This window comes from Zootoca vivipara, chromosome 12 (genome assembly GCF_965207765.1).
Source record: "Zootoca vivipara chromosome 12, rZooViv2.hap1.1, whole genome shotgun sequence".
NCBI lineage: Eukaryota > Metazoa > Chordata > Lepidosauria > Squamata > Lacertidae > Zootoca > Zootoca vivipara.
Window position 1 is genome coordinate 15767913 of NC_142595.1, and position 242888 is coordinate 16010800.

At 47.8% G+C, this 242888-nt stretch overlaps 6 protein-coding genes across 8 annotated transcripts; 2 read left to right on the plus strand and 4 right to left on the minus strand.

Moving 5' to 3' along the window:
* Positions 1-863: 863 nt before the first annotated feature.
* SYT3 (synaptotagmin 3) lies at positions 864-62108 on the plus strand. The gene is made up of 10 exons (XM_035135526.3): positions 864-1000; positions 20703-21148; positions 25172-25312; positions 27324-27705; positions 32962-33514; positions 51974-52094; positions 54744-54915; positions 56329-56458; positions 56852-56972; positions 60304-62108. Exons 3-9 carry the CDS (start codon positions 25177-25179, stop codon positions 56936-56938), a joined length of 1581 nt encoding a protein of 526 aa, XP_034991417.1. The 5' UTR covers positions 864-1000; positions 20703-21148; positions 25172-25176; the 3' UTR covers positions 56939-56972; positions 60304-62108.
* A 2826-nt stretch (positions 62109-64934) lies between these two features.
* Positions 64935-85905, plus strand: GARIN5A (golgi associated RAB2 interactor 5A). Its single transcript, XM_035136504.3, has 5 exons — positions 64935-65072; positions 79810-79952; positions 81017-81201; positions 84466-84706; positions 85667-85905. The coding sequence occupies exons 2-4, from the start codon at positions 79869-79871 to the stop codon at positions 84704-84706; spliced, it is 510 nt and encodes a 169-aa protein (XP_034992395.1). The 5' UTR covers positions 64935-65072; positions 79810-79868; the 3' UTR covers positions 85667-85905.
* EMC10 (ER membrane protein complex subunit 10) lies at positions 67469-76322 on the minus strand. 2 transcript variants are annotated; one of them, XM_035136503.3, is made up of 8 exons: positions 76163-76322; positions 73675-73741; positions 71890-72002; positions 70638-70742; positions 69461-69642; positions 68982-69075; positions 68697-68786; positions 67469-67634 (listed from the first exon to the last, which is right to left on the minus strand). In XM_035136503.3, exons 1-7 carry the CDS (start codon positions 76301-76303, stop codon positions 68703-68705), a joined length of 786 nt encoding a protein of 261 aa, XP_034992394.3. In that variant the 5' UTR covers positions 76304-76322; the 3' UTR covers positions 67469-67634; positions 68697-68702. The 2 variants fall into 2 exon arrangements, with proteins under 2 accessions (XP_034992394.3, XP_034992393.3); XM_035136502.3 differs by lacking the exon at positions 68697-68786.
* A 163-nt stretch (positions 85906-86068) lies between the features above and the next one.
* On the minus strand, positions 86069-157248 carry MYBPC2 (myosin binding protein C2). Of its 2 annotated transcripts, none has more exons than XM_088655023.1 (30): positions 157174-157248; positions 133488-133580; positions 132072-132098; positions 130550-130627; positions 129103-129251; positions 128658-128775; positions 126694-126742; positions 126478-126540; positions 124716-124927; positions 122572-122704; positions 122270-122394; positions 120323-120428; positions 117256-117422; positions 116962-117127; positions 114916-115022; positions 113141-113170; positions 112621-112760; positions 109370-109529; positions 109160-109264; positions 107157-107345; positions 106346-106480; positions 104950-105117; positions 101171-101259; positions 99707-99902; positions 94523-94662; positions 91920-92079; positions 90415-90551; positions 88142-88328; positions 86953-86996; positions 86069-86301 (listed from the first exon to the last, which is right to left on the minus strand). In XM_088655023.1, exons 1-29 carry the CDS (start codon positions 157193-157195, stop codon positions 86986-86988), a joined length of 3462 nt encoding a protein of 1153 aa, XP_088511149.1. In that variant the 5' UTR covers positions 157196-157248; the 3' UTR covers positions 86069-86301; positions 86953-86985. The 2 variants fall into 2 exon arrangements, with proteins under 2 accessions (XP_088511149.1, XP_034990573.3); XM_035134682.3 differs by having other exon boundaries at positions 132072-132101.
* Positions 157249-168983: 11735 nt separating this feature from the next.
* Positions 168984-191226, minus strand: SPIB (Spi-B transcription factor). Its single transcript, XM_035134685.3, has 6 exons — positions 191047-191226; positions 184482-184509; positions 183977-184064; positions 174771-174973; positions 172031-172178; positions 168984-170232 (listed from the first exon to the last, which is right to left on the minus strand). The coding sequence occupies exons 1-6, from the start codon at positions 191067-191069 to the stop codon at positions 169934-169936; spliced, it is 789 nt and encodes a 262-aa protein (XP_034990576.2). The 5' UTR covers positions 191070-191226; the 3' UTR covers positions 168984-169933.
* Positions 191227-197600: 6374 nt separating this feature from the next.
* POLD1 (DNA polymerase delta 1, catalytic subunit) lies at positions 197601-233963 on the minus strand. The gene is made up of 27 exons (XM_035135035.3): positions 233819-233963; positions 231002-231201; positions 230306-230419; positions 229530-229670; positions 229290-229415; positions 228463-228631; positions 227256-227370; positions 226854-226983; positions 225749-225915; positions 223396-223500; positions 222809-222949; positions 222563-222673; positions 221029-221220; positions 219457-219545; positions 218408-218524; positions 217331-217444; positions 215273-215420; positions 214097-214192; positions 211987-212124; positions 210866-211041; positions 210459-210611; positions 204060-204162; positions 201796-201928; positions 200577-200690; positions 199408-199460; positions 198839-198936; positions 197601-197940 (listed from the first exon to the last, which is right to left on the minus strand). Exons 1-27 carry the CDS (start codon positions 233941-233943, stop codon positions 197844-197846), a joined length of 3465 nt encoding a protein of 1154 aa, XP_034990926.3. The 5' UTR covers positions 233944-233963; the 3' UTR covers positions 197601-197843.
* Positions 233964-242888: the final 8925 nt, after the last annotated feature.

The following is a 242888-nucleotide window of genomic DNA, read 5'->3' on the forward strand; positions in this document are numbered from 1 at the left end:
TGTCGTCACCCCCTACCTACCCTTTAACTCTCCTGTAGCACCAGCTCTGCAGAAATTAAGGAATCATGCACAAATTAAGGAATCATGCAGAAATTAAGCGCATGAATCTCCTTCCCATCACCTGATAGGAGGAAGGGCTCCAGCAGCTCAGTTCCTGCACAGGAAGCCGCTTGTTCAAAGCAGGAGGCAAGGGGGTGAGAGAAGAAAGGCCCCCCCTCTCCAAATGCGCAAAGCTTTCCTTGCGCACGTCGGGGGTGCAAACTGGGGAAGGAGCAGAGAAGCAACCTGCTTGGCCTGTTATGCGCTTCACAGCAAATCAAAATAACCAGCAGTGTGTGTAAAGGCTGCCTTGGCCCTGCTGCTAATTCTTTCCCCAGATCCAAAGGCACCGAGGTAGAGACCTCTTGGAAAGTTGGCAATCTCCGGGGCACCTTCTGCCTTGCCGGACTCCCCCTCCTCGACCCACCCCGTAAGGACCCTCCCCACCACCTGCGTCCATCTGCACACCCAGCGCCTCCAAGATGCCTTTGCAAAACCGGGGGCTGCCCCAGTTCCCGCCCCGGAACCCAGAAAATGCACCGCCGCTCCCAGAGCCTTGCTGGGCGTGCGCGCGCACGCTGGGCCATGCACACCGCCGGTGCACAGCCCGTGTACACGCGCAATGCACGAGCGCCGCCGTCCAGCCTCCGCTTGCAGCCTTTCCACGCGGGAATCCCTCCTATTCCTTCCCGCCGCCCCCTGACCCCCACCCGGGTTTGGAGAAGAGGGCTGCCTGCTGCAGCTCTCTTCGCCCACCACCACCCCACCTCTGCTCTTTCCTCTCCTCCTTCCTTCCTTCCATCCATCCCTTTCCAGGACGCGCGCCCTCTAGCGCCGCCGCTTCGGCCGGCAGCGCCAGCTCCCGGGCAGCCGGACGAAGGAGGCGGCGGTCGTGGAGCTCAACAAGGCGCCCGCCCTTCGCGCAGCAAGCACCGGCTACTCCGGCGCCTCTGTCCTGCAGGTAAGGCAAAGGCGACTCCGGACGGGCGCTGCTGCTGCTGCTACCGCCGCCGCCCCTACCGCGGAGACAGGGCGCAGGGCCGGGCGATGCGGTCGGGGGTTGCTTTGCTTTCCCCATCGGAGGAGGAGATGCTGATGGGAGAAGAGAATAAGGGGTGCGCTGAGAAGAGGAAGGTTGCATGGTCGAGGGGGGGGGGTCGCTACCCATGGACATAAAAGGAAACGCTGCAGAGGGGAGGAAAGTGCGGTACAGGTGGGCCGAGTGTAGGGCGAGAGCAGAAAGGGTGCTCCGTAGGGAGAAAAGAGGGGTGCACTTTGGGGGCGGGAGGAAGGGCTGCAGGGAGGCTGTGGAGGCATGCAGGTGGCTGGAACGGGAGAGGGGGCGGGGAGAGGGGGCATTTGATTGAGAGGTGCATCTGGAAAGGCGGGGGGGGCGGGCGGGCTGTAGGCTTGGGGGCGAGGCACAGGTGGGGGTAAGATGAGATGGGGTAGGGTCTTGGTGGGGAAGGCTAAGAGCTCAGGATAGGGGGAGGGTAGAGAGAAGGGAGCAATGTCGGGGGTGCAGTGGAATAGGGGCCCAGGTGGCTTAGGGCCACGTTAAAACGCTTTGCTTCTTTTTTGGGTGGGGGTGGGGAAGGGAGGAGGACGAGGAACGTGGATGTGCTGCAGCTGCATACAGCCAGGCAGCAATGTATGGATACTGGGCCCCTGCTGGTGCTTGGCGGTGGGGGCGGGTGATGAGGGCAGCACCCACCAGGCTTGCGCGGGCCTCCCCCGCATGCATGCACACAGACACACACACCCCTGCCTGGCACAGGGTGTAATTAGGAGGCGGTTGGCAGGGCTCAGCACGTCAGGGCACAGACAATGGGCCAGCCTCCCGGGGCGGCTGTTGTGCCAACACGCTGCTAATGTGATTAGGGGAGCATCTCGGCATCCAGAGCTGGCCTCCTGTGTATCTGCACACGCTCATGTGCCAGCAAGTGTGCAGGGGGGAGGCAGCATGGGTGCGAGGCAAGGGGAGGCTCGGGTGCGAGAAGGAGAAGGGGTGCCAGGCAGGGAGGAAGGTCAGTGAAGGCCGCGTCCCCTGTAGCAGAAGAGGGCAGTGAGAACAGGGGTGTAAGCCAGAGGCGTTCCGTAGAGCTCGAGAACAGAGGGCGCTCACATGCGTGTGCATGCCCAGACGAGGCAGAGGGTGTGATTTGCACAAGGGTGCCTGAAGCATTGGTACCCACGCAGCGTCCTCTCCCCTCCCCCAGCATTTTGCGTGAAACATGTGTGTCAACAGCCTTCCCGTGACCGGGCGTGTGTAACACCACCATAGCTCGCGCTTGGCTTGTGAACCGAGTGCGATAGAGCAGCTGTTTTTCTGTGTGCAATAAATAGGATTCTAGTAACACCCCTGCAGCTTCGCAACTCACGTTAGAGAGGGGAGATGTTAACGTGTGTGTGCTTGTGTGTCTGTGTAGCTGAATGATGAAAACGTGCCTGGGAGATTGGGGGTACCTTTATTCAAGGCATGAGTAGTTGGGGGTCATCAATCAAAAAATTTCACACTTTCCCTGCATATGCATTCTGTGGGAAACTGTGATGGACATGCGTGTCTGTTTTGCCTTGTGCATATTGGGCCTAATAGACACGTGTGTCTATCTTGCATGTTACAGGTGTTCATGCAGAGTAAATGCAACTTTCTGTATCAGGCTAGGTCCCTGGAGATGTTGCTGGACTCCAACTCCCATCATCCCCAGCCTGTGCAGCCAGGGATGATGGGAGTTGTAGTCCACCAACTTCCCATCCCAGTCCCGTAGAAAAGCAGTATCCCCATGGGGAATTTGTCATGTATTAAACAAAAATAACTGCATCCACAACATTTGTCTTGTGAACTACAGTATGATGCTATTTGCTTGGTGTGTGTCCTTTGTAAGTACATATGCATGTGTGAACTGCATCGTGTGCTAGTTTGAGGAAAGTATGAATTGTTTTCTCCTATGGGGGAGCCTGCGGCCCTCCAGATATTCTCATAGAATTATAGACTTGGGAGGAACCACGAAGGTCATCTAATCCAACCCCCTGCAATGCAGGAATCTTTTGCCCAATGTGGGGCTTGGAACCCATGAACTTTGAGAGTCTCATGATCTACCAACTGAGCTATTGCGGGACTCGAACTCCCATCATCCCTGGCCATTGGCCCTGCTGGCTGGGGATGATGGGCAATGGAGTCCCAACAAAATCACCTGCCTTGCTCCATCTTTGCTTCTTGATTTCAGATGCTTTGCTTTGGACCAAGGATGGCCTGTTAGCCTCCAGGTGTTGCTGAGACTCCAACTCCCATCAGCCACAAGCAGCCCCGCCCATGGTCAGGGATGATGGGATTTGTGGTCTTCTCTACCCTGCTTGTGAATATAGGAGCTCTCACTCAACCTACTAGGCCCCACCCCTGCCTGCTAAAAAAATCCCCAAAACCACCTGGAGAATTCCAGGAGTCCTGATATGCAGCTCCTTTTTTCCCTCCTAAGAATTCTGTCCCCATTTTGGAAAAACGCAGCAGTCCCTCACCCCCCGCCTGCCCGCTCGCCCATTACTGAAATTAGAAGGAAACAAATATTAAGAATCAGGAGGGAGGGGATATATGGTCCCCCCCCCACTCCACCAATAGGCGAATCGAGTGGCAATCGCTTCCATCAAGGGGGTTGCGGGGAAAGTTTGCGGGACGGTGTTAGGATTCCTCGTTCTGGCAGTGACAAGGTGTCCTATCGACCCGACACGGCTGTGGATGCAACAGGGGTGGGTCATGTTACCCAGAGATGCAAGCTCCGGGAAAGGCAACGGCAGACTTGGGGATGAGACTCATCGCTTTATATATGTGCAGGGTTGGGGCCTATCAGGCGAGAGCGAATGAGGACAGCCGGACTCCTGGGTTCACTGGACGCGGCACGAACAAGGCAGCAGGTGAAAGAAGCGCATAGTGGTTAGGTAATTTTAGAACTCTCCACCACCCTTTCTCCGCTGTTGGAGGGGAAAGTGCAATTGGTCTCTGGTCCTGCTTTTGGGCTCCCCGTGGCCACTGCGAGAGCAGGATGCTCAACTAGACGTGCCTGATCATAGAATCATAGAATTGTAGAGTTGGAAGGGACCACAAGGGGGCATCTAGTCCAGCCCCCGCCGATGCAGGAATCTTTTGCCCAAGGTGGGTCTCAAACCCACGACCTTGAGATTAAGAGTCTCGTGCTCTTCCTATGCCCCCTTGGCGTTAGGAGGATGTGGGTGGCTGTTTAGATAGCAATGTGTACTACTTGTTTTTAAATTGCAATCTCCCCACCTTTTGACTGCAAGGTAAAAACAGTGCAAATATGACGAAGGGCTATAGCTCACGATTAGATCATCAGCTTTGCGTGCAAAAAGTCTCAGGTCCATCCGATCGCTGACACCTTTAGGCAGGCCTGGGGGTGACGCCTGCCTGAAATCTTGGGAGCCCCTGGCACTACTGAGCTATTGGGACCAGTGTTCTGATTCCTACGTGTATTACTGCAATTGTCTTCAAAATATGGTGAGCCAGCATTGCTGCATTTGGGGAGGGGGCCTGCACTTTCTGCTGGGTGGGGCCTGGACCTCTGCCCCAGGGTCCTGCCCTGATAGCATTACTTGAGAGGAGGATGGGAGAGGAAAGTCGTGACTCTCGAGTTCACAGGGTATGGTTCTAGGTCTGATGCTGGGTAGGGCTGCGTGACATATAGCCCAAAACTGGTTTGAAGTCCATACCGTGTTAATCGGTTTCGTACTTTTTGACCTGGCAATATATTGCAAATCATGATGTGTACGTGTGTGTGCTATGCAAAAAAAATCACGATACGGGAAAAACCGTGAAGCCAGCCAATGTCTCTGCGTAGCTCCATCCTTAATTTAGACATCGTGATATATTGGTATATTGCGATGTTTAGCTGCTGTTATATCACGATGTTGGAAACCAGGTGTTTCCCAGCCATGGCTTTTTTCCGGCTGGAACTCAGTTCCGGCACCTCTCAGGTGGGCACCATTGCCATTGAAAGAGAAACGAGCGAGGTGTTCGTGGTGAGTTACGCCACCTCTTTCCCTAGAAAAATAGCACCGCTCCCAGCCATAATGCTGGGCTGCGAAAACCTGCCGCCTTCTGATTGTTACTGGGACTACAACTCCCATCAGTCCTGCCCATTGGCCGTGCTGGCTGGGATTGATGAGAGCTGCAGGCCCGCGGGTCCACCATCCCTGGATTATAACACAAGCAAAGTGGAGCAAAGGGTGTGCAGAAACAGTGTCCACCGTCACCCCAAGATGCCCAGAAGGGGTGTGTTCCAGTGGCGCTAGTCCTCATGAAACATAGCAGGTGAGAACTGCTGGATTGGGGAGAGAGGCTAGGCTGGAGTTGCGGGATCTGCGGCCCCAGCCCTCATGACCAGTGGTCGGGGATGATGGGAGTTGTAGTCCACCAGTATATGAAGAGCTACAGCAGGCACCCCCAAAACTTCGGCCCTCCAGATGTTTTGGACTACAATTCCCATCTTCCTCGACCGCTGGTCCTGTTAGCTAGGGATCATGGGAGTTGCGGGCCAAAACATCTGGAGGGCCACAGTTTGGGGATGCCTGAGCTACAGGCTTCCCTTATCCCTCAGTTAAGCTGAGGTAAACTTGAGGAGCCATGGCCCAAGGCATGTTGCTGCCTGAGGCAGAGCAGCAAGTGGCAGCCCCCATGCCCGGCTGGCCAAGTTATTTTGGCACCTGGGGCTGAAAATCTCACAAGCACCTCTATTCCTCCCTGGCACCAAGAATGATAATAGATTTAATTAACAGATTACTTGCACGATGCTCAAAACCAGCTGCTTGAAGACATGGCATATGGTAGGGCCTGCTCTGTGAAGTCGGGAGGAGTGCTGTGATTTGGCGGGGTGAGTTCACGCACCTTCATTTTCTTGCCCCTGTCGGGTGAAAGAAAGCGATACTTCATGCTGTGCCTTGTTAACAGTCTGGAATGCTCTCCCACAAGACGCCATGATGGCTTGCAAAGAGGACTGGGCAGATTTGTGGTGGGAAAGGCTATTGGTGGCTGTTCCTGTTAGCTGGTGCTTCCTCCACTGAGGGAGGCAACGTGCCTCTGAATCAGTGTTAGGAACTCAGATATATAAGCTACCTTGTAGGTGCCAGATGGCTCCTTAAACCCGGGTTACAGTCGCCAAAACGGAATATCTGGTTGCCATTTTGAAGCCAAATGGCTTGAAAGTTGTATTTTTTAAAATACTCCTTTTTGGTTCCTGAAATTCATTCTGATTGTGCAGATGAAATATAACCGATAGAGTTCTAAAGGATGTGTTGCTAGTGTGTGAAAACAGTCAAGACCCAAGGATCCCCCAAATGGTGGAGACATCCCGGACATCTTCACTTGTTCCTAAGTGGCCAATAGCCAGGTGCAAAATGTGCCTGGCGCCTGGCAAATTTCGAAGCCTGCCCTGAATTCCAGCTGCTCGTAACTGCAGGAGGGGAGAGCACCGTTGCCCTTGGGTCCTGCCTGCCTGCTTCCAGCAGGCATCTAGTCAGTGTCTGTGAGAAACAGGATGCTGGGCCATTGGCCTGATCCAAAACACTCTTACGTCTTGCCTGCCTGCCTTCCCCTCTTCCCACGTGAGCAGATGGTGGCAGATTCCCGCCTGGGTTACGCTAGCTATTGTTCACCTGCCCGAGCCTCATTAGCACTGCTACCGTCTCTCTCTCTCTCTCTCTCTGCTTTTTCTCTCCTCCTCCTCCACCGGCAGACACAGACACATAGGGGAGCCCTGTCTGGAATCGCAGCAGCCCCAATTAGTCAAGGCCTTTTTGTGTACAACACAACAGTGCCCCACAAGCTCTCTCCACGCAGCTGAAGGAGGGAGCAGCGTGGAGCCGAAGGAAGGAACAGCTTTCATGTTCAGTTGTGTAAACTGCAAGGCCTCCTGGACGGGGACGGGGGCCTTAAAAAGAAAAGTGCTGTTCCTGGCACACCGTTGAGGCTGGAGATGTGCTAAATCGCAGCATTAGCCGTGGCTCCTTCCTCCCGTCTCCCTCAATCCTTCCTTGCTGCGCTGTGTTCTCTTTTTTTAATGTATAGAGCTGTCTTCATGTCGGTTTGGGTTCCCACCCATTCCTTCCTTACCGTTCCCTTCCACCCCCAGCCTTGGAGACCCTCTCTCCTGTGCCGCCCTCCTTCTGCACTAGCATGGGGGCGGTGGCACTAGCACACTGCTCCAAATCACCTTTGTGGAGGTTCCCTCGAAAATCCCCGTTTCTCTTGTTCCTCCTCCTCATCTCCTTCACACACAGCACAGTGACTCATTGCATGCGGGGGTGGGGATTGGCGAGTGATTGAAGCAGTCTGATGTGGGAGCTGGGGAGCTGAAATCCCCGTGTCTCCCCGTGAGAGTGTGCGCACGGCGCTCGGACACATGCTTTCACGCATGGACACGTCTCTTTCCCTGGCTTCCGTCCTTCCTTCTGCGTGGCATCCAACCAGCGGCGAGCAAGACAGCAGGTGAGCGCCTCCCGAGCGTGCCACAGGTGTGTGTGTGTGTCCTTGCACATTTGCAACATGCCCATGCTGGGTGTGTGTTCGACATTTGCAGGAGGGTTGTGTGAGATGCTTTCCTGAGTTTCAGCGTATGTGCTCGGCGGGGGGCGGGGGGAGGTGGCGGGCTTTTGTGAATTTCTCTCAAAAGCAGCAGGCCCCGTGCTAATTGTTGCCGTCCTGGCGGAGTTCCGTGTGCCAGTTTTGTGCGCGATGAGCACTAAGTGAAGCGGGCGTTGGCGTGCTTCGAAGCAGTGTGTTTTGCCTGTGCGCTTAACACCAAGGAAGGTTTCGAGGGCTGGGTGTTATGTCCCAATTGGATGCTGGGCAGTGGACCAAGTGGAGCGGAATTAGACTGTGGCTGCGTCCTTTTTTGCCCGGCCAATGAGCATGTGCGTAATGAGCGAGAGATGATGTGCAACAGGTTGGTGGAGGTGTGTCCGGCGCTGGGGACAAACTGTAGAGGATGGCTGTTGCTTCCATGCTCTGCTTATGTGCTTGCGGAGGCATCTGTTGGAAATTGAATGCTTAGCTAGACAGACCTCAGTCTGATCCAGCTAGGCAGCTTGGAGGTTCTCAGTGAGGGGTGGGAAATATTTCAGCAACGGGGAGGGTGCTGCGACCTGCATGTCTGTCTGTGTGTTGCTGGGTCTGCGTGTGGATATGTGCAATTCAGCAGTGCATGTACATGCAACAACAAGAAGGGTCCCGCGACAAAATGCTGCAATCCGGAGTGCTTCTGTTCAGGATCCCAGGCATGCCAATTGCTTCCACCTCTGCTCCATTTCTCTGTCTCTCTCTTCCCCACAACCACGCAGCATTCTGTGCCCACTGAACACCCTCACTATTCATTAGACTTGCTTCTTATATTGACGGTGGGGGCGGAGATAAATTTTAGATGAAGAAGCAGCGGGGGTGGGGAGGAGAGGTTGGGATGTACTTGTGCCTGATTCCAGGTAGAGTGGTACCTCTGGTTAAGAACTTAATTCGTTCCGGAGGCCCATTCTTAACCTGAAACTGTTCTTAACCTGAAGCACCACTTTAGCCAGGCATCCCCAAACTGTGGCCCTCCAGATGTTTTGGCCTACAACTCCCATGATCCCTAGATAACAGGACCAGTGGTCAGGGAACATGGGAATTGTAGTCCAAAACATCTGGAGGGCCGAAGTTAGGGGATGCCTGACTTTAGCTAATGGGGCCTCCTGCTGCCGCCATGCCGCCGGAACACGATTTCTGTTCTCACCCTGAAGCAAAGTTCTTAACTTGAGGTACTATTTCTAGGTTAGCGGAATTTGTAACCTGAAGCGTTTGTAACCCAAGGTACCACTGTATATTAAAATCTTGGATTTCTCCATTGATTTCTACGGGCAGCTTTCACTGCCATCCCTGGAGACGTTTAAAAATAGTTTGCCGGTGTGAACCAGGAAGCTACCTATCCAAGGCAATGAGAGGATTCTCTGGACCCCTTTTTTATGCCTGTGGTTCTTTCTTCCTTCTTTTCCAACTGCTCCGTTCCATCCTCCCTCCCTCTTGGTTCCCTTTTCTCTTTTTCTCAGCATTGGGCTGTTTGGGATTCCCCCCCCCCCACCCAGGTTTGTGAGTGTGCACTTCTGCAGACACCAGGTGTACCTTTGAGTCTGCTGATACACCTCTCTCTTTTTCTTGTGGGTGGATGGTGCGGTTTGGCTACATTCGTCCAAGCACACGAAGACTCAAAGGTAGAGGGGAGGCTGCGTTGACATGCTCCTTGTTGTTGTTGTTTAGTCGTTTAGTCGTGTCCAACTCTTCGTGACCCCATGGACCAGAGCACGCCAGGCACTCCTGTCTTGCACTGCCTCCCGCAGTTTGGTCAAACTCATGTTCGTAGCTTCGAAAACCCTGTCCAACCATCTCGTCCTCTGTCGTCCCCTTCTCCTTGTGCCCTCCATCTTTCCCAACATCAGGGTCTTTTCCAGGGAGTCTTCTCTTCTCATGAGGTGGCCAAAGTATTGGAGCCTCAGCTTCACGATCTGTCCTTCCAGTGAGCACTCAGGGCTGATTTCCTTCAGAATGGATAGGTTTGATCTTCTTGCAGTCCATGGGACTCTCAAGAGTCTCCTCCAGCACCATAATTCAAAAGCATCAATTCTTCGGCGATCAGCCTTCTTTATGGTCCAGCTCTCACTTCCATACATCACTACTGGGAAAACCATAGCTTTAACTATACGGACCTTTGTAGGCATGCTCCTAATGAGGACATAACAGTATGCAGTGGAGGTGAGTTCTTGTAAAATCCCCCCATGGAGCACTGCAATGCCTTGGAAGAACACAAGAGCTGGATCAATAGACACCTTCTTGGCCTTAACCCGCCTGTCTCTGAAATGGGGATATTCCTGATCTTTGTCGGGTGCGACTGAACCAAAGAAATACAGCAGGCACCTCCAAACTGTGGCCCTCCAGATGTTTTGGCCTACAACTCCCATGATCCTTAGCTAATAGGACCAGTGGTGAGGGATGGTGGGAATTGTAGTCCAAAACATCTGGAGGGCTGAAGTTTGGGGATGCCTGAAATACAGGGACACACACTCTCTCTCTCTCTCTCTCTCCCCCTCTCTCTCTCTCTCACGCACACACAAACATGTTTCCTGTTATAGGGCTTTCAAAAGAATGATGATGATAAAAGAAAACGAGAAGAGATCCATATGCCAAAACCTCACAATTAAAAATAGAAAGGATATGGAAATTTGCCAGCACGACGAATGGTCCTATTGTTCTGTCTGCTCTTGGAGCTGATACTTAAACTGCTTGAAAGAAGTACATTCCAGAAAGACAAACTGCTTTAGTCAGTCGCCTTCCCAAAGAAAGGAACTCAGAAGAGTTGTTCTTTAACACCTTTTAATGTGGCATAAAGAGGGGCCTGTTTCATCAGATGCAGAGATGTCGTCAGGGCTGAGCGGAAGGACCCCAAACATAGCAGGGCTGGGTTGCTACGTTTTAAAGTGAGTGAACTAATACGTGAAAAGAGGCCCGCCCTTGCCCAGAGGCCATTAAGCTACAAATTGCTTAAGTGCACCATCAGGTCTGATGCTGCATGTTTACGAAAGTTCGTGCCATAGTATGACTGCAATCCTGTACCTAGGAGTAGTGGATGGGGGAAGAGTGTGCGTTGAAATGAATAAGTTCACAAAAGCAACATGCAAAAAAGCATTGCATTAGGAGAAACTGCTTACAAGAATGAGTACATTGCTCAAAACTGCATACAAAGATGTGTTTATTGGGAGACATTTGCAAAAGCGCTGATGATCTTTCTTGAAATAGCAAATTTAAAGAACTGAGTTTAAGGTTGGGAAAATGAGGAAACCGAGGGGACCGAAATTGGCAGATCTGGGAGCAGGTCCTGTTGAGTACAGTGGTACTTACTTCTGAGTAAACATGTGTAAGGTAAAGGGACCCCTGACCATTAGGTCCAGTCGTGACTGACTCTGGGGTTGCGCGCTCATCTCGCATTATTGGCCGAGGGAGCTGGCGTGTAGCTTCCAGGTCATGTGGCCAGCATGACAAAGCTGCAACCAGAGCAGCACACGGAAGCGCCGTTTACCTTCCCGCTGTAGCGGTTCCTATTTATCTACTTGCATTTTGATGTGCTTTCGAACTGCTAGGTTGGCAGGAACTGGGGCCGAGCAACGGGAGCTCACCCCGTCGCAGGGATTCGAACCGCTGACCTTCTGATCAGCAAGCCCTGGGCTCAGTGGTTTAACCCACAGCGCCACCTGGGTCCCAAAAACATGTGTAGGATTGCACTATTAAATGTGTGAGCCTTAAGGTGCCGCATGACTCTTGAAAGTTAGGAGGCATTCCTATTTATCTTCCTGCAGAAACGTGAAACAAAACAAGCACCAGACATATTGCCTTTACTAGGAAGTTTCCTAAAGGCTTGGAATGCCCAGACACAAACAAAGGTGGAAAAAAAAATCAATGTCCCTTTCAGATATTTTATCTCTGACATGCTTGATCCATATCTGGCTTATGCTGAGAAAAGATGATGATGATCAGAATTCTCATCACAGGCTAAAACTGGCCATAAACAGTGGCACGGAGAAGACTGCTTTGCAAAACGCTGAGGTGTGCTAACTCTGTATATGCATAATGCAACTGGCCAACCTGCAGAGGGTTCCAGGCTATTCCAAGAACTAGGGTGGCCATGTGCCCTATTTCACGGAGACAGTCCTCTGTTTGAAGTCCTCTGTTTAAACGCACCTCACTAGGGACAGATCCTCCAAGTGTTCCTATTTTCCAGCGCAGTCCTGGATTTACAGAAGTCCCCCCCCCCCGGTTTCGGATTTAATCCCAGAATGTCCCTCTTTTCCTCGGAGAAATGTTGGAGGAGGGCGTCTCTATTTTCATCATCAGCATCATCATAAATTTTATTTATACCCCGCCCTCCCCAGCGAAGACCAGGCTCAGGGCGGCTAACACCAAATAGAAAGCAATTAATTAAAATACAGCTGAAAAACAAGATTAAATACAACATTAAAATTAAAATGCAGCCTCATCAGAAAAAGGGGGAGGGGATCAAGTTGATTCCAGGCCAAAGGCCAGGCGGAACAACTCTGGGCGGAACAACCCAGAAATCAAATCCCGCAGGGCCCTGGTCTCATGAGACAGAGCGTTCCACCAGGCCGGAGCCAATGTTGAAAAGGCCCTGGCTCTGGTTGAGGTTAATCTGACTTCCTTAGGGCCTGGGATCTCTAAGGTGTTGCTATTTATGGACCTTAAGGTCCTCCGTGGGGCATACCAGGAGAAGCGGTCCCGTAGGTACGAGGATTAGGGAAATGTTTGAGGGTATGTCCGGGGGAGGGGGGCGTATCTCACAATCATAGACCCACCAGTGAAAGGCTCTGTCAAGCGCCAATGCCAGCTGGGCAGCCAACCAAGCCGGATGATGGGCTCAGTGCCCCATTGGTCTGACATTGCAGGGCTATTCCTCCATCCTCATGAACTTCTCAAATCTTCCAGTGCCTTCTAAGTGGGGGCCACGGTTCTTTTCCCGGTCAAACAGCATCATTTCCTGCTGTTGGCCTAGTCCAGGCATCCCCAAACTGCGGCCCTCCAGATGTTTTGGCCTACAACTCCCATGATCCCTAGCTAACAGGACCAGTGGTCAGGGATGATGGGAATTGTAGTCCAAAACATCTGGAGGGCCGAAGTTTGGGGATGCCTGGCCTAGTCCAAGTCAGGTACCACAATTCATTTTTAAAAGCCATAGTCTGCCACGAAAGAATGCGTCTGCCCTGTTTTGTATCCTACTTAGAGCCGACCTTCGGTTCCCAGTACACCTTGCAGTTTAAAAGAATAAAATAGTATAATAAAAATGCATTAATCTGAAATGCAAAAAGAAAACCCCCACAACTCCCTGGCAGCATCAATTTAATTAAATCAGACTGGACAATAAAGCAACACTTAAAACCAGTGCTTTTTTTCTGTGATTGGGGACGCAGGAATACACATACCCTGAAACATTTTGTGAATCTACATTTGGCCTCATTGAGGGGCAGTATTTCAATATGAGTAGGAAAATGAGAGTACCCCTAAACATTTTTAAAAGAAAAAAAAGCACTGCTTAAAACTAGCTGTATAACACACTGGAATGTTTGGATATTATTATTATTATTATTATTATTATTATTATTATTATTAAAAAGCTATAAGAGTAGGGGCCAGGCAGGATTCTTTGGAGCAAGCACTCCAAATGTGAAACGCCATGACTTAGAAGAACCTCCTGGTCACCAGCCACCTAACCATAGATAAAGACATAGAACTGTAGAGTTGGAAGGGTGCACAAGGGTCATCTAGTCCAACCCCCTGCAATGCAGGAATCTTTCGCCCTAACGTGGGGCTCAAACCCACAACCCTGGGATTAAGAGTCTCATTCTCTACCAACTGGGCTATCCAGCAGGAGATTCTAAGGTTTGGTACAGAGTCAGATAATGTGGTTAGAATATGGTTCTAAAGAGGTCCCAGGCCATTCATTATCCATTCCCTGCTATTGTTTTTCATTATATTTTTCATTTATATTTTTAATTCTGTTTGAGCATGTGCAGATTGGCATTCCCTTGCCACTAAATCCTCCTCCTCCTCTTTTGTTTGCTCATTGCCTTTTTAAGAATTAAGCACATCACAAGAATTAAACAGTGTATACAACTCACCGACCGGGGGGGGGGGGCGGCACTGTTCACCCGCAATCCTCCCAGTTTGTAAAATTCGACCATCTTTTCCAAGCCAGCCCATGTTGAAGTTTCGTTATTTGTTACGTTTTTATACCGGTCCTTCCCCCGAAAACCTTGGGATGGCGTATGTAATTCTCTCTTTTCCCCCACTTTCCCTCCAATTTTATCCTCGCATCAGCCCTGTGACACAGATTAGGCTGAGAGCTGAGGTAATTCAGTAAGCGTGGCGGCTGAGTAAGGACCTGAACTCAGTCCCCTGCCCCCCAATGCAAGTCCGACCATTGCACCGTACTGCCCGTCTGTGGACATCTGCCGTGACTCTGGCTTGTAGGGCCTGGCTCCTGAGAAAGGGAACACGGGCTAATAGAAAGATGAGTGCTGGAACTTCCCTTTTCATGAAATTAAGCGTTTCTGCTCCCGCAAGCGTGTCAGAATTAATTAGCTCCTTTTAAGCAGCTTTGTGTCAGAGACGTGGTGGCAGAAGCGTGCTTTGGGTGTCCTCCCAGGTTGTGTGACATATTCGGGGCAAAGCCGTGTGGCTGTGCTTGGAGAAAAGGAAGCTGGCTTCTAGCAAATCAGACTGTTTGACCATCAAGCCTAATATTGTCAGCTCTGATGGGCAGCTGTTCTCCCAGCTCTCTAGCAGAGAGGGTTTTTCTCCCTTACCTGCTGCCAGATCTTTTTAATTGGCAATGCCAGGGACTTAAACCTTTGTGCGTGCAGAGAAGGTGCTCTGGTATCGTTCTCCAAGGAGTCCTAGAATCATAGAATTGTAGAGTTGGAAGAGACCACAAGGGCCATCCAGTCCAACCCCCTGCGGAGCAGGAAACACCATCAAAGCATTCCTGACATATGCCTGTCAAGCCTCTGCTTAAAGATCTCCAAAGAAGGAGACTCCACCACACTCCTTGGTAGCAAATTCCACTGCCGAACAGCTCTTACTGTCAGGAAGTTCTTCCTAATGTTTAGGTGGAATCTTCTTTCTTGTAGTTTGAATCCGTTGCTCCGTGTCCGCTTCTCTGGAGCAGCAGAAAACAACCTTTCTCCCTCCTCTATATGACATCCTTTTATATATTTGAACATGGCTATCATATCACCCCTTAACCTTCTCTTCTCCAGGCTAAACATACCCAGCTCCCTAAGCCATTCCTCATAAGGCATCGTTTCCAGGCCTTTGACCATTTTCGTTGCCCTCTTCTGGACACGTTCCAGCTTGTCAGTATCCTTCTTGAACTGTGGTGCCCAGAACTGGACACAGTACTCCAGGTGAGGTCTGACCAGAGCAGAATACAGTGGTACTATTACTTCCCTTGATCTAAATGCTATACTCCTATTGATGCAGCCCAGAATTGCATTGGCTTTTTTAGCTGCTGTATCACACTGCTGACTCATGTCAAGTTTGTGGTCTACCAAGACTCCTAGATCCTTTTCACATGTACTGCTCTCAAGCCAGGTGTCTCCCGTCCCATCCTGTATTTGTGCCTTTCATTTTTTTTGCCCAAGTGTAGTACATTTCTCCTTGTTAAAATTCATCTTGTTTGCTTTGGCCCAGTTGTCTAATCTGTTAAGGTCATTTTGAAGTGTGATCCTGTCCTCTGGGGTATTAGCCACCAGTATTAGCCACTTTCATCACTTGGGAGAACAACGAGCATTTGATTTGCAAATAGTTAGTTACACCCGTTTGCTAAACGGCGGCACGAGCGTGTGGGCCAGCTTTTCAAAGAAAAACGCGCATGCGCAAATATGTGCGCAGACCCCGGAGTCGCACACACGGGCACGGATTGTACCGCATCTGGGCTGGCGCTGGAGACAGCTGGGTGCTTTGCGTATGTTTTCCACACGCTCCCTCTGCCCTGACTCCATCCCCAAGCAAACTGGCAGAAGGCTTGGGCTGGCTGTGGCCGTGTTTGCAAAGGTTTCCCTAACGTGATGTGGCAGGGACCATCTGGGTGCCTGGCATTGATGGGGTCCTCCTGCCAATTCACTTTGACCCGCGGCGACAGGGGAGAGGATTTTCCGGAGCGGGTCACCATACCGGCCCTTGAACTGTGACTGCCTACACAACATGTTCATTGCTTTTACTCCTCAGAGAACTGGAGTCCCCAGGATTTTTTTTGGGCGGGGGAAGTGGTGTGCGTTAAATGTAGACTACATAAGCAGCCTCTGCCAGCCGGCCCAATGGTGTTAACACCTTCTCAGGCCTATCCTCACTCCCTGTCATGGACTGGCAGTGTTCAGAATCAGCCAGGCGTGTTTTGCGACTGGCATGGGTCCAATTGCGACCACGTGGAGATCTCTGGAAGTCAGGTAGGTGACTAGGGAAAGCAAAACGTCACTTAGAGGAGGATGTGAAATATTTTCCTTGAAGCCTGAATTGTGTTTTACAGTGGTACCTTGGTTCTCGAACTTAATCCGTTCTGGGAGTCCGTTTGAATTCCGAAACGGTTCGAAAACCAAGGCGCAGCTTCCGATTGGCTACGGGAGCTTCTTGCACTCAATCGGAAGCTACGTTGGACGTTCGGCTTCCAAAAAACGTTTGCAAACACTCACATCTGGGTTTGCAGCGTATGGGACCCGATTTGTTCGGGAGCCAAGCCATTTGGGAACCAAGGTACCACTGTATTCTGGATTGTTTTATTTGATGTTTTAATGTGTTGTCAATCGCTTTGAGATTTGTTCTTATAATTAAGAATAAGAATAAGAGGTTCCATTGCAAAAACAAAAAAAATGTGGCACCTAGATGTTCCGTTGTGGCAACCATAACCTATGTACCTGAATTTCTAAAACTGAGGAGGTGTCAGAAGATGAAGAGGTAACGGGGTTTAGTGAGCAGCAAGAGGCTGTGGCAGAGAGCAGTCCAGAACCAGAGGCAGAAGCAGAGGCTGGAGAGGAGTCAAGAGGCAGAGTGGAGGCAGGTTGCTGAAGAAGTTGGGGGTCTCTCCCCCCTGTGGCACCCAGCTCCCTAGTCTCCAAGAACCCAAAGAGGAATGAAGAGAGTGGAGCAAAGAGAGACAAGATGAAGGAGCCTCAGGTTGCTAGGAGAGAAGGAGACGTGGGAAACTGTGAGAAGGCGGGGACCTTCAGTCCTCACAACTGCCTCATTGGGGCAAGATCCTACTCACTCGGCCTGAGCTGCTTTTTGTTTCTTTGAATAAATAGTCAACTTCGCCAACACCTTGTGAGTTACTGCGGACCTTATCCCGACACCTCCCCTGGCACTCACTTTCACATGACGGAGGCGAAGGTTTAGGGTGTCTCCTAAGCGAGGGGGCCTGTGAAGAACCCGGCATTTTGGGACGGTTCGCTTCAGAGACAGATTTTGGCGCACGGATGTGCTTTCACCCCAGAAGTCCTTGGAATCTGTTTTTCCCCATCTCCCCCCCCCAATAGCTGAGTGATTCCTTCCAGAGCTGAAAAATGAAGGCTTGGGTGGCAAAGCAGGGTGGCGGGGTGATTTGAGGGAAACTGGGAGGGCAGAGATGGTGAAGATGTGCGGCAATTAGCCGTTCGACCGGGGAAGGTGCGGAAGGTGCATGTGTAGTAGCAGAAATCCTGTAGATAAGGCTGGGAGGCTAGACAGGAAGATATTATCAACAACAATAATAATTAGATTAGCTTTGGCCCAGAGGAAGCTAGTTAGCTGGGCAGGAAAGCAAGAAATAAATCGAGGGAGCCAGGAAGGGGCATGGGGGGGAAGACCCCAGGTCTGTCTGATAAGGATGCCAAAAATAATTATTAATGATTTGAGATGATCCTGGAAAAACTGAGAGGACAGGGGGTGGGATAATGAAACGGCTGAAACCTGCTAATTTGAGGTCTGCCGAGGGCAAGGCCGCTGCCAGACATGTGCCTTTCTTTCTCCCCTCAGCCCCCGCCACCCGGTCGAAACGCTGTCATGTTTACCTGCCTTTTTGAAAAGAAATGTTGATAAATGGTGGCAGTACTATGGAACGAAGAACCGGATGTTTTGGGGGGGGGTGGAGAGGAGCTGCCAGGGATGGGGTTGGTTTTGGTCCGGGGTGTGTGGGCGAGGCAGGCCGAGGGCCGAGAACGAGAGGTGAGCGAGAAAGATTGAGATCACAGCTGTGAAGACTGGGGAGGAGGGGGAAGTGGGGGGGGTATATATGCTGTACTATCATCACCCAACCCTTGGTACTTGTTATTCTGGGCAGGAGCGGACTCTGGCGACTCCAGCAGAGATGCAGTGGAAGAAGCTGCAGCAGCATTGGCGGGGTGGGGGGAAAGATGAGGACCTGAATCTCCTCTCCCCACCCTCATGACTCACTATTCTCCTGGAGAAAAGGAGTCTCCCGTGGTGAGCCCTGTGCCGGCGTCTTCCTTTATAGAAAAGGGACAAAGGTGGAGAAAGGGAGAAAATTGGCTTTGTGTTCTCTCACTCTCTTGCACGCAAAAAACCATTGTGCTTTCCAACCTTCCAGTCTCTAATTAGGCCACACACACACACTGTTCCTCAGTCTGCAAAGGCAGGGAATTCTGTGAAGGAATTTATATTTGGAGGAGACCCCCACATTTTTACTCAAGAACACAGCGGCATGGATTATCAGCAGGTGCCTAATACAGTGGTACCTCTACTTACGAATAACTCTACTTACGAATGTTTCTACTTACGAATGGAGCTCCGTCCGCCATCTTGGATGCGGTTTAGATAGGATTTTTTCTACTTATGAATTTTTAGATAGTGTTGCTTTGACTTACGAATTTTTTCTCCCAATGCATTCCTATGGGATTCGACTTACAATTTTTTTCGACTTACAAATGTGCGTTCGGAACGCATTAAATTCGTAAGTAGAGGTACCACTGTATACCCCATTCCTCTCACCCAAAGGGCGTCTCGGATTCCCTCATCTGAATCCCCTACATCAAACCCAGGGGTGTTGATAGCGGGTGGCCTAAGGGAGAGCAAACCTCTTTTGTGTGAGTGTGTGTTTTAGCCCCATCTTTCTCTTCCCCACCCCCAATATTTATTTATTTACTTATTTATTTGCACTTTGTTTATGAGCCGGCTGCAAGGTGCCCTGCCGTTCAGGGTTCCAGGCCACCCACCATCTTCACTGACTTCTCAGTCGTGGCTCCGATTGTGTTGATCTGTGGTTGCCGGGCATCACGCGTGGATGGTATATCGACTGGCGACAGGTGACTTGCGAGCACTGGAAGACGCGGGTGGCACTGTGGTCTAACCCACTGAGCCTCTTGGGCTTGCCGGTCAGAAGGTCGTTGGTTCGAATCCCCGTGACGGGGTGAGCTCCCGTTGCTCTGTCCCAGCTCCTGCCAACCTAGCAGTTTGAAAGCACGCCAGTGCTAGTAGATAAATAGGTACCACTGTGGTGGGAAGGTAAACGCCGTTTCCGTGCACTCTGGTTTCCATCACGGTGTTCTGTTGCGCCAGAAGCGGTTTAGTCATGCTGGCCGCATGACCCGGAAACCTGTCTGTGGACAAACGCCGGCTCCCTCAGCCTGAAAGCGAGATGAGCGCCGCAACCCCATAGTTGCCTTTGACTGGACTTAACTATCCAAGGGTCCTTTACCTTTTCCCTGCAAGCGCTAGACAGGGTGGAAAGGGGAAATGGATGCCTGTGAGTAGGTGAGGGAGAGAAGTCGCATTAGAGGTTCAATGAGACTTTAAATTTTTAATTCTAATATGTACCTAAGCAGCAGCTCTTGCCGATAGATCGCAGGTGGGGCAGAGGTCCCAATTAACGTACAGTGAGCCCAGAAAATGCTGCTGTCACTCATTAATGTAATTTTTGATGGTGAGAACCTAAGTTGTCTTCCCCGTCCCTTGGAAACTCTGCACCTGTATAAATGGATGGACTGTATCCAACCAAGTCCTACTCATAGTAAGTAAACCCGTGTGGAACCCAGAAGTATCCAAGTCAGCAGCTTCCATTAATTTCAGTAGGCCTGCTCTGAGCTTGACTGAGGTTGGTCACAACCCTATGGCTGCCCACTCACCTTTAAAGAACATTCGAAGCACATTCTCTACCCTCAAAGAGTTATGGGCACTATCATCTGTTGAGAGTTGCTGGAAATTGTGTCTCCGTGAGGGGAAAACTACAATGCCCAGAATTCTTTGGGGGGAAACAATGGGCTTTGAATGTGTCTTAAGGCTACAGTGTGTATGCAGCCTACATCTTGGAAGTGGGCCCCAAGTCTTGTGTGTACTTAGCCCTGATCACACTCTTGGCTTAGAGAATCTGGGCGTTAATGCCTTTTAGTGACTACCACCTCTTAGTTCTTCTAAAACGTTGCCAGCGTTGTTGTTTTTTAGCCCATGAATATGCTCCAGTTTTTGAGTGAGAGCTGGAGGTGCCTCACCCTCTGATCGTTTCCTTTCTCCTTCCCACAAATGAGACCCGTAACACAAACACTGGCGTGCTCTGGTCCATGGGGTCACGAAGAGTCAGACACGACTAAACGACTAAACAACAACAGCACAAACACACCCGCTGCCTCCTCAAGAGAGAAGAAAGGGAGAAAATGTACGCACACTTTGCTTGTCCAAGGGATCTGGGTAAAAGGTGGACCATAGATTTGTAGAGTTGGAGGGCCCCACAAGGGTCAGGAATCTTTCACCCAATGTGGGGCTCGAACCCACAACCCTGGGATCAAGAGTCTTGTGCTGTTCTGGCTGAGGTATGTTGACCTGAGCCTTAAAAAAGCACATCTAGCTGAAAGAGGAAGCATGCACTCGAAAGCTCACACTAATGACAAACTTAGTTGGTCTTTAAGGTGCTACTGGAAGGAATTCATTTATTTTGTTTCTTCTTGTATTAAGTAGAATAGGAAAGATCTCTACACATCAGACCAATGCTTTCTGTACTAAGAAGTGCAAACTGACAGAAGAAGCTGTCTTTGGGCTTACAAAATGAGCCTGCCCCACCCCCAAATAACTAGCCTTTGTATCCATGCAGGTGCCTACAGAACTAAGGAGGGTGGCAACTTGCAGCGGTGCAATTTCGCCAAGGACTTAAGACAACAGCCCCCTCCCACCATGAAGAAGCCCCCCAGGGTCAGCTGGGGATTGGGCATGCCACCCAGGCCTAGCAAAGCCAGCCAGGACTACTGACCCTCTTCGCCTCTGCAGATTGTTCCCTCGTGCATCCAGCAGAGGGCGCAACCCCTCTCACCCTGCCGCTTCCCCACTTGGCGACCCATGGACCCGGCAGCTCCCCGGATGGCAGATTGGGTGCCCTGCTTCCGGCTTGCAGCTGCTTACACGCGGACTCGGATCCCCAGGGACTTGGTATTGGCGTCTTGCTGCCCTACTGCCTGGCGTTGACCTGGACCGGTCGGCATCCTGGATCCGGCAACACGGAAGCAACCTGACAGCCATCCCCTGAACCAGTTTGCTGACCAGGTGAGAGTGCATAGCGCCAATGTTCATTTTCGAAAAGGGCGGTTCCTGCCTCCCATCTCCTTACTTCCCTGTTTTCCCCCTGTGTTGAATGTTTGATTGTAAGTTCCTTGGTGGGTAGGGACGTGCCAGTCATCTTGTGCTCTGCAAAGCAAAGAAAAATGTGCATAGACACCAGCTGCACTTATGGGACCAGAAGTTTTTAATCCTTAAAATTAGAAATGAGAAATTTAATTAGAAATGTTCCCACTGGCTTCCCTTAACATGATTTCCATCAGCTCCACACACAGTGCTGGGATGTGGGGCAGCTTTTGGCATTCCCCCTCCAGGGCCAATCTCCCCATCTTTCTTTTCTTTTCTTTTCTTTTCTTTTCTTTTCTTTTCTTTCTTTCTTTCTTTCTTCCTTCCTTCCTTTCTTTCTTTCTTTCGCGATCACTCATAGCCGAGTAAGATTGTCTTCCATAAACACAGTTTTAACAATAAGTCCGTAAGTGGCTGTGGAGGCCAATTCTGGATCCGCACGTCCTTCCACAGTGGGGACATTGGTTTCCGGACGGGAGTTGATCACGGTGTGGATTTGCCAAGCGTGCCTTCCTCTTAGCATGTTTCTCCCTTGCGTCCTGAGTTTGATACCTGGACCATAAAACAGCAGCGGTTGGGGAACAGGAAGTGATGTTTAGCGAATCCTTTGCTTCTCCCCTTCTTTATACAGTGGTGCCTCTCTTAACAAATGCCCTGCTTAACGAAATTTCCGCTTAACGAAAGGTTGCCTCGCTAGACGAATTCGTTTTATGAAAAATTCGTCTAGCGAATCGCGGTTTCCCATAGGAATGCATTGAAATTCAATTAATGCGTTCCTATGGGAAAAAAAAAACCCCAAAAAAACCAATGCATTCCTATGGGATTCGCTAGACGAATTTTTCGTTATAAGAAAAGACCCGTGGAACGAATTAAATTCGTCTAGCGAGGCACCACTGTACATTTATTTATCTGGTTTTTCAAGTTAAAGTTTTGCAATCACATATCCAACATACATCATAAAAACAAGATTCCAAATAATCTTCTCTCCTCCCCTTTGTGGGTCCTGTTTTTAGTCATTTCCTCCATAATCCAAATCTTTTACATCTCCATTATATCCAAAATTCACCATTAAACTTTTTCCCTCCCCCCTTAGCAACTGGCCATGTCTCTTTTGGAAGGGCCTAGCATGCTCTCCATTTTATATGCCTTGTTGGCTGTGTTTCATCTCAGTGCTCCATCTGGCTAAGAAAGCCCTTCAGGTCGAAGGAGCCTGGGAGCCTGGGAACACCTTAGAGCAGCCTTGGCCAACTTGGTGCCCTTCAGATGTTTTGGACTGCGCTGGCAAGGGCTGCTGGGAGTTGTAGTCCAAAATGTCTAGTGAGCGCAGGTTTGCCAAGGCTGCCTGGGAGGGACTGAGATCTAAAAACTGCTGCCTCCTGATTCCACTGTGGAAATATAACCCCCATGCAGACATGTTAACGTTACAAGAGAATTGAGCTCATTTCCCTGGTTAAGGTCCAGTTTGGCTCCTGGTCTCCCTTCTGCAATTCTGTGAAATGGGGAATCCCATGCTTGGATCGGTCAGGAAGCCAGAAGCCCGTCCTATAAGTGCCTGTTACCCCGAAGACAAGGTCATGTTGCTTCTCCTGCTGTCTGCCCTTGTCTGCCTGCCTTTCTATTTTCTGCCTGGAATAAACAGAACACAGGCTGACTGCATTTGACGCTTCTGTCAGGGGTTACGGAAGGAAAAGCTTTTCTTTTTTAAAGTAATGTCTTTATTGATTAAAAAGAATTACAAAGAATAAACAAACATAAAGCACACAAACACAAAACACACAAATACACACACTGATACAAATACAGATACACATTGTTTGTTTCAGTTTCTAATATTTACACTATTTCTACTTTCCGTTGACCTCCAATTATGCTTGCTGTTTCTTTTCTGTTAATTAAGTAATGTCGCAAGATATTTTCCCCATATTACCTTTTTCTCTTTTCCATTCATATTCTCTGTCACCTTTGTAATATCGATTGATGGTCTAACAGGCTCAGTCTATAGAGTTTTGCCAGTGGAGTTCTTTTTATATTATTATTATTTAAATATTCTTCAAATGCTCCCCATTCTTTATAGACATTTTGTTTCATCTGCCCTCTCATTTTGGCTGTCATTTTTGCTAGCTGCATGTATTCTACCATTAATATCCTCCAATCTGTTACTGTGGGTACACTTTTGTTTTTCCAGTTCCTTGCAATTATAATTCTTCCCGCCACTGTTCCGTACGTAGGAAAGGCTTTTCAATCTAGACTGTTCCACATTCCCCTCACTGTATATGATGTACACCCTGGCTCAAAAGGAAATGGGGTGTTTGTGGGGAGGGGTGAAGTTCATACGCTGCAAATCTAATTGCCCCCGATAGTTTTCCTGAGGGGACGTCACATGGAAAATCCGCTTACAGCCCACCCTTGGGGAACTCAAAGGTGGCACACATTGTTCTCCCATTTTATCCTCACAACAACCTTGTGAGGTAGGCTAGGCTGAGAAAGATTGACTCATAGCGGCTTGGCCAAGGTCACCCAGTTAGCATGGCTGAGTCCCCACTGAGCTGCTTAGACCTGGGTCTCCCCAGATATATTTTGGGGCACTCAGGTGTGGGGAACTTGCTGGGCAAAGGCCTTGGCTTAATTCCATGGAGGGAAAACAGAGGGGTTAAATGGGTAGCAGAAACAAAAGAGCAAGAATGAGATGGCAGAGAAAAACAAGGCTCACACCCTGCTTCTGTGCAGCCCCCCACAAATTATCTCCATGGGACTGTGCCCTTTGTCAGGAAGAAATAACAATGACAACAATAACAGTTTTTTTTTATTTGTACCCTCCCCACCTGACTGGGTTGCCCCAGCCACTCTGGGCGGCTTCCAACATATACAAAAACATAATAAAACATTAAAAACTTCCCTATACAGGAAAACTGCCCTGTCACTGTTCTAACCTTTGTATGGTACTGCTTTTCTGGGTTAAGTAAGTATGCCAAGGCAGGCCAGTGGCCTGCAGGGAAATGGGTAAACTTTTTAGATGGGGAGGACCAAAGCTGGCCTTCCCACAAGGCAATTCTAAACGGAGGGTTCATTCTAAGGGGTGAGAGTTTTGTCACATCAATGGACGAGGCTTCCCTTTTCCTCTTCTGCCGGGGAAGTGGAGTTGAGGGCATGCTGAAGGCGAATGCGGAAGAGGGCAGAATCCCAATGGAAAAGATGCTACTGTTTCCAGGGGCAGCCTAAAGGTAAAGGGACCCCTGACCATTAGGTCCAGTCGTGACCGACTCTGGGGTTGCGCGCTCATCTCGCATTATTGGCTGAGGGAGCCGGCGTACAGCTTTCCAGGTCATGTGGCCAGCATGACAAAGCCGCTTCTGGCAAACCAGAGCAGCACATGGAAATGTTGCCGTTTACCTTCCCGCTGTAGCGGTACCTATTTATCTACTTGCATTTTTGATGTGCTTTTGAACTGCTAGGTTGACAGGAGCTGGGACCAAGCAACGGGAGCTCACTCCGTCACAGGGATTCGAACCGCCGACCTTCTGATCAGCAAGCCCTAGGCTCAGTGGTTTAACCACAGCGCCAGGGGCAGCCTAGTTGCCCCCAAATAATGAGCAGACATAGGATGCCTTTCTAGGAACACAGGGAGCTGGCCTTATTCTGGGCCAGGCTAGCGATGTCCACTCTGACCGGCAGCCACTGTCCAGGGCCTCAAGCAGAGAATCCTTTCCCCCTACCTGCATACCTGATGTTTACCAGGAGGTTGGGGAATGAACCTAGGACCTCCTTATAGGCAGTAGCCTCTTGTGAACCCGCTTCAGTGAGCATTGGGAATCAGTGTCGCGCTGAAAAGTAGCCACATTGAACTTTAGTTCAGAGGTAACCGCAGCCCCAAAGATTTGCATGACCTTAGTCCTCCCCCCGCCCTTAAATATATGTTGAAAAATACGTTTTCCGTCCCCTCTTCAGGCACCATGTCGGGAGATTATGATGAAGACAGACACCGCAGGGCAATGGAGCTTCTTCATGTGCTGTGTTCCAACACATGCGCTGCCCAGGAACGCGAGAAGTGTCAGGAACTGACAGGCCATGTGGGTCCCATCAACTCAGGTGAGGAGCCTAGAGGTAGGGGATGATATGGCCCATATCTTGGGGAAGGATCTCAACAGGAGGAAGGATCATGGCCTAGGCGCAGCCAGGAGTCCACGGAGGTGAGGGGGAAGGCACAGGGACTGTTAGGGTAATACCAGGTTTTCAATGGTTGATGCTGGTGCTCAGGCAAATGTTGTGTCAGGTGGTCCACGTTTACCAACCAAATATGAAGATGCAGTTTGACAGGATCTGTAGGACCCTGGCAATTGTATTTTAAAACAATCAAGCTTCCAGTCCTCACTGCTTTTGCTGGAGCAAAAAACAACAACTACAACCGTGGGTGGTGGGGTGGGGACAAATGCTTTGAATTGAGAAGTGTAAACATGTCGACTCTTGCTGCAGAAATGCAGATTGCCTCCAATTTGATTTTTAAAAATAAAATAAATTCTGGAAGTTTTTTGTTTCAACTTTCATTGCTAGGCCACGGGTTGTGCTGGCTGTCTCTCGCAAGAGTGGGATTTAATGGGAGGCCGTCTTGGCGTATTTTAGCAATGGAGAGATCTGGAAGCCTGGATATACAAGAGAGACCTTTTGTTCAAGGTCCCAGCCAGTGAGCCATATCTGTTTTCCAGGGTACTCCATTCCATTGTCTTCCATCTGTTTTCTTCCCTCAACAGATGGCCCTGCGGACATCGAGCATGCTCAGTCTTCAGTAGACTGTTTCAGGTCTCTGCCCCATCACCCTAATTGATTACTATCATTATTACTATTTCCACAGCTTGTGGGGTAGGTTTCCCCGTAGCCTCCCTCTTGTGCTTAGATTCATAAAATTAGATCATCTGGTCCAAACCTCTGCAATGCAGGAATATGCAGTTGTCCCATACGGGGATCGAACCTGCAACCTTGGCATTATCAGCACCACGCTCTAACCAACTGAGCTGCCTAAGACTCCACCGTTGGCAAGCTGAGTTTCCTAATTATTATGTATGACTTATTCTATTCATATCTCAATTTCGAGACAAGTGGCTCCTGAAGCATCTTTTCTATTAAAACCTGCAGAAAAGGCATGCTATTATTATTATTATTATTATTATTATTATTATTATTATTATTATTATTATTTGTATACTGCTCTTCATCCGTAGATCTCGGGGAGTTCACAATATCATTAGGGGTTATGTGGATTTATCTGCCAAGGTGTCAGGTGCTGGACTGCAGAGGAAAGGTGGGGATTGCTCACCCCCCTCTTCCTGAACCTTCCCGAGAAGAGGAAGACAGTATAGATTTAGAACAGTGGTTTGCAGAAGGGCATTGTTCACAGGCTGCAGAGAGGAGAAGCTGGGGAATATTGGGAGAGGAACAGCAGGAAGAAGAAGCAGCACCAGGGGGGAGAGATAGCTGTCAGACTCAGTGTCTTTGGAAAGCATTCCTGCCCCCCAGGACCAGGCATGCATTGAGAGTAGTAGAACAGAAAGCTCCGAGGCAGAAAGCTCAGATTAGCTGACGCAGGGTTGACGTAGAATAGGAGAGGGGGTGGGACTTTACTTGGAGCAACGCCATTATCATTGGGAGACTGAATTCCTTTGTCTCTCTCTGTGAATACTGAATAAAATTACTTGGTAAATATTCTTGTTTACCTGCTTCTTGGCTGCCACTGCGGGAGGAATCAGATTCCCTAAAGCCTGACACAAGGCCTCTACTGGCAGTTGGTGACATCGCCCAGGTTCCGGGCTGTTCCGTTCTGAGTAGACGAGGCCCCAGAAAGTGCTGGAGACGGATGCTGCATGAGGCCAGCGCTGGCTTGATAGTGTCAACCAAGTCATACAAGCGGCCCTGCCATTGACCTGCAGAGCCCCCTGGCCTGCGGGCGTTGGCGATAATAATTCAGGTGTCCTGGGCAGGATAGGGGACAGGGTGCAGCAGAGTCCTGCGCCTGGGCCGGTGACCGAGATGCCAGACGCCTACAGCAGCCAGCTCCCTGCCGTTGACCTCCCGTCGTGGTATCTGCCCCTCCACTTTTCTCCCCTAGAGATCCTGGTCAGCCTGCTGTCAGTGATCGTGACCTTCTGCGGGATCGTGCTGCTGGGCGTCTCCCTCTTTGTCTCGTGGAAGCTGTGCTGGATCCCCTGGCGGGACAAGGGCTCCTCTTCGCAGACGCAACGCAAGGAGCACCTTCTCCATGCTCACCTCCACCATTCGCCTTTCGGGGACCTCCTGCCCGAGCGGATGGAGCTGGGTCCCGAGATGCCCGAAAGGTCCTACCTCGATATGGATTCCTACCCCGAGGCCAACCTCAAGGTCAGCCAGACCTCCCCTGACCTCCCTGTGGAAGGCCAGACCAGCACCAAGGAAGGTACCATCCCCAACGCCCACTCCCATCAACAAGTAGCAAGCTTGGCACCCACACCCAGGTGAGCTGGGAAGGTGGGAGGATCGCCGGGGGCGGTGGGCATAAGGATGAAAGAGGGATAGATGGGTTAAGGACTTTAAAAAGTGGCACTCGTTTGCTGTTTTCCTGTTCCATCCTTCCCCGTTTCCCCCCTTTTGGTTTGAAGGTCATAACCACAGCCCAAAAGATTAACGGTCATCCTCTCCTATCTCTGGAAGAATTATACAATTCCTGTTGCCTTAAAAAAGCAAATAATATTTTACAAGATTCATCTCATCCTGGATATAGTCTTTTTGCACCGTTGCCTTCGGGCAAGAGATACAGAACAATTAAATCAAGAACGAATAGATTAAAAAACAGTTTCTATCCAAGAGCTATAACCATCTTAAATGCTGTAACTAAATAATATGATCTGGGGGAGTTGTGATGGGTGTGTGTGTGGCTGTAATTGTGTGTTTGTTTTGTTTTTTATGGGATGGTGTCAGAGGGTTGTCATGGCTACTCTAGAGTAACTCTGCTTGAGTCCAGTTTGTCTTTAAAGACTTTTATTGTGCAAGAGCTATAACCATCTTAAATCCTGTAACTAAATAATATGATCTGGGGGAGTTGTGGTGTGTGTGTGTGTGTGTGTGTGTGTGTGTGTGTGTGTGTGTGGCTGTAATTGTGTTTTTGTTTTGTTTTTTATGGGATGGTGTCAGAGGGTTGTCGTGGCTACTCTAGAGTAATTCCACTTGAGTCCCGTTTGTCTTTAAATACTTTTATTGTGCAAGAGCTATAACCATCTTAAATCCTGTAACTAAATAATATGATCTGGGGGAGTTGTGATGGGTGTGTGTGTGGCTGTAATTGTGTTTTTGTTTTGTTTTTTATGGGATGGTGTCAGAGGGTTGTCGTGGCTACTCTAGAGTAACTCTGCTTGAGTCCAGTTTGTCTTTAAAGACTTTTATTGTGCAAGGTATTTACAGTGCAGAGACAGCTTAAAACATGACCTCTCATTCCGAATCAGAATCCGGCAATGGCGTACGTCTGTTATTACGCCAGCAAAGTAGTGGGGCACCCCAAAACGCCTCCCCCTTGACCTGCGTCGTGGTGCTCTCCTTAACTCTTGCGCCGGAAGGAGCGATGCCCTCTCAGTCTCCTCCCTGTCAAGGCGGTGGAAGGGCTCTCGAGCATCCTTGAGCCCTTGCCTGCATCTCTCCTCCCCTGAGCTTTCCCATCATTTCGCACGCTGGCTTCTCTCTCCCTCCAAGTCTTCCCCCTCCCCCCTGGCTGCTTCAGACCCACTGCAAGCAAAGATGTTTATTCGGCTGTACGCCCATCATAAAACACAACACAACACAACAAATCAAATAAAAACCGCAGACTCGTACAAACCACAGATAATATAACACAATTCACAGCTCACAAGGACAAATATTAACAATTCAAAAAACATATCTTGAAGGTTTAAGATTAAGATTAAAAATTTAGGCGCCTAACTAAAATCAATATCTGATGTCATTTTTTTAAAAAATTCTTATAACTATCAATAATCAGCTAACATTCCATTCTGTCTCTTGTACGAGAGGACGGCTGTTAGGAATTTAGCAACCTGTAGAGTAATATAAGGGTCCACATCTTGAAGAACCCAGGCTAGCTGAAGGTCAACTGGATTGTCAGCCATAGGCTGGATTATGGAGTTTAATATACTAGCACGAGCCAAACTGTACATAGGGCAGATAAACATAACATGGTGTAAAGATTCAGTTGATTTCATTTCGCAAGCACACATTGAAGAGACTTGGCCCTTAGTAAATCTATGTCTCAGCACATTAGTTGGAAAAACATTGAACCTAGCTTTAAGGAAGGCATATCGATGAAACGCGGCCATAAGCGTTGTTAAGTAGGATGGAGTACGGTAAATAGGGGTTATGCCGATATTTAACGGTGAGCAGACTCCCCCGCCAGCTAGACAATTTTGGTATAGCTCCGCATCATCCAACCTTTGGTTTATACACCTTTTTGCTGCATTTAGATCCAGTTTGAGCAATTCAGAGGGAGAGATCTCATAGGACAGCAATTTGGCATGGATTTTTCCGGTCCACAAATTTGTGAAGTCATCCCGCCACATGCATTGAATAAGATAGTGGTTCGGGACCCACTGCTGCTCCCTGTGCTTGGCGAGGTGGACGTTAGGATGATGGGGGCTGGCTCCCTGTAGGGAGTCACCCTTACATCCGGCATTCACTTTTATTGTACTATGTACAATGACAATAAAGTATCTATCTATCTATCTATCATCTATCTCTATATCTATCTGAGACAGCCTTGTTTTAAGTCATTGCAAGCCATTCGGGAGGACCTTTCAGCCAGTTTGTAGCCGAAGAAATAAATGGTTCTCGTGTCACTGCAGGAGGTTGTTGTGGAGGAGAAATTGGCAGGGTGTGGCATTTCTGTGGAGAGCATACACTGAATGATGAAGCAAGGGCAGCTCCAGGTTTGAGGGGCCCAATGAATTGCTCTTGTATGGGCTCCCTCTGGCGTTGGTTACTTGAGGATCAGGGACAGCACTCTGACTCTGGGATCTGCCATTTCAATTCCCCGTAGTGCCTGAGAGCAGGGGCAGCCCTCCAGAAGTTGGGTGCCAACTCCCATCAGGCTCAGCAGTATGGCCAACAGCTAGGGATGCTGGGAGTTGTAGGACAAAGGCATTCTCAGTGGTGGCCCCAAGCAAGATGTGGGGGTATGTATTTGAGGGGATGTGTGCCCCTCTGATCTGTTCGGCAGAGTTGGATACAAAATCTGGGAAAACCTCAGACTTTGGGGCTCCCTCCCTACCAACTCTACATATATTTGAAAGGCTTGCAAAGGCCACGTTTTTTAACCTAAGCATTTGGGAATCTTACTGATTTTCTGTTGGTTGCGCTGTTGTTTTTGGTTGGTTCGATTGTTTCCTGTACTGTGTTTATTTATTGTTTATTGTTTTGTAACCTGCCCTGGGACCTTCTGGTCCCCGAAGACATGAACTTGGGAGGCCTGGTGTGTGGAATTGTAACTACAGCCCAGACTCGTCCTTCCCTTGACCAGGAAAACACCCAAAGCAGTTGCCTATTGAGCAGCTATCTAGAATATTGTTGTTGTTTTTTAAGGGGGGAAACCCACCTTAAATTGCCAACAGATTTGGGGCATAAATTCAACAGTCAAGGCTCAACGGGCAATGAATAGTGCGGAAAGTAGGATCCAAGTGTTGCCTCCGTTGTGAACTCTTTGGAAAAGTTACCGCGTGGCACAGAAACTGTGGAACTCACTGCCACAAGAGGTGGTGATGGGTGCCAACTCGGATGTCTTTAAAAGAGGATTAGGCAGATTCATTCATCCAGTGTTGGAGGGAGTGTGGCTCTGAATTCCAGTTGCTGGAAATCACAAGGCGGGAGAGTGCTCTTGTGCTCAAGTTTCGGGCTTTGCTTTCGGACTTCCCACAGGTACAGTATCTGGCTGGCTACTGTGATAACAGGGATAACAGGGTGTTGGACTACAATGAGCCTCTGGCTTGATCCAGCAGGTTCTTCTCATGCTCTTATTTCTTGGCGTTGCGCCTAAAATGAAAATTGTAGGGACAACCCACAAGGTTGTTATGAGGGCAACGAAAATAAATAGTGTTTCCAGGTGTCTGGAATCTAGACCAGCTGCTTTTAAAATCTTTTTGGACTATCTGAGAAATCGTTAATGTCAAATGAAATCGCAGGCAGGTCCAGAAATATAAGCAAAGGAACGAGAAAGGAATGCAATGTGCCAAGGGTATGTGTTAGAGCAGGCATCCCCAAACTGCGGCCCTCCAGATGTTTTGGCCTACAACTCCCATGATCCCTAGCTAACAGGACCAGTGGTCAGGGATGATGGGAATTGTAGTCCAAAACATCTGGAGGGCCGAAGTTTGGGGACATAGGCGTTAGAGAAATAAGTATTCCATTTAAGGCAGTAGATAAAAGGACTTGGAACAGAAACGGCATGGAAATGAGGACGGGTAGTCAAAATGCTTAGGGAATATTGTGTGAAACTGAATTGAATATGTTAAATTGTGTGAAAATTTTAGGAGAAGTGCGTAAAGCCTCAGAGTTGCACATTCGTGAGGCTGAGCCGCTGCTGAGCTCACGTTCATGAGGCTGAGCCGCGGCAGGAGGAGGAGGAGGTGAGGCAAGAGGAGGAGGAGGCGGCTTCCCGGGTCGGTGCCCGGCAGCACCGTGCGGAGAGTCCCGAGCCTCTGGGACGCAGCAGTGCTCTGTAGCACTTTGAATCCTCCTCCTCCTCCACGCGGCGCTGCTGGGTGCTTTGTTTGTGCTTCAGCAGCAGCAGCAGCAGCCGTTTCCAGGCGCCGAGCCGTGGCATGAGGAGGAGGATTCAAAGTGCTACATAGCACTGCTGCATCGCAGAGGCTCAGGACTCTCCGTGCGGCGCTGCCGGGCGCTGACCCGGCAAGCTGCCTCCTCCTTCTCCTGCTGTTGCTCGGGGCGCTCCACGCAGCGCTGCTCCGGCCGCCTTTCTACCCCCCCGGCCCCAGCTGTTTGTCGGCGCTTCGTCGGCGCGGCGCTTCAGCAGCAAGGTCCCGCTGCTGGGTCCCGCTGGCTGGGGCGCTTGGTGGGCCACATGACGAGGTCTGGCGGGCCGGATTTGGCCCCCGGGCCTTGTGTTTGACACCCGTGCCTTAGTTGATTCTTTTTTTAAAAAAAGATAATTTTAATTAAATTTCCAAACAAACAACAACAAAAACAACAAATAACAACAACAACAACAAACAACAAACAAAATTTTTGCATTTTATCTTCTATTCACCTTTTTTAGTTCATTTTGCTCTGCCGAGCTTTGACTTCCCTCCCTCCCATCATTCGGTTTTCTTTCCCACTCTTATCTTGCAGTTCCTTTTAGTCCATCTAATTAAAACCAATTCGTAGGATTTATTTCAGTCCTGCAAGTGTCTTTAAACTTCTACAGTTCTTCTCCATATAGTCCAAATTTACTCCATTCCTTTTGGAACCTTGTCTCTCCCTGGTTTCGGATCCCGCAGGTCAACATTGCTAACTCTGCATAGTCAATCATTTTTGTCTGCCACTCCTCAATCTCCTGTAATTTCCATTTTTGGGCTAATAATATCCTAGCCGCGGTTGTAGCATACATAAATAATTTTTGGTCTCCTTTTGCAATCTCCTCTCCCTAGAAGATTCTTCATTTGTCCGGTGAATCTGCCCATGGTGGCTAATCTATATGGTCATGCAAGCCACTGTTTCCCCCCCTTTCTCCCCAGGTACAACACGCTGCCGCGCCCTGTGACACAGCAGTTGAGCAGCCCGGACACCGGCGTCCACGGAGGGGAGGAGAAGGTGGAACAAGTGACTAGCATTGGGCAGATAAAGCCCGAGTTATACAAGCAGCGCTCGGGCGAGTCGGACTCCAAGAAAGGCGAGGCCGCCAGCTGTGGGCGGATCAGCTTTGCCCTGCGGTACGCCTACGGCACCGAGCAGCTGGTGGTGAGGATTCTCCGGGCCTTGGACCTGCCTGCCAAAGACGCCAATGGCTTCTCCGACCCCTACGTGAAAATGTACCTGCTGCCCGACCGCAAGAAGAAGTTCCAGACCAAGGTGCACCGCAAGACGCTGAACCCCATTTTCAACGAGACTTTCAACTTCAATGTCCCCTTTGCCGAACTGCCCTCGCGCAAGCTCCACTTCAGCGTCTACGATTTCGACCGCTTCTCCCGCCACGACCTCATCGGCCAAGTGGTGCTCGACAACCTGCTGGAGATCGCAGAGAGGGACAACGACGCGCCCCTCTGGAGGGACATCATGGAGGGGCATTCGGTGAGCGGGGTTATAAAGCTGGGGCGGGGATGTGGGGGGTGGGCACCTCCTCAAAACGACAGCACGTGCCCAAATCTAGCCCTCTTCAGGTGCATGATTTAATACACAAGGGTTAAAATGAGGGGCAGAGGTGCGCATGCAAGCCACGCCCTCTGTGCCCCCCCCATATATTTCTGCTCCTTGGTGTAAGCCAAGGCTGGCCGATATATCGTCCAAAACTGGTTTGAAGTCTGTATTGTGAGAGTGGTTTCCTAGTTTCCTTACCTTCCAAGTCCCGGACTGCAGAATCCGGGACCGGCAGCCGTGTGACACCGGAAGTTGCGTCGACATAACTTCCGGTGTCGCTTTGCCCTTCTATGGGCACAAAAAATGGCCGGCGGCGGCTTCAAAAGTAGCTTCTACGCATGACCGGAAGTGCGTCGATGCAACTTCCAGTCATGCGTAGATGCGACTTTTGAAGCCGGTGGCGGCCATTTTTTGTGCCCATAGAAGGGCAAATCAGAAAAAAAATAAAAAATGGCCCCCGGCAGGAGAAAATAATGGAGAAAAACGGGAGACGAAGTGATATGGGGGACCACCGGGAAAAGGTAAGTAAAAACGGGGGGTTTCCCGGGGGAAACGGGCTCCTTGGCAGCTATGAGATTCTGACCTGGCAATATATCATGGATCAGGATGTGTGTTAGGGCTGGGCGATATATCGTCCAAAACCGGTTTGAAGTCCATAATTTTTGACCTGGCATTATGTGCAAATCATGGTGTGTGGGTGTGCGCTAGGCAAAAAAATCACAATGCGGGAAAATCTGTGAAGCCAACCAATGCATCCACATAGTTCCATCCTTATTTCAGATTGTGATATATTGTGATACATTGCGATGCTTAGCTGGTGATACATCATGAAGTTGAAAACCAGATTATCACCCAGCCCTGGTGGAAACACACCAGTAGGAGCGCCACATTTGTTCCACTCTCCCTTCTGCCTCATCCTGCGTCTTGGTAAGCAACAGTGAACCCACCTGCTGGCAAATTGCTTCCGATGATCATTAGGGCAGCTGAGACTGGAATGCAGGGCCCAAGTCCAGGGTCCCCCTTAGTGATCACCCGGAACATGGCAGAAGCTGTGGCTTGCAGCAAACAGGTCTGTGGCCAGCCCGCTGGGGCTGGTCGCTATATAGCCATCTTTCTCTCTTCCTTTTAATTTCATAAAATGTTTTATCATTGGGGGACAGCCAGCTTGGCACATACACGATTACAGATGCTCAGTTTATTATTTTTACTTTCAAAACGTATTATCCTCTTTTCTTTTCTTTTCTTTTTTTTTCTGGCGCAAAAATGTCCGTGCTTATACTCTAGTGAACACATCTAGCCTGAAGCGATAATGGTGCTGTGATTGAAAACGAGTTATAAAATGTGAAACTGCACATGCTGAGGGTATTTTTTTCCTTCTTTAATCAGAGTTGGCAAGCTGGGTTCTCTCTCTCTCTGTTCTTTGGAGGTGGGGGAGAAGAGAAATGTAAATTGTGTCCTTCCCCAACTGAAGCGACGGGGATACAGTCATACCTCACGTTAGCTCTGCTATGGGTTACGTCTTTTCAGGTTACGGACACGCCGAACCCAGAAGTCCCGGAACGGGTTACTTCCGGGTCTGGCGTGCGCGCATGCGCAGAAGCGCCAAATTGCATCACCCCTGTGTGCAGACGTGGTGCTTCAGGATGCGGCCTTTTCACGTTGCGAACGGGCCTCCGGAACGGATCCCGTTCACAACCAGAGGTACCACTGTAATACATATTGCTATCCAATGCCCCTGTAACCTCCATGTAAGTCCATTAGATTCAGGGTCCAAAATTACCAAGTTTCACCTCCGAATGTGATGTAAGAAGCATTGCCCTCAGTCTGATCTGGCTATGCTTGACTGCAATGAGATTGATTGATTGATTGATTGATTGATTATTTATTCAATTTACATAGGCAAATCAGACTGGTCGCAGTACGTCATCACTCTTCCCGAGAAAAGCAAAGCTCCCTCCTCCTTATTGAGGGGAAACTGCCACTTTAAAAGAGGCCCTGCGCAACGCAGTCTCTCTCCTTCCTCCTCTCTCGGCAAAAGGAGACTGGTTGCTTTCATGGCAAGCAGCGAGCAAACGCTGCTAGCCCCGAAATGCCACGTCTCTCAATGAAACAGGAACCCTGCAAAATTTCAGCATAGCCCTAGTATGACTGGTAGGCACCGGTTCGTAACTGCAGTGTTATCCCCTAATAGTATCATGCATGGGGGTCTACGAGAAAAGTGGCATGCCTGGTAAATTCGTGGCTAAGTATGGAGGACGGACGAATAAACCCCATACTCCGTAGGCTCCCCGCTTCTGAAAATGCTGTGCCTCGTACAGTGCTGCGAACTCAGCCCTGCAGCTCAGCTGTTGAAAAGGAGAACGGGTTGTCAGCTGGTTATTTATTTATTTGGGTAAAGTTTTAAATTTCATTTCATTTTATAACGTATATAAAACAAAAATTAGAAGATGAGAAACAAAATTATAAAATAGGTACATAGAACGAGGAGTTAAGCACATGAGTTAACAAACTCCAAATATAGACTACCAACATTGTCAGATCATCAAGTCTAGCACCAGGCTTGTGATGAGTACGTATAATCCATTTCAATGCCGGCCGTTCTACACAGTCAAAAGCCTTAAAAATATCCAATGCTACTATACCAGCTTTCAATTTATTTCTTATTATATCTGTTTTATTCAGCACTCTTCCTATTAGGCTAGACAACCTGTGTCTTCTTGCTGCAAAGCCACATTGGTTTTTATTTATATATTTTTGCATAAAATTATTCATCCTTTTTGCCCTTGCAGTGTATTGCGGTCAATATTTTAGCATCTTGATTTATTAGGGAAATGGGCCTATATGATCCTGGGTCCTTCAAATCTTTTCCTGCTTTTGGAATTAAGATAATTATTTATTGTTCCCACAATGGATGGATCTTCTCACCCTCTATTACTGAACTATATAATGCTTTTTAATTTAGGAACCAATTTTTTTTTAAAAAAATGCCTTATAATATTCCGTTCCCAGCCATCTGCTCCTGGGGCTTTCCCCCCTTGTAGTTTCCCTATAGCTTCCTCTCTGTCTTTTCCTGAAATTGCCTGTTTCATAGCTTCTCTCTAGCCCTACTTTCTAGTTTTATCTTCCAGTGTGTCTCAATATATTCTTTATATTCTTTCATCTCCCCCATAGAATATGTTACCTGCTGGATATAACTCTTGATGAAGCTGCTAAAACACTCTCAACTTATCTTTCATCAGATTGTGAATATTACCTGCTTTATCTTTTATTAGACTAATTGAATTCTTTACTTTTTTTGACGGTACAGCTCTCGCCAGCAATTTGGAATTTTTATTACCATGTTCAAAAAATTATCTTTTCAAGCATATCAAATGCCTCTGCACTTTTTCAATATCTTTATTTTTTAACTCTTTCCTTTTTGCCTGTAATTGTGCGTAATGTCTTTTATGTTTATCATGAATATATTGAAACAAAAAATAAAAAAAGTCCTCCCAGTAGCACCTTAGAGACCAACTACGTTTGTCATTGGTATGAGCTTTCGTGTGCATGCCCCATCGTTTTGCCCGGACACTGAGGTCCAGTACCGAGGGCCTTCTGGCGGTTCCCTCGTTGCGAGAAGCCAAGTTGCAGGGAACCAGGCAGAGGGCCTTCTCGGTAGTGGCGCCCGCCCTGTGGAACGCCCTCCCATCAGATGTCAAAGAGAAAAACAGCTACCAGATTTTCAGAAGACATCTGAAGGCAGCCCTGTTTAGGGAGGCTTTTAATGTTTAATAGGTAATGTTATTTCATTTTTCTGTTGGAAGCCGCCCAGAGTGGCTGGGGAAACCCAGCCAGATGGGCGGGGTATAAATAAATAATAATAATAATAATTATTATTATTATTATTATTATGCACTCTTCTTCACACTTCTTCTTTCGTGCATGCACACGAAAGCTCATACCAATGACAAACTTAGTTAGTCTCTAAGGTGCTACTGGAAGGAATTTTTTTATTTTTTGTTTTGACTACGTCAGACCAACACGGCTACCTACCTGTAATGAATATATTGATTTTTACAACGACCTAATTTCTTCCTCTAACTTTTTCATCTCTTCTTGTTGTTGTTTTCTTTCCAATTTACTGGATTCCCTAATGCCAATTCCCCTCATCGCTACTTTCATTGCATTCCATATTATTGCTTGAGTGCTTCGCCCCTTCTCCTTAATCTCCCATACGTCTAATAATTCTTTCCCTATCTTATTTACTGCTTGACTATCATTGAACATCCTCCTATCTAACCGGGACTGGTGATTCAGACGCTTCATGCTATGTGGGTCAAGGGCAGCAGGGTCTCTGGGATGCCCCCTTTTCTCCACCACGCAGCATGGAAGTGGAGCCTGCTCCTCCATGAGCTGTTCTCAGGGTTTCTGTGCTGCATTTTGGGGGAGGCGAGCCCTAATTGCACGGCAACCCATCAAACTGAGTCTTTGCATGTGAGTGTGCATGCACAGTACGTGTGCGCATGCATGTGTGACGTTCTCACATCCATACCACACTCTTGTATCGCTTTAAGAGTCACGATATCCCTCTTCAAAATCCTCAAAAGGCCTATCACAGAGAAGAGGGGCAAAGACTTGCTCTGCTACTGCTTCAAAGGAAAGGACTAGATCCTGGGACCTGTAGCTTTAAGGGTCTCCTAACAACTCAGAGGGACGTGCGTGGCGCTGTGGTCTAAACCACAGAGCCTAGGGCTTGCCGATTAGAAGGCTGGCGGTTCGAATCCCCGTGACGGGGTGAGGTCCCGTTGCTCGGTCCCAGCTCCTGCCAACCTAGCAGTTCGAAAGCACGTCAAAGTGCGAGTAGATGAATAGGTACAGCTACAGCGGGAAGGTAAACGGCGTTTCCGTGCGCTGCTCTGGTTCGCCAGAAGTGGCTTAGTCATGCTGGCCACATGACCCGGAAGCTGTACGCCGGCTCCCTCGGACAATAAAGCGAGATGAGCGCTGCAACCCCAGAGTCGTCCACGACTGGACCTAACGGTCAGGGGTCCCTTTACCTTTAACAACTCAGATATCTCAAGGGCTGTCACATGGAAGATGGAGCAAGCTTGTTTTCTCCTGCTCCGGAAGGCAGGACTCGAACCCATGGCTTCAAGTCACAAGGAAGGAGATTCCGACTCGACCTCAGGAAAAACTTCCTGGCAGTAAGAGCTGTTCTGACAGTGGAGCAGTCTCCCTCGGGAGGTTGGGGACTCTCCTTCCTTGGAGGTTTTTAAGCAGAGGTTGGATGGCCATCTGCCATGGGTGCTTTATCTGAGCTTCCTGCATTGCAGGGGGTTGGTCCCGATGACCCTTGGGGTCGCTTCCAGCTCTATGAACTCTATGATTCTATTAACTCCTCAGCTCCCAGTCAGATGGCTTTAAAGGAGGATTATAAATAAATAAATCCACAGAGAATAAGTCTACCAGTGGCTGGTACCCCTGCTGGATGGATATAGAATCATAGAGTTGGAAGAGACCACAAGGGCCATCCAGTCCAACCCCCTGCCAAGCAGGAAATACCATCAAAGCATTCTTGACCTATGCCTGTCAAGCCTCCGCTTAAAGACCTCCAAAGAAGGAGACTCCACCACACTCCTTGGTAGCAAATTCCACTGCCGAACAGCTCTTACTGTCAGGAAGTTCTTCCTAATGTTTAGGTGGAATCTTCTTTCTTGAAGTTTGAATCCATTGCTCTGTGTCCGCTTCTCTGGAGCAGCAGAAAACAATCTTTCTCCCTCCTCCATATGACATCCTTCCATATATTTGAACATGGCTATCATATCACCCCTTAACCTTCTCTTCTCCAGGCTAAACATACCCAGCTCCCTAAGCCGTTCCTCATAAGGCATCGTTTCCAGGCCTTTGACCATTTTGGTTGCAAAATGTTCCACTGTCAGAGGGAGGATGCCAGTTTCAGGTGCTACTCGCAGGCTTCCTTTAGGGATCTGGCCGGCCACTGGGAGAACAGGATGCTTTCAGCCTGATCCCTGTCGGCTTCTCCCTCCTTGCCCTCCCGCACGACACCCTTTCCCTTGAACTCTCTCGGAGACGGCGTCAGCACACAAAGCAGGTTTGCTTCCCCCAACTCCCTGGTGCATATTTTTAGCTGGATTTGTTGTTCAGGAAGCTGGTGGCTAATTAGGGCAGTCAGGTGTGAGGCAGACGGTCCCCTCTCCCGCCTCCTTGCCTGTGCCATCCCGATGCCACTTCATCTCAGTCTCCCTGGTTATGACAGGTGCTTTGATTTACCAACCCGCCCCCAGTCCAGACCTGCAGCCACCTTCTTTTTCACCCCCTCACCTTTAGAGCCCTAAATGTTCTCCCGGTTTAATGCAATTGTCATTGATTGCAATCTTGTTCCTGAGCTCCAGGAAATCAGCTGGTGTCGGTAGCGGGGAGGGGGGAGAACCAAGGAGACGGGCGGCGCTGTGTGGATGTCTCCACTTTGGGGGGGGGGGGCGGAGAAGAGAGAGGCTTACCCACAAGCCAAAGAAACGGGAGTGCTAAAGACAGCTCAGGCCTGTGAATAGTTTCAGCTTAACAGGAATCGGGGCTGCGACTATTTCGACACACAGAGACGAGATGCAACACACACACACACACACACACACACCGGGTTTCCCACTTGCCTTCCTTCCCGATTTGGCGGCCAGCGCCCTCACTCCGAACTGGCTATGTTTGTCCTCGATAGGACTGTTTGGCATGAGGGATGTCATCACATCCCTAAGTTGCTCTCTGATTGGCTGGGGTCACATTTTTAGGAAGAGGCAGCTCAGTGGAAAACAAAAACAAAGCTACAGAAGCAGCTGCCCAGAAAGGCAATAAATTCTACTACATGCAAAAAAATGCATACCCACACAGATTTTGAAAAACTTTTGAAAAACATTTCCCCCCACCTTTTTTCCATGCAATATATCTATATGTATATCTAATCTATATCTATATCTAATCTATTCCTATACAGTCATACCTCTGTTTAAGTCCGCTGCGGTTTGAATACTTTCGGTTTAAGTGCTCCGCAGACCCGGAAGTCTTTACTTCCGGGTTCCGCCGCGCGCACATGTGCAGAAGCTATATGCGCGGTCCGTGAATGTGCAGAAGTGCTCTATCAGCGCTTCGCACACACGCGCTATCGGCGCTCGGTTTAAGTACTTTTCGGGCAGCGAATGGCACCTCGGAACCAATTAAGTACTTAAACCGAGGTACCACTGTATCTATCTCTATCTCTGTCATCTATATCTATATATCTATGTCATCTATATCTATCTATATATCCAGCGTTGTTGTTTTTCTGGGAAAAAAGGAAGCAGAAGTCACCAAGAAAATTGTTTGTTTGTTTGTTTGTTTGTTTGTTTGTTTGTTTGTTTGTTGCGGACCCAGTCGCAGTGCCAACCCCACCCCCACCTCCGGGCAATGGCTAAATGTAAGATGGGATTGATAAACTCAAGCAGACAATGATCTGCATTAGAAATGGCCACAGCTTTATTGATTATAGATAAAGGTGGATTTTTAGATTCAGGCATTGGGTTTATATCCGTTCTAGCCCTCCCCACCCCCACCCCAACAAAAACAATAATTATTTAATTTTTAATAGGTAAGGGGATTGAGTCCCCCAGAGTTCCTTCTAAAAAAAACCCCTATCTATATCTGTATCTACCGTGTTTCTCATATTATAAGACATGTCTTATATTTATTTTTTCCTCAAAAAAACACACTATGGCTTATTTTCAAGGGATGTCTTATTTTTTTCCTCCTCCTCCTGCCGCAGCCGGCATTGCTGCTGCGCCTATCACTATGTCTTATTTTCGGGGTATGGCTTATATTCCTTGAATGCTTAAAAATCCTGCTATGGCTTATTTTATGGGTATGTCTTAAAATATGAGAAACAGGGTATATAGCTATAGCTATTCACTGATGAATGTTTGATACAGCCCTAGTTGGAGGCACTGTCATACAGTGGTTCCGCTCCTTCCTCCTGGGCCGTGTTCAGAAAGTGGTGGTGGGAGATGAATGTTCAGACCCCTGGGCTCTCACTTGTGGGGTGCCTCAGGGTTCTGTCCTCTCCCCCATGCTTTTTAACATCTACATGCAGCCGCTGGGAGAGATCATCAGGGGGTTTGGGCTGGGTGTCCACCAGTATGCGGATGATACCCAGCTCTACCTCTCTTTCAAATCAGACCCAGTGAAGGCGGTGAAGGTCCTGTGTGAGTGCTTGGAGGCGGTTGGAGGTTGGATGGCAGCTAACAGATTGAGGTTGAATCCTGACAAGACGGAAGTACTGTTCTTGGGGGATAGGAGGCGGGCAGGCGTGGAGGACTCCCTGGTCCTGAATGGGGTAACTGTGCCCCTGAAGGACCAGGTGCGCAGCCTGGGAGTCATTTTGGACTCACAGCTGTCCATGGAGGCGCAGGTCAATTCTGTGTCCAGGGCAGCTGTTTATCAGCTCCATCTGGTACGCAGGCTGAGACCCTACCTGCCCACGGACTGTCTCGCCAGAGTGGTGCATGCTCTAGTTATCTCTCGCTTGGACTACTGCAATGTGCTCTATGTGGGGCTACCTTTGAAGGTGACCCGGAAACTACAATTAATCCAGAATGCGGCAGCTAGACTGGTGACTGGGAGCGGCCACCGAGACCACATAACACCGGTCCTGAAAGACCTACATTGGCTCCCAGTACGTTTCCGAGCACAATTCAAAGTGTTGGTGCTGAACTTTAAAGCCCTAAACGGCCTCGGCCCGGTATACCTGAAGGAGCGTCTCCACCCCCATTGTTCTACCCGGACTCTGAGGTCCAGCGCTGAGGGCCTTCTGGCGGTTCCCTCGCTACGAGAAGCCAAGTTACAGGGAACCAGGCAGAGGGCCTTCTCGGTAGTGGCGCCCGCCCTGTGGAACGCCCTCCCACCAGAGGTCAAAGAGAACAACAATTACCAGACCTTTAGAAGGCATCTTAAGACAGCCCTGTTTAGGGAAGCTTTTAATGTTTGATGGATTTCTGTATTTTAATGTTTTTTTGGAAGCCAGATAGGTGGGATATAAATAAATTATTATTATTATTATTATTATTATTATTATTATTATTAATAGTTGTTAACTCAGGATTTGCCTTGGGTTTATAAACAGCCATTCACTTTGTTGCCAATGACAAGAATAGTTTCCAAGTGAAACCATCAAGGATGACTAACATAGCACCTGTCCTCTAGCTGTCTTTGTGGGGAGAATAATATGTGGGTCCCACGATTCATCCCTGGCATCTCCAGGTAGGACGGGGAAATACTCAATGGTCTGACTCTGTATCAAGCAGCATCCAGTGCTCCTTCTCAAAATGTGTTTCTGTGTGCCAGAATAATCAAGCCTCTGCTTGAATTTCCCCAGCGAGGGGGAGCCCGTTCATACCTCTGGGACTAGGTCCCGTTGTGTCAAATCCACTCAAACAGCCATGGCTTCCCCCTCGAATAATCCTGGGGATTGCATCTTATTAAGGGTGCTGAGAGTTGCCAGGGGGACCCCTGCCCTCACAGAGCTACAGTTCCCAGCACCCTACAGTTCCCATGATTCTTTGGGGGAAGCCATGATGCTTCGAGTGGCTCAAGAGTGCTCCAAACACGTGGTGTGGATATGACTGATCCGCTCTTGCCGTCAAGAAGCTCTCCTTAATCTTCAGCTGAAATCAACCCTCCTGGCATTAAAGCCTGCTCGATCTAGTCCGTTCCTTTGAAGCAGTAGCACAGCAAGTCTTTGCCCCTCTTCTCTGTGACAGGCCTTTTGGGCATTTTGAAGAGCGATATCATGTGATATCAGTCTCCTCCTTCATCATGTTGAATTTAAAGGAGGCAATGTGAGAAATGACTGTTAGCTATTTAGGACTGTACACAGTGCTGGTCCTACTCAGGGTAGACCCATTGAAACTAAGGAACATGAACTAGCAGGGCATATAGTCTACAAGTACTAGTTGGGAATATCTCTTCCAGCCTTGCTTGAGTAGTTTTTTAGGGGCGATACAAGCTCTTCTTTTGGTCTGCTCCATGTTATTGTTGCATCATCCCACCCTTCCTCCAAGGAGCTCAGCACAACACACACACACACACACACACACACACACACACACACATTGTTGTTGTTGTTTAGTCGTTTAGTCGTGTCCGACTCTTCATGACCTCATGGACCAGAGCACACCAGGCACTCCTGTCTTCATATATATAATATAAGATAATCTTTATTGTTATTGTCCCCTTGCGGGAACAACGAAATTACTCATATATAGTTGTTTATCAAATTTACACACACACCTTTTCTCCTAAGGATCTCAAGGTTCTCCCCCTCCCCATTTCATCCTCACAACAACCCTGTTAGGTAGGTAGCTTAGACTGGGAGACAGTGACTGGCCCATTGAGTTTCCTGGCTGAGTGGAGATTTGAACCTTTGTATCCCAAGTCCTCCCAGTCCAACACTCTAATCCAAGGTTTCCCAAACTTGGGTTTCCGGCTGGTTTCCGGACTACAACTCCCATCATCCCTAGCTAGCATGACCAGTGGTCAGGGATGATGAGAATTGTAGTCACAAAACAGCTGTCAACCCAAGTTTGGGAAACTTTGCTCTAAACACTACACCACACTTCCTCCCCACCTCCCATTTTATCCTCACAATGGACCTCTGGAGGGGATTAGGCACGGAGAGGGCAACTGGCCCAGGTATCCTAGCTAGCCTTGTGAGAGGGCGGGTTTCGAACCTCTGTCTCCCCGGCTCTAACCACTGCACCAGAGACGCAGAACCTTTTCAGCCCAAGGGCCGCATTCCTTCTACGCAGCCTTTCGGGGGCCAGAAGCAAAAATAGGCAGAGCAACAATTTACCCCACACCACTACCTCTTCTCCATCCCTGCGAACATTATCAGAGTTCAAGGATGGGCAAAACATTCAAGGATGGGAGGCCTGTGGTTTACAGAAAAGGGGTGTGGCATGAGGAGGGGTGTTTCCTGCCTGGGGGAAAGGGAGCAGGCTTCTTTTCTCCTGCTCTCGGGGGGGGGGGGTAGGATTCGAACCAATGGCTTCAAGAAAGGAGATTCCGACTAAACATCAGGGGAAACGTCAGAGGAAGCTGACAGCTAGGGACATCCCTCTGGACTGGCATGTGCGGGGTTGGACTGGCATGTTGTGTGACTTTCATTAAATATTTTATTTTCATTTTAAAACAGTATTCTTATACATTCACATCATTTTCTATTTTTATACTCCTGGGATTACTTAGATCCCTCGTACTCCCGCCCCCCTTTCCAATTTTCCCCTATATTTTTATAGGGAAAATTACTAATTACTTTTTTCTAATCCATTTTATCTCCTTTTTTTTTAACCTCAACTCATGTTACGTTATAAGTGTTACAACAACCCTGCTAACGTTTTTAAGTGTACACGGTGGTCTTTAAGATATTCTATAAACTTTTCCCACTCTTCTTGACTGAATTTCATATCATCTTGGTGCCTGATCCCCACGGTCATCTTTGCCATTTTCGGCATAGTCCATCACCTTGGTTATCTACTCTTCTTTGGTCGGAACGTTCTCTTCCTTCCACTTCTTTTGTGTGACTTTTGCAGTGGGCAAAGTAAAGCAGGTGGAGTTGTGCCCCATTTGCCCTAATGGACCAGCCTCCTCTGGCTAGCAGTATATCTGTGAGGAGGAGGGAATGGGGTTCGGCATAGCTGCCAAGTACCCCGTTTTCCCCGGGAAACCCCCGTTTTTACTTACCTTTTCCCGGTGGTCCCCCGTATCACTTCGTCTCCCATTTTTCTCTGTTATTTTCTCCTGCCTGCGGCCATTTTTTTTCTTTCCGATTTGCCCTTCTATGGGCACCAAAAATGGCCACCGCCGGCTTCAAAAGTCGCATCTACGCATGTCCGGAAGTGCATAGACGTGACTTCCGGTGTCGACGGCGGCCATTTTTTGTGCCCATAGATGGGCGGGGCGACACCGGAAGTTGCTTCGACGCACTGACATGCGTACAAGTGACTTTCGAAGCCAGCAGTGGCCATTTTTGGTGCCCATAAAAGGGCAAAGCGACCCCGGAAGTTACGTTGACGCAACTTCCGGTGTCACACGGCTGCCAGTCCCGGGTTCTGCAGTCCGGGACTTGGAAGGTAAGGGTTTGGGGAGGTGGGGAATCAGGCTGCATGATGCAAGTCTTCACCCGCTGCCTAAAGGGGCACAGCCTAGATACAGGTTCACCACAACCTGGCAATATATCACGACTCATGATGCATGTGCTATGTAAAAATCACACGGTGGGGGAAAGCCGTGAAGCCGGCCAATATGAAGAAGAAGAAGAAGAAGAAGAAGAAGAAGAAGAAGAAGAAGAAGAAGAAGAAGAAGAAGAAGAAGAAGAAGAAGAAGAAGAAGGGGAGGAGTTTGGATTTGATATCCCGCTTTATCTCTACCCTAAGGAGTCTCAAAGCGGCTAACATTCTCCTTTCCCTTCCTCCCCCACAACAAACACTCTGTGAGGTGAGTGGGGCTGAGAGACTTCAAAGAAGTGTGACTAGCCCAAGGTCACCCAGCAGCTGCATGTGGAGGAGCAGGGAAGCGAACCTGGTTCACCAGATTAGGAGTCCACCGCTCTTAACCACTACACCACACTGGCTTGGTATATTGCAGTGTTTTAGCTGGTGATATATCACGATGTTGAAAACCAAATATTGCCTTGCCCTGGATAGCGTATGTTGGCCAAACCCATCCTGTAACTGAAAAGACTTTACAGAAAAGATTCTAATACACACACACACACACACACACACCACAGCGGCATGACAGGAATTAACTGAACCAATGACTTCTGAACCACAGACGTATGATGGTGGAAACGGCACTTGTGGCATTCCCACCTGCTAATAGGGTTGTTAAAAAGCACAACGGCCCTTGCCAGGAAAAGAAAAACTGGTTATGCAAACCTATTTCCTGGTGGGGTGTCCAGAGAGACAGTCCCACTGGAGAAACTGCCTGTGGTTCTCCAATCCCTTAACACAGGTGAGTCCTGAACACCCCTCACCCCACCATAAAGAATGTCTGGCACCAGAGGTAGAGCGGGGGGAAGGAACCAGAGCTATTTGGTTGAGGGGCAACGAGAGGATGCCAAGACTCCCGGTCTTACCAGGCGGCACATTGTTTCCTGCGTGAATATTTCATACCCTTTTACCAGCTCGATCCCATTTGCAGCCGCATCAATATTAATGAAGCCTTTCCGCCCCCCCCCCCTGCCCCTGCTCCATCCTCCACTCACCAGCCCTCCGGCCTGCTCTGCCAACTCACTTGTTCTGGGGCAAGCGAGGGCTTTGCTGGCCGTCGTTCAGGCCAAATCCCAAAGGGGCCCGAGGCTAAGAGAAAGAAAGGCAGAGCGAGAGAGCGTTGGCGGCAGCGGCTGGGGGGGGGAGCATGACGGGGCACGGATGGGCCCAAAGCAAAAAAAAAAAAAAGGATAGTTTGAGAAGAAGAAGCAGAGGCGGCAGAGAGGAATGAATAAGTGGGAAGCACCACCTTGATTTAGACAAGGCCTGAGAGATGTGCATCAATGCCCTAAGCTGGGGCAGTGAGGGTTTTTTTTTAGGGGGGTTGTGTGTGCAAACTCACTTCCAGGAACATGCAGGACTCAAAACACCGGTAGCAGGAAGACTGACCGCTAGCAAAACTGTCTACCGGCAACTGTCTCTTCAACATTTCCCCCGTCTCCTTCAGGGAGATGCCTCATGCCAGCAACCCAAACGCCGAAACGGAAGAACAACCCACCACAGCCAAGAGCCAGGGTGGCACACAATTGAAATCCTGGCCTGTCAGAACCGGGGTCGCCGGTTCCAGGCCTGCAATGGGCGTGGTTTCTGAGGATGGCTCTAGGCCAGGCATCCCCAAACTTCGGCCCTCCAGATGTTTTGGACTACAATCCCCATCACCCCTGACCACTGGTCCTGTTAGCTAGGGATCATGGGAGTTGTAGGCCAAAACATCAGGAGGGCCGAAGTTTGGGGATGCCTGCTCTAGGCCAGTGGTTCCCAATTAGCTAAGTATTGTGGACCCCCTGTTTTTCCAAAGCCAAGCCATGGACCCCCCCCCTACTTTTGAAAATTTTGAAATCTCTATGGTAGTTTTTGTTATGTGAATGGGGCCACAAGCCCCCCCCCCAGCGGACCACCAATTGGGAACCGCTGCTCTAACTGCCAAACAGATGCACCATCTTTGCCAAAACGTGCTGGCGGACATTGAGGGAAACGTTCCGTGGCAAATCGTCCAGGAAGGCTTAATTCCACATCCGCACCTCGTGACTGAGAGATGAACCAGCCCAATGTAGCGCACCTCGGGACCAGAAGCCTAATGTGGCCCCTGACATCTTTATGTCGGCAAAATCGCACCACCAATATACAAGAGGGGAGGTATCGGCAAGTCTGGAGAAAACCCAGTGTTTTCAGAAATACAAAACAAACCGCGACAAATCTTCAGCGAAAATGCCAAGAGGGGAAACCCACAACAATATGGAAATGGGGTTGGAATGGAGTACCCTGATCAGGAGCAATTCACGCTGCGGCATGTTTTTTTTGCAGGTCACGCTCAGAGTAAGCTGGATGCCAAGGAGACCGGTCAGAATCCTACTCTCCCTGATATATAATTTTCTATATGGATGCAATCTTTAGACTGGACGCCTAAGTGGGTTTTAGATAACCAGCCTCAGCAGGAAAGTTAGGCTCCAAGGAGCACTGTCAACAAGAATCTAGCTTGTGAGGAATATTAAAGACTAGAGCATTGCTGGGGTGGGGACTTGGATGACTGTGTCCTTCTCTGTATGAAAATATTCCCTCCCCCCCCCCAAAAAAAACCATCCTGGATTTTGGGGAGAAGGGTCCTTTTGTCTTCTCTCTGAGATGTTCGCTTTCTATGTGCAGGAAACTGGAAGCGGCCTTTTCTAGTGTGTTGTAATAGAACCCAGACGGAGGAGACTCATAAATTGATGATGACGATGATACAATTTGCCACCTCAGTGATAAGTAGGCCTAAGGGGCCACTGGTCAGAGGAGGCCTTCTCCTTCTCGCCATGTTGCTGCGCTCTTCCTTCTTGGCAAAGAACAGTGACCCTGGGGACAAGGTCTCAAATATCTGCAGAGTTTCTGAACATATGTGTGTGTGTATATATATATATATATATGCACGCCATCAAACACAGCAGCTGATCCCTGAAAATTCAGTGCTAATTATGCAATGACTCACTAGGCCCTCCGTACTCATAGAGACTCTGTGTGTGTGTGTGTGTGTGTGTGTGTGTGTGTGTGTGTGTGTGTGTGTGTTTAATGCACGCACATATGTGTACGCGCGCGCGCACACACACACACACACACATTTCTGTTCCAACCCTGGTGTGTGATATTACCCACAGATACTCCATGTCTTGGTTATCCGCTGAGTGTCTGGACAGAATCGGTGTTTGTGTGCATTAGCACCCCCATCCCAGCTGCTATTAAAATGCTTTCCCCAGGTGATAATAACCTGGGATAGAAATTGACATAAGCAGAGTCCAGGATATCTGTTCAGCCCAGCAGAATTCCAAGGTCCATGTTGGTATTTGAATTCCAACTACGGTGGGAAGTAATGCCCGTGCGCTGATACTCTCGCCTTTTTCTGCTTCAGAGGAAATGAAATTCAGTATATTTCCTCCTCGGCCCATCTTTGGAATACTGAAATTCTTTGTTCTGAGATTTTGTTTTCCATGGTGCTTTTCCTAATGCAACGTTGGTTAGATTTTTGAAGCAACATTCCTTCCCGTACACACGCATGTTAGGGCTGTTTAAGTTTTTAAAGAAAACCAGCAATATTCCCTCAGGTTTGTATCCATAAGGTTGGCAAAAACCAGTTGATTCCAACATTATTATGAAATATGGTGGGTTCCTTGTGTCTGCCTCTCCTGAGGATTGTGTGGCTGCACAGATTTTACTCGGCTACCTTTTTGCAGAAGGAGAATAAATGTGCCAAGCTTGTTCTTCCTGCATTGTAGGGAAGATGCTAAGTAGCATTTCTTCATGTATGTATGTATGTATTTGAGTGTATTGTATAATAATAATAATAATAATAATAATAATAATAATAATAATAATAATTTATTATTTATACCCCACCCGTCAGGCTGGGTTTCCCGGGCCACTCTGGGCGGCTTCCAACAGAAATATTAAAATACAATAATTTATTAAACATTAAAAGCTTCCCTAAACAGGGCTGCCTTCAGATGTCCTCTAAAAGTCTGGTAGTTGTTTTTCTCTTTCACGTCTGGTGGGAGGGCGTTCCACAGGGCGGGTGAGACTACCGAGAAGGCCCTCTGCCTGGTTCCCTGTAACTTGGCTTCTCGCAGTGAGGGAACCGCCAGAAGGCCCTCGGCACTGGACCTCAGTGTCCGGACAGAACGATGGGGGTGGAGACCCTCCTTCAGGTATACTGGACCGAGGCCGTTTAGGGCTTTAAAGGTCAGCACCAACACTTTGAATTGTGCTTGGAAACGTACTGGGAGCCAATGTAGGTCTTTCAAGACCGGTGTTATGTGGTCTTGGCAGCTGCTCCCAGTCACCAGTCTAGCTGCCACATTCTGGGTTAGTTGTAGTTTCCGGGTCACCTTCAAAGGTAGCCCCACACAGAGCGCATTGCAGTAGTCCAAGCAAGAGATAACTAGAGCATGCACCACTCTGGCGAGACAGTCCGCGGGCAGGTAGGGTCTCAGCCTGCGTACCAGATGGAGCTGATAAACAGCTGCCCTGGACACAGAATTGACCTGCGCCTCCATGGACAGCTGTGAGTCCAAAATGACTCCCAGGCTGCGCACCTGGTCCTTCAGGGGCACAGTTACCCCATTCAGGACCAGGGAGTCCTCCACGCCTGCCCGCCTCCTGTCCCCCACAAACAGTACTTCTGTCTTGTCAGGATTCAATCTCAATCTGTTAGCCACCATCCATCCTCCAACTGCCTCCAGAAACTCACACAGGACCTTCACCACCTTTACTGGTTCTGATTTGAAAGAGAGGTAGAGTAATTATATTCAAGTAATTATTCAAGTAATATGTTCTGAACAAATCGGGTATAAATCAGATGAGAGCAGTTTGAAATAAAGGCTACAACATGCTCTGATTTGGGGCTTGCCATGTGGCTTATATTAAGGGGACCCAGGTGGCGCTAAGGGGACCCAGGTGGCGCTGTGCGTTAAACCACTGAGCCTAGGGCTTGCTGATCAGAAGGTCGGCGGTTCGAATCCCTGTGACGGGGTGAGCTCCCATTGCTTGGTCCCAGCTCCTGCCAACCTAGCAGTTCGAAAGCACGTCAAAATGCAAGTAGATAAATAGGAACCGCTACAGCGGGAAGGTAAACGGCGTTTCCATGTGCTGCTCTGGTTTGCCAGAAGCGGCCACATGACCTGGAAGCTATACGCCGGCTCCCTCGGCCAATAATGCGAGATGAGCGCGCAACCCCAGAGTCGGTCACGACTGGACCTGATGGTCAGGGGTCCCTTTACCTTTACCTTTATGTGGCTTATATCAGGTGGGCAATGTGTTATTGATACAATTAATTGGGGTTATGTTAGTTTCCGATGTGAAATTTTGTTATGAATGGTACACAACTGTGTAATGCTGCAGCCAGAACATTGACCGGACCTGGTTTTAAGGAGCACGTGACACACATACACACTAGCACAACTTTGGACCAGGTCACAGAATCACAGAATTATAGAGTTGGAAGGGACCCCAGGGGTCATCTAGTCCAACCCCCTGCAATGCAGGAATCGTGCCCACAGCCGACCCTGGGCAAGCTCCAACCACCAGCCATCAGGTGAACAGGCAGATACACTTACCCGTTGTGCCGCTGGGGGTTCCATCTGAAAGACTTTACTCTTCATTATTCAGCATTTTTACTGGATGCCTAATAACAGCTCACAACGATAAAATACAGTAGTAAAATATTGGGTTGTGGCAAACTCGGTTTTACTCAGAGTAAGCCTATAGATATCACTGAATGAGTCTACTTTGAGTAGGACTAACCCATTATTTTATATTATACGGTCGTACCTCGGAAGTCGAACGCCTTGCGAGTCGAACGTTTTGCTCCTGAACGCCGCAAAAACCCGGAAGTGAGTGTTGCGGTGTGCGAACGTTCTTTGGAACCCAAACGTCCGATGCAGCTTCTGAACGTTTTGGAAGTCGAATGGACTTCCGGAATGGATTCCGTTTGACTTCTGAGGTACGACTGTATATCATGATGCAATATGCCTCTCCAGCCACCATATTGACTGATGCTCCGTGCTGGGATTTCCTTATCCCCCAGATACATTTACTGACCGTGTTGTTTTCTTCTTCATCTTCTCCCATCTCACAGGAAAAAGCGGATTTAGGGGAGCTGAATTTCTCTCTCTGTTACTTGCCCACCGCTGGGCGCCTCACGGTCACCATCATCAAGGCCACCAACCTCAAAGCCATGGATCTGACTGGATTTTCTGGTGAGCCGGTGGGGCAGCCGTGGGGGGAAGAAGGGCCGTAGCAGGGCCGGCCCTATCATTAGGCCAAGTGAGGTGGGTGCCACAGGTGGCAGGTGCTGGGTGGGGCAGCAGTGCCAAGGCATTGTGGGACATCATTGTCTCCCTGTGTGTCATGGAGTCAGCTTCTATTTATGGAAGCGTGAGTAACACACGCCATCTTTTTCTCCGCTTTAGGAGGCAAAATGTGTTGACCAGTCCCATGTGTTGGCTGGTATGTTGGCCAAACCAATGTGTGGTTGGAGGCTTAAATGCATTCGGATTGAATCAAGCAGTGGAGCCCCACACTGGGGCTCAGTAAGGGACCCCGGAGAGGGAAAAGGCTTGGAGACAGAAGACAAATATGGGCAAGTAAGATGAGGAGGGGGAAAATAATGCTGGAAAGGAGGTTGTGGTGGTGAAATACATTAGGCAGCTAGGATAGAGAGGCAGAAATAGTATATTGGGATCCAGTGATCAATCTGTGGCTTATTTGCTGTAAGTTGACCAGGGTGGTTTAACATCAGCAGAAACAACACAGCTAGGGTTGCCAGACTCAATAGAGGACAGGACTTCTGTGCCTTTAATTGCCATGCTCTCTTTTGAGTCTGGAAACCTTAAAGGTTTCTAGACTCAAAAGAGAGCAGGGCACAGAAGTCCTGTCCTCTATTGAGTCTGGCAACCCTAAACATAGCTCCCCCGCACACACACACAAATGAGACTGCTGAAATTAAGAAAATCACACAAAAACGATAAGAGGACAAGAACTCAGGCCACTGTAATAATAAAGTCCTTTTTGTGATGCAAATGTTGCAATGATTTCAAAAAGTCTCTTGTATTTTATGTACACAAGGGTCATTCAAACACTACCAGAGATCAGTGGTTCCCAACAGGTGGTCCGTGGACCCCCAGGGGTCCGCGAGCTATGCCAGAGGGGTCCGCAAGATGCTATTAGAATAAAAAATATATTAATTAAATATATTTCGTATGATAACAGATTTTTTGTTTTGGCCGCTTCCTGCATGAGCAGAGTCTAGCGCAAAACTAGAATTAGATAGAGGCAGTAGTTCTGCTATATGCCGTTAGGTGGCGCTTTACAAACACTACTGTTTTGCAAAGAGGCAGCGCACGCATTCTACTAACGCTCACCTCCCCAAGATGCTTTGCGCACGTCGGCTTCATTTGTGCGCTACTGCGCAGGTACCCTGTCTTCTCCATTCCCCTCCCTCCTCCCTGGCACGCGCCGCCTCTTTGCAAAACATTAGTGTTTGTAAACAAAGCGTTGTTTTTCACGGAAGCTACAGTTCGCGTAGTTAAAAATGGACCATTGGTTAAAAATATAAAATATAAAAAGACTCTTAATTTGGCTCTCACTTTTTAATTTTAGGATTAGGAATTAATGGGGGTCCTTGTCACAATAGTGGCTCGATGAGGGGTCCTCGAGAAAATTTTGTTGGGAACCCCTGCCATAGATAATATGTCGCTGTTATTTTTTTTTAAGTATCTCTTAAACATTTCCCATTTTTGAGAAAAGAATTGTTTGGTGTTACCTCTTAACCTATTTGTTAATTGAGCCATTTCCACATACAGTGGTACCTCGGGTTAAGAACTTAATTCGTTCTGGAGGTCCGTTCTCAATCTGAAACTGTTCTTAACCTGAGGTACCGCTTTAGCTAATGGGGCCTCCCGCTGCCGCTGTGCCGCAGGCTGGGCCTTGGTGCTTGGGGAGAGGTGTAGACCTGAAATATTCTGGGGGCAAGTACGGTAGGTTTTCAGCCATCAGCATTAACAACAACAACAACAATTTATTTATAACCTGCCCATCTGGCTGGGTTTCCCTAGCCACTCTGGGCGACTCCCAACAGGATATTAAAAACACAATAAAACATAAAACATTAAAAACTTCCCTAAACAGGGCTGCCTTCAGATGTCTTCTAAAAGTCAGATAGTTGTTTATTTCCTTGACATCTGATGGGAGGGCCTTCCACAGGGCGGGTGCCACTACCGAGAAGGCCCTCTGCCTGGTTCCCTATAACGTCGCAGGGAGGGAACTTCCAGAAGGCCCTCAGAGCTGGACCTCAGTGTCAGGGCCGGACGGTGGGGGTGAAGACGCTCCTTCAGATATACTGAAGTCCCCCTTCTCTCTTCCGGAAGCCACAGTTGCATGGGGTTGGATGAGGTCATGCCCACTGACCCTCACCCAAGTGTCACACCCCCTCTCGGGCATCCAAGCATTGGAGCAAAAACAATTGGCAGGCGCTGTTCCCCAACCGCTAGAGGTCATCTCAGATGGGACCGGCAAGCACTTCCTGGGACTGCCCAGCGACAGCAAGGGCCAAGCATATATTGGGACTGGAACCGCTGTCAAGATGGCGGCATCCCAAAGCAGAGATGGGGAGAACGGTGACAAGTAGGCAGCATGGGCCGGGCCTGGGCTGCTTCCCCCGTAATTCTGTCAGCCTCCTCTCTCCAGATTTAGGGAGAGCTCTTAATGTTTAATAAATTATTGTATTTAATACTTCTGTTGGAAGCCGCCCAGAGTGACTGGGGAAACCCAGCCAGATGGGCGGGGTATAAATAATAAATTATTATTATTATTATTATTATTATTATTATTATTATTATTATCTCCAGATCCCTACGTCAAGGCATCCCTCATGTGCGAAGGGCGGCGGCTGAAGAAGCGCAAGACGTCCATCAAGAAGAACACGCTCAACCCCAGTTACAACGAGGCCCTCGTCTTTGACATCCCGCAAGACAGCATGGAGCATGTCAGCATCACCTTGGCGGTCATGGATTACGACTGGTGAGGCACAACACATGTAGGTGCGCACTCTGCCCTTAACTGCACTGCGCCAAGGAGCACAGCGGGTTGGCTAGGAACGCCGGGTGTCCATTAAGTCCCTCCGTTCTCCATTGAGCAGATGAGTCTCTTCTGGTCGGCGGTGATTCCCACTGCGTTTCTTTGCCAAAATAAGGCAATTCTGGGATTCTTAGCTCTGACCAAAGGGATATGTGGGGTCTTAAGGGCTCTGGCAAAGGGGACACTAGGAACCAGGACCACACGTGGAGGCAGAGACCCAGTTTTCCTAGCCCATGGAATGGCATGATGTGTGGTGCAAGAGGCGGCAAGGACATCCAGCTTCTCGGGAGAAGACAGTGTGAGTTAGAGGAGGAGCTAAGATACCGGCTTCTTTCGAAAGGGGTATGGAAAATCCGGACCAGGTTTTCCAGGGAGGAATCTGGTGTCTAGTGAATGGCAAGATGCACCGGGGGGGGGGTCAAGGGAGGGGCCCCACGCTTCTCAGGAAAGGCAGGAATGCTGAAATTCCTGCTTTGACTGAAAGGAAATGAGCAAAAATGGGAGCCGAGAGCTGAGTTCTCTGCAAGGCAAGTGGGGGGTTTTAAATGAGGGGAGGGGGCTGAGTGCCAGGATTTCTCGCTTCTCTCGATGGATGGGAAGCAGAGCGCAGAATGGGAGTCTGAGAGCCAGAATGCCTTGGTTCCATCCTCTTCTCCTTGACCTTGAAAGGGAAATGTTAGTGTGGCAGGTATTGTTGTTTTTTAAGAGCTGCTTCGATGTTATTTCTGCATAGGAGCCTTGCAGTGCTGAATCAGAGACAAGAGTCTGGCTCGTTTGCACAAAGCAAGCTTTCGTTGTGTCGCCAGCCTGCTGCCCACAGCCACAACCATTTCTTTCTGCATAGATGAGGAACTTTCAGCTCTCATCAGCCCCAGCCAGACTGAACAGTGGTCAGGGATGATGGGAAGTCCAGCACATCTGGAAGAGTTCCTCGTCCCCATCTTTAAGTGGGAAAGGGGCATAGCAAGCTTTTTTTAATGGCCTTAATGTTCTTTCTCCATCCCCGGTCCCAAGATTGCAATGCTAGTTCTGCTCAGAGGAAGTCCATTGATGCTAATGGACTTGACTTAGATTCAGTTATTTTGATCGGTGTGCTCTGAGGAGGACCAGCCTTGGTTACAGCACAATGTAAATAAGTTAAACTGATTTATTACACATGCACCCTTCATCGTGTGCCCTTCCCCACCCTCTTCGTTGCTCATCCTCTTCTCTCAGATGGTAGAGCATGAGACTCTTAATCTCAGGGTCGTGGGTTTTGACCCCCACGTTGGGCAAAAGATCCCCGCATTGCAGGAGGTTGGACTAGATGACCCTCGTGGCCCCTCCTGCAATCCTTATGATTCTATTATTCCACAGCATTGGGCACAACGAGGTCATCGGGATGTGCAGAGTGGGCAGCGACGCAGATGCACCTGGGAGGGACCACTGGGCCGACATGCTGGCGAACCCACGCAAACCCATCGAGCACTGGCACCAGCTAGTGGAGGTGAGTCTCGCATTTCAGCAAGAGCGGGCTCTACAATTCCCATCATCCCTGATGACCGCTGGCCCTGCTAGCTAGGGATGATGGGAGTTGTAGTACAAAAACAGCCGGAAACCCAAGTTTGGGGAACACTGGCTTAGAGGAAGTGGGGGGGTGGCGGCGTTGAAAAGCCAGGGGTGTGATCTGCTGGGTTACAACAGGGGAGCGAGGACGCCCCGTTCCTCTCTGGGAAAAGCAGGATCCCGGGCAAAGGAGCAGTGTCCAGTGGTTAGAGGGCAGGGGGGGAGGGGCAAGGCTGGTGGCTTCAAAATGCCGTCGGCGGGATTTTGGATCACGGTGGGAGCTGAGAGCGTCCCATTTTCTCCTTTGAACATTTCCTTCTCTCCCCTTCTTCAGGAGAAGACTTTGAACAGCTACATCAACAAGAATCCTCCAGCGCGGGACAAACCCAGCATCGTAGTAGAAAGTGTTCAGTCGGACTAAGGCAACCACCACCAGCCCTTTGCCACCAGGGACTGTGAGTACCTATGGCAGAAGGGGGCATGGCAGAAGGGGCGGGGAGAGAAATGTACCCACAAGTCATAACTTTAGAGGCAATTTGGAGATGCTTCCCTGGTTACTTTTTTAAAAAGGGGGGCAAAAAACCTGCACTGAACTTTTTAAACCACTGAACTGTTTTTATTTTGATTCTATATTTTGTGGTTTTATATTCTGATTTTGTTCTGTGACCTCCGGGTATAGGGCGGTATATAAATTCAATAAAGAATAAGGATAATAAGGATAGTGATGGTGATGATAATAATAATACAGTCGTACCTCGGAAGTCAAACAGAATCCGTTCTGGAAGTCCGCTCAATTTTCAAATTGTTTGGAAACCAAAGCACAGCTTCTGATTGGCTGCAGGAAGCTCCTGCAGCCAATCAGAAGCCGCAGAAGCCTCGTCGGACGTTCAGCTTCCAAAAATAGTTCGCAGACCAGAACAGACAGAACTTTTGGGTTTGTGGCGTTCAGGAGCCAAAACGTTCGAGAACTAAGCTGTTTGAAAACCCAGGTACGACCGTGATAATAACAACAACAACAACAACAACAACAACAACAACAATAATAATAATACCAGTACCTTGGTCACTCAGCTTGCTTGCGGTTCCCCCCTTTGACCATCTGAGGGAGTCAAAAGGCAGCTCTTTTACAGCTCCTTTCTTTCTGTCCTCTGAAGCCTCCGTCCCTCCCGTCCCCACTTTGAAAGAATCCTGTCCCCTTGCTCACCAGTGGGTTTTTCAAGATCACGTTGCTGTACTAATGCTTTCAATCCCCACCTTTTGTCTATCGTAACTGGGAACATGCCTGGGTAACTTAAGAAAGCTCTAGTTTATTTACAGGAAGTAAGGCATTTAGTTTTAAGTAACCAAATGCCATGATCTAAAACGCCAAGGGATCTGATTGCGTGGTCTTTTCATTTAATTATACAGTGGTGCCTCGCTAGATGAACTTAATTCGTTCCATGGGTCTTTTCTTATAACGAAAAATTCGTCTAGCGAATCCCATAGGAATGCATTGAATTTTTTTTGAATTTTTTTTTGCCCATAGGAACGCATTAATTGAATTTCAATGCATTCCTATGGCAAACCGCGATTCGCTAGACGAATTTTTCATAAAACGAATTCGTCTAGTGAGGCAACCTCCGCTCGAAAAATCCTTTCGTTAAGCGGAAATTTCGTTAAGCAGGGCATTCGTTAAGCGAGGCACCACTGTATTGTGGATTATGTTTATATGGGATTTGTAGAATTCCCCCCCCCTTTCTATGCCAACCACTGAGGGGTAAACCCTACACAAATCCCGAGTGGATTCCCTAAGAGGGTGGGGTGGTACCTGTTGCCGAACGTCTTGCTCTGCTTTCCTTTGGACCACATCGGCAAGGCCGGGGGGAACTTGTCGTCTGGGCAGCTCAGGACTTCCATACACCCTGCCCAGGCTTGTGCCCCGGGGAGGTGACTTTGGGTGCTGTTAACTCAGCGGTTTGACTTGACTCCCACACTCCCATTTCCCTCAAGACAGACAGATACTGACAACCCCAGCACAACTTGTGCTGAGAGATGGACAGAGAACATGCAAACGTGTGGGTTCCTGTACACTTCTCAGCAGCTTTTGAAACCTCTGCAGCCACAGCAGGTGCTGTGATTCTCCAGCAGTTTGACTTCACCCTCGGAGGCGCATTCCACTGTCTCTTGAGACAGACAAATGCCATCAACAATGCAGTGGTACCTTGGATCTCGAACTTAATCCATTTCGGGAGTCCGTTCGACTCCCAGAACGGTTCGAAAACCAAGGCACGGCTTCCGATTGGCTGCAGGAGCTTCCTGCACTCAAGCGGAAGCCGCATCGGACATTCGGCTTCCGAAAAACATTCGCAAACCAGAACACTCACTTCTGGGTTTGCGGCGTTCAGGAGCCTATTTGTTCGGGAGCCAAGGCATTTGAGTATCAAGGTACCACTGTACCAACCTGTTTCTAACATACACACACATACACACATATATAAAACTAAACTAAACCACACTGAAACCACAATTAAAGCAGTATCCAAATTCCAATAATTAGAGAAGTAATATCACTGTTCAGAGCAGGGATCGGGGGTCTGTGGCCCTCTTGCGTGTTGTTGTACTCCAACGCCCATCATCCCCAGCTGGCATGGCCAGTGGATGATGGGAGTTGTAGTCCAACGGCACCTGGAGGGCCACAGGCTCCCCTCCCTACCAGCCATGCCAACTCCCAGTTCAATCCTATCCCAAATGCTGTTGTCTAAAAGGCACCTCCGCCTTTGTCTCTCTCCCATTATGCTCAGCCTAGACTAAAATGTATGCTGGTACCTTGCAGCTGTTGTGCCTTCCAGGGCCAAACATAGTGATCTCAAACATTTTTAACACAATAAAAAAATTCCTTCCAGTAGCACCTTAGAGACCAACTAAGTTTGTCATTGGTATGAGCTTTCGTGTGCATGCACACTTCTTCAGATACACTGAAACAGACGTCACCAGACCCTTATATATAGTGAGAGGGTGAGAAGGGGTATTATTACTCAGAAGGGTGGTGGGAATGGGTGATGGCTGATAGGAGTGGTAAACCTGTTGACAACTGTTAACGACTGCAATTGGTCTTAACAGGAAAAAGCAAGCGGTGAGATGGCTTTATCATGTATAATGAAATAAGAATCCAATGTCTCTATTCAGACCAGGTCTCTCCGTGGTTTTAAGTTTGGTAATTCAGCAACTTCTCTTTCCAGTCTATTTCTGAAATTCTTTTGTAATAAGACAGCTACTTTGAGATCTTGTATAGAACGTCCTGGGAGACTGAAGTATTCTCCTACTGGTTTCTCTGTCTTGTGATTCCTGATGTCAGATTTATGTCCATTTATCCTTTGGCGGCCATGACCTGGAAGCTGTACGCCGGCTCCCTCGGCCAATAACGCGAGATGAGCTCCGCAACCCCAGAGTTGGTCATGACTGGACCTAATGGTCAGGGGTCCCTTTACCTTTACCTATCCTTTGGTGTAGGGTTTGGCCTGTTTGTCCAATATAGAGAGCTGAAGGGCACTGTTGGCATTTGATGAAGAAGTGTGCATGCACACGAAAGCTCATACCAATGACAAACTTAGCTGGTCTCTAAGGTGTTACTGGAAGGATTTTTAAAAAAATTTGTTTCGACTACGGCAGACCAACACGGCTACCTACCTGTAACTAATTCTTAACACAGAATCTGACATTTTGGGAATGGGCCGGGATGGGCGGCGTGCAGGGGGAGAAGAAGCAGCGGCAAAGAAACCAACATCAATTTTCCTTTCCTTTCTTTAGGGTTCCAGTGATGTGCGCTCAGCCTCGGAACTTTCTGGACTGTTGTTTCCTCTGACCCCACCCCACAGGAACTGTCAGCAAAGGGGGGGGGGACACGCCTGGTATGGTGGGGTGTGAGATTATGCCCTTCTTCGATCCCCCAGGAAGCCGCTGCCTGTTGCATCTTATCCCCCCCCCCAAGCCATAAAGGCAGCCACCAAGGAGAATTTTCCATGCGGGGCAGGAATTGTGCGTGCTGGGCGTCTAGAGCGGAAATACATTCCCCTTCCCCACTCGTCCTTTTTACATCAGGGAGGGAGGGGAGGTGGCAGTCGGTGACATGTATGTTTTGGGAGTCTCTGCTACGAAGCGTCAGGCTGGAGCGCGGGCACGCCACCGTTTTGTTTTCCGATGGAGGTCCCGTGCCTTTTCAACAAGTTGCATGGCAGGCAGGAATCCAACAGGTGCCCCCGTCACAAAACACACCTGTGGGCCAGGCGACTGCTCTGTTGGAAGTTCTGACAGCAAAAGCAACAGACTCCATGACAGGCAGGAGGGACATTCTTTGACAGATTCCCAGATTTAACCTTCTCCCCTCTCTCTCCCCACTCCCAATCCCAAGTATGGGATTTCGCTCTTTTCCTAGCTGTGAATTTTGGACAAAGTGACTGTTTACCCTCTGCTGGAGAATGTGGATGATTTTTTTTTCTTCTGGTGGGGTGGAGGCAATATTCTGGACTCCCTCTCTGTTCTTTGCTTTCTCTTGTCACAGTAGACCTCTTGGATGAGGTAAGGGAACAGGGAACGGTTCCTTCTGCTGCCTACTTGGGGGGGGGCAGAGAGGGAAAAGGTCCTCCCATTTCGCAAGAATGCACGCGGGACCCTTTGCTCCAGTCTGCATGAGGGGCAGGGGGGAGACGTTGGGGCTTTCCTGCCCTCGCTACTCTGCCCAGAGGGGCAACTGGCAAAGAGAGGGTTGAGGGGGGCACTGGCATTTCTCAGCACAGATTAGGTGGCCTGTAGTCACCACAAAAGGCTCCACGATGGACAAAGTTTGGAGCCAATGTTTTGCTCCTCCTTTTAAACTGGATTGGGGCCTCCCTGAACTCCCAACGTAGTCAACTGATTCTGGACTGTGTGTGTGTGTGTGTAAGTGTATGGGGGTAACAGTGTCTCTCTTCCCCCCCTCCTTCCCCAAACTTTGTTAATTTAGTTCTTCTGTAGCTTGCATGGTTGCCTCCCGCCTGGTTTGGGTAGGCGGGCTGGTTCCCAGATTTAAGCTGGGGGAGTGCCTGTTCAGAGAACCCAGGTGTCCTAGTTCTGTCTTATAAAAGTCCTGCTCGTGTCGCTCTTTCTCCCTGCTTCTCTCCCCCCCCCCCCCCGGAATTTCTTCTTCTTTGGAATGTCAAAGGGTGTTCTGTTTTCCCCGCCCTTGCCCTCCTTCTATGCCCCCACCCACCCAAACGCACGTCCATTCGTCATTTTGTCTTTGTCCGTCCTCTCGTTTATTGAAGTTCTGTCCTGTTTATGGTTGGGTTGTGGGTTTTTTGGGGTTATTTATTTCTTTATTTTAATAATATAAAAAGTGTGTGAAATGAAAGTGGGGAGGGGAACAAAACAGGAAAAACAGCCCTGCTTCCTAAACCCTCGTTCCCCTTTTTTTTGGAGAAGCCATATACCTCCCCCCCAATTGCTTGGGTACCAACCCGCCCGGCACAAGTGGGGGAGGGGAGGGGGCCGGAAGGTGTTCTCTCTCTGCAATAGGTTTGGAACTTGAAGCTGCTGCTAAAACAAAACAGTGACATCAATAAAACTGGATAAAAACACCATATTTTAAGACCAATGAGATTGAAGCAGTGGAGGGCTGAAGCTGGGTTTGTGGATTCCAAATAGTTTCGGGCTTGTCTCTCTCGGAAACATTCTCCCAAGTCCAGTGTTTCCCAAACTTCGGTCTCCAGCTGTTGATGGACTACAACTCCCATCATCCCCAGCAAGCAGAACCAGTGGCCAGGGATGATGGGAACTGTAGTCCAAAAACAACCCAAGAAACACTATCCTAGTCATTCCCCTATAAATCCATTCTACCGGCAAACGGCACTACAGACAACTGTGGCATCTTAAGCTTGGTGTGGGGTGGGCAGTGGCGTAGCATGGGGGGGGCACAGGGGCAGTTGTCCAGAGCGCAAAATTGTTAGGGGGGCAAAATTCCAACACCCAGTGTTGCCTCAATAAAGCTGCGTGGTTCTCTTGCTGGGCTCCTGGAAAACAGCTTCTCCGTGCGAAACAGGAAGTGATCTCTCCAGACAACAGAACAATTCTTATCATCTCTGCAGCTGCGATCTCCTGGGTGACATGGACGCCATTAGGCAGTTGAATGTGCATGCGTACTCCGCCCATTTCCCTCCCTAGCCCCCCTTCCACATGAGCCCGGGCGCTGGCAGGCCATGCTACGCCACTGGGGGTGGAGTGGGGGTTTAGAGCCTGACACTGTAGGGATGGGGAACCAGCACTCCTCCAGCTATTGTTGAGATTACAACTCCCACCCATGACTAAGCAACCAACAGGAATCTGAATACAACATCTGGAGGTCCACAGGTGCCCATCTCTGGCTATACAGAATGATCATTTTGCAGACTGCAAAATCTAGCACGCATCCAGCGCAGTTGTTCTGACTTTTCAATACACACTTGTTTTCTTTATTTTTATTTTTTTTAAATGCATCAGCTGGTCTATATGAAATCCCTCAGCCAGCCACACAAGAACCAGACTATATGTAGCCCAAGGCCTTCAAGACAGGAAGAGGACATCCTGTCCTGCCATTTGCGTCTGTGTTTTGGGGTGGGCATGTGTTATCCAGGTTAATAGTTGTACCCAAGTCCCAACCAAGAATGTAGACAGAAATGAAACTCCCAAGGGTGGCTGAATTTGGGGAGAAGAAGTACATTGCAGGACCTCAGACAAACCAGGCAAAAAGGTTCAGGTCAAAGACCGCGGAGAACACTGTTCCCACTTCTCAGGAAGACCATGTTTGGAAGGGGGGCTGTACCATTAAGGACTGTAAGAGCTTTATGTCAAGAATGCCTACAGATAGAAAACTAGGCATTGGGGAGAAAGGTTCTGGGCATCCCCAACCTGCTAGCCTGCTGCACACAGCCAACTTCAAAAATTCCATTAATCAGGAATGGGAAACCTATGCCTCCGGGTGTTTGGGGACTGCCAACTTCCAGCAGACCTAGGCAGCCCAGCAGCAGTGGCGAGAGGTATGCTGTCAACAGGTGGAGAGGGCCACAGGTCACCCCATCCCCAGGCTGCTAAGCAGGAAGGGCTTTTACATATTTAAGGACTTGCTTAATTATGCAGCAACTGTAGCCATAGGAAGCAAGAGAATTACTTCTAGGTGCGTAAGTAGGCAAAATGCTCGGCACGAAAAGTACAGCAAGTTTGGTGGAGGAAGATCTCTCTGTCCCTCCGCTACCAGCCCCCTCTTGGGGTTTTACTTACAAAAACCGGCCTTGTAAATGGTGCCTGACCATGCCTGCGTTGCAATGTTAAGGAGCCGGGCTCAGATATAAATAAAACAGTTGTAAGGTAGTTCACTTCTTGACCTTGTCTTGTTCCAAGGACAAGAGGCTCAGGAAGCTGGGCTAGCAAAGGAGCTAGAGGTCCCACTAGACCAACAGATCAATACTTCGCTGATCCCAGTGGGTAGAGTGTGAATGTACTTAAATCAGCAAGCAGGGGAAAGACTGGAGCAAGGATCTGGGGTTCTGCAGAGTAGGGTCCATTTGACCCTGCATCCACAAGCAGGCTCTTCCTTTTGTCCTAAAACCACAAGCATTGCCTATGTGAAAAGGAATAGAAACCTGCTATTCATTGTTCTTGCCCAGTGGAGCACCCAAGTTGCAGAATCCATCATAGCTATGAGACCGCAGAAGAGATGTGCTGCTGGTTACCTTAATTTAAAGTGCAGTGGTCTGGACACTGCAGAAGAGAAATGGGGCAGGCTAAGTGCAGCTGCAGGAGTGCAGAATCAGCAGCCTAAATGCCTTGGCCTTCCTCTGCAGGGAACAAAGGTTCCTCTTGTTTCTAGGTCTGGTGAATCCAAAGAAAAGCTCGAGGACAGATGAGCAACAGCTGAAACCTCAAGTATCCAAAAAAGTTTTTTAAAAACCCCTCAAGTAAAACTCCCTGCACAGCATTCGCTTCCTTCCATAGGGGCATTTTAATCACCCCCTTGGCTTGCATCCAACTCACCATTTCCTACAACTGCCCCAGTGAACCTTCTTGGAAGCAGAATTATACAATATAAGCAAAAGTGCAGCCCTTCAGTTTATTCCAGGCAGACTGTTGGGGTAAGATACTAGCTGTGTGGAGGCTCATAGCCTACTTGCCGTATTAAACAGACATGGGGCCTTGGCTTGGCTCCTAACTCTAGCCCTATCTGTTTCACGGACTCTCCTGCACACAGGTCCCCGCTCCAAGCTCTCATCCCCACCAGTTCCACATTCAATCACACGATCCTTCTGTTTGCAAGAGTTCTGGGTTCAAGCTCCACAATTAGGCCACCCTTCTGTGTTTGCCTTCCTGTGCATCACACATTCTAGAACTCCTCCCCACTCCTGAGTTCCGTTCCTTTGTTGTTGCTGCGGCAACACAGGGACAGGAAGCTACAGGAAGCCCAGCTGGGCCACAAGAGTGACCCACAATCGTGAGGGACGCAGCATGGAAGAACATCGGCCAGGACCACCACAACGGGGGATCCATGCGTTCTGGGTTCTGGGTCGTAACAGGTAGGCAGGACAGTCTCGGCCGACGCTCATATATGGTTCACGGTAGTTGCTAAGAACTGGGAGTGGCTCGTTTTGTCCAACAAGCAACAGGGACTTAACTGTGTGTCTCTCTCTTACCTGTCACAACCTCCCCCTCTTAACTACTACAAGGCAACTAACCCGGAATATTTGGAACTATCTGGCAATGGTGCAGAAAGCCCCTGCTCTTGGCCTTGCCTTAGTTGGTTGTAGCTTCAGGGAAGCTGCTACTGCTGTCTTGGCCCATAGCTCTTCACCTTTTTGTGGACGCACATTCCTCACATAAGGGACCGGGGCATTCAAAGTGTTCCAAGGAAGTAGCACTTCACATTCCACCCACAAAATCTAGCATGACTCAATGAAGGAGGAGACAAAGTTCCTGATTAAACAAGCACACCAGCTCCACTCAAAGCCAGACATCAAGTCTGCAAGTTTCTTCAAGAGGTTCCATCCATCTAGCTGAATGTTCTGCCTGCTAAGTGTTTGAAGCAGGATTGGGCAACAGCCCTAATAGGAATGGGTTATTGACCTTATAGGCCAGCCTGAGAAGTTAAAGGTCGAGGGCAACATCGCATAGCTGACTGGTTGTTCCCCTGCTCATAAAGAGACAGGCTGCCTTCTTACAGAGGCCGGTTTAACCAGGAAAGGTTGATGCTGCTGCCAAAGCGAACGAAGTGTTTCCCACCAGCCACTTGCCAAAGCCAGGCTCAGTGAAGCAGCAGCACAAACCCCATGGTAGAAATGAGCCCATTCACATGGATGGGAAGGTAAACTTTTTGAAAAGAAACTACTGACTCTTCTGCTGGACACGTCCTGCCCTTGCCTGCAACAAACAGCATCCAAGATTCATTTGGGATTTAAGTCCATCTCTGCCCCTAACCACCTCTAGGACAGTTTCCAACGGGGATACACCAGTGGGCCTCAGTGGCACAGCCGGCCCAGTACTCCTTCCTTGCCTGCCCTGCTCTAGCCCTGCCATAGCCTTTTGGTTGAACTAATGCCAGCAAATACTGGGCAAAGATAGCCAGAGAGAGGCTGGGAGGTTCCTCCCTTCTCAGGAGAAAGGGCCAGAAGTGTTAAAGGAAATTCAAAAGTGAGATAGAAAGGTATTATTGATAAAATAATCACCACCACCAAACCAGGAAGAGAAAGGGAAGAGGATTACAGGGCCTGCCATAGGAGGAAGTGAATGTAAAGGGACCAGAGAGGATGGATGAAAGAAACGGGCAAGGTTGTTGTTTTCTTAGGAAGCGAAAGCAGAAGCTACAGGTGACTAAAAATTACTTTGAAGCACATAGAAAGGGGGAAATAGCAAAGACTATACTTCTCTACTTAAAGCCCTTGGGTGAGCAAATTCTGCCTTGGCTTGAGAAAAGCTTAATTATAGAATCTCTTGCTACAAGGAAACCACTATGGCAAATAAGCTATAGCAAATTCAATGGACTAGATATCAGCAGAAAGTGATGCTGGTCATTATGCCCAACTCTGCCTCCACCTGCCTCCATTTTGTGACCGGCTGTGCCCTGCACCATCAGTTTGTGGCTGACAATCCCAGTAATCTTTAGCCACCTCAGGCAGGTCTGCTTGGAAAGTTTGAGAATCCTTGCTCTAGAACAGGCACGTCCAACAGACAGATTGTGACCTACCGGTAGATCACTAAACATCTGCGGTAGATCACTGGCTCCCCCACAAAAAAATCTCAACAACTTTGACCTGAACCCCCCAAAAGGGGGTAGATCACTGTCAGTTTTCAACTCTGTGAGTAGATCACAGTCTCTTGGGAGTTGGCCACCCCTGCTCTAGAAAATGCACAGAAGCGGGTGCCTTGAATTCATCTCTTTCCTTGTCAGGATGGAAATTGCCAAAAACGCACTTGGTTCCATAGATAGAGCTGTGGCACCTGGTAACTGGGTTATTTTGAGCATGCTGTCAGTTCCTTTTGTTTTCAGTATTATCAGGAGAGCCAGCTGTAACTTATCGATTCCACCTATACATCTCGTCCCTGTACTACTGTTTTCAGCCTCCTCTGCTAGTAACAAAAGCATCCTACAAAATAGCTTCTACAATCTTTTTTTTAACCCCAGCAAGCTCCTAGTCCTCATGTTTTTGGAGATGCAACAGTCTAGAATTGTGGAGAGTTTCAAATGCAGGGCTTGGTCAGATGACCATTTCCTGTTCTGAATCCTGAAGGCAAAATGTGAGTCACTCGGACATAAATATTAGGGTGCCCAGGGACAAAGTAGTGTGGTTACTTGGGAGCGAATCTACCTGGGTTGAGAGGAGGGCAAGTTGTCATTTCCTCTCAAACTCCAGCAGCACTTATTTCACGATCGATCCTGGCCCTGCTCCCCCACAAATCAAAACTAGGAGAGATGCCATTTTCCCCCAATAATATTTATTTACACGATCCCGCAACATAGGAAAGGCAGGTTCCCCTCACCGCCCCCCTCCCCCAGCACTGCCTCCATTGCCCCCTCCTTGTCCCCCTGCATCAGGTGCTCCAGACATCATGAGGAACAGGACAATGGGGATGATGTACATCCACTGTGGGAGAAAGAGAAAGAGGTTACAGCTGAAAAGAGGCTCTCCCTCCTGTGCGATGCACCTGCCCCCTCCCCCAAATTCTCCTTCTGGGCAATGGCAACAAGTGCCCCCACCACCCTCAAGATCTGACCCACCCCCATCAGCCACTTCACCTTCGGAAGAGAGTTAACATGAAAACCAGAACGCCATTCCATGTTATGTATTCCTTCCTCCCAGACGACACGCAGACGCTGTCCCTTTTTCCAAATCCCAATCACAAGATTCCCGCCACCAGGGATTAAAAATGGTTAAGTTTCCGTGACAGCCAGTGGAAAGGGGGTTGTGCCTATGAAGAAGGAAGGACCTTCCACCAGAAAAGGGAATTTTGATTCTGCCATGCTTTGGTGGGGTGCAGGGGAGCGAGAGCCTGGCAGGATGAAACAGAAAAGGACACAGAGGAAGGGCCAGACTCCCGTTTCCATAAAATGAGCCCTTGCTTTCTTTTCACAAAGCGTTAGCTATCCAACCAGGGGCAGAAGAGGCGAGTTTCTTGACTCAAGCAGGGCAAGTCGTAGGTACATGAAATCAAAACAAAACGTGGCAGCAAGCTTTTGAAGGCTTTGGCTGTTCTTGGAATGTACTGTATCAGGAACTAGAAAATGGAACACCAGCCCACTGAATCAATCGATCCACAGGTGATGACGGGGGGGAAGATGAATCTATCTACCTTAAGCACCCTCCACCTTGATAGACAGCAGTGGGCTGGGAAACCCAGGGCCCTCCAGATGTTACTCCTTTAACATCCTGTAACTCCCACCACCCCTGACCATGCTGCCTGGGGCCGACAGGGGTTGGAGTCCTTCATCTGGAGGGCCAAAGCTTTCTCATCTGTGATACAGAGGTTGCGAGACAGAAAGAGGCTTACAGGAAAGGACTTATTTTTGGGGTGGGGTGGGGGGGAGGGTGTCCTTTCAGGGAGCTATTGGTGGGGGCATGGGAGGGAGGGAGAAAGGGGAGCACCGAAAAGTATTAAAGGTGGTACAGGAGGAAGATGGAAGCAAGATGAGCTGAGTGTGGCTTTACTTTTGCTCAGGGCTGACGTCCTGGCTCCCGAGGGGCTGTTGCAGAGCTGGTTGCTAGTAGAAGCACTGCCCCGCCCAGAATTAAATGCCACTGCAGGGATTGGGGAGAACAGATATCAGAGTAGGGAGCAGGGATCGCCCTCCACCCTCACCCAAGAGCAGTGGTTTGACCAGATTCAGAGTCACGCCAGCAATCGGACTCCTTAACTTATCCTGTATGTTTGTATGGAGGGGAGAGGACGAGAAGGGAGGAGTTGGGCAGCTGCTCTTCCCCACCCCCACTTACATATTTGGCAAAGAAAGATTTCTGCTCCTGCGGATTCTTAGCTTTCTGAGCCTGCTCTTGTTCCATGCGTTCAATAAACGCTGCCGTCTCAGGGCTGGGGAGGAAAGCAAAAGGCTGTCAGTGGCAAAAAAGAAGAAGGCAAAGCCAGGAGAGAGAGTGAGAGAGAGAGAGACAGAGAGAGAGAGAGAGAGGAGGGAGGTGTAAATCCTCATGCTGCTGCTAAAAATAAATGGAATATTATTACAACATGTGATATGCCCAACACATTTCAATACAGTTTTCTCCATGGACCAAGTAGCAATATGAATAATATACTAAGCAATGTTCTCCAGTTCCTCCCCTCGTTGATACAAGATACCTAAGCAAGTGTCTATCACCCCATCTTGTGGCAGTGAGTTCCATGCATTCGTTACCTACTGCGCAGCCTACCAGAACCCCTGCTGCCAGCCAGCCCCACCTCACTGCACACAGAGACTCACACAGCTGCTGGTATGGGCTGCTGGAGGAGGACGGTGGTATTGAAGAGCTCCAGGTCCACATCTTCCACCTCAGCCCCATGGCAGGAACTGGGCAGGGTGACAATGGAGAGGCCTATGATATTGCCAGCGACATCCGTGTGAACAGTCAGCCTGTCTGACAGATGAGACTCCACCATGGAGCACTGCAAGGAAGGGGAAGACAGACAGAAGTTGCTGGCCACCTTACCCTTTTCTCAAATGCAAACAAGCAATGGGACGCAGGCTGGCCTTCCTCGGCTCAGCTAAAAAAACCACCGGTGGTGAATAAATGGAGCCCACAAGACGCAATGCTCTGTCCAGAGACAGACTCATTTTGAACTTGGCCACTCTCTTCCTATGTTCTGCCAGTTTCTTAAGATTGGAGGTTAATAATGATCAAACCCCAAGTGCATGTAGGAGTTGGGTTCTTGGTAGCTGTGCTAACAAGGAAGGAGTTCCTTTCTTCTGGAGCTGAACCAGCCCCCTAACGTCTTTCGGAAGCATCATAGACAAGTTTCTAACTTAGGAACCAAGCCAATATTTCCCCACATTAATGGCTCTCCCTCTTTCAAACCCCAAAATGAGATACATATACCCTCAAACACTTCCAAAACTGTCATGTGCCTAGGCTAGGTACTTATTTAGCAAGTTTTTAGACTGCTCTTCATCAAAACAATTCCAAGGCGGGATACAGTGTAAAATGTAAACACGTAATGCACAATGAAAACAAGCACAGAAAATCTGTAAAACAATAAACTCATCACCACATACAATAATTCAATGGGGCAAAGAACAGGCTATGCAACTCCACATCCAGTGTGGCCAAAGGCCTGAGCGAAAATGTTTTCTTGCCTGGCACTGAAAGCCCATCAGGGTTTGTGCCAGTGCAATCTGTGAAGGGAGGGGACTCCACAATTGAGTGTCAATATTGAGAATGCCCTCTCACATGTTACCTACAGTGCTGCTAAAAAGTCACCTCTACCTGACTGTAAAGTCCAGGCAGGTGTATGTGGGAGCAAGAAATCCACCCGTTTGTGGGTGTTCTCGCAAAGAGGTAATGTCAGTCCAAGATGCTGGGCAGAATTCAGCTTCTCCATCTGCACTCTCTACATGCAGAAAAGTAGGACCCCTGCCCAGGGTTCCTATGAACGGCACTCACCGCTCGGATGAAAGAGGTGACGTATTCAATTCCAGCCTCCTCCATGCTGACCAGGGGCCGTCGTGGGATCCGCACGCGGTACAACCCACCCTCTGTTGCCACTTCCTGGGGTTTGTGGAGAAGAGACACATAAGTAGAAAGGAGGCACAATGCGCCCAACTCCCCCAAACCCCACCCCAGCTAAAGGAACCATATCCAAGGCTGCACAATCAAAACTCAATGGTACTGGAATGCATTTGATTAGTTTTGCATGGCTCATTTTGTTTACACATAGTAATTTGGAGCCTTTAAAAACATATAGAAGGAAATAACGGAAAGGTGAAGTATTTACAAACTTATATCAGGAGAGGTAAGGGACGTGGGTGGCACTGTGGGTTAAACCACTGAGCCTAGGGCTTGCCGATCAGAAGGTTGGCGGTTCGAATCCCCACAACGTTGCTCGGTCCCTGCTCCTGCGAACCTGGCAGTTTGAAAGCACGTCAAAGTGCAAGTAGATAAATAGGTACCACTACAGCGGGAAGGTAAACGACGTTTCCGTATGCTGCTCTGGTTTGCCAGAAGCGGCTTTGTCATGCTGGCCACATGACCTGGAAGCTGTACCCCGGCTCCCTCGGCCAATCGGTCACGACTGGACCTAATGGTCAGGGGTCCCATTACCCTTTACCTACCAGGATAGGTAGAAATTTGCTCCTTTAAAAAAAGGGGGGTCCTTAGGATGCTACAATTCTGTTTCAGAGGCACAGTCACCATAAAAAATGTAGCACAAACACTAACAACTGGGAAACACTGGCCTGCGAGCGCTCCAATTGGAGAACAACCTTTACCAAAGGTGGCATGGGCTTTGAAGAGGCTCGAACTCAGGACAAAAGGGAGAAACATGCTAAGAGGAAGGCGCACTTGGCAAACCCTCTCTGTATTCAACTCCCACCCGGGAGTCCCCACTGTGGGGAATGTGTGGATCCAGAATTGGCCTCCACTGTCACTTACGGACTCACTGTTTAAAAAAACGTATTTATGGAAGACAATCTTACTTGGCCACGAGCAATCGTCAAAGAAGACACACTATCCTGCTGGTGGCTGGCAGGTGTATGGCACACAGCACATACTCCAAGTGCAGCATCACCAGAGTCCCCCTTCCATCCATGACTCACCCTCACTAGAAGAAAGTCGCCCTCTTTCAAAGTGCCTCTTAGCTAACTGAGACTGCCTCTCCTGGTGAAGGCAAGGCTTCTCCTCTTCCACTCACACTCACCCTGAGTTTGTTGCGCTCTTCCTCAGACAACTGCTTCTGGCTTAGTGAGAGGCTGGAGTCGGGGCCCCCACTCCACAAGAGGGTACCCCGCTTTTTGAACCGGATGCTGTCATCTGCAAGAGAAAGAAAATCCCATAGGGCCCTGGATTATGGTCAAACTCCAGTAGAATGAATCCCATGCCTCTTTCTATGTATACCTCCTGACCAGCAAGGCCCAAATCTGGAGATCCCAAGTCTTAGTTCCAACTACTGTAGACCTCCCATCAAAAATCCACTGGTGCGACACATCTCTGTCCCTTTTCTCACCAGCATGTTGGAGGTGGAATGCACACGGCAATCAAGCCACGCCCTACCAACACCATCTAGACCCCAGTGTAACACAAAAAGAGAACATGTGCACACAGAAGAGTTAAATAGGTAGGCACTGTTGAAGACTGAAACAAGAAATTGCTTGGTGGGTTTTAAAATACGTATTTTTAAGGAACTTCAATTTTTGGAAGACAAATGTAGTCAAAAAATCTTGGGCGAAAGTAGGCACATGAATGTGCCGGACAGCTGCAGAGGGACTCTTCTTTAATCCTTCCTCAACGCAGGAGTTGCCCCAATTGAGGGCAGGGGTGCGTCACTTTCCTAGGAACTGGGAACAGAATAGAGAGGACAGGGCTTCCCCTCCTCTCAGCTAGTCTGGGAAACTTACAGTGCTTTCCAGTGACAGTGCTGCTGGGGGAAATGGAATGGACAAGGGCCAGGGTTTTGCAAGAAGGCACAGAAGAGGAAAGTTATGATTTATGCTTTCATAGACTAGAGCCCACAATCTGAAGGAGAAGGCCTTCTCAGGCCTCACTCATCATACCCAGAGCAAAATCCATCGACAAAGTAATCTCTTCCCCTTCTGCTTCACATACAACATTAGGGGTGACTTACACCCCACATCGCCTCTGGCAGGAGATAAAAATCCAAGCTTGTATGTGGGAGGGGCACAACAGCAGCAGCAGCAGCAGCAGCAGCAGCAGCAACAACAACAACAACAACAACAACAACAACAACAACAGTGATGTGGGCTGCTTCATTTTTTCATGGATTCCCCCCCCCCCCCAGTTTCGTAAGTTCATTAGTAATAGCGAACTGGTGCCAACTGCAAATACATCAGGCAAGCCTGGCAGTTTCAAAACTTTAAGCTAGGTTTACAAGTAAAATAAGCTTACTAAATCAAATCACTTTCTGGGATATCAGATTCCCCCCCCCCCAAAGTAAACTGAAAATTCCCCGGTGCATATTACCTCATGCAAATTAGGGAAATTCTCCCGAAAACCCACATTAATGAACAAAATGCACCCTTCCTGAGCCCAGTAGGGCCATCAGACCAGGAATCTCACAATAATTCTGCAATGCCAGGCCCCCATTATCACAAAATATCCAAGGTGAGTCACATACATACAACTGCACACAAATGAAAAGATCCCTGCATGTATACATTTATGAACACATGGAACGGACTCCCTCAGGAAGTTGTAGACTCTCCTTCACCAGAGGTTTTAAAGCAGAGGTTGGATGGCCATCTGTCATGGATGCTTTAGTTGAGATTCCTGCATTGCAGGGGGTTGGGCTAGATGACCCTTGGGATCCCCTCCAACTCTACAATTCTATGATTGTACAATATAGACATGCAGCTGACTGTGTGTAGGTTGTGGATGACCCTGATGCCATGAACCTTCACTCACCCTGGGTATGTTGCCTAATCAGGCTTCACAAACCCTTGGGTCCATCCCTACCCCATCAACTCACCCAACTCAAATGAATGCTCCAACTGCAGGTTCAGTCCACAGGCCTCAGTGTCACGGGCCTCACCTGGCTGGAAGGAACAAAGGTAGATCAGAGACTGATTCCAACATTCTTTCGGCTTCTGTCCCCATCCTCTGCTGTGCCCCTGTTCTTTCCCATATCCCACATGTGCAACTATTTAACAGGCCTTGCACCTACTTTCTTAAAGAGCACACTGTTGATTGCCATGAAGCAAATACACCAGAGCTTCTCTCTGCCAGTATACACAGCATGTCTTGCTTGGGAACAGACTCTCATAGTTTTGGTGGCATACACTGATTACAAAATAGTGATACTTTCATTTTGGGTGAAAATAATAGGCAATGCCAGAAAAAGTAGATTTATGACTTGTAAATGCAACTAAATATTATAGTACCTTAAAGACTAACTGATTCATTGTGACATAAACTTTTTTAGACTAGAACTCACTACAGATGCATAAAATGCCACTTGAGATGTTATAGTGTGTATGCAGCTGGTTTTCCACCCCTGTTTTAAGTGACTTGCAGAAAGTATGACACAGGCTTTATTAGGTAACAGTTGTGCTTAGTGCAAAGAAAAACACCTTATTACTCTGTAGCTCCACAGCAGCCAGTTCAAGTCACTGGAAATTCACCTGTCCCAACTTGGTGATGCCAACCACACCCTGTGGAACTCATGCTGGAGCATTTGCCTCATTTCTAAGCAGGAGCTCATTACGTTTGAAGAGGAGAAAGTGGCCAAGAGAGGCTGTTTTCCCTCTCTTATAACACTCGAATCAGACACGCAAGCTTCTCAAGCCTTCCAACGAAGCCGAATGCTAGGACTTTCAGGACGGGCAAAACAATGTACTTCCTCAGAAAGAAGAAAGCTAAAACCTCTGGAACTCACTGCCACAAGACACTGCGAGTCACAACCTGGCACAGATCCAAACGTGGGGTGGGGCTTGACAAATTCATGGAAGATAAGGCTACTAGTCCCCCTTCATGGATCAATGTAAAAGCCTCTGACTGTGTCGACCACAGCAAACTATGGCAAGTTCTTAAAGAAATGGGAGTGCCTGATCACCTCATCTGTCTCCTGAGAAATCTCTATGTGGGACAAGAAGCTACAGTTAGAACTGGATATGGAACAACTGATTGGTTCAAAGTTGGGAAAGGAGTACGACAAGACTGTATATTGTCTCCCTGCTTATTTAACTTACATGCAGAATTCATCATGCGAAAGGCTAGATGAATCCCAAGCCGGAATTAAGATTGCTGGAAAAAATATCAACAACCTCAGATATGCAGATGACACAACCTTGATGGCAGAAAGTGAGGAGGAATTAAAGAACCTTTTAATGAGGGTGAAAGAGGAGGGCATGAAATATGGTCTGAAGCTCAACATCAAAAAAACCAAGATCATGGCCACTGGTCCCATCACCTCCTGGCAAATAGAAGGGGAAGAAATGGAGGCAGTGGGAGATTTTACTTTATTGGGCTCCTTGATCACTGCAGATGGTGACAGCAGTCATGAAATTAAAAGACGCCTGCTTCTTGGGAGAAAAACAATGACAAACCTAGACAGCATCTTAAAAAGCAAATACATCACTTTGCCGACAAAGGTCTGTATAGTTAAAGCTATGGTTTTCCCAGTAGTGATGTATGGAAGTGAGAGCTGGACCATAAAGAAGGCTGATCGCCGAAGAATTGATGCTTTTGAATTCTGGTGCTGGAGGAGAATCTTGAGAGTCCCATGGACTGCAAGAAGATCAAACCTATCCGTTCTGAAGGAAATCAACTCTGAGTGCTCACTGGAAGGACAGATCCTGAAGCTGAGGCCCCAATACCGTACTTTGGCCACCTCATGAGAACAGAAGACTCCCTGGAAAAGACCTTGATGTTGGGAAAGATTGAGGGCACTAGGAGAAGGGGACGACAGAGGATGAGATGGTTGGACAGTGTTCTCGAAGCTACGAACATGAGTTTAACCAAACTGCGGGAGGCAGTGGAAGACAGGAGTGCCTGGCATGCTCTGGTCCATGGGGTCACGAAGAGTCAGACACGACTAAACAACAACAACAAAGGCTACTAGTCATTATGGTTCTATGCTACCTCCAGGAGCAGTCTGTATATATGCTATACATGTAAAGCATCCCATGCTTTACAATAGGGACTGTAGTTTAAGGGCGCTGTAAGTTAAGAAAATTTCAGTTCCCAGGATTCTTTGGGGTGCGTGGAGGGAAAACATGATTAAATGTACGTGGTGCGTACGCAGCTCTGAGAGGGCCGCTGCCTCCGTGTCCTGCCCATGGGGCTTCTCAGGGGCCCCTGGCCGGCCACCGTACGAAGCCAAACGCAGGACTAAGCAGGCTTCTCCTCTGACCCGGCTGACGCTCTTGAATACTAATCAGCCGGTCTCCCGGCAGCCAATCCGCGCCCGGCCCTCATTGCATATTAATTACCCACCCCTCACCCCTCAGGCGACTCACTCTGAGGCCCGACTCCCCTCGGCAGCTCCCGGCTCCGGCGGCCCGGGCGAGGAACGGCGACGACAGCAGGAGGAGGTGGAGGACGAGGAAAACCGGGAGGGAGCGGCGGGAGGGCCTTCCAGCGGCCCCCACGGCGGCCATTGCTCCCTTTTTTCCTGTCACGTGACAGAGCGGGCCGCAAGGCACTATGGGCGGAGGAGCAGGCGTGGGTTAACCGAGACGTCTCGGCGAGGCGAAACGAGCCAATCGGAGGCCGCCGAAGGTTTGGGTCTCGCGCGCATGCGCAGGGGCTGGACCTCCTCCCCTGATTGCTACCCGGTTCAAAAAAAACGCGGGAAGCTTGCTGGGTGGACGCAGAGCAGGTGGCGGCGGAGGGGAACCAATCGCCCTCCTATTAAATGTGCACTAGTTAGGCTGCGATCCTATTGACTTGAAGCCAGTGTCGGATTTACGTATAAGCTAAACAAGCTATAGCTTAGGGCCCCACTCTCTTGGGGGCCCCAAAAAAAATTAAAGGGAGAAAAAACTGGGTGTACATTTCCAAAATATAAGATTAAAAAACAAATAAAATAAAACCTACATACAGCAACAGTGTTTTGTGTTGTGTAAGCTCCTCTGGTGTAAGTCATGGGACCCACCTGCTCCCTAAAATATCACTGGTTTGCTCATTTCTCTATATATGGTGCCTACATTCTGCATGTGCAAATGGCTTTAGATACCTATTAGGTCCATAAATTACCATACAGCATATATTCAACACAGAAAACAGTGATAATTTGTTGTTGACAAAGGACAGCTGGACATTATAAAGGGCCCCATTACCTTCAGTGGCTTAGGGCCTCATCAAACCTAAATCGGGCCCTGCTTGAAGCAATTCTTTTTGGTGGGGAGAAGAAAGAACAAATGGGGGTCTTGTGCATCAACACACTGCCTCCTTCTCTACTGCCTTGCAGAACTACCGTATGAGCCCTTTATTACCCTCTTCTGATTTTTATTTTTTTTGCCCAACATTAGCCACTAACGATTGGGGAGCAGTCTGCGGTTTCCCCAATGGCTGGTCAAGCAGATGAAAATCGAGACAGAGGGGGCTCCTGTCTGTATTTCTGTTACTTCTGTCCTCGCTTCCTACGAATTCGGGCACCAGCTGCATTTTTAGGAGTTTCAGAATCAGCTTTTCCACAATTCCCTCCTTCATTGACGTATTTAAAGCAGAGGTTGGATGGCTGTCAAATACTCTCCAATATTTGTCCAATGAATATAGGGATATTCTATTCTATAATAACAATAATTTTATTATTTATACCCCACCCATCTGACTGGGTTGCCCTAGCTATTAAATAGTGGGTTGACAATGCAGCAATTCTTCAAGAAGCTCTTTATTCAGAAGCCAGAACAGAACAGAACTGCATTGCTGAGCCGGCCTGCTTTTATAGAGGCTGGCTCAAACAATGTATCAAACATAATTCAAAGTTCCCTCCTAAAGTTCCCTCCTAAAACAACTGTCAAGGACCTGAGGACCTGAGGGAAAACTATACAGTCATACCTCGGGTTGCAAACACCTCGGGTTACAAACTTCGCAAACCCGGAAGTATTTTCGCGACGTGCGCAGAAGCGCCGCGCGCCTTTGCGCATGCGCAAAACGGCGGTTCGGGCCCTTTTCTGGTTACGAACTTTTCGGGTTACGAACTACGACCCGGAACGGATCGCGTTCGTAACCCGAGGTACCACTGTATACACTAATACATAACACTAGCCACTCTGGGCAGCTTCCAATATATATATGAACATTATATATTCCAACATATATAAAAACATTAAGAAAATCAAGAAACTTCCTTATACAGGGAATGTCTTCCAAAGGTTGTATAGTTGTATACCATAGCTGCCAAGTTATCCCTTTTTTTAAGGGATTTTCCCTTATGCTGAATAGGCTTCCTCGTGAGAAAAGGGAAAACTTGGCAGCTATGTTGTATACTTATCTCCTTGCCTCAGAGATCACATAACGCCATACCCTCCTACATTTCTCAGATGAAAATAGGGTCGTCCTAAGGAAAAGTGGGAGATTCCAGGATCAAATCAGAATCTAGGGTGGCTTCTGTAAATCCAGGACTGTCCCTGGAAAATAGGGACGGGACACTTGTATATGTTTTAAAGGGATGCCAAATCACAGAAAAAGTGTCTGGATCTTCTAGTCCTTGTCTAAATCTTATTTTTTTTCCATTATAGCTATATTCCATAGAAAATGGTACCAAACATCCAGTGTAAGATTGGGGCTGTTTTCCATTGACTTGCAATTACTATATGTGCTGCCAAGATAATATATAATACCATTTTTTAAAATAAAAATAAATAATGTTTTTAGTTATTTTTCATGTTGCAGAAGATACATTTTCAGAAGACAGTTGTTAACAACAGTAAGCAACATATAACTTGCCCCGGTAAAGTTAAGACTTTTGCCATGTTATGTCATAAAGTTTCATTTGATTGGTCTAAAAGATCACACTACATTTTCCCATGAGTGTCGGGTGGATTATATTGCCGCAGTCTGAACAATGTATGTATTCAGTAAACATTTGCCATATGTTATAAAAGGAAGAGGGATTGTGTTTGCCCTTTGCCGCTCTCACCTGACATGTTTAATTTCTCTGCCATTGCTATTGACCATTAGGCCTGGGCAATGTATTCATGCATCACCCAGGACCAGTTTGAGGGCCAGAGTGGAATGGGGCAGTATATCACAGGTGGGGCTTGCTTGCACCTGACGTCCTCCATTGCCAGCACCCAGCTCGCGGAGAGAGGAACAAGCTGCATCAGCCCTGGCCCCACAAGTCCCCAGGGTGAAACTACCACTGCGCCTTCCAAGGGAGCTGAGGCGGTTTCACCCTGGCGCCTCACAGGGCTGGGGCCGATGCAGCTTTTTCCTCCCTCAGTGTTTCAACATCATGATGTATATTGTGATGTTTGGCTGGCGATACAGTGTAATGTTGAAAAGCTGACATTGTTGTTTCCCAATTGTCTTTTGTGGCCAGAATAGGATTCCCACCCCCACCCCTATGATTTTTATTAAATTTTCTGTTTCACATTTTATGATATTCATTGAAACAAACTTAAGATATCAGTGACGTCCCTTCTTCTCTTTCCAGGGTTCGTTTTGCATAACATAAATCCCTGCATATTTTACATAAACTAAACCATTCAGTAGGTATTACATTACAGTATTGCATCCATCAAAACACATTTACACTGTTGAATTTATCTTAATGCTGCTAACGTTTTCAAGTATACACCATTTCCCCCCATATATTCAATAAACATTTTCCAATCTTCTTTAAGCGTATATTCTTCTTGTTCTCTTATTCTATATGTTAGGTCCACAAGCTGCGCATATTTCGTCAGTTTCAGTTGCTATTCTTCTTTAGTTGGGACCTCGTTCGTTTTCCATATTTGGGCTAACAAAACATGGGCCACAGTAGTGGCATACATAAATAACCTTTTTTGACACCTGGGAATTTCCCGTCTGAATCATCCCCAACAAAAAGGAATCTGGGTTGTTGTTGTTTTTGAAAAGTACTTTTAAACATTTCTTAAAATAAAAACAGAATAGGATTTCTTGGCACTTTCAGACTTCCTCCTCCTTCTCCAAACAGGTTCTAGGCTGCAGTAGCCCGGACCGCTTTTGTGCCCACTGGATGTCCCAAGTTTAGGAATGGGAGACCTGCAGAGGTGCCTAGCTACCGGGGAATATGGCTTGCTCAAGGATTGTCCCCTGTTTGAAAGCAATTTCATGCAGGTGAGTTCAGTACATGACTCGCAGTGGAGGCTGCCCCATTAGAGCAAACTGCCCCAAGCAATCCAGGTCTGTCATCAGTCAACTTCCACCTGCCTGCCTTCATACTTAACAGCCAATGCAGTGGGTGGCCCAGGCTGGCAGCTCTCAGGGCTGCCCTTGAAGAATTCAGCAGGGGCGGGGCGGGGGGGGGGTCAGGGACAAAGCAAATTACTTGGTTCCGCTTACTGTTGGCTTCCCTATTTTCCAACCACTGATACGTATAACCTGACTAAAACAAGCTTAGTCAGATGTGTTGCATTTGGTTCATCAACTGATTCAATCTACATAAATATGTGTAGGATTGCAATACAGGCTGGGTGACGCCACTTTTCCTCTCCGCAACATATTTTATGATATTCCGGGTTATAATGGTGGATTCTAAATACATAAAATTCATAAATACATCATGTGGTTTTTTAAAAAGTTATTCTGATAATATGATGGAGAAAAGAAGGTATGTAATAATTATAATATGTAGCAGTAATAGATAATTTGAGGAAACCACAGAAAGGTGGAAGGGAAGTCGATTGCCATGGGAAAGTATATTTGAAAATGTTTGACTAATTGTCTTCTATTTTTGGAGCTCATCCCGTCGCACACCCCATAGTCTCCTTTGACTGGACTTAACCGTCCAGGAGTCATTTACCTTTACCTTATTTTTGGAAAAATTAGATTATTATTTTTTTAAGCGTCTGCACCATCCAGGAGATTACAGCCGCAGAGATAAGAAAAGAAGAGGTCACTTCCTGGTTCACATAGAGAAATGTTGCACACACACCCCTAACAACTTTGCGCTCAGGACAACCGTCCCTATGCTCCCCCCCCTCCCCATACACATTATACCACTGGGTTTCCTCGCCCCTGTTTTAGCTGGTACTAAGTGCTTGGGAAATTCCCTGAAGTTTGGGAGGACCAGGTGTCCCTTTTCCTTGCTTTTTAATAGTCCTGATGTGAATGCCGCCCCAAGATGTCCTTTAGTGACAGTTGCTATGAAGGCACGAGAAAGGGAGTCTCTCTCTTCCCAGGTAACCAAGACAGGAGACATAGCCAACAGGGTTACTGTGGGCATTGCTGCCACCAGCCCAAGCCTGGAGCTTCCAGATCTCATGCTCCTGGCCCGACCCGGCTCATGCATAACAGGGCAGTACCCGTGTGAGTGTCCCAATCCTGAGGCATCGCCAGGCCCCGACGATGAGCTGCAGCTCTTTGGGTAAGTCACTTTATCAACATCCACACCACTTACCGCCCAGTCCTGCAGCGTCCCTACAACTTGGAGGTAAGTCCCAGTAGGTCTTGCTTTTAAGGCAGTGTGTTCTGTTTTCAAGCCTGTGTTCCTAGCAGGGCCGGTGCATCCATTTAGGCGAACTAGGCAGTTGCCTAGGGCGCGTAAATGGAGGGGGCGCTGGCCAGCCTGCCCCGCAAAAGCCCCGTGCCACCGCCGCCCTCCCATAGCGTGCGCTCGCGCTCTTCCCGCCTATGGAGGGGACGCTGTGAGCTCCTCAGCGGTTGCAACGAGCGAGCGGTGGCGGTGGCAGCGCCCATAGCTGAAGCCTTCAGCTGCGGGTGCTGCTGCTGCCTCCGCCACCGCTCGCTTGTTGCAACCACTGAGGAGCTCACAGCGTCCCCTCCATAGGCGGGAGGAGTGCGAGCCAAAAGGAGAGCTCAGCGCCCTCCCGCCTATGGAGGGGACGCTGTGCGCTCCTCCCGCCTATGGAGGGAGCGTCAGCGGCGTTGTGCGTGGGGCATGACGCATGCGTCATGGTGCATGTGCCGGGGGCGCCAGAAGGTGATTTTGCCTAGGACGCAAAAAGCCCTAGCACCGGCCCTGGTTCCTAGGGTTGCCACCTTAAGTCATGGGGTAGGAGGTTTGGAGTCTCGAGGCTGCCCGGAAGTTTTGCTTCCAGGTTATGTAATCCTACCCACTTACCACAGACCAGGAATGGGGAAGCTGTGGTCTGCCAGATGACTCCCAGCATAACTTAGTCGCAGCACAAGACTTCAATACTTATGTATGCCTCTCTCCAGACCCTGTCATCCGAGGCCCTTCTCTGGGTTCCCCCCTCTCTCTGAGAGGCTCAGAGGGTGGCCTTTTCTGTGGTGGCTCCCTGTCTGTGGAATGCTTTCCTCAGAGGGCTCACCTGGTGACATCATTACATGTCTTTAGGAGCCAGGCAAAAACAATCCTCTTTACCCAGGCCTTTGACCATTAAATAATCTATGGCCTATTAAATGTGGGGCAGGGGTCTGTTATTATAATGATAGTAAAAAGGTAAAGGGACCCTTGACCATTAGGTCCAGTCGTGACCAACTCTGGGGTTGCGGCGCTCATCTTGTGTTATTGACCAAGGGAGCCAGCGTACAGCTCTGGCGAACCAGAGCAGCACACAGAAAAGCCGTTTACCTTCCCGCTGTAGCGGTTCCTATTTATCTACTTGCACTTTGACATGCTTTCAAACTGCTAGATTGGCAGGAGCAGGGACCGAGCAACGGGAGCTCACCCCGTCACAGGGATTCGAACTGCCAACCTTCTGATCGACAAGCCCTAGGCTCTGTGGTTTAACCCACAGCGCCAACCATGTCCCATCTATAGTAATAGTAGTAATGGTAATAGTAATAGTATCAGTAGCAGTAATAATAATAATAATAATAATAATAATAATAATAAATTTATTCTTTATATGCCACCCATCATATTGGGTTGGCCCAGCCACTCTAGGCACTTCCCAACTAAAAAGAGTAAAAATAATAGTAATAGCAAAAAAGAAGGAATATTAAAAATAAATAATAGTTTTTAAAAGTAAAAAAATTAAAATCTTATTTTATTAGTACAGTCGTACCTCGGGTTACGACCATCTCGGTTTGCGAACAGTTCGGGTTACGAACTGCGCAAACCCGGAAGTGTTTTCGCCGCGCGCGCGTGCGCAGAAGCGGCGCGCGCGCGATCTGCGCAAGCGCAAAGCGCAAAAATCGTGAAAATCGCGCTTTGCGCATGCGCAAAATGGCGGCGCCCATCGCGTTCGGTTTACGAACTATTCGGGTTACGAACTGCGATCCGGAACGGATCGCTTTCGTAACCCGAGGTATTACTGCATGCTGTCTATTATTAAGGTTTATTATAATGCTTCATAAATTATGTTATTGATGTGGTACACTGCCCTGGGATCTTTTAATAAAGGGCGGTATATAAATTGAATATATGCCAACCTAGCAGTTCGAAAGCATCTCAAAGTGCAAGTAGATAAATAGGTACCGCTCCAAACGGGAAGGTAAACGGCGTTTCCGTGTGCTGCTCTGGTTCGCCAGAAGCGGCTTTGTCATGCTGGCCACATGACCTGGAAGCTGTATGCCGGCTCCCTCGGCCAATAATGCGAGATGTGCGCGCAACCCCAGAGTTGGTCACGATTGGACCTACTGGTCAGGGGTCCCTTTACCTTTACCTTATAAATCGAATAAATAAAGAACTAAAATAAATAGTCGTTGGCTGTACTGCCTGGGGCTAATGGGAGTTTTAGTACAACCACATTTGGAAGACCACAAGTTCCCTATCACTGCTTTAGATGGACAGAGCCTGATTTCAATGATGCGTCAGGACCCCCTGCACATGCTCAAAGTAATTCTCCAATCTTTTCTCTGAGTGTATTCAGGAAAACAACCCCAGGCAGATGCTTTAGAAACAGATTCTGGAGACAACCAACATATTCAAGTTAACCTGTTTCAGTAAAAAGAACTGTGGCGCTTTAAAGACTGAACAGTTCCTGTGGAAAAACTTTCAAACAACTTACCTCAGTAACCAAAATTATATACCAGCAGAAAAGTTGTTTTCCTTCATTTGCAGGGAAGTGTACAAAACAAAGTGGCAATAATAAAGAAAAGTCCCAGGGTGGCAACAAAAAGCAAACTAAAAATGCCTTTTGCAGTTCATCAAAACTATCCAGCAATATCAAGTTATAGGAAAACTGGTGCTATTAACAGTAACCCTTCTAGTTGGTTAATTGGTTCGGCAACTTCCATGCACATGAGGTGTGATGCTAATTATCTCCCCCAAGAGTTAAATGATAACTAATAAAAGGCTGCTAGGGGAGAGCTATGAGATTCAGGTGAGGGTCAAATGCCTTGTCAATCCCAGCAGGTATATAAGATTCAGGTGAGGGTCAAATGCCTTGTCAATCCCAGCAGGTATATAAGAGGACGACCCGGCCTGCCCAGTGTTGTCACTGTTGTGAGTGGGACCCTTTTGTGCCATAGGAGGGTCTTGGGGAGCAGGTGTCTCACCCTACCTTCTCCTGTAGGGACACGGGTGGCGCTGTGGTCTAAAGCTGTGGTCCAGAAAGCTGTCTGTGGACAAATGGCCTGAAAGCGAGATGAGTGCCAGAACCCCATAGTCGCCTTTGACTGGACTTAACCGTCCAGGGTCCATTTACCTTTACGCTTTACTACCTTCTCCTGATGAGCACACTTCCATCTCCTCCACCAGGCTTCTGCCCTTGAAGTTTGTCCGGATCTACATCCACGACGAGGCGCGATACCAGCTCAAAATCCGCCTGGCCAACGGCCGCACCTTTTACCTGCAACTTCTGGCACACCCCCTCAAACAAGAGCATGTCTTTGGGCAGTGGGTACGGCTGCTCTACCGCTTGCGCTTCCACCAATCTGACGCTCCAGTTGGTTACGAGCAGGTGAACAACCCTCAGAACCGGAGGCCCAGCAGACAGTAGGTGAGTCCGGGCTCGCTTCCCAAAGAAGCCGACCGATCCCTGGCTCCTGATTCACCAGGTGCACCAAATAACAAGGATGCATCCAGATTCCTGGGGTTGATGGTACATCAGGGGAGAGAGCAGAGGGGGGCAGTGGCTGTTCCCTTGGGCAGAAGGTGGCATATGTGCAGAAAGTCCACCACCAGCAATAAGCCTGGAAGTGCATACCCTCCAACATTTCTCTGATGAAAATGGGGGCATCCTATTTAATCATCATCATCATCATCATCATCATACCCCGCCCATCTGACTGGGTTGTCCCAGCCACTCCGGGCAGCTTCCAACATATTTAAAACACAATAAAACACTAAACCTTTTTTAAAAAAACTTTCCCATACAGGACTGCCTTCAGATGTCTTCTAAAGGTTGGATAGCTACTTATCTCCTTGGCTTGGAGGGTCGTATAGCTCCATACCCTCCAACATTTCTCCAATGAAAATAGGGACGTCTGCGGAAAAGCAAGACATTCCAGGATCAAATCAGAAATTGGGACGGTTTCTGTAAATCCGGGATTGTCCCTGGAAAATGGGGGCACTTGGAGGGCCTGGGAGTAGCTATGTTCACATCCGCACCTGGCATTTAAACCACTCTTATGCCACTTCCCCCAAGGAATCCTGGGAACTGTAGTTTGTTAAGGATGCTGGGAGTAATTAGAAGACCCTTCACAGTTACAATTCCCAGCACCACTCTGGGAACCAGTTGTGACCATTCTGGAGAACCAGTTGATGAAGCTTCCAAGTTCTGAGGCACAGCAAACCATAGGCCTTGGCCAGGCAGTCAACAAAGGATTGCTAGGCCTAGGAGTATTATAGTTTATGGGGAATTTTGACTTCTCAAGTGCGCTTTAGGATGTTCTCTATTGTTCGTCTGCCTCCTACATCTCTGTCTCCCCCCTCCCCCCTCGTTTTCCTTTGTGCTCAGGAGGAAAAGAAAGCGTGTTCTCCAGGTGAGGAAGAAGACAATGACTCTTGGGGAAACCAAGGATTTCTTTGATCTGTCCCCCGAAACTAATACAGAGGAAAGTCCCCCTCCCTGGCAGGCTGTCTGGCCTCGGACACCGTTCCTCCTCACGTGAAGTCGTCGCAACGCGCCCAAGAAGGAGACTGCCCCCCGTTTCTTCCCCCCTCACACACACACACAATAAAACCAGTGCACACAAATGCTGTCCACTCGGCTGATCTTTGGCCATTCCATCCTCTCAGACCAGCCTCAAAACTCACTTATGGATCCCCTTCCACAGCTGTGCCCTGCCAAACAATTTTAGTCACTGCTCCCCTTTCCAAAACAACTCCCTGAAAACCAGAGGGACAAGAGACACACACAGGTTGTCCCATCAAGGTCACTTTATTGACACAACAACTGACCCAGACAGGCACACGGACAGATACAGGGGTGGGTTAGCTGGTCTGTGGTAGCGTCCTTCTATCCAAGCATGATATGGGTGGCTTCTTCAGTGGGGTGGGGAGGTGAACACGCCTCAATTCCCCTTCCACACTTAGCATCTGCACGAGGTGGGGAGGGACACCATGGAGAAAAGAAGGGCGGGTGATCGTAAGCTGTGTGGAAAGAGCAGAGCAGGAATTAACATCGTTGGCTAGTGGGTAGGGTGAGGCAAACAGATTCATCCAGGTACACACACTCAAGCATTTCCCCCTCCATTTTCTAAGCACGGCTTCTGTGCGCAGTTCCTGCACATTCGGTCTTGCTTCGAACCACAATAATAAGAAGAAGAGTTTGGATTTGATATCCCGCTTTATCACTACCCGAAGGAGTCTCAAAGCGGCTAACAATCTCCTTTCCCTTCCTCCCCCACAACAAACACTCTGCGAGGTGAGTGGGGCTGAGAGACTTCAGAGAAGTGTGACTAGCCCAAGGTCACTCGGCAGCTGCATGTGGAGGAGCGGAGACGCGAACCCGGTTCCCCAGATTACGAGTCTGCCGCTCTTAACCACTACACCACACTGGCTCTCAAGGCTCTGTTCCTGCCAACCAGGTCCAACACGAAACATACACCGCTTTCTCCCTCTCCACCCCGGGCCAGATTCTAGTCGCCTAGCAACTCTATCCCAGACCGCCACAGCCTCCATCACCAGGCTGCTTCCTCCACCCTCCAAACTGCAGTTGTTTCCGGATTTATAAAGGAATCCCATTTTCTGCCTTGAAATCCAAATAACTGCATGTTTCATGGTGTGTTCCATGTTACTCACCTTTTCCAGGTGTTGGCAGTTGTGGCAATAAGATTACTGTGGTGCTGTGTGGGGAGGAGAGAGGAGAGGAACAGAGTATCAAGGAAGAGTTTGGGCGGACACACTTTTACTCTCTCTAAATGAGAAGGGATTGTGTTTTCCACTTCCACCAATCCCACTTGCCTATGCATGCATGTGAGAAATAAGAATGGGGTCCTCTTTTCTGCACTTCTAAGCAAACCCCTCCCTGTAGAGGCTGTTGAACTTCAACTCCCATCAGCCAACAGACATGGATGGTGGGAGCTAAAGCCCAGGAACACATATCCCTCACCCTAAAGCAGGCATCCCCAAACTTTGGCCCTCCAGGTGTTTTGGACTACAATTCCCATCATCCATGACCACTGGTCCTCTTAGCTAGGGATCATAGGAGTTGTAGGCCAAAACATCTGGAGGGCCGCAGTTTGGGGATGCCTGTCCTAAAGGTACAAGTGAAATTGTCAGGTTTAAACCTGGCAGTCTATATCAGTGTTTCTCAACCTTTTTTGGGCCACGGCACACTTGTTCCGTGAAAAAAATCACGAGGCACACCACCATTAAAAAAGTTTAAAAAATTAACTCTGTGCCGCCCTATATTGACTATAATTATGACTGTAAGAAACACTTGCCAATTGCTGTGTTGGTTGCAATCTCCTGTAATAAGGCTTCACAAGCCGTCCGGCGGGTCAGTGTTGAGTATTGGCGGCCGCCAGGCTCGTTTGCACTGAGCTTTGGGAAAGAGGAGGAGAAATATTGCTTTCCAGCGGGTGAGCGGTGTCTATTGGCGGCCGCCAGGCACGTGACAATGCAAATCGCCCTTCTCGTCGCCGCACGTCGCGGCACACCAGCCAGCGTCTCGCGGCACACTAGTGTGCCGCAGAACAGCGGTTGAGAAACGCTGGTCTATATAACAACGGTAACTTCTACCCATTTTAGGGATGTGGGCGCTTATGGAATGGCTGAGAGAAAGCTTCCCTTCACAAATCAGGGTTCTTGAACATTACCCCCCACCCCAGAACATAACCCCACAGATCCTGGGACTACAGCTTTCCCATTCTCTCCTCTGTGCTGCACCATCCCTAGGCTGGGTATGTCGTTATTTTTAAAATATAAAAGCAGATCTTAAAGGAATTTGAGCAATGACAACCCATTTCCCTTCTCATGCTGCAGTCACCTTTGACCTCCAGCTTGCAATCCACAATGGCTTCCCCCAGTTCATTGACGGCCTTGCAGGAGTAAGTGGCGCTGTCAAAAGGGCCCGGTTTGCGGATGTGGAGGGTCAGCACTCCCTGGTTGTTTTTCTGCAGGAACTTTGGGTCCCCGCTGATGTCCATTTTGTTCTTCATCCAGATTATTTTGGGCTGGGAACAGACAAAGGGCGAGAAGAGATTAAAAGGAACCCAGATGAAAGGAACATTGATTATCACACACTCCGTTCTAAACCACCTGGTCACGTATTGAATTGTGCCGCCTCATACGCTCAAAACAGTTGCAACCAAAATCGTGTGCAAAAAAATCCCCAACCTATCAGTTTTATGTATTATCATTGAGATTGAAAATCATGTCAACCTTTTACCCCTGAAAATGAAGGTTTGTTGCCCATGTGCTTAAAAAACCCAGCCCCAAGTGTGCCAGATTCCAGCACTCAAAATCTAAAAAGAGTTCATATTCCAGCTTGACAATGCATCCCATTTGTAGTGGATCAAGGATAGGCCAACCTCTTCTTAAAAACCGCCAAGGAAGGAGAATCCATAACCTCCCAAGGGAGTTATTTCCACCATCAAACAGCTCTTACTATCAGAAAGTTCTTCCTGGTGTTTAGTTGGAATCTCCTTTCTTGTATCTTGAAGCCATTGGGTTTCAGTCCTACCCTCCAGAGCAGGAGAAAACAAAGCTTGCTGCATCTTCCACTTGACAGCCCTTAAGATATTTGAAGATGGCTCTCATATCTCCTCTCACCATCTCCTCCTCTTTTCCAGCCTAAACATACCCAGCTTCCTCAACCGTTCCTCATAAGGCTTAGATTTCAGACCTTTTCTCATCTTGGTTGCCCTCTTCTGCACACATTCCACCTTGTCTATATCCTGAAATTGTGGTGCCCAGAACTAGACGCAGTATTCCAGATGCGGTCTGACCAATGTTTATTGAGCGTTCATTGTGATTCGTTTACTGGGACATTCAGCACTCATTCTGATTTGCTTGCAGGGGCTTCACATGCCTTCCTATCAAAACATTCATTCCTTTCACGCCTTTCAGTGCATTTCTGCACTGCTTTTCCAAACTGCAAAAAATGGGCTTTTTAAAAAGTGGATTAGTTGCTCCAGGGCAACCCAGCACTTCAATCCACTTTAACTGTGCAAACTTCAAAGTTCCTGTATGGGCTAGATTTCCTCCCACAAATTACTGATTGACACACGCTGGAGGAACTCTTGCAGAAAATCAATTAAAACACGCCAGCAGAATTGGGGGGGGGGGGTTGGCCCTAGCAGTTGAGAGAAGGCTTAATAATCACCTCCCTCACAACACACTAATGATCACTGGTGGTACCTTGTCACCCTCCTTATGAGGAACAAAAAAAATGAATGGCTGGAGGCGGGGGGGGGGGAAGCACAGGCAGGGGTGGAGGCAGGGGTGGGGGGGAAGCACGGTACTTTAAATTAGCAGCATCTTCAAAATCACATTCACCGTACCTGACAATTATTGAGGCGTTGGAATGTGTTGCTATTAAGGAAAATCCTCAGTTTTAATACTGGTTATAATTTGCTAAATCTAAGGTTTTATTTTTCTCTTATTTGTAGCCACGCTTTTTTTTTTTAAAAAAAAGCCTAACATTTTGGAAGTACCAACCTTAGACCACTGTTCACTTTCCCTGTTGTCAGGGGGACTCCCTACAGGGACCCTCCCCCAGTCATCCTGACCAGCACTTCGCCCAGTGACAGCGCAAGCAGCGGGTCAGGAGGAGGGAATGAGGAATGGAGCGGAATGGAGAGGGGGGCTCCAAGACGTATCAGAGCCTCGGCACCGACCCAGCTGGCCAGAGGAGGAAGGACAGCACAGCGAGGTGTCGGAGCCTCAGCAACACTCCAGCCAAAGGACGTAGGGCACCCAGACGTAGGGCAAGGGGGCGGCGTTTTCGGGTCCCCAGACTATTATGCTGGCGCAAAAGCAGACAAGCACCATTGCCGGGTTCTGAATCAGACGAGGCAGTCATGTGTTCTGATGTCTCTGCACTGTAAATAGTATGCACAATAAAGCTCTTAAAGACAGAGCAGACCGGAGCGTCTTTACTCGAGAGTAGCCGCAACAATCCCCTGACACCTGTCTTCATGCTTCATCCCTCCTCCAGTTATCTCACATCCCTCTCAGCGCCACATTCCTAGTCTTTTGATAACAGCCACTCCAAACAACTCGACATCATCCCGTTCCGCCTCCTCACTCAACACTTACTTTAGGAAACCCCCTCACAGCACAGTTCAAGGCAGTGGTATACCCAGCCACGACTGTCCGGTCTACCAGTGGCGTCATGAACACAGGGGCAAGGCTGAAGTCGTGTTCCTTGTAGTTTAGCTGTTTACAGATTATTCCTGAAACGGAAAGGGGGGGGGGGAGAGAGAAACAGCAAATCCATCAGCCGATCTTAGGTAAAGATAAAGGGGCCCCTGACCATCAGGTCCAGTCGTGTCCGACTCTGGGGTTGCGGCGCTCATCTCGCTCTATAGGCCGAGGGAGCCGGCGTTTGTCTTCAGACAGCTTCCGGGTCATGTGGCCAGCATGACAAAGCTGCTTCTGGCGAACCAGAGCAGCGCACGGAAACGCCATTTACCTTCCCGCCGGAGCGGTCCCTATTTATCTACTTGCACTTTGATGTGCTTTCGAACTGCTAGGTGGGCAGGAGCTGGGACCGAGCAACGGGAGCTCACCCCGTCGCAGGGATTCGAACCGCCGACCTTCTGGTCAGCAAGCCCTAGACTCTGTGGTTTAACCCACAGCGCCACCTGGGTATGGGCAAATTGGGCTGCAAGGCCTACTATACGCACAGACCTGGGAGTAAATCATAGAACTGGAGAGTTGGAAGGGGTCTCAAGGATCATCTGAGAAACTCAACTAAAGCATCCTTGACAGACGGCCTCCAGCCTCTGCTAGAAGGAGAGTCTCTCGAGGGAGACTGTCAAACAGTTCTTAGTGTCCCGTTGAAGCTTTCTGTAAACCGCTTTGAGGGTTTTTACAATCAAGCAATGTGTATGAAATGAAACAAACTCAACGGGGTTTACTTCTCAGGCAGACATTGCCAGCTCATTTCTAGTCTGCGTCATTCTCACGTGTGTTGGCTTTCGCGTTTTGGGTACTAATCTGCCAATGGCGTGTTAAACCTGCATGAAAATTCGCATTTAAATATGCATTCATTGAATATATTGTTTCCCCTTGAAATATGATGATGATGATGATGATGAACATTTGTTAGTCATTTTATCTTGCCCAAGGCAACCCAGAGCAACATACAACCAAAACATCTAGCCAGTATGCATTGCATGAAGTAGCCCAAAACCATGAGTCAGGTTTCAATCCTATACAGACTTAACCTGGGGTAAGTACCATCTCCAGCTGGCCCTGAACCACAACTCCCATCACCCCTAGCCAGCAGGACCAGTGGTCAGGGACGATGGGAACCGCAGTCCAAAAACAGCTAAAGCCCAGAGCCCAGAAATCCCTGTTTCAATTGAACATTTCTCCTCAAAATAGGCATCTTAATATCTTTTGATGCTTTCTTTTTTTTAGCCAAGAACTACACCAGAGCATTCAGAAGCGTGAAAGCCAGCAGGTTACAAAATTCCCTTCTGTGTATTAGTCTAAAAGGTGCAGACCGCAGCCCCTTCTGCTAAGCCCTGGTGGCCCCAATCCCTGACCGCTAGAGCCAATTCCAGCCACCATCTATCTGGCTCCACCGCGTTTACCAGATTTCTGAATGTTGGCGGTGTTTTTGGAGACCCCGGGAGCTTCGCTAAGCCCACAGATGTTCTCGCTGTAGACTCGGAAGTAGTATTCGTTGCCGATGATGAGGTCAGACACCGTGCAGCGGGTGAGGCGGTTGTGCTCGTATACTGTGAACCACTCCTGCGGAAGGAGAGCAGGGACGGTCAGAGAAATAGCCGCAGGGGAGGAAGGATCTGAGCCACAGGTGACCCCCCCCCCAGAAACAACAGAGAGGTGTGCAGGGTCCACACAGAGGGAAGGAGTAGATGCTCAATAAGCGGGATGAGAGGCGATGTGGGATCGAGGTTCCCTGATTGTGCATAAGTGCTTGATGCCATTTTGGCAATAGGCAAGGGAATGGTGTTTTTTTATTATTTTAAAAAAATCAGCCCGGCTTTTCTGTTTTATGCATTATTTTATCTGGCTGAAAGTTTCCCCTGCTGCTGCTGTTTTTTACGTGCATGTTTTCTGTGCTAGTTACAGGTAGGTAGCCGTGTTGGTCTGAGTCGAAGCAAAATAAAAAAATTCTGACATCAGGAACCAGAAGACAGAGAAACCAGTAGGAGAACACTTCAATCTCCCAGGACATTCTATACAAGATCCCAAAGCAGCTGTTTTATTACAAAAAAAATTCAGAAACAGACAAGAAAGAGAAATTGCTGAATTGGGACTCATTACCAAGCTTAAAACCACGGAGCCACCTGGGATGAACAGAGATATCGGATTCTTATCTCATTATGCATGATCTAGCTTTCTTTTGTGCCTCATTATGCATGATCTAGCTTTCTTTTGTGCCTTGCTCCCCCCCCCCGGCAGGACCAATTGCAGTCATCATCAGTCGTTAACAGCCATCAACAGGTTCACCACTCCTATCAGCCCATCACCCATTCCCACCCACCACCCACCCTCTGAATTTAAATAAGGGTCTGGTTGATTCTGTTTCAGTGTATCTGACGAAGTGTGCATGAAAGCTCATAACAAAATAAAAACTTAGTTGGTCTTTAAGGTGCTACTGAAGGAATTTTTTTATTTTGTTTTCTGTGCTGTACTTCTGCAAATTTGTCATTTGGGTTTTTATTTTTACTCTGAAAGGTTGTAGCCTAAAATAAGAGGATATAAATCTTCTTATATATATAGAGAGAGAGAGAGAGGGAAAAAAGGAAGGTAACCACATCATGTCCTCCAGAAACAAGATCTATGCTCCTTTGAAGCTGCTCTTGTAGCAGGCTTGGAACTGCTGCCTGGTCTTCCTGCTGTGAATTTTGCCGCTGGCAAAATGTGAACTTTCACAGTGGTAGGAGAAGTTCTCTTTCTTTCGTTCTTTCTCTTTCTCTCTCTGATAGTGTCAGCAGTAAATGAGCAATCTGAGCGTGTTTGTATGAATTAATTCTGACTGAATTGGGGTCACTAACTTAGGAGGGGAGGCTGCTTCCCTTTTGCGCAACTATTCAGTATTCATTTGTCGCAAGTGTTTATTATACTAACCAAACTCACAAAAGCAGCAGGGTCTAAAACTGCATTGGCGGCTTGGTACACACCATATATTTAAAGCGTGTTTAAAGCACATGAGTTGCCTTACCTCAGGAATCCTGGGAACAGTAGTTTGTGAAGGGTGCTGGGAACTGTAGCTCCATGAGGGGCTAAACTACAGTTCCCGGGATTCTTTGGAGAGAGTTGTGTGCTTTAGATGTGTAACACAGCCTAAAGAACTCACCGGGGGGGGGATGTTTAAAGCATTTGCCCCTGTCAAAAAGGATTATAAGGCCAGCACTGAGCAAACATCTCTAGGGATAGCATTCTGCAACTGGTGTGCTGTCACCAAAAAGTTCTCACCTCTGGTCACCTCTCAACTTAGATGGCAGGGGCATCTGTGGAGGCCCACCGAAGAATAACTTCATGCTCAGGTAAGTACAAGACAAGTAAACGTAAAGGTAAAGGTACCCCTAACCATTAGGCCCAGTTGCGGACGACTCAGGTTGCAGCGCTCATCTCACTTTACTGACCGAGGGAGCCGGCGTTTATCCACAGACAGCTTCCGGGTCATGTGGCCAGCATGACAAAGCCGCTTCTGGCGAATCAGAACAGTGTACGGAAACGCCGTTTACCTTACCGCCGGAGCAGTACCTATTTATCTACTTGCACTTTGACGTGCTTTCGAACTGCTAGGTGGGCAGGAGCTGGGACCGAGCAACGGGAGCTCACCCCGTCGTGGGGATTCAAACCGCCGACCTTCGGATCGGCAAGCCCTAGGCTCAGTGGTTTAGACCACAGCGCCACCCGCAAGTACCCATACCCTATCTCATGAAGGGCTTTAAGCAGGTCCTGGAAATGGACTAGAAGCCATTGCAGTCATTGTCATGAATGGACCTAGTTAACCCTATTAGTTGATTTCAATGGGGCTTCTCTGAGTAGGACTAGCACTGCAGGCAACTCACAATGTCTTGCCTCGGTTAGTATCTTGCAACGTTGCAAGGTAGCCGCTGGCACACATTCTCAGCGAGAGCCAGGGGGGAAATCGAGCCCATTACTAGACTTTTGATTCATCACTACTAGAAGCAGAAGCCCAATAGGGAAAGGACCTTACCATGGTCTTCTTGTCAGCCTTTTGGATGGAGTAGCCCGTAATCTCTGAATTCCCATCGTCCTTGGGAGGCTCCCATTCTACTAAGGCATTAAAGCCCCACACTTCCTTCACCATCACGTTGTGCGCTGGACCTGGTTTTTCTACAGAAGGCATGGAAAACAACAAGGGCTGCATCACTATGGGTAAACAGCGAATGGACCCTTAGCCAAAACGATGTAAGCAAAGGTTCCCTGCAATTGCTAAAATGATATAAGCAAATACAATAGACCCAGCAGCTCTCTAGACCAGGCATAGGCAACCTTAGCTCTACAGATGTTTTGGAACTACAACTCCCATGATCCCTAGCTAACAGGGCCAGTGGTCAGGAATCATGGGAGTTGTAGTTCCAAAACATCTGGAGAGCCAAGGTTGCTCTAGACCAGGCATGTCAAACCTGCGGCCCTCCAGATGTTTTGGACTACAATTCCCATCATTCCTGACCACTGGTCTTGCTAGCTAGGGATGATGGGAGTTGTAGTCCAAAAACATCTGGAGGCCCAAGGTTGAGGACCCAACCTTGTCCCTCCAGCTGTTTTTGGACTACAACTCCCATCATCCCTAGCTAGCAAGACCAGTGGTCAGGAATGATGGGAATTGTAGTCCAAAAACAGCTGGAGGCACAAGGTTGGGAAACACTGCTCTAGACCAGGCACGTCCAACAGGTAGATCGTGATCTACCGGTAGATCACTGGACATCTGTGGTAGATCACTGGCTCCCCCAAAGAAGCTCAACAACTTTGGCGCCCCTATAAAAGCTCATTTTTTGCCCTGCACCCCCAAAACAGGGCTTTCCTTCTTCCTAAAAAAGCTCAACAACAACTTTGACCTGAATGCCTAAAAAAATGGGGCTTTCCTCTTCCCCCAAAAAGCTCAACAACTTTGACCTGAACCCCCAAAAAGGGGGTAGATCACTGCCAGTTTTTAACTCTGTAAGTAGATCACAGTCTCTTGGGAGTTCACCACCCCTGCTCTAGACCATATTAAATGGGGATAGCGTGAGTGAATCATTGAACTCATCTTCTGTAACCTGCTAAAATGCTGTCAGCAGGCTTTGGGGCAAAAGTCCAGGGCTCCACTCAGCAGGCCAAGGAAATCCAGCAAGGCCGGCTTGTCACATTTCAAAGTTAGGTAGATAATACACAATATCATCTCAAGAGGGGAGCCCCTTAAGACTGGTAAGACAATAGCCCGAAACGACCCAAAGGTGAGGTGTCATTGCAGCCCTGGCTGAAACAGACGCAGGAAGCTGCTAATTCAATACACGGTGGATACATGCAACACAAACACGGAGAGACCCAGCCCTGTCCGCTGGCGCTAGGAAGGTGGGGGTGTGTGGGCCGGAGGGCAGATTTGCGGCTAGCACCTTCTCCAACGTGCTCCGCTTTCAAAGGCAGATTCCCAGAAGACTCTTGGAAGATGCTAAATTTCACTTCAAACATTCCGCCAGCCAAATTGGGATTAGAGGAGGCGGCTGATCAGAAAGTGCCCGTGTCTGGGGAGGGTGAGGGAGAGGGGGGGGCCTTTTCGGCGGTGTCGGGAGAGGTGACATCTGGCTTAAACCATCAGGGGGAAGCTTAAATATAGAATGGAAGAACATGATCTCTCCCCTCTTACCATGGGGGAAGGGTGGGAGGTGATAAGAGATGGTGACACAGGCAGAGAGGGACAGGGGGGGGAGGAAGGGGTGCCAGGCACCAAGGAGGTCAGGATGGGCGGGGCAGGGCAGGGGGGGTAAGAGACTGGTTGTGGACACCAAGCATGTCTCCCAATGGAAGAGGCAGAATTAGGGATGGACAAATTGGTCCATTTCAGTTTCTCTGAGTTTCTCTTTCCTCTGAATTCTTTTGCACGTTTCCACATCAGTGTGTGGAGGCAGGTGGGTGTGAAAACATGAAGTTCTCGTGAAATTTCATCTGCTTTTTAGTGCAAATGCCTCCTAATACATGCATTTTTGTATGCAATTTTGCCTAATTTTTGAAAAGCGATTTCTCCTAGTATCATGCATTTTTTTTTCTAGCACAAGGTTTGACCCTTTTGGAACTGATTGAATCACAGAATGGTAGAATTGGAAGGGACCCTGAGGGTCATCTAGTCCTGCAATGCAGGAATATGAAGCTGTCCCATACAGGGGTCGAACCTCCAACCTTGGCGCTAGCAAAACCACGCTCTAACCGACTGAGCTACCCAGGCTTTATTACCGGTATGGTGTGGCTTTATTATTTACATGGCTAAAAATGAAAACAGAGGACAGCCCTCACGTTAGGGGGGCAAGGAAATGGTTAACATAAAATGTTTATCGCCTTCTATACAAATGGTAGTCTAGGGTAAGAACTTATTGTGTTCTTTGGATGTTATCTTGCATTTATTGCCCAGCTTCTGGGGTCGGGTGGGGTATTTCATTACTTATCTGTATTGTGCTGCTGTATGTTGAAAGAATTTAATTTCAAAAACACGTTTTTGAATGTTATTTTCACTTATGTACGCATTTGCTTCGCCCTAGCACAAACATTTTTGTACACATCCCTTGGCAGGAGAGCTGCACTGCAAAATTCAGGAAAGGGTGGGTTTTCGAAGGACGGCCATGTTTCGGTTTGTGCATTGTTTCGGAACGGGGTCTGTTGGGATGTTTGCTTTTAAATGCAAACTGAATCCAATTGTTTTCTTGTCTCCTTAGACAGAACCCCAGTGGGGCAGAGGCCAGGAGGCAGCTGCCACACCAGCCAGACGAGGAGGTGCCTTGCTTCCATGGCTAGCATCTTTCTGAGGTCGCTGTGCAGCTGGCTGAAGGCTGCCTAGTGCCCTGCCAACCCTCCTGTCTCTCTTCTCAGGCCTGGGAGTTGGGAGCATCTCGGTCTCCCACGGGGAGAGAGGAGACTGATGGAGCAAGCCTGGATTAAAGCTTGTTAACAATTTAGCAGCTGCAGCAAGAAGGGAGGAGGGAGAACAGAGACTGTGCCCATCCCTTGCTTCCCTCTAAGTTGCCAGGCCATCCTCCAGCTGCCCTGGGACAGCAGAGCTGAAGCGGAGGCCTCTGGGCTTTGGGTTTAGGGCCACTGGTTGGCTGCACCTCTTGCCTTCCAGGAAGATTAGAATGGAATAGTAAAGACCAGCTGGGCCCCCCACCCATTGGCCAGATAAGGGAAGGGCAAAACTGCTGTTCCAATGCTTGCTTCCCTCTTCCCCCCCCGCTCCTTTCGCCAGTCTGTTGTGAGCCTGTGGGCAGGAGCTGGCTCCCCACATTTAATAATAATAGTAATAGTAATAGTAATACTACTACTAATAATAATATTTTATTTATACCCCACCTTCCCCAGCCAAGACCAGGCTCAGGGCGGCTAACACCGAATATAAAACAATTAAAATACAGCTGAAAAACAAGATTAGGTAAAGGTAAAGGGACCCCTGACCATTAGGTTCAGTAGTGACCGACTCTGGGGTTGCGGCGCTCATCTCGCATTATTGGCCGAGGGAGCCGGCGTACAGCTTCCAGGTCTTGTGGCCAGCATGACAAAGCCGCTTCTGGCGAACCAGAGCAGCACACGGAAACGCCGTTTACCTTCCCGCTGTAGCGGTTCCTATTTATCTACTTGCACTTTGACATGCTTTCAAACTGCTAGGTTGGCAGGAGCTGGGACCGAGCAACGGGAGCTCACCCCGTCGCAGGGATTCGAACCGCCGACCTTCTGGTCAGCAAGCCCTAGGCTCTGTGGTTTAACCCACAGCGCCACCTGCGTAAACAAGATTAAATACAACATTAAAATTGAAATGTCGCCTCATCAGAAAAAGGAAAAAGGGGGAGGGGATCAAGTTCATTACAGGCCAAAGGCCAGGCAGAACAACTCTGTCTTACAGGCCCTGCAGAAAGAAATCAAATCCCGCAGGGCCCTGGTCTCATGAGACAGAGCGTTCCACCAGGCCAATGTTGAAAAGGCCCTGGCTGTAGTTGAGGCTAATCTGACTTCCTTAGGGCCTTAAAGCACATGGCTTTCCCCTGAAGAATCCTGGCACCTTTTAACAAACCACAGTCCCCAGGAGGTGTTGAAGTCATGGGCTTTACTTCTGCGGTGTGTGCACACTCAGCTACTGCCTTCCCTTTGAATGTCTGTACAACACATAGAAAACGTTAGGCCCTTTGTAAGAGTTTCTTCTTCTCCCTCTCCGACTACCTGCGCGAAGGCAAGAGTGGACCTCACCAAAGACAAAATTAAGATTCTCTGTTACAAGATTCGTGCATTGAGTTGGGTGGGGTGTTGAACTAGACCAGTGGTTCCCAAGTAGCCAAGCGCCCCTTGTTTTCCAAAAGCCAAACCGTGGACCCCTTACTTTTGAAAATTTTGATATCTCTATGATATCATTAGACCTTTAAAGTCCTAAACGGCCTCAGCCCAGTATACCTGAAGGAGCATCTCCACCCCCATCGTTCAGCCCAGACACTGAGGTCCAGCTCCGAGGGCCTTCTGGCGGTTCCCTCCCTGCGAGAAGTGAGGTTACAGGGAACCGGGCAGAGTGCCTTCTCAGTAGTTGCGCCCGCCCTGTGGAACGCCCTCCCATCAGATGTCAAGGAAATTAACAACTATCTGACTTTTAGAAGACATCCGAAGGCAGCCCTGTTTAGGAAAGCTTTTAATGTTTGATGTTTTATCACTTTTTAAATTATTCTTAATATTCTGTTGGGAGCAGCCCAGAGTGGCTGGGGAAGCCCAGCCAGATGGGCAGTGTATAAATAAAGAAATAAAGAATAGTAGTAGTAGTAGTAGTAGTAGTAGTAGTAGTAGTAGTTGTTGTTGTTTTATGGTAGTTTTTGTTACGTGAATGGTGCCACGGACCCCCTGGATGGGTTACGCAGGCGCTCTGGGGTCTGTGGCCCAACAATTTGGGTACCACTGAAATAGACGCCGGTTGATTGACAGAACTAGATGACCGCCAATGTCCTTTTGGCTCTAAAATCACATGATTCTAAGAGAACTCAAGACAACACACACACACACACACACACACACACACACCCACACACCCCTCTACACAGTCTCCCCCATATTCACCTGCCCCAGCTGCACCCCCCAAAACATGGTTAGCTTTTTTTAAAAAAAATGTAAATTTGCTGTTGCAATGATGAAATCTCAAAGGAAGGCCGGTCCTCCTTACCAACAACCCGGATCTTGATGATGGCCTTGTCTTCCATGTTTTCAATCTTAACCGAGAGTTCGTAGAAGCCCGAGTGGTGCCGTTGAGCTTTGCGTATGAAAAGGATGGTGTCCAAGTCGGTGGTGCGGATGTTGATCTCTTTGGGGTCCAGAGGCTTCCCATCCTTTGACCAGGTGACTACAGGGCGGGGTTTACCCTGGAGATGATCAAAGGCTTGGCATTACCACAGAGGCCTTCATTCTAGTGGCATCCCTTCCACCCACCCTGCCCCACTTCTCCCCACATTTTGCTCCAGAGCTGGAAGCTTTTCCCAGCTGAGTTCCTGGTTGGTGCATGAATAGTTTTATGCAGGCATAGGCAAACTCGGCCCTCCAGATGTTTTGGGACTACAACACCCCTCACCCCTAGCTAACAGGACCAGTGGTCAGGGATGTTGGGAGTTGTAGTCTCAAAACATCTGGAGGGCCGAGTTTGCCTATGCCTGGTTTGATGTGTCTAAAAATCAATAAATAAAAGGAAGTTCTGTTTGTCCATAGGGGGAGGAAATTCAAAACCCACAGCTGGGAAACCTTTTACAGTTGTACCTTGGAAGTCGAACGGAATCCGTTCTGGAAGTCCGTTCGACTTCCAAAATGCTCGGAAACCAAAGTGCGGTTTCTGATTGGCTGCAGGAAGCTCCTGCAGCCAATCGGAAGCCACAGAAGCTCCGCTGGACGTTCTGGTTCCGAAGGACGTTTGCAAACCGGAACACCCCCCTCCCAGGTTTGCGGCGTTTGGGAGGCAAAACGTCCGAGTACCAAGGCGTTCAGGATCCAAGGTACGGCTGTATTAGGAGTGCCAATCAAAACATCACCTAAAAAATGAGTGACTTTCGGACTTCTCCTGCACTCTTCATCAAGGAAAGACCCCCCCCCCCCAAACATGAGGAAAACAAACTGGCAGGATGTTGTAGGCATACATTCTACATTTGGGCTTGGCCCCGAATTGGAGACTGCAGAGGGAAGTGGAGTCTGCAAACACTGCAGTTGGATGGTTACTCCTAGGATGCTGGGATGAGGAGGCTCTGGCTGTTTTCTGAAAACAAAGTTTTCCAGTTGCTCGGGGCAACCTTCTTTTGGTAGGAAGGTTGCAGGCTAATGGGGCTGGCGTTTCCTCAATGGGAGATATCATGGTCGGGAAGTATTTGGAGAGAGCTTTCACAGGTTAGCCATCAAAGCTCAGAGAAGAGTTTTGACAAGCCCAGAAACAGCACTGAGAGGAAGGGCGGACAGAAAGACTGCGTAGGTAAGTTATTGTTTGTTTGTTTGTTTGTTTGTTTACTTAAAATTGTGATAGGAACATGAAGCATGATGCAGAGCCTGAATGAGGAAGGTGCTTCAAGTGAAGCTTCAAACGTCCCTCAACGTTCTTCTGGGGGGAACGTGAATTCCACGGTGGGCGGGATCCCCAAAGCCAGCTGCTCACCTGGAATGGGATCACCAAGTTGATCTGTTCTCCAACTCTCCTGATGTACGTCGTCCGGAGATGGCGAGGAAGGCGGATCTTGGGCTGCTCTGTAAGGCGAGAGAGAAAGCAAGTGGATCGGCTTGTGAAAAAATGGAGGGTCCCCACAGGTAAGCCGGGGTGGAATAAGAGGGAGGGAAGAATGGGAGTTGTAGGCACTTAGTCTACCGACAAAGGCACTTAGTTTGCCGACAAAGGTCCGTATAGTTAAAGCTATGGTTTTCCCAGTAGTGATGTATGGAAGTGAGAGCTGGACCATAAAGAAGGCTGATCGCCGAAGAATTGATGCTTTTGAATTCTGGTGCTGGAGGAGACTCTTGAGAGTCCCATGGACTGCAAGAAGGTCAAACCTCTCCATTCTGAAGGAAATCAGCCCTGAGTGCTCCCTGGAAGGACAGATCGTGAAGCTGAGGCTCCAATACTTTGGCCACCTCATGAGAAGAGAAGAATCCTTGGAAAAGACCCTGATGTTGGGAAAGATGGAGGGCACTAAGAGAAGGGGACGACAGAGGACGAGGTGGTTGGACAGTGTTCTCGAAGCTACGAACATGAGTTTGACCAAACTGCGGGAGGCAGTGCAAGACAGGAGTGCCTGGCGTGCTCTGGTCCATGGGGTCACGAAGAGTCGGACACGACTAAACGACTAAACAACAACAAGTCTATTGTTGTTGTTATTATTATTATTATTATTATTATTATTATTATTATTATTATTAATTATTATTTATAACCCCACCCATCTGACCAGCATACTCCTGGCACCGACTTAATAATAATAATAATAATAATAATAATAATAATAATAATAATACATTTTATTTATACCCCGCCCTCCCCAGTCAAAACCGGGCTCAGGGCGGCTCACACCAATAAAATTACAATAAAACATAAAAAGCAATTAATTAAAATACAGATTAAAATACAGTTTTAAAATTTAAAATGCAGCCTGATTTTAAGTAGTCCATAAATCCAAGCCATGAGGGAGGAAAACACAGGGGTCAGGCTGAGTCCAACCTAAAGGCCAGGCGGAACAGCTCTGTCTTGCAGGCCCTGTGGAAAGATGACAAATCCCGCAGGGCCCTGGTCTCCTGTGAAAGAGCGTTCCACCAAGTTGGGGCCAATACTGAAAAGGCCCTGGCCCTAGTAGAGGCCAATCTAGCCACCTTATGGCTCGGGATCTCCAGAGTATTGTTGTTTGTGGACCTTAAGGTCCTCCGCGGGGCATACCAGGTCCCGTCGGTACGAGGGTCCCAAGCCGCATAGGGCTTTAAAGGTCAAAACCTTTAGGAGGAGGACTAAGTGTAGAAGCCAAGGAAGAGGTCCTGGTCCCAATTACACACCTCTACTCATTCCAAATCAATGTGGGGGTTTAAATTATAAGCCCACCAATGTCAGACAAATATAGTTCCCCCCACAGAGATGCAGGGGCAAAATATCACCTCTTATTTGCATCATAGCCTTATCGCTTCAGCAGCAGCTGCTTTCAAAGAGAAAATAAGGAGTGGGCTGAAATCAGGAGGTGCAAGGGCCCCGATCCATATCGGGGCCACAGTGTGGGTAAAGTCCCTCTCCCACCACTTCCACCAGGGGTCCTGATCTGGATTGTACACCCCCCCCACACACACACACCAGCAATTTCTATTTAAAAACCACTTGCGCAGCTGCTGATGGCGTGAATGGTGTAATGGGGGTCGTTTATATATTTAAAACGTTTGTACGGCTGCTGATGGCATGAATGGTGTGTGGTGTCTCTCTTCGGAGAGACCAGAAACTTCTCAGCCTTTAGCCTTAGGGGGCTAATAAATTAGAGGCTAGATTGGAAAGCAGGTTCTTTGGTTAATGGCAGAGCATGGGTAAGGAAAGACAAACGAACCTCATGGGGCAGGAAATTCCACGCTCTGGAGGTGACCACAGAAAAGGTCCTGTTGTGTGGCCTTACTTACCACACCTCATAAGTTGCAAGGGTTGCATATAGAAATATGTTCCTAATTCAAGAACCTCAGAGGACAGGCAAGTTCATGTGGGAGGAGGTAATCCTTTGCCAACTGAATTCCTAATCCATTTAGGGCTATAAGGAGCACGTAAAGGGCTTTAATGGTAAACAGAGACATTACTAAGTACAGTGGAACCTCGGTTTATGAACACCTCGGTTTCCGAATTTTCGGTTTACGAACGCCGCGGACCCATCTGGAACGGATTAATTCACTTTCCATTACTTTCAACGGGAAAGTTCCCTTCAGTTTATGAACGCTTCAGTTTATGAACAGACTTCCGGAACCAATTACACCCATGCTTCGGGTTAAGTATGCTTCAGGTTGAGTACTCCGCGGACCCATCTGGAATGGATTAATCCACTTTCCATTACTTTCAATGGGAAAGTTCGCTTCAGTTTATGAACGCTTCAGTTTATAAACAGACTTCCGGAACCAATTGTATTCACACACCGAGGTACCAGTGTATATAAAGGACATGCACAAGCTCATGACTCAAATTTGCATAAAATTTGCATAAGATAGCAGGTGGTTGGGATCCAAACTTCCCAAAGCCAATTTAGGCACACCTTGGGTTGGATCTAGATTAATGTGTCGTACTCAGAGCAGACCTACTGAAACAAATGGGATGAGTTTATGACAACTAAGTTCAGTCTGACTGATTTCAGTGGGTATATCTCGTGTATAACCTCCCACCCCCCACTTACCTGGGAGTAAGCCCTGTTGAATTCAATAGGACTTACTTCTCATCAGGCCTGGTTAGGATTTTGCTGTAAGTCTACACTCAACTCCTTCAGTGTTTTTAAGTTTATAATTTGGCAATGTCTTTTAACATTCCAGCCTTAAATCCATTTCTCCCTATTTCTGCAGCAATTTGCGGTTTTTAAACCCTCGTGAAAATTCTTCAGCGTTTCAGTTTGAATTTCTCCTAACAAACACATTTACATGTACACTTTTTCTGCGAGCCATTTCTCCTGATTCTTGTATACCAGGCACATCCAACAGGTAGATCGTGATCTACCAGTAGATCACTGGACGTCTGTGGTAGATCACTGGTAGATCACTGGCTCCCCCCAAAGCAGCTCAACAACTTTAGCTCCCCCCCAAAAAAGCTCACATTTTCGCCCTGAATCCCCCCCCCAAAACAGGGCTTTCCTCCTCCCTAAAAAGCTTGACACCTTCGACCTGAACCCCCCAAAACAGGGCTTTCCTTCATAGAAAAAGTTCAACAACCTTGACCTGAACCCCAAAAAAGGGGGTAGATCACTGCCAGTTTTTAACTCTGTGAGTAGATCGCCGTCTCTTGGGAGTTGGCCACCCCTGTTGTATACTATTTTCATGGCTATAATAACTTTCACGCACACTTCCACCTAATATGTGCCTTTTGTAAACTGTGGTAGGAGAATCGCATTGCAAAATATGGCTAAGTACGAATTTCGAAGGACAGCTGTGCATCAGTTCTTCTTTGGTTTCGGAAACTGCAAATTTGATAGATCCACCTCTAAATGCCAACGGAATCAAGTTTCCCCCCTCCTCCTAATTCCTAGCGACTAGGAGCAACAAGCACATCTAGCCCATGGACATCATCTCCGTCTGGCTCTCCAAGAACCTTTGGAGGAGTGAAACTGGAAGCTCTTGTATGTTCTGCCTCGGCAGGCTCCCTTTACAAGGCAGCAAGGCCCAGGAGACCGGGTAAGGACATTGAGGGAGCTCAAGGGTTCACAGCTCAAGAAATACAACTTGACTCACGGACGATCTCTCGGATAGTGACCGCCGACGCAAGGGTGGCTGGTAAACTCTTGCCAGCGATGTTGACTGCAATGACCCGGAACAAAAGCTTCTCCCCTGTAGGAAGTCCCTTAGCTTTGTAGCCACAGCGTTCGACCAGCTCTGTGTTGGTAGGTACCCATTCGTCGGCTGGGGGCAGAGAACACAAGGTTAGAGGGTAAAGGGTGTTGGATGACAGGAGCAAGCCAGCAATAAATCACACTGTGTAAGTTGGAGTTAACTCTTTATTAGGAAAAAACAACAACCAGCATGTGCACAGGAGTGCCAGTCCTAATAAGCCCAGCAACTCATCTCTGGTAGGTCTTGCCTACATGAAGCAGTTGCTGAGATTGAAGGTCCTTGCCTCCCCACAGCTCCCTAAGTCCCCTTCTTTCCAGGGTTTCCCCCAAGCAATCTGAGACTACACCTATGTAAAGCTAAGTTATCCGTCGCTCTTTTCATGCCTCTCCTGGTTCTGGGAGACAAGTGGGGAGGGGATATCGTAACAGCAGGAGGGGAAGACACCCATGCCTCTTCACCATCAGAGTCATCTTGGCCTCCCTCCTCTCCTGCCTCTGATTTTGGAATTCTCTCTGCTACAGACTTTGCCAATTCATTGAGCCCTGTTGCCTCTTCAGCTTCTGACACCTCCTCCACCCAGTCTTCTCCCTCTGACCACTCATCATCATCCCACCACCAACCCCCAGGCTCTAAGTCCTTTTCCACTGCTGAACAGCTCTTCCTGACATTTAGTTGGAATCTCCTTTCTTGTAACTTGAAGCCATTGATTCGGGCCCTACCGTCCAGAGTAAGAGAAAACAAGCCCGGTCCATCTTCCATGTGACCGCCCTTTAGACACCTGAAGATGGCTACCATATCTTTGGAATCTAAGGAAAATCTTAGGGAGCTGGGTATGTTTAGCCTGGAGAAGAGAAGGTTAAGGGGTGATATGATAGCCATGTTCAAATATATAAAAGGATGTCATATAGAAGAGGGTGAAAGGTTGTTTTCTGCTGCTCCAGAGAAGCGGACACGGAGCAATGGATTCAAACTACTAGAAAGAAGATTCCACCTAAACATTAGGAAGAACTTCCTGACAGTAAGAGCTGTTCGACAGTGGAATTTGCTGCCAAGAAGTGTGGTGGAGTCTCCTTCTTTGGAGGTCTTTAAGCAGAGGCTTGACAGCCATATGTCAAGAATGCTTTGATGGTGTTTCCTGCTTGGCAGGGGGTTGGACTGGATGGCCCTTGTGGTCTCTTCCAACTCTATGATTCTATGATCTCCTCTCAGTCTTCTCTTATCCAGGCCAAACATAACCCAACTCCCTCAACCATTCCTCAATAGGCTCGGTTTCCAGACCCTTGACCCCGATACTCACTTCCTTCCTTGCAGTACTCAATGAGGTAGCCATCAATGCCCCCTGCACCAATACGGTCTGGAGCACGCCACTTCAAAGTGGCGGTGGTGTCTGTTACATCCTCCAGGGTGAGGTGGAGTGGCTCACTAGTGGGGGCTGAAGGGGAGGGAAGCAGAAGAGCAATTACACATATGCACAAACACCATAGCTGTCCAGTTCTCCCTTTTTTAAGGGAAATTCCCTTATGCTGAATAGGCTTCCTCGCGAGAAAAGGGAAAACTTGATAATAATAATAATAATAATAATATATTATTATTATTATTATTATTATTATTATTATTATTATTATTATTATATACCCCGCCCATCTGGCTGGGTTTCCCCAGCCACTCTGGGCGGCTTCCAACGGGGGGGGGGGACACAGTGATCTATTAAACATTAAAAGCCTCCCTAAACAGGATTAACAAGACCCACAAAGTGGTGGAGGGAAGTCCAGGAGATTCCTCGGAATCTTGTTTTTATGTTATACAGTATGTTGGATATGTGATTGCAAAACTTTGATTTGAAAACCAAATAAACAACTTTATATATAAAAAGAAAGAAAGTGAAGGAAGACACCCAGGGGTGCAGCGATAAAATTGCTAGCACACTTGCAAAGCTAAGCAGGGCCCAGAATGATTACACTCACCTAAAGTAGGAATAAGGGATTATTTGGCTTTTATCCCGCATTCTTTGCCACTGCTCCATAGCCTCCGCATTTCATACTCTTGTCTCTTTCCACCTCTTGATCAATAGCGCCCTCCCCCCACCCATACACACAAAAATCACTCACCAATAGGCATGAAAGGTTTGGTATTCAGGCTGGGCTGAGAGACTCCGATTGCGTTGACGGCAAAGACACGCATCTCATACAGCACCCCCTCAATCATCTTGGTGGACTCATAGGTTGTCTCGGTGAAAACGTCGAAATTCAGCTTCATCCAACGCATGCTTCCTTTCTTCTTGCGCTCCATCAGGTACCCTGAGACAGAAAGGGGGGGGAATGAGGTCAACGGGAGGAGATACCAGCTCCCCAGAGATTGCCCACAGAATGGAAGATGGCAGGATCTCCAAGGACGTGCTCTATGGGGAGCTGCCTTCAGGCACCAGGCACCAGGCCAACTCTTGAGTTACAAAGGTGTCTGCAAACATGAAGGCTGGCAACATCCACCCCACCACTCTTGAGGGTGACTACAGTGTCTGGAGATAGGCAGCCAGGTTGGGCATCCACAGCTGTGACCAGAGGAGGAATGACCGCTGGGAGGAGCACGGAGAGAAGACACGCCATGGCGCATCTACAGCAGCACAACCGGACGCCTTTATCTGCCCCAGCCGCAACAAAACATGTCTCTCCCATATCAATCTCTACAGCAGACGCTGCAACCTTCCAACAGTTTGACTTCACCACCGAAGATGCACTCCTCCATCGTCTCCCTGCCAACAACAACTGTCCCCACAGACAAGGGATCCCCAGTGATCCCAGCTATGCCATCTCAGGTGCATTCGCAGGTAAGATTCAGAAGAACTTTATGCTACTGAGAAGAGCTACACAAGGCGATGGAGTTGTGAAATCGACTGAGCCAATTTCTCTCCCAAGGGGGGAAAGAACCCAAACCAAAAATGGAAATGCTTTTGAATAGGCACGTGCAAGAGTGATTGATGGAGGAGGACACATACCCATTAAAAAAAATGATTTTGAAAAGAATGGACATGTTCTTGTAATCTGTGATGGGCATTAGGGTGATTACTTTTCCTTTTCTTCTTTCTCAAAAATTATTTCCTGTAGCACAAATGGATGAACTTTTGCCTATTAATGACTAAAATGAGGTATATTCCATTGAAATATTTAAAAAGGTTACGCACAAACCGTTTTAATTTTTTTTGTATGCCGTTTTACCATTTCATAAAATTGTATTAACAATTCTATATATACAGTGGTACCTCTACTTACAAATAACTCTACAGTACTTACGAATTTTTCTACTTACAAATGGAGCTCAGTCCGCCATCTTGGATGCGGTTTAGATAGGATTTTTTCTACTTATGAATTTTTAGATAGGGTTGCTTCGACTTACGAATTTTTTCTCCCAATGCATCCCTATGGGATTCGACTTACAAATTTTTTCGACTTACAAATGTGTGTTCGGAACGCATTAAATTCGTAAGTAGAGGTACCACGGTATTTCGTATCAAATTTGAACACCACATTCCACAATGGGGAGTGTTCTTAGCAACATAGGGTATACAAATGTCACACCTGCGCAAGGTAAAAGCCCCTTTCGGGGACCTCAAAACTCAGCCAGCAGACCCTGCCGGGCATGCTGGGAAAAGAACCTACAGGAGAGGTAGCAAAAGATTGTCCTCTAGCGGCGTCTATACTGTTACTGCAGCTAAAAAAAGCTTCCTTGTGTGTTTGATGACCCTATATAATGTTGTATATACTGTATGTGACTCTAAAGCTTGGGTTCAATTTTATATCTGCTCACAGGGACTTCAAAAATGGTCAAAAACTGATAAATAATTTTTTTAAAATCATTTTGTACGTGAGGTTTTTTTAATCAAATCTCTTTGAAAGATTTTATCTAATATTTAGTGAAAGCTCATCAAATTATGATATAGGGAAATGAGGTTGTAAAAAAAGTCATCACCCTAATGGGCATCCATCTGAATAAGAGGGATATGCACATATCCTGAACTGGGCATGTGAAGGGCATAATTTTATTATTATTATTATTGCCACAGTATCATAGTAATATGCACAATTTGTGCGCCACCCTATACTCGCAGGTCTCTTACCTGTCACAGGCATGCCGCCATCATATTTGGGCACATCCCAGACCAAAATGGCCCAGTCCTCTCCCACCGAAGTGATGCGCACGGATTCCGGAGGATCAGGGACGTCTGCCAAAGACATGGAGCAATGGGAGTAAGATGGGAGCAGTGGAACAGCAGGCTAGCCAGGACTAAAAGACCTGCCCCGCAATTGCAGCCAGCCAGGATACTCACCCACCACCTTGATATTGAGGGTCGCTATGTCCTCCCCCACCGGATTGGTCACCTTGATGGTGTAGCTCCCTTCGTCTGAGCGCTCGGCACTCTCAATCACGAAACTGCTCAGCTCATTCCTCTCCTCGATACGGACCCGGCCCTCCTTCTCCGCAAAGACCTGAGGAGTATGGGAGAGCGAGCAAAGATGAGCCAAGCGGAGAAGTACGCATAACCTCCCATGAAAATAGGGACATCCTAAATAATAATAATAATAATAATAATAATAATAATAATAATAATAATATTTTTGACAATAAATTTTATTAATTTTCAATAATCCAGTGGTAGCCTTATTATAACAATGCCAGGTTACAATGCAATTATTAATCCCAATCATTCAGATGCCAAATTATATAATTTAGGTGGCCTCCCGCGAGCCAGAATTGATGGTTTGATCATTTAATTTGTTTCTGCGTTCCAAGATCTTATTCCTCTCAATTCCATTCCATTCAAAATAACCACCCCTTATATAACAACTGCAATATGAACGACATCCATTCGTCTTGACACATTAAACGATTTATAAACTTATAGGTGAAGCGATAGCCTTATTCCTCCTGGGTGTGACAATAATTCTGTCTATAGTGTTCCTTCCTGTCCTTGTAAAAAGGTAGGTCTATCTTTTTCCAGCCGATACTTCCATCATGCCTTGGGTGGAGCTAATATCAATAATAATAATAATAATAATAATAATAATAATAATACCCCCACCCATCTGACTAGGTTGCCCCAGCCTCGCTGAGCGGCTTCCAATTTATAGAAAAACAGAATAAAACAGTGGAGGTTGTGCACTCTCCTTCCTTGGAGGTTTTTAAGCATAGACTTTAGTTGAGATTCCTGTAACGCAGGGGGTTGGGCTAGTGGGTCCCTTCCAACTTCACAATTCTATGATTAAACATTTAAAAAACAGGACTGATTTCAGATTTCTTCTAAAGATTGTATAGTCACTTAACTCCTTGGCTCGGTGGATCCATACCCTGGCCTACAACATTTCTCCAACAAAAATAGAGATGTCCTAAGGAAAAGCAGGCCACTCTGGGAGCATGGGCGTAGCCGACGTGGGGGCAGGGGAGCAGCTGTTCCCCCCATCAAATAAAACAATAGAACTAACTGACCAATCACGTGGGTTCTGCCCCCCCCCCAGCAGAAGTCCTGCCCCCCCATAACAAAAGTCCTAGCTACACCCACGTCTGGGATCAAATCAGAAATGGGGACGGCTTCTGTAAATCCGGGACTGTCCCTGGAAAATAGGGACACCTGGAAGGTCTGTGTAAGCTGCACCGTGCAGAGTCGATACAGTGGTACCTTGGTTTACAACCATAATCCGTTGTAACCCAAGGCGCACTTTCGCCAATCAGTCCTGGTTTAAACGTGGAAACTAAAGCAAAAGGATTTCACTGAGAACTAAGGCTGCAATCCTAACTACGTCTACCCAGAAGTAAGTTCCACTGAATAGGGTGTGCAGTTCCACATAATTTAGTGAGTCACGGTGGTTAGAATTGTGCTGTTAGTGCAACTAGAAAGGCACTAAGACGCAGTGGTCTGGCTGCTCCTTAAAAAGGCCACCCTAGATCCAATGGTATGTAATTACCTATAACAAACCTAGTTGGTCTCTAAGGTGCTACTGGAAGGATTTTTTTATTTTGTTTTGACTTCGTCAGACCAACACGGCTACCTACCTGTAACTAGATTTTTTGGGTAGGGGTTAAAATGTTCTTCTAAGTGTTCTTGCCCGACAGCCACAGATGACTTCTGCTTTGGTGTTGTTTAAACCAGAGGTTCCCAAACTGAGCAATATTGTCCCCTACAGGGCAGTGGGATCACCTAGTGGGGTGTTAAGGGGCAAGGGGGCACCAGAGGTGTAAAAGACTTCGAAAAGCTGATATCACTGGATGGAGTCCATCATTTTTGCTGAACGAATTGCGCTATATCGTTTTATCTGGATTTTAAATAAATGTGCTATTAATCGTTACCATTTTGAATCTCATTGTATTGTTATCTTGGGTTGTTCAAACCACTATTCCGAAGATTTTTTATATAGAGAGAGTAGGGGGCACTGGGGATGAGTATATGAAACCAAGGGGGCAGGAACCCCACAAAAGTTTGGAAGAGGGGCAGTGGGGAAACATCACAGAACAACTAATGGCGTAGAACACTGTGCGGACACAGGACAGTCCAGTTTCAATCCGCCACTAATTCATTAGGATTGTGTCAGTGTTGTTGCTGGCATCCATCTGCCTTGGGAGGCAATGAAGGAGTACCCCTTTGAGGGTGAAGTCAAAGTGTTGGAAGGTTGCCTCAATGACATGCTATAGAATACCTGCTTAAAAAGTAAGAAGTAAGTGTGCAAGTAGGACTGGACAAGTTCTTTTGCGACCAGCTTAAGAGATTTTAGAGCACCATCTAATATGCAGGCTGAAACCCTACCTGCCCACAGACTGTCGCACCAGAGTGGTGCATGCTCTAGTTATCTCCCGCTTGGAGTACTGCGATGCGCTCTACGTGGGGCTACCTTTGAAGGTGACTCAGAAACGACAACTAATCCAGAATGCGGCAGCTAGACGGGTGACTGGGAGTGGCCACCGAGACCACATAACACCCGTCCTGAAAGACCTACGTTGGCCCCCAGGATGTTTCCAAGCACAATTCAAAGTGTTGGTGCTGACCTTTAAAGCCCAAGCGGCCTCGGCCCTGTATACCAGAAGGACAGGCAGGCATGAGGAGAGGGGACGTTGTTCCAGCAAGCAAGTATACCTGAAGGAGCGTCTCCAAGCCCATTGTTCAGCCTGGACACTGAGCTCCAGCTCCAAGGCCCTTTCTGGTGGTTCCCTCACTGTGAGAAGTGAGGTTACAGGGAACCAGGCAGAGGGCCTTCTCAGTAGTGGCACCCAGCTTATGGAACACCGTCCCATCTGATGTCAAGGAAATAAACAACTATCTGACTTTTAGAAGACATCTGAAGGCAGCCCTGTTTAGGGAAGTTTTTAATGCTTGATGTTTTATCCTGTTTTTAATATTCTGTTGGGAGATGCCCAGAGTGGCTGGGGAAACCCAACCAGATGGGTGGGGTACAAAAAAATAAATTATTATTATTATCATCATTATTATTATCATTATTATTATTACACGGTTCAGGTTTTCCAACCCTGGAGCTGAGGCACTGAGCACAGAATTCACGACATGCTCCCTCCTGCCCCAGCCATGCCTACCTCAGTACCCCTCAGCCAGGTGGCCACAGGTGCTGGTTCCCCAGTGATGGACACGTCCAAGCGCAGCTTGTTCCCGGCAACCACCACAAGGGTGTTTTCATTAGTCTTTCCGGAACAATCCAAGTGGATCTTGGGGGGCTCTGGAGAAACCAGAAACGACTCGAGGGGGGGGGGAAATGGTAGACAACCTCTTTTCCACACCACCACATTTAATACCTTAAATTAAGACCCACATTTTCCCCACAGCACAGCTATTCACTGCCTGCTGCCCCACAAGGCCGCAAACAATTGGAAGTTGCCTTTGATGGGTTTTACTTCTTCATTTTCCCCCCATTCCCTCCCTCATTTGTTTCTGAAAAATTGGGAAAATCAGGAAAACATAGTTGGGTTTTTTTTCCTGTGCCCCCCACCCCCGGGCCTTCACATCTCTACTCTCTCTTTCTTAACGGATATTGGAAAAACCCTCCGGCTTTCATACCCACTCACCCTCAAAGGATGGCAGGGCCCACCCAGGACTCACCTTGCTTGGGGACATATTCAATCTTGATTTCTAGAATGGGAAGAGAACAAATGGGGAAAGTGAGGAACAGCCGTAAGTACCTCTGGTCAGTGTGGGATGTTGCAATACCTGCTTCCTCCCTCCCACATTATTTTAGAATTGAAGAGCAGTGGGATTCCACACCTTGTCCCTATGAGAAATGGGGACATCAAACAAACGCTGTCATGGTGCTGTCAGCGGCTCCCGGATGGTTGCCCAGGAAAGTATAAAGACAAGGAAAAGTTTCTTACCGTCCTTTTTTATTTCAATCTTTACAGACAGAGGCTATAGAACGCAGCCTCAGGGGCGGAAGAAGGGGGCGGTCCTCCCCGGATTTCATCACTGAGGGGAGTGACATTCGGCGCGCCGCCCACCCGCAACTCCCAAGCCTAGCCCAAGCAGTCCGGGGAAGGGGCAGAACTGCACCGCCTTGCCCAGCGGCCTTGCTCCCTCCCCCTCGTTTTGACAGCTCAGGGGAGGCTTGGGAGCATAGCTGCCAAGTCTCCCGTATTCCCCGGGAAATCCCTGTTTTTCCAGCTGTTCCTAGCTGAAAAAACGGATTTTTTTGTTTTTTCCCAGTTTATTCTGGTGCGGCGGCCATTTTGGAACTGGGCGGAGCATGCTCAGAAGCGACTTTTGATGCTGCTCTGCCCAGTTCCAAAATGGCTGCAGTGCGACTTCTGGCGCAGCGGCCATTTTGGAACTGGGCAAAGCAGCATCAAAAGTCACTTCTGAGCATGCTCCGCCCAGTTCCAAAATGGCGACAGCGCTACTTCCGGTCTGCTACTTCCGGTCCAGTCCCTTATTTCTCAGGCCGGAACTTGGCAGATATGCCGCCCACCTGCAACTCCCAAGCCTACCCCAAGCAGTCTGGGGAAGGGGCAGAGCTGCACTGCCTTGCCCAACAGCCTTGCCCCCTCCCCCTCGTTTTGACAGCTTTGGGGAGGCTTGGGAGTCATGGGTGGGCGGCACGCCACTGACCCCCACTCCCGGGCTGCTTCCTAGGGAGGGGGAAGCCTCCCCAAAGCTGTCAAAAGTAAGAGGGAAGGGAGGAAGCCTGCTGGCAAAACAGCGCAACTCCCTACCCCCCCCCCCCAGGAAGCAGCCTGCCATGGGTGACTCACTCCACCCCCATGGGCAGCTTGCTCTGCCCCCATGGGTGACTCGCCCCCTCGGACGCTCGCCCTGCCCCCATGGCCCCACCCCCGAGTGCACAGCCTGTGCGCTGCTCCGGGTGTCGGAGCAGCTAGCTCCGCCTCTGCCCAGCCTCTTGGATAATGGCATTGTCCCGAGTGAATCTCCACCCTCCTATCTCTCTCACTTACTCATTCGTCACTTCTATGGGTTCTGCAACATGCCCTCTGTCTTTGAGCTCTTTGCTCTCCTACTTCTAAAGCTCGCCGGGATCTGGGAGATGGAGGGCCTGGAATGCTTTCTAGTGACAAAATGTCAGCTCTCCTAGGATTTATCTAGCTTTTCCCCTCTGAGCTGCGACCTCCCGCAAACCCCTGTTGTAAATCTACACTGTCTTCCTCTTCCTCCTCCCTGGAAGGGTCAGGGTGGGGTGGCAGTCTCCTCCATTCCTCCTCCTCTGCTCAAACGCCTCCTCACAGCTACGGAAGATCCGTAGGGGCTCAAGTCCCTGAGCATGTCTTTGAGCCAGAAACATGGGTTCTGCAACAAGCGTGGAAACTGGTGTGTTTCACCACGGGGCAGAAGCTCGAGGCCTTTTGCCCAAAGTCCCTCCGTACACTGACCCAGGAAGTTGAGCTTGGCGGACAGAGAAAGAGCATATCCATCAGGGATGAAGGTGTAGTCTCCCTCGTCCTCTGGCCTCACGTCATCGATGACCAGCTTGTGGAACCTGCGGGGTGAGAGCACTATTAGGGGCAAAGCAGGTGGAAGGATGGAAGAGGCTTCCGATCGCGGTCACTGAGAAATGCCCTGTGTTCATAGCGGAAAGAGGAAGAAATCCCGACGAAAGGAGAATGGATTTTAAAGTTAATGGGCTAGGCGGAGATGGCAAAGCAAGAAAAAAACCACCAAGAGATCAAAAAGATGAGAACTTTGTCGAAGAGTGGAGGTTCTTTTCGGGACGTTTGAGAAAAAGCTATAGGCGAATGAAATCGCAAACAGGATTTGAATAAAAGGCAAGGGTAGGAGAATAGATAAATGATTGTCATGTAAGTTGTAATTCAATAGGAAATAAATGGCAGTTGTGGCAGCCAATAAAGGAATACAACAGTGCGTGATATCATGGGCTGTCCCCTGAGCCCGCTAGATGACATCGCAAGGGATATTGCCTTAGGAGAGTGAGAAAAATTCTCAGGGACGATTCACACCCCGGCCAGCACCTCTTTAATCTTCTACCCTCGGGCAGGAGATATAGAAGTATAATCAGTCGTATAATTGATGCTTTTGAATTATGGTGCTGGAGGAGACTCTTGAGAGTCCCATGGACTGCAAGAAGATCAAACCTATCCATTCTTAAGGAAATCAGCCCTGAGTGCTCCCTGGAAGGACAGATCGTGAAGCTGAGGCTCCAATACTTTGGTCACCTCATGAGAAGAGAAGAATCCTTGGAAAAGACCCTGATGTTGGGAAAGATGGAGGGCACAAGGAGAAGGGGACGACAGAGGACAAGATGGTTGGACAGTGTTCTCGAAGCTACGAACATGAGTTTGACCAAACTGCAGGAGGCAGTGCAAGACAGGAGTGCCTGGCGTGCTCTGGTCCATGGGGTCACGAAGAGTCGGACACGACTAAACGACTAAACAACAACAACAACAATCAGTCGTACTTACACGCTAAAAAACAGTTTCTATCCGTGGGCTGTTAGGCTGCTGAACGGAAAATAATATAGGGCAACTGACTTTCAGGGTTGGTGTGTTCTGCGGCAAGCACACAGAGTGCAATTAGATTGAGTGTTTGTGGGTGGGGGGGGAGGCTTGGTTAATTTCATTGTACACAGGTTGTACATTGACAATAAAGGTATTATTATTATTATTCCCTTCCTCTCAGGAAATCAGAACATTAACAACATTTTCAGCACCTGCTAAAAACATTTCTGTTTAGACAAGCCTACCTGGGTATGTGGAATATTGACATGTGCTTTAATCTGTTTTTTAGCTCATTGTTGATTTAAACTATTTTTAAAAAAATCTTTTAAGTACAGTATCTGTTTTTACTGGTAATGTTACTGTTTTTATTCTTCTTGTAAACCACTTCGAGGTTTGCTTGGTAACAATCAAGTGGTAAATAAATTGTATGAAATAATATTCCAGTGCAATACATTAGACCAAGCATCCCCAAACTTCGGCCCTCCAGATGTTTTGGACTACAATTCCCATCTCCCCTGACCACTGGTCCTGTTAGCTAGGGATCATGGGAGTTGTAGGCCAAAGCATCTGGAGGGCCACAGTTTGGGGGTGCCTGCATTAGACCAGTGTTTCCCAAACTCCCGCTGTTTTTGGACTACAACTCCCATCATCCCTAGCTAGCAGGACCCAGTGGTCAGGGATGATGGGAATTGTAGTCCAAAAACAGCGGGAGACCCAAGTTTGGGAAACATGGCATATTAGACAGAGAAGTGGTGGCTGGCGCAAGGCCTTCTCATGAGATCTGTGACAGGATTCGAAGCTGGATTTTACAGTCCAAATTCGACGCTCTACCCACAACACCACAGAAGAGTCGCCCCTGCTTAAAAAAGCAAAATGGCGGCCACCAATGGAGCCGCAGAGTCCGCAACTACCCCATATAACACGCTTGGCCCTCAGAGAGCGCCGGCTTCCCTTCAGGCTCACCTGCCCTTGTGAGAGATCGTGATGCGTTTGCTGGGTCGGACCTCAACTCCGTTTTTGTACCATTTGCCGGTAACCTTCTCGTCGGACACTTCGCACTTGAAGACGGCCTGCTCCGCGGCTTTGACGGTAAGGTCAGCAATGCCCTGAAGAACCTCCAGCTGTTTGTCTGGGTGGCAAAAGAGAGAGAGATGAAGAGGACTGATCCCACAGCATCCCACTTGTGGGGCGGGGGAGCCATCCAAATCTCTTCCATCGTTTACTGTCTACCCGCCGGTCCAACCATTTCTCACAAACCTTCAACCACAAGGTCTGCCGCTGACTGGCCGCCGTTGGTCATGATCTGGTAGCGCCCAGCATCCTCCTTGGTGGCTTCGTTGATGATGAGAATGTGCTTTTTGCCATCCTTTTTGAAGCGGTACTTGAACGTCTCTTCACGAGTCAGCTCTACACCATCCTTCGACCTGGAGGCAGAAAGAAGAGGAGACTAAGATGGAGAGGGGACAAAGCTGGGGAGACAGTGTTTGTTTGTTTGTTTGTTTTAAAAAGGGATTCTGTCAGGTTTGGTTTCTTTCCTTTTCTCATTATTCCAGTCATCATAAATTCAGTTCACCACAGTTCACCATCAGTTGGCAATTTTTTAAAAAAGAAAAATCACCAGAATTTTAGTGTACCTTGCTCCTAAGATACCGTAGATAGATAGATGATAGATACTGTATATTCCTGCGTATAAGACTACTTTTTAACCCAGGAAAATCTTCTCAAAAGTCGGGGGTCGTCTTGTACGCTGGGTCGTATTTCTTATACGGTGAGTATATCCCAAACTCCATATTTTAACTGGAAAAGTTGGGAGTCGTCTTATACGCCCTGTCATCTTATACGCTGGAATATACGGTAGATAGATAGACAGATAGATTATAGATGATATAGATATATAGATTGCAAGCAGCCTCCCCATGTTTAATAAAAAAAATTCCTTCAGTAGCACCTTAAAGACCAACTAAGTTTTTATTTCGGTATGAGCTTTCGTGTGCATGCACACTTCATCCCCATGTTTAATGCCGTTATCATCGATATGTGCCTTTCCCCTAATACATACTTTCTTTTTTTCTTGTTGGAAAACTGCACCACAAAAAGTCAGAGAATGGTGAATTGATAGGCTGCGTTTTGATTCACACATTGTTTCAGGAACTGAGGCGGGCCTCACATTAAAATGTGAACCGAACTGAATTGCTCCTTCATCCCTAATAAACATTTAGCTGTCTAGACACACTAAGGGAAGGCAAAGGGGGATGGTGAAATGTCTGCCTGAAGCATGCAGGGTGGGGCAAAAATCTGCACTGAATTCATTTGTGTGGGTGGCTAGAAAAGCCTAGAAAGGAGGAAGTATGTCCTGCAACAGAAAAGCTCCTCCAGAGGCACCTTCAATATATTTTGTGTGCAAACGATAAATCCATCGGAGCATATGATGCTTCCTTCTTTTTTGTATATAATTTTTATTAAATTTACTGCTTTACAATTTAAAGTACTCATTTTTTATATCCTTAAGCTATCAGTGACTTCCCTTCTTCTCTTCCCATGGTTCATTTTACATAGAATAAATCCCTGTATATTTTACAGAAGCTATACCATTCCATTACTATTGCATCCATCAAAACTTATTTACACTGTTGAATTCATCTTAATGTTGCTAACGTTTTCAAGTGTGTACACCATTTCCCCCCATATATTCAATAAACATTTTCCAATCTTCTTTAAACGTATATTCTTCTTGTTCTCTTATTCTATATGTTAGGTCCACAAGCTGCGCATATTTCGTCAGTTTCAGTTGCTATTCTTCTTTAGTTGGGACCTCGTTCGTTTTCCATTCCATTACTATTCCATTCCATTACTATTGCATCCATCAAAACTTATTGCATCCATCAAAACTATTGCATCCATCAAAACTTATTTACACTGTTGAATTCATCTTAATGTTGCCAGAGTTTTTTCAGTTGTACACAATTATTTCCCATATATTCAATCAACGTTTCCCAATATTCTCTAAACGTATGTTCTTCCTGTTCTACATGTTAAGTCTGCAAGCTGCACATATTCTGTCAACTTAAGTCGCCATTCTTCTTTGGGACCTGGCTAGTTTTCCATTTGGGGGCTAACATATGATACTTCCTGATATCGGTGCAAACATCTAGTCCAGGGGGCTCCAACTTTTCACACTGAGTGGGCCACGAGAGTACTTCACACAGAACCCACGGTCCAGTTCGGCACACTGACTTATCGCGTGGGGGGTGGGGAGTGAGGCCAAAATTTGACACACACCCACCCAGCCCTCCTGCTGCCTTCTCAAAGCTGGATAAGTGGGCTTTGAGAAGGAGGTGCGAGGCTCCGACAGGGTCCTAGAGCCCTCCCGCCTCCTTCCTAAATCTGGGAAAACACTAACTGGGCTTTGGGAAGAAGGCAGGAGGACTCCAGAACCCTATCAGAGCCCTCACACCTCCTTCCCAAAGCCCAACACATTGCTTTCCTGGCTTTGGGAAAGCAGTGCGAAGGTTTCAAATGTTTCCAAGGGCAGCCCAAAACATGGGACCACCACGATCTAGACATCTAGACCTGAAGGAGTGTCTCCACCCCCATCGTTCAGCCCGGACACTGAGATCCAGCGCCGAGGGCCTTCTGGCGGTTCCCTCATTGCGAGAAGTGAGGTTACAGGGAACCAGGCAGAGGGCCTTCTCGGTAGTGGCACCCGCCCTGTGGAACGCCCTTCCACCAGATGTCGAGGAAATAAGCAGCTATCCTATATTTAAAAGACACCTGAAGCATAGCTGCCAAGTTATCCCTTATTTTAAGGGATTTTCCCTTATGCTGAATAGGCTTCCTCGCGAGAAAAGGGAAAACTTGGCAGCTATGCTGAAGGCAGCCCTGTTTAGGGAAGTTTTTAATGTTTGATGTTTTATCGTGTTTTTAATATTCTCTTGGGAGCCGCCCGGAGTGGTGGGAGAAACCCAGCCAGATGGGTGGGGTTTAAACAAACAATTATCATCATCATCATCATCATGGGGAGACTCAGCCAGATGGGTGGGGTAGGGGTACAAATAATATATTATTATTATTATTATTATTATTATTATTATTATTATTATTATTATTATTATCTATTGTGACCAACAGCAACTTGCCAGGGCCTTTCACCTTGCCTGATCATTTTAACAGGAGATCTCAGGGATTGAACCCAGGACCTTCTGCAAGCTTCGCACGTGTGAGAAGGTTCAAGAGGCAGCTCTACGGAAGCCAGGGCTGGAGCGGGAGGGGGTTGTTCGGATGATGCCAATGGTCTGGGCAGGGGAAGGATGGGCAGGGAACTTACCACATCACCTGGGCTCCTTCCTCAGACACTTCCACTTCCATCTCCACCTTGTCCCCAACGAACACTTGCTGGTCATCCAGGGCACCCACAATCAGGACAGGTGGTTCTAGGGACAGACAGACAGCATGGCAAGGGCACAGCTCCAGGGCCAGCATCAGGCGGTCCCAAACAAACCTCTCCAGCCCATCCCCTTTGCCTGTCCCCAGCCACCTTGGCATCTTACTAACTTTGCTAAGTTTGCCCAGCCAACTGTTGTTTTCTGTATTTGCAGCACCAAATGACCTCTCTGGGGGAATTTGTACATCACTTTCATTGTAAAAAAAACCTCTAAGGTAGGTGTGTGTGTGTGGTTAGTACCGTATTATTGTTGCTGGCATCCATCCATCTCGAGAGACAGTGGAATGTACCTGGAGACTCACAGCACCTGCTGTGGCTGCAAACAGTGGTATGGTTGGTGGTTTCAAAAGCTGCTGAGAAGTGTACAGAAAGCCAGATGTTTGCGTGTTCTCTGTCCATCTCTCAGCACAAGTTGTGCTGGAGTTGTCGATATCTGTCTGGATCGAGAGAAAATGGAACGTGCCTCTGGGAGCAAAGTCAAACTGCTGAGTTAACAGCACCCAAAGTCACCTCCCAGGGGCGCAAGCCTGGGCAGTGTGTATGGAGGTCCTGGGCTGCACAGAAGACAAAAGCCTCACTGATGTGGTCCAAAGGAAAGCAGAGCAATATGCTTGGCACCAGCTTGGCTGGAAGGAGGCGTACAAGGCACCATCCAACCGTCTCAGGGTCCCCACTCCAGATTTGTGTAGGGTTTATTCCTCAGCCTTTTATTCTCCCCTGGGGCATAGGAAGGGGGTGTGGGGAGTGCGGCCTGCCCCGGGTGTCATCCTTGAGCGGGTGACACTTGGGGGGGCGGCACTTACCACGGGGCCTGAACTGCAGTGCGCCCGAGCCACGCGTCTCTCCTGGGAGTGACGCAGTGGCTCGGGGCCCCGCGCTGCCCATAACGGCAGCGTGGGGCTTGCGTCTGCCTGGCGGACTCTGTGGGCAGCTTGCCGTGGTGCCTCTGTGCACAGATTGCCATGGTGCCCCTACCGCACCGGGCACCGGAACAGCTAGCTACGCCCCTGATTCTCCCAAAGATATCCCACAAGGCAGTGGGTTTGGATTGTTCCTCAGGGTTTACTCCCAAAGCCTGTCTCACAAACAGAGGTTCAAGATCTGTGTTTTCCTTCTCCTTCCCGGTTGGACAAGCCCAATCTGCCCCTCATTCGCCTCCAAAGCTCCTGCAGAAACCACCTTTTTGACTGTTGAACCTGGTCTCACCAGCTCAATCCGTGGGAGTCTGTCTTTGCATGCAGACAGACTCTCATGGAGGGTTTGGAATAATCCATCCGCTGACCCTCACCTGGTTTAGCTAAATAAAAAAATTCCTTCAGTAGCACCTTAAAGACCAACTAAGTTTTTATTTTGGTATGAGCTTTCGTGTGCATGCACACTTCTTCAGATACACTGAAACAGAAGAAACCAGACCCTTATGTATATTCAGTGGGTAGGGGGTGATGGGAATGGGTGATGGGCTGATAGGAGTGGTAAACCTGTAGATGACTGTTAACGACTGTTAATGACTGCAATTGGTCTTGCGGGGGGGGGAGCAAGGGCTGAGGTGCTAAGGAAAGCTTGATCATGTACAATGAGATAAGAATCCTATGTCTCTGTTCATTCCAGGTGGCTCCATGGTTTTAAGCTTGCCAATGAGTTTAGCCAGCCAGTCAAAACCATTCCTGGGATTCTCAGAGCCACAGATGAGAGCCGAGCGCAGGGGCAGGGAGGGGACCATCAGTCAACAAACTACCCAGAAGTAGTGCAACATGTCCCCCAACAGAGATACTGTCCCTCCCTATACAAACGCACACACACACTCTCTCTCCCTTCTTCCATCATCCTCACCTTTAACAAAGACCTCTGTGAAGCACCTCTCCTCTCCACAAACACATTCATAGGCTGCGTCGTCAGCCAGCGTGGTCTTAGTGATGGTCAGGATGCGTTTCTTGCCCACGTTCTCAAAGATGTATCTGCCCACAAAGAAGAGGCGCCACGTCACAACTGAGAAAGACTAATCCAGAGTCCGTCCATCTGTCTGTCTCAGCAGCTGTTTCCCCATTTTTCCCACCCACCCAACAGAACCCAACTCTGCTCTTAGAGAATGCCAGAGGAGGCACCCTTGGCTATCCATCCACATTCAGACTCACTTTCCACTGGGCTTGATCACTTGGCCGTTCTTCATCCATTTGATAACAAGGTCTGGGTCGCTCAGCTCCACATACATCTTGATCTTGTGCCCTTTGTCAACTTGATAGGCTGGATCCAGTTTTTTGACAAAGGCTGCAAAAGAGATGGGGAGAGGACTACAGTGGTACCTCTACTTACAAATAATTCTACTTACGAATTTTTCTACTTCCAAATGGAGCTCCGTCCGCCATCTTGGATGCGGTTTAGATAGGATTTTTTCTACTTACGAATTTTTAGATAGGGTTGCTTTGACTTACGAATTTTTTCTCCCAATGCATTCCTATGGGATTTTTCGACTTACAAATGTGTGTTCAGAACGCATTAAATTCATAAGTAGAGGTACCACTGTACTGAAAACGCCTTTGGGGCCCCAGCCTGCTTCCTACTTCCTTGCTGCGGTCTTCTGCTCCAAGTACAGCTTCTTCCTATCTTGAGAGCTACAGATCTCCACTTCCACCTCAGGGGGAATTTCTGCGCTCCTGTCACTAAGGTGCATGGATCACAGCAGCCAGCTGGTATATTGCTTGCCTCACTTCAGCACAGAACGCCACCTTGATCTCCTTAGGAGAAAGGCGGGGTAGAAACACGGCGAGAAAAGGGGAAATGGATGGAAACCGCAGGAAGGGAACGGAACCTGAAAAGGGAGTTGGGTTCAAATCCCCTCTCAGCCAGGAAGCTCACTGGACGACTCTGTAGGCCAGTCGCTGTCTCTCAGCCTAAACTACCTCACAGGGCTGTTGAGGGGACAAAATGGAGGGAGGACGCAGGGGTGAGGGGAAGAATTGTGCATGTTGCCTTGAGCTCTTTGGAGGAAAGGCCAGGTATAAACAGAATGCACGTATAAAAAGGAAGGAAGGAAGGAAGGAAGGGAAGGAAGGGAAGGAAGGGAGGAAGGGAGGAAGGAAGGAAGGAAGGAAGGAAGGAAGGAAGGAAGGAAGGAAGGAAGGGGAAGGGGAAGGGGAAGGGGAAGGGGAAGGGGAAGGGGAAGGGGAAGGGGAAGGGGAAGGGGAAGGGGAAGGGAGGAAGGAAGGAAGGAAGGAAGGAAGGAAGGAAGGAAGGAAGGAAGGAAGGAAGGAAGGAAGGAAGGGAAGGGAAGGGAAGGGAAGGGAAGGGAAGGGAAGGGAGGAAGGAAGGAAGGAAGGAAGGAAGGAAGGAAGGAAGGAAGGAAGGAAGGAAGGAAGGAAGGAAGGAAGGAAGGAAAGGGAAGGGAAGGGAAGGGAAGGGAAGGGAAGGGAGGAAGGAAGGAAGGAAGGAAGGAAGGAAGGAAGGAAGGAAAGGGAAGGGAAGGGAAGGGACGAAGGGAAGGAAGGGAGGAAGGGAGGAAGGGAGGAAGGGAGGGGAAGGGGAAGGGGAAGGGGAAGGGGAAGGGGAAGGGGAAGGGGAAGGGGAAGGGGAAGGAAGGAAGGAAGGAAGGAAGGAAGGAAGGAAGGAAGGAAGGAAGGAAGGAAGGGAAGGGAAGGGAAGGGAAGGGAAGGGAAGGGAAGGGAAGGGAGGGAGGGAGGGAGGGAGGGAGGGAGGGAGGGAGGGAGGGAGGGAGGGAGGGAGGAAGGAAGGAAGGAAGGAAGGAAGGAAGGAAGGAAGGAAGGGAAGGGAAGGGAAGGGAAGGGAAGGGAAGGGAAGGGAAGGGAAGGGAAGGGAGGGAGGGAGGGAGGGAGGGAGGGAGGGAGGGAGGAAGGAAGGAAGGAAGGAAGGAAGGAAGGAAGGAAGGAAGGAAGGAAGGAAGGAAGGAAGGAAGGAAGGAAGGAAGGAAGGAAGGAAGGAAGGAAGGCGCACCTCTCAGGTGGGCGTCATTTCCATTCTAAGAGAGGTGTTTTAGCACCTCTTTTTCTAGAAAAATAGCACTGAGTCCACAGCAGGGGGGCACTGGAAGGCACTGTGCTGAAGGACCCCCTCAATCCTAGAGCCATCTCCCCCCACCGCACACACATACAGCACCGCAGATAGTCAATGTAGATGTGACCTCCTCCCAAAATTTCCCAGAAGGTCTGATACGGGGTCCAGGCCCGCCCACCCATTCCTAAGACACCCTGCTCCCAATCAGTGACCTCAGGAGACCTGGCTCCCAGGCCGCCAAAAGGCAGAGAGTCCAGGCATCCTGGCTGACCTTCGCTCTTCTTGACTTCCACCTTGGCTTTCTTGAGCCTCTTCAGCATGCCACGGAGGTCGGTGATGCCATACTCAAAGGCGATGCGCTCGTACTCGCTCTTCTTGGTCACGCCTTTAAGCAGCTCCCAGATCTCCGGCGGGATCCCCAAATCATCATCGTCGTCCTTCTTCTTCTTCTTCTTCTCCTCTTCCAGCTGTTGCTGGCCCTCTCTGCACAGAGAAGGAGGCAGGACCTTTCGAGCTGAAGCTTCCCGTAGGACCGCCGTTCAACCCCTGCACCCCACTTCCCCGCACACAATGGGTGACGTGGATAAGGGACTACACTGCATTCACAGCCACACACTCCTCAATCTCATACCCGTGCCTCTCTCACAGGGATATTAACTCCGAGTCCAACCCAGCCTCTCCGAGCTATCACAAAGTGCACGTTGTTAAGAACTTCCAAGAAACAGCAAGGAACAGGGCGAAATCGTGGAAGAAGCACAATTTAGGCCTGAAATTATTACCCTGGTAGGTATGGACATCTCTTCCACATGGAACTTTTTTTGGGGGGGGGAGGCTGGACAAAGCATGGAATTGGGGGGAGGGCAGAGTAAGTGGGAGACTTTCCCTAACATTCAAAGTTGCTGTCCTCAGCCTCTGATTGGCTTCCAACCTGCCCGTCTCCAACGCCAGCCACCTATTACAAAAAACTAATCTCCTGTCCCTTTGCATCTGGACTCCTGCCCGTCTTTACGAGATGCTTTGCTTTGTCCACAGACAGCTTTCCGGGTCATGTGGCCAGCAGGACTAAACCGCTTCTGGTGCAACGGAACACCGTGACGGAAACTAGAGCACACGGAAATGCCGTTTACCTTCCCGTCGCAGTGGTACCTATTTATCTACTTGCCCTGGTGTGCTTTCGAACTGCTAGGTTGGCAGGAGCTGGGACAGAGCAACGGGAGCTCAACCCGTTGCGGGGATTCGAACCGCCAACAGTTTTTCTACAATTGGCTAACACAAAATGCAATTAATTGCTTGTGCTCTGAAATGGAAGCCGCTGAGGAGCAACGTTTCATTTGCCCAAGCATACCTTGTAAATTATTTTCAACCCTTCCCCAACCGTTTCCCTTGTGTCTCCTGTGTTATGCATTAAGCTGGGGGGGTAGGGCTGCTGTTTCCCCACCTCCATCCTCTGACGGCCACCAACTGGGATGGCTTCAAAAGATTAGACCGATTCATGCAGATGAGGCTATCGACAGCGACCAGCTATGCTCTGACTTGCTGGGGTGCACTAATCGAGAGAGTTGCTCTTGCTGAGGTCCTGCTTGCGGGTTTCTAATGGACATGGATACTGGGCCTTTGGTCTGATCTAGGAGGGTTCGTGGCAGGTGGGACTGTGGGTTAAACCACAGAGCCTAGAGCTTGCCGATCAGAAGGTCGGCGGTTCGAATCCCTGCGACGGGGTGAGCTCCCGTTGCTCGGTCCCAGCTCCTGCCAACCTAGCAGTTCGAAAGCACGTCAAAGTGCAAGTAGATAAATAGGTACCGCTACAGCGGGAAGGTAAACGGCATTTCCGTGTGCTGCTCTGGTTCGCCAGAAGCGGCTTTGTCATGCTAGCCACATGACCTGGAAGCTGTACGCCGGCTCCCTCGGCCAATAACGCGAGATGAGCGCACAAGCCCAGAGTCAGTCACGACTGGACCTAATAGTCAGGGGTCCCTTTACCTTTACCTTTAGGAGGGCTCGTTTCATGTTCTTATTCTCCATTCTTCACCTACCTCTTCTTCAGCAACCCGCTGAAGTCCAGCTCTCCAGCAGTATCGTCTTTGCCGCCTTCCCCTCTGCAAGGAGAAGAAGGGGGGGAAGATATAACCCCAGATCAGCACCCATTGAACTGGCTCAGCCTCCCGAGCAGCGGATGTTTGCAGTGAGTAAGGGAGCTGTGCACATCAAGGCACAGCCTACGGGTCTGTGCTCTAACCAGCGACACTTACGTCCTTTTGAAAGCCTGCAGCACGGCGCCGCTGTCGTCTGTCCTTGGTGCTGGAAGAGGAGAAAACAGATGTCTAAAACTGGTATCTTGAACCTACTTTGCTGTTCCAATGAAAGGGCAAGCAGGCGCCCTCCATGTGTTTTGGACTACAATTCCCACCAGTCCATTTTAGACCGCAACTCCCATGAGTCCAGCATAGCCGGACTGACTGGGGCTGATGGGAGTTGTAGACCAAAATACCTGGAGGGCGCCAGCTTGGTTAAGGCCGGATTAATCCCTTAAAAATAATAATAATAATAATAAAAAATAAAAAATAAAAAACCCCATGCAGAAAGGGAGCTCAGCCACCCACAAACACCTCCTTCCCCAGGGTGCCTCAGTATTATTGTGCTGTGTGGGATCCAGAGAGTCTTTATTCAGCTGGTGCAGTGAACGAAGGCTTTCCCTCCATGGATCTTTGAAGGTGCCACGGAAACTCTGGGCTGTCATGATTCATTCTGCCATTTTTACTGTTTTGCACAAATTATTCTACTCTTGTTACTCAGAGTAGGTACAGTACTCAGGTGAGGTACAGTAAAAACCGTAAAGGTGATTAGGGAATTACAATAAACTTATGCCACTGCAGAGTTCTGCCCATTTTAAAAAGGCAGGGATCATATTTTGGAAAGATGATGATGATGATGATGATGATGATGATTGTTTGTTTGTTTATACCGCACCCATCTGGCTGGGTTTCTCCAGCCACTCTGGGCGGCTCCCAACAGAATATTAAAAACACGATAAAACATCAAACATTAAAAACTTCCCTAAACAGGGCTGCCTTCAGATGTCTTCTAAAAGTCAAGTAGTTGTTTTATCTCCTTGACATCTGATGGGAGGGCGTTCCACAGGACGGGCACCACTACCAACAAGGCCCCTCTGCCTGGTTCCCTGTAACCTCACTTCTCGCAGCGAGGGAACCGCCAGAAGGCCCTCAGAGCTGGACCTCAGTGTCGGGGCTGAATGATGGGGGTGGAGACACTCCTTCAGGTATACTGGGCTGAGGCCGTTTAGGGCTTTAAAGGTCAGCACCAACACTTTGAATTGTGCTCAGAAACGTACTGGGAGCCAATGTAAGTCTTTCAGGACCAGTCTTGGGCCTTGGGTAGATTTCTCAGACTACAAGCATATTGGGAACAAGGATGCCACTACTACCTGCCAGCTGCCATGAGCCCTTGGGACAGGGGGAATAGACTAGGAATCCAAAGAGACAAATAAGGAAATAAATATCCAGGGGAAGGGAGTTCCAGAGGTGGAAAGCAGGCAGCAAGAATGCCGCTCAATGTGTTCTTGTGGTTCAGATTTCACATGTGATGGGTTCACACTCACAAGACCACAAGGAAGGATGTTGCCTCCAAAGGATAAGGCTATTTAAGGAGCACTCTTCTATACGAGAAGCTGGCAGGAAGAAGGAATGGGGTTACTGCTGGCTGAACCAGGCTCAGCCTGTCAGAGGGAAAACAAACCTTCAAGTTAGTCGAAACAAAATAAAAAAATTCCTTCCAGTAGTACCTTAGAGACCAACTAAGTTTGTCATTGGTATGAGCTTTCCTGTGTATGCAGAAGAAGTGTGCATGTACACGAAAGCTCATACCAATGACAAACTTAGTTGGTCTCTAAGGTGCTACGGGAAGGAATTTTTTTATTTTGTTTCGACTACGTCAGACCAACACAGCTACCTACCTGTAACTTCAAAATCATGTTTTCCAGCTTAACTTATGCCAGGTTCCCAGGTCACACCCCTTTTCAAGACGTATGCCAGTTTAAGATCCGCCGGGCTCAGTTCAGCCGGCTGGGTCCCTATGTACCTGCAGCTTAGCTGATTATGGTGTGGCTCAGTTGTGCTGGGGGATCCACTGGATCCTAACCCCGCTTGCTCTAGGATGACTCCTTTAGCGTTTACTGAGTTAGGGCTGCTGGTGGTACCTTCCACGTCGATGTTGAAGGTGCAACTGTCAAACTTGTCCTTGGCTGCCACCTCAAAGCGATAGTCCCCTCGGTCTCCGATTACCACTTTGCCAATTTTTAGCTCGTAGGTGTAAACCTTCAGGAGCAAGCAAAGAATAAGCAAGAGGATTAAGGTTTGTTAGTGGTGACCATTTCCACCATAGCCTTTTAAGGATCAAATATAGGCACGGTCCGGACAAAGCCTGGCATGCCTCAATCTCAATTAACAGAGAATTCTCGGTCGCCTTTGCAAACTACAATTCCCAGGATCCTTTGCAAGAAAGCATAATCATGTAAAAGGTGGTTTGCAAATGAATAAATAATTGCAACACCAGTCTGGTATGAGTTTAAGAAGGCAACAAGTCGTAGGAGAGCTGATTCGCCCCTGGCCAAATCCTTCACTTTTCCTTCTCCTGGGACTCACGTTTTTCTCCTTGTCGAAGCTGTCCTTGAACTGGAACCTCAGTCCGCTCTTGATACCCAGCTCCAGCCATTTCCCCTTGAACCATTTGACGGTGGGCTTGGAAGGCAGCAGAGCCCCGTTCACCTGCACTATGATATCAATATCCTTCCCTGAAAGACAAGACAGGGCACATGGAAGTCACGACTTCCTCCACTTAAGAAGGAATCGCCTCTCATCTAAAGTCAAAAACCTCCATGGGGCTTTTGCAGACGAAACTGCTGTGTTGACAGTAGTGAGCTGGGTGGACCGGTGGTCTAAAGCAGTTTTCCTGAATGCCATTTCCCTCCAAATTCATTAGTCCAGTGTAGCTGTCAACCACTGGCTCCAAAAGAACCCCACTTTGTTTCTTTGATCGAGGACAGCATTTTTACTGTGCATTCATGGCGATTTGTGCTCATGATGCTATGAGAGTGGTTTCACACACACACACACACACACACACACAGAGAGAGAGAGAGAGAGAGAGAGAGAGAGAGAGAGAGAGAGAGAGAGAGAGAGGATTCCAATTTCAATACTGTTTGTGCCTTCGGAAGACATGGGGTGGCCACACCGCTTCATTTCCAATCAATACCTATCCTGCTGGAATCCCAGGACCATTCTGGTTCGGTTTTTGTCCTGCTTTTGTTGCGCCATAACGCCCACGGATGCCAATCGCAGAACAAACCAAAGCAGGTTAAATCTGCTGCTAACGCACCGCACTAAAGAACACATTACAGAATACTCCTGCGACAAAAACCACCACTCTGGAGGGGCCCTTGTACATCACATGATTAGGACCAAACTGAAAGTGATGGGGCCACCCATGTCTGTTTATTGACTTGCCTATCTGGTTTGCCTCCAGAGTAGTGTCATGGTTTGAAGTTTGGCACTAGCTTCAGTCACATTACTGAAGGTGAGCCAGTCAGAGTGTAATCCAAGCATCCCCAAACTGTGGCCCTCCAGATGTTTTGGCCTACAACTCCCATGATCCCTAGCTAACAGGACCAGTGGTCAGGGATGATGGGAATTGTCGTCCAAAACATCTGGAGGGCCAAGGTTTGGGGATGCCTGGTCTAATCTGTACCGTGTTTCTCATATTATAAGACACGTCTTATATTTATTTTTTCCTCAAAAAAACACACTATGGCTTATTTTAAGGGATATCTTATTTTTTTCCTCCTCCTCCTGCCGCGGCCGGCATTGCTGCTGCGCCTATCACTATGTCTTATTTTCGGGCTATGGCTTATATTCCTTGAATGCTCAAAAATCCTGCTATGGCTTATTTTATGGGTATGTCTTAAAATATGAGAAACAGGGGTATCTGGATGACAGACTGCCTGGGAATCTCACATATACCCCCTCGAGGCAGCATCCTCACTGTGCCTAATGCTTGGGCCGCCCCCCGGTGCAATTCTGCTCTGCCACTTACCACTTTCTACTAAGGCGCTTTCTGGCTTCTTGAGGAAGAGTGCATCGGACTGAGCAGAGGGCTCCCCTTTACCTTCATCTGAAAAAGAGGGAAGGGAAAGTGAAGAATGGGCCACGCCTTGCAGGTGAGCTGGAAGCTGAAACAGGGTGATTTGGGAGTAGCGGGGTTCTTCAGGGCAGGATATGTGGGCATGGCTGCCCTGGGGGTATGAAGAGGAAGGGCCTCAACTCAGCGCCACAGCATCTACATTCAATTCCTGGCATCTCCAGGTAGGACTGGAGTGAGCTAGGCCTGACTCAGTATAAGGCAGCAGGTCACAGTCCATGGGGCCCACTCATGAACAGGACAAGTCGCATGGGATTAAGAGGCCAATGAGGAATTATTCTCCTGCATCCCTCACTGACATAAGGGATGGTTCAAGTATGTGGCTATATTTTCACTGCTGGTAAAGGTAAAGGTAAAGGACCCCTGGATGGTTAAGTCCAGTCAAAAGCGACTCTGGGGTTGCGGCGCTCATCTCGCTTTCAGGCTGAGGGAGCCGCTGTTTGTCCACAGATAGCTTTCCGGGTCATGTGGCCAGCAGGACTAAACCGCTTCTGGCGCAATGGGACACTGTGATGGAAGCCAGAGCACACAGAAACGCTGTTTCACTGCTGGAGGAGGTATCAAAAGGCAGTAGTAGCAGCAGCAGCAGGCCATAGGTATTGGGGTGGGATATCACTGAAGGGTAGGTGTCAGGGGGTTGTTGCGGCTACTCTCGAGTAAAGGCGCTCCAGTCCGCACTGTCTTTAAGAGTTTTATTGTGCATACTATTTACAGTGCAAAGATAACAGAAAACATAACCGCCTAGTCAGATTAAGAACCTGGCAATGGCTTCCGTCTGCTTTTCGGCCAGCATAAAAGCCTGGGCACCCCAAAACGCCGCCCCTTCGCCCTACGTGTAGGCGCACGCCTCAATTCGGGCGCCGGAAGGAGAGGTCTCCCCTCTTGCTGGCTGGGACGGCGCCTGGGCTCTGACGTCTCGCTGAGCCCCATATCTGCTGACCCTCAGCCAGAGCGGTGCCAAGGCTCTGATGCGGCTCTGAGCCCCTCCTGCATGCTCTGTTCCCCATAGCGTTGCCAGGGCTCAGACGCCTCACTGAGCCCTCTCTCCATTCCGATCCATTCCTCATTCCCTCCTCCTGACTCGCTGCTCATGCTGTCTCTGGGCGAAGTGCTGGTCAGGATGAGGAGGGGGAGGGGGAGGCTCCCTGTAGGGAGTCTCCCTGACAGTAGGGATACACCTCAGAGAAGAAGCTGAGATTTATTCAAAGCCCTGCAGAAGCTAAGAGTAGGCATGGGACAACTTATTGACGGAAGGTGGGACATCTCGACAGGTACCGGTAGCTGTAAGAACTTCTACATACGAGGAGTGGTATGTCTCTGGGTACAGAGCATATGGAGACACATATACCCAATATACAAGCAATACCAGCAGATGTTGAGGACATTTTTTCTCCAGGCTGCAATCTTTGGGCCTCACCTGATGGCGCCTGTTCTGCCGGAGCCTCTGCTAAGGGGCACAGAAAAGGGGAAAAATATAAATAACGTTAGACCCTTGACCCAAGCCATGGTGGTTTTTCTCCACAACTCCAAGTATATTTCCCCACTGCCTGAAGCTTCTAAGTCAGGTGAATATTCTCTAGGTCTGGAAGTTCGTACAGTCATACCTTGGAAGTCGAACAGAATCCTTTCGACTTCCAAAACATACAAAAACCAAATCGCGCCTTCTGATTGGCTGCAGGAAGCTCCGGCAGCCAATCAGAAGCCACAGAAACCCTGTCGGACGTTCGGGTTCCAAAAGTAAGTTTGCAAATCAGAACAATCTCTTCTGGGTTTGTAATGTTTGGGAGCCAAAACGTCCGAGTTCCAGGGCAATCGGGATCCAAGGTACGACTGTATTTTACTTTTGTTCCTGTTCTGTTCCAGGATATCCCTTATGAATAATCAGAAATCTGTGCAGCTGTGTTTTCATTTCAGCTCACATGATGCATAAAACGAACCAGTATGTTTTGTTAAGGATGTGATGGTCAAACCTTTGTGTAGCAGCCGCATTTATGGCTTGAGGATCTGGGGTCTAGATCGGTCTTGTGTGACTGCCTGCTTTAAATACATAATTGTCTAATTTTGGCTTCTTCTTTTTTTTAAAGGGCAGTTATGTCCTTCTCAGAGCCTGGAGGGAAGGTTGCAAAATCAGCAAAGCACCACTTTTTTTACTGGGCCAGCATTTCCAGTAAAACATATCATCTTACCTCTGTGCCATTTATTTAATTAAAACAGTCTGGCGGAGGTCTGCAGTTTATTAGTTGGGAGTCAGAGCTTTCGACGGCAACACACCAGAAGATGAAAGTTTAATGTTGACCAGGAGGGTGGGCAGAATATCTTTGTGTAGGTTACAGGGTGCACAAACTCTCCGCCTTTCAATTCTGGAAATTCAGGAATAATATTGCCCTCCTGTTCAACTAGAAATCTAATTAATGAAAACGACTCGTGCCAAATACACGGGCCTTTTCATTCAAGGCAACAGTTACATGGCACCATGCAACATGATTTCCTGGGAATCAAACACAAGGACTTCAGCAACGGCCCCACCTGCACCATACACTTAAAGCAGTATCATACCGCTTTCAACAAGCATGGCTTCCCCCAAAGAATTCTGGGAACTGCAGTTTGTTAATGGCTTTGCAAGTTGTTAGGAGACTCCGATTCCCCTCACGGATCTACAATTCCCCAAGCTGTTAAAGTACGCTGAGAACTGTAGTTCTGTGGGGGGCGGGGGCGGAAATAGAGGTCCCACAGCTCTTCATTCTCCCACTCCCCCAAAATTATGACTGGAGCATGACTCTCTCTGCTAGCCAGCATGTGCCTGAACATGCCAAAACGGGTTTCCTGGCCCCACCTTTCGCCTCTTCTTTTGCCTCTTCTTTCTTCTCCTCTTTCTTCGCTGCCTTTGGGTCCTCTTTCTTCTTCACCTCTTTCTTCTTTGCGGCTGCTGAAGAATGAAAGTAAGACCGATCAGGAGCCAGAATAGGACAAGGAGAAGGAGTCACTGCTTGAGTTAGTCAAATAGTGCACACTGATTCCAAAAATATGGCAGTGGTGATATGCACCCCATGCCCAAAAGACAAGTACTTCACACACACACACACACACACACACACACACACACACACACACACCATACAATCTAAATGTGAACATACAATCCAAGTGTGGGAAGCAAGAAAAGGGGAGAGAGAAGAAAGGGGATCAAGAGATGATGATTGTGTGAGCAACTGCATACGCATACTTTTCTTTATTTGGGGTGCGGGTTGTGTTATGACTGAGGGGTTCAGTGCCAGTCCAATACAATTTGGCACCTAAAGCAAAGCCCAAATTGCTGGTACTCTCCTGCCTGAAGCTGAGTTGAAATTGTGGCTCAAAACTTGTTGCGCCATTGAGACATTCGTTCCTGCCTTCATTTCTCCTCACGGGTCACTTCAGCATGGAAGGTCTTAGCAGGGTTCAACTGGATACTTCAGAGAAATGGTAAATTTCGAGGAGGGAGTTGAAGGAAGAGGGGAAGGTGTAGCTATTGACTCTTACAACTAGACAGAAAAGGTGGACCTGATCCACTTCTTCCACTTGAGGGATCCTCCAAAACGTGCATGGTGGTTAGGTTGTAGCTGGTCTTCATGGAACATTCATTCTTATTCGTTTGCAGGAAAGTTATATACAACAATGAGTTATATACAATTCTTCCTGCATTCATCCTGATTTGCTTGTAGGGTAAAATAGAAAAAAAATCCTTCAGTAGCACCTTAAAGACCAACTAAGTTTTTATTTTGGTATGAGCTTTCGTGTGCATGCACACTTCTTCAGATACACTTGAAACAGAAGTGTCAGACCTTTATATATATACAGAAGGTGGTGGGGGTGGGTGGGAATGGGTGATGGGCTGATGGGAGTGGTAAACCTGTAGATGGCTGTTAACGACTGCTGATGACTGCAATTAATCCTGGGGGGGGGAGCAAGGGCTGAGGCGCTAAAGAAAGCTTGATCATGCATAATGAGATAAGAATCCGATGTCTTTATTCATCCCAGGTGGCTCCATGGTTTTAAGCTTGGTAATGAGTTCCAATTCAGCAACTTCTCTTTCCAGTCTGTTCCTGAAATTTCTCTGTAATAAAACAGCTGCTTTGAGATCTTGTATAGAATGTCCTGGGAGATTGAAGTGTTCTCCTACTGGTTTCTCTGTCTTATGGTTCCTGATGTCAGATTTATGTCCATTTATCCTTTGGCGTAGCGTTTGGCCTGTTTGTCCAATATAGAGAGCTGAAGGGCACCGTTGGCATTTGATGGCATACACAATGTTAGAAGATGAGCAATTAAATAGTCCTGAGATGGTATGTTGGATGTTGTTGGGGCCAGTAATGATGTTGTCTGGGTGTATGTGGCAGCTTGTAGGGTATTTATCCATCTTCCTGCTAACCATCAATCCATTCCGCACTTTTCAATCCATTTCTCCATCACTTTCCTAACTGCAAAAAAAAAAAAGTCTGTTTCTTTATTCTTCTTCTTTTTAAGTGGATCTATTGCACTTTGGTCAAAGGGAGGAAAGCCAATGTGTCTAAAACAGGGTGTAGAGAAATCTGGAGCATGGGAGGCTTAGGAAAGTTATTAAGAAGCAAGAGTTCTGTTATGCCTAGTACAGAAGAGCAAGGTGGAAAAGAAAGATGGTGGACAAATTGAATAATTTTACGCGTCTGTGGGAAATGCGACAAGACATTTTGAGGCGAAAAAAATGCAAGGCAGCAGAGTGTTTAGGTCCTAAACTTTAGGACTCAGAAACATCAGTTTTGATCTTTGAATTTAGTGGAACCCACACAATGTAGACCATCTGCTGGCATATATTGCACTTTCCAACACCCCAAGGCACCCACCCAACCCCACCTGTTGAGCATGTTCCATCCCGTCCCTTGCAGTGCCTTCCAGGCTTTAGGCTGCTCTCCAGCTTTCCATGCCCCTTACGTGTAAATGTGTCTGCTGGGGGTGTTAATCCAGACGAGGGCCCTAATTACCACCTATAGGAGGAGGGAGGAGGTGTGGATTTGGGGGCACAAATAGGGGGACTGCAGAGGAGAAGCAGAAAAACGCTAAGGATGAACCTGGAGGAATTGGGGCTTTTGCCACTGGGTGGTTAGGGGCGTGGACCCAGGGAGGGAATCAACGGGGGAAGGAAGCACAGGAAAAGTGAGAATGTTACAGCTCTATCTGTAATGAAGAGCAACCATTGGAGGCTGTCATCAGGAAAGAATAAAAGAAGAAAGGTGAATGAGGGTGAAACGCTTAATTCTTTCCCTGCCTGTATCTCTATTCTCAGAATTGTCCCCCCCCCCCTCAAAATGCCCCCCTGCAGCACAAAAGAAATTTTGGTGCTGAGTTTTAACATGCATTAAAAGCAAGCCAGATACAAATACTATTGCCTCAGTCCAGGTATCATGGCAAGCCATGGCCGTGGAAGCTTTAGTGTGAAGTCTAAATTGGCAAGCCATGGTTTCCAATCATCCATCAAACCAGGATTGGAAACCATGGTTTGAGGTGGGTCTAGGAACCATGATATGTGCAAACTAGGGTTTGGCATTATCTCTGAATCAATCAACTGTGGAGCTGCCGGAGTTGTTATGTCTCCAGAGCCCCTGCGCTTAGAAATAGGAATTGCAAAAATGAAAGCGGAGAGGCAACTATAAACTGTGGTTTGCCTGCATATTTGGAAGCTCAAACTCCAGTGACTGTACACCACGGTCAGGTCTCAATTAAGCCCATGTCTCAATTAAGCCCATATCATACTTGCTGGTGCATGACATAGTAAGCTGTCAGTTATTTTGTCCATCTACTTCAGTATTGTCCACACAAACTACCAGAAGTCTTCCAATGTTTCAGGCAGAGTTCTTGTGCATCACCTGCTATCTGCCCCAATAATAATAATAATAATAATAATAATAATAATAATAATAATAATAATATCTTTTTAATTTATACCCCGCCCATCTGGCTGGGTTTCCCCAGCCACTCTGGGCGGCTTCCAACAAAATATTAAAATACAATGGTCTGTTAAACATTAAAAGCTTCCCTAAACAGGGCTGGCTTCAGATGTCTTCTAAAAGTCTGGTAGATGTTTTTCTCTTTGACATCTGGTGGGAGGGCATTCCACAGGGCGGGTGCCACTACCGAAAAGGCCCTGTGCCTGGTTCCCTGTAACTAGCCAGAGATGCAAGGGAATGAAAGCGCCTGTTGATTTAAACAATTTTCTGTGGTTTTTAATCTTGGTTGTTAAGATGCCCTGTACAAGGCAACGAAAAAATAAAGCAACACTAAATTGAAAATGGAACTTTCAGCATGTGTTGCAGGGGGTTGGACTAGATGACCCTCAGGGTACCTTCCAACTCTACAATTCCATGACTCTATGTCAGGATTGTGCTCTACCGGTGAACTATGGCCCCTACCCAAAGACATATCCTTTAGGGAAAGGTAATCAAAACAGCAGCATATATAATACAAGGCCCTCGTCCTCCTGTCGAGCCAAGGTTTCAGACCCAGGTTAAGCAAAAAAAACAAAACTTAAGGGACTGCATTTATGGACGTTATAGCTGATTCACTTATTTATGCCATAAAATAACAAAAACCCAGACATTTAAAGCAACAAGCCAGCCATAAAGTTGCCAGGTCCATTAAAACAGCAACCCTCGTGCTTTGCCAACAGTATAAAAAGCAATAACATCAAAATGGAATAAAAGCACCCAAAATCAATACTGAGCAGCCCTCTACATCAGGAATCATCAAGTAGCTTCATATTGATCCAGACAAGAACCAAGAACATTTAGAGCGTTTTTTGCCGAGCCGAAAGGGCTCCTGTCCAACAAGGCAACATCTAATCCCATTTTAACCAGGGCTAATGCAAAGGTGGCCTGTTACAGTCATTTGCATGCAAGAAGGTAGCCTGCTCATATTCACAACCTTGTACGGGAGCAGAAAAAGGAATGCAATCGTCCTAATGATGGGAAATAGCTCCAGTTGGGGAAAACGAAAACCCGCTATTTAAATAAAGTTTACCAGACGTCCCCGTTTCCCGAGGGCAGTCTCTGGATTTACAAATCAGCCCCCATACAGAATCCGTTGAAGTTGAAAAGTGTCCCAGGATTCAGTGAAAAAAATCTGGCAAGCTTATTCTAAAAGGGTTATTAAACACGTCAAGAGACAACTGCTAAAGGCGAGATCCAACTGCTTGTACCAGTTAATAACTCTCTGAAACATTTGTGAATCGGCACTGGAACTGAGCTAAGTTTGCTTCCAGGTTAAAGGTAAAGGGACCCCTGACCATTAGGTCCAGTCATGACCGACTCTGGGGTTGCGCGCTCATCTCGCATTATTGGCCGAGGGAGCTGGTGTATAGCTTCCAGGTCATGTGGCCAGCATGGCAAAGCCGCTTCTGGCAAACCAGAGCAGCACATGGAAAAGCCATTTACCTTCCCGCTGTAGCGGTTCCTATTTATCTACTTGCATTTTGACATGCTTTCGAACTGCTAGGTTGGCAGGAGCTGGGACCAAGCAACGGGAGCTCACCCCATCACAGGGATTCGAACCGCCGACCTTCTGGTCAGCAAGCCCTAGGCTCAGTGGTTTAACCACAGCGCCACCTGGGTTACTGGCCTGTTTTTTAGCATTTTGCAGTACTTGCTCCCCAGACCGTTTAATGAAAAATCAGCTAAAATTAGTGTGGCTGACTGTAAAGGTATCTCTGGTTATTTAGCATTTATTTATTTATTTTTAAAAATGTATACTTGTTTTCAAATTATATTATATTCTAATTCAGGCAAGTACTAATCTTTCATAAAAGTAGCACTTATAAAAACTGCAGATTGGAAGCAGCACTTTTTTTAAAAAAAGAAGTTCCCTCCTGCGTGTTAGAAAACAAGGTATGTGTCTCTTCTAACATGTTCGATGACAACTGTATGCATCATTTAAACAAAAAACAACCATGACTTTCCTCTTTAGAATAGTTGTTTCTTATCTGCAAATTCCGTGAATTTTAATTGATCGATTAATTCAGGGGTCAGCAAACTTTTTCAGCAGGAGGCCGGCCCACTGTCCCTCAGACCTTGTGGGGGGCCGGACTATATTTGGGGAGGGGGGGAATGAACAATTTCCTATGCTCCACAAATAACCCAGAGATAGAGTTTAAATAAAAGCACACATTCTACTCATGTAAAAACACGCTGATTCCCAGACAGTCTGCTGGCTGGATTTAGAAGGCGATTGGGCAGGATCCGTCCCCCGGGCCTTAGTTTGCCGATCCGTGGATTAATCAAACAAAATTCAGTCAGTGAATAGGACAATGCAGTGTGGAAAGCTGGAAGTTTGGGATTCCAGTTGCTCTATTCTATTCTCCTTCTCTGTAGTGTTCCAATACCTCATCCTTGGAGTTGACCGGTACCTTCTTAAATCGGTTTTTCCTAAAGGACTTTTTTACTTCCGTAAACCCTGGATTTCTCTCCAAACCTGCTGATACCACATTCCCGTGCACAGATGTACTGTTTGAAGTGAAGCCTGCACATCAGACTGAATAATTTCACCTGATCTTCATTGCATTTATGAATGAGACATATTATTTATAGACCATATTTTTCATTAAAAATAAAGAAAGCAAAGCAGTATACAACGCACAAAATTGCAGAAGCTTTATTAAAAGCATCAGAGCAGCAGGGAAAGCATTAAGCAGAATATGCTTTGGAAGACAGCAAGGTTCGTTTTATTTTCGGATCCAAAAGGCAGCATGAAAATGTTTCACAAATAAGTAATTTTTATTTTTATTTTTATTTATACTTTTCAAATTTACACATTTCATCAATTTTACAATCCATTTAACATTTCAAAATTTGACTTCCTTCCCCCTCTTTCGGCAGTTCCTTAATTTTGTTTTTTAATATCTTCTGCATATCCAAATTCATTTAACTTGGCTCATTTAATTATCTACGGTTAATATACGCTTTGATAAAACTGCAGGTTATTACGATAATCGTGCTAATGTTTTTATCTGTTTGCAATTTATCTGCAAAAACCATTTCCATTCTTTTATAAAATAAAATAAAAAGTTTGTTATCTTGATTTCTTATTTTTCTGGTTAAGTTTCGCCATTGCTGCATATTCCATAAGTTTGTGTGTCCATTCTTCCTTAACTGGGACTTCTGCTCCATAAATAAATTTCTATACGATTTAGGTAGTTCTGTCCCCATAATTCCCAAATAAGTAATATTTTATACAAGTGTTTTCTGTTTTCTAAGGTTATCGGTTGCTCCGCAGCTCAACCCTTTGCTCCCCGCGCCCCTTGTTCAGGTCAGTGTTGTCCAACAGAATCACAATTTGTCCTTTTGCCACTCCAAGAGCCCCCCAACACCTGTGGGAAAGGCCTCGCTCTCGGTCCAAGAGAGGGCTACCCAGGCAGGCCTGAGCCTTGGCACCTCTCATTTTGGAAAGCGAGCCCTTCTGCATGATGTCACCCCTGTTCCGTTCCCACTATGCGCTGAGCCCACACCGCCCGCTTCCCGATAAAGCCAGCAGCACCGACTCCTTTTCCCCAGCCCGTCCTGACCCCCTAATATAGCCAGGTGCAGAGTGCTGAGCCATCTCGACCGGCGATCAATAATAACCCAACCTCCGGGGCCAAAGGAGCAGGGAGATGAGCGACAGAGGGGTCCAGCTGTCGCCCGGGCTCCGCCAGAACCTTGCAGGGCTCGGCTTAGCTCCAGGATGCTTTGCATAGCTCCCGTTGGGGGACAGGATCGTGGAAGATGGAAGATGGATCCCAGAGGCTTTGGGTCTTCCTTCTGCAAGCGTGACGTCACGCCGAAGGGCAACGGGAAACAAAACCCACTTTTTCCTCCGCAGCTGTGCACGCCCTGAAGCTCACGGAGGAGGCTTGCCTCATTCTTGGAGGAAAGCAGAGCTCTGATGAAACCATGGACCACTTCACGGTATCAAACTCCAACTCCCATCAGCCCCTGCCAGCGATGGTTGGGAAAGATGGGAGTGTCAGTTTGACCACAGCTGGAGGGCTACAAGTTCTCCATCCTCGCTATAGAGCAGGCATGGCCAAACTTGGCCCTCCATATGTTTTGGGACTACAATCCCCATCATCCCTGACCACTGGTCCTGTTAGCTAGGGATGATGGGAGTTGTAGTCCCAAAACATCTGGAGCGCCAAGGTTGGCAAGAGCCTCAAACTCGCATACTCTCCGTCATTTCTTCGATGAAAATAGGGACATCCTGTTCCTTAATAACATTAACAATATTAATAATTTTGCTATTTATACCCCGCCCATCTGACCGGGATACCCCAGCCACTCTGGGCAGCTTTCCACATACGGTATATAAAAGCATAATAAAACATTAAACATTTTTTAAAAACTTCCCTATGCAGAGCTGCCTTCAGATGTCTTCTAAAGGTTGCCTAGTTAATTATCTCCTTGGCTCAGCGGTCACATAACTCTGTACCCTCCAACATTTATATGGTGAAAATAGGGGGTGCCGTAAGGGAAAGCGGGGCATTCGGGGATCAAATAAGAAACTGGGACGCCTTCCGTAAATCCCTGGAAAATAGGGACACTTGGAGGGTGTCTGAACTTGTCCTAACTCGCTGCTGACTAGAATGCAGCCGCTGCCTCTTGAAGGACCGCTGTATTTCAAAGGGCTCTGGTTTCCGCTTGCTTCTCCCATTCTCCAGCACACAAGTTAATTTCTCACGTTATGGGGATATTCTGGACGGTTTAGACAGCTCTGCTTTTACAGACTGCTTACGATATCCATTGCCTGTCCTGAAAAGCCCCCAGAACTGGAGGAGGGGTGTTCTGTACCAAACTAAAAATATGGTTAGGAGTCCACAGTGGGGATTCTATACAAGATCTCAAAGCAGCTGTTTTATTACAGAAAAATTTCAGGAACAGACTAGAAAGAGAAGTTGCTGAATTGGAACTCATTACCAAGCTTAAAACCATGGAGCCACCTGGGATGAATAAAGACATTGGATTCTTATCTCATTATGCATGATCAAGCTTTCTTTGGCGCCTCAGCCCTTGCTTTTTCCCCGCAGGACCAATTGCAGTCATCAGCAGTCGTTAACAGCCATCTACAGGTTTACCACTCCCATCAGCCCATCACCCATTCCCCACCCCCACCCTCTGTATATACATAAGGGTCTGACGCTTCTGTTTCAAGTGTATCTGAGGAAGTGTGCATGCACACGAAAGCTCATACCAAAATAAAAACTTAGTTGGTCTTTAAGGTGCTACTGAAGGATTTTTTTTATTTGGGCTACAAATTGTTATTTATTTCATTTTATTATACAGTAATTGTATTTTTTTACTCCCCGGGAGGGGCGCTTGTGCGGTTTTTCTGCCGCTGGTGCCGAAATACTTCAGCCGGCCCTGAGTAACGTGCACCCCGACTATGCGTCTATCCCACCTAATGCGGTGAAAAACTCAGGCCCTGGCGGCGGGAGACAAAAATGGTAGGCCTGGAAATCAGCACTGGAAAGGAAACAGAAGGAGGAGAAGGAAGAAGAGGTGGGAGCTGTCCTGTGCTTAGTGCATTTAGAAAGCTTGTGGAACTAGGGGGAGAGACGTCTACCAGGATCCTGCCGCAGTCCGGGCCTCTGGAAACCTGCAACTGGTCCTGAGAAGCGTTGCCCAACAACCAGAAAAACAAGCAAAACATTGCCCTGGTCATTTGGAAGAGTAGATGGCTTTGCTTTTCAGCATGGGCCAATTTTTCATATGGGACCCAGGTGGCGCTGTGGTTAAACCACTGAGCCTAGGGCTTGCTGATCAGAAGGTCGGCGGTTCGAATCCCTGTGACGGGGTGAGCTCCCGTTGTTCAGTCCCAGCTCCTGCCAACCTAGCAGTTCGAAAGCACGTCAAAATGCAAGTAGATAAATAGGAACCGCTACAGCGGGAAGGTAAATGGCGTTTCCGTGTGCTGCTCTGGTTTGCCAGAAGCGGCTTTGTCATGCTGGCCACATGACCTGGAAGCTATACGCCGGCTCCCTCGGCCAATAATGCGAGATGAGCGCGCAACCCCAGAGTCGGTCACGACTGGACCTAATGGTCAGGGGTCCCTTTACCTTTTTACCTAATTTTTCAAAATGGAGGGACCTAAAAACGCAAGCCCCCAGACTTCAATGGAAGGATCCCAATTTGAGTTCGGCCCAGCTTTCCTTTGGACTGGTGCAAACTCAAAGCAGGCTCTCACCCTGGGTTTTTTTTTTCAGCTGAAGACTTGCCAGAACTCAGTTCCGGCACTTCTCAGGTGGGCGCCATTGCCATTATAAGAGAACAAGGGAGGCGTTCATGGCGAGTTCCGGCACCTCTTTTTCTAGGGGGGGAAACCCACTGCTCTTGCATCTGCTTCCGCACCCTCCCTTCTCCAAGGGAAAAAAAATATTTTTATTTTAGGAAAGCGGGGGGGGGGGGCAGAGGGAAGGAAAGCAGGCTAGGACAAGGCTTCTCAGCAGTAAACCACATGTTCCTTGTCTGCCACCAGATGTGAGCTAGTCCCAGAATCCCTGGCAGGATATGAAGGATGGAGCGTGCGATTTGCCACCACGAAGAAGCCATACAGAGTCTCCCTTGGCATGCCTCCTCTCTTCTTCCCCGAATTAAGGACCCTTCTTTCGTTTTGGGGGATTTGGTTTGTTTTCAGCACTTGGACGTGGGTTAAACCAGCTGAGCACAACTGCTTAAGGGCTTGTTGAGCCACAGCGCTCAACATTGATTTAGCACTCTCCCACCTGTAAGGCCTTCATACCTTCCCGAGTGCCTGCCTGACCTTTCCTGGGCTCCGTCTCACATTGCCTTTTCGGGGACCCTGTGTCCTATTAGGGGCACGGAGAGAAGACCGGGCTCCGTGCTGCTCCGAGGAAGGAGGCAGGGCCAAGAAACGTTTATAATTAGCTGCCTGGTTTTGAGCGGCTCTTGCGCCCAACCGCTAAGGTAACTCAACCCCCTGGCTGGAGCAGAATCCCCTGGGATCAGCAATTTAGGCCAGGCGGGCCTCTCGGTTTACCCCTTCTTACTTCTGTTTAGGGTGTTTGCTGTCACTAAGCCAAGACTCCACATACAACACCCTTGTAGGTGAGAGAAACAGCCCCCCTGAAACGCATGTGTCTTGGTCGGGGAGCTGTACATCAGCCACAGCGCTCAACTCTACAGAAATCTGCACCTAAAATGTACAGCGGTTTTCTCTCTTTGCACACCAAGGGAGCACACCCAGTATACTCTCAGATATGCACTGTGCTTACCCACCCACCCCACAAAACTATTTGCAGACTCTCAGCAAGCCTGAAGACGTTTAAAAATGTTTTCATAGAATGCATGTCTAATGCATAACCCAAATTGTCCACTGCCCACCTTCAATATTATAGGTTCTAAATTGGACGCCAAGCCTACAATAAAACAAGCGCCACACTGTGTGTGATCACAGAGCGCCCATCGGGTTGTGCATATCAAACACGCAGCTTCAAAAACTGGAGCTTTTTTTGTTAATTACAAGGATCAGCCCTGGAATATGTGAGTGATGGGAAATCTAGGAGTGCCACTGAACATGTGCAGAGTGATATTCCATGACGACTGAATAACCACAGCCTAATTGCAAGTATATACTTGCAAGTATATACTTGCAATTAGAGACGCAACTTTGGGACTGAAGGATTCCTGCTTTTACTGCTAAAAAATAAATAAAATTAACCACATCGCTTAGTCATATTAAGATTGTGCAATGTAGCTTTTAATATTACGTTTAGTCACCATTTTGTACACACATATCCTATGAAAATGCTTAAATTACCAATGGGCTCGGCAGGGCTCGTTGCCTCAGACAACAAATGTCGATGTACAGCAACAAATTGTCAAATATAGTATTATTGTTATCACCGTTGGATTGTGTGCCCTACCCACTAACGCATTTTAAACTGCCTGCATTCCAGTATTCATAAAACACATAGCCACGAACTCCACATGTACGAACGACAACTGAAATTCCATTTGTACGAAGTGCGGCACTACGCAATTAACATTCAATTACCAACAGGCCCTAATCTCTCACTCTCACATGCATGCGCCATAACACGCATGGAATCGAACATACCTGATATCACCATATGGATCCAGTTATATATATAGTGTTTTAGTGTCGCGGTTACTCTATATTGATTATATTTCATTTTGGGATGTTGTCGGCCACCCTGGGGAATACTTCTTTGAAGGACATGATATAAATCTTAGAATAAATCAATAGACATAAGGGGAAACAGAAATTGTACACAAGCAAAATATATGACAACCTCATAGATAGTCACAGATCACAGTCTCAAAACCCGGTGCTTAGGTAGTACTCAATACTCAGGCAGACAAGATGGGACCATCCACACACAAGATGTATCTGTTAACGGGCTCAGGGGAATCCCAAGGTTTGCAGAAGTTTAAAAAAAGAATGGGGGGAGCTCTTCATTGAGGCATGTATGTACTTGGTGGCCATAGAATGCTGACTAATAATTTGGGGAAGGATGGAAAGCCAGGTGGGAGGGGGGTGGAATGGAGTATTCTCATCAGCAGCATGCTGCACTGCAACATTTTGTTGCAGATCCCACTTGTACTTTCATCCCAGAAAAACTAGGCATCTACGGCGCATGCCTCAAGACTCGCACACTCCACACACACACTTTAGGTATCAAGCAAACTAGACAGTGCAGCAACACACACACAATATTCCCCTATCTGCAAATACTGTATATAAAAATGTCTTGGAATGCACCCTAGTGGGCATTAAGCCGCTTACCGCACACATGCACAAAACACACATTTAAATGTACTTTCCAAAGTGAAGAAAATCCGCGGCTAACTATAATCACCGGCTATGTATACACTATATATCCATGCGCACAGTGCAGATCACTCACAGTTCATTGCGCAGCAATCAGGCACACTGAAGGCCCACTGAAATTAAAGGGGCTTCCGTAGGCCAAAGGCTGCTTACACACCGTACATTTAAAGCGCACGACACCCTCCAAAGAATCCTGGGAACTGTGGTTTAACACCCAACAACTATAATTCCCCAGCACCCTTAACAAAACTGCAGTTCCCAGGATTCTCTGGAAGGTGTCGTGTGCTTTGATGGCAAGCCGTGTCCTTTAGATGTATGGCGCGCACATGGCCTAACTGTGCTGGATGGTGACTCCAGCCTGCACATGCCTTGACATAACAGCTTTTGTGACAAATATAAACGCATACACGACCGTGACAGTCACCTGCTATGACACTTGCCCACGGTGGTTGCCTACCACACTACAATCAGCATTCCCAAAGTGACAAGTAAATCCATGTGGCACAACAAGCATCCTTGGACAATCCTGCGAAGCAGCGCAACCATGTTTTCACTAACAAGTGGCCTGGAGATCGTCCAAAATATTCAGAGAATCCAAAGACCAGATAAATGGTGGGTCTTGTTTATGCTAGCATTTCTTCCTTTGCTTATGTGCTTGCCGTGGCCTGTCTTCAAAGGCCGAGGTCCCCAAGTTAGCACAGACCAGAAAGACATCAATAGATATTCAATTTCTTCCTTTATTTCCGCTAACTGCTCACAAGAGCAGTTCTAACTGCTCACAAGAGCAAACAATCCATTTATTTTGCGCCAATACGTTTTATAGCGCATCTTTCTTCCATCATGGAAACCAAGGCAAATATATGTGTGGGTTTTCGCCTGTCACCCATCCAGATAGTAACCAGACCCAGCCCTGCTTAGCTTCGGCAAGGAGGCGACATCCGAGCGCCTTCCCCCTAGGATCTTATTACCGTACGTACTCTCCGCAAATCATATCTATCTATCGACAACCACACAGGTGCTAACCTTATCACCTTGCAATAAGACAGACACAGACCACCCCCCAAGAGTCCCTACTTTCCATGGCTGAGAGCATCGCTTTGCAGGATGGAGAGAGATTGGCTGCTGGATTGAAAACCGTGGCTTATTGCAGGGGGGGGGGAAGACGTGAGCACTCCCCAAGAAAAGTAGCTCATTCTGATTCGCCCACTACCCCACTCACTTTCCCATGATTAATCAACAGAAAAGTATTCTGCCACAAAAACTTGCGGAATATGCAGAAATGGCGGAACTTACCAGAAGAATAAGAAATCAAGATAAGCTTTTTATAAAAGAATGGAAATGGTTTATTGCAGATAAATTGTAAACAGATAAGAACATTGGCAGGATTATTGTAACAACCTGCAGTTTCATAAGAGCACTGTATTTTTCAGTCTATAAGACGCCCCCATTTATAAGTTGCCCTGTATTTTGGGAGACTCCGATTTAAGAAAATGGGGGGAGATGTATCCGTGTATAAGACGCCCCCTAATTTTTGACATTATTTTAAAGGGGGGAAACCTAGTTGTATACACGGAAAAATACGGTATATATTTAAAGAAGATGAATAAATGAGCAAATTAAGTTAATTTGGATATGCAGAAGATATTAAAAATAAATTTAAGGAACTGCAGAAAGAGGGAGAAGGAAGTCAAGTTTTGAAATGTCGAAGTGAATGTTGGGATAGTGAAATGTATAAACCTGAAAAGAAGGAAGGAAGGAAGGAAGGAAGGAAGGAAGGAAGGAAGGAAGGAAGGAAGGAAGGAAGGAAGGAAGGAAGGAAGGAAGGAAGGAAGGTATTCTGCGCATACTAATTATAATGTCATAATAAATGCCCAGGAAACAAAATTCCAACGGGCACCTTTAAATATGAATATAGTAAATAAATAAAGAGCAAAATAAACTGGGTGTTAAAATCAGCCTGCAGGCCTAAGCTCACGTACTTAGAATTCATCTTGATCAAAATAGGACTTTGTCAGAGAAAATATTATTACTGTACATGGGAGCCTTTATTACATGGGAACCATTATTTCTTTAACTTGTAAGGCACGGTTTGGTCACCACTATCGGAAGCACACTTTGCCCAGAGGAGGGTTTAGGGGAGCACGACTGCTTCGCCCACACTGGGCGCCAAGCTGAGAGGGAGCTGCAACAATGACGGACAGAAGACGAGAGGTGGGGGCGGGCACCGTGAATTTTGGCATCACACAGGGCACCACTGAAATCCTAAAGCCCAAAGTCCACCCCTGCCTTGCCTATCCTGTGCCCCTTTGGTGTTTACCCCATAACGCCTCCGTTCCAGCTTGCATCCCTCCTACTGGCTCCTCTCAATCACGGCTCATCAGAATATTGTTAGTGAGTCTGCTAAAGCTATCCTTCTGCCAGCTTCAGAGCTTTCTCTCCAGGGTGTCTATAAGTTATAACTCTCGACGGGGTTGGAACTGGATGCATCTTGTGCCTAATGCACAAGCATTTAAATGCTCACAGCAGGAACATTGAGATGCCAACAGAACAAAACCTGCCATCTGGCCATTACACAATGCTGGTGAGAGGCCCATGTTAAACTGTTGATAACAGATTAAAAAACAATCATTATGTTTTTCTTGGATCTCTTTAACCATTTCATATATATATATATATATATATATATATATATATACACGCATGCACATGCACAAATGTTATGCAAATGTTATGAAAATTGCCAGCATCTTTTGTCCTCTTTCTTTGGCAAAGCCTCTCCTCCTTCCAGAGGGGAGGGGTTGTGAGCGGGAGCTGGTTCCCGCGTCAACAGGGGGGGGCGTGTTCGGCCCCCTGTGTCAGCTAGGCTGGCTGCCGCGCCTCGCACTTCAGCCAGCCAATAGGACTGGCTTGGGGGCGGGGTTTAGCCTCTTTTAGCGGCCGCGGCAGCTCCAAGCCCGCATTCTGCTCCCTGGATTTCGTCGGATCACGCGCCCACCCTCCCTTTGGGTCATGTCTTGGCTTTTGACCTTGCTATGGACTTTGGTTGGTCGCCCTGGCTGCCCTGGTAGGAATTTTTATCCATTTGGCAAATTGGCCCTGGCCTCTTGGTTTTTCGACTACCTCATAGCAAATCATCACAACTTTGCAGTTATTGGCAGTTAGGCACTGGAATATGTGTAGTGTGTTGGAGGGCAGGTTGTGGCCATCACCTAACCCTCCCGTTATTGGGTGTTCCGTTAAAGGGATCCGGTGATTGTGGATCCTGTCTGATGCCCTGCTGGTGACTAGGGCCATGGCACGACACCCCCCCCCCCCCGGTGATGTCTAGGGAAGCTTCCAGTTGTATTTGCATCAACAAGCTCCTCCCACTGGCTGTTAACCCTTGAATGACCCCCTCCCCTGCTGAGTGGGGTGGGGTAATGTATAGATTGCTTGATCCAATGCCTAAGCCAATACCACTCACATGCTGTTACCAATAAAAGTTGTGTCCTTCTTTTGCCCATTAACCTAAAATACTTGTGTCCTTGTGTCTTATTTATCTCCAAGCGGGTGGTGGGTCCTCGAGTCACAATGCATTTATTGCAAGTGGCCACTCTACCAAGTGTCCTCTGATGACTTTAATATGGATGGGTATTTTGTAGTGACAGCAGCAAAAGCACTAAAAAAAATGGCAGGGGGCTGCCATTTTAATTTCCCCCAATCTTCCCCAATGTCGCAAAGCACCTAATGTAGTGTTACTCCAGGGCATTGTGGGAAATTCCCCAATGAATCCTCTCAACAGAGGTAAGGAGTATCCTGCTTAGCTACTCAGAATGGGGTTGCCTGCGGAAGCGACGGCAGAGAACATAGAATCACACAATTGTAGAGTTGAAAGGGAGCACAAGGGTCATCTAGTCCAACCCCCAGCAATGCAAGAACCTTTTTGCCCAACATGGGTCTCAAACCTACAACTCTGAAATTAAGAATCTCATGCTCTACCAACTGAGCTATCCCAGCTGGTTCATATGGTAGTAAGACAATGACAGACCTACATATATATCTTCCTCTTTTCTCACCCCCTCTGCTGCCAAAGTCCATTGCCTCTCCCAGCAATACGTCTATCAGAGGCGATGGCAGGATCAGGCAAAGCCAAGTGGTGAGCTTTTCCTTCTTCTTTTTTTGAGATAATATTTATTTATTTTTCTTCATCAAACATATACATTTTTACATTTTTCATACACTGTCTTAGGCCTTCCTTTCTCAACAAAAAGGAGAAAGGTAGGGCAAAAAAAAGAATATATATATATATATATATATATATATATATATATATACACACACACACACACACAAAAGGCACAAAAAAACAACAAAAAAGAAGGAAAAAAGAAAAAAGGGGAAAAAAATTAACTTTGGACTTCCTGTTATCTCCATCAGCATACCTTTTTTTCTTTTATTGTCAAGTGTATATACAATCAATGCTATCTCTGTTTTTATCTGTCGTTTCGCACTCATGTTGCTTTAAACATCCCAATTTCTGCAAGTCCAAGCTATTTCCTTCCCGTTTTACTCGAACGCTATCATAGAAATTTTGTTCTCACTATATTTTTTTACGTATTTCTTGTACCTGTCTCATTTTTTAACGAATTCTTTCCTCTCAAACTATTTGTTAACTGTGCCATTTTGGCAAATTCCTGAAGTTTATTTTGCCACTCTGTAATTTTTGGGGCTTCTTTTTCTTTCCATCTTTAGGCAATAACAATTCGAGCCGCTGCTAAGGAATATAGAAGGATTTCTCTTAATTGTGCTGGGATATCTTTTTGAAAAGTGATACTTCATAAGAAAATCTCTGGTCTTTTTGAAATATTCCTTCCCAAGATTTTTTGGATCTCATCATGAATTTTATCCCAGAATTTCTTAATGTTATCACATGTCCACCACATATGAGATAGGTTTCCATCATTTTCCCCGCACCTCCAGCAAACATTTGCGATGTTCTTGTACATTTTAGATAATCTGGAAGGTGTGAGGTACCATCTGTGGTTCATCTTAAGCAGGTTTTCTCTTATGTTATAACTCGATGTAAATTTCATATTAATTTTCCACAAATTTTCCCACTCCGAACATGTAATCGGATAACCAGTCCTGTGCCCATTTGATCATAGAAGCTGTAACCGTTTCATCAATCACTTCATAATCCAATAGCAATTTGTACATTTTAGAAATGAGTTTTGTTTTGCCATTCAACAGCTCTTTTTCAAATCTTGAACTCTCCTTTTGGAACCCTATTTGATTAGTGGTGAGCTTTTCCAGGACTGTTCCACATCAGGGTAAAGCAGTATGCTTGTGTGATATATCAGTGTTCCCCCATGGGAAGAAAATTCCATAAAGCAAGCAAACTAGCATAGATATAAGGGGTTGGATGCAACTCACGGCCGACCCATTGAAATTAATGGGCATGAAGCAGAGGCTTTTTAACTAAGAATTTTAGGTGCAGAGATACCAAAGCAGCAGAAACGATTATTTACGCAACGACAGCAGCTCAGATTCTGCTGGCACAGAGATGGAAAGAAGATAAAGTCCCGGCCAGGGATGAATGGCTGATGAAGATGATGGACTACGCCGAAGAGGCGAAAATGACCGGGAAAATCAGAAACCAAGAAGAAGAGAGGAACTTTAATAAGGAATGAGGAAAAATTACAATGTACTTAAGAGAACACTGTAAACAACTAAAAACTTTGGCAGGATTTGAGTAGCACTTCTTATGTACTAAAAACTAAGGGGAAAACTAGAAAAACAGAAAATATGTGAGGCAGTTGAAAAAGATGGAAAATGGTAACCATGGAAGGGTGGAGGGGAGTCTTAAGGATTCAGGGAATCCTAAATGCTGATGAATGCTGCTGATGTTTAATGTTTGAATTTAAATGTGTAGTGTAAAACTCAATAAAAAAAGATTATACAAAAGAAGAAGAAATTAAGGGGCATGACTAACTTACGCCCATTGATTTCAATGGGTTGGCTCCGATTACCATATGATTAACATTGGCTAAAACCTGATAAGCTATTCCCCTCCCCCATAGGTTGGAAAGGTTGTGGAGTACTCCTCCCCTTGTAGCCTGAAGTGGTACAGTCCTGAAAAAGCTTCACCTTTTGGCTCTAAACCACCTCTTAGAACCAAGCTGTTCTGAGGCGGTTGCCAATTTAAGCATCCTGCTTGCCTCTGCCGCATGAAAGATCTGGCCCAACTGCGCAAACAACTCAGCCGGTTGCTTGGGGCAACTGTGTATGTATTTAAGGGCATCGTTCCAACGAAGCACCAGGCAGTCTGAGAGTTGTGATGCCACAAAGGGCGCTGGTCTGTAATGCTTGGATCTCGCAGCACAACTGCTTCGGGCGGGGGGGGGGGGATTGCACAACATGGAGAGTCGGGGCCTTTTTGCAGCTCCTAAGCCAGGCAAAGGGAACAGCCTCAGACTGTGGCATCCCTTTTTGGCATTACTACTTCCCCTGCCAGGTGCGGGTGGCACTGTGGTCTAAACCACTGAGCCTAGGGCTTGCCGATCAGAAGGTCGGCAGTTCAAAGCCCCGGACGGCAGTTCAAATCCCGTTGCTCGGTCCCAGCTCCTGCCCACCTAGCAGTTCGAAAGCACGTCAAAGTGCAAGTAGATAAATAGGTACTGCTCCGGCGGGAAGGTAAACGCCGTTTCCGTGCGCTGCTCTGGTTCGCCAGAAGTGGCTTAGTCGTGTTGGCCACATGACCTGGAGGCTGTCTGCGGACAAACGCCGGCTCCCTCGGTCTATAGAGCGAGATGAGCGCCACAACCCCTGAGTCGTCCGTGACTGGACCTAACGGTCAGTTACCTTTACTTCCCCTGGCATGGACATAGCCAGGGGGGCAGCTGCCCCTCCTAAATCAAGTAAATAAAAAGCAATGCTTAACTAAAAGTGGAAATAATCAGAATATTTGAAATTGAGATGCTCTACCACAAAAAAGGCTCTGCTCATCTCTCTTGCTCAGCCGTACACGACTTGTACCGGACAGTGGTCATTCAGTACCTTGCGGGCATTAAAGACCTGGCTAAGGTCAACGATGATAAGGGAACGCCTCAATGGGCTGTGCTTAAATGCTGAGAAGGTTTTCAGCAAATCTAATAAAACTTGTTCAGATTTTTTTTTTAAAGATGAGAAAAGGCGTGTTCTTTGTAATTTTGCAAAACATACCCGTTAACCGCATGAAAGATACTCTCTGGTGTTAATTTTGATGGTTTCGTTTTCATTTAACTTCCTAATTTTCAAATGACCGAAGATTTCGACAGATTTTTTTTTTCTGAGCACTTGGGGGTCAAAAGAAAGTAATTTCAAACAACTGTGGTCAAGACATTTCATTCCGATTCGGCTAGACAGGTGGGTGTCCTGCCCCGCACTTGTCATTTCTGCTTTAGCCAACCAGCCAACTCTTGTTGCTTTCTGGATATTGTTCTCTCTTTTTTTAGCCAAAATTAGGTCAACAGCAAATGTTTCTTTAATACATTTAACCCCCGCCCCTCTCTATCAAATACACACGCACAAAGCAGCCCTCCTTCAAAAAATTATCTGCAAAAGACTGGCCACCTCTCCCTTCCCCTTACCCCCTGAAAGATGTCTCCTTCTTCCTGGTCTCGTGCTCCCCAAGTGGAACTACACCGCTTTCCTGCTTGCCCCTTTATGCTGGGCCGATTGCACCTGCTAGGTGATGCTGATGTGTGATGCATCTTGGCACAGAGGCATGGAAAGGCTGGCTCCATCCCATTATCCACCTCTCCCAGGCACTGACGCAATGGCTGTTGGTCAACCTTATATTCCCTCAACCTCATCCATGCCACCTTCTCTCCAAACCACTCCCACACTGGCATCGTGCCCCCTCTAACAGAAGGTATTTCTGCTCCACCGATTGCATAAGCACTAGGCGAGAATCACGTGTGATGTCCTGTGTCGCAGGAGGTTGCAAGAAAGGGCATCGGATCCAACCCTCTGCTCCAGTGATCAGCTCGCAGCGGGTCAGGAGCAGAGAGCAGGAGCAACAGTATACATACAACCACGAGGGTCTGCAGAACAGAGAGCTCGAGTAAATGAGCCAGGTTATGTACTCCGAAGCGCCCTCTAGGGTCAAACCAAGGTATTGCAACTTCCCCCGAGCAAAATTGAAAAAGTACATTTCAGGATCCCTTGCACAGTGTCTCAGAGGGAGGGGGTGGGGCAACTTAGGTTCTCCTAGGTCTGTGACAACTCCCACTTGTGATTGGATGGGGTCGTTTTAGCTGCATCAGGACACAAATTCGGAGAAGGGGCCCGATATTAGTATATAGGTTCTGGGATTATTACAATCAGTAAAATGGATTACGTTTTCTTCCCTGCTTGCAAAGTTGCATTGTAAGAATAACAAACGTCTACCCTTTCCCCACTCTTTTAATAATAAATAATTATTATGATACTAGCTGGCCCTGCCACGCTGTGATTGCCCCCACCCTGTCCCGATCCATGATCTATTCTGTTTGTCCTGTCCCGTCCCCCCCGCCCGTCGGCTTATCCCTGTGAATCCCCCAACTCCCTCTTCCCGGTAACCCCCACCTGCTCTCATGTGACTCTGAGGTTGTGGCCAAATTTCAGGACGATCGGGTAAGTGCTTGTGGGAGAAAAGTGGGGAATAACACACAGACACCTTCACCATTTATATATATATAGATAGATAGATTAAACGGTGGATGTTACAGACTTCTAAACAAGATGGTGAACGTACAGCTTCTTTTCAGTTCTTTCACTTCCTTAAACTTATTTGTATAGGTGCTACAGCTTCATAATACTTTGGATCTTAAACAAGGTGGTACTTTCTGTCAGTTTCCCAGCCTTCTATAAAACACACTCCCAAGGCTCCTCTAGCAGTGTAACAGGCCCAGCGGATCGCCACACCTTCTGCTGATAGTTTTGGGATTGCACCGCGAGGTTTCGTGTCACTGGGTGACACTGCTAGTAAATGCGACACGGCTAGTCAATTTAACCCACGGCAAATGCTTTCCCCTAACTTTGGCCACCTCATGAGAAGAGAAGACTCCCTGGAAAAGACCCTGATGTTGGGAAAGATTGAGGGCACTAGGAGAAGGGGACGACAGAGGACGAGATGGTTGGACAGTGTTCTTGAAGCTACGAACATGAGTCTGACCAAACTGCGGGAGGCAGTGGAAGACAGGAGTGCCTGGCATGCTCTGGTCCATGGGGTCACAAAGAGTCAGACTAAACGACTAAACTAACAACAACAACTTGAGAAAGGTTCAAACGGTGCACGGTGCAAAGGAAAGACCTCTCAGCACTTCCTGCCGCATCCTGGCATCGTAGCTTTGGCTTGGCTTGCCCGCAGGACTGCTGCTGGTTACTATTATGAGAAGGGACTTTGCTTTGCACATTTTGACCGCTAGATTAAAAATTTCCTGCAGTCAGACTTTTCTAGTGGTCAGGATGCACCCGGTGACTGACTGACACCCAAGCGCCTTTATATACAGATCCGAGAGATGATTTATTAGCTGTGAACGAAGGATCGGAGTATATATCGAGGCAAATAAGTATCAGCTGTCATAAATGATGTAGCCATCTGTTGACGGGGGAGGGGGGTGCAGAAAGGAGGAGAGATGGTTGCCCCCAATCTCATTATTTCTATACGTGTTGATGTATGTGTGTGGACAATACTGAAATTTAATTTCCATCATAATTTCGGTATTATTATTATTATTATTATTATTATTTATTGATTTATTACGGTTCTTGACCAGCACACATAAATATGCAATACATAAAACAATAAAAGAAAAACAGTAATAATCTAAAAACAGGCAATAAATATAGGTTTTAACAATTGTTTAAAAGAAAACTGATTAAAAGGAGTGTTACTACTTAGGGAGGTAAAGGTAAAGCTGAAGGGACCCCTGACCATTCGGTCCAGTCGTGACCGACTCTGGGGTTGCGCGCTCATCTCGCATTATTGGCCAAGGGAGCCGGCGTATAGCTTCCAGGTCATGTGGCCAGCATGACAAAGCCGCTTCTGGCAAACCAGAGCAGCACATGGAAACGCCGTTTACCTTCCCGCTGTAGTGGTTCCTATTTATCTACTTGCATTTTGACGTGCTTTCGAACTGCTAGGTTAGCAGGAGCTGGGACCAAGCAACGGGAGCTCACCCCGTCACAGGGATTCGAACCACCGACCTTCTGATCAGCAAACCCTAGGCTCGGTGGCTTAACCACAGCGCCAACTGGGTCCCGCTACTTAGGGAGGTAGACTACAGCAATTAATAACACTGGGTCCTCTTTAGCTAGTCCTGAAGATGTTCTGAAGAAATTATTATTATTATTATTATTATTATTATTATTATTATTATTATTATTATTATTAGCAACGGCCACACTAATATCAATATGCATCCATTTTACAAAATAACACTGAAATTAAAGAGGGGAGGCACTGGAATAGAATTTATTCAGCCCGAAATGTTCCAGTCTAAATCTTTGCCAGCAGCACTGCAAAACAAAAGTGGGAAAAGGAGACCTCTCCACGTGCTCTGCCCTTAAGAATTTGCCTTGCTTTAAAGTTTCTTGGGATCCGTAAATTATAATAAACACAAAGAAACATAACCACATACAGAGGGCAGGGATTTGAACCTGGCTCCTAATCTGGCAATCTAACCGCTACTCCGCACTGTTTTTCTTTAAGTCTTTTATAGGGAGGCGAGATTCTTAGCTAGGGGAACAAAAACTGATACAAGGCCTCTTCCCTCCATTTCTCTCATATTTTAAGGCATTTCCTCTCATATTTTAAGGCATTTCTCTCATATTTTAAGGCATATTCCTAATTGCAAACCATTTGCTCTTGCTTGTTTCAGCCTCTTAGAATGCAATGCCTTGTCTTTTATTTGAGGCAGCAATAGAGCTGGCGTTTTAGAGAGGCTGGCATTTTTCTCTCATGCTTGGCACTCTGCCACACCTCTTTGCAAAAGACCCACCTTTGGTGGGCCTGATGTGCCGTTTCCAAATATTTCCTGGAGCAGCTTGGGAAGGAACGCACGCAAGAGAGAGGCAACGGGCGCAGTTCTCTGCTCAACATTTGCCCAAGATCTGAACACACCAGGCCCGCACGATCTAAGAGTGGCTTTATTCCGACCTCAGATTCTTCGATTTCCATTCTACGTCGTCAGCAAGGATCGCACAAGGCAGCTCAGAGGCGACGGAAGCATGCACAAAAGGCAGATTCTTACATGCACAGGAGAACCCAAAGACAAGGTGATGGGGGACCCAGGGACCAAAACCACCCTATTGTTTCTCAAAGCGTTGTGATATTGGGGGGAAACATCCAATCCGCACCCTCAATGGACTATAGGGCAAGGGTCCTGGGCCCCACTCAGCAGAAATATCAGGAGCGTCCCCCAAACACCGGCAGGGCTGGCTTTCCACACTGCAAATTGCATAAGCGAATACACTGTCTAAATAAGCCCTCTTCCCTCTGTACGGCTATTAAATCTGGAGTCTAAAATTACTGAATTGCACCACGGACCACCCTAATAGGCCTACCACCCGGTTTTCTCTCTCTCTCTCCCTCCCTCCGTTTTATTTTATTAAAACTGGTTCTTAAGCATCTCTGCCGAGGTGACCTTTATGACACACCTAAGGACCCTTACCAGGCTTGGCGGGTTCAGGCATGGCTGTAATCTCTGGGCTGAGACGCTGTGCCTGTCTGAGTTTGGGATCTCCCTGGAGAATGCACTTGGCTGGGTCGCTTTAAAGACCCAGCGGAGGGGACACTGAGAAGGCGTCACCTGACCCCCGGGGACCATTGCCAAATTCCAGAGCTGTGGCATAAACGTCTTCAAATCCCGGGCTTGGCCTTACTAGAAAAAGAACCCAGCTGGTGGGATGGGAGGGAGAGGGAAAGACGGCCAGGAGCCAAGTCAGACTCAGGGGGGAAAAACCCGGGGGGATTCAAGGGAACAGCACCACCATTGAAAGGGGCATAAATATTTCCCAGAACATTGGGAAGGCAGCCCTGTTTAGGGAGGCTTTTAATGTTTAATAGATTATTTTATTTTATTTTTCTGTTGGAAGCCGCCCAGAGTGGCTGCGGAAACCCAGCCAGATGGGTGGGGTATAAATAATAAATTATTACTGTATATTCCTGCGTATAAGACTACTTTTTAACCCAGGAAAATCTTCTCAAAAGTCGGGGGTCGTCTTACACGCCAGGTCGTATTTCTTATACGGCAAGTATAGCCCAAATTCTATATTTTAACTGGAAAAGTTGGGGGTCGTCTTATACGCCCAGTCGTCATATACGCCGGAATATACGGTGTTATTATTATTATTATTATTGCTCCCTTAAGACACAAAACAAAGGAAACCATATTGGCCACAAGAAAATCCTTTTAAAATAATATTTTTAAAAATGGTTTTTTTCCCTAATAAAAGAAAGAAAGAAATTCCTTTAAAATTCCACTGTTTACATACCCACCAACATTTCTCCAATGAAAATAGGAACTATTATTATTATTATTATTATTATTATTATTATTATTATTATTATTATTATTTAAGACACAAAACAAAGGAAACCATATTGGCCACAAGAAAATCATTTAAAAATAATAATCACAAATATTTTTTCCCCTCATAAAAGAAATAAATTCCTTTAAAAATCCACTGTTTACATACCCACCAACATTTCTCCAATGAAAATAGGGACTTCCATTATTGTTGTTGTTGTTGTTGTTGTTGTTGTTGTTGTTATTATTATTATTATTATTATTATTATTATTATTATTAAAACCCCACCCATCTAACTGGGTTGCTCCAGCCACTCTGGGCAGCTTCCAACATATGTTGTTGTTGTTGTTTAGTCGTTTAGTCGTGTCTGACTCTTCGTGACCCCATGGACCATAGCACGCCAGGCACTCCTGTCTTGCACTGCCTCCCGTAGTTTGGTCAAACTCATGTTCGTAGCTTCGAGAACACTGTCCAACCACCTTGTCCTCTGACGTCCCCTTCTCCTAGTGCCCTCAATCTTTCCCAACATCAGGGTCTTTTCCAAGGATTCTTCTCTTCTCATGAGGTGGCCAAAGTATTGGAGCCTCAGCTTCAGGATCTGTCCTTCCAGTGAGCACTCAGGGCTGATTTCCTTAAGAATGGATAGGTTTGATCTTCTTGCAGTCCATGGGACTCTCAAGAGTCTCCTCCAGCACCATAATTCAAAAGCGATCAGCCTTCTTTATGGTCCAGCTCTCACTTCCATACATCACTACTGGGAAAACCATAGCTTTAACTATACGGACCTTTGTCGGCAAGGTGATGTCTCTGCTTTTTAAGATGCTGTCTAGGTTTGTCATTGCTTTTCTCCCAAGAAGCAGGCGTCTTTTAATTTCGTGACTGCTGTCACCATCTGCAGTGATCAAGGAGCCCAAGAAAGTAATATCTCTCACTGCCTCCATTTCTTCCCCTTCTATTTGCCAGGAGGTGATGGGACCAGTGGCCATGATCTTGGTTTTTTTGATGTTGAGCTTCAGACCATATTTTGCGCTCTCCTCTTTCACCCTCATTAAACCTCTCCTGTACCTGCGATACATTGACGATATTTTTATTATCTGGACACATGGACAACAGACCCTGGAAACCTTCCACCAGACATTCAATGACTTTCACCCCACCATCAACCTAACAATGAACCAATCTATGCAAGAAATACATTTTTTGGACACTACTATAAAATACAGGATGGACGTATAGACACCACCTTATACAGAAAACCAACTGACCGACAAACATATCTACATGCTTCTAGCTACCATCCCAAACATACCAAACAATCCATCGTATACAGCCAGGCCTTACGTTACAACCGCATCTGTTCCAACTCTACAGACAGAGAATCTCACCTAAGAGATCTACAGCAAACCTTTTTAGAACTAAAATATCCACCTGATGAAGTTAAACAACAGATCAACAGAGCCAGACAGATACCTAGAGAGAACCTGCTGCAAGACAGACCCAAAAAAGAAAATAACAGAACACCACTAGTCATCACATACAGCTCCCAAGCTAAAACAGTACAACGCATCATCAGAGATCTACAGCCTCTCCTGGACAATGACAGCTCCCTTTCTCAAGCTCTGGGAGGAAGACCTTTCATTGCCTACAGACAGCCACCCAATCTTAAACAACTCCTCACCCACAATAATACAACCACCAGACTTAACATGGACACTGGTACCAGAGCCTGCAATAAACCCAGATGCCAACTTTGCTGCCACATACACCCAGACAACACCATTACTGGCCCCAACAACATCCAACATACCATCTCAGGACTATTTAATTGCTCATCCTCTAACATTGTGTATGCCATCAAATGCCAACAGTGCCCTTCAGCTCTCTATATTGGACAAACAGGCCAAACCCTACGCCAAAGGATAAATGGACATAAATCTGACATCAGGAACCAGAAGACAGAAAAACCAGTAGGAGAACACTTCAATCTCCCAGGACATTCTATACAAGATCTCAAAGTAGCTGTCTTACTACAAAAGAATTTCAGAAATAGACTGGAAAGAGAAGTTGCTGAATTGCAACTTATCACCAAGCTCAAAACCATGGAGGGACCTGGTTTGAACAGAGATATCGGGTTCTTATCTCATTATACATGATAAGCGATCTTCAGCCATCTCAACCCTTGCTTTTTCATGCAAAACCATTTGCAGTCGTTTGCGGTCATCAACAGCTATCAGTCAGTCAATCACCCATTTCCACCACCCTTCTGGGTGATCCCCCCTCCCCATCCCCACCCCTCCCCTCCCCACCCCTTCTCTACATAAGTGCCTGGAAACTTCCATTTCACTGTATCTGAAGAAGTGTGCATGCACACGAAAGCTCATACCAAAATAAAAACTTAGTTGGTCTTTAAGGTGCTACTGAAGGAATTTTTTTATTTTACTTCGATCCAGACCAACACGGCTACCTACCTGTAACCAGAACTATGGAAGGCACCACATTGAGCCGCATGAAATGGAAGTCCATCAACCTCACCAAGAAACTTGCCCAGGTACAAACTGACATCCTCTTTCTATCTAAATGCAAAAACCTGGACATTGTACCTAAGGGTCTTAGAATTAAGAACCCTCTTCAATCAACTTATCCCACAGAATATGCCAGAAAACTATGCCACACTTTATCTAAGAAACTGCTGAAACATCTTATCAGCGTTCTGTATTCCAAACAGAAGTTAATAAAGGAGGAACTCTCTGCACTGGAGAACTCCATCAGGAATCACCCGGCCTGGCAGAAGTTCCACAAGGAAAAACAAACCATTTACCACTCTCAACTGGAGTTACTGAAGAACCAGAAAAATAAAAAACTCTGCAACCTTTCCAACCTACAGGCCACCAATCAAAACAAGATCAACAACATTGTCAATCTTTCACAGCAAACACTCAGCCCAGCTGAGGAATCCGTCCTTTCACGGGGACTATCATTCTGCCCTGCCAAATCCCAACACATGATTCAGTTCTGCGGGGACCTGGAAGCATTTTTCCGCCGTTTACGCCTGAAGGAGTATTTTCATCACACACAAGAACAAGACAAAGTAGAACAAACTACATCCCCACAACACAACACCTCTCAACTTACTGGGGAACAACCATCACCCTCCAAACGCATCAATGAACAGAACATTGACCACCAACTACCACCGAAAAGAAGTTACACAAAAAGGGACTCCACATGGACCCCTCCTGATGGACGCAATACCACACTAGATCTGTACATCGAATGCTTCCGCCACAGAATCCAAACGGATGTGACCAGAAAACACCATCGCTTACAACAAAATCTAAACCATGCTGAAAGGAGAGCCATAGAAAATCTCAGGAACAACCCAGACATTATAATTAAAGAGGCAGACAAGGGTGGAGCTGTCGTCATCATGAACAAAACTGATTACATCCAAGAGGCCCACAGACAACTTTCCAATACTGCCTTTTACATGAAATTGGACTCAGACCCCACACAAGCATACAAAAAAGAACTGAACAAGATTATTAAGGAGCTACCCCTACACATCCAAGAACAGATCCTCACAAACACACCAGCGGAACCTCGGCCAGGAACTTTCTATCTTCTACCCAAAATACACAAACCAGGAAACCCAGGACGCCCCATCATCTCAGGTATTGGCACCATTACAGTGGGTGTTTCCGGCTATATGGACTCTGTTCTGAAACCATATGCTATCAGTGCTCCCAGCTACGTACGTGACACCACAGATTTTCTGAGGAAAATACAATATTTGAACAATCTTCCTAACAATACTATACTAGCCACTATGGATGTGGAACCAACATCCCACACAATGATGGTTTACAAGCCATAAGGAACACCATTTCAGATAAAACCACAGCGGACTTTGCTACCAAACTCTGCCACTTTGTCCTTACCCACAACCACTTCAAATTTGGTGATGACCTGTTCCTCCAGATCAGCGGCACAGCCATGGGCACCCGCATGGCCCCACAGTATGCCAACATCTTCATGGCAGATTTAGAACAACGTTTCCTTAACTCCTACCCACTCAAACCTCTCCTGTACCTGCGATACATTGACGATATTTTTATTATCTGGACACATGGACAACAGACCCTGGAAACCTTCCACCAGACATTCAATGACTTTCACCCCACCATCAACCTAACAATGAACCAATCTATGCAAGAAATACATTTTTTGGACACTACTATAAAAATACAGGATGGACGTATAGACACCACCTTATACAGAAAACCAACTGACCGACAAACATATCTACATGCTTCTAGCCACCATCCCAAACATACCAAACAATCCATCGTATACAGCCAGGCCTTACGTTACAACCGCATCTGTTCCAACTCTACAGACAGAGAATCTCACCTAAGAGATCTACAGCAAACCTTTTTAGAACTAAAATATCCACCTGATGAAGTTAAACAACAGATCAACAGAGCCAGACAGATACCTAGAGAGAACCTGCTGCAAGACAGACCCAAAAAAGAAAATAACAGAACACCACTAGTCATCACATACAGCTCCCAAGCTAAAACAGTACAACGCATCATCAGAGATCTACAGCCTCTCCTGGACAATGACAGCTCCCTTTCTCAAGCTCTGGGAGGAAGACCTTTCATTGCCTACAGACAGCCACCCAATCTTAAACAACTCCTCACCCACAATAATACAACCACCAGACTTAACATGGACACTGGTACCAGAGCCTGCAATAAACCCAGATGCCAACTTTGCTGCCACATACACCCAGACAACACCATTACTGGCCCCAACAACATCCAACATACCATCTCAGGACTATTTAATTGCTCATCCTCTAACATTGTGTATGCCATCAAATGCCAACAGTGCCCTTCAGCTCTCTATATTGGACAAACAGGCCAAACCCTACGCCAAAGGATAAATGGACATAAATCTGACATCAGGAACCAGAAGACAGAAAAACCAGTAGGAGAACACTTCAATCTCCCAGGACATTCTATACAAGATCTCAAAGTAGCTGTCTTACTACAAAAGAATTTCAGAAATAGACTGGAAAGAGAAGTTGCTGAATTGCAACTTATCACCAAGCTCAAAACCATGGAGGGACCTGGTTTGAACAGAGATATCGGGTTCTTATCTCATTATACATGATAAGCGATCTTCAGCCATCTCAACCCTTGCTTTTTCATGCAAAACCATTTGCAGTCGTTTGCGGTCATCAACAGCTATCAGTCAGTCAATCACCCATTTCCACCACCCTTCTGGGTGATCCCCCCTCCCCATCCCCACCCCTCCCCACCCCTTCTCTACATAAGTGCCTGGAAACTTCCATTTCACTGTATCTGAAGAAGTGTGCATGCACACGAAAGCTCATACCAAAATAAAAACTTAGTTGGTCTTTAAGGTGCTACTGAAGGAATTTTTTTATTTTACCTCATTAAAAGGTTCTTTAATTCCTCCTCACTTTCTGCCATCAAGGTTGTGTCATCTGCATATCTGAGGTTGTTGATATTCCTTCCGGCAATCTTAATTCCTGCTTGGGATTCATCTAGTCCAGCCTTTCGCATGATGAATTCTGCATATAAGTTAAATAAGCAGGGAGACAATATACAACCTTGTCGTACTCCTTTCCCAATTTTGAACCACTCAGTTGTTCCCTATCCAGTTCTAACTGTAGCTTCTTGTCCCACATAGAGATTTCTCAGGAGACAGATGAGGTGATCAGGCACTCCCATTTCTTTAAGAACTTGCCATAGTTTGCTGTGGTCGACACAGTCAAAGGCTTTTGCATAGTCAATGAAGCAGAAGTAGACGTTTTTCTGGAACTCTCTAGCTTTCTCCATAATCCAGCACATGTTTGCTATTTGGTCTCTGGTTCCTCTGCCCTTTCGAAATCCAGCTTGCACTTCTGGGAGTTCTCGGTCCACATACTGCCTAAGCCTGCCTTGTAGAATTTTAAGCATAACCTTGCTAGCGTGTGAAATGAGCGCAATTGTGCGGTAGTTGGAGCATTCTTTGGCACTGCCCTTCTTTGGAATTGGGACGTAGACTGATCTTCTCCAATCCTCTGGCCATTGCTGAGTTTTCCAAACTTGCTGGCATATTGGGTGTAGCACCTTAACAGCATCATCTTTTAAAATTTTAAATAGTTCAGCTGGAATATCATCACTTCCACTGGCTTTGTTATTAGCAGTGCTTTCTAAGGCCCATTTGACTTCACTCTCCAAGATGTCTGGCTCAAGGTCAGCAACCACACTACCTGGGGTGTACGAGACCTCCATATCTTTCTGGTATAATTCCTCTGTGTATTCTTGCCACCTCTTCTTGATGTCTTCTGCTTCTGTTAGGTCCTTACCACTTTTGTCCTTGATTATGGTAATCTTTGTACAAAATGTTCCTTTCGTATCTCCAATTTTCTTGAACAGATCTCTGGTTTTCCCCATTCTATTGTTTTCCTCTATTTCTTTGCATTGCTCATTTAAGAAGACCCTCTTATCTCTCCTTGCTGTTTTTTGGAAATCTGCATTCAGTTTCCTGTATCTTTCCCTATCTCCCTTGCATTTTGCTTGCCTCCTCTCCTCCGCTATTCGTAAGGCCTCGTTGGACAGCCATTTTGCCTTCTTGCGTTTCCTTTTCCTTGGGATGGTTTTCGTTGCTGCCTCCTGTATAATGTTACGAGCCTCCATCCATAGTTCTTCAGGCACTCTGTCCACCAAATCTAAATCCTTAAACCTGTTCCTCACTTCCACTGTGTATTCATAAGGGATTTGATTCAGATTGTATCTTACTGGCCCAGTGGTTTTTCCTACTTTCTTCAGTTTAAGCTGGAATTTTGCTGTAAGAAGCTGATGATCTGAGTTACAGTCAGCTCCAGGTCTTGTTTTTGCTGACTGTATAGAGCTTCTCCATCTTTGGCTGCAGAGAATATAATCAATCTGATTTCGATGCTGCCCATTTGGTGATATCCATGTGTAGAGTCGTCTCTTGTGTTGTTGGAAGAGAGTGTTTGTGATGACCAGCTTGTTCTCTTGACAGAACTCTATTAGCCTTTGCCCTGCTTCATTTTGAACTCCAAGGCCAAACTTGCCAGTTGTTCCTTTTATCTCTTGATTCCCTACTTTAGCATTCCAATCCCCTGTAATGAGAAGAACATCCTTCTTTGGTGTCATTTCTAGAAGGTGTTGTAGGTCTTCATAGAATTGGTCAATTTCACTTTCTTCAGCACCGGTAGTTGGTGCATAAACTTGGATTACTGTGATGTTAAAAGGTCTGCCTTGGATTCGTATCGAGATCATTCTGTCATTTTTGAGATTGCATCCCATTACAGCTTTTGCCACTCTTTTGTTGACTATGAGGGCCACTCCATTTCTTCTACAGGATTCTTGCCCACAGTAGTAGATATGATAGTCACCCGAACTGAATTCACCCATTCCCTTCCATTTTAGTTCACTGATGCCCAGGATGTCGATATTTATTCTTGTCATCTCAGTTTTGACCACATCCAGCTTACCTCTATTCATGGTTCTTACATTCCAGGTTCCTATGCAATATTTTTCTTTACAGCATCGGACTTTCCTTTCGCTTCCAGGCATATCCGCAACTGAGCGTCCTTTCGGCTTTGGCCCAGCCGCTTCATCAGCTCTGAATCTACTTGTACTTGTCCTCCGCTCTTCCTCAGTAGCATGTTGGACGCCTTCCGACCTGAGGGAACATATACAAAAACATAATATAACATTAAACATTTAAAAATCTTCCCTATACAGGGCTGGCTTCAGGTGTCTTCTAAAGGTTGCATAGTTACTTATCTCCTTGGCTCGGGGGGTCGCAAAACTCCATATACTCCAACACTTGTGGGTTTCCCATAGGCATCTGGTTGGCCACTGTGAGAACAGGATGCTGGGCCAGATGAGCTATTAACCTGATCCAGCAAAGTTCTTATTTATGAATAAAATCTTATTTATTATAAAATGAAAAATAAATTTCTCCCCCTCTCTCTACTCCCAGCCATAGGCTCAGACCCTCCGAGTGGACTTATTTTCCAGGAACAGCCCCAGATTTACAGAAGCCATCCCAGCATCATGGGCTACTGCCATGAAGTCTTGCAATGATAATAACAATAACAACAACAATAATAATTTATATGCCACCAGCCACTCTGGGCGGCTTGCAACAATTTATAAAAAAAACAACAGTAGTAAAACACCAAACACTGAAAACCTGCCTAAACAGGACTGCCTTCAGATGTCTTCTAAAAGTCAGATAGTTGTTTATTTCTCTGATATCTGATGGGAGGGCGTTCCACATGGCGGGCGCCACTACCAAGAAGGCCCTGTGCCTCGTTCTCTGTACTTTCACTTCTCGCAGTGAGGGAACCACCAAAAAGGCCCTCAGAGCTGGACCTCAGTATCTGGGCTGAATTATGGGATGGAGGTATGCAGGGCCGGAGCCCTGTATAACGGCACTCATACCCATCCCCTTCTCTGCCCGAGTTCCCACAAATGCCACAGCCAGCCGAGAAAAGACAGTTTGGGGCAAGACAGGTCCATGGAGTGACTCGGTAGAAGGCAGCTTCGTTCGCAGCCCAGCTCATCTCCTTCACCTGCATGAACAGCGACACCAGGTAAGCCTTACAATTGCGACAGGCCAGGCCAAGAATGTAACACCATTACAGAGAAGGGCCTGTCTGTTTCAACAGAGGCCAGGAATAGCCGGCATTCTCACTCGCACTGCCAAATTATGGGACAGGGATTTGAAACTTCCTCTTGGAGAAGATAAATGTATCGAAGGGTAGATGGTGGAAGCAGGGAAGGAGGGAGGGAGTGGAGCAGAACAGCCATGTTTGCCCACTCCCATTCCCTGCCAGGATCCTGTCAGATCGCCATAGAAAGAAGGGATTCTGGTTGTGGAAATATCCTTCTTGGTAGATTTTTTGGAATCCAGACTTCTGCGAGGGATTGTCTCAGGTTAGGATTTAGTGCCCCCGTGTGGCCACAGGAGAGCATCTTGCTGGGAAGCCATGAGTAAGCACATGCAAAACCAAAGGCCAGTTTCTTGAACGTATAGCAGAAGAATCAAGTGGTAAGAAGTTTCCTAGGTTACTGGTGTATATGCTCCAGCTGTCCCTATTTACCAGGCATGGACCCTCCTTTCTAGCAGCTATCCCTGATTTACAGCTGATTTTACCCACTTTACAGAAGACAATAATCCTCTTTTGGAAGGGCTCGCCGATTCAAGTCTGCTTTGAACCAGAAGCAGAGTTAGAACCTAGAGAACAGGCCAACTTGCCTAGTCTGTTCTCTGCCACAATAACAACGTGGATTGTATTCCTGTTTAACCGATGCCCATCATGTCTATGTTTGCATCTATCGGTATCAATTAGCATATGCAAATTAGTGTTCTCTTCTCTCTTTTGGGGGCGATGCCTTCACAGAGCCCTCTTTTCCATTGGGTTTACTGGCGCATTGTGCCAGGGCGCTGGCCTCTCGGGGCGCTCCAGCGAATGTGGGAACTGCACGGCTTTGCCGGCGGCCTCCCCATTCCCTCCTGCACGCCCACCAGCTGTGCGCCGTCAACCATATGGCTGGCGTGCGTGCAGCTTGCCTCCCAAGCCTCCACGGGAGGAGAGCGATCCCCGCAGAGGCTTAGGATGGAAGCTGCGCCCCGCCAACTATACGGCTGGTGGGTGTGCAGCTTCCTTCCCAAGTCCCTGGAGGAGGAGGACGATCCCCGCAGAGGCTTGGGAAAAGGTCGACAACTCTGAGAAGGGGGGGATGGGGCGCCGGAGGGATCTTTGCACCACAGCGCCAGATATGCTTAAGACGGCCCTGTGCCTTCATTTTATAAACCGCTGCTCCTATTTTGCCTTTTTGGAAAGACTGCCAAAGTCTTCCTTCCTCTGCACGCCAGATAAATCTCTGCCTCGTCCCTGCATATGCACTATATGTATAAAGCTTATGGCTTCACTCAAAGAATTGTGGGAACTGTCGTTTGCCCCTCACAAAGCTACAATTTCCAGCACCCTTAACATTCTAAAGTTCCCATAATTATTTTTTTTGGGGGGTGGGGGTGGGATGTGTGTATGGTGTGTACGCAACGTAAGAGTAGTTCAACTTTTTCAGCCATTGCCGTTGCAATGCCTCCAGGGAGCTGTGTGACCTGAGTGAGTGCAGTCACACACACACACACATACCCCAACATGCACATGCACACATGCTATGGTTCCCCTCCAAGCTCATCCTCAGCTGATTTGTACAAATCTGTAGCATGAGGGGGGGGATTCTTCCCCCACTGCAGTGCTAGCCTGGTCCAAGAAGTTCTTCTCCATTCAGCCCAGCATCATAGAGAGAAGGGAAAAGTGCTTTTATCTCTGCTTTTCAGAGCAATCTGAAAAGCAGAGAGGACGATATTTCCTCCTCGCTATGGCAATGTGTTGGGAGGGAAACAGTAAATTTCTCTGCCCAACCCGCTGTGTAGATGCTAATTCTCAGAATATCTCACAGGGGACAGCGGCAAAAGCTCGTGGTCTTGCAAGGATGCCAAGAGGTCTTTGCACAATTTGCTCTGGAGCACTGAAAGCATATCTAAAGACAAGTTAATCCATAAGAATATTTTTGTAGTCTCGCTCTGCAAAAAGATCTGGAGTTAGATGTAAGCCGGGATGGAGTGCAATGTTTTAAAAAGAGAGTCCCCAAAATAGAATCCGTAACATGCAATGGTCTAGTCTTGAGCTACTAAGCATCTCATTCAAGGCTCGCCTCTGCCATGAGTGTATGAACCAATTCCTAGGGGCCGAGGAGGTCCCTTCACCCCCCACCCTGTATAAAATATTTGAGGGAGCTCACCCCTCCAAAGTTGATGGACACTGCAATTCACAGCCTCCCACTCCCCATCGCTGCAGAACAAGGTTTTAACGACCCCCTCCAAATTAGCCAAACCCCTTAAAAATTTATTTGCAAATTTTACAGTTTATACAGAAGAGATCCATTTTAAAAAATAACAATCAGATTTCGTACAAAAACAAAGAAACCCTTCAGGAGATTGAAATCCAACCAAACCCGCAGACCTTATAGCATTAAATAAACATCTTGCCTACATATACATATATATACACACAGAGACAGAACTTCTGGACAATAATTTTTGGTTCTTCTGCCCCCACCTAAGCAAAACAATATGCCGCTTCTAGAAATCCCAGCACCTTGCATAAATACTCACAAAAGCTCCTTCTGTTTTAAAACGACCAGTTTTAAACTGCTAGCCAGGGTGGACAGAGAGTGGCCTCAGTGACACCCCTCTGACCAAACTTTGGCCCCAGCTCAGCAGAGCAAATCCTTCAACCCACACAGAGTTCCACCACCCACCTGGTTCCTATTTCACAGCGTAGTCCCCCCCCCCTTCACCATAAGGTAACCACATGGACCCCTTTGCTCCCCCCGTACTGTGATTCATCTCCCCACACACCCTTTTTTCCGTACTCCACCAAGGAAGAACATGGACCAGGCCCTGCTGAAAGAGCCCTTCCTCCCAATCAACCCAGGCAAAGGCAATAGCCTCCTAAGAATCCCAGAATGCTTTGCTCCACCTCACCCTACCATGACAGTCCAAGCAGCCCGATTCCCACTAAAGTGCATATCCTCCACCCCTCTGGTGGGGGATCTTGGTGCCTTCATAGCTGGCCTCCCTGACTGCAACCTACTGGAGCCCATCCCACCCTCATTTGGGTCTTCACAACTTTTCCCACCCAGCCTAGATTCTTTCGTGCAGTTTGGTTGAAGGCACCAGAAAGGGGTTGGTCTGGAGAAGGCAGAGAATGGAGGTCCAGTCATCATTAATGGCCCCAGCCCCATATTCTTGCAGCGGGTGGATGGGTGGAGTTTAGGAGGTAGCCGACTGCGCCACCAGAGTTGTCCCAAACTGGTAGGTGAGCTTCTTCTTGACCTTGCGAATTTCGCCTGTCTTGCTGTAGTTGCGTAGCGCCCGAGCCATTTTCTGGTAGGTCATCTTCTTGCGGTTGCCCTTCTGCTGTCCCCAGCGATGCGCCAGGAGCTCCTTGTGCTTTGAGGAGAACTGGAAGATCCCGGCGTCGCGGTGCACCCACCACACACATTCCTTCATGTCGCCGCGCTCAAGGAGCTCCAGCAGGAACTGGTAGAGGCGCAACTTCCGTCGGGAGCCTGCGGAGGGCGACAGACAAACAAAAATCGTGAGCGCAATGCTCTCCATGCCTAAAAACTGGCGTTCAGTGGAGATTAAGAAAATACCCATCATGCCTATTGAGGATACCGGAAGGAGCGTCTCCAACCCCATCATTCAGCCCGGACACTGAGGTCCAGCTCCGAGGGCCTTCTGGCGGTTCCCTCACTGTGAGAAGTGAGGTTATAGGGAACCAGGCAGAGGGCCTTTTGGGTAGTGGCACCCGCCCTGTGGAATGCCCTCCAATCAGATGTCAAGGAGATGAATAGCTATAGAACCCTTAGAAGACATTTGAAGCCAGCCCTGTATAGGGAATTTTTTTAATGTTTATGGTTTTGTTATGTTTTTATATGGTATGTAAAGGTAAAAAGGCGACTATGGGTTTGCAGCGCTCATCTCGCTTTCAGGCCGAGGGAGCCGCGTTTATCCACAGACAGCTTTCCAGGTCATGTGGCCAGCAGGACTAAACCGCTTCTGGCACAACAGAACACCATGAGGGTAACCAGAGCACACAGAAACACCATTTACTTTCCCGCCGCAGCGGTACCTATTTATCTACTTGCACAGGCGTGCTTTCAAACTGCTAGGTTGGCAGGAGCTGGGACAGAGCAACAGGAGCTCAACCCGTTGCGGGGATTCGAACCGCCAACAGTTTTTCTAAAATTGGCTAACACAAAATGCAATAATTGCTTGTGCTCTGAAATGGAAGCCGCTGAGGAACAATGTTTCATTTGCCCAAGCATACCTTGTAAATTATTTTCAACCCTTCCCCAACCGTTCCCCTTGTGTCTCCTGTGTTATGCATTAAGCTTGGGGGGGGGTAGGGCTGCTGTTTCCCCACCTCTTAACCCACTCCATCCTCTGACAGCCACCAACTGGGACGGCAGGAGCTGGGACACAGCAACAGGAGCTCACCCCGTCGCGGGGATTCGAACCGCTGACCTTCTGATCGGCAAGCCCAAGAGGCTCGGTGGTTTAGACCACAGCGCCACCCGTGTCCCTTTTTTGGTATGGTAAACACAGTGTTGGCTCCAGGGTTTTGGGGGGTGCTCAGACAAGGCACCCTCTATGGGCCCACTTTAGCTGGGAGATTGGAGACTGCAAACGCAAGGACTCTTTTCAGGCGAAACACCAGCCTTCTTGGCAATACCCTATAAGTTGTGGCTTTTGGGGGGGCAGGGGTCAACGCACAATCCCTGGGCAGCAGCACCCGCTCAACTTCACTCAACATACATGTTGAGGTTTTTTCACTGTGTGAGTACGTGCATCTGGTCACATAGCAATTAAGAGCTGGCAACATGCCCAGAAGAGTGTTTCAGCAAACTCCAGGCTGGATAATTTGCCTAGTGATAGAGCCTTAGCAACAGCTTGGTGATTGGTGCAGTAACCCTATTAGACTAAGGGTGAATTTGTGGGGTTTTGTGAAGAGTTGGTGGTGTGTTCCTGATGTGGTTATTGTTTTGTAGAGAGATAGAGAGAAGTACTGATCTATGTACTGTTTGTTGTTTTGTTCTTGTAAATAAAGCTGTAAATAGTTACACAATACTAGTTGCAGTGAGTTCCTGTGTTCTTGCAACTTGCCTTCATTTTGCAACCAAGAAGTTTCCTCTGTGCCTGCGCTACTCTGCTGAGTTCAACTGGTATAGTTGGCATTTACGCCAGGTTCAGCCTTGCCGGTCTTTAACAATACAGTGAGTATTTCTGCATGTGTGTGCAGAAACATACACACAAGGTGCATGGTGTTGCTGGGTGCTAAAAGCATGGGATGGAGGCACCCACCTGAATCAAAACCAGGCGAGAGATTCTCATCCAAGTCGCTGTCCGAGGACACCTCCAGGTTCCGACTCTCCCCGTGGAATTCCTCTTCTTCCGACGAGGGGCTAGGCACTTCCCTGGGAAGAGGGTACTGCTCGTAGGGGAGGTAGATCTGTAGATGTCCATGGGATGGAGGGGTAAAAAACAACAACATACCAGTCGTTAGCCAAAGAGGAATGTCCTTGCCCAGGAAGTGAGGACCAAACTACATGTTACACAGGAAGGCCAGGGTGGGATTCCCCTACTGTTCTCATTCATTCATTCATTCATTTAATATCTATAGCCGTGTTTCCCAACCTTTGGTCTCCAGCTGTTCTCGGACTACAATTCCCATCATCCCTGGCCACTAGTCTTGCTAGCTAGGGATGATGGGAGTTGTAGTCCAAAAACAGCAGGGGACCCAAGGTTGGGAAACCCTGGAAGTACCCTTCACCCAAAGACCACAGAGTGGTTTACAATATAAAAACACAAAAATACACAACACAGTAACAATCAAAAATACCTCCCTCCCCCACCTGAGCCTTTGGGTGATACAGGAGGGGAAGAAAAAGGGGTTGTTTTTTTCTTCCCCATACAAGACTCCTGATCTAGGCCGGCCGGAGCCCTGACTGAGTCCTCTCATTAGGGACCAGGAACATTTTGTTGAGTGTTAGGACCAAAAATGACACATTAGGCAGGAAAACCGTGATAGGATCTTCTTGGTGCTTCGTTTACTTTTTGACAAACAGTAGCGGGGGGGGGGGGGGAGAGCGGGAATGGGAGATAGGGTGATTAAGGAGGATAACGCTATCAGTTGCTGCTAGCCACGATGGCTAGGCTCTGTCTCGACAGAGATGCTTCTGAATACCAGTTCCTGGTATTCTCAGGAGGGCTGGATGTTTATTGAACTTGGGTCCTGCATCTCAGTTTACCGCAAGCATCTGACAGGCCACTGGGAGAACAGGATACTAGACTATAACTATTGGCCTGATCTAGAATGTTCTTCTTGACTGTTCTGATGAGAGGGCCTACCAATTTGATCAGAGCGCTGGTGCCTGGGGGGAGAGAGTAGTTAATCTTTTCCCTCAGATGCAATTTTCCTCTTATCAAAACCACCCCCACTCCGTGGCTACAGCTTTGGATTACAGCTACAGAACCCAGATAAGGCCAAACAGATAACCCCCTTTTCTGTTTCAAATTAATCTGGGGCCTTGTCTACACACCAGTACATTTAAAGCGTGCCTATACTGCTTTAAACAGCCTTTTATAGCACCCTCATACCACTTTAACAGCCATGGAGAATCCTGGGAACTGTTGTTTGCTAGAGGTGCTGATCTCAATCACAATCTCCAGAAACAAGAGCAAACTACAGTTCCCAGGATTCTCCATAGCTGTTAAAGCGGTATGGTAAAGGTAAAGGGACCCCTGACCATTAGGTCCAGTCGTGACTGACTCTGGGGTTGCAGCGCTCATCTCGCGTTATTGGCCGAGGGAGCCGGCGTACATCTTCCAGGTCAGGTGGCCAGCATGACTAAGCCGCTTCTGGCGAACCAGAGCAGCACACGGAAACGGCGTTTACCTTCCCGTTTGGAGCGGTACCTATTTTATCTACTTGCACTTTGACGTGCTTTCGAACTGCTAGGTTGGCAGGAGCTGGGACCGAGCAACGGGAGCTCACCCCATCGCTGGGCAACAGATCAATATACTGTATCGTCCCAAGCTGGTTTGGAAGTCCATATCGTGCTATCGGTTTCATAATTTTTGATGTGGCAAGGTATTGTGAATCGTGGTGTGTGTGCGCGCACTATGCAAAAAATCATAATGTGAGGAAAACTGTGAAGCTGGCCAATGCTTCCTCTCGATTTCTACAGCCTCTGTTAACTCCCGTCTGCTTAGCTCTCGCCTGCCTAATGCAGGGGACAGCGAATCGCAAGAGCAGGCGCCATCAAAAAATCACGACACCGGAAAAACCGCGAAGCCAGCCAGTGCCTCTACATAGCTCCATCCTTATTTCAGACATTGTGATATATTAGTATATCATGATGTTTAGCTGGTGATATATCACGATGTTGAAAACTAGATAATGCCCGGCCCTAGTCTGGGTGTGACCAAGAACTCATTGGCACCCTGTTTATGTACGCTACAACAGCTGCAAAGAAGCTGCTTGCCCAGAGCTGGAAAGGCGATAAGATACCTACTAGGGCGGACCGGCTGATGAAATTACCGGACTGTGCAGAGATGGCAAGATTAACTGGGGAAATCAGAACTCAGGAGGATCAAAACTTCAACAGAGAACGGGATAAATATAGATTGCATTTGAAGGACCACTGTAAACACTTGAACTCTTCAGGTTTTAAATAACTCTTGCAATGATACATAGACTTTTGATACAACGGAGGGTTGTAAATTAGATGGGCTTATAAGTTGAAAAAGTTACTTAAAGAACCCACGGAGGGGAGGAGGATTCGGAAGAATCTTTGTAAAGATTTAATATTTGCAAGAACATTATCTGCGTGAATGAATTTGTAAAATCAAATAAAAACTTTAAAATAAAATTTAAAAAAGAACTCATTGGCACCCAGCAGTACTTTGTCTTACCCACCAAGCTCCATTCCCAGATCTAAGAACCCAGGTCTCCTGGCTTTCCATTCCCCAAACCCGTAGACCCTTCCCAGGTCCTGGCTCTCTCTTGCCCTGCCCCAAATGGACTAGGCGCCGCCTTCACCTGGGTGTTGTAGTCTTCCTTGGGCGCAAGGCACATGTTCTGAGTGGGTACCAATCCCTCCTGGCTGTAGACAGAATCCATGGAGAGCTGCGGGTAAGAACTATGCAGGTAGGAGACTTGGACATTCTGCAGCTGGGCCAGCTGCCCCACCTCATAGCCTTCATAGCCAGGCTCCTGCATCTCCAGCCAGTTCATGCAAGACTCTGAAAAGCAAGGTTATGATGTCAGAGAGGAGACCCAAGAGAACAAGCCAATCAAGTCAGGAGCAGGGAACCTTTCATAGCCCAGGGGCCACATTCCTAGGGCTCAGCAAGCTTTCTGGGGCTGCAAGCTAGTGGTGGGCAAATGCCAGCATCAAATGTGGGTAGGGCAATGGGTGTAAACGTTGTACAGTAGGCTGGTTTACATGGACGCAAGTAAGCACTCCTCTAACCCAGGCAAGCAAGAGATATTATCAGAGGACCTATTCCAGCCAGGCCTCTGGAATACAGTGTCCAATTCTGGGCACCACAATTTAGGAATGATGTTGACAAGCTGGAACGTGTGCAGAGGAGGGCAACTAAGACGATCAAGGGTCAAGAAGCCAAGCCTTATGAGGAACGGTTGAAGGAGCTGGGCATGTTTAGCCTGCAAGAAAGGAGACACAATAGCCATCGCCAAATATCTCGAAAGCTGTCATGTGGAAGATGGAGCAAGTATTGTTTTCTCCTGCTCCGGAGGGCAGGACTTTCCTTTCATTTATTTTCATTTATTGAATTTATATACTGCCCTATACCTGGACTTTCTTTTCCAAGGGCTTCAAGTTACTAGAAAGGTGATTCCGACGAAACTTCAAGAGGAACTTTCAGACAGTAAGAGCTGTTTGGCAGCGGAACGGTCTCCCTCAGGAGGTTGTGGGCTCTCCATTCTTGGAGGTTTTTAAAGCAGACGATGGATGGGGCCATCTGCCATGGATGCTTTAGCTAAGATTCCTGCATTGCTGGGGGTTGGACTAGATGACCCTTGGGGTCCCTTTCCAACTCTACAGTTCTATGATTTTACTCAAGGAGGGTGTGAAGCAGGGTGAGTGGGCAGTGCCCCATCTGTTCTACTGGACCAGTCTCTGCCCTTCAAAAGGTTGCCTTGGTAGCTTTCCCTCCTCCTATCTCCCCTTCTCTGCTTTGTGAATCCTGGAGCCCTTCCTCCCAAGATCCACTTGGATCTCTTGGGTATAAGAGCAGGAGGGTTGAGGGTTGTGTTACTCAGCTCAGGCTACGAAGGCTTTTTTCTGTGTGCAAATGCCTGAAGCCATCGATTTTGCATAGGGAGCAGCAGGTACATACAGAACCGGCTGCATGCCCAAAATCTCTCCTCTCCCCATTAGAGGGCACAGTTTTTGAAACCAGACCCTATTTCCAAAGAGTGGACTCAGTTTTCTGAACGTGAATTCTTTTCCAATCAAAATGCCATACGGAAGAAAAAGATATTAGAAGGCTTAGAAGAGCCCCAGGGTTTGTAGAATACATTTGGGGCTGTATTACCGTAAAGAAATAGGAGATCAGAGAAGGAAAGGCAAGGAGTAGAAGCCAAAGCCTTGGGAGAAGACGTACCTTGTCAGGATAGAATTGCTCTGTTAGCCGTGATGAATCATTTACTTAAAATACTTATGTCTCACTTTATATAGCCCAAACAGGCTCTGAAAAGCGGCATTACAAAACAAAACAAAGAGTCTCGAAATAAAATTGCACTAAAGACGGATGTGACAGCTATACTTCAAGGTTGGCAGGAAGAAAACCCACCAACCATTGCTGAGTTGTCTGAAGATCTTATTCCCCCTTTCTGCAGTTGAATGTATAACTTATCATTGTCAGTCTACATTGGATATCTATTTGGACACACACACATTTTCATTGCAGGATGGATTATTCTCAATGTGAGCCGATGCAGTTTCATAGAATCACAGAACAGTAGAGTTGGAAGGGACCCCGAGGATCATCTAGTCCAACCCCCTGCAATGCAGGAATAGGCAGCTGTTCTTTCTGGGTTATACCAGCAATAAAAAATAGGGGAGGAGAAGACAGAAATGAGATGGAGCCAGGATTTTGCAGGCAGCATTTCTGTCATTGCAGAAAGCAGCTTCCCGCCGAAATCCTCTTCTGAGGTAAGGGAGTGGGGGCTGAATTAAGAGAATGACAGAAGGCAAATAAAAGAGAGATAAACAAGGAGCCGAAGAGCGAAGGGTTTGAAAAAACAAAACAAAAAGGAAGAGTAGCAGATTAAACCCGGATCAGATAAGAGAACGGAAGCCTTAGAAAATGGTGAGAAGGTTGAGCAGAAAATAGTAGCATGTAAAACTGGGAAATAATATTTATTTATTATTACAGCTATATTCCACCTTTCCTCCAAGGAGCTCAAGGTGGCTGGCTCAAAGTCACCCAGCAGGCTTCATTGCTGAGTGGAAATTCGAACCCGGATCTCCCAGGTCCAAGTCCAGCACTCTAGCCGCTACTGTTAAAAAAAAGGACAATCAACCAGTGCCACCGCAGAAGAACGGGACAAGAAGAATGGAATTCAGCAATCGGCAAGATTTGGGAACGGCAAGTTACTTTTTGCCTTTTCCTCAAGGACCACCTCTCCGCATATGAAGTGACCTGAACCCAGCAATCATGATTGGAGGCCTGTCTTCGTGCGCCTCCTCTGCGAGAGGTCTGGAAGGTGGCAACCCGAGAACGGGGCCTTTTCCGCATTGGCTCCCTATTTGTGAAATGCTCTCCCCAACGAGGCTCTCCTGGCATCTTCATTACGTATCTTTAGGCACCAGTGGAATACATTTCTCTATAACCAGACCTTTGACTGATGAAACATTCCACGGCCTTTTAAATGTTATTGTGGTGGGTTGGTGGTTATCGGTTCGTTTTTGTTTGTTTGTGTTCTCATTTTGTACTTTTATGTTGTGATCTTTGGATGAAGGGCGATCTAGACATTTAATTATCCTATATAATAATGTCCATGTTGTCCCTGCGTCCAGATGTCCCGTGTGTCCCTGGGTCACTGCGCATGTGCCCCAGGGATACAGGGATTGGACAGCAGAGACTGCGCGCGCGCACTCTCACCCCACTCTGCCTCCTCCAACCGCCGCTCCCGCCGGGGTGGAGGCCGGCGAAGGCCTCCTCACAACCCTCCCTGGCCGTGAGGAGCGGCGGTTGGAGGAGGCGGGGGGGGAGAGTGCGCGCGTCCTTCCTGTCGGCGGCTGGGGGAGAGGAAGGAAGGAGGAGAAAGCGCCGCTTTCTCCTCCTCCGTTCCTGTCCCCCTGCCGCCGACAGCAAGGACGGGTCCCAGGGTTCGGAGAAGCGCTGCGCAAGCGCTTCTCCGAACCCTGGGATGTCTGCTTCCTGTCGGCGGCTGCGGGAGAGGAACGGAGAAGGAGAAAGCAGCGCTTTCTCCTCCTCCGTTCCTGTCCCCCTGCCGCCGACAGCAAGGACGGGTCCCAGGGTTCGGAGAAGCGCTGCGCAAGCGCTTCTCCGAACCCTGGGATGTCTGCTTCCTGTCGGCGGCTGCGGGAGAGGAACGGAGAAGGAGAAAGCAGCGCTTTCTCCTCCTCCGTTCCTGTCCCCCTGCCGCCGACAGCAAGGACGGGTCCCAGGGTTCGGAGAAGCGCTGCGCAAGCGCTTCTCCGAACCCTGGGATGTCTGCTTCCTGTCGGCGGCTGCGGGAGAGGAACGGAGAAGGAGAAAGCAGCGCTTTCTCCTCCGTTCCTGTCCCCCTGCCGCCGACAGCAAGGACGGGTCCCAGGGTTCGGAGAAGCGCTGCGCAAGCGCTTCTCCGAACCCTGGGATATCTGCTTCCTGTCGGCGGCTGCGGGAGAGGAACGGAGAAGGAAAAAGCAGCGCTTTCTCCTCCTCCGTTCCTGTCCCCCTGCCGCCGACAGCAAGGACAGGTCCCAGGGTTCGGAGAAGCGCTGCGCAAGCGCTTCTCCGAACCCCAGGATTCTAGCGCCCGTTATTGAACGGGCTGAAAACCACTAGTCCTATATAATAATGTCCATGTTGTCCCTGCGTCCAGTTGTCCCGTGTGTCCCTGGGTCACTGCGCATGTCCCCCAGGCACACAGGGATTGGACAGCAGAGACTGCGCGCGCGCGCACGCACACGCACGCTCTCCCCCCCCCTCTGCCAACCGCCGCTCGCCCTCCCCTCTCGCATTGCCACCCGGCTCAGGTCTTGAGCGGTTGGCGTGCTGCTGACAGCACAAAAGCCGCTCCTGCTGGGGACTCGAGAGTCACCCCCTCCCGGCTCAGCAGCTGTTTTTCTGCCGTCAGAGCCTCTGATACTAAATCTCCCCTGCGGAGGCACAAAGTCCTTCTCCGGGGTGGGAGGTGGGGGTGAGGCGCTCAGCACAGCTCTGGGGCAAGAGGATGTGACCCACAGCCCTCTGGCATATCTTGGGCTCTGCTGCTTTTGCCTAGAGGGGGGCCGTGAGTCTGTGGGCTACCCTGCTTGGGCTACCAAAGGAACGTTGCCTCGCTCGCTTTTTTTCAAACCTACGCGAACTTCCCCCGCCCCGTCCTTCTTTCTTCCTCCCCCTCCCCTTTTCAGCGATCCTCTTTTCCTCTCTGCCCCGCCCCCCTGCACTCCGGTGTCTGATTAAACGAGAAGGAAGTTTGAGAGTGGAGGCTGCGAAGCTCTCCCTTTAAGAGGCAGCCTGCAACCACGAATTGTTGAAATTGCCATTGCAGGCTGCCTCTTAAAGGGAGAGCTTCTCTCCCACACTTCCTTCTCATTTAATCAGACACCGGAGCACGGGTGAGCGAGGCAAGGGAGGGGACGTTTGAGGAAACCCACCCGATCACTTCTTGGAGTGATTTAAAGCCACAGCGTCCCCTGGTAAAAGGCTGAGATTTCTTCACCAGCCCTGTTTACTACACCAGCCTTTCGCCTTCTTCCCCCAGTGTCCTGCCAGGTTGGCCCCAGATCCTGTTATAGCACTTAGGTCTTTTATTGGGCAGATGATGAGACAACTTTATAAAGACAGGAAAAGGCTGGATCTTCCTGAAACTTTTTCTTTCTTTCTTCTGCTGCCGTCTGTACAGCAGGAGGAGGCAGGCGCCCTGAACCATGTGGTACTTAAGGTAATAATAATAAAAAGACACTCATCCCCCCCCCGGCCAATATTTCATATTGTGTCTTCCGGGGGAGGGTCCCACACGAGATATCTGCGCTTTTGGGCTTAGTCACAGGTGCATCGGTGATAGCAGCACTCCCGGGCGAGGGCAGGGCGCCGACTCTCTTCTCCTAGAACGTGAGAATTGGTGTTTTCTAGGCAGTGCCATCTGAAGTATTCTTATTCTTCCCCTGTGCACCATCAGTTCACTAAAGCATGAGACTCATTAATCTCAGGGAGTCAAGGATTTGAGCCCCACGTTGGCCAAAAAGAATCCTGCATTGCAGGGGGTTGGACTAGATGACCCTGGGAGTCCCTCCCAGCTCTATGATTCTATCCATGTATTCTGAATTAAGTGATCAGGCATTGCTAATGTAATCGTCTAACTGCGGTCACTGAACCCTCCTGTCTAAACTGTTCTAAGGCTGCACCTCCGCTGCCCTTAGTACACAAGTTAAACATTATGTCTTATCATTAAAAGCATTTCTTTCTTTCTAGAGAGAGAGGGAAAGCCGCAGCCCCGCTGCTCCTCTCACATATCTTCTAGCGCCCGTTATTGAACGGGCTGAAAACCACTAGTCATTAATAATATCACATTTCCGGAGCAGGGGCCGGCGGGATGCAGCGGGGTGGGATGGAGAACTGTCATTTGTACGTTTTGCAGTAGCTTGAACAGAAAAGGGAAGGTTGGGGGGAAGGAAGGATTGAACGCGAGCCCCCCAGCATGAGAGAAAAGGAGAGCAAGGAAGAACTATTTCCTGGACAAATGAAGCTTAAGATAACGAGAGGGCATCCAGTCAGAAATGGTAGTGAGATTAGAAAAGGAAGGGGTAGAGCTGCAGGCCATCAGCATAAAACAAGTACACTGTGGGCGTATTTGCCCCTTAAGGCGGGCAAGACTAAAGGAAGTCCTAGGGCATGGCCGGGAGGCACAGGATGAGGCCAAATTGCCTGAAGCTAAAGCAAGTCCAAGCCTGGTCAGCGCCTGGAGCAGAGACTAAGTTGTGTGTTAACTTTGAATCCCGTAACAGAAGAAAGGCAGAGTAAATAAATAAATAAAAAATCCAGAGAAAACCACAGAGACACATTCTGGAGCGGTTTGATCGCTTCAGTCCACTCTCTGCTTTTGGAAAAGATCTTGCAAGTTCGCTCCCTGTATGCGACAGTTGCATATTCCTGCATCGCAGGGAGTCGGACACCCAACGGTCCAGTTCTGCGCTGCCATATATTTATTCCTCTGACTGCATTTATACGCCTCGCCTTCCCATCCAAGGAGCTCGAGCCAGGGTAAATAGTTCTCCCTCCCACCTGGCGCAACCCCAACAACAACCCTGCGAGGCAGTGACTGGCTCATGGGCATCCAGTGAGCAGGGCCGTCTTAACCATAGGCGCTAGGGGTGCGGGGCACCTGGGTGTTGGGCTCTCAGGGCCGCCAGGCCAAGACTCCAGGGCCCGAGAGTTGAGTCTGGGGAAGAGCCCACCTGTCGGTCGGAGCGCTGCAGCGGGCTCTTCTGCAGGCGGCTCTGTGCCGCAAGTTTGGGGGCAACCGAGCCAGCGAGATGCTGAGGCGGCTGGCCGGCTCCGCCCTCCTGCGCGCCTGGGACCGAGCAACCGGGGGGGGGGCGCCGGGGGGATCTTTGAACCCCGGCGCCACATATGCTTAAGACAGCCCTGCCAGTGAGCTCCGTGACCGAGTGGGGATTTGAGCTGTGGCCTCCCCAGGCCCTAGTCCTGGCACTCTTCAGAACCCGACGCACCGTCTCACTTATGCAGAGGCCAGGGGTGGGTTGGTGCGTGGAGGGTGTTGCTTGAAAGGCAGAAGGGTTCAGCCAGAACGCTGAGATCCAGCTCCGAGGGCCTTCTGCCAGTTCCCTCCCTGCGAGAAGTTGAGGTTACAGGGAACCAGGCGGGGGGCCTTCTCGGTCGTGGCGCCCACCTTGTGGAACGCCCTCTCATCAGATGTCGAGGAGATGGCCTTTAGAAGACATCTGAAGGCGCCCATGTATGGGGAAGTTTTTAATGCTTAATGTTTTATTATGTTTTGCATGTGCTGGAAGCGTGGCTGTTGCAACAAATAATAAAATTATTATTATTATTATTACGCACTGCTGAGCAGGAGTGGGAAGGCCCATAAAACTAACCAGGTTGTGAGCTTCTTGGGTGAAAGGCAGAATAAAAAACCAAACAAATAACACATACTGATAAGCTGGCAGATCCACACACCAGCTCTGCCTTCCCGCCACCCAACGCACAAAACTACACTGCAGATGTGGCAGGAAGCAGAGGTTCGGTGGGTGGTCGGTTGCTGGATTATAATAATTTTATTATGTATACCCTGCCCATCTGGCTGGGTTGCATGTTAAGGATACACCAGAGTAGATTGGGCAACTTGGTGCCAGAGATCAAAAGTGGCAGGCCAGCCCCAGATTGGATTATCATGATCTTCAGGCAACTTCCAGCCTCCCCGAGACTACAAAGCCCAAAAGCAGTATCTTTCTTTCTCTCTCTCTCTCTCTCTCTCTCTCTCTCTCTCTCTCTCTCTCTGCAAATAATACAGAGCGCCTATCTGTGGCAGGCTCCCACCAAGGCCTGTAATAGATGCAAGCACATCCCAGAAATCAGATGGCAGCCGCCGATTAAATGCAGATTGCGCAAGCGAGCAGGGCAGGCGGGGAGGGGGGAGGAAGAGAGAGAGACTTGTCTGTTCTAAACAGGAAAGCCATGCATGAATCCTCTCCAGGCCGTCTTAACGGCTAGGCAAAAGAGGGTCACATGCAAATCGGCGAGTGAGAGAACAAGAACTTACATTTGTTCATTCAGTATGTAGAGGAAGGGTAGCCAGCGTGGTGCCCTCACAATGTTGGGACTCCCTATTTCCATCAACACCCCCACCCCAGCCAACATGGTCAATGATCAGGGATGAGGGCTACCCCAATATATAATATGCCTCCTACAATTAGTTTGCATGCGGCTGTGTGCACATCCATGAAGGCGCAGGCTAATTCTGTGTCCAGGGCGGCTGTCTACCAGCTCCATCTGGTACACAGGCTGAGACCCTACCTGCCCGCAGGCTGTCTCGCCAGAGTGGTGCATGCTCTGGTTATCTCCTGCTTGGACTACTGCAATGCACTCTATGTGGGGCTACCTTTGAAGGTGACCCGGAAACTACAACTAATCCAGAATGTGGCAGCTAGACTAGTGACTGGGAGTGGCCGCCGAGACCACATAACACCGGTCTTGAAAGATCTACATTGGCTCCCAGTACGTTTCCAAGCACAATTCAAAGTGTTGGTGCTGACCTTTAAAGCCCTAAATGGCCTCGGTCCTGTATACCGGTACCTGAAGGACCATCTCCACCCACATCGTTCAGCCCGGACACTGAGGTCCAGCGCCGAGGGCCTTCTGACGGTTCCCTCACTGCGAGAAGCAAAGCTACAGGGAACCAGGCAGAGGGCCTTCTCGGTAGTGGCACCCGCCCTGTGGAACGCCTTCCCATCAGAGGTCAGAGAGATAAACAACTACCTGACATTTAGAAAATACCTAAAGGCAGCCCTGTTTAGGGAAGTTTTTAATCTGTGATATTTTAATGTATTTTAATGTGTGTTGGAAGCCGCCCAGAGTGGCGGGGGGGGGGGCAGCCAGATGGGCGGGGTATAAATAATAAATTACTATTATATTATTATTATCGTACGTCTGGGAATTGTAGTTCTGTGAGAAGTAAACTACAGTTCTTCCCAGGATTCTTGAAGCCGGGGGCGTGGGCATCATGTGCTTTAAATGTATACTGTGTGTGCAGCCCTGGTCTCCTGGCTCCTGTAATAATAATAATAATAATAATAATAATAATAATAATAATAATAATGGCTTTTTTCAGCCAGAGCTCAGCTCCAGCACCTCTCAGGTACGAGAACAAGGGAGAAGTTCATGGTGAGCTCCAGCACCTCCTTTTCTAGAAAAATAACACTGATGATAATAATAATAATAATTTATTACTTATACCCCACCCAACTGCTCGAGTTGCCCCAGCCATTCTGAGCAGCCCATCCCCAGCACTAGGACATGCCTTACCTGGGGAGCTATCGGGGTCTCCAAGGCAGGAAGGAAAGGTGGGTTCTTGTTTGCAAGAGTCCAGGTCATAGATGCAGCCACTGGGAAACTGGGAAGATGACAGACAGGCCTGTGAGCAACATTAAAACCCCTTCACTCCACACCCTCAAATGCAACAAGGACCTAGGAAGACTCCCAGCCTCTAAACCCACCCCGGTCTGCTAGACTGACTTTCTTCCACTAAGAAAAGAAAAGGAAAGCCTGTGGTTAAGAGCACATGCGAATGGCTACAGGTTCAACCCCCCAGTAACTCTGGGTAGGACTGGGAGTGCCCCCTGTTTGGAACCCTGGAAAGCTGCTGCCAGCCAGTGTAGGCCATATGAGCTAGATGAGCCAATGGTCCGACTCAGTGCAAGGCCGTTTCTTACGTTTCCATCTTGGCTTCTGAGCCAACAAAATCCCACTTTGAAATCCTCTTCTCTCATTCAGACCAGTAAAATGCAAGTATTCTGGGCCACATACTTACCATATAGCCATACTGGGACCCCTCGAACCTGCCAAGATAGAAGGGAAATTGGTTAGAAAGATTTTATCATCATCAACATCGTCATCATTATTAACAAACACGTTTACAGCACCATCCTAGCTAGTTAGTTAGTTAGTTAATTTATTGTTACGGTTCTTGACCAGCACAGAGCACCATCCTATATATGATTATTCAGAAGTTAATCCCCCTGTGTCCAATGCGTTGTCTCCCAAGCAAGACTTAATTAATCCAATCTACCAACAGAAACTGATGATCAAGATTTGAATGACAGCCCTAGTCGCTACTAAACTAGCAATTAAACAAATTAAAGTTTGCTGTTCTGCCAGTTACTTACTATCTGAGTGCCACTTCTTCCTTGCAAAGAGATTTATTATATTTATCGGGTTTGAATCTTTCATCCCGCAGAGAAGAGGAAAGAAACAAGGAAGCATTGTTCCCATTTTACAGATGGAGGCAGGTATATTGAGGTTTGTAGCACAGGGGCTGCTTGGTCAAATTGCACTGCACATTATTTTTCTTGACAATGCATAAGGGATGTGTTCCCAATAATTCATACAGCCTCAAAAAGAGGGCACCTACGCAGTAAAGCTCAGAAACCTGGAAGGGGAAAAAAGCTTGTACTGTATACCAGGTGCGGGGAAACCTCCAAATGTTGCGGAACTACAACTCCCATCAGCAAGGAAGGTCAATGGCCAGGGATGATGGGAGTTGTAGTTTAGCAAGCGCTCCCCAGATATGGTATATAGCAGCGTTTCTCAACCGCTGTTCCATGGCACACTAGTGTGCCGCGAGACGCTGGCTGGTGTGCCGCGACGTGCGGCGACGAGAAGGGCGATTTGCATTGTCACGTGCCTGGCAGCCGCCAATAGATAGCACTGACCCGCCGGAAAGGAAGCCAGCCGGGTCACGACGCGGGGCGAGCGCAGCTCTCAACAGCCACCACCACGGGAGGGTGGTTTTAGACAAACTTAAAGAAGCTGGCTGGATGAGCTCAACCTGAAACTTGCTGAGCAAAGGATTGTGCTGGCAGAGAAATCAGCGGCTTGTGAAGCCTTATTACAGGAGATTGCAACCAACACAGCAATTGGCAAGTGTTTCTTACAGTCATAATTATATAGTCAATATAGGGCGGCACAGAGTTAAATTTTTTAACTTTTTTAATGGTGGTGTGCCTCGTGATTTTTTTCATGGAACAAGTGTGCCTTGGCCCAAAAAAGGTTGAGAAACACTGGTATATAGACCTAACCTGTCACCCAAAATTGAGACTCAGGTCAGAGCAGGGAACTGGGTATGCATGTGTGAATCATAAACGCTCCTGTCCTGCCTGGGGCTGATGAACTATACAGGTTTTCCATCCCTGCAACTGACAATGTTGAGTGCCTGAAATGTTAACTGAGCCAAAACAAATTCCCTTCTTTGTTTTCCAAGTGAGACATTTGAGCATCTAGGACAGGGGTGGCCAGCTCCCAAGAGACTGCGATCTACTCACAGAGTTAAAAACTGGCAGTGATCTACCCTTTTTTGGGGTTCAGGTCAAAGTTGTTGACCTTTTTTCAGGGGAGCCAGTGATCTACCAGTTGGACGTGTGCCTGGTCTAGAAGATAGAAAACTGAGGCTTCACAGCAGACGTGGATCTCTCCCGTGGCCAAATGCACTGCCTTGGTCACTGGAAATTTCTCTTTGGCATGTCCTGTTTTGTTCAGGAGCCACGCCTGAAATCATTGTGGAAACCAGGTGTGTGTGTGTGTGTGTGTGTGTGTGTGTGTGAAAATACTGATATTTCCTGGAATACATCTGAAAGCACAACACTTGTGTGGATCCAAGTCTCAGAGCCCAAAGGTAAAAGCCTCAACAGTTCCCATTAAATCATACCTATATTTTCAGTTTGTGCAGCAGCCTAAATGTTGGCCTCGGGCCCAGTTTCAAACCCCTGATTGCGAAACCCCAAAAAATATTGTTACCTGCCCCAGGAATATGGTGGGCTTCTCTGGCTTAATGATAACTCATAAAGGTAAAGGTCCAGTCGTGTCCGACTCTGGGGTTGTGGCGCTCATCTCGCTCTATAGGCCTAGGGAGCCGGCGTTTGTCTGCAGACAGCTTCCGGGTCATGTGGCCAGCATGACAAAGCTGCTTCTGGCGAACCAGAGCAGCGCACGGAAACGCCGTTTACCCTCCCTATTTATCTACTTGCACTTTGATGTGCTTTTGAACTGCTAGGTGGGCAGGAGCTGGGACCAAGCAACGGGAGCTCACCCCATTGCAGGGAATCGAACCGCCGACCTTCTGATCAGCAAGCCCTAGACTCTGTGGTTTAACCCACAGCGCCACCTGGGTCCTATAATTCATATCCTGTGCCAAGTACCCAGAAAGCCTCATATCCTCTTCCCTACACTGCAGTAGGGACAGAGATCCTGACACACGCTATGCATTTTTATAGTTGTGTGTGTTAAGCCCAAGTCAGATGCATCTAGAAGGGCAGCCTTGAACAAGTCACCCTCTCTTAGCCTCAGTTTCCAGCATAAATCTGCAAAATGGGCGTAGTAAGTGACCTGCCTCGTTGGGCAACTTTAAGAGGATTTGTCACAAAGCGATTTTGGGAGCCCTGAAAGTACTAGAGAAACAAAAAAAACGACAAGTGATAAAAGTCAGGCCTCTTCAAAATGTATCTGATGGGAAATAGAGATACACAGCAAGAGAGGGAGGGGACTTTAGAAAAAGATTAAAAAGGGAAACAGATAGGGAGGGGAGGACAGATAAAGGGAGAGCACAGTCAAGAGCTTAAACTGGCAAATACAGTGAAGGCAAGACTTACTTTCATGCAGCACACATTTAAAGTGCCCCCTCACCCCCCCCCCAAAAAAAAGAATCCTAGGAATTTTTGTTTTCACCACATAAGAAATTTGCACATCTCTGAATTGTGTGGTGCTGTTCTCCAAACATATAGCCTCCAACATTTCTCTGATGAAAATAGGAACGTCCCATTCCATAATGATAATTTTACTTATTTATACCCCACACGTCTGACTGGGTTGCCCCAGCCACTCTGGGCAGCTTCCAGCAGAAATACAGTGATGCCTCGGTTTAAGTACACAGTTGGTTCCGGAAGTCTGTACTTAACCTGAGGCGTACTTAACCTGAAGCAAACTTTCCCATTGAAACAATGGAAAGTGGATTAATCCGTTCCAGACGGGTCCGCAGAGTACTCAACCTGAAGCGTACTTAACCCAAGGTATGAGTGTAATTGGTTCCGGAAGTCTGTACTTAACCTGAAGCGTACTTAACCTGAAGCGAACTTTCCCATTGAAAGTAATGGAAAGTGGATTAATCCCTTCCAGACGGGTCCGCGGAATACTTAAAACTGAAAATACGGTACTCAAACCGAGGCGTACTTAAACCGAGGTATGACTGTATATGTTGTTTTTCAGGGACAGTCCCAGATTTGCAGAAGCCGTCCCGGTTTCTGATTTGATCCCGGGCATGTCCCGCTTTTCCTTGGGACTGTCCCCATTTTCATCAGATAGATGTTGGACGGTGTGGAGTTAGGCAACCACCGAGCCAAGGAGATAACTTGACAACTTTTGGAATACATCTGAAGGCAGCCCTGTAGAGGGAAGTTTTTAAAATGTTGTGTTGTGTGTGTGTGTGTGTGTGTGTGTGTGTACACACACACACATAATAAAACATTTTAAAAACTTCCCTCTGCAGGGCTGCCTTCAGATGTATTCCAAAAGTTGTCAAGTTACAGGTAGGTAGCCGTGTTGGTCCGAGTTGAAACAAAATAAAAAAATTCCTTCAGTAGCACCTTAAAGACCAACTAAGTTTTTATCTCTTTGGTTCAAAGGCACAAGAGCATATTCCCCTCCCGTATTGCCTAGCAACTGCTATTCAGAAGCATTATAGACATCCTGGCCTTATCTTCCATGAAGGGTGTTCAGGTGTTGAAGCTCTGTGAGGGGCAAATTTATGTCCTGGAAAGGCAGCTCATTGTTATTTATTTGTACTATTTTTTCCCCTACTTCCAGAGAAAAGGTGGTTGTTGTTTTTTTCTGCCTCAGGTGGCAAAATAGCTCGGCTGGCCTTTATGCACCTTGAATCACAGAGCGTGGGTGGGTGGAGACCATTTCCTGTTCTACCTCAAGCTGCGAAATGTCTTGGGCCAGCGCTGGAGAAAGTGGTGGCGGAGATGTCAGCGGAAATGGGGTATTATTGGTTATGGAGAAAGGGGACAGAGCGGTAGGATGAAATATACCAGATGGGGAAATCGGGGCAATGGGCGTAATTGCGTAATTCAATTGCTGCAGCAAGAGGAGACCCTAAACAAGAAATAAACAGGGTTTATTTGCGTACCTCAAGGGGCTCTCTAATGCAAAGGCATGCTGTGCCTCTGTTATTTCACAGGGTGCTTAAAACCAGATCGGTGTTTGGTGGCCCATAGGAAGGTGCTACCTTTATTCTGAGTGAGACCTGTTTGCTCCATTTAGATCAGTATTGTCTACACTGACTGGCAGCCACTTTCCAGGGTTTCAGGCAGGATTCGCTCCCGGCACTGGTGGGGATTGAACCCTGGGACCTTTGGCAGACCCCTGTTCCCTTTCCAGAGCTCCGGTTCCCAGCGAAGAACAACCGATTGTTAAACCACCCTGAAAATTGTAGGTCAAGGTCTCCTAACAACTCTGTGAACCCTTGACAAACTACAGTTCCCAGAATTCTCTAAGGGAAGCCATGGCTGTTTATAAAGGGGTCTCATCGCACTTTAAAACATACGGTGTCAATGTGGGCCTAAGTTGGCAGGTATTAAAACTGGCTCAATCAATGCTTAGGGCAGGAGGGCTGTGGATTACACTGTATACCCAACATTTGGGGTGGGAAAAGCTGGACAAAGAAGCTCCACACCCTCCCCTCATTCAAGGCGCCACCCCACCCCCCACCCCACAGTCACACTCTTGTGAGCCGAGGAAATATTCAAATCTACCTTTCCCCACCTCAGCATTTGCATAACAGGCAAGAGGAGGGGAAGGAAAGTGAGAGGAGAAAGTTGAGGATGGGGTGCACTTGGGGTGGGTGAGTGGGTGGGGGCGTTCAAAAGCACCCAGTATTAGATTGCAAATAAATTGGGGCGGAAAGGGGCTGCTAAATTTGGAGTAGGGTCACAGTATTTAAAGTGGCCAAGTCTCTGTGCCTTTTCGCTGTTGCAAAAAAAGGGGGGGGGGAATTTGGAATTCAGCAGCTGAAGTTTTGCCCAGCATAGAAATGCCATGGTGGGAAAAGTTATACAGTACAGTACAAGAGATTTTTTCTCCTTACAGCAGATCCTGCTTTGCAAAGGAGCCCCGTTTGAAAATGTTGGTGGCAACCTGCCTTAGAGACAAGCAGCAGCCCTAAATACTGGCGTTTCCAGGAACATTCCAGGCATAAGGCATGGATCCTGTCCACAAAGTGACCAAGGATAAAGCCCCCACAGCATAAAAAATTAACACACACTTCCCACTGCGTGTTCTTTCTCCTCCGGCCCCCTACTTTTCGCAACTGACATTAAATTAGAGAGCCCATGTGATGGGCTTAGGCAGGAGACGTCCTGGGTTCGTATCCCAAGATAGAGAATTATTAAATTGTTAAGAGGTGGAAGGGATCTCGAGGGTCCTCTAGTCCAACCCCCTGCAATGCAGGAATCTTTTGCCCAATGTGGGGTTCGAACTCAAGACCCTGAGATGAGCAGTCTCATGCTAACACTGACTGAGCTATCCCAACTATCCCATGAACCACACTGGGTGATCTTGGGCAAAAAGCTAACACTCAGCCTCGCCTTCCCCGCAAGGCTGTTGTGTGGAGAAGGAGAAAAAGCTTATGGACTTCCCTGAAGTCCTAGGTGGGCGTAATAATCATATGAAGTGATAAAAGCCTGACTGTCTTTATACAAAACTGCTCCCCCAGCCCAGAAACGCCAGAAATCCAAAATTCTGGCTCTAAAGCCTTTTTGTGGATTCACAACGTGTACGCTTGATGCAGTTAGTTTTCAGTTAGCTCTGTGCTGAGCTCCGTTCTCGGCTTTAACAAAATCGTTGTTCCTAGTCAGAGAATTCCCGGGTCCGAACAGGCACCCCGCTTCCCCTGGCCGATTTCCCTCCCGCAGAGAACCCAGGAGTTCGGGAACGCAGCCAGCTTGCCCCGACTTTACAGGAGTCCTCTGCTCCTCTCGGGCACCCCTCCCTCCTCCACCCCTTGTATGAGCTGCGGGGCAAAGACTTTTTGGTCCAACTTTGGCAGCCGGCAAGCAACCACCGACGGAGAAGCGAGCTGGGAGAAGAAAAGCAACTCCCAGACCCAGGGATCAAAAGTTTTAAAAATGAAACAAGCGCTTGCTTCAACGCCCCATCCCCAAATGCGGGAGGCGTAGGCAAATGGGTGCTTTGGGGGGAAAAACTCTGCACATGCTTGGGGACCACTTTAAAGAATTTTTAAAAAAAACCAGGGCAGATGATTCCATATATTTGTGTGTGCGCCCCCTTCTCCACAATCGAAAACACTTCGCCCCCGGTTCACTCACTGCGCGTAGTCTACGTCCAGCATCCTTAGTCCGCCACGATCGCCGTTCGGAGGCCACCGATCCTAAACTCTCCGTCTCCGTCTGCCGATTGCAACTTGGCGGGGGGTGGGAATTATATAGCATCTCGCGGGCGGCGGAGGGAGTGATCTCACAACCGCGAAATTCCCCCCCGATGGGCGTGGCCGGCCCGGGACTCTTACGCAATGTGAGGTTTCCAGCCCGGTGCGAGGAAAGGGGCGCGAACGAGGGAGGGGAGGAGGAAGAAAAGAAAAGAAAAGAAAAGAAAAGAGAGAGAGAGCGGCTGGGCTGGCAGCGAATAGGGCACGTGCTTCCCCCTGCGCGCTCCTTGCCCAGCAAAAGATTACGAAGCACATTAGTGCATTTTTTCGCTACCCATTAAAAAAAAAACACGTGTCCGCGCGCCCAGGGATTTGCTGACCATTGATGTTTTTAGAGACTAACCTGACGGTTGTACTTTCTACGTGTTGCATTTCGTGTTTTATTGGATTTTTAAGCCACTCTTGGTATAACTTTATACTGATGTTGAAAACTGTGTGGCTACTTTTTGTGTGTGTAAGGTTTTTATTTATTTAATTTTATAATTTATTCTAAAACAGAGAGAACCATTATAAGAATAGAGTAAAAAGGGGGGAACCCCCCAAAACTTATAGTGTGTTGAAATAACAAAGAGCAAGTAATGGGAGTTATCAAGTATTGTTCCTGATTGGTCCAGATCAGGGGTCCCCAAACTAAGGCCCGGGGGTGCGGCCCAATCGCCTTCTGAATCCGGCCCGCGGACGGTTCAGGAATCAGCATGTTTTTACATGAGTAGAATGTGTCATTTTATTTAAAATGCATCTCTGGGTTATTTGTGGGGCCTGCCTGGTGTTTTTACATGAGTAGAATGTGTCCTTTTATTTAAAATGCATCTCTGGGTTATTTGTGGGGCATAGGAATTCATTCATATATTTTTAAAAAATATAGTCCGGCCCCCCACAAGGTCTGAGGGACAGTGGACCGGCCCCCTGCTGAAAAAGTTTGCTGACCCCTGGTCCAGATTGTGATGGGGTGGCCTTGAAAAAGATGGTTCTCCTGTATATGTCGAAAAGAAAAGCCTATTAAAAGTGCCTGGAGGTTCTAGCCCTTGTCAAAATCCTATATATACACTTTGGAGTTTTTGGGGCAGCGCATAAATACTAAAATTAAATTAAATAAGCTCCCCCAGCTGCACGATGAAGCTCACACGGAAAGATGCCCCCAGTCAAATATCCCAAGCAAAGTTAAATATCCTAAGCATAGTTAAAGCTATGGTTTTCCCAGTACAGTAGTGATGTATGGAAGTGAGAGCTAGACCATAAAGAAGGCTGATCGCCGAAGAATTGATGCTTTTGAATTATGGTGTTGGAGGAGAATCTTGAGAGTCCCATGGACTGCAAGAAGATCAAACCTGAAGGAAATCAGCCCTGAGTGCTCACTGGAAGGACAGATCCTGAAGCTGAGGCTCCAATACTTTGGCCACCTCATGAGAAGAGAAGAATCCTTGGAAAAGACCCTGATGTTGCGAAAGATGGAGAGCATAAGGAGAAGGGGACGACAGAGGACGAGATGGTTGGACAGTGTTCTCGAAGCTACGAACATGAGTTTGACCAAACTGCGGGAGGCAGTGGAAGACAGGAGTGCCTGGTGTGCTCTGGTCCATGGGGTCACGAAGAGTTGGACATGACTAAACAACTAAACAACAACAACAATGCAACAGGCGGTCAAGGACTGGATCCAGACCATCAACACCATTCCTAAACATGCCTTACTTCAAGTAATTATTTGCCAGCGAGTTCAGCAGGGCTTGTTCCCAGAGTTCAGTGGGCTGCACTCCTGTCAGCAATCGTTCTGCAGCATTCTGCACTGACTGAGGGGAGCCCCGCATAGAGCACATTGCAGTAATCCAGTCTTGAAGTAACCAATGCACGAAATTACTGCGGAAAGGCTTTTTGGGTCCAGCCCAGGAATGGCTGCAGGCAGCTGCCAAACCAGCCAGTTGGTAACAGGCACTTTTCACCACTGAGGCTACCTGTCGCTCCAGCGACAGAGCTGGATTCAGAAGCACTTCCAAACTGCTCCTTCAAGAGGAGTGCAGCACAATTCAGCAGTGCCGGCTTACCAAATAGGCAGAGTAGCCACTGGCCTACAGGCCTTTTAGGGCCCCCGCAACAACAGATCAAAGCAATATTGATTTGATCTTGAAATAAAATTGCAAGAACGTATAGAGGAGATCATTTGCAAGGTGCCCCCCCCCCCGAGATTTCGACTGCCTTGGGGCCTCCACAGGGTTTAATCCAGCACTGCCATCCAGGGTTGGCAACTGACCAATTGCCCAGACACGGGAGCTACTCACCTACAGTGCCAGGATTCAACCTCAGCTTGTTTTTCGCCATCTATTTCAACACTGTCTAGGATGCTGTCTAGGTTTAAGATGCTAGACAGCATCTTAAAAAGCAGAGACATCACCTTGCCTACAAAGGTCCGTATAGTTAAAGCTATGGTTTCCCCAGTAGTGATGTATGGAAGTGAGAGCTGGACCATAAAGAAGGCTGATCGCCGAAGAATTGATGCTTTTGAATTATGGTGCTGGGGGAGACTCTTGAGAGTCCCATGGACTGCAAGAAGATCAAACCTCTCCATTCTGAAGGAAATCAGCCCTGAGTGCTCACTGGAAGGACATATCCTGAAGCTGAGGCTCCAATACTTGGACCACCTCATGAGAAGAGAAGACTCCCTGGAAAAGACCCTGATGCTGGGAAAGATTGAGGGCACTAGGAGAAGGGGACGACAGAGGACAAGATGGTTGGACAGTGTTCTCAAAGCTACCAACATGAGTTTGACCAAACTGTGGGAGGCAGTGGAAGACAGGAGTGCCTGGCATGCTCTGGTCCATAGGGTCACGAAGAGTCGGACACGACTAAACGACTAAACAACAACAATTTCAACACTGCACCTAGGCAACAGCCTGGGGAACTGCCCAGTCTCTCCTCATTCGGATGTTATGGAGAAATAGAACCGAGTGTTTCTTTTTAGTTTTCACGGCTTGTTGTTACCGTTGTTTAGTAATAATGGTGGCTGCTTTTTCAAACTGTTAGCCGCATTGAGACTTTTGGTAGGAAGACAGGGTAAACCCTCGTGCGGGAGGGGAGCAATTCACTTTAACTAACGAATTGTACTTCTTTCAAAGAGCGACGGTCTGGTGTGTGGTCAACTGACCCAATGCCGCAAAAGTGACTTTGCATCAGTTGCCAAGGGGGCAGGGAAGCATAAAAGCTGAAATGTACTTGCATTTTCTGTCTTGTGTCATCGTGTGGGTTTCACATATTGCACATGCAGGAAAGCAGACAAATGCGAGGGCACTCTTGCTCACTAAGCGACAAAGCGGTTAACCTGAGCCAAGGATGGAAGGGGGACCCACGCCTAAGTCGCACACGAAGGATAAAGCTTCATGCAACGAAGCAGGAAAGTTTAGGTAGCCTCGAATCTGCTCTCTTTAAGGTGCTCCCGGACTCGCAAAACTTTCTAATGGGTAGGCAAAGGAGCTTTGCAAAATTCACTGAGCACCACCAGCGGCAAGTTCAGCTTCCACTGTGGAGGCAGCACAGAATCCCAGAATTGTAGAGTTGCAAGGGACCCCGAGGATCATCTAGTGCAGGCATGTCCAACAGGTAGATCGTGATCTACTGGTAGATCACTGGACGTCTGTGGTAGATCACCGGTAGATCAGTGGCTCTCCCCAAAGAAGCTAAAAAAACTCTGGCTTCCCTAAAAAAAGCTCAACATCTTTGCCCTGCACCCCTAAAATGACCTGAACCACCCAAAACAGGGCTTTCCTTCCTAAAAAAAAGAGCTCAATGTCGCTTTCCTCTTCCCTAAAGAAGTTCAACAACTTTTACATGAACCCCCCAAAACAGGGCTTTCCTTCCTAAAAAAAGAGAGCTCAATGTCGCTTTCCTTTTCCCTAAAGAAGTTCAACAACTTTGACCTGAATCCCCCAAAAGGGGGTAGATCACTGCCAGTTTTTAACTCTGTGAGTAGATCATAGTCTCTTGGAAGTTGGCCACCCCTGATCTAGTGCAATGCAGGGATATGCAGCCGGCAATCTTGGCGTTATCAGCACCATGCTCTTATCAACTGTGCTATCCAGTCTGAGTATGTGCCCGGATACCAGTTTATGGAAACCGGAGAGAACCACCGCACTGAGGATCTGCTTGCGGGATCTGTTTGGCCACTGATGAGAATAGGATGCCGGACTAGATGAGCCACTGGCCTGATCCGGCAGAGCTCTTCCCTTGTGGGCGCAACCTGGCACCATTCTGCGCCCTCCCTACCTCATGAGGGATGTTCACGTGAGCGGCTAGGGAGTCACGACTTGCGAAAGAATCCGAAAGACTGCTTATCTCCTCGAGACACCTTTCCCCATTATCTCCACTGCCCTGACTCCTCCATCTGGATTGGGGGAGGGCCCTGACTCAATAGAGAATGGGGGAAAGTGTGTGTGGGGGAGAGCCTGCACCAGCCCCAATTTACTGCCTCCTTTAATCTCTCCCCTCCCCGCTCCTTGCTCAAGTTTCTAATGAACTGGTGACATCCCATCTTCAAGGGAGCAGGGCAGGGAAGATGTTACCACCAGCCGCCAGCGGTCAGGCCAAGTTATAAGGAAGGGTCAAAGGTCACTGCCGGAAGCCCCCGTTACTAGCTGGTGTGTGCAACACGGCATTTCATCACATTTTTCATGCCCTGCGAAGTGCCACAGGGCCATTCCCCCACCTTCCTCGCCACAACCCTGCAAGCCTGAGACCCGGTTGGTCCACCCATGAAGGTCACCGGGTGACCTTGAGCCAGTTGCCAACTCCCAGCCTGCACTACCTCGCAGGGGTGTGGAGGATTAAGCAGGCAGAGAACATCCCGTGCATGCACCCCTAATTCAATGGCGGACCTGGGGGTCTCAAATTTCAGCGGCGCCCTGTGTGACACCAAAATTTGGTGGCCCTTTCTCCTGCTCCGTTCTTTTTTCTTTTTAGCAAAGGGAAGGAAACCTTTTATTTTCATTTATTCACTCTTCTCCTGTTCCATTCTAAATAACAGAACCACAGAATTGCAGAGGTGGGAGTCAAGTCATCTAGTCCAACCCTCTGCATTACAGGAATCTTTCGCCCCACATGGGGCTTGAACCCACGACCCTGAGATTAAGAATCTCACGCTCCACCGACTGAGCTACGCATTATTGTTGCAGTGTCCCCGAGGCTCCGCGGCCAGTGTGACCGAACTGGTCATGCTCCCCTAAATCCACCTCTGCCCGATTCTCTTGGAGGAAGGGTAGGATAAAAATGAATGATTTTACAGCTAGGAAAACTGAAGCTGAGAGGAAAGCAACTGGGTGTGGGGAGGGGAAGACGGTAGCTCCCACCAGGCCTGGCCACTGGCTATGCTTGCTGGGGCTGATGAGAGTTGTTGTGTAGAAATATCTGGAGGACCAAAGCTTCCCCACTCCCAAGTTATAAGAACAGGGTAGCAGCAGGTACTATTGCCTGAGACTCTGAACTGCTATCATCGGCTTCAGTATACAGTCTTGGGCTAGATAAACAGACTGACCTGGTAGAACAGAGCTTCTTCCTATCTTCTAACTTTGCCCCAGAATGACACGTCCTGGCTAAACTGGGATTTGAAGCCTGGCACTCCTGCGCGCTTAAAAACAAAAAAAGCAACTCTCTAGCCACCTGAGTTAACTGCTTTTATTTGCGTTATTTTGCTCACACACTAAGGTTGGCTGCAACCACCTGGTCACGGAGTGCAAGCGGGCAACACCATGCACTCAGCGGCGCTAAATAAATGTTTAGGAGTAATTTATGGTCCTCCTTATCTCGTTTGGCGATTGACCGTGGCAGTGGAGGAGGGGATCATGAGAACTGGGATGTGCAGAACACGGCGAGGGCAACGCAATGTGGCATCTCGAAACGCCGTCAGGAGATTGCCTTTGGTGCTCAAATTCCCATGTTTACCCCCATCATACAAGGCAATAAAGTTGCATGCACAAATCTGATTTCATCCTGCTAGGGCATGGAAAGTGGGAGAGGGCCATTGCTTTGGGGCTTCTCACAAGTCTCTGACCGCTGTGGGAAACTAGATAGGTCTTTTGCCTGATGCAGAAGGACCCCTTTTACGTTTGCTTGTTGAATGCATGCTGATCATAGAATCGTAGAGTCAGAGGGGGCCACCAGGATCATCTAGTCCAACCCCCTGCAATGCAGTAACCTTTTACCTACTATGAGGCTTGAACCCATGACCCTCAGATTAAGAGTCTCAGGTACAGCAAACCCCAAAGGTTAATGCAACACCTGGCCATACAGGTCAGTGGTGCCACCTTTATAGCTTCCATATGACAGGTAATTCATGAGCCTAGTGGTCCCTGCAGTCACCTGCTCCTAAAACACATCTGGCTTCTGCTATCCTTTAGTCCTCTTCCGGTAGAACTAAGGAACAGCTCAGGTCACCCCACTTAAGCCACTCGCATGTAGAAAAAGAAGAAATCTTTATTGGTAGAAATTCATACAAAACGTAGTCCCCGCAATTATCTCAAGGGAGCTTTCCTGATGGTATCGGCCATTGATCCTGGCGACAGAAGCGATGCCCAGAGCAGAACTGGGCAAGGGGAAGGAGCAATTTTCCCTGCAGCATAACCAGGCTTTGCTGCGCCTTTAAAAGAGAATAATGGGTGGTGGTGGGTTTCAGTCGGATGAACGGAAGGCAAAGAGGTATCACCACGTGGGAGGGCCAAAGCGTGAGATTAGCACTTCCTGGTCATCAAGGTCCTTCTGCACTTTCTTCCTCATGTAAAAGATGGGGCAGTCGCGGCTGAAAGGAGTTGGGAGAAAAAATTCATTCAGGGGTGGGAGTGACGGGGAACAGACACTTAATTGGCAGCCTGCATTTAGGAGACTAACTGAAGACCCTGATGGTGCTTGGAAACACTAGCTGAAAAAACTGGGTTTCCCCTGCAGGAAAAGGGGCCCAACAGAACCCAGAAATCTTGGCTCACACAATGGTTCCCTGTTTCTGTCGACTTGTATGAGGTAGTAGAATGGGCCGTACTGCTTCAGGCTGCAGGTTTGGGGGTGCTGCGGGGATTCTTGTTTTGGAGCGTTCCTCTCTGGAAATACTCTGCAAGGAAACTAGGGCAGCAGGGAGAAAACGCTGGGCTTGTCATCTATTTGCAAGGAATTTGTGTGGGGTTTTTTTTGGGGGGGGAGGAGTTTAAATGGAACATTCAAAAACGGTACCCTATTCATGCAGAAGAAAATAGTGCAGCTCACTCTGTCAACCTCAGGGCTTGCTACCTGTACACACCAGACCGTGGTGGACGTTGTTTCCCGATTTACACACAAATATGTCCAAGCAACCCCAGCTGATATCTCATGTGCCGGAGCAGAAGGCCCTCTCTCTCTCTCTCTCTCTCTCTCTCTCTCTCTCTCTCTCTCTCTCTCTCTCTCTCTCTCTCTCTCTCTCCACACCCCTGGCCGCTGCCAGCATCTGACAGGTGTTATATTTATAAAGGTAATAAACATCTTCAGGAGTACCAGCACCCCGCTAGCTCTCTGCGGGAGCCATCTGTTTGCTGTTCTCAAACCAGCCTGATAAGCAGCTGTAAACACCCAGGGGTGGCGTAAAGTCATATTTTAGCCCATTATCCCGTGGGAACGGGTAAGAGCTGGTGGCTGCTCGGCAAAGGCGTGGGGAGCGGCCAGCCCCTCACCTGGTACACAGCACATCCTCGTGCAGGCTTCCCTGGCACCGCTGGCACTGCGTCCACAAGCGCGAGAACTTCTCCTCCAGAGAGCTCAGGTGGGTCACCTGTGGGGAGAGGGAGAAGAAGAGGCGGGTGGCAGGACCAAGGCCACTTGGACCCAATTGTTCCTTGGCCCTTTCAAAACCCGCTAACCGCTTCACGCAGACTGCGGTTGTGGATCCTCACAATGTCTACACAAGCAGTTCAGCACCATTTGCTCCATATTGCAGATGGGGGCAAGAGAGAGGTAGACTTAAGGCCACCCAGTGAGTTCATGGCAAAGTGAGCTTCAAGCCAGAGACTTCCCAGGTCAGTCCACAGGCTACTACACCAGGAAACCTGGTTTCATATCCACTTAAAATTCCCAGTGGCTTGTTTGCAGCCCCATTCCTTTCCCAGTGAAGGGAGGAATTTCCAAGGTACAAGTCTAATTCAGAGCCTTGTGCCTCAGTCCAGTATGCAGGCCACCTGGGCTCCTCCTTGCTGGTGGAGAGTCACTTCCTCTCCCACCCAACCCAGTGCGCTCTACCACTTACCTCCTTCTGGTAAAGCTCAGACTGGCGGCCCAGGCAAAACTTGCACACAGCACCTTAAGGAGGAAAGCACACCAGAAAGCCATTTTCCTCCTTATCCCATTTCCACTTTGGAGTTCCTTCCCCGCCGCCCCTTTCCAAAGGAAAGCCACAATGGTGGAATGGCAAGGCAGCCTGTTTACATTCCTGCTGAGACAATGAGGTGGGGTGAATTTTTGCTCATGCCCAGGACCTGACCGGCCTCCTCTGCCTTTGGGTCCGGGGAGGAATTTTCGCTGCGTCAGATTGATCTAAAGTTACTCGCTCTGCCATCTCCTTGCTGCTAGGCACCTGCTTTCTGGTGCAACGCGATCAAGTTTGCAGTGTGAGAGGGCCCTTGTCCCAAACACCTTCTGTCTCTTTCTCTAGTGCACGTAAGACTTTTGGGAAATCTCCGGTAAGTGCCCAGAAAGAACCCAGGAATGAATGAATGAATGAATAAATAAATATTATTATTTATACCCCACCCATCTGGCTGGGTTTCCCCAGCCACTCTGGGCGGCCCCCTACAGAATATTAAAAACACAATAAAACATCAACCATTAAAAACTTCCTTAAACAGGGCTGCCTTCAGATGCCTTCTAAAAGTCAGATAGTTGTTTATTTCTTTGACATCTGATGGGAGGGCGTTCCACAGGGCAGGCGCCACTACCGAGAAGGCCCTCTGCTCCCAGTCGTTCTCCAAACCACCCACCAGAAATTACTCCCATCCTAGGGTACTCAGACATCCTTTAATAGCGCCACATAACTTCAAACAAACCCAGAAACTTGGTTTCAGATCCTCTCCCACAACTTGCAAGTAGCCCCCCCCCCCCTCTCATCAGCAAACTTGAGAAAGAGGGAGAACAGGGAAGTAAGCAGAGGTGCCCAGAGATCAGGCTGTGTGTGTGTGTGTGTGTGTGTGTGTGTGTGTGTGTGTGTACAGCTAGGTTTTCCTGCTGGTAACGAAAGCCCAGTAGAGGCACCGTTTTGTGACACACGCTCCACTCTGTGGCAAATTCCGGCAAAAGGAACTTGCAACATGCGCTGCTGGTTAGGAGCGCATGATGGGGGAAGGGAGGGGAGGGGACTTGTTTTTGACATAGACTCTGCAAAGCGGAGGCCAGGAAAGGCAGGCGGGGACAGGATCTCACCATGGTGGTTGAGCACAGCCCGGCAACCGATGCAGGTGCTTCGTTTAGTAGCAAAAGCCATGAGCCCTCCGACTTTGGCTGTCAGGACTGTTTTGCAGCGAGTGTGTTCCCCCTCTGCAAAGGGAAGGAAATTAAGGGTCAAGCACGTACGCCACCTCCAATACATTACAGCAGTGGGGAGGGGAGGGTAAAGATCTGTATTCCAGCCATCTCTCGCCCTGGACTGCTCACCATTACTGTCCATGGAAAGGGATTGGTACCCGGATTTCCCTGGCAGCAGCTCCCGTAGAATAAGCCACCTGTGCCTGCATACTCATAGAATTGTACCCAGGGGTCATCTAGCCCAACCCCCAGCTAATGCAGGAAACTCAGCTAAAGCCTCCATGACAGACTGCCACCCAACCTCTGCTTAAAAAACCTCCAAGGAAGGAGAGTCCACAGCCTCCCGAGGGAGACTGTTCCACTGTCAAACAGCTCTTACCTACAGTTTTATCCCCTTTTCTGTGACAACGTGAGGGGGCACGAAAGCAGAAGAAGGGGGAGCAGGACTGGGTGGTGGAAAACACGTCACTTCCACCAAAACAGATGAAGAAAGAGTCTGGGGTAAGAGTCTCTTTCCGAAAGACGGCCCACACTGCTATTTCCTACCAATTCATCCATTTTTTGGGGGGGGGGGTCAGGGTCAAGCATGGGAGACTCTTGTTTCTCTAGAATGGCGTTTCCCAAACTTGGGTCTCCAGCTGTTTTTTTTGGACTACAACTCCCATAGTCCCTAGCTAGCAGGACCAGTGGTGAGGGATGGTGGGAATTGTAGTCCAAAAGCAGCTGGAGACCCACGTTTGGGAAATCCTGCTCTAGAAGGATAAGTTCCTGGTGGAGTGAAAGATGCAACAGAAGAAGTGAATAAACAATCCCTCCTGAGAAGGCCTGTAGGGCTGCATATTGAGATCACTTCCCTGGGGCGGTGAGGGACAACTCAGACACTGCTTTCGAGTCCACCAAGTGCAAAGAGGGTGGACCAGATGCAGATACACAGTGACAGGGATATGGTTACAGACGGCACCAAAAATTAATCCCAGCTTAAGATGAGAATGATTCAGGGGGTCTGCAGCCTATTTGCAGGATCACGGGGTCTTATTCCTCTCTTCTTCTCCAGAAAGCAGAGCCCAAGCCGTGCTCCGGTTTTGCTTGGCGTTGGGAGGCCAGCGGCCACACTCACTCAGCAAGACGTTCTGCGCCTTGCCCTCTCCCAAGATGGGCTCGAAGATGCGCAGGAGGGGCTTGGCAAGCTGCTGCTCCAGGTAGTACTGCGTGTCGATGGGCAGGTTATTCTCCAGCACGTAGATGGGATCCTGGAGAAACAGGGGAAATCTTTGTTGGAAGCTGCCCAGAGTGGCTGAGGGAAACCCCGCCAGATGGGCGGGGTACAAATAATAAATTATTATTATTATTATTATTATTATTATTATTATTATTATTATTATTATAAAAGGGACCCAGGTGGCGCTGTGGTTAAACCACTGAGCCTAGGGCTTGCTGATCAGAAGGTCAGCGGTTCGAATCCCTGTGACGGGGTGAGCTCCCGTTGCTCGGTCCCAGCTCCTGCCAACCTAGCAGTTCGAAAGCACGTCAAAATGCAAGTAGATAAATAGGAACCGCTACAGCGGGAAGGTAAACGGCGTTTCCATGTGCTGCTCTGGTTTGCCAGAAGCAGCTTTGTCATGCTGGCCACATGACCTGGAAGCTGTACGCCGGCTCCCTCGGCCAATAATGCGAGATGAGCGCGCAACCCCAGAGTCGGTCACGACTGGACCTAATGGTCAGGGGTCCCTTTACCTTTACCTTTACCTATTATAATAAAAGCAAGGAAGGGGTGGGTGGGTGTCGGGTTCTGAGTGCAAGTGAGTGTAAGTGTCGGGGTGTGTGTGTGTATGCACAGGCCATTAACATGGGAAGTTCATGGTAGCAGCAGTCAGTTTGATTCAATCAGTGCCTAGAGGTTTTGTCCTTTTCCAGTTCAGCAGGAAGAGAGGATATGAAAGTAGTAGAAATAGACCTAGTTACGCACCCCCCCACACACACAAATTAACTAACCCAAAACAAGATCTTGCAGAAGCATTAAAGCCAACCTAGTGAAAACTGGTGGGGGAGAGGGGCTCCAAACTTCAGCTCAGAAATTGCTTAGGAACGCAGGAAGCTGCCTTGTACAGTCAGACCGCTGGCCCATCCAGCTCAGTACTGTCGACACTGATTGGCAGCAGCTCTGCGGGGTTTCCTAGCCCAATCTGGAGATGCTGGGATTGAACCAGGGGCCTCGCAGGCCTGCAAAAGCAGGTGCTCTTATCGCTGAGCTACGGCTTCCTGAGCCCCACTTTGAGTTCCTACTTCCAAAAAACCTCTTCCTCCTTGAAGCCTAATGGTGAATGGCCATCTCCCCCCCACCCCCAAGTATTTTGCAGTGCTAGCGGTGCACATTTCAATACAGTGGAACCTCTACTTACGAATTTAATCCGTTCCAAATGCACATTCGTAAGTAGAAACATTCGTAAGTCGAAACGATGTTCCCCATAGGAATGCATTGGGAATGGATTAATTCGTTCCGGAGCCTAGGAAAAAGACCCTTTAAAAGAGATTTTAAAGACTTTAAAGGCATGCACAAAAACATTACCTTTCAGTGCAGGGAGCGCGGGCGGGTGGCAGCGAGGCGGCAGGTTAGTGGTGGCGGCGGGAGCCTGATCCGGCCATAGGCCAAGTGGGGGAGGCAGCGATTTGGTGAGAGGCCGGCTAGTGGTGGCGGCGGGGCCTGATCCGGCTGTAGGCCGAGTGCCAGGAGGCCACTAGCGGCGCCGGCAGGCCCGATCCAGCCGTGGGCCAGGCGCCCGAGGGGGCGGGAGGCTGCTAGCAGCGTCAGCGGGCCCGATCCGACCATGGGCCGGGCGGCCGAGGCGCCGGGAGGCCACTAGCGGCGTCGGTGGGCCCAATCCAGCCGTGGGCCGGGCGCCCGAGGTGGCGGGAGGCCGCTAGCGGCGTCGGATCCGACTGTGGGCCGGGCACTAGAGGCGGCGGGAGGCCGCTAGTGGCGGAGGCGGGGCCCGATCCAGCCACGGACCGGGAGCCCGAGGCGCGGGAGGCCGCTAGCGGCGTCAGCGGGCCCGATGCAGCCGTGGGCCGGGCGCCGGAGGCAGCGGGAGGCCGCTAGCGGCGTCGGATCCGACCGTGGGCCGGGCACTGGAGGCGGCGGGAGGCCGCTAGCGGCAGAGGCGGGGCCCGATCCGGCCTTCGGATGTCGAAGAAATTCGTAAGTGGGCCCCACTTTGTATTGTTCGTAAGTAGAATTTTTCGTAAGTAGGGTTATTCGTTAGTCGAGGTACCACTGTACAGCCTTGCACCTGAAGAAGCATACATGTACAAGCCTAAATCCTTTCCCCCCCCCACACAGTTACTGCTCCGTATTGCCCATCGCATCCCTCTCCCCATCCTCACCTCAGATTTCATGTAAGCCGCTACGCCTTTGGCAGCGCCGATAATGACATACGGAACCCGGTCCCCCAGGTTGGGAGCGCTGCCAGGATCCCGCCGGCGCATCCTAAAGGGAGAAGCCGTGAGGAGGTGTCACATGATGAGCCAGACTGGAAGGTGGCGCACCAGGATCAAACCAGCCCCCAAGGATGTGTTAAACAGAAGGAGGCACTGCAGATCGGGACTGAGGAACGTTTTCAGAGCCAAAAGGGATCTGGGGGCACATGTGCGTGAGAGCAGCATGGCTTTTAAAAGCAGTAACTTTGTTTTATGCTTGATGCACAAAAATCGAAAACCAGGCCAGCTCAAACGCCAAAATAATAGCTGGCAAATTCTGGAAGGTAGCAAAGATGTATAAACATACAGAACTGATTAGAGTGAAAGATTATATTTGACTTTTTATATGGTTTCATGTATTTTTGTTGTGAACTGCTCTATGTTTTTATGAAATAGCAGTCTATACATTTTTTATAAATAAACTAAAAAAAGAGAGAAAATGTTAAGGATCTATGGAATCCTCCAACTGCATTTATGAAGAATAAATGTAAGGGTTGACAAATATAACAGCTTTTCTATGTGGCAAAACATGAATCTATGTATATTGAAGGCGTTTATAATGTGTACATATTTAGCTTTTTGGTGCGATTACTGGATGGTTTTTGAGATTTAATAAAAGGTGACTTTACTGAAAACAGACACATACAAAACAGTACAAGTCCCTCAAAAGGAGCTGGAAGAAGTCAAAACGTGAGATGCCGAAAAGCCCGACATGCGACCCCCAGGTGCGCATAATAACACTATTAACATATTTTCCCCGAGCGGAGGCACCGCTGAGAAACATCTCGAAAAAGGTAACAGTACAGAACGAAGCACGAGGGCAAACTGGTACCAGCCCTGAAAGTGCCCCACCGGGGGCACTTTCACCACCCAAACTTTTGTTTGTCAAAGAGGCAGCGGAGCAAAAGGAGCAGGTCTGTCGCACCGGAACGTGTGTCTGTGCGAGGCAGATGAAGTGGCGGCAGTCAGACAGGAAGCCCAGAGCAGGAGGGGTGGGCGTCGCAGAAGGTTCCACTTGCAGCTGCGCTGGCCATAACTATTTCTGCCCTTCCCTTCAGTCATGCCTCACCAGCCACCCCCAACCCACACCCACCTTTTTCCGCTGTCCTGAGAGTAGACGGGCCTCGATAACTCAGGGTAAAGAAACTCAAGGGGGAGGGAGGAGGGGAAGAGGAAAGATACCCTCTTGCTCTCAAAACTCAAGAAAGGGGACCACAGAGCAGCCGTAGAACGTAAGGACACAAGGAGAGGCTGCGGGATCAGGCCTGTGGCCCATCTACTTGGACCACAGCTTGGACTACTGCAATGCGCTCTACGTGGGGCTACCTTTGAAGGTGACCCGGAAACTACAGCTAACCCAGAATGCAGCAGCTAGACTGGTGACTGGGAGCGGCCCCCGAGACCACATAATACCGGTCCTGAAAGACCTACATTGGCTCCCAGTACGTTTCCGAGCACAATTCAAAGTGTTGGTGCTGACCTTTAAAGCCCTAAACGGCCTTGGTCCAGTATACCTGAAGGAGCATCTCCTCCCCCATCGTTCTGCCCGGACACTGAGGTCCAGTGCCGAGGGCCTTCTGGCGGTTCCCTCGCTACGAGAAGCTAAGTTACAGGGAACCAGGCAGAGGGCCTTCTTGGTAGTGGCACCCACCCTGTGGAATGCCCTCCCACCAGAGGTCAAAGAGAACAACAATTACCAGACCTTTAGAAGGCATCTTAAGGCAGCCCTGTTTAGGGAAGCTTTTAATGTTTGATGGATTTCTGTATTTTAATGTTTTGTTGAAAGCTGCCCAGAGTGGCTGGGGGAACCCGGCCAGATGGGCGGGGTATAAATATATTATTATTATTATTATTATTATTATTATTATTATTATTATTATTATTATTATCTAGGCCAGCATCCTGTTCTCACAGGGGCCAACCACATGCCCCCATGGGAAACCTGCATGAGGGCACTCTCCCCTTCTGCAGTTTTGACAAACTGCTATTCAACACAACCTTTGAAAGGTCCAAGCGGGGGTGCCAACTTGAATAAAATATTGGGCGGGGGGCAGGTACGCCCCACCCCACATAACCCATCATATGACGCAGTGCACACACATCATTTGAATGGCAATGCCCGTCAACTTTGGGGAAGCCCAGCCCACCTCAAATATTTTATGGGGAGGGGAGGGGAGGGCGAAGACCCTTCAGCCCCTAGGAATTGGCTCCTATGGGTCCAATGCACGGCGTCTCCAGTTATGAGGATCTCAGGTGGCAGGGCTGGAAAAGACTCTGCTTGAAAACCTAGAATCATAGAATTGTGTAGTTGGAAGGGACCCCAAGGGTCATCTAGTCCAACCGCCTGCAATGCAAGGAATCTCCGCTAAAGCATCCATGACAGATGGGCCCATCCAACCGCTGCTTTCAAACCTCCAAGGTAGGAGAGTCCACAACATTCCAAGCGAGACTGTTCCACTGTCAGAAAGCCCATACTGTCAGAAAGTTCTTCCTGATATATAGTTGGAATCTCCTTTCTTGTAACTTGAAGCCATTGGTTCAGGTCCTATCCTCCAGAGCAGGAAAAAAAAACTTGTTCCATCTTCCATGTGACAGCCTTTCAAATATTTGAAGATGGCTATCATGTCTTCTTTTTTGCAGGCTAAACCTACCCAGCTCCTTCAACCGCTCCTCATAAAGGCTTGGTTTCCAGACCCTTGATCATCTTGGTTGCCCTCCTCTGCACACGTTCCAGCTTATCAACATCCTTCTTAAATTATGGTGCCCAGAACTGGACACAGTATTCCAGGTGTGGTCTGACCAAGGCAGAATAGAGTGGTACTATTACTTCCCTTGATCAGGAAACTATAGTTTTGCTGATGCAGCCCGGAATAGCATCAGCTTTTATTTGCTGCTGCAACACAGTGTTGACTCATGTTAAGCTTGTGAAGCTTGTTATGCACCAACTACCGGTGCTGAAGAAAGTGAAATTGACCAATTCTATGAAGACCTACAACACCTTCTAGAAATGACACCAAAGAAGGATGTTCTTCTCATTACAGGGGATTGGAATGCTAAAGTAGGGAATCAAGAGATAAAAGGAACAACTGGCAAGTTTGGCCTGGGAGTTCAAAATGAAGCAGGGCAAAGGCTAATAGAGTTCTGTCAAGAGAACAAGCTGGTCATCACAAACACTCTCTTCCAACAACACAAGAGACGACTCTACACATGGATATCACCAAATGGGCAGCATCGAAATCAGATTGATTATATTCTCTGCAGCCAAAGATGGAGAAGCTCTATACAGTCAGCAAAAACAAGACCTGGAGCTGACTGTAACTCAGATCATCAGCTTCTTATAGCAAAATTCCAGCTTAAACTGAAGAAAGTAGGAAAAACCACTGGGCCAGTAAGATACAATCTGAATCAAATCCCTTATGAATACACAGTGGAAGTGAGGAACAGGTTTAAGGATTTAGATTTGGTGGACAGAATGCCTGAAGAACTATGGATGGAGGCTCGTAACATTATACAGGAGGCAGCAACGAAAACCATCCCAAGGAAAAGGAAATGCAAGAAAGCAAAATGGCTGTCCAACGAGGCCTTACAAATAGCGGAGGAGAGGAGGCAAGCAAAATGCAAGGGAGATAGGGAAAGATACAGGAAACTGAATGCAGATTTCCAAAAACCAGCAAGGAGAGACAAGAGGGTCTTCTTAAATGAGCAATGCAAAGAAATAGAGGAAAACAATAGAATGGGGAAAACCAGAGATCTGTTCAAGAAAATTGGAGATATGAAAGGAACATTTCGTACAAAGATTACCATAATCAAGGACAAAAGTGGTAAGGACCTAACAGAAGCAGAAGACATCAAGAAGAGGTGGCAAGAATACACAGAGGAATTATACCAGAAAGATATGGAGGTCTCGTACACCCCAGGTAGTGTGGTTGCTGACCTTGAGCCAGACATCTTGGAGAGTGAAGTCAAATGGGCCTTAGAAAGCACTGCTAATAACAAGGCCAGTGGAAGTGATGATATTCCAGCTGAACTATTTAAAATTTTAAAAGATGATGCTGTTAAGGTGCTACACCCAATATGCCAGCAAGTTTGGAAAACTCAGCAATGGCCAGAGGATTGGAGAAGATCAGTCTACATCCCAATTCCAAAGAAGGGCAGTGCCAAAGAATGCTCCAACTACCGCACAATTGCGCTCCTTTCACACGCTAGCAAGGTTATGCTTAAAATTCTACAAGGCAGGCTTAGGCAGTATGTGGACCGAGAACTCCCAGAAGTGCAAGCTGGATTTCGAAAGGGCAGAGGAACCAGAGACCAAATAGGAAACATGCGCTGGATTATGGAGAAAGCTAGAGAGTTCCAGAAAAACGTCTACTTCTGCTTCATTGACTATGCAAAAGCCTTTGACTGTGTCGACCACAGCAAACTATGGCAAGTTCTTAAAGAAGTGGGAGTGCCTGATCACCTCATCTGTCTCCTGAGAAATCTCTATGTGGGACAAGAAGCTACAGTTAGAACTGGATATGGAACAACTGATTGGTTCAAAATTGGGAAAGGAGTACGACAAGGTTGTATATTGTCTCCCTGCTTATTTAACTTATATGCAGAATTCATCATGCGAAAGGCTGGACTAGATGAATCCCAAGCCGGAATTAAGATTGCCGGAAGAAATATCAACAACCTCAGATATGCAGATGACACAACCTTGATGGCAGAAAGCGAGGAGGAATTAAAGAACCTTTTAATGAGGGTGAAAGAGGAGAGCGCAAAATATGGTCTGAAGCTCAACATCAAAAAAACCAAGATCATGGCCACTGGTCCCATCACCTCCTGGCAAATAGAAGGGGAAGAAATGGAGGCAGTGAGAGATTTTACTTTCTTGGGCTCCTTGATCACTGCAGATGGTGACAGCAGTCACGAAATTAAAAGACGCCTGCTTCTTGGGAGAAAAGCAATGACAAACCTAGACAGCATCTTAAAAAGCAGAGACATCACCTTGCCGACAAAGGTCCGTATAGTTAAAGCTATGGTTTTCCCAGTAGTGATGTATGGAAGTGAGAGCTGGACCATAAAGAAGGCTGATCGCCGAAGAATTGATGCTTTTGAATTATGGTGCTGGAGGAGACTCTTGAGAGTCCCATGGACTGCAAGAAGATCAAACCTATCCATTCTTAAGGAAATCAGCCCTGAGTGCTCCCTGGAAGGACAGATCGTGAAGCTCAGGCTCCAATACTTTGGCCACCTCATGAGAAGAGAAGAATCCTTGGAAAAGACCCTGATGTTGGGAAAGATTGAGGGCACTAGGAGAAGGGGACGACAGAGGACAAGATGGTTGGACAGTGTTCTCGAAGCTACGAACATGAGTTTGACCAAATTGCGGGAGGCAGTGCAAGACAGGAGTGCCTGGCGTGCTATGGTCCATGGGGTCACGAAGAGTCGGACACGACTAAACGACTAAACAACAACAACAACAAAGCTTGTGATCTGCTAAGACCCCCTAGATCCTTTTTACATGCACAGTGGTACCTTGGTTCTCAAACTTAATCCGTTCCGGAAGTCCGTTCCAAAATCAAAGCGTTCCAAAACCAAGGCACGTTTTCCCATAGAAAGTAAGGCAAAATGGATTAATCCGTTCCAGACTTTTCAAAACAACCCCTAAAACAGCAATTTAACATGGATTTTACTATCTAATGAGACCATTGATCCATAAAATGAAAGCAACAAACAATGTATGGCAGTCACACAATCAATCAATCAATCAACGAACGAGTAGCTGAACTGGGTTCCACACAGTCATGAAAACAAAACAAAAAGTCACAAAAACACAAAAGAAATAGCAAAAACAGACAGACCTCAGCGTAACACTCAAAATGGAAGTGTGGCACTCAAATCGGAAGCATAACAGTCAAAACGGAGCATGTTTGGCTTCCGAAAAACGTTCGCAAACCGGAACACTTACTTCCAGGTTTGCAGTGTTTGGGTTCCAAGTTGTTTGAGTGCCAAGGCATTTGAGAACCAAGGTACCACTGTACTACTAGTAAGCCAGGTGTTGCCGTCGGGGCCCCCCTATCTCATATTTGGGCATCTGGTTCTGCCTAGTGCACAACCTTGAGAAAGATGCTGCCAGTTAGATAAATGATGGTCAGACCCAACGTAAAGGGAGTTTCATGTTCAGTCTAAATATGTGGGGTGTCTTGGGGTCAGGGCCACCACCCTTGCTCTCTTCGGAAGTGATGCATTTCTTTCCCCCTGCCCCCAACCCAACAAGAAAAGGTGGGGGAAAAGTGCCGCCTCTTCCTTCGCTCAACTCACCGCTCGGCCAGCTCCACATGAGCCTGGCGACCTGCGTATTCATCCGCTGTACGTGTCAGTTCCTTGGTGATCACCAGCTGTGAGATGTCAACTCTGTTGCAAAGCAGATCGGAGATCACCTCCTTGGCATGGGCCACGGCACCTGTAGGGTCCCTGCAGAGAAGGAAGTGTGGAATAATCTGAGCCCCTCCTCTCTTTCCCGCAGAAGAGAACCGTCCCCAAAGGAATCAAGGTTTTGACCCTTCAGGTAGGCTACAGAAAGCTGGGGTGCTATAGACGGGTTTGCTATTTGTAGGAGCCAGTTTCTAAGAGTTTTGTCCCAGCATCCAGGAATTCAGCCTTGGATCATGCCCACAACTGCTCGGCAGACCAGAACGTGGCTTCGTCTCAAACAAACACCTACAGACCTATCTATGAGCAGCTTCTGCAGGCAGGTGTTGATGAGGTTTGCCACTAGGGGGCAGTTGTCTCGGCGCACAGTCTCAATGCCCTTACAGTCCATCTTGTCGTGGGTGTCAGGATTGGAAGAGAAATAGAGGCCAGCATAGCGTTTCTTGTTGATCAGGAGATAGGGGAAGTATACCTGGTGTGCGGACAGATGGAGAAAACAGTAAAGGCCTGTGTTATCACATAGGAGCCTTCAGGCACTAAAGCTGGAACTTATTTCAGAAGGTTCTTGTTGGGCAGAAGCTGGAATAGCTCAGTCAGTAGAGCATGAGACACTTAAATCTCAGGGTTGTGGGTTCAAGCCCCACATTGAGTGAAATATTCCTGCCTTGGGGGGGGGGTTGGACTAGATGACCCCTGTGGTCCCTTCCAACTCTACAATTCTATGATTTTAGGATGAACAAAGACTCCCCCCCCCAAAAAAAAAATTATGATTGGGGAGAATAGGAGAACACGAGGGTTAAAAACCTCTTTGGGGTGAGACAGGATTGCTTTTTCAGCTGAAACAGCGGATGTTTCAAGTCCCTGCTCAGTAACTGCACAGGGTTTGAGTTGCCACGGGAGGCTTGCTTTGAAATTAAAATAGCATTTTTGAATAGCTCAATTTTCCCCATTAAGCTCTGCCCATTCTATGCGGTCTCGAGGGTGCTCAGGATTCCCCTCGGCTGCTTTTTTACATTAACGGAAGATGGGTGCATTAGTCCGTCATGGATAGTTGACATTCCTGCACCGCAGGAAGTTGGGCTAGATAACTCTTGGGGTTCCCCCCCCCCAACTCTATGATTCTAATTGCACAGCAGACATCACGTCTAGTTTAGGCCCTCACAATCACAGGGAAGATGCTATAAATGTTGTCAAACTTCCTCGACATGTACCAGTGTAAAGGGATGTGTGCCCTTGGTCTTCTTCATTTCCCATCTCCTTCCTCCCTGCCCATCCGCTCCAAACGTCATCTCTTATTTTCCACCTCTTACGTTAAGGCATTTCCTAGCGTTATATGGGAATCTCATGGCCGAGGGTTTCCAAAGTTACGAACCCAGCGGGTGGCGGAGGGAGATGGAGAGGCCCTTGTGAGACTCACCTTCTCAAACTCCAGCTTGATGGGGGGAATGAAATGGCTGGAGACCCAGGCAGCTGCGTCCCTGCCTATCTCCATGGCCTCGGCGACTGACGGCACACCCAAGCGGCACATGACGGAGTCTGTGTCCCCATATACTACCTGTTAGGGGAAAAGGCTGCAATTAAACTCTGGAAACTGCTACCCATCTCTCCGCGTCTCACAGCTTCTCAGCCGCAGGACAGCTATGCCAGCTGCCTCCACCACAAGCCACAGCGTGTCGCTTTCTCTTCCTCTTGCAGCTTCTGTCTGGCTCATCTTCTGCCCCGTTTCCCTGTCTGTGCCACTTTCCCAGCCACAAGATCTCTTTCCCTTCTGACTGTCCTGTGGCCTCCCTGCTGCGACTCCTCCCCTCCCAACGGCCATTGCAAGCGTGATAAATGCCACCAAACAGACTATAAAAACGACGCAATATCCAAATGGAAGACTGGGAAAAATTATGGAAAGTCAATTTAAAATTTAAAACTTAATTCGTTCCGGGGGTCCGTTCGCAACCCGAAAATTACATAGAGGCGCGCTTATGCGCTTGCGTGCGGCGCGATTGAGCGCATCTGCGCATGGCGAAACCAAGAAGTATATACTTCCGGGTTCGCCGTGGCCATAACCGGAAGATTCCGTTTCCACAGGGATACGTAGAGGTACGACTGTATTGTAAAAAGAGAATTATATGAAATTGATGTATCAATGGTACGTTACTCTTGCAAAAATGGCAAAAATGTACAGAACAAGCTCTAATAAGTGTTGGAAAACACTTATTAGTGTAAGTGTAAAGAAAAGGTCCAGCTTTTACTTCCATACATCACTACTAGTTAAAGCTATGGTTTTCCCAGTAGTGATGATGGAATTGAGAGCTGGGCCATAAAGAAGGCTGATCGCTGAAGAATTGATGCTTTTTAATTATGGTGCTGGAGGAGACTCTTGAGAGTTCCACGGACTGCTAGAAGATCAAACCTATCCATTCTGAAGGAAATCAGCCCTGAGTGCTCACTGGAAGGACAGATCCTTAAGCTGAGGCTCCAATACTTTGGCCACTTCATGAGAAGAGAAGACTCCCTGGAAAAGACCCTGATGTTGGGAAAGATGGAGGGCACTAGGAGAAGGGGACGACAGAAGATGAGATGGTTGGACAGTGTTCTTGAAGCTACGAACATGAGTTTGACCAAACTGCGGGAGGCAGTGCAAGACAGGAGTGCCTGGCGTGCTATGGGACTCCATGGGGTCACGAAGAGTCGGACACGACTAAACAACAACAAAGAAAAAGAAGGCTCATTTTTTCATATGTGGTGGAATTGTATTAAAAATTATTGGGAAATGATTTATAATGAAATGACAAGAATGTTTGAGACCACCTTTGTTAAAAGACCAGAACCTTTTTTGCTAGGCATTTCAGGTCAAGATTTGCCAAAAGAGAAGAAGAAACTTTTTATGTATGCTACAACCGCGCGGCTAGGATATTGCTAGCCCAAAGATGGAAAAGTGATAAATTACCAACTAAAGAAGAACGGCAAGAAAAACTGATGGAATACACAAAAATGGCGAAGCTAACTGAAAGACTTAGAGACAAGAACAATAAAGACTTTTGAAAAAGACTGGGAACAATTTATGTTGTACCTACAGAAAAAAATGGTAAAGAAATAGGCTCACTAGCAGGATTTGAGTAAACACTTACAATTATCAAAACAAATACAGGAGGTATAAAGATGATGGTAAAATGACAGGAGTATAAAATTATTGAATTTAAAGAATTTAATATTAAAATACAATAAAGCAAGCAGGATAAGTTATTATGTAAAAAACCCGAAGAGGAAGTTGAGGGAAGTCATGAGGGGAGGGGGAAGCCTGGGCATTGCATTTTTTGTTATGATGTTATTATGATAAAAATGTAAAATACAATAAAAATTGAATTAAAAAAGATAAATGCCGCCAAAGACAGTATGTGAGGTGCCAGAACAAGGCCCCAAAACTGAGGTCGGACAGCTTTAGTAATGGCAATCTTTAACACTGTCCTTCAAGGGCTTTCCCCAATCTGCACCACCCCAAAAGGAGACAGGTTATCCTGCATTGCCCCTCCAACCTTGGCGTCAGAACTGTAACCGTTGGCGATTGTGTACTTGGATTCCACCAGCTGCTTCGTCTTCTCAATCATCTGACGCCCAAACCCAGTCACGCTCTGGAAAAGAAGGGTCAAAGCGATGTATTTCGGAGGACGGATAAAAGGGCCGAAGGAAACTTTTGCTTACCGCTGCCTTAAAAGCTTAACCTGAAACCCCAGCCATACTTTGCTAGCTATAGGGTTTTCCCCGAGGGCTCACGGATGCTACCGAGTTGCATTGCTTCAGAAACAGGAAGCAGTGCTCCCAACACGCAAGGACCAAGGAAGCAGACCCGAACATCCCTTCCTGTCCCCAGAGTGCTCGAGGGCACCCTAATCTGCATGGAGATGCATGCCATTTGCCCCAGATGCTGCAGATTGGATTGGAAGCGGGAAAGTCACCAGAAAATACTTTGTGGGCTAGATCAGGCCTGGTTTAGACACTGCATTGTTGGAGATGCTGCACCCATTACACCCAAACATTTTCCTGCTGACTAACCTACCCTACAGAAATAAAACTAGGAAAGCGAAAATCCATGAAGTTCAGTATTCCGCTTCCAAAAGCGGCCAACTCTGAGCTGCGACCAGCAGGTAACGAATGGGCAGTGGGCTTACCCTGCTGTTTGTTCCCAGCGTCTGGGAACTCACGAGGTCTAGGATATGTTGCTTCCATTTATCTGTCACAGTTTATAGCTAGCCTGTAGATAGCCGCTCTCTGCCCTGCCTTGGTTTATCTAATCTTTCCAAAAACTAATCTAAGCGACTGGCAAGCAATGCCTCTTGTAGCGGTGGATTCCATGAAGTTTAAATTGGGCTTTTTGCGAGCAGAACTTCCTTTTGACTTCCCTGAACTCGCCACCCATTAACTGCAGAACCTCGTTTCGTTTTCAAAGGCTCAGAAAGTTTGCTTCATGAATTATAGCAGGCCACAAGGATCAACACAACAAGGATGCCTAGAGAAATTCAGCTTGCGATAGCAAATGAGGGATAACTTAATAACCAATTGACTTGCTCTGCGGCTGACATGCAACCAGCCGATCTGGTAAACAGGGAATCTGTAATAGTTGTTTCCTCCGTGTTTTGTTGACACTTGTGCATTGTACTATAAAACCATAACCTGACAACTCCCCCGAGTTTGAAGGGGGTGGGCCAGCTTACCTGAGATATCTCAAGGCAAGGCAGCTTGCCCACTTGGGCTCCAGTGAAGCCGTACACAGAGTTGGCGCTGACCTTGAGCGCCAGCTGCCGTCCGTCCAGCACTTGGCGCTTGAATGGGTCCGTCTCCTGCTTCAGCTCTCCCTTGGCCCTGAGCCAAAAATGGGACAGAACAAAGAAGGAGTGAAGAATGACAGCAACAGTTCTGTACTGGCCCCTCCCTACCAGCCACCAATGGGCAGGGAAATAATGCGCCACCTGAGAAACTCAAGTGCACATCCGTTAAGTGAAACTCTTTTTAACAGCCTTCTAAGCCCTCTGGATGGTGGTGGTGACGGATATACCACCCTTCATCAAAAGATCTCAGGGGGGTTCACGAGATAAAAATACAAGATACCGTTTCCATTAAAGTTTTCAAATACAGTAGGACCTCGACATCCGAACGATTTGACTTCCGAAGGTTTCGACTTCTGAAGTCGACAACCCCGGAAGTGCTTTCGCCGCGCGCAAGCAGCACAAAACACAGAAGTGGCGCTTCAAAAACCAAAGACTTCGACTTACGAAGACGGCCACGGAACAGATCGTCTTCGTAAGTCGAGGTACCACTGTATACATTTCTACCGATAAATATCCACCATTGTAATAACTTTAATATTTTTTTTTATACAAAATTACAAGATACTGTATTGCATCTGCCACACTTCCGTTAAAAGAATGTATAAAGAGTACAGTAGTACCTCGGTTTTCAAACGTAATTGGTTCCGGAAGACCGTTCGAGTGCCGAAACGTTAAAAAACCAAAAACTCAATACGGAAGCTTCAATACAGAAAATTCAAAACGGAAGCCACGTGGCATGTTCAACTTCCAAGGCACGTTTGAAAACCAAAGCATTTACTTCTGGGTTCACGGCGTTCAAAAACTGAAATGTTTGTCAACGGAGACATTAGAAAACTGAGGTACCACTGTATTTGCATTTGAAATGCAGCATTCTTAACCAATGGTCATATGATAAGGAATTAAGGAGCTGTGGGTGGGTTGGGTGCGTATTATTTATAGCATATTAGAATAGGTTGTATGACTTGGTTTTGCATTCCTAATTTGATGAAAAATAAAAACTCTTCCCCCAAAGCATCAGAAGTCCAATGTGAAATATTCTCATTGGAGAAGGATGCAAAAATAAAAGAGATGCCCCTTCTCCCAGTGGTTTGCTTTTTTCCTCATAATTGGGCTATATCCTACCTTCCTTCCCCAATCCCCAGCACTACTCAAGTTTATTAAAGTGCCATTACCAAATTCTAGATGACATAGGCCTTTGCTACAAACACACTTCGCTTGCCACCTGCAAAACCAGGCTATACTCACTTCCATACCAGATCTCTAAATACCTCTAGGGTTCCCAGCATTTAAGGTATCTCTCCTCCCTCCCTCCTGCTATGCATCCCAGACATCCTTCCCTTAGAGCACCCTTGCAAATAAGCCTACAAAAGTTACTAGCCTGAAACGAAACATCACTAGCATGGAGAGCTCCATTCCTCTGCAAGCACAGGAGCCTTTTGCATTTCTATGCCGTGTGAGGAGGAGAGGGCCTTCTTTCGTCTGGCATCTCCCACTTTGGTAGACGGCAGGCAACACAGTGCTAGGTCCCTCCTCCACCAGCCTGATCACTCACCAGCATACAGTTCCATGCACTCGCCTGCATCCAATTCCTTGTCGCCTGTGGCTACCAGGTGAGTTCTTTAATACAAGGCTGCTTAAACCTTATTTCCCAGTCAGGGAAACCAGAACTCCTTCTCCAGATGCCTAGTCTTGCACAGGAAGATGCCTTTCTATGTCCTGGATTATCAGCCCCTGTGAGTCAGGCATGTCTACTAGGACTGGCTGCCAACAGCTGCCCAAGGTCCTGGTTCTGCTATCAACTGGAGGTGCTGGGGATTGACCCAGGAACACTGTGCGTGCAAAGGAAGGCGCTTGAACCCCAAGTTATGGGCCTGCCCTACCTTCTTCCAATTATCTTACACCCTAAACTTCCCCACCACTCTGCACATGGGCCTCCTACTTCACCTCTTGCGGGCAGCCAGGAGGTTCTCCAAGATCTCAGGCAGCAGCCCTTTGCGGACGGACTCCTTCACAAAATGGTCCCCAGTCGGGGTGCGGATGAACTGCTCTGCCGAAAGCCTAGTAGGAAGAAGCGACAATCCATCAGACCCTAGCCACCCCCTTTATGCACGAAGTCACCCTAGTCTCCAGCCCCTCCCTGCTATATACCCTCCACTATTATTGGGATCCACTAATATATGCCATTTGGATAGCTTCCATGGTCACTCGCCCCAATTCCTTGCTCCCCTAATTTTATCTCCCATAAGACCATGCCAGGAAAGAGAATAGCTCTCCCCCTTCTTCTGGGACATCAGTGATACAGCCAAGGTGGTCTACATTATCATTATCATTAGTAGTACTAATAATAGTATTTGTATACCACCCTATACTCACAGATCTCAGAGTGGTTCACAACATAAAATCACAAAATAAAAAACACAATTACATAATTAAAGCAAAGACAACCTAATAATCCCCCCCTTGGCTTTCCATCTTACTTAGGATCCCCCATGTAAAAAAAGTAAAGGTAAAGGACCCCTGGACGGTTAAGTCCAGTCAAAGGCGACTATGGGGTTGTGTCGCTCATCTTGCTTTCAAGTCGAGGGAGCCGGCATTTGTCCACAGACAGCTTTCCGGGTCATGTGGATAGCATGACTATTGCCACTTCTGGCGCAACGGAACACCATGACGGAAACCAGAGCGCACGGAAACGCCATTTACCTTCCCGACACAGCGGTGCCTATTTATCTACTTTCTCTGGTGTGTTTTCGAACTGCTAGGTTGGCAGGAACTGGGACAGAGCAACGGGAGCTCACTCCGTTGCGGGGATTCGAACCGCCGACCTTCCGATCGGCAAGCCCAAGAGGCTCAGTGGTTTAGACCGCAGCGCCACCCGCATTCCCCATGTGAGAAACCAGGGAGGAGCACTTCCCTCCCACCCCAGGGCTGCAAAGCTGGTCCCTTGACTCCTCCCTGCAGTTTAGGCTGTTGTTCCCTTCAATTAACTCTGCAGTCCTTTGTTTCAGATCCTTTCCCACTCACCCATAGCGCTCAACCGCCCCCGGTTGCAGCAGTGTGGTATAGCACAGGTTGTGAGCCATCATGATGGAAGGGTACAGGGAGGAGAAGTCCAAGGTCGCTATGGGCACGTCGTAATATCTAGAAGAGAACAGCAGTTCTGTTAAGCTCTTCCGCCCCACCTCCGTACACCAGAAGCACAGGAAGCTGCCTCGTAACACAGAGTTGGGTCCCTGGTCCATCAAGCACAGTACTGCCTAAACTGACCCGCATTAGCTCTCGAGGACCTTTAACCAAGCCCTTTCCTGGCTCTGATAAACTGTACACCTTACCCTGGGCCCCCATCCTTGGTTCCATCTCTCCCACTTCCAGCCCCATGACTCATTCTTATCAGAACCTCTCCCAAGGTAGAGCTTATAATAATAATAATTTAGTCTTTGTACCCCGCTCATCTAACTGGGTTTGCCCCAGCTGCTCTGGGCAACTTGCAGCAAATTAAAACATTAAGCATCAAACATTAAAAACCTTCCCTATACAGGGCTGACTTCAGATATCCTCTGAAAGTCAGGTGGTTGCTTATTTCCTTGACATCTGGTGGAAGGGCGTTCTACAGGGTGGGAGCCACTACCGAGAAGGCTCTCTTCCTGGTTCCCCATAACCTCACTTCTCTCAGTGAGGAAACCGCCAAAAGGCCCTCGGAGCTGGACCTCAGTGCCTGGGCTGAACAACGGGGGTGGAGACGCTCCTTCAGGTATAAATGGCTGAAGCTATTTAGGGCTTTAAAAGTCAGCACCAACACTTAGAATTGTGCTCCAAAATGTACTGGGAGCCAATGTAGATCTTTTCTCCTCCATTGCTCCCAAAGTGGAATAACGTGGGCTCCAGCTGCCTTATCCTCAGCTCTGCTCCTTCCTCCCTGCCTCCTGGCTTCCATCCCAGTCACCCCAGTGCTTTTCCTGCACCAACTCACCACAACAGGCTGTGAAAAAAACCCTCATGGCAACCTAAACCCTCACTTTTGACCCGGGCTTGGGGAAGCACATTTCCCCGCTTTCAGGTCCTGCCGGCCTTACCCTTTCAGAGGTTCAATGACAGTAGCTCCAGCATAGTCTTCCCCGCCTTCTGACTTCACCACTGGCATAACCAGATTCTGCTTCATGGCCTTTGGGCGGAGAGAAGTTGTCAGTTTGGGGTTTGCCTTGGCACTCTCCCATAAACCACCATGTTATTTCCAGGTGGGTCTGTCCCACTTGCCTAATGTGCTGCCCGTCAATCCCCGCACTTATTATATCAACAGAAACAACACAGAGAGCACTTTAGAAGTTCATATAATGGGGGCTGGGAGGTGGCCTGTTACCTTTCCCCATTGGTAAGGTGCGGGTAGATGGCAAGCAGGTGTCACAAAGCTATTTCCAGCGAGGCTAGATAGCCCTAGTCAGACCAATAGCTCAGTGTTAAAATTATCCAGTTATCTGGTCACTCAGATTTGTTACATTACGAATACTGCTACCACAATGGCCTCCTATTATGCATGGCAATCCATGTGGTTTTCTACACACAGTATTCAAGCACTTTCCTCCAGGTGAATGGGGCTAGCAGACCCAGAAATAAGCTGGCATTTCTCCCTTTAAAAATCAGACGAGGGAGAACCTTTGGCCTTCCAAATATTGTTGAACTGCAACTTCCACCATCCCTGGCTACTGACTACGCTGGCTGGGGCTGATGGGAGTTGTAGTTTAGCAGCGTCTGGAAGGTCAAAAGTTTCCCACTCCATGCTTTAGAAGGCAGGAGCACACATGCTTGCCAGAGACCTGAAGCTGCCTACAGAGCAAAATGTGACAATGGGAAGTAGAGAAAGGACAAAAGAAAGGAAAGTTATCAGTATTTACTTTTTATTTATTCAGTTGTATCCTGCCCTTCCTCCCAAAGGAGCCCAAGGTGGTAGAAGGAAGAGCCTCCCAAGCCTGCTTTATTTAAAGAAAAAGAAAAGCAGTGTCGGGGAGTTAAAAATCACTGCTCAAACGTGAATTAGGTAAATAGGCCCTAGTAAAATGTCTGGGTGGAGGGAAAGAGAAGCCAATCTAACAGAGTTTTTGTGAAGAATGAGAGTTACACTGCAATATTATCCATGTCTACTCAAAAGTAAGCCCCACCAAGTTCAATAGCACCTGCTCCGAGGTGAGTAAATATAAAGACGGCTGCCTTGGAATGCAAAGTGCTTTACATTTTAGAACAACCATGTGCATGTTTATTAAGGGAAAGCTTCCAAAATTCAAATGATTTCTGTGAACCCCTCTCTGACTAATTTCTTTTTAAAATGATACCAATGTAATACACTGTCAGAAGAATTGGTCTTATACAGGCATAGGCAACCTTCAGCCCTCCAGCTGTTTTAGCCTACAACTCCCATGATCCCTAGCTAACAGGACCTGTGGTCAGGGGTGATGGGAATTGTAGTCCAAAAAATCTATAGGGCCAAAGGTTGCCTATGCCTGGTCTTATATATATGATCTTAGCAGCCTGAATAATAATTGCAACTCCACTGAAAACTGCCACAAATCCAAAACTGAGTCCTTTGGTACCACTCACTCTGGAATATAGCTTCCCCTTGCCTCCACTCAAGAGAAAAAGCCAGGAGCTCTCACCTGCCGCAGGAGCTGGGAGACAACCTTGATTTGCTGGCCACGCGCCAGAAGATAGCTGAGAGGGACACCTGTCACTCTGGCCATCTCCATGTAGTTGATGACACACATGAGCTTCTCCAAAAGCCGCAGGGGCAGGTAGGCGTCCTTGAGGCAGTACACAGCGAGTCGCCGACGGGACTGGTCCGAGCCATTCTGCAAAAGGATGGGGGAGAGAAAAGGCTTTTGGATTTGGAAAAAGCAGGAAAGAGACCTTTCCTTATGGGTGAACAGAAACAAAGGGGAGGTTCAGTGGGAGAGAGCAGGTTCAGACATCTCCAGGGAGGGCAGAGAAAGACCTCTCTGAGAAATGTGCAGAGCTGCCACCACTCCGAATTGACAACACAGAGTGAGAAGGATCTATGGGCTGATATGGTATCCATGGGCAGCTTCCTCTGAAGAGACGAAGGTTATTTGCTTGAGGGATATGGAGAGCAAAAGCTTACAAATTCAGGAAAAAAGCAAATACTTTTGGATAAAAGGGAACAGAAGGTGGATGAAGTTATTGGTTGTTCCATACTTTCCCCCACTCTTTAAGCAGATAGGCTGTTGACATTTCCATTATCTAGTACAGTGTTTCCCAAACTTGGGTCTCCAGCTTTTTTGTGGACTACAACTCCCATCATCCCTAGCTAGCAAGACCAGTGGTCAGGGATGATGGGAATGATAGTCCAAAAACAACTGGAGACTCAAGTTTGGGAAACACTGATCCAGTAGATTAACGGCCACCAAGAGAGAGTACTCTTGGTGGTGGGCCTCAACATTATGAACCAGTTGCTTGTTAAGAATCACAGGATTCAGAATCTTGGGCTAAAAAACCCTACCTTTTGGACAACCCATTTCTTGTAGTTTATATGCCTTTTGGTTTTACTTGATCTTATTGGCTGACATTTAGAGTTATCACCAGCACCCTTATTGCTCCTTTTTGGAAAAAAAACATTTTAAAAAATGTTTTAAAAGTGCATTTTGGTTGGAGAGTCAGGTTATAAATTCTCTACGTAAGTAGAGATAGCACAGGAAAGAACAGATGGCTACAGAAACACCATTCCACAAACAAGGGGGGCTTCTGATGATCAGTGTACACAATTAAATGAATTTCCACACCCGTGAGAGAATAAAAAACCGCCTTTTAAAAAAGTTAAATTTCCCTAAAATCTAGATTATTGCTTGCAAAAATAATGGCTTTTCCAAGAGTCTCCCACAGACCAGGCACTAAACCCTAGGTACTTACCCTGCCTCAGACAAAACCAATATGAACCTAGTTTGTGCATTAATAAGAATCTCAATAAAGAAGCAGTTCTCAAATTCTGTCACACAGTGCTTTGTAAAGACCCTAAACAGATACAGCTTCATGCCAGCCCTTGAGCCCAGGAAACCTCAGAAAATGTTGTTCTGGGAGGCTAAGCGTGTTGAATTGGCTAAACCTAGCACTAGTCCCCATATGTTTGTTCTACGGAGGAAAGCTGCTAGGCCACAAGGTCTGGCTGCTCACTGTCACCTGCAAATCTGTGATGATAGAGTGTTGTACGTCTTCCTTCTGCTCTTGCAAAAAGTGGTAGCTGACAGCATTCAGCGTGTAGGAGCGCAGTTTGTAATCCCGCAGCAATACCTGGGTGAGGGAGGAAGAGAAGAAAGGGGAGAGTGAGCATGGTCCAGTGGGTAGAATGCTGCTGGTCTTGTATTGGGCGGGGGGGGGGGCTACTTGTCACGCACCATCTCTCAGCCCTTCATCAGCCTTGCTTACCTGAAGCAGATCAAACTGGATTCTGCCTTCCATGTTAATGACTTTATTCTCTCGTCGGCCCATCTGCTTGGACTGGAAGGAAGAGTCACGGATGACGGACTTACGTGCAGGAATACGGCCCAGAAAGGGAAATGTGGAAACCTGGGGTGGGTGGGGAAGAGATGCAGAAAAGGAAGCTGTGAGCCACGGCAGGAAGATAAAGGCAGTGCAAGGACGTTTATACATAAGGCTGCACTGGTTAGATTCATTGAAAGTGCACCTGATTACCTGGGAATAAAGATTTTCAAAACCGTTTTAAGTACAAAGTATTTGTAAAAAGTTCAGAGGGCAAACGCCATCTCATGTACGCAGACCTCTAAAGGGAAAACCTATCAAGGGGTGCAGATAAGCCTTTGTGAGTGTGACAGTTCACACATTTGGGGAGGGGGCAGTAACCAGTTTCCGCAGTTTCAAAAGATTCCACACTCCTGGGCCTGGAACCTGTCCGACAAAGCAAAGTGTGGCCTGTTTTAATGCAGGAATAGCCACAGAACTGCACCTGCAGTGGCAGGCAAAACATGTACAGGGTCAGGGAAAGTTGGGCTCACCTTGAGGGTCTGGGCACGGGTGATGAGGTACGGGAGGTCAAAGTTCTGGATGTTGTAACCAGTGATGATGTCTGGGTCCACTGTTCGTATGAATTCTGCCCAGGCCTGAAAGAAAGTTGTGATATTTGGCTATACGGAGCTGTTGTATGCGGAACTTGTAAAAGGGTCTGTCTAGCCCACTACTGTTTCCTCTGTCTGGCAGAGGCTTTCAGCAATCCAGGATCTCAGGCTGAGGCCCTTCCAAGCTCTGCCACTTGTTTGCAGGGGAATTGACCTGTGCCTCAATGGACAGCTGTGAGTCCAAAATGACTCCCAGGCTGTGCACCTGGTCCTTCAGGGGCACAGTTACCCTGTTCAGGACCAGGGAGTCCCCCATGCCTGCCTGCCCTCTAGAAACAGTATTTCTGTCTCGTCAGGATTCAACCTCAATCTGTTAACTGTCATCCATCCTCCAACCCCCTCCAGACACTTGCACAGGACATTCACCACCTTTACTGGTTCCGATTTAAAAGAGAGGTAGAGTTGGGTACCATCCGCATACTGGTGAATACCTAGCCCAACCCCCCTGATGATCCCTCCCAGGGCCTTCATATATATGTTAAAAAGCATGGGAGAGAGGACAGAGCCCTTTAGTTCTAAATGTATTATTATAGTATAGTATAGTACAGTATGTTTAATATAACATAACGTAATTTTATTACAGTCAAAGACCAGCTCAAGTATGTTTAATATATTTATAGGAAACCCACTCAAGCCAACTTCCAGCATGTGATTCACAAAGATATAAAGGATAAGTTTAAAACCATGAAACACCATCAACACCATAACAAATAAAAGAACAAGGGTCAGCAATAATGCAAATTGCAGGGAAATTCAGCCCAGTAGGAACAATAAAATATAAACCAACACAGACTCTGCGTTCATCCTCTGAGGCCCTTCTTCATGCACCTCCCCCATGAGAGGTCTGGAGGGTGGCACACAAGAACAGGGGCTTTTCTGCGGTGGCTCCCCATCTGAGGAATGCTCTCCCTCGGAAGGTTCACCTGGTGCCTTCATTGTATCTTTTTAGGCACCAGGCAAGAACATTCCTCTTCAACCAGGCCTTTCGGTGATTAATATTCTACAGCCTTTAACGAAGTGGAAGTGTTTCTGTTTTGTTGCTTCTGCTTTGACTATTTCATTTGTGCTTTTATCTTGTGTTTTTATCTTGTGAACCGCCCTGAGATCTTTTGATGAAGGGCAGTATATAAATCTAATTAAATAAAATCAGAAAAACAGTAAGCGGTGCCATGCCATATACAAAACCAAGTCATGTCTGTCTTTGAGAGAAAGCAATTTTTAAACAAATGGGGCTTCAGGGCCAGCTGAAAGGCCTATAATGATGAGGGCTGTTATGAATTTCAACTGCAGCAGAGTTCCATAGACATGGGGCGCCTAGGCTGTGAAAGCCCCATGCCCCATACCTGCCAGTCTAATTGATCTTGTGGGCACACAAGTAGGGACTCTAAAAGCAGGTTTCCAAGTGGAAATGGGTGAAGAAGTCCTTCAAGTAGCCTAGTCCCAAAATCGCTTACGGCAGGGGTGGCCAACTCCCAAGAGACTGAGATCTACTCACAGAGTTAAAAACTGGTGGTGATCTACCCCCTTTTGGGGGGTTCAGGTCAAAGTTGTTGAGCTTTTTTTTTTAGAAGAAAAGCCCTGTTTTTTAGGGGTTCAGGTCACAGTTGTTGAGCTTCTTTCAGAGAGGAGGAAAGCCACATTTTAGGGGGTGCAGGGCAAAAATGTTGAGCTTTTTTTAGGGGAGCCAAAGTTGTTGAGCCTCTTTGGGGCGACACAGTGATCTGCCAGTGATCTACCACAGACGTCCAGTGATCTACCGGTAGATCACGATCTACCTGTTGGACATGCCTGGCTTACGGCATTGAAAGGTCGACACCACCAGCACTTTCAAAACTGAGCTCCCCCAAACACATTGGCACAGCAACCACTACAGCCGGTACAACATAGGTGTCACATGTTTCCAGTATCCTGGGAGGCACTTTTGCATCAGGTGACGTTTGTGTCTTTAAAAGCAGCCCCACATTAGTCTGCATTACGGCAGTCCAGCCTGGGGGTGTCAATGGAGGACGGGGTAAATGAGGCAAAATCCATCCTCTTTGGAAAGCCTCACATTTGTTTTTTGTAAGTACGTTTTGTTAAAAACAAACAAACATCCCCACGGACTAAGCCAGATAGCTTACTATGTTCACCTCCATACACAGCATTCTACTGCAACACCCAGGGGCCTCTGCCACTGCTCAGATCCTCCACACACTACCAGGGCATTTTCTAGCCCCAATATCGCCCCCGTTACCTTGAGCAGCTCCGCCTCCTTTTGGAAGCAGAGCACCTGGGAGCCCACGATAGGGGCACAGCTCTGCAAGGTGAAGACATTGCGCACAAAAGGGTCCTTCTCCCCCTGGCGGAGGACCATATTGGCGATCTGGATCACTGGGTCCTTCTCCGGTTCGGGGAAAATACCTGAACGGGGAAACGAAACAAAATGCAGAATGGGATTGTCAATGGGAAAACTGACAGCTCCCTGCTGCCTTTCAGGGACTGTGCAATTGGCTATCTGTTCTGGATCGTAGCAATGATGACTCCACTGTTATGCTGTAACCCCTTCACTTATAACACCCGCCCACACCAATAGTTAATCTCACAAGTTCTTCCGAGTTCATACACTGCCAGGGTGACTTTTGCCAACTCTAAGCCTAGACACCCTGCCCTTGATAATACAGTAAGACTTAGGTAAGTTATTGTTCGCTAAGGAACGGTGGCTGCGTGACCCAGGCAAATAACAACCCCCAGCTTGTCAGGCCTACTGCACAAAACACCACATAATAATACACTATTTTTAGTGGGCTGACTCCGATTGCCAGCAAAAATGACCTCAGGAACAGCCATTTCAGTGTTGAATGTACTGTATGTCTTACTGCACAGGCCTATTTAGACCGAGATAAGTCATTTGTTATAAAACTTATGAAGCTACTCAGCAGAGTTCTGGCTAACTAGCCTCCCACATAAGGACTGACCATTAGGTCCAGTCGTGACCGACTCTGGGGTTGTGTGCTCATCTCGCATTATTGGCCGAGGGAGCCGGCGTATAGCTTCCAGGTCATGTGGCCAGCATGACAAAGTCGCTTCTGGCAAACCAGAGCAGCACATGGAAGCGCCGTTTACCTTCCCGCTGTAGTGGTTCCTATTTATCTACTTGCATTTTGACGTGCTTTCGAACTGCTAGGTTGGCAGGAGCTGGGACCAAGCAACGGGAGCTCACCCCGTCACAGGGATTCGAACCGCCGACCTTCTGATCAGCAAGCCCTAGGCTCAGTGGTTTAACCCACAGCACCACCAGGACCTAAAATCTTTCTCATCATGTCTTGTCCCCACCCCACCCCCCCAACTTTCCTCAATACCTTTGCGTCCAGCACATTCAATGTCGAAACTGAGCACACGCAAGGGGGCAATGCGCTGCCACTCTCCCTCGGGTGGGTGGCTCACGAAATCCGTCCAGGCGATATCAGCCTCCAGTTGACACAGCGACACCTACGGGTGAGGAGGAAAAGAGGGAATTAACGAGGCATTCCTACAGCCGCTAACTTGAAGTTTTCAGCCCTGAAGATTTCCTACCCTAAGACTGCACACACTGTGCTTATATTTCCCAGAAGAAAATATCCCCCGCTAGGCACCAAACACCAAACTCTGCTCAGGTCCATCCAACTAAAGGTTATGCCAACTCAGCCATCCCCAAACACACCTTTCTCCACTGGCTCAACTCTACACCTTCAGAAACCTGACCTCTCCCCCAACCCCAGCACCTTGGGTGGGTTATCCTTGCTGGATTCTCCAGCAGGCTGTTCTTGTCGCAGGCGATACTTTCCAGCAGGCAGTTCAATCCAGTTGCAGCCAACAACATCCCGGTCCACCATGAACCTAAGTTGGAAGAGAAATCTTGGGTTTGATGGGAGCTAGGTAGAGAAAGACTTGAAAAAAAACCACACCTTTCCCCCATCTGCCTCAAATATAATGCAAGAGAGGAGAGGAGAGGAAGGGAAGTAGATGGGAGCATTAAGGGAACAGAGGCAAACAGGATGTTTCAGCAGGGGCGTCACATTCAGACTCTATCCAGGTGTGCTTGTAAGTCACTTCTACCTATGTCTCACACTGTAGGTTCACGGTCATTTGATTCTGATGGGCAAGTAACGGCATCTCTGCAAACATATCTGGAAATGTGTGTTATGACCAAAACCTCACCCAGTCCTCTCACATAATAGTAACAGTAATAGTAATAATTCTGTAATAATAATAATTTATTATTTCTACCCTGCCCATCTGGCTGGGTTTCGCCAGCCACTCTGGGCGGCTCCCAACAGAATATTAAAAACACGATGAAACATCAAACATTAAAAACTTCCCTAAACAGGGCTGCCTTCAGATGTCTTCTCAAAGTCAGAGAGTTGTTTATTTCCTTGACATCTGATGGGAGGGCGTTCCACAGGGTGGGCGCCACTACTGAGAAGGCCCTCTGCCTGGTTTCCTGTAACCTCACTTCTCACAGGGAGGGAACCGCCAGAAGGCCCTCGGAGCTGGATCTCGTGTCCGGGCTGAATGATGTGGGTGGAGACGCTCCTTCAGGTATACAGGGACAAGGCCATTTAGGGCTTTAAAGGTCAGCACCAACACTTTGAATTGTGCCCGGAAACGTACTGGGAGTCAATGCAGGTCTTTCAGGACTGATGTTATGTGGTCTCGGCGGCCACTCCGTCACCAGTCTAGCTGCTGCATTCTGGATTAGTTGTAGTTTCTGGGTCACCTTCAAAGGTAGCCTCACGTAGAGCGCAGTGCAGTGGTCCAAGCCTATGCAGTCTGAGCCTCTGTATATGCCACACACTCCCATGCAACCATGAGGGCTAGAAACTGCATTCTGCTGAAGCTGTTTAGCTCTGATTGGCTGAACAGAGCAGGGTGAAAAGTGCCTGCTTTCTGAGGAGGGAAGCATGCAAACGTGGGGTTGGACTGTCCTACCTGATTTCAAAGTCAATGTTGGATTCGTAGGCTTGATAGTGGAGCACTCCCAGCGTCCCACAGCGTAGTCCCTGTTCCAGCAACCTCTTGGCTGGTGCAATTAGCCGGGGCATCGCCATAGTGATTTTCAGGAAGGGTGCAAGATGTTGCCCGTGGTAGCCGTACATGTCTAAGTGAGCAGGGGAAGAGTCTTAAGGCCCTGGGGGAATTCAGACTCCTCAAACCTTACCACAAATCCCTATCTCCTCCCGTTCCTGACATCTACAGCTTTCAGATCTGCATCTTACTTCTTCCCTCCAACCTTGCACATCTAGTGGAGACCGCAAGCGCTCCAAGCAGGAAGTTCATAAACGTTAAGAGTTGTAATGTTTCATAAAGCTATTTACAAGCATAAGGACTAGGATCGGTCAACGACTTTAGAACTCTTTTGCTCCTATTATACATACAACACAACCTTGCCTATTCAGGCCAGACTCAACCGCTACAAACAGCACTGGGGAGAAAACAGGCAAAGCAGCAGGAGGGCACCACTGGAATTCAGCATGTTCAGCAACATTGTTCTGGGTGCTAAAAGAGCAAAGCTGCTGTGATTTTAATGCTCAGCAGGGACCCCAAATCTGGATCTAACACAGGGTTTCCCAAACTTGGCTCTCCAGCTGCTTTTGGACTTCAATTCCCATCATCTCTGACCGTTGGTCCTGCTAGCTAGAGATGATGGGAGTTGTAGTCCAAAAACAGCTGGAGACCCAAGCTTAGGTAACCCTGGTCTAACCCAACCATCTTCCCAGACAAAGGGGGTGCCTACACACAAACTATCTTGTGCTCACTTTGCTTGTTGCAGATCTCCACTGCCAGAACAACTTGGGTCAGACCATCTTTGTTGGATCGCATGTCCCGGATGACAGCCGCATTCAGTTCCCGCTGAAAGTCAGCCAGGTGCTCTGCTTGGAATCCTGGGAGAAAAGTTAACAGAAAGAGGAAGGGGAGCAGGAGACTGACTAAGCTGCAGAAGAAAGGAGGGTAGCTTGGGAGAGCCCCCCCTCCTTCCCCTGTAGCCAAACACTCACCAGCCTGGGCGGGCACATAGAAATAGGGGGCAAAGCCATGGATGTGGCAGCAGATACTGTTGCCAGCTCCAGTGACTCCAAACATCCGCAGGACAGGAACTGGACCCTGGGTGGATCCTGGGAAGCCAGGGAGGTGAGCGCCTGTCTCAAGAAGAGAGAGAGGCTGGATCAGTTGTTGAATATTGATAATGTATAATTTGTATTTAGTTACAGTATTTAAATTACAATTGTTTTCCCACTAAAAAACATCTTTAGTGAACCATGTATGATATGAACTGAAAAAATGCTCTGGTCTCTTTTAGACAACCTCTAACTTTTTAATATATATTTTTAGCAGAATCAGCCCACATTGTTTTCCTATGTTTTTCATTCCATAACCTTAAGGGCTAGCAACTTAACATTTATTTTCTTTCAAAATGAAAGACTTCACAAGACTTTGCACAAAGCTTTCCAAAGATACCTTCCTACAAGCTTGCCATGATACCTTTTCTCAACCCAACAATCAGAAAAATGGGACTACCAACTTCTCTGGGGAATTCCAGACATTATCCGCTCTGTCCGGCAAGCAGGGCTAAGAATATTATGGGGCTATTGTAGCTATAAAAAGCCCCAGGAAGTATAACAGCTTCAGACTTCCCTTTCTGTAGCAGAGAGTTATTGTTCAGTCAGGCAAAGGGAATACCTAGTTCGGCAAACCCCTTCCCAGGAGGAATGGAATCCATTCTGCAGCACCTTCAAGACCTTTTCGTCAGCATTGAACCCGCTTATGCACTCACCCACATAATAATCCAGTTCCACTTGCTGGAAACACAGAGCTTCTTCTTTCGGGTTAATTTTGGGAGGCAGTGGTCTCTGCCATTTTGGATTCTGCACTGATGAGAAGAGATTACCTGAAGGGAGCAGAGAAACTCACATCAATCACGACCATCAATTCTCTTTTGACCAACTACAAATTTGGAACGGCTAAAGATCATGCACCCCCCAAGTTCAAACTGCTAGTTGCAAAGAGTAGGTAGAAGAGAGATGGGGCAGCACCAAAAAAAACAAAAAAAAAGGAAAGGCAACGCCTCACAGTGGTTTCAATTGAACACAATATGCAATGTGCTCAACATTGCTCAACATTACTCACTGCCACATCTGGAAGGCCCATGGTTTCCCACACCTGGTTTATAGCTGTAATTCAGAATTCAGTATTTCTTTTTTGTTTATGTGCCACTGAATGCTGAATTACAGCAATAACCAGGTGTGGGAAACCATGGGCCTTCCAGATGTGGCAGAACTACAAATCCCATCATTGCTGGCCACAGGCCATGCTTGCTGGGGCTGATGGGAGCTGTTCAGCAATATCTGGAAGGCCAAAGGCTCCCCATACCACCAACAAACATACATTTTGCTTTGTCAGCCCCCTGCCCAACTTTTCTGACTCATTTGCCTAGGTAGTCTGCTCCCTATCTGGTACCCATGTAACTCACCAAAGGAGATGACATCAGGTACCAACTGTGCTTCCTTTGCCTCCAGAGCCATCTCAGCCTCTACCTCATCCAAAAAAGCCAGTTCCTCTTCAAACTGTGAGGGGCCATCCTCCTCCCAATCACCTCCTCGTGACTTCTTCCGCTGGGAAAGAGTAGGCTCCCCCACAGAAGCCTTCCGCTTGCTTTCCATATTGGCATTCCTAGAAAAGAGAGAAGAGTGTCCCACATCAATAGCCAAACCAGTTCTTCATAAATGTCAGAGTCTTTCCCCAAAGACTTCCACAACTCCTGGTTACAGACAGGGATCTGTCAACCGGGGTAACCCATGTGGTGCCCTCCAGATTTTCTCAGACTACGACTCCCATCAGTCCTAGTCACCATGACCATTGATTAAGGATGATGGGAGCTGTAGTCCAACAACACTTGGAGGATTATCCCTCATTGGCTATCCCTGACCTAAACTAGGAATACTCCAAAGCCCCCTTTGCAGCCATTGTTCACATTATACATTGCTAAAGGGTCCAGTATTCTCATGGAATGGTGTTTCCCAGCCACGACACCCACCCACAAATGTGGCACCAGCTTTCACCTATTCCCCTGATATAGTGACAACCATAATCTGTACATGTTGCCTATATTGATGCACAGCAAGAATATGTAAATCCTTTCTGCTGCATGATTTCACACTGAAAGACTAAGTTCAAAGACCAGTGATTATAATTAAGGCCTTACTCATGAAATAAATAAAAACAAAAAATATGTTTGTTTTACAGAAAGGCAGTCTCAGGTTGCAATAAGCAAGCTAAGGGAGACTGTTTAACACAGGGGTCAGCAACCTTTTTCAGCTGTGGGCTGGAACACTGTCCCTCGGACCATGTGGTGGGCCAGATTATATTGGGGGTGGTGGTGGTGGAAATGAATGAATTCCTATGCCCCACAAATAACCCAGAGATGCATTTTAAATAAAAGCACACATTCTACTCATGTAAAAACACCAGGCAGGCCCCACAAATAACCCAGAGATGCATTTTAAATAAAAGGACACATTCTGCTCATGTAAAATCACGCTGACTCCCGGACCACCCATGAGCCAGATTGAGGCGGCTATTAGGCCACATCCGGCCCATGGGCCTTAGGTTGCCTACCCCTGGTTTAATACTTCCCCTGCCTGTCATTTATCCACTCCAAACTCTCGCCCCAAAATGTTTCCCCACCTGCCAGGTAGAGGTTATTCTGAGGAGATAAACAGCAGGAAGAGAAATAGTTAAGCAACTCTTCCTCTTCCAAATTGATCCTCTGCTCAAAATGACAATCAGCTGCTTTTCCAAAAAAAACAACTACCCACCCTAAACTGCAAACATAGATGCAAACCTTCAGGAGAATATATCTGTTGTGAGTTTGGCTCAGAGTTCTCTTTAAAGCATATAAGGATGGTCATACTGAATCAAAGTAATCAGTCGTGAACATTAGCATTATTTCACCAATGACTGGCCAGATACCCCCAGGGAAATTCACAGACTGGGTTGACAGAAACAGCCTTCATCACCTATGGCTTTGCTCCTTCACGGCTATCAGAGGTAGCAGACACAACGAAAGCTGCACTGCATGTATTTAACCCAATTCTTTTTAAAGCCATTTCCCGACAGCAGTTGATGAACCGTTGGGTTTGATCCAGAAGGGAAGCTCTTCGGAGCAAACATGGAACCAGAATCAACCACTGACAAGAGGTTGTCACCCGCACACCACTTCCCCGCTCCCCGTGATCAACCCCACCTACCCTACCCCAGGGGTGCCAGCATGAATAAAATATGGGGGGGGGGGCGAGGTAAGCCCTGCCCCACATAATCAATCACAAGACACCCTTTGAAAGGAATTGCCCATTAATGGGGGGAGTGGGTGGCCCCCCAAATATTTTATTGAGGGGGCCAAAACGGCCTTAGGCCTTAGGAGCTGGATCTTATGCCCTACACCCACATTAACATGTTGCCCTCTTCTTTCACTGCATCCTGCTCTAGCTTCCAGTACATTTCCGAGCACAATTCAAAGTGTTGGTGCTGACCTTTAAAGCCCTAAACGGCCTTGGCCCTGTATACCCGAAGGAGCATCTCCACCCCCATCGTTCTGTCCGGACACTGAGGTCCAGTGCCGAGGGCCTTCTGGCGGTTCCCTCACTGCAAGAAGCAAAGCTACAGGGAACCAGGCAGAGGGACCTTCTCGGTAGTGGCGCCCGCCCTGTGGAACGCCCTCCCATTAGATGTCAAAGAGATAAACAACTACCTAACATTTAGAAAACATCTGAAGGCAGGCCTGTTTAGGGAGGTTTTTAATGTGTGACATTTTAATGCATTTTAATCTTTGTTGGAAGCCACCCAGAGTGGCTGGAGAAACCCAGCCAGATGGGTGGGGTACAAATAAATAATAATAATAATAAGTTTAATTATAATAATAATGTTATTTATACCCAGACCACCTGGCTGCGTTTCCCCAGCCACTCTAATTTCATTTTCCACGTTCGTTTTCCACACGACCCTTCTCCCAGGAGCACCCACAACTTCCATGCCTTCAGCACCCACCCCACTCCCAATTGCTTCCAAGAGTCTCCAATAGTCCACACTTCCTACTGCCCCTAACCCGGACAGGGGGGGGGCAGCCAAGTGGGCCTGCAGATGTTGCTGGACCCCCAACTACCGTCATCTCCAGGCTCCCTGCCTCAGTCTCTGCCCCCACGGAACCTCTATGGGCTCGCTCACGTCACCCACCCTCTCCCCATACCGGCAGCCCACCCCCCAAAACCACTTCAAAACCGCACACTCTCACCTCACTACCCCTATTCCCTCGACCAGTCTCCCGCCAACAAGTTCAGGGGAGGAGCCTGCCTCTCCAGCCCCTTGTTGCCATGCCAACCCTCTTCCCATTGGCCACCGCCTCTGTGTTTTCTTCATCCGGGTAGCGGCGGGAATCGAAACTCAGCCTGGATGGAATACGCATGTGTAAGACCTACCCTCCGGCCAGTCTCCGCCGCCGCCATGTTTGGAGTGGCAAAGCGGGGAGGGGGCAGCCACACCTAACTGAGCATGCGTAAATGCTGTGGCCGGGTTTCGGCGGGTGGGCGGGGTGACTGGACTCGGGCATAGGCGAATGCGCATGCGTAGCGTGATTCGCGGTGAGCGCTATAAGGAGTGTGGCTTTGGGTGGGTGGACTTAAATGGCATGTTGAGAAGGGCGCTTAATATCTCAACTTTTTTTGTAGAGATTTACTCTTTAGCCCTTCTGCCCGTTTTAGTTCCTGTCTGGAAATGTTGCTGGCGGCGTGAGCACAGAGCAGGTGCAAGGGTTCAGGGCATCGCCACGTTCACCCAGCCACTGTTGCTTAATTACGCTTATATCATTCCCAGGGATGTAGTGGCAAATTCAGAAGTGCAGGGTCCCTTCATCATAGTCACAGCTACACCCCATTCTTATAATATACAATAACCTCCTAACTGCACAGTAGGAATAAATGTGATGCATTGCAACAATATACAGTGTATGCAGATCCCCACATGCTAGGTCTTCTATTTTCTGTGTACATATGTGGGCATGTTGGATCAATCCAACCTCTGATCATCAGAGTCTGATGGATGATTTAGATAGAACATGGGTAGGCAAACTAAGGCCCGGGGGCCGGATCCGGCCCAATCACCTTCTAAATCCGGCTCGTGTACGGTCCAATAATCAACGTGTTTTTACATGAGTAGAATGTGTCCTTTTATTTAAAATGTACCTCTGGGTTATTTGTGAGGCCTGCCTGGTGTTTTTACATGAGTAGAATGTGTGCTTTTATTTAAAACTTGTTGCTGTGGCTCATCCCTGTGATTCCCCCCTCTCTGTCCCGACCCATGACGTATCACGCCCCCTTCTCCCCCCACCCCTTGGCTCATCCCTGTGACTGGTCCCACCGTGTCCTGACCTATCCCGCCCCTCCTCCCCCCAACCCCCACCCAGGCGAGTCAGTATCTCCATTCGGCCTAGTCTGTAAAGGCTTCAGCCTAGTATGTAAACGGGAGCCAAGGTGCTGTTGAGAGGGAAGGTTTTATAGGTGCAGTACCAGTGTAGCCGCCGCTAGAGGGCGCTGGTTTGTAACCTGGTTCTTTCCCAGCATGCACTTTTGGCTAAGTGGTGCATTCTGGAACGGGGTTTTGGGGGTTTTACCTAGCGGAAATGTGACATCTGTCTTAGCAAACCTTCCTATATCCTTCGGACTTTTCGCATGTGATATTGTGTCAAAATTTTACCTCAGTCGGTCAAGCAGTTTTGGTGAAAAGTGGAAACACACCCGAATGCCCTTTTTACATTTTATATATATATATAGATGGATCTCTGGATTATTTGTGGGGGCATAGGTATGATTTAGAAGGATTGGGTCCAGCATCACTTTCACTGCCTGGTGTCCTTGCATAGACAAAACAATCTCAGCCTTCTGCTACTTCTTGAAACTTCTCTATTCTTCTGTTTCTGGAACAAATGATTCTCTCTCACACACAGAGAGAATATCCAACTGGACGAACGCAGAGTGGTTAAAAGGCTCCCCTTTCATGCTGAGGGCAGGTGACCTCTAGGAATGCTGGAGACAAGAACCCTGCTGTAGAAATAGCAATGAGCCATTGATCCCTTACAACGCTGCGCCACTACACCTCTGATCCTGCCTTTACTCCAATGGCACTTCCTGCATCCAGGTAAGCAAGAGGCATTATCACAGTTCAAGGAAACATTCCAACCAGGAAAAAGCACCTGATGAGGATGGTTGATGTTGTTTAGTCGTGTCCGACTCTTCGTGACCTCATGGACCAGACTCGGGGGTTCCCAACAAAATTTTCTCGAGGACCCCTCATTGAGCCGCTATTGTGACAAGGACCCCCATTAATTCCTAATCCTAAAATTAAAAAGTGAGAGCCAAATTAAGAGTCTTTTTATATTTTATATTTATACGTTTTTTACGGTTACAACAGAGTACTCCATCAGTATACAGTTAGTTTTAATTTTCAGTTCTTAATGAGATGAGTTAAATCTGTCCTTTGAGTCCATTATTTCTGAAATATTAGGTTCCAAACTTGAAACCAACGGTCCATTTTTAACTACGCGAAATGTAGCTTCTGCGAAAAACAACGCTTTGTTTACAAACACTACTGTTTTGCAAAGAGGCAGCGCGCGCCAGGGAGGAGGGAGGGGAATGGAGAAGACAGGGTACCTGCGCAGTAGCGCACAAATGAAGCTGACGCGCACAAAGCATATTGGGGAGGTGAGCGTTTAGAATGTGCACGCTGCCTCTTTGCAAAACAGTAGTGTTTGTAAAGCACCACCTAACGGCATACAGCAGAACTACTGCCTCTATCTAATTCTAGTTTTGCGCTAGACTCTGCTCATGCAGGAAGCGGCCAAAACAAAAAAATCTGTTATCATACGAAATATATTTAATATATTTTTTTATTCTAATAGCATCTTGCAGACCCCTCTGGCAAAGCTCGTGGACCCCTGGGGGAACCACTGGACCAGAGCATGCCAGGCACTCCTGTCTTCCACTGCCTCCCGCAGTTTGGTCAAACTCATGTTGGTAGCTTTGAGAACACTGTCCAACCATCTCACCCTCTGTCATCCCCTTCTCCTTGTGCCCTCCATCTTTCCCAACATCAGGGTCATTTCCAGGGAGTCTTCTCTACTCATGAGGTGGCCAAAGTATTGGAGCCTCAGCTCCACGATCTGTCCTTCCAGTGAGCACTCGGGGCTGATTTCCTTCAGAATGGATAGGTTTGATCTTCTTGCAGTCCATGGGACTCTCAATGAGGATGGTAGGGAGCTGCATTTGCCCCCCCAGACATAGGTGTAGCCAGAGGGGCAGCTGCCCCCCTAAATCAAGTAAATAAATTAAAATACTTAACTAAAAGTATAAATTGTAGAAAGTTTTTTAACAGATTTTCCTGAGCACTTGGGGTCAAAAGAAAGTAATTTAAAACAACTGTTGTTGAGACATTTCATTCCAAATCTGCTAGACAGAGCCAGACAGAGGATGATGACGACATTTGGGTGTCCTGCTGCCACCCCAAACATAAATCCTGGCTACGCCCATGTTCCCCAGGACTGACATTCCCCATGCTGGGTTTAGATAAAGCAGCCTGAAGGAAGCTAGTCTTTCCACTTCCTCTCCAGCAGTCTTTCCCTTTTCCTGCTCTCCCCTGCCCCCAACTGAGTGGTTAAAATGACAGCACTTAGGTAGGAAGTTGAGCAATTTCAAAGCACATTTTGTCTCTTCTCTCCCTCCCTCCCCCCTCCCTCCGCAGTACGCAGTAGCATTGTAACTCAGTTGGAAATGTTGAATGAATTGCTTCATAGAAAGTGGGAGTCGGCAACTTAGCAGCGCTTGGGCTGCATTTGGCCCAGTCTAACTCTCTGCTTCCCACTTGACAGCCCACATTCCTCAACTTGCGCACACATCTTTCGCTTTAAGGCTAAGATACAAAAATGCTTGCGTGTGTAAGCACGCACCGCTCCCTGATTTCCCCCATCAGTTGTGATAGTTTTCATACCAAACCTTCAGCTTTGTACACAGTTACTGGGCATAAGCAAGACCTTGCTCAGATCTCAAGCAGGCGAAATGGAGACGTAGTGTTGGGGGAAGACCATGTGGCTCAGCGTCTCATCCAGAAAGCTGGGATCGGGACTCTATTTTGCAAGGCTGCCCTTCAGAAGCGGGAGCGGTTAAGCACAAGACCAGTGCCAGTGAAGAGCTTGCTGGACAAAAGACACACTCTGTCAATTCTAAACAATCATTTTTCATGTCTATACAGTGGTACCTTGATTGTCAAACTTAATCCATTCCGGGAGTCCGTTCGACTCCTGGAACAGTTCAAAAACCAAGGTGTGGCTTCCAATTGACTGCAGGAGCTTCCTGCACTCAATCGGAAGCTGCGTCGGATGTTCGGCTTCCAAAAAATGTTCGCAATCCAGAACACTCACCTCCAAGTTTGCGGCGTTTGGGAGCCAAAATGTCAGAGTACCAAGGCATTAGACAACCAAGGTACGCCTGCATTGGATATGGGCGAGCCTCTCTACACAGCATAGGCATCAACTCCTAGGGGCAAGGCAATTTTGGCCCCCCGGATATTTTTTTTTGAGAGGGTCGTTCCCCCCCCAATATTCAGAGGACATTGCATCAGGGCCCCCCGATCCTCTGGAGAAGCAGGCACCTCTGTTACACACTACCACAAGAATGTGGGTCTGCCATGGCTCCAGAGATTCTAGCTGCATCAAAATGCTGCAGCTAGACTGCTGATTGGGGACAGACCATCGCCAGCACATGACTCAAAAGCTTGCATTGGCTGAGTCCTAAGCTCAGTATTGGGGACCCACTTCTGTGAAACACCCTCACAGCTGAGATTGGTGTGTAGACCCCTCCTTGCTGAACTTCCAGTACCTACCAAAAACTTTTTAAAAATATATTTTAAAAATCCGGCAGGTATTTTAACTCATTTCTGATTTTATAATTAGTTTTCTAATGTGATTAAAAAAAATACTTTATTGCATTTGTTGGGCTGGATCTACACCACTTAGAGCAGAGCTTTCCAAACTTTTCATGCTGGTGACACACTTTTTAGACGTGCATCATTTTGCAACATTAATTCAGTTTTACTAGCAAACCGGGAGGTTAAACTAACTCCTTATAAGAGATATGGACATATCGTGCGACACACCTAAACACCACAACCGACGCACTAATGTGTCACGACACACAGTTTGGAAAACTCTGATTTAGATACAGTGGAACCTCATTTCCCGAACACCTCTGTTGTCGTACATTTTGGTTCCTGAACGCCAAAAACCCAGAAGGAAATGCTTCCCTTTTTATATGTTTTTCGGAACCTGAATGTGCGACGTGGCTTCCGCCGAGTGCAATAAGCTCTTGCAACCAATGGGAAGCCGCGCCTCGGTTTTCGAACTTTTCGGAAGCCGAACGGGCTTTCAGAACAGATTTCGTTCGAGACCCGAGATACCACTGTATTATTGTAATTAAGCAGTATGATAAATTGCTGCAATAAACAAACAAGGTTCATGATGTGACCTGTTTTGATACATGGTGTGAATTTTTGTAAAGACTTGCCTACGCAATACATCTGTGTTTTGTTTTGTTTTTTATTTAAACCCCTGAATTGTGCAAAAGGCTTTTCTTTTTATTTCCCACTTCAAGTAAAAGCACTTCCTTTTCCCCTCCTTTATTTTTTGTTTTTGCTTTTTTTGCTGTACTTCTGTGAAAAGCTTTACAGTACTCGGAGTGAGGGTGGGGCCTAACTGGTAAGAATTACGGGTAGGAAGGCTATGGGTTCAGATGTTCGCTGTTGCTGAGCAATTGCCAGTATGGCGCAGTAACTGCTTGGGAAATCAGATTCGCCTTCCAATCATAAACCTCACAAGGTGGTTCTCAGGATAAAGTGGGGTAGCCCCATCAACTCAAACATCACTGAAAGAAGGCTGAAATACAAATGAGTGCATGTGATCGATTTTTGTATCTCTCCAGCTTTAAAAATGCAGTGAGTGTCCTTATCCACACCGTACAATGAAACCACTCAAGCTGGGGCAACCAAGTCAGGTGGGCAAATAAAATCATCATCATTATGGCTTCCAGCAAAAAATAAATAAGTTCTAGGAACTGTACAGTAGTTCGTTAAGGATACTGGGAGTCCTTAGAAGTTCCCTGACAGAGCTGCATTTCCCAGAATTATTTGGATGATGTAATGATGGTTAAAGCAGTATAAGAGTGTTCTAAATACAGTTAAAGGTAAAGGGACAACTGACCATTAGGTCCAGTCGTGACTGACTCTGGGGTTGCGTGCTCATCTCTCACATTATTGGCCAAGGGAGCCGGCGTTTTTCTGCAGACAGCTTCCGGGCCATGTGGCCAGCATGACTAAGCCGCTTCTGGCGAACTAGAGCAGCGCATGAAAAACGCCGTTTACCTTCCCGCCGGAGCGGTACCTATTTATCTACTTGCACTTTGACGTGCTTTCGAACTGCTAGGTTGGCAGGAGCTGGGACCGAGCATCGGGAGCTCACCCCGTCGCGGGGATTCAAACCACCGACCTTCTGATCAGCAAGCCCTAGGCTCTGTAGTTTAACCCACAGCGCCACCCGCGTCCCTTAAATACAGTTAGGCGGGCGTATACTCTGTTGGACTATTAGCAACTGGGTAGCAAGGGAAACAAGGATGCTAACTCTTACTTCTTCCCTTTTTTCATTTATTTGGAAAGTCTTTGTGTGTCTACTTGCATGGAAAATACGGTAATTGTCTTCTGAATATTACATCACATGTGGTTTTAGGGCTTTTTTTGTAAAAGCAAACAAACCCCTCTTTTGTCATAATTTACAAGTTTTCATTAAAATGAAGAATGGGGGCGGGGAGTGTTTTAAATGTATGGTGTGGAGCTGACCTGATGGTTGTGAGGGAGGCTCATGCTGCAATCCTTTCCCCCAGAGAACTTGGAATAATTCCTATGCATACTAACCTTTGTGCAAACATTTATCCTGCCAGGCTATATATCACCCTGCTTACTTAGCTAACCGAGGAAGGGCAGGACACCCTGGCAATAAAAAAAAAGTAGCTCTGAAAATCCACTTTTCAATTTATTTATTTTTAGAAAGAGGTATAGTTCTGGGTTTTTTTTTGGGGGGGGGGTTGTTACAAGGGAAAAGGTTCCCCACAAATATTTAGGGCCTTTGTTAATCCGCCTGCTTAATTTAGGGAATTAACAGGGAACAGATGATGCAATGGGCGCTGGCTTAAATGGCTTGAGAAGGCGTTGCGTTAGATAAATTCATGCAGGAGAGGTTTAGCTATGGCAAAAAACGGACCCTCCAGGTGCAGAGGCAGTATATCTGAGGACCAGTTGATGGGCAGGGGGCAACTTTGGGAGAAAGGATGCTGGACTAGATGGACCTCTGTTCTGTTCCAGCAAGTTTCTTCTTATGCTCTTAATTAATGCAAGTGTTTTTCAGTGGGGGGAAACTGGATGGTATCCACTGAATGACATTTACGGGCTGAGCCACAGGATGCATTTAAAGCACATGACTTCCCCCAGAGAATCCTGGGAAGGGTCGTTTGTTAAGACTGCTGGGAACTGTAGTCCTCTGAGAGCAAACTGCATTTCCCAGGATTCTTTGCTGCCCTGTACTCCTGTGGGAGCGGGGCACAGATCAAATGAACACATAAACTCATGCGCTTTAAGCATGCATTGAATGTGCTTTAAATGTTCCCCAGGCCTTTTCGAATGTCCTACCCATTTTAAAAGGCTTATTCCCTCTGTGTTTCTCCCCATCATTCCTCCAACCCTATCCCACAATAGGCGGTATTTGAGTAGTAGACCTATTGAAATTAATTGACCTAACAGAAAACATGGGTGGGTAGAAAATATTACTATATTATTACAGTGGTACCTCGGTTTATGAACACAATTGGTTCCGGAAGTCTGTTCATAAACTGAAGTGTTCATAAACTGAAGCGAACTTTCCCATTGAAAGTAATGGAAAGTGGATTAATCCGTTCCAGACGGTCCGCGGAGTAACCGTTCATAAACTGAAGCGAACTTTCCCATTGAAAGTAATGGAAAGTGGATTAATCCGTTCCAGACTGGTCCGCGAAGTACTTAAACTGAAGCGTTCATAAACTGAAACATGGGTGTAATTGGTTCCGGAAGTCTGTTCATAAACTGAAGCGTTCATAAACTGAAGCGAACTTTCCCATTAAAAGTAATGGAAAGTGAATTAATCCGTTCCAGATGGGTCCGCGGCGTTCATAAACCGAAAATTCATAAACCGAGGTGTTCATAAACCGAGGTTCCACTGTATAGGTTTCACTGCAAGTGACATGTTCTTTTTTACAACGATGAATATCGGCGGGGGTGGGATTTCTGTTGAGTGCGTCGTGGTCATTACTTTCAATGGGTCTACTTTGAGTAAAGCTTAGTTGAATGCCATATTATGTGCTCCCCTTCCCCAGCAGCCAAGCCCATATCCTATTTGTTTTTCTCAAAGACTGGCTCCCAGAGGAAGCGCCTGTCCTAGATCTCCCTTTTCCATGGTACATAGTGTATGGCGCCATTATCTGATAAAGCAATTATTATTGGATAAATTATCATTTGATAAAGCAATTGTCAGCAAAGCGTCCTTGCTGCAAACGGTGTCCTCGCTGCAGGTTTCGTCTGCAGAAGCTCCTAGGTCACATTTACGCAACACATTTAAGCCAGTTTCGAAGCAAGTTAACTGTCAACGTTTCCTCCAACGAACAAACCGAGGAAACTGACGTTTTGGGAAATTTGTAATTGTGTTCAAAAGGTGTACCTGACCTTTTAATATAGATTTTACAGTTCCCAGGGCTCCTTTTTTTAAAAAAAAATTATTTGTCCTTTTGAAATTTATGCATTTCATTAATTTAACAATCATTTTAACACTCCAAAGTTTGACTTTCTTCCCCCCCTCCCCGCCTTCCTGCGGTTCCTGAAATTTATTTTTTAATATCTTCTGCATGACCAAATTCATTTAATTTGCTCATTTGGTTATCTACTTTAAATATACCTACTGTTATGAAACTGCAGGTTATTACAATAATCCTGCCAATGTTTTTACCTGTTTGCAATTTATCTGTAAATATTCGATAAGCCCTTTCCATTCTTTTATATATAAAACAGTTTGTTATCTGCCTTGGGAATTCTGACAGTTACAACCATTTGATAATCTGGGATGCAGCGGAAAAACATTTGCTTTGTGTGGAGAAGACCACAGATTTCAATCCCCAGCATTTCCCAGGTAGAATTGAGAGACTCTGGAGACCTGCTTCAAGAGCTGCTGCTAGTTAGTGCAGCCAATA

Coding starts and splice junctions, on each gene's coding strand:
- SYT3 (XM_035135526.3), top strand. CDS start 25,177: ATGTCGGGAGATTATGATGAAGACAGACACCGCAGGGCAATGGAGCTT. Junction 33,515..51,973: donor ACATCATGGAGGGGCATTCG/GTGAGCGGGGTT, acceptor CCCATCTCACAG/GAAAAAGCGGATTTAGGGGA. Junction 56,459..56,851: donor ACTGGCACCAGCTAGTGGAG/GTGAGTCTCGCA, acceptor CCCCTTCTTCAG/GAGAAGACTTTGAACAGCTA.
- EMC10 (XM_035136502.3), bottom strand. CDS start 76,303: ATGGCCGCCGTGGGGGCCGCTGGAAGGCCCTCCCGCCGCTCCCTCCCG. Junction 70,743..71,889: donor AAGAGCGCAACAAACTCAGG/GTGAGTGTGAGT, acceptor CACAAACCCCAG/GAAGTGGCAACAGAGGGTGG. Junction 67,635..68,981: donor AATCTTTCTTTGCCAAATAT/GTAAGTGGGGGT, acceptor TTTCTCCCACAG/TGGATGTACATCATCCCCAT.
- GARIN5A (XM_035136504.3), top strand. CDS start 79,869: ATGGGAGACCTGCAGAGGTGCCTAGCTACCGGGGAATATGGCTTGCTC. Junction 79,953..81,016: donor TTGAAAGCAATTTCATGCAG/GTGAGTTCAGTA, acceptor CTCTCTTCCCAG/GTAACCAAGACAGGAGACAT. Junction 81,202..84,465: donor GATGAGCTGCAGCTCTTTGG/GTAAGTCACTTT, acceptor CTCCTCCACCAG/GCTTCTGCCCTTGAAGTTTG.
- MYBPC2 (XM_035134682.3), bottom strand. CDS start 157,195: ATGCCTGAACCCGCCAAGCCTG. Junction 122,395..122,571: donor GTGATCAAGCCCAGTGGAAA/GTGAGTCTGAAT, acceptor CTTTGTGGGCAG/ATACATCTTTGAGAACGTGG. Junction 92,080..94,522: donor AGGCTGACAAGAAGACCATG/GTAAGGTCCTTT, acceptor CTCCTTCCGCAG/GAGTGGTTCACAGTATACGA.
- SPIB (XM_035134685.3), bottom strand. CDS start 191,069: ATGCTGGACGTAGACTACGCGCA. Junction 174,974..183,976: donor AGACCCCGATAGCTCCCCAG/GTAAGGCATGTC, acceptor CTTGCTTTTCAG/AGTCTTGCATGAACTGGCTG. Junction 170,233..172,030: donor CTCGCCTGGTTTTGATTCAG/GTGGGTGCCTCC, acceptor CGCCCTCCGCAG/GCTCCCGACGGAAGTTGCGC.
- POLD1 (XM_035135035.3), bottom strand. CDS start 233,943: ATGAAGAAAACACAGAGGCGGTGGCCAATGGGAAGAGGGTTGGCATGG. Junction 212,125..214,096: donor GTTACAGTTCTGACGCCAAG/GTTGGAGGGGCA, acceptor TTCCCCTAACAG/GTAGTATATGGGGACACAGA. Junction 199,461..200,576: donor GGCTGTGCTCAACCACCATG/GTGAGATCCTGT, acceptor TTCCTCCTTAAG/GTGCTGTGTGCAAGTTTTGC.